The following is a 272,500-nucleotide window of genomic DNA, read 5'->3' as shown; positions in this document are numbered from 1 at the left end:
AGATAAGATAAAGAAGCAGGTGTATGTACACAATGTGATAAAGTAATGAGATCTGATTATACCTACAAGCTCAACCCATATTATTAGGTTGTGGCTTCAAAACACAAAACCAGCTAATTCATATACACAAATAAACCTTAAAGGGACAGTCAACACTAGAATTTTTGTTGTTTAAAAAGATAGATAATCCCTTTATTACCCATTCCCTAGTTTTGCATAACCAACACTGTTATATTAATACACTTTTTACTTCTGTGACTAACTTGTATCTAAGCATCTTCTGACCGCCCCTAATCACATGACTTTTAGTTATTATCTATTGACTTGCATTTTAGCCAATTAGTGCAGTGTCTGCCACTAGCCACGGGCGTGATCACAATGTTATCTATATGACCTACATGAGCTAGCTCTCCCCTGTTGTGAAAAGCAAATAAAAAAGAGGCGGCCTTCAAGGGCTTAGAAATTATCATATGAGCCTTCCTAGGTTTAGCTTGCAACTAGAATACCAAGAGAACAAAGCAAAATTGTTGATACAAGTAAATTGGAAAGTTGTTTAAAATGACATGCCCTATTTGAAAAACGAAAGTTTTTTTTGGACTTGACTGTCCCTTTAACCCCTTAACGACCGACGACGTATGCCATACGTCCTAAAAAAAAAAGCACTTAACGACCGAGGACGTATGGCATACGTCGTCGGTTTAACAGAGCACTGGAAGCGATCGAAATCGCTTCCAGCTGCTCTAACAGTATTGCAGGCTTGCCTTGATGTCTAGGCATCCTGCAATACTGTTCCCGAGTGCCGGGACCGGATTGATCACTCCCCCACGAGTGATCACTTCCGGTTTCGCTCCACGTGGAGCCCGGCAGTGTTTCAGAGCATCGGAAGCGATCGGACACGCTTCCGATGCTCTGCTTGTTTGCTAAGTGCCTCGGTGGGTCGAGGCACTTAGTTAGTTGTAAAATAAAATAAAAAAAAAAAACGATTAAAATAAAAAAAAGCCCTAAATAGCCCCCCCCCTCCCCCTTCACTAGGCATCCAAGATGGCGATGCCCAGTGCATCATGGGGCCTCTGGGGGTGTCCCTAGCCTGCATCATCATAGGGGCAAGCTAGGGTCACCCAATCTGAGCCTCCCACCCTAAAAAAAATAATAATAATAAAATACCCCATTTGTCTGATCATGTCAATATTTGTAAATATTGACTATGATCAGTGTGGATCTCCCTCCCTCTCCTCACTTGCCATTTTGTTGGAGAGAGAGAGAGACCTGTATTTAGCAGAGAGAGAGATTTATTTCTTTTATTTGTTAAAAAATATAGAACCAAAGGCTCTTTTCAGAGCCATTAACCCCTAGCTTGCCAGTGATCACTATATATCACTGGCAGTAACATAGGTGCACTTTTTTTTTGCTGCATTTTGCTGTCTGTGTATTTTTTTAGGGGTTAATTTTGTTGTTGTAATTTTTTAAAAACCCAAAGGCTCTTTTCAGAAACATTTAGTTAATTTAATTTAATTTTCAGAGCCATTAACCCCTAGCTTGCCAGTGATCACTATATATCACTGGCAGTAGCATAGGTGCACTTTTTTTTTGCTGCATTTTGCTGTCTGTGCATTTTTTTAGGGGTTAATTTTGTTGTTGTAATTTTTTAAAAACCCAAAGGCTCTTTTCAGAAACATTTAGTTAATTTAATTTAATTTTCAGAGCCATTAACCCCTAGCTTGCCAGTGATCGCTATAAATCACTGGCAGTTGCATAGCTGTACTTTTTTGCTGTCTGTGCATTTTTTTAGGGGTTAATTTTGTTGTTGTAATTTTTTAAAAACCCAAAGGCTCTTTTCAGAAACATTTAGTTAATGTAATTTAATTTTCAGAGCCATTAACCCCTAGCTTGCCAGTGATCGCTATAAATCACTGGCAGTTGCATAGCTGTACTTTTTTGCTGTCTGTGCATTTTTTTAGGGGTTAATTTTGTTGTTGTAATTTTTTAAAAACCCAAAGGCTCTTTTCAGAAACATTTAGTTAATTTAATTTAATTTTCAGAGCCATTAACCCCTAGCTTGCCAGTGATCGCTATAAATCACTGGCAGTAGCATAGCTGTACTTTTTTGCTAGTTAATTTAGTTAATTAATTTAGTTAATTTAATTTTTTTTAGTAATTGTTTTCTGTGACAGATACAAAAATGTCACAGAAAAGATATAGTGCTGAGGAGGCGTATGCCATCCTTGCGTCAGAGTCAGATGCCTCTATTTCTGACTCAGACCCCAATTTTGACCCTGCCATGTGCTCAGATACATCACTAGATGCAGTCTCAACTGATAGTGATGTATCTGTGGCTGCTAGCCCCCCTGCCAGCCCCCCTGCTACCCCCCCTGCCAGCCCCCCTGCTAGCCCCCCTGCCAGAAGGAGGCATGTTGCTGCCATTGCTGCTGAAGAGTGGGTAACGCCTCATCTCCAGAGGCCAGATATCCCACCCTTCACAGCAAATGCTGGCATAAATATAGATGTGGCAGGTTTTAGCCCCCAGCAGTTTCTGGAAGTGTTTCTGGGCGATGATATATTGGGGAACATTGTCGCCCAAACTAATTTATATGCCCATCAGTTCCGTGCTGCAAAGCCTGGAACATATTTGGCAAAGCAGCAATGGGCCCCCATCAATGTGCCAGAATTCAAAAAATTCTGGGCATTGACTATGCTGATGGGCATCATAAAGAAACCCTCCATTCGCTCCTACTGGAGTACTAGCCCTATCTGCTCTACCCCCATTTTCTCCCAGACTATGTCGAGGAAGAGGTATGAAATGATTCTGCATTTCATGCACTTCAGCAGCAACAGCCTGTGCCCCCCTAGGGAGCATCCCCAATTTGACAGGCTGTATAAAATCCGCCCCCTGATAACCCACTTTTCTGCCAGGTTTGCAGAGGCTTATACACCTGGAAGGAATATATGCGTTGATGAATCCCTAATGAAGTATAAGGGAAGGCTGGGATTCAAGCAGTATATTCCTTCCAAACGCTCCAGATATGGGGTAAAGGTGTATAAGCTCTGTGACAGTGAGACTGGGTATACTCAGGCCTTCCGGGTGTATGAGGGAAAGGATAGCCACCTTGACCCTCCAGGTTGCCCAGAACATATGGGAACCACTGGCAAGATTGTCTGGGACCTGATATTATCCCTAATGAACAAAGGGTATCACTTGTACTTAGACAATTTTTATACAAGTGTCCTTTTGTTCAAGCTACTGTATTGCTTTGATACAGTAGCTTGCGGTACAATTAAAAAGAACCGCGCAGGTTTCCCAGGACAGCTTGTACGCACCCGGCTACGAAGGGGGGAGACCTCAGCTCTGCGCCAAGAGGAGCTGTTGGCACTGAAGTACAGAGACAAGAAGGATGTATACCTTCTTACCACCATCCACACAGAGAGGACGGTGGCGGTTTCTGTACGTGGCAGAGCTGAGATCATAAGGAAGCCAGTGTGCATCAAGTCTTATAACCGGCATATGGGTGGGGTTGATCTGGCTGATCAGCTGCTGCAGCCCTACCTAATTATGCGGAAGACAAGGGCCTGGTACAAAAAGGTTGCAATTTACCTAATGCAGATTGCAACCCACAACGCTTTTTTGTTGTTCAAAAAAGCAAACCCCAGAGTTAAAAATACTTTTTTACAGTTTCAGCTCCAGATTATTACGGGGATTTTGTACCATGATGCACCTGCTCCCCGGGCGGTGATGGGAGAGAGCAGAGTTGGGGCTACCCATTTTATTTTTAAAATCCCCCCTACTGCCACAAAGCAGAAACCACAAAAAAAATGCAGAGTCTGTACCAAGAGGGGGAAGAGAAGGGACACCATATATTACTGTCCTGATTGCCCTGGACAGCCTGCACTCTGCATTGGGGACTGCTTCAAGCGGTACCATACAATGGTCAATTTTTAAAAAAATAAATACATTTGCTGTTACATATATATATATATATATATATATTTTTGGTTATGTTTACAGTTAGATGTTTTTTTGTTTTTTTTTACTTTTACTGTGCCAGATTTTTACATTTCACTACTCTATTTTTTTCTAAAATTGGGCCTGTTTTTTTTAACCAAAACCCCTGTCAAACCTATGCATGGGGGACATAGGTGTTCTCAGGGTGCCTTGCAGAAAACAACCTGAAGTATGTTTTTGTAATAACTACAACAGTCTCTCCTAAATTATAGTCAAAAAGCAATGTGTCTGTAAAAATGAAAATTGAAAAATTACCACCATACACTTTCTCCAATTTTTTGGGCTAAAACGGTTGCTTCAAAGGCATCAAAGCACACCATATACAATACCTTGGGGTGTCAACATTTAAAAAATATACACTTTGAATGCAATAAATAAAAGTGGGGTATGCGATAGGCCCCAAACTAAAGATAGGCCTATCAGAAGAAATACTCTCATTTTTAATAACTAAAATCACAAGTCATAAAATTGTAACATAACCTTCCCAAAATCCTGGCAAACCTATGCATGGGGGGCATAGGTTTACTCAGGGTGCCTTGCAGAAAACAACCTGAAGTATTCTTTTGCAATAACTTACAACAATCTCTCCTAAATCATAGTCAAAAAGCAATGTGTCTGTAAAAATGAAAATTGAAAAATTACCACCATATACTATCTCCAATTTTTTGGGCTAAAACTGTTGCTTCAAAGGCATCAAAGCACACCATATACAATACCTTGGGGTGTCAACAATAAAAAAATATACACTTTGAATGCAATAAATAAAAGTGGGGTATGTGATAGGCCCCAAACTAAAGATAGGCCTATCAGAAGAAATACTCTCATTTTTAATAACTAAAATCATGTAACATAACCTTCCCAAAATCCTGGCAAACCTATGCATGGGGGGCATAGGTGTACTCAGGGTGCCTTGCAGAAAACAACCTGAAGTATTCTTTTGCAATAACTTACAACAGTCTCTCCTAAATCATAGTAAAAAAGCAATGTGTCTGTAACAATGAAAATTGAAAAATTACCACCATATACTTTCTCCAATTTTTTGGGCTAAAACGGTTGCATCAAAGTCATCAAACCACTCCATGTATAATACCTTGGGGGGGTCAACTTTTTAAATATAATCACATTTATGGAAAACAAATAAATTGGGGTATGTTAAAAGACCCCCAAAAAAGACGATAGGCAAAGAAAATATGTTAAATGTGACAAAAAATCACAAACACATGTCAGACATTTGGCATTGCACCGCCCAAACAAGCCACCAAACCTATGCATAGGTGGTATCACTGAACTCAGGAGATGTTGGTGACCACATATTGGTGTCTTCTTTGGTAGTAACACATAACAGGAGCTGTGAATCCATGTCTAAAGTACAATGTATGTGAAAAATAACACAAAGAAATGAATGCCCAATAGTTTGACAAAGACTAGTGGTTGAATTAGTGTATGGAAAGTGTTAAAACACCTGCATTTGAAATACCCTAGGATGTCTACTTTTCAAAAATATATGGTTTTATGGGGGTAAATTACATTGGCCGGCTTCAGAAATGTCTTAAATAGAACATGGGTGCATGGGATGTGAAAATGGGAAGTGTAAAAAATGGAATGCGCTTCCTAAAAATAAGGCCTTCTAGCCCCCAGAGAACCCAACACACCTATACATGGGTGGTATCACTGTACTCAGGAGATCTTGTTGAACACATATTGAGGTGTTTTTTGGCAGTAACACATAACAGGAACTGAGAATCCATGCCTAAAGTACAATGTGTGTGAAAAATAACACAAAAAAATGACTACCCAAAAGTTTGACAAAGACTGGTGGTTAAATAAGTTCATGGAAAGTGTGAAAATACCAGCATTTCAAATACCCTAGGGGGTCTACTTCTCAAAAATATATGGTTTTATGGGGGTAAATTTCATTGACCGGCTTCAGAAATGTCCCAAATAGGACATGGGTGCATGATGACCGATGTGAAAATTCCAAGTTGAAAAACTGGAATGCGCTTCCTAAAAATAAGGCCTTCTAGCCCCCAGAGAACCCAACACACCTATACATGGGTGGTATCACTGTACTCAGGAGATGTTGTTGAACACATATTGAGGTGTTGTTTGGCAGTAACACATAACAGGAACTGAGAATCCATGCCTAAAGTACAATGTGTGTGAAAAATAACACAAAAAAATGACTACCCAAAAGTTTGACAAAGACTGGTGGTTAAATAAGTTCATGGAAAGTGTGAAAATACCAGCATTTCAAATACCCTAGGGGGTCTACTTCTCAAAAATATATGGTTTTATGGGGGTAAATTTCATTGACCGGGTTCAGAAATGTCCCAAATAGGACATGGGTGCATGATGACCGATGTGAAAATTCCAAATTGAAAAACTGGAATGCGCTTCCTAAAAATAAGGCCTTCTAGCCCCCAGAGAACCCAACACACCTATACATGGGTGGTATCACTGTACTCAGGAGATGTTGTTAAACACATATTGAGGTGTTTTTTGGCAGTAACACATAACAGGAACTGAGAATCCATGCCTAAAGTACAATGTGTGTGAAAAATAACACAAAATAATGACTACCCAAAAGTTTGACAAAGACTGGTGGTTGAATTAGTGCATGGAAAGTGTTAAAATACAAGCATTTGAAATACCCTAGGGTGTCTAATTTTCAAAAATATATGGTTTGATGGGGGTAAATTCCATTGACCAGCTTCAGAAATGTCCCAAATAGGACATGGGTGCATGATGACCGATGTGAAAATTCCAAGTTGAAAAACTGGAATGCGCTTCCTAAAATTAAGGCCTTTTAGCCCCCAGAGAACCCGACACACCTATACATGGGTGGTATCACTGTACTCAGGAGATGTTGTTGAACACATATTGAGGTGTTTTTTGGCAGTAACACATAACAGGAACTGAGAATCCATGCCTAAAGTACAATGTGTGTGAAAAATAACACAAAATAATGACTACCCAAAAGTTTGACAAAGACTGGTGGTTGAATTAGTGCATGGAAAGTGTTAAAATACAAGCATTTGAAATACCCTAGGGTGTCTACTTTTCAAAAATATATGGTTTGATGGGGGTAAATTCCATTGACCAGCTTCAGAAATGTCCCAAATAGGACATGGGTGCATGATGACCGATGTGAAAATTCCAAGTTGAAAAACTGGAATGCGCTCCCTAAAAATAAGAGCTTTTAGCCCCCCGAGAACCTGACACACCTATACATGGGTGGTATCACTGTACCCAGGAGATGCTGCTGAAGACATATGAGGGTGTTATTTGGCAGTAACCCTTAATATTATCAGTAAATGTATTCTTAAATTGCTATTTTGTCAAAAAATCAAATTATTTTTTTTTCCCCCCCAAACTTTGGCATAGATTGGTGGTAAAATGGTTGCATGAAAAAAGTCAAAATACCCCAAGTTTAATACCTTAGGTTGTCTTCTTTTAAAAAATATATACATTTGAAGGGTTATTCAGGGATTCATGACAGATATTGGTGTTACAATGTAACTATCGCCAATTTTGAAAAAACATGGTTTTGAAATAGCAAAGTGCTACTTGTACTTATTGCCCTATAACTTGCAAAAAAAGCAAAGAACATGTAAACATTGGGTATTTATAAACTCAGGACAAAATTTAGAAACTGTTTAGCATTGGTATTTTATGGTGGTTGTAGATGTGTAAGAGATTTTGGGGCTCAAAGTTAGAAAAAGTGCATTTTTTTTTCATTTTTTCCTCATATTTTATATTTTTTTTTATAGTAAATTATAAGATATGATGAAAATAATCATATCTTTAGAAAGTCCATTTAATGGTGAGAAAAACAGTATATAATATGTGTGGGTACAGTAAATGAGCAAGAGGAAAATTACAGTTAAACACAAACATCGCAGAAATGCAAAAATAGCCTTGGTCCCAGATGGTCAACAAATTGAAAAGTGGTCTTGTCACTAAGGGGTTAATAAGTAAATTATCATACATTTTATACTCTGCAGCTGGTTAAAAGCAATGGAAAACACATTAAGTGAAACACAATTTTACGGTATACTGTCCCTTTAATTCCTCAATTCAGATGACTATGGTTGTAAATTGGAATACCACTCACTCCAGGAGAGTAGCTAGGGGTTAAATTTACTTTTTCATCTGGCCATAGTGACGTGCAGAACTGCAATATAAATACTGTAGTTGTTGCCCCCGACACACTGAACTGATAATTTTGGAAAAAATACTATTGCGGTAATGTCTTTAGTATAACAATATTTTTACAGCAATTTCCATGGTTTAGGGTCAGAATAACAATAGTAATGTTAACTCCGTGGATGTCAGAGAGGGCTTCAATGAATAGTGAAGCATTTAAGGGATTAACACAATTTGCCTCCACCAATGATAGCAACAACATCACCTTTCAATATTGCTACAGTAAAAAATGTACACAATAGTAATAATGCAGTGGTAATTTTGACCTTTGATATTTCCATCTCAACAGCATCTTTGTCGTTCCATAAATAAGCATGAGAACTGGTTGCGTTGCTCTGCAGATTGTGTTTATGGGTTGCTGAGTAGGCAGGTATCACATATTGTTCACTGTGAAAACCATTGGAATTGCAGCCAATAGTATAGCTGAATTCAAGAGTTCAAGTGATCCTCTGTTTCTACTGGAAATATTAAGAGCTATAGAAATAAAGATGCATCCTCTATTTCTACTATATAAATTAAGTACTTTTTTAAAGGAATATAAAAATGATTTTTACTTAGCAGCATATTTATGAAAGTTTATGAAAGGTGAGAAAGAACACACAAAAAAAATTCAACAGAAACAGTAACAATCTTAATTAGTCAATAAATGCTTGATAACTAAATGTGGAAAAGAGGCAAGACATAATCTAAGCTCTAAAGAAACATGCTGCCAAGTGGTAAAATATTCAATATGGCATCTGTTATAGAATAGAAGCTTACATCTTTATTGTCCACAAATGTGTCTTTAAGAGCAATGCGTGTATATATATATATATATATATATATATATATATATATATATATATATATATATATAAAGAATTAAACAAATGTAACCCTAAGATTTTTAAAGGGCTGAATGTAATCTACGATGTAGGCATGCACAGAAGATTTTATTAGTTTTTTTTTTAGGTGACAATGTGTAAAAAGAAAGGACAAAATGAAACAAAGTTTTAATTGGAGAACTCTACTGAAAGATACATACTCAACAAATATGACAAAAAATACAAACGTCCTAGGAGTGATAACCAGGCACACTAGATTAGTATTTACTTACAACTAGAGAACATCAAACCCTCTACATGCAGACGCGAAGCAGTTACTCCCAGTCCTGCAGTGCAGGGAGACAGTAACTGCTGGGGTACTAAGATATTGGCCTCTATTTATCAAGCTGTCAACCACAAATACGCTGGAATTTCGCAGCGTATTTGTGGCAAGCCTGATTCGCCTTAGTTATAAAAGGCTAGAGACCGGCAAAAGTAGAATTTAGTGACGTAACATACGATCCGCCGGACTCAGTCCGACACAGATCAATGCTTACGTCACTACAGATGTTCTGAACGCAAGTTCGGCACAATCTGGCTACTTTTGCTAGTTATCAAAGAGCTAGCAGGTACGTTCGCCACTTTTCCGGCCCAGCGTACCTGGTTTTCAATCAATGGGAGTCTGACAGCAGCGAAAGCTCATGTTCGCTGCTGCCCGATATTCCATTGATTCCTATGGGAAATGTCTACACCTAACACCCTAACATGTACCCCGAGTCTAAACACCCCTAATCTGCCCCCCCTACACTGCCGCCACCTACTTTATACTTATTAACCCCTAAACCGCGCTCCCGGACCCCACCGCAAGTAAATAAAGTTATTAACCCCTAAACCGCCGCTCCCGGACCCCGCCACAACTAAATAAAGTTATTAACCCATAAACCGCTGCTCCCGGACACCGCCGCAGCTAAATAAAGTGTTTAACCCCTAAACCGCCGCTCCCAGAGCCCACCGCCACTACATTATATTTATTAACCCCTAATCTGCCCCCCTACACTGCTGCCACTATATTAATTTTATTAACCCCTAAACCTAAGTCTAACCCTAACCCTAACACCCCCCCTAACAAATATTATTTAAATGAATCTAAATAAATATTCCTATAATTAAATAAATTATTCCTATTTAAAACTAAATACTTACCTGTAAAATAAACCCTAAGATAGCTACAATATAATTAATAGTTACATTGTAGTTATTTTAGGATTTATTTTTATTTTACAGGCAACTTTGTATTTATTTTATCTAGGTACAATAGTTATTAAATAGTTATTAACTATTTAATAACTACCTAGCTAAAATAAATACAAAATTATCTGTAAAATAAATCCTAACCTAAGTTACAATTACACCTAACACTACACTACAATTAAATAAATTAAATTAATTAACTACAATTACCTACAATTAAATACAATTAAATAAAATTAACTAAAGTACAAAAAAAACAAACACTAAATTACAGAAAATAAAAAATAATTACAAGAATTTTAAACTAATTACACCTAATCTAAGCCCCCTAATAAAATAAAAAAGCCCCCAAAATAATAAAAATCCCTACCCTATACTAAATTACAAATAGCCCTTAAAAGGGCTTTTTGCGGGGCATTGCCCCAAAGTAATCAGCTCTTTTACCTGTAAAAAAAGAAAGAAATACAACCCCCCCAACATTAAAACCCACCACCCACACACCCAACCCTACTTTAAAACCCACCCAATCCCCCCTTAATAAAACCTAACACTAACCCCTTGAAGATCACCCTACCTTGAGCCTTCTTCACCCAACTGGGCCTAAGTCCTCAACGAAGCCGCGCAAAGTCTTCATCCATCCATTCGTTGAGGACTTAGGCCCAGTTGGGTGAAGAAGGCTCAAGGTAGGGTGATCTTCAGGGGGTTAGTGTAAGTTTTTTTAAGGGGGGTTTAGGTGGGTTTTAGAGTAAGGTTGGGTGTGTGGGTGGTGGGTTTTAATGTTGGGGGGGTTGTATTTCTTTTTTTACAGGTAAAAGAGCTGATTACTTTGGGGCAATGCCCTGCAAAAGGCCCTTTTAAGATCTATTTGTAATTTAGTATAGGGTAGGGATTTTTATTATTTTGGGGGGCTTTTTTATTTTATTAGGGGGCTTAGATTAGGTGCAATTAGTTTAAAATTCTAGTAATTATTTTTTATTTTCTGTAATTTAGTGGGTTTTTTTTTACTTTAGTTAATTTTATTTAATTGTATTTAATTGTAGGTAATTGTAATTAATTAATTTAATTTATTTAATTGTAGTGTAGTGTTAGGTGTAATTGCAACTTAGGTTAGGATTTATTTTACAGGTAATTTTGTCTTTATTTTAGCTAGGAAGTTATTAAATAGTTAATAACTATTTAATAACTATTGCACCTAGTTAAAATAAATACAAAGTTGCCTGTAAAATAAAAATAAACCCTAAGCTAGCTACAATGTAACTATTAGTTATATTGTAGCTTGCTTAGGGTTTATTTTATATGTAAGTATTTAGTTTTAAATAGGAATAATTTAGTTAATAATAGTAAATTTATTTAGATTTATTTAAATAATATTTAAGTTAGGGGTGTTAGGGTTAGACTTAGGTTTAGGGGTTAATTAATTTAATATATTGTTGGCGGTGTAGATTAGGGTAATGGTATGTAGTATAGAGGCGCAGGTATTTTCTTGTTTATGCTCCAAGGTTGCCTGAGAATGAGAGGACTTTATTTCTGTGTGTGTAGATTAACACCATATAATTGTGCAGTATACTTACTCTGAAAAAATTCAGAGTCCAGCTTCTTCTTTATAGATTAGTCTGAATGGTAAGGTATTCCCCCAATCCACTGTAACTGTGGATACAGAATGTCGTGTTTCAAAAGCAGTATATAACTGATACAAAATGTGCAGTATACTTACTCCGATAAAATCAGAATCCGGCTCCTTATACAGCACTCCCGTAGTTGAAAGAAATCCAAAAAGGCAGCAAGCAAAAGTTTCGTAAAAATACAAATTTATTTTAAAATGTCACTATGGACAAAAAGATAAAAAGCTCATATTAAGAAGCTCTACGCGTTTCAACGATATCTCGTCTTTCTCAAGAGCTGTGAACAGGTAAGGTGCTGCCTTTGGATTAACACAGGTGCTTTTATACAGAAGTAATTAGTGTTCCTTTTCCGGTCTAACCGGAGCCAGACTTACAACATTTTTTCAAGATTTGCTTAAGATTAAGATGTCAATATTGTCAGCTGATTTCTGTTTAGATCATTGTTAATGTGCAAAAATTGCAAAGATCTAGTTATAATTGTATAAATCGGATGGCGATATTCAAAAGATTTCACTTTGTTCCTGGAACCAATCAGAATCAGTTAAACTATAGTTCCCTTTCGAGTACGTATTAGACATGAGTTCTAAATCAGGTCCGCTTCTACCTTCAGATTTACATAGGTGTTTTTATGCAGAGGTAATTAGTATTCCTTTTCCGGTCTAAAGGATTCACTTAAGATTGTCAATATTGTCAGCCGATTCATGTTTGGATCGTTGTTAGTGTGCAAAAATTGCAAGGATCTGATTATAATTGTATAAATCGGATGGCAATATTCAAAGATTTTTACCTTGTTCTTAGAACCAATCAAACTCGGTTAAACAAAAGTTCCCTTTTGAGTTCGTATAGGACGTAAGTTCTAAATCAGGTCTGCTTCTATATTATGATCACGTGTTGGATAGGAGGACCAATCCTGGGTGTTTTTCGAAAACCTTTTGTTTTCATTCTATTTTCATTCCGATGTAGATGGATTTTCATCCGATGCGAAAAAGAGTCTTTATCAGTTTGTCCAAGATTATAAAAAGTCCAAAATTGGGCTACAATCTGAAAATAATAGTGCAGATCACTAGGGGTTCAGTTAAATTGATAAGCCAAACATAACTTTACAAAACTCAAACATAGTAAAAATAAAAATAAAATAAAATTAAAGGTAATACACATAAAAGTTACTTCCTTGCAGTACTTTCATAAACCAAAAATTGCTATCCATACAACAATAATATTATAAAATTAACGTCAATGGCGCTTTATAATTAAAATAAATTAAAATAAAAATGAAATTAAACACAGGAATGTAAGCTATTTGTAAAATGGAACATAAATGAAATAATATTATAATGTTAATATGGATGTAAAAGTATAAATGATCGAATAATACATTTATTACAAATAGGATATCATATCCTATTATATTATTAAATTATATAAAGGCTTCTACTCTAATGTCCTTATTTAATCCATGATGGCCATAGGTCTTTAGTGTATGTATCCACCAAAGTTCTCTCTTATTTAGTGATTTTCTATCTCTCCTCCTCTCTAATGTAGAGAAACCTTTTCAATGCCTATCCAGAATAAATGATTTTTGTTCTTATAACATTGACAGTTGTTAAAATGAATAGGGACACCATGATCGTTCCTTCTTTTTTTCTATTTTATACATATGTTCAAGTATTCTAGTTTTTATGAATCTTGAAGTTTTACCCAAATATTGAATTTTACATTCACATTGTAGTAAATAAATTACATTCTTAGTTTTGCAACTGATGAAGTCTTTTATTGGATATGTTTTACCTGTTACTGTTGAATTAAAAGTTTTGTATGTCTTTTTTGTGTGTTTGCATGCTTTGCAATGTCCACAAGTATAAAAGCCTGTCAAGTTTGAGATCTGAATGGGTTTAGGTGGATTCATTCCGTTTATAAGAGATGGTGCTAGTTTTTGTTTAAAATTCATGCCTTTTCTAAAAGTAATTTGAGGTCTATTTGGGATGATGGTTTTTAAATATTCATCATTTATTAAAACTTTCCAATGTTTGTTTATGATGTGTTTTATTTGTCTGTGACTACAATTAAAAGTAGTAGTGAATCTCAGAAAATGAGTCTTATATGTTTCTTGTTTTTGAATGGTATTTGATATTAATGTTGTTCTATCCCTATTGGCTACTTCTTTCCTAACATCTTCTAATTGATTAGTTTCATATCCCTTCTCTTCAAATCTTTCTTTAATAATTTTTGATTGTATCTCAAAGTCAGTTATAGTATCACAATGTCTTCTCATTCGAAGAAATTGTCCTTTGGGGACTGCTTTCAACCATGTTGGATGATGGTCGCTATCCTTCCTAATATATGTGTTAGTGTCACATTTTTTGAAATAGGTTTTTGTGTATATACAGGGAGTGCAGAATTATTAGGCAAGTTGTATTTTTGAGGATTAATTTTATTATTGAACAACAACCATGTTCTCAATGAACCCAAAAAAACTCATTAATATCAAAGCTGAATAGTTTTGGAAGTAGTTTTTTAGTTTGTTTTTAGTTATAGCTATTTTAGGGGGATATCTGTGTGTGCAGGTGACTATTACTGTGCATAATTATTAGGCAACTTAACAAAAAACAAATATATACCCATTTCAATTATTTATTTTTACCAGTGAAACCAATATAACATCTCAACATTCACAAATATACATTTCTGACATTCAAAAACAAAACAAAAACAAATCAGTGACCAATATAGCCACCTTTCTTTGCAAGGACACTCAAAAGCCTGCCATCCATGGATTCTGTCAGTGTTTTGATCTGTTCACCATCAACATTGCGTGCAGCAGCAACCACAGCCTCCCAGACACTGTTCAGAGAGGTGTACTGTTTTCCCTCCTTGTAAATCTCACATTTGATGATGGACCACAGGTTCTCAATGGGGTTCAGATCAGGTGAACAAGGAGGCCATGTCATTAGATTTTCTTCTTTTATACCCTTTCTTGCCAGCCACGCTGTGGAGTACTTGGACGCGTGTGATGGAGCATTGTCCTGCATGAAAATCATGTTTTTCTTGAAGGATGCAGACTTCTTCCTGTACCACTGCTTGAAGAAGGTGTCTTCCAGAAACTGGCAGTAGGACTGGGAGTTGAGCTTGACTCCATCCTCAACCCGAAAAGGCCCCACAAGCTCATCTTTGATGATACCAGCCCAAACCAGTACTCCACCTCTACCTTGCTGGCGTCTGAGTCGGACTGGAGCTCTCTGCCCTTTACCAATCCAGCCACGGGCCCATCCATCTGGCCCATCAAGACTCACTCTCATTTCATCAGTCCATAAAACCTTAGAAAAATCAGTCTTGAGATATTTCTTGGCCCAGTCTTGACGTTTCAGCTTGTGTGTCTTGTTCAGTGGTGGTCGTCTTTCAGCCTTTCTTACCTTGGCCATGTCTCTGAGTATTGCACACCTTGTGCTTTTGGGCACTCCAGTGATGTTGCAGCTCTGAAATATGGCCAAACTGGTGACAAGTGGCATCTTGGCAGCTGCACGCTTGACTTTTCTCAGTTCATGGGCAGTTATTTTGCGCCTTGGTTTTTCCACACGCTTCTTGCGACCCTGTTGACTATTTTGAATGAAACGCTTGATTGTTTGATGATCACGCTTCAGAAGCTTTGCAATTTTAAGAGTGCTGCATCCCTCTGCAAGATATCTCACTATTTTTTACTTTTCTGAGCCTGTGAAGTCCTTCTTTTGACCCATTTTGCCAAAGGAAAGGAAGTTGCCTAATAATTATGCACACCTGATATAGGGTGTTGATGTCATTAGACCACACCCCTTCTCATTACAGAGATGCACATCACCTAATATGCTTAATTGGTAGTAGGCTTTCGAGCCTATACAGCTTGGAGTAAGACAACATGCATAAAGAGGATGATGTGGTCAAAATACTAATTTGCCTAATAATTCTGCACTCCCTGTATTACCTTCTCATGTATATATAGTTAAATCCAAAAAAGTGATTTCTGTTTTACTGGTTTCAGGTGTCAAAATGATATTCATGTTGTTATTGTTTAAATGAGAAACAAAAGCATTAACTTCACTTTCACTATCATTCCATATACATAAAATGTTGTCTATGTATCTCTTCCAGGACACCAGGCCCGCCCCAAGCACGCCATTGGACCATACATAAGTGTGTTCAAAGTGGTCCATATAAATATTGGCGTAACTTGGGGCGAACCTGGTGCCCATGTCAGTTCCACATACCTGTAAATAATGATTTCCATTAAACCAGAAAAATTGTGTTTTAAGATGAAATCAATTGATGCAATTATAAATTCCAAAAGTGCTGATGATAGATCTGGATCTTGTTTTAGTCTCCATTCTACAGCTTCTATACCTTTTTTATGATCAATGATAGAGTATAGGGAGGTTCCATTGTTAACCAGGAATAACTAGATTCCCATTTTAAATCTTGTAATGAATTTAATACTTGTTTAGTGTCTTTGAGGTATAATTTTGCTGTTTGTGCATATGGTTGTAGTAAATGGTCTATGAAGGCTGAAAGATTGCAAGTTAAGGAATCTATCCCACTAATGATTGGTCTACCGGGTGGTCTTATTGGATGTTTGTGAACTTTCGGAAGAAAGTAAAAAATAGGTGTTTTTGAATCTGTTTTATATAAGAAAGCATATTCATCTTGAGAAATGATTTCTCTATCCAAAGCTTGCAAAAGTATTTGATTCAATTCAGTTGTGTACCTTTTTTTTGGGTTTTCCCTTAATGTTATGTAAGTATTGGTGTCTGATAGTATTCTGTTTGATTCCTCCATATAATAGCTACGGTCCATAATCACGATACTTCCTCCCTTATCTGCCTCCTTCATAATTATGTCTTGCCGTTTGTTAAGCTTTTGATAAATTTCAAATTCTTCCTTAGTTAAATTTGAATATTTGGGTTTTGAGTGTAACTCTTCCAAATCTTGTAACAATAGTTTACTGAATAACTCTATGTTTGGACCTTTACAGTGACTTGGGTAAAAAGTGGATGTATTTTTAAAATAAGTTCTTGGTTCTTTATTTTGTATTGTAATGGATTGGTTCTGATTCAATATTTCTTTCCTTGCAAAAAATCTTTTTACTGTGAGATTTCTGATAAATTTTTGTGCATCAATAAAAAGTTGGAATGTATTTACATTTTGTGTTGGAATAAATTTCAGACCCTTTGAAAGCACTTTTTGTTCCTTATTAGTGAGAGTAAATGAAGAGATGTTATGTATGCCTAGTCTCTCTGGCATCTCCTTCTGTGTCTTTGCTCTTCCTCCTCTTCGCCCCCTGTGTGATCCGGTGTTCTCTCTCTTTTTCTTTGATTTGTTCTGTCTAAATGTAATGGGGAGTAACGGTTGGGGTGAGCCCACTCTTGATAATTGGAGTTGTGACGTGTCTCTATTTTGTGTCTCTCCTTGTGTGTGTCTTTTTGAAAAGGGTGAGTGGAATCTGATCCAGAGTGGTGAGATTTAGTGTCTTCTATGTTGGTGTTATGATCATTGTGGGCTCTAGTGTTTTCTTTTCTATGTGCATTGTTTCTGTAATCTTGATTGTCACTTCTGTGATTCCAAGAGTTATCGTGTCTATAATTATAATATCCTCTTTCATCGTTCCTTCTTTCTTTGTGATTAAAATTCTGTGAATCTTTTCTAACATTATAGTGTTCTCTTTCATCGTTTTTAGAGTGATTCCTTCGTGAAGTAGTGTTATTTTTGTGATCAAATGAGACTTCTCTCCTATAATAGTTTGTGTTGTTCCTATAATTAGAATGTTCTTTATCCCTATAGTTATTATTTGTATATGTGTGAGGATTCCTACTTTGTACGTTTCTTCCTCTAGAGTGGTCTGATTGTGAGTTATTTCTTCTGTGTGGAAGTGAGTGTTGTTTCGTCTGTGTATATTGTGTACCGTTCCTAAAATCTTCACTATCTCTTAAGTATTTATTGTATTTATTCTCCCCAATCTGGTCATCTAGTTCCTTAATTTTTGTTTTTATAGTTTCAAACTTATCGTTACATGTTTTGTTGGTTAGAAAAGGGGTAAGCTCCGTCTCTAATGTACTAATTTCTTTTTCGATATTTTTTAAGGCTATATCCTGATGTTCATATAATAGACTTACTAAATCTGTGGAACACTTGTGTAGAACTGTGTTCCATTTTTTCATAAAGGTAGGATTCTCTGTGCCGAAAGCAGGTACTTTTGAGACCCTCAAACCTCTCGGTACTATTTCTTCATTTAGATATCTGCTTAAAAAGGTAATCTCCCACCATTTTTTAGTTTCTTTAATATATAATTTATGTAATTTATTCATAATTATTTCCCAATTGGGATTTTCATTATCTGATGATTTAAATGCACTATCGTATTTAATTTTTCGTGCATTTCTCCAATCTGAGAGGGTGTTTTTAGCCATATTGGGGAAAAAAATACGATACAAATAATACAAAAGTACAAGATATGTAAGATGTTAACAAACAATATCTATGTACAAGGTTAAATACTCCCCTCTGTTTGCACCGCCGCCGTCTGTCAGTCTCTCCCAAATAGAGACTGTGATAATTGTAATAGTATGTAGTATAGAGGCGCAGGTATTTTCTTGTTTATGCTCCAAGGTTGCCTGAGAATGAGAGGACTTTATTTCTGTGTGTGTAGATTAACACCATATAATTGTGCAGTATACTTACTCTGAAAAAATTCAGAGTCCAGCTTCTTCTTTATAGATTAGTCTGAATGGTAAGGTATTCCCCCAATCCACTGTAACTGTGGATACAGAATGTTGTGTTTCAAAAGCAGTATAAAACTGATACAAAATGTGCAGTATACTTACTCCGATAAAATCAGAATCCTGCTCCTTATACAGCACTCCCGCTGATGTAGTTGAAAGAAATCCAAAAAGGCAGCAAGCAAAAGTTTCGTAAAAATACAAATTTATTTTAAAATGTCACTATGGACAAAAAGATAAAAAGCTCATATTAAGAAGCTCTACGCGTTTCAACGATATCTCGTCTTTCTCAAGAGCTGTGAACAGGTAAGGTGCTGCCTTTGGATTAACACAGGTGCTTTTATACAGAAGTAATTAGTGTTCCTTTTCCGGTCTAACCGGAGCCAGACTTACAAAAATTTTCAAGATTTGCTTAAGATTAAGATGTCAATATTGTCAGCCGATTTCTGTTTAGATCATTGTTAATGTGCAAAAATTGCAAAGATCTAGTTATAATTGTATAAATCGGATGGCGATATTCAAAAGATTTCACTTTGTTCCTGGAACCAATCAGAATCAGTTAAACTATAGTTCCCTTTCGAGTACGTATTAGACATGAGTTCTAAATCAGGTCCGCTTCTACCTTCAGATTTACATAGGTGTTTTTATACAGAGGTAATTAGTATTCCTTTTCAGGTCTAACCGGAGCCAGACTTACAAAAATTTTTACAAGATTCACTTAAGATTGTCAATATTGTCAGCCGATTCATGTTTGGATCGTTGTTAGTGTGCAAAAATTGCAAGGATCTGATTATAATTGTATAAATCGGATGGCAATGGCGGTGGGCTCCGGGAGCGGGGGTTTAGGGGTTAAACATTTTATTTAGTTGTGGCAGGGTCCGGGAGCGGCAGGATAGGGGTTAATAACTTTATGTAGGTGGCGGCGGTATAGGGGGCAGCAGATTAGGGGTTAATATGTATAATGTAGGTGGTGGTGGGCTCCGGGAGCGGCGGTTTAGGGGTTAATAACTTTATGTAGGTGCGGTGGGCTCCGGGAGCAGCGGTTTAGGGGTTAATAACTTTATGTAGGTGCGGTGGGCTCCGGGAGCGGCGGTTTAGGGGTTAATAACTTTATTTAGTTGCGGGGGGCTCCAGGAGCGGCGGTATAGGGGGTAAACAGTATAGTATAGTGTGGGTGCTTAGTGACAGTATAGCAAGAAAGCTGTAAAAAAGCCGAAGAGCAGCGAGATCGATGACTGTTAGTTAACACCAGTCCGCTCGCTGCTCATCGCTCCGTACTTGGTTTGCGGCTTTTTGACAGCTTTCTTGATAATTTTGGAGTGCGTATTCAGGTCCGCAGCGGCGATGTTAGGCAAACTGAGGCGAGCATATTGGGGCCGTCGAATGCAACAAAGACGACGGCTTGATAAATAAAGGCCATTGCCTCCACAACATAACTAAAATTTTCCATCAAGCCATGCACAAATTAAAGCTCTATAGCACTGGGTTAATTGAGTCCTGGTCTAGGGAATTTATTTAATTGTAGGGTTAGGTTAGGTGTTAGTGTAACTTAGGTTAGGTTTTATTTTACTGGTAAATTTGTATTTATTTTAGCTAGGTAGTTAGTAAATAGTTAATAACTATTTAGTAACTATTCTACCTAGTTAAAATAAATACAAACTTGCCTGTAAAATAAAAATAAAATCTAAGCTAGATACAATGTAACTATTATTTATATTGTAGCTAGCTTAGCGAGTGCGGCGGTTTAGTGGTTTATATGTTTATTCTAGTGGTGGCGATGTCGGGAGCGGCAGATTAGGGGTTAATAAGTATAATGCAGGTGTCAGCGATGTCGGGAGCAGCAGATTAGGGGTTAATAAGTATAATGCAGGTGTCTGCGATGTCGGGGACAGCAGATTAGGGGTTAATAAGTATAATGCAGGTGCGGGCGATATCGGGGGCGGAAGATTAGGGGTTAATATGTGTAAGACTCGGGGTTCTTGTTAGGGTGTTAGGTGTAAACATAAAATGTGTTTCCCCATAGGAATCAATGAGGCTGCGTTACGGAGCTTTACGCTGCTTTTTTGCAGGAGTTAGACTTTTTCTCAGCCGGCTCTCCCCATTGATGTCTATGGGGAAATCATGCACGAGCACGTACAACCAGCTTACCACTGACTTAAGCAGCACTGGTATTGGAGTGCGGTATGGAGCACAATTTTGCTCTACGCTCACTTCTTGCCTTTTAACGCCGGGTTTGTAAAAACCTGTAATACCAGCGCAGTAGGAAAGTGAGCGGTAACAATAACGTGCAAGTTAGTACCACACCTCATAACGCAAAACTCATAATCTAGCCGAAAGTGTTCTGCTATTTAGCAAGCCTTGCAAACATCCACAGTTTGTAAAATAAAGTTAAAACATAACATTTATTAAAGTGCAAATAAAACAGACCTGCATGCAGGGGTCAAGTCCAATGGGAATACATGGGAAAGGAGTTCCTGCACCATTTTTGCAGGTGGAACTAAGTTCCCCCTGGACAGAGAACAGAAATGCTTCAGTAAACACTATTTCCGGTGGTGGGAAGAACTGGAGCACAGTCTGGTTAGAGGGAAAGTAAAATCCTCTAGTAATCGGCAGTAACACTTCCAACAATACATGAAAGGCAAACCTGTCAGCGGTCCTGACAGTGATCACCCACCACTTTGTGAAACACTTGATGCTTAAATTTCTGTGTGGCTTGCTCTGGGGTTATTTAGCTCCCCTCTGCAGAAATAGGACTATTTCACCTTAAGAGGGTGAGACTCTGTGACAGAGGAGAAGTCTGGAGTTGCTTTCAGACACCAAGGTCTCAGCCCACCCTGAAAAGGAAGATGGGGGGAGCACCATGTGAGTTAAAAAAAAGTATAGACACCCTGGATCTTGGCTTTAAACAACAGGCGTTTATGTGTGTCTAGTTTTGTTATTTTAAAGTTGTTTTAAAAAAAGTTCAGCGTCTCACCAAAGAAACAAATGTGTTTATCAAGCAGGGAAGCGTTGTGTCCTTCCAGCTTCCTGCTAGTATGTGCAGTATGTCATGTTGGTGTCTGTATGTCTATCAATTTACCGTTGGCAGACCAGTAAACAGTAGATTTGCATAATCAGCAAATGCAAGATTACAAGACAATGCAATAGCACTTAGGGGCTGAATTATCAAGCTCCGAATGGAGCTTGATGTCCCTGTTTCCGCGCAAGCCTTCAGGCTCACTGGAAACAGCAGTTATGAAGCAGCGGTCTTAAAAATGCTGCTCCATAACTTGTCCTCTTCCTCTGAGGCTGCGGACATCAATCCACCCGATACTATATGATCAGGCTGATTGACATCCTCTGCTAGCGGCCGATTGGCAGTGAATCTGCAGGGGGCGGCATTGCACAAGCAGTTCACAAGAACTGCTTGTGCAATGATGAATGCCGACACCGAACATGATCCGCTGATAAATCAGACCCTATGTCTGAACTTCAAATGAATAGTAGATTTTTTTCTGACAATTTTAACTTATGACTATTTCCACTTCCACTGCAAAATATATGCCTTCTTTCGCAAATATTTTTGTAGCATAGTGGGAACAGCTTTACATTTATACATCTGTAAACCCATGGTATGATGACATTAAATTATTTGTACGGTACATAGATGACCTGCTCCTCATTGTCAAGAAACCGGTTGATGATGCCGCTTTTTCTGAATTCATGAAATTTTGCAATAACAATGAAATAGGCCTAAAATTTACCAGCAAATATAGTTGAGAGCAGGTCAACTATTTGGACCTTACTCTTCAAGCTGTTGATAATGCTATTGTCACCAAGACTTTTAGAAAATTGACGGCAGGGAATACAATACTCTATGCCAATTCTCAGCACCCACGGCACCTGGTAGAACCTATACCTAAATCACAGTTCCTTAGATTAAGACAAAATACTAAGTTAAACAGTATTTATGAACAGCAATCTATAGATCTTAGGAACAGATTGGTTAGAAGAGGATACAATTTTCAAAAGCTAGAAAAATGCAGAAATATGGTTAAAACATATAGCCAACACGATAACCACATTAAGCCTAGAGATGATAACTTTGAGGATGCAATTGTCTTTACTATGGAGTTTTGGTCAACAATATCATGACATTGTGAATATTTAAACAAAAAACATTTGCCTATTCTGGCTACTGATGAAGTTTTACGAAAATATGTCCATAAATGCAAGTTCGTTCCAAAAAAATCAAGAACCTTAGCTCAAATGCTATCTCCCAGCATGGTTAAAAACAAATCACATAGTACATCTAGGAATTGGTTATCTAATAGAGGAACTTTTGAAATGTGGGGTAAGAACATGCCATGCATGTTCCAGCATAAGTCCAGGTAATATATTTACTTGCACTGCTGACAGGACCACATATAACATCATTTTTTATGACAAATTGTGGTACACAATATGCAGTATACCTCCTTACTTGTAATTTTTGCCTCTGCCAGTATGTTGGCAAAACTACCCGTCACATGAGAACAAGATTTAATGATCATGTTAGAGATGTCAAAAACTACAATCCAGATTCCACAGAAGCTAACCATTGTTTACATTTCACCAATATAGCTAATTTGTCATTACAAATAATCAATATTGCCACAACCCCCTTTAGAGGTGGCAATAAATCTAAAATTCTAGGAAAGAAAGAACTATATTGGATTTTGAAATTACATAAACGCTATCCATCTGGCATGAATAAAGAATGCAATATTCATTTCTTCATAGATAATTGAGATCGCATTCTGACTTTGGGTATTGTACATTGTTACTGTTTTTGGTATATATACATTTTCTTGATAATTACTCTGTGGCAATGTTACATGTTAATTTCAATTTCTGCGACATGTTTATATTGTCACTGTCATTTCCTTTCACTATTTTTAATAATGGTCAAGCTGCCTTTAAAGATAGTCAATAAGGGTATAATAATGTATGTCAGTCATCTGTTAGGTAATCATGTATCTTTTGTATCATGTTTGAGTCAATTCTGTGTCTTTAAAGGTATTCTATATTTTTAACCTTTTTGTGTTTGTATTATAAGGCACTGAAATGGTTAACCTCTTGCTCACTGCCTATAAATATACAAGGTTGTAACATAGACATTAGTCTATGAGTAAGCGCCGCTACGGGGCGCGTAATGCGTCAGACTGTTCTTACCTGTCCTGCCATGTCTGTTCGTGTATTTTTGTATTTTTAAACTTTGGGCTTTGGAGTAGTGCCTGCATCCTGTGTCTCTTCTGCCAATACTTGCAGGCTTATCCACCGTTTTTCCTGCTACGGCACTCCTGATGATCACAAGACTTCCTTGCATACCCTTTCCAGAGGGTTTGACTTCCGGGTAGCGTGAACGAACGCTGAGTACTGTGGTTGCACTTTTTCTAACCTATTTCCAGTTCCCCTGTACCATGTGACAGCCATCAGCCAATCACAAATGCATACATGTACCATGTAACAGCCATCAGCCAATCACAAAATGCATATACGTTTATTCTGTGATTTTTTGCACATGCTCAGTAGGAGCTGGTGATTTAAAAAGTTTAAATATAAAAAGACTGGGCACATTTTGCTAATGGAAGTAAATTGAAAAGTTGTTTAAATTTGCATGCTCTATCTGAATAATGAAAGTTTAATTTTGACTTAAGTGTCCCTTTAAAGCAGTTTTGCAAATTGTTAGTAAAGTGGCAGTTCTATAGGCTTTTAAAAGGTTGTTTTTGTACGTAGGTCTTTTATTGCAAGACAGCTCTATCTGAATAATGAAAGTTTAATTTTGACTTAAGTGTCCCTTTAAAGCAGTTTTGCAAATTGTTAGTAAAGTGGCAGTTCTATAGGCTTTTAAAAGGTTGTTTTTGTACGTAGGTCTTTTATTGCAAGACAGCTCTATCTGAATAATGAAAGTTTAATTTTGACTTAAGTGTCCCTTTAAAGCAGTTTTGCAAATTGTTAGTAAAGTGGCAGTTCTATAGGCTTTTAAAAGGTTGTTTTTGTACGTAGGTCTTTTATTGCAAGACAGCTCTATCTGAATAATGAAAGTTTAATTTTGACTTAAGTGTCCCTTTAAAGCAGTTTTGCAAATTGTTAGTAAAGTGGCAGTTCTATAGGCTTTTAAAAGGTTGTTTTTGTACGTAGGTCTTTTATTGCAAGACAGCTCTATCTGAATAATGAAAGTTTAATTTTGACTTAAGTGTCCCTTTAAAGCAGTTTTGCAAATTGTTAGTAAAGTGGCAGTTCTATAGGCTTTTAAAAGGTTGTTTTTGTACGTAGGTCTTTTATTGGAAGACAGTACTTTATTGTTGATATCATATGTAAAAAATTACTTTATAGATTATTTAATGTATGGCCAATAGATTAAATATCATCATTAAGACCTTGAAGTATTAGCATTAAGCTGTACAATTATCGTCACAATGGATATTTTTTATTTCATTGTGGTAGCTAGAGAAATATTTCCTGCTTATTTCTAGGCTAGTTGAAATAATCTTACAAAAACATTCTTTTGGTGCATTATAAATAAATCTGTGTCTGCTGATGGATAGTTGGAGTCCCTTTTTATCAGTGCATAATAACCCAAAGACTGTGTGACTTGATTGTAGGCTGTCTACATTATTCAACTCGATGACAGCTCTCATTGTGTGTTTAAATGCAGCCTCTTCAATTATCTGCTTAACTGAGGAACCACAATAACAAAAACACTGATGTAACTTACAAAACAGGAATCAATTACAATGTAAAGCATTACTTGATAAACTAAACCATATAAATGTATTACCATAATTTATTTATTTTTAATAAATTACCTATTTTGAGGACGTACATACATGGGTGTCTTCAACATTTTCCTTGGGTGTAGGTAAATAACTAAACAAATAAATGTAAAATGGTGATTTGTTGGCATAAAAAGTAACTCAAGTAGGTGCCTCTACTCCACATAAAAAGCAAAAAGTACGTAGGTTGGAATTGCTTTTTACCCTTTCTTCTGGGTGCCTATGTATGTAAATTGTTTTAACCACTTATATCTTTATTTGGACGACTATATGGTTTGTAAATGTTGTGGTTTATATTTGTCAGGGCAGTTACCAAATAGAATAATAACAGAGAAGTAATAGCAGTCTAGGAGATAGTGCCATGGCTAGTGGCAAGACAAGCAAGTAAGGATGAGTTACCTTGACAAAACAACTGCTCTTTAAAATTCCTGTAATTATATTAAATATATTAATCTTTAATTTCAATGTCTCAGTTTCCTGACTCAGGGGTTTGCTAAGGGATTGCTACTAGGGGCTAAACGCTAATTTTCTCTAGCAGAGCCCATGACGACTTTTAGAGTTTTACATTTGCAAAATTAGTTCAGGCAAGTTTTCTATTTATTTTAGTTCTGCTTACATTTCTTAAATTTCTTTTGGCCACTCAATGATTGATGGTTATAATTGTTCTTTTATGTGACTAGTCTGTATAACTGTTCTCCATACAAATATTTGCCTATTTACTGTATAGTAACACATGGTATACAGCTAATCTCACTGTTGGTGTCTGTATAATAATCACACATGAAATCTGGCTTGGGATACTGTGTTTTGCTTTGGGCTCTAGCACAGATATTTTTGAAACATGCCAAAAGCACTCATTGTGACTATTGCTTCAGATTATCAATACATTAAGCTTGTCTTTTTATTTGTTATTTGTGTGACTAATCTCTATTTTTTTAGCATAAGATTCATTGAAATCTGCATGCCCTAAAAAATAATATAGAAATGCCTTATAAAAAATAATTGTCACAGTCAATACAATTTGAGTAGCTTTTAGCTTTTCAAGTTGTCTGGCATTTAGGGTTGGTTGAAAGTCAATGTTTCCCTGGAGTGTCTGTCTTTCTCTTTTAAGAGGTCTCAGATTTCAGGTTTATGGGAAACTTATGAAGCCAAGGGAGTAAACTGATGCCAGCATTTAAGTGAATGTACAAAGGAAAGATTCACATAATTTATTTGGAACTTTAGTGGCATGTGCATTTATAGTGGCTTTGGAAATGTAAGAAAAATAAATGTTGTGTATTAGCTATCTAATAAAAAATATTTAAAAAAAATAGCAAAATATATAACTGTCTAAGGGGGGATTTTATCCTTGATGAAAATTTATCAAACAATTTAAAAACACAATTCACCATGAAAAAAAGTCTTCATAAACTCTCAAACGTCAATAAAGTAGACACCTGTGTTATTACATGGAGTGAGTCTAATTTTCAAGCATCTGGACAGATTTGCTTAACCTAAGATTAATAAAGTATGTCTTATAATTGAGTATTGACCAAGTGAGTCAATGTTGTCTTTCTTTAAACAAGCAGGTACTATTATGAGATTGTAAAATAGAATGCTTCATTATTAAACAATAATTGCAGTATAAATTAAAGTTAACACACTGTCATTCCTATTGAAAAGAATCATAGCACATTCATGGTGTTGAATATGCAAGTGACGATCATTCAGGTTAGATTGATCACAGCCTTTTTTACAATGAATACACCAATTTGTGCCATTCATCATTTTGTTTTTCTATTACCATTAATTCAATCACTATGATCATGCATAAATCTTCGCCTAAATCCATGATTTGCTTTTAATAGCCTTTTTGTTGGTTGACAGAAATATCAAAGGAGGGGTTGTCCCAGAGCTGTATAAAGCATTAACATAGGGCTACATTACAAGTGTCGCCCTGACATTTTGGCGATATATAGATCCTTTTTTAGCAGCAAGCCAGCAACAACCTGCATTAAACATTTCCTGTAGCTGCTTATAAGACTTGCACAATGTTGAGGATGAATTTTGGACCATTCCTCCCTACAAATCTGTTTCAGTTCTTGTGAACTGCTGGTGCAATACCGTCCCCTGCAGATTTGCGGCCAATTGGCTGCTAGCAGGGGGTGTCAATCAACCCAATCATATTGGATCGGTTTAATTTCCTGCGATGTCTGTCCGCCGTCTCAGAGCAGGTGGACAGGTTATGGAGCAGCGGTCTAAAGAGAATTGCGTCCTTATTGAGCTATCCACTACTGCCGTGGATTCTCTCAAGAATTGACTAAAATTACTGAAACTAAGGGTACAAGACTTTAAATAGCTAGATAGACAGACAGGTGGACATGGATGGACAGACAGATAGATATAGATAGATGATAGATAGCTAAGACAAATAAAATAGATAGATTGATAGAAAGATGATAGATTATAGATAGATAGATAGAACAAATAGAATAGATAGATGATAGAAAGATGATAGATAGATAGAACAAATAGAATAGATAGATAGATACACACACCACATGTGGCATTAATAATTGTCTGGGCACTTTAAGATTCTAAAGAATGTTTCTAACTATAGCAGAGCATTATAAATAAGATTTACTTGGCTGTTTCTTTTTTTTGTGGCTAAGAAATATTTTTACCTCAGTTACTCAGAGTAAGTGAAAAAGATTGTGGGAAGATAATTGCCCTTTAATTCTCTAATGTTTTTATTTGCCTGTGTCTTTAATTATTGACTGCTTTAAACATACTAAGAAAGTTGAGTTCCTTGCTGTGAGATATAATGCTGCATGAAAATTCACTAAATGCAGGTGCAGTTGAAGACTTCAAAAATTATAGCGTTTGACTTTTAGTTGGCACAATCTATGTAAAATGCCTTTTTATAGCCACAGTTTTGTAAAACATGTAATTACATAGCAAACACCCATTCAACATGTTTGAGGGGGGCAGTATGCTCAACGTTCTGTTTAATATCAGTGCAGATTAACAAGTTCTCAATGAACACTCAATAATCTTTAACATTTGCATTATTATAGAAAACAGCTTTTTGTGGGGTGGTCAGATGGTGCAGTAATATTTACTTTATGTCTGATAATGGTGGCAACAAAAATTACTCTAGATTGTAAGTTCCCACGGGAATAGGGACCTCAATTCCCCCTGTTTTTGTCTGTAAAATGTTGTCTTATCGTATTGTTTCTCCATTGTACTGTTATCCTTGTACCCATGGGCAGCGCTGCGTAATCTGTTGGCGCTTTATAAATAAAGTATAATAATAATAATAATAATAATAATACTCTGATCAAAGAATGGTGTCTCATGGGATAATCAATCCATTTCAGCATAAACTTTGCAGATTTAATTTGTAAGTGGGATTCATCCTGAATTAGCAATAGTATGCTAACCAGTAATATATAAGAAGCCCCAATATATTTATATGCTGGATTAATAAAGAAACAAAATAGATTTTTTTGTTCTCTCTTCAGGGCTGCAATTGTTTCATTTACAATAGTAATACCACTTAGCACTGTGGTAGAGTGAATAACACAATACTGAGTGAAAGTGATCACATCCATTAGGTAATTGTTCATGCACAGTAGTATTTATATCATGTGCTCTTGCAATCTTGCCATTAGTATCTGGCATAAAACCAACCATTTAGTGTTATTCTTGCAAAGTAAACTATATAATAAAACAAATAAAATCAAGATGAATTCTGTGTTTTTGTGGGGGTTTTTGAAGATGCACCACTTCATCATTTTTGGAAAGCACCATGCTCCAGGGAGTAAAATGAGTATAGTGGTTATCATGGTTATTATAGTTTCACAGCTGGTCAATTAAATTTAACTGCATGCAGAAAATAGATTTTTAGGACATCATATTATTACATAAAGCCTCAGCTGATATTTTGTTATCAGAAATAAAATGTAGATAGTTCATATATTATTTTACTTTATGTTTTCTATCATTGTAGATTACACCTACACATCTTCCAATAATCTGTAGTTATGTGTAATATAAAACTTCAAATAATTACATTAAAAATACTATGACAAAATTACTAATTTAGGGCTAAATTACAAGTGGATCGCTAATTTATTGTGCGCCCGATAACGGGCAAATTCACCCATTTACAGGTGCACAATAAATAACCAGCCATTACCGTGAGCCTTCTGAAAATTAACTAGATCACTTTAATCAGATCTCTGGTTAATTTTAAGAATGTGCTCCAATTCCCCCCAACCTTAAAGGGACACTGAACCAAAATGTTTTCTTTTGTAATTCAGATAGAGCATGCAATTTTAAGCAACTTTCTAATTTACTCCTATTATCAGATTTTCCTCATTCTCTTGGAATCTTTATTTGAAACGCAAGAATGTAAGTATAGATGCCAGCCGTTTTTTGGTGAACAACCTGGGTTGTCCTTGCTGATTGGACAGCACCAATAAACAAGTGATGTCCAAGGTACTGAACCAAAAAATGTCTGGCTCCTTAGCTTAGATGCCTTCTTTTTCAAATAAAGATAGCAAGAGAACAAAGAAAAATTGATAATAGGAGTAATTAGAAAGTTGCTTAAAATTGCATGCTCTGTCTGAATCATGAAATAAAAAAATTGGGTTTAATGTCCCTTTATGTCTAAGTATCCTTTTTTAAATAAATAAAATGTAGCATCTTTAATTTTTTTAAAACATAACTGCATGAAGCAGTTTTAAGGGGTTAAAGTTAGCAGGTGTAGGGTGTAAAAACCCCCCAGAACTGCCTTTACATTGCGGTCTATGGGTACCCATGATTTCACTGTAGATATACATTATATGAATATGCTTATATACATATATATTTATGTGTTAATATGTGTATATACACATATTAACACATAAATATATATGTATATATATATATATATATATATATATATATATATTTACACTTTGCTGCCCATTGCTGTGCAACTTACCCCCTTCTCCGCGCTAGGTTCTCTGCCATGTCTCACGACACGAGAACAAAGCTCCTTTTGGAGCCTATCGCCTAGATTTAGAGTTTTGTCGGTAACGACCCGCGTAGCTAACGCTGGCTTTTTTCTGGCCGCACCTTTTAAATACCTCTGGTATTGAGAGTTCACAGAATGGCTGCGTTAGGCTCCAAAAAGGGAGCGTACAGGCATATTTACCGCCACTGCAACTCTCGATACCAGAGTTGCTTACGGACGCGGCCAGCTTAAAAAACGTGCTTGTGCATGATTCTCCCATAGAAAACAATGGGGCTGTTTGAGCTGAAAAAAAACCTAACACCTGCAAAAAAGCCGCGTTCAGCTCCTAACGCAGCCCCATTGTTTCCTATGGGGAAACACTTCCTACGTCTGCACCTAACACTCTAACATGTACCCCGAGTCTAAACACCCCTAACCTTACACTTATTAACCCCTAATCTGCTGCCCCCGCTATCGCTGACCCCTGCATATTATTTTTAACCCCTAATCTGCCGCTCCGTACACCCCCGCCACCTACATTATCCCTATGTACCCCTAATCTGCTGCCCTAACATCGCCGACCCCTATATTATATTTATTAACCCCTAATCTGCCGCCCCCATCGTCGCCTCCACCTAACTACACTTATTAACCCCTAATCTACCGACCGGACCTGAGCGCTACTATAATAAAGTTATTAACCCCTAATCCGCCTCACTCCCGCCTCAATAACCCTATAATAAATAGTATTAACCCCTAATCTGCCCTCCCTAACATTGCCGACACCTAACTTCAAGTATTAACCCCTAATCTGCCGACAGGAGCTCACCGCTACTCTAATAAATTTATTAACCCCTAAAGCTAAGTCTAACTTTAACCCTAACACCCCCCTAAATTAAATATAATTTAAATCTAACAAAATAAATTAACTCTTATTAAATAAATTATTCCTATTTAAAGCTAAATACTTACCTGTAAAATAAACCCTAATATAGCTACAATATAAATTATAATTATATTATAGCTATTTTAGGATTTATATTTATTTTTCAGGTAACTTTGTATTTATTTTAACCAGGTACAATAGCTATTAAATAGTTAAGAACTATTTAATAGCTAAAATAGTTAAAATAATTACAAAATTACCTGTAAAATAAATCCTAACCTAAGTTACAATTAAACCTAACACTACACTATCAATAAATTAATTAAATAAAATACCTACAATTATCTACAATTAAACCTAACACTACACTATCAATAAATTAATTAAATACAATTCCTACCAATAAATACAATTAAATAAACTAACTAAAGTACAAAAAATAAAAAAGAACTAAGTTACAAAAAATAAAAAAATATTTACAAACATTAGAAAAATATTACAATTTTAAACTAATTACACCTACTCTAAGCCCCCTAATAAAATAACAAAGCCCCCCAAAATAAAAAAATGCCCTACCCTATTCTAAATTACAAACATTCAAAGCTCTTTTACCTTACCAGCCCTGAACATGGCCCTTTGCGGGGCATGCCCCAAAGAATTCAGCTCTTTTGCCTGTAAAAAAACACATACAATACCCCCCCCCAACATTACAACCCACCACCCACATACCCCTAATCTAACCCAAACCCCCCTTAAATAAACCTAACACTAAGCCCCTGAAGATCTTCCTACCTTATCTTCACCATACCAGGTTCACCGATCGATCCAGAAGAGCTCCTCCGATGTCTTGATCCAAGCCCAAGCGGGGGGCTGAAGATGTCCATGATCCGGCTGAAGTCTTCATCCAAGCGGGAGCTGAAGAGGTCCATGATCCGGCTGAAGTCTTCTATCAATGGCATCTTCAATCTTCTTTCTTCGGGAGCCATCATCTTCCAGCCGACGCGGAACATCCTCTTCTCCTGACGCCTACTCGCCGAATGACGGTTCCTTTAAATGACGTCATCCAAGATGAGTGTTAGGTTTATTTAAGGGAGGTTTGGGTTAGATTAGGGGTATGTGAGTGGTGGGTTGTAATGTTGGGGGGGTATTGTATGTGTTTTTTTACAGGCAAAAGAGCTGAATTCTTTGGGGCATGCCCCGCAAAGGGCCCTGTTCAGGGCTGGTAAGGTAAAAGAGCTTTGAACTTTTGTAATTTAGAATAGGGTAGGGCATTTTTTTATTTTGGGGGGCTTTGTTATTTTATTAGGGGGCTTAGAGTAGGTGCAATTAGTTTAAAATTGTTGTAATATTTTTCTAATGTTTGTAAATATTTTTTTATTTTTTGTAACTTAGTTCTTTTTTATTTTTTGTACTTTAGTTAGTTTATTTCATTGTATTTATTTGTAGATATTGTATTTAATTAATTTATTGATAGTGTAGTGTTAGGTTTAATTGTAGATAATTGTAGGTATTTTAATTTAATTAATTTATTGATAGTGTAGTGTTAGGTTTAATTGTAACTTAGGTTAGCATTTATTTTACAGGTAATTTTGTAATTATTTTAACTATTTTAGCTATTAAATAGTTCTTAACTATTTAATAGCTATTGTACCTGGTTAAAATAAATACAAAGTTACCTGTAAAATAAATATTAATCCTAAAATAGCTATAATATAATTATAATTTATATTGTAGCTATATTAGGGTTTATTTTACAGATAAGTATTTAGATTTATTTCGTTAGAATAAAATTATATTTAACTTAGGGGGGTGTTAGGGTTAGGTTTAAAATTAGCTTTAGGGGTTAAAAAATTTATTAGAGTAGCGGTGAGCTCCGATCGGCAGATTAGGGGTTAATACTTGAAGTTAGGTGTCGGCGATGTTAGGGAGGGCAGATTAGGGGTTAATACTATTTATTATAGGGTTATTGAGGCGGGAGTGAGGCGGATTAGGGGTTAATAACTTTATTATAATAGCGGTGCGGTCCGCTCGGCAGATTAGGGGTTAATAAGTGTAGGCAGGTGGAGGCGACGTTGTGGGGGGCAGATTAGGGGTTAATAAATATAATATAGGGGTCGGCGGTGTTAGGGGCAGCAGATTAGGGGTACATAAGGATAACGTAGGTGGCGGTCGGCAGATTAGGGGTTAAAAAAATTTAATCGAGTGTCGGCGATGTGGGGGGGGGCCTCGGTTTAGGGGTACATAGGTAGTTTATGGGTGTTAGTGTACTTTAGAGCACAGTAGTTAAGAGCTTTATGAACCGGCGTTAGCCCAGAAAGCTCTTAACTACTGACTTTTTTCTGCGGCTGGAGTTTTGTCGTTAGATTTCTAACGCTCACTTCAGCCACGACTCTAAATATCGGAGTTAGAAAGATCCCATTGAAAAGATAGGATACGCAATTGACGTAAGGGGATCTGCGGTATGGAAAAGTCGCGGCTGGAAAGTGAGCGTTAGACCCTTTCCTGACTGACTCCAAATACCAGCGGTAGCCTAAAACCAGTGTTAGGAGCCTCTAACGCTGGTTTTGACGGCTACCGCCAAACTCTAAATCTAGGCCTATGGAAGCACGCTCTCATGAGTGCAAAGCTTCCCTGCAATATAAACATGAGGTCGCGTTCGCATTGCCTTCAACTTGTAATACCAACACACATTTTCATGCTCCGGTATTACTGAGTTGAGCACAAATAGCGCGCTTGCATAAGTGCAATTTTGCCCTCGATTCGCAATCTAGCCCTTGGTGTTTTTAATTATTGGTTATGCTTTTTTTAATATTTTATTCATTTATTTTTAAAGTGTGTGTGTGTGTGTTTTTTTTTTACTTACATCAAAAGTGTTTTGTTTTTTTTGGCTTTGAAGCAACATAAAATTGTAACATAAAGCTGCTCTACTTTATTTGTTTTTTATTTGTTAGAAAAACCCCAACAAATATACAGTTTTTTTTTATCCATATTAGCAATGTTTGCAATAACATGCACAGTAACATCTAAAGTACCCGAGAAAGCAATATTTATTCTTCAATTGTATTTACAGTCTCTGATCTATCCAGATTATGGGGGGCGCACTAACTGTAGTGCGCAAGCGAAATTGAGTATTTTGTGGCTCTTTGCGTGTAAAGAAATAGCGTGTGTATTATGAATTGAAAGTAAATGTGTTACCTTGAGCGCAATCAAATTGAATGCACTTTGGGTTAGCATGACTTCAGAGCTCTGTTTAACTGTTACGCAAGACAAAAATGTGGCACAAAAAAACATAAAAAACATATACAGTTATATTCATAAAAATTTATTTAAAAAAATATTGCATTAAAATGTTATAAGGGTTCAAAGATATGAGGTCTAAGGTGATCTCAAGTGAAAAAAAAAAGGCATGCAAAGGGCTTTAACATAGAGGTATATACATACACATGTTTAAATAAGTATATGTATGCTATGCATATATATATGTGTGTGTTTTTATGTGTGTACATATATATATATATTTATATATACATACTGTATATACTATATACATATGTGCTTTAGCGTCTGTTGCAGTCAAGTCATATTAAATAAAGTTTATAACTGTGTATTTACTGTAAATATTTCACATTCCAATGTTCTTCATATAGGGTAAAAAGTATTCACATAAGTGTTACTAAATAGATATCTATCTATATCTATATATATATATATATATATATATATATATATCTGTATATACAGTGTCTATACGTAGATATAATCATATATAGGTATAGATATATACTGTATTTTACAGAAAAACCATCACATATACACATATAAATATTTATTTAAGAATAAATAGAACATATTCTTCTATATGAAGAACATTGGAAATAGTGAAATATTCATATTTTATGATGGGTTTAGTGCTCTTAAATAAACACCTCCATTGAAGTCTAGGGGGGAAATGTTAACACTGTCGCAATATTCGAAGTTCAACTTTTTGCGCCCTTTTTACTTTCAACTTGTAATACCAGCACATCATAATGCATGTATAAAGCCTCCATCTAGGGATGGTAATGTGCAAGCGGGAGCTCTCCACATGAAATCTAGCTCTATATCAGCTATCTGCTCACAATAATGATTTTTTTGTTTCTGGCAAAATTAGCCAGTGTTTTTTCCAAGTAATCATAATCCAAAATGGATCCGACCCCTAAATCTCAGGCCTTCAAACCTGTTTTCAACAGAGAAGTTCCCAAAAATGTGTTTTTGTTTGTTAAGTACTAGTTATCGAGATAGAGACTGGAATCTACCAGAAACTGACATATACAATGGCCATTTCACAACTCTTAAGGTTATAGTAATGTTCTTTTAAATTGGACCCTTTGTTTAGCTTATGAGGGAAATACTCCTTTACATTTGTGTGATTAACCTATTGGAATTGGAATCCATCCTGATCACTGCTAAACAATCTGAATGCCATTTGTCTATAGGAATGATGAACATTAGAAGGACATCTCTCCTTTTAAATGTGATTGCATATTCGTGAAAGGAAAGTCCAAACACGTTCATAACAATGCGTATTACAGTTCTTGTGCCTACATTATTAAATTCTCAAACAGAATTGTGCCTTTGTGTTTGGACTTTGTGGTCACAAAGGTGTGTTTCCTTTTAGATGAGAGAAGTTCTTTTAATAGAAACCGGTTTTCTTCTTGATTTCAGATGTCATGCCAATCCACAAAACTGTGCCTTTGAAATCAATAAATGTAAATATTGAAAGAAACAATAATAAAATTGTCAATATAGATATTGAGCCAACATGCTCAGAATGCCCATAATGCTCATATACAAATAGCATTCAGATTATTTAGCAGTGATCAGGATGGATTTGGATTGCAATTTTAAACTCTTGGCTACGAATGTGTGATCCAGTGTAAAAGCACAGTTATAAAGACTTCTGTAATGATAGTGACAACCATGACAATGTAAGTATGACTTAGAAACAAACATTAAAAGAAAGAGATTGCCACATGCCATTTATGTTGGGATCCTGATCTTTCTTTTCCTGAAGTTCCCCTTAGCTCTATAGGATATTACATACTCAATACATTAACATTTACATATGTTAATGTGGGCCCTGCTCGTGCAAACTAACTATACATTAGTGACGAATAGAGCTTTAATGAATCAATACCATGTACAGTGGGTATTGAAAAGAATCACCAACCTTGAAAATAATCACATTTTATTGCTTTGTAGCCTGAAATAAAGACAGACACAGTTTTTATTTATCCAGTTGTAGTTACTCAGTGCAACTTATAACATCTAAGTGAAAGATATAACACCAACATGTCTGGCAAAAATAAAGACAATTCAAAAACAGAATCACTGAGTTGGAAAAAGGATCACCCCTTCCTAAAATTACTTGTAAACTCAATCAGGTGTAGCTAATCAACTTCTCAACGGCACACACATAGCCATTTGACCTTCAACTGGGATCAGCTGTGGGCATATTGATTAGCTCAGCATGAAAAGAGCTTTCCTGGAGCATTTCAGTCCCTTGTAGTGCCACTGAAGCAAGCAATTAACTATGGGTGGCAAGGCACTGTCAAAAGATTTCCGGGATAACATTGTGGACAGGCACAAGTCAGGAGATAGATACAAGAAAATTTCAAAGGCTTTATCAATGGCTAGAAGCACAGTGAAGTCTATTATTAAGAAGTAGAAGGTATTTAGTACAACACAGACCCTCTCTGGATCAGGATGTTGCTCCAAACTGGATGAAAGAGCCAGGAGGAAACTGGTCAGAGAGTCTACCAAGAGACCCACAGCAACTCTGAAACAGTTGCAGGAAATTATGGCAAAGAGTGATCATTGTGTGCATGGGACAAAAATATCACAAATTCTCCACAAATGTGGCTTGTATGGGAGGGTTGCAAGAAAAAAGTCACTCCTGAAGACAGGCCACATGCAGTCATGACTGAGCTTTGCCATAACACACCTAGGAGATTCTGAGGCCACATGGAAAAAGGTGTTATGGTCAGATGAGACTAAAATTGAATTATTTGCCCCAAACGATATGTCTGGAGTAAACCCAATACAGCTCATCATCCAAATAACACCATACCTACAGTAAAGCATAGAGGTGGTAACATCCTGTTATTGGGGGGTTTCTCTGCAGCAGGCATTAGAGCACTTATCAGGATTGTAAATGGAAAGGGTAGTGGAAGCTAACAGGTGTGTGATAAATGCAATTTCAGAAAGGTGTTTCTGCTAATAACAACCTGGGTAGGAACTGGAGAAAAAAGATAAAGCGCTAAGAAAGCTATCACACTCAAATAGGACAAATAATTTTATATAATAACAATATGACACTTTAAAATAAAATTCTCAATTGAGACCATCTGTGGATTTCTAAAATAACTCTACATATATTATGGAAATATTGAATATGCAGGATGGTAGTATAAAAACAGGCTGATATTATTATATATTTAATACATATTTAAAATAAGGTGCAAAGTCCATGCAAAAATGTCCCAAAGGTATTAATCTGCATACGATGTGGAAGAGTTAAAATGGAGGTCTTTATTAATTTTCAATAATTAATTAGCTTTGCCAAAAAATAAGGCTTTAAGGTGACCTCTTTAAGGAAGGAGGTGTGCAGTGAGGGAAACAAACTTCAATTCGTAATAGGCAAGGATATAAGTGTATAAACACAGTACCTTCAAATGATGGAAATAAACAAACTCGAAACCGTTATACTTCACCACTTTGGAGCTTTTATCCGTATGTGGATGCACAAATCGCGCTGATGATACTTGGTCCTCTGCCTGCCGTTATAACTCCATGATATGGATCACTTCCGCATCTGCGGTCACATGTGATGTAAGAGCCAATCGGAGTTGAGGTTTTCCAGCGTGAAATTTAAAACTTGTTCGTTGTTAGCTTCTTCTTATAATGCTGATTCCCAGTTCAATGTTCACAGAGCGTTCTGTTAATAGTTAAGCTGGTGAGAATAGGTTGTGCATCTACGTGTTTCAGCCTGTAATATGGCCTTTATCAAGATGACTTCTTTTGCTTTGCTATGCCCTTTTTATAGCTTGTCTGTAATTATTTCCTTCTTTGTTGTACCTCCTCTTAAAGGGAATTTTCATCTTCGCTGCAGTTCCATTTAAAGGGATCTCTTTACCACATCTTAGAGTTCATACAGCCTCAGATTATATATTAATAAGTATAGCTTAATTATCTATTACACATTTATGAAACTCATTCTAAAATTCATAATATTGTTTAAAAATACGGCAAATAAATAAGATATAGACAAGATGTTGACTTTACCATCTGTGCTTAATTAATTAAATCATAATGTAAAAATTTATCTAAACTAAGTATTAGTGAGAGTATATAGAAAGGCCTCTAAAAAATGTTTAAAGTTAAATATAAGTTGTGATCATTTAGGATACGTTGTGTTTAAATAAATTCTAATCTAAAAGATTAGAGGATCTAATATATTAGTGATAAAAGTTGAGAGGGGGGAGGATACTTAGATCTCCTAAAACTGATAGACACTGGGTTAATAATTAAGTAAAGTAGAGCACTTGACAGGATAGAAGGAATAATGGATGGTGCAAAATAACATCAAATCCTTGAGGAAAATCTGCTGTCCTCTGCCAGGAAGTTGTCAATGGGAAGAAGGTTTAACTTCCAACAGGAGAATGACCCAAAGCACACAGCAAAAATGACCACACAGTGGTTGAAGGAGAAAAAGGTAAATGTCCTTGCATGGCCTAGTCAGAGCCCAGACTTAAACCCCATTGAATATCGGTGGCATGACTTGAAGACTGCAGTCCACAAACAGTCACGATTAAATGTAACGGAACTGGAGCAGTTCTGCAAAGAAGAGTGGGCAAATATTGCACAAATAAATAAAAAGAAAGAAGCGCTCAACCTGGAAATGAACAATAGCATAATAGCTTGTTCTATGGCTAGTTACCACCCAAGAAGCAGCCTCTTTTTGCTCAACATGTGCCTTTCACAGAAAATAACTTTCCTGAAGCATATCAGTCTGATCCTGACTTCACAGTACAGTCCAGCCCCGAAATACCAGGCAATCCTTCTCTGAACGAGAGAAACAGCAAAACCCCAGACGTACGTTTTGGCCTATTGTGGGCCTCGTCAGTGGGGTGCAGCCATATTCCTCTAGGCACACTGAGCAATGGGTCCACGTCTGGATTCCTGCATCACACTTAGGGAGACTTCCCAAAATATCATAATTTGCATAAATTAAAAGAGAGAAGCGCTCAACCTGGAAACAAACAATAGCATAATAGCTTGTTCTATGGCTAGTTACCACCTAAGAAGCAGCCTCTTTTTGCTCAACATGTGCCTTTCACAGAAAAGAACTTTCCTGAAGCATATCAGTCTGATCCTGACTTCACAGTGCAGTCCAGCCCCCAAAATACCAGGCAATCCTTCTCTGAACGAGAGAAACAGCAAAACCCCTAGATGTGCAAAATTAGTAGAGACATATCCCAACAGACTAAATGCTGTAATAAAAGCAAAATGTGGTTCAACAAAATATTGACACAAGAGGGAGATCCTTTTTCCAACTCAGTGATTCTGTTTTTGAATTGTCTTTATTTTTGTCTGATATGTTGGTGTTATATCTTTCACTTGGAAGTTATAAGTTGCAATAAATACAACTGGATAAAAAAAACTGTTTCTGTCTTTATTTCAGGCTACAAAGCAACTAAATGTGATTATTTTCAAGGGGGTGATTCTTTTCATACCTACTGTATGCAACTAGATCTCTAAAATGTCTGCAGTGGCCATTTCAGAGTGTCTTGCACATATGCAACATAATAGACTGATTCCATATTTCCTTGTAATAGATGCAAAGCATGTCCAAAAGGCCATGTTGGGGCTTTCTCAAGTGTCTTAAAGTGTTGAAAGTGATCTTGAAAAACTGTTGATAAGTGTGACAGAGACTGGCTACCCCGACTGGGTAGCTCCACCAAGAAGGTCCTTCCTGTACCTGGAACTTGTAGCTATAGAGCGGAGAGCCCACCCAAATAACCAGACAAAACCAGTATTCAGGTGAAACACAAACAGATTTATTGTAAAACACACACACAGCTCATCATGCTAAGGGTCTTATCTGACCCCCATATCTCCCGCCATTCCTGCCCCTCCAGAAAGGCTGGCGCCCCCCATAGCAACCATAGTTCCATACAGTCCCCGTAATACAGAGGTGGTGGTTTCGGGGTGACGGCTATTCCCGAGTATGGAGAGCTTCAGGCCCCAAGGTGTTCCAGTCCACAAAGCACCATGATCCATCGCTGGAGGCTGGAGCGGCAGTGGATCAAAGTTACACTGGGTAAGCGCTAGTGGAGTAGGGTTTGTAGGGGGTCCGAAACCCCAAGTTCCCAAGGGAGCTCCCTTCCGGCCATCACCCCACATCTTGCCCTCCCTAGTGGTACCAATCTGCAAAAGAGCGGAGCTCTGGGACAAAGCACCTCTGGAGCGACCTGGGGTAAAGGTTAGCGGGCGTCCAGGGTAGTCTGGCCGGCCGGCCAGTAGTTCTAGGAGCCCGGCCAGCCGGAGAGGGGTCAGGCGGTATGCGATCAGCTCTTCCATTAAGGAGGTACAAACAGTAAAAACATGAAACAGGAAGAGTTTGGGAGATCCCATAAGCCATGAAAGGGACAAAACTGGTGTAATAAGTAGTGAGCCAGGTAGTAGGGAGGTGGGGGTAGCCTTGGCAGCCTGGTATCCATGACAATAAGTGTCTGGAAAACTTTTCTGTTGCATGTTAAAAAAGGGCTTTTCTAGGGGAGCCAAAAACGAGATTGTGACTGAGTGAAATTGCCAAAAACATGGTATTGCAAGTGCATCAAAACGAAAAGTGCACTGAAAAAGAAATGCGACTTATTAAATGACTGCGTCTCTTTTTTTTTTTATTTCAATCATTTTTATTAAATGTACAATATTACAGAAACAAAATAGTGTAAAATAGTGTAAAACACAAACAAAAACATTTACAGATATCTTGTCCAGAGAAACAGCTCCACAAAAATTGGCTATACATCAAGGCCCTATTATTTTATATACTTCTATTGCCATATAAGTGTTATGGACATTATCAGATACCACCTTCCACTCTACTTTTAGTCTACCATACTATCTGGGGTACCTGTTTTGGTTATAACCAAAAAATAAAGAGCATATACCATTTTATCTATTATCACATCAAGCATGTCTATAGCCTATATACCGCTATGCGGTACCCTTAACATTTATTAGCTGTACTCATTAATAACTATCGAGTAACACATCCTTTGGAATTATTACCTGGATCAGACAAAAATTACAAAGCCAACCCCTAACTCAAGACAGAACGAAAAAAAAACCCCAAAACAAACCAAAAAAAAATAATTACCCCCCTCCTCGCACACCCCCAACCACCGGTCCCCCCCAATCTTAATAAATGTCACTAAGGTCACACCAACCCCCACTGTTGCGGAAGAATATTTTTTAATATGAGTAAAATAAACTCAGGGGCATTTTGTATGGGGAGGATAAATTGAATTTGTGTCGTAAGTGGCCATTCCCTGATTATATTTAGCCATTTAGAGAAGAAAGCTTTAAGTCTTTTTTCAGTGCAAGGCTTAATATCAAGTAGCTCGGTGGTCATCTGTATATTCATGCTGTTTATTAATTCTTTTAAACTTGAAGCTTCAACAGCCTTCCAGTTTCTAAGTATTATATTACGTGCTGCCATAATAGTTACATTTATGAGGTGTTTATCACTTTTATATTCACATTCATCATGGAGTAAAAAAAACATTGGCTGGAGAGAGGGATATTTTAACACGTAAAAAATTGTTGAGCCAGGGGGGCGGAGCTAGGCCATGACAGTGGATGGTCGCAAGTAGGTGAAGCTCCGAGTTTGGATATACTAAATCTTGTTCTTATATACATAATTGGGACGCAATTCTCCTAGTGACACAGCAGAGGCTTAACTGTCGGTGGCTGCTTCTTATGTGGGCATTTGGTCCGAACGTACGCACATGGAGCTCGACCTGCAGTCAACTCTACTTGGAAGGAAGTATAAGGCCGGATTGCATCGCCGACGCAACGGAATCAACTTTCTCCTCAGGACTCTGCGAGGTCTGGCCGGTTCCCTGCTGATATCAGAGATCACTCTGTGCACAACAAACTACGCAGCAGATAACGGTATGGATCAGCCCTAATGATCAGGACCTATTCTGAATATGTAAGGATCCCAGACTCACACGCATTCTGTTAAACCCCTCTTTAAATATTTGTCTTTTATTACGCTAACCTAATGAGAGGGCATTAAATGATAGTGGGCAAATCGGAAGGTTATTAGATCCTTAGCAAGCTACATATCACAAGCTCATCTATGTAATTTCGTCCCGTAAGCTCAATCCACACCATGTGGCCATCTATATACCCTAGGGCCATAAAGTCTCCTCACTGACACACCTCGCAGCATCTGCAGTTAGGCCCTATGAAATATTACAGGCTGTGGGCTGAGGGGAATCTTGAAAGTTGATCAAAACAGGAAACCTGCACAAATTTATATTCCCCACAGTAAAATTATTTTCTTTTAGGCTAAGAGCTTTATACTTGATTAGTCATGGAATCCAAAAGAAATCAAAAGTCTGATAAATCTACCAAGCCTCAATCAGCTCAACAAACTACTGTCAGTAGTTTTTTCCAAAACTCTAACAGTGACAGTCAAGACTCTGAGGTTAACATCACCCCAGACCCTACCCTTCAATGTCCGCCTGATTCTCACATATCAATTACTTCAGAGTATGCATGTCAATTGAAAGCCGATATAGTTAATTTGCCCACAAAGGCAGACTTTGATGTGCTTAAAGCTATAATCATGACAGAAATAACAAATATGAAAAAGGATATCAATTACATTGGAAATAAACTAGAATATATTGAAGAAGGGAAGGACGCACTAAACAATTTATTTTATAACGTTACCACTCAGGCCAATGTTCAAGGTGCTCAAATTGAGAATCTTCAGGATAGAATTGAGGACCTGGATAACAGGGGCCGCCGTAACAACCTGCGGGTGAGGGGCATCACGCTGATCTCCACGATTACTTGCAAGGATTCTTCAAACATCTTCAGCAAGATCCTACAGTGGCAGAAATGGAACTTGATAGAGCCTACAGGGCCCTCTGCCCTCCACCAGCACCGAATGCCCCCCCAGAGACGTGATCTTGAGATTTCTTAGATTCACCGACAAGGAAAAGATCTGGAAAGCTGCAAGAATATCTCAATCTATTCACTACTTAGACCACAACATCCAGGTATTCCTTGATTTGAGTCCTACTACTGTCCAAAAAAGAAAAGAGTTCAGATTCATTACAAAGATCCTCCAAGAGAACAACATAAAATACCGATGGGGATTCCCCTTCTGTCTTCATGTCACACACGAAGGCCGCACCATTACATATAGATGTGAACAAGACCTTCGGCTGCTATCAGAAGCTCTTCAGCTGACTTTCAAGCCACCACATCCTGCAGAAGTTTCAATGATTGAAAACCCTCCTCAGACACATCGACACCCCCAAAGAGAACCTCACTCGAGTTGGATGAAGGTACTCCCTAAGAGGAAAAAAAACCAAACCACCAGTGTCCGAGGATAACATGGACAGAGCTTGTGTTACCTGAACATTTCCCTTTTTGCTCAGACTGCAAATGGAATCGTCTGTTGATTCCTGTTCTTACCCAGTTCTCAAGGGTAAAGGTAAAGATCATCTTGTATGTTATGTTGAATATTGAGTATTTATGCCACTGTTATTTGGTTATTTATTTGTTTGCTCTAAGTTACACCTGATTTATCAAAGCGGAGTATTGAATCCTCTGCAAAAGCAGATTAGTACCTCTATACAATTGATATTGTTAACCCAAAAATTTTACTTAGTTTTAGTTATGAAGGATATAGTATTATCCGAACATTCTCCTTATTGTTTGTATGTGTATGACACAGTTGTATTGTAAATGTTCACTTTTGTCATTGTTTGTAGCTTGCGCTATAATAACTGTTCCCAGTCAGAATACACTCTTGAATGTTATATAAAAATCCCCACACGTCGCATTTCACAACCTCCACACAACACCTTAGGTCAATTTCAACATTTACTCTTCCCATTCGCATTCTTACATGTTCCCATAACAATATTCCTATGCTTCACTATACCTCCATCTCATGTCAGACTCTAAGACTGACCCCCTAACCTTCATAACAGTCAATACCCAGGGCCTAAATAACCCCCATAAACGAAATATAGCCTTAAGAGATTTCATCAAACAAAAAGCAGACGTAGTATTCATCCAAGAGACTAATTTCTTGCGGGGGAGAGAACCTAAAACATTCACATATAAATTTGGTGACTCACATTATGCCTCAAACTCTCAAAAAACGAACGGAGTGGGCATTCCTTTAAAAAAAAATATTCCATTTCAATTAGTTAAAAAATACTCAGACGCCAAGGGCTGTTACATCGTATTAGTGGGCAGGCTGTATAATTCTATGGTCACGCTAGCAAATATTTATGCACCATATCTGAAACAAGATGCTTTTTTAAAATCTTTAACTAATTTATTGTTAGAAGTAACCAAAGGCTCTTTTAATAATGGGTGGGGACTTCAACTTTACTTTCAATCCCACTTTAGATAATTCTAACAAAATATCTTCATTTCCCCATAAAACAATAAATATGGTAAAAAACTGCATGAAAGAATTGACAACTCATGACGTATGGAGGGTACACCACCCTGAAGAATTAGATTATACATTTTACTCTAACCCTCTCGTTTAGATTATTTTATGATAGATGACAATAACCCGTCTAAGGTAGACTATGTTATGATTCTCCCCAACTCATGGTCAGACCATTCTATAGCAAAATGTCTCCTCAGATGGCCACATAGATCCTTGCCACATTATTCGTGGAAGCTGGATGAAACACTACTTACAGACCCCACACATTGCCAACGCCTAGAAAAGTTAATGGGGGAATACTTTGCCATCAATAAATCCTCGGTAGATGACATTAAAATGTCGGTTATACGTGGGGAATTAATCAACATTAAGGCATATCAGACAAAACAAAATAATATACTTCACAATGATAGTTTAATAAACCTTTCCAATTATGAAAACCTACTCAAAACTTTCCCTAATTACACCCACTTAGCACAAAAAGTTGCAGATTGCAAAGCTCAGATCAATTGTTTAGTTTGCAAAAAGTTTGCAAAAAGAACGCCCTCCATTTACAACAAAAATACTATGAAGGTAATAACAAAGTGGCCCCTTTCTGGTTAGAAAATTAAGGAGAAAAATACACAAGAATTTCATTTTAACGCTAAAAAATAAGCAAGGTAAAGAAGTTTATACTACTGAGAAAATAGCTGAATAATTCAGATCTTATTATTCCCAACTATATAATATATCTAACTTTCCTACACAACACCCCTGCACAACTTGCCCTCCCAAATATACCCTAATTAATAACTATCTTTCTAATATAAATCTCCCTACAGTCTCTCCAGAGCAACAACAAATCCTTAATAAATTAATCTCACAGGAGGAACTGCTGGAAGTAATAAAAAAAACCTCCCTGTTAATAAAGCTCCGGGCCCAGATAGGTTCTCCGACCAATATTATAAAATATTTAAAGATATTCTATCCCCCTATATGCTGTCACTGTTCAATTCTATAAGTGAAAACTCCCCCTTTTTAAAGTTCTGCTCTAGAGGCACATATAGTTGTCCTATCAAAGCCAGGCAAACCACCAGACATTGCATCTAACTTTAGGCCAATATCATTACTTAATAATGACCTCAAGATATATACGCAAAGATATTGGCCAACAGACTTAATCTGATCCTCCCACATATTATTGATAGTGACCTAGTAGGGTTCATCCCCTCCAGAGAGGCCAAGGACAATATGGTTAGAGCAGCTCAGCTAATACACCATGCCCACTCCACACAAACCCCCGCAGTGATAATATCAGCAGACGCGGAAAAAGCTTTTGACCGCGTCTGCTGGCTATTCTTACGAGAGATCCTCCACAAATTAGGTCTGGGAGAAACTTTAATTTCCAAAATAATGGCATTATACATCTCCCCCTCCGCTAGGATAAGAGTTAACGGAATGACCTCCAAACCGTTTGCTATAACAAACGGTACCAGACAGGGGTGTCCCCTTTCTCTGCTTTTGTTTGCGTGTGTAGTGGAGGCTCTTGCCTCTGCTGTATGCTCAAACATGAATATCCAATGCATAAGACTTCAAGACACAAATCACAAAATGTTGTTATACGCGGATGATATCTTATTCTGTTTGACAGATCCAGTTAAATCTATTCCCCCCCTACTGAATTAATTGGATACATTTCAAATGGTATCTAATTATTTAATCAATAAAACAAAATCAGAAATCTTGGCAGTGCAATGCAATAAGGACCTTTTATCTCAAATTACTACAATGAGCCCGTTCCGTATTCAGTCTACCTCCTTGAAATATTTAGGGATACAACTTACCCCTAACAGACAAGACCTATTTAATGCTAATTATCTACCCCTATTAAATACCCTAACAGCAGACATGTCATCATGGAGATAAAAAAACATTTCATGGCTGGGTAGAATTAATACAATTAAAATGAATGTCCTACCTAGGGTTCTATACCTCTTCCAAACCCCTTACCAATCAAGTTCTTGCCGACTCTTCAAAACAGAGTACTTGAATTCATATGGGATAAACGTAAGGCGAGAATAAATAGACACTTAATGTACACATAAATTAAGGATGGGGGACTTGGGGTACCAAACTTGAAAAACTATAGGAAAGCCACTTTTCTTCAACGAATAATAGATTGGTTCACAAACTATCAACATAAAAAGTGGGTCAAGTTGGAGCATGATATCACAAATTTTAATCACCTGGGTTCTCTCTGCTGGCAAAATAATTTAGTGATTTCTCAGACAATCAAAAATAACGTTATAATCTGGGAAACATACAGAATTTGGATTAGGTCACTCTCAGAACATCCCCTCATTTTGTCCAGATATTCTCCACTAACCCCTCTCACAGACAACATAGACTTTTCTCCAGGACGAAACTGGGGGAATTCAAAACATAAATCACAACACAGGGCAATTATGATCTACCAATTAGGTAATGAACAAACCCTATTTACTGCAACTAGCTTACTCGAGAAAGGATTTTCTATGTTCTTGAGCTGTTTTTTTTTTACGTCAATGCCATTCATACATCATGAAACACCCAGACAGGAATAACATATTACGCCCTATGACCCCTTTTGAATCACTATGCACATCCCCTAACCCAATAAAGCGTACTTTTTCATTAATATATTTTCTGTTGCAAGCCACACCACCAGGATACTCTCCTTATTATATTGACCGATGGTCTGAGGAACTACATGTCGAAATTTCACAATTTTATATGACACGCATTTTTTCTAACATAACTAAAGTCTCATCCTCTAGTAAAATCATTGAGACCAATTTGAAAATTATCCAGAGATGGTACTTAACTCCCTCTAGAATAAACAAATTATTTGCATCTGCCAGTGATAAGCGTTGGAGATGTGAAAAATCCCTGGGCACAATGGGTCATATATGATGGACCTGTCCCCTCATATAAACATGCTGGAAAATCATCATAAAGACTACCTCTAAAATGATAGTTGTTGACCTGTCATCGGATTCGACACTATGTCTATTTAATAATATGCCTAATAAACTCCCTACACACAAAAAGAAACTATTTTTTATAGCCAGTAACAGTATGAAGTCCCTCATAGCCCAAAAATGGAAGATTAAAGAAACACCCACCTTGACTCACTGGTATAGCAATTTCCATCGCATACTAGAACTGGAAGACTACGTTTTTATGCAGCACAAACAGGAGTCCCTTTATATACAATTAAAAGTGACATGGGATGCCTTTATACAAGAAGAGTTTCAAGGCGATCCGAATACTCGCTAGTAACCTTAGTACATATTGCGATGTTTAGGAAAGCTGATTTTCAAAAAAAAATAAAAAATTGTTGAGCCAGAAGTTCCCTTTCCCCCAAAATTGTATAATTTTCGGGCAGAACCAAAGACAATGCATAATGTCAGCTTTATCTGCCCTGCATTTATAGCATTTACATCATAGTGATATATCTGCCCATTTGTTTATTCTGTCAGGGGTTAGATAATAGTCATTCAATAATTTGAATTGTGATTCCCTCCAGCTACAAACCACGGTAGCAGTTTCCATGTTACTAAGACATTTTTGAACTTTTTGTGTCTGTACTTGAGGAAAAAATGTATTCAAATAAACTTTAATATTCTCTAGTTGCGTCTCTCTAGTTAGAGGGATCAGTTCTAGCACATTTGCTATATGTCCATAGTATTTGTAAGTAGTGATAATTTGTTTGTTTCCTGAAAAATGGCTGTTAACCATAGAGCTTAAAAAGGTAAGAATAATAACATGGGGAGGGGTACATGGGAGCATGGGAGTAAATCATTTGGAGATAGAATGTTGGCTTTCAACAGAAGCTTAAATGGACATTAAACTGATGTGCACAGCTACAAAAGAATAATTACTACTCACTATCACCTAGATTACAAGTTTTGTGCTATAGAGGGTGTGAAACGAACAAAAGTTGCGTTATTTCCCCCCCATAGCGCTGCTAACAAGTTTTTGAAAAGCTGCCTTGTGCGTGCGATATGGTGGCGATGAGCTCCATACCGCACAAAATCCAAGGGCTGAGAATACGTGCTCGTGTACGCTTTCCCCATAGACATCAATGGGGAGAGTGTGTTAGAAAAAAAATAACACCTATAGGACGGAATGGCGATCACTGTAACACAACCCCATTGATCTCTATGTGGAAAAAAAAGTTACGTTTAAACCTAATACCCTAACATAAACCCCAAGTATAAACACCCCTAATCTGCTGCCCCCAACATCGCCGACACCTAAATAAAGTTATTAACCCCTAATCTGCCGCTGCCAACATCGCCGCCACTAATTAAAGTTATTAACCCCTATTTCCCCGCATTCCACCATGGCCGACACTATAATAAAGATATTAACCTATATTCAGCTGCTCCCCGACATCGCCGCCACTAAATAAAGTTATTAACCCCTAAACCTCTGGCCTCCAACATCACCGCTACTAAATAAACCTATTAACCCCTAAAGCGCCAGTCCCCCACATTGCAAAAAACAAAACTATTAACCCCTAAGCCTAACAACCCCCTAACTTTAAATTAAAATTACAATATCTTAAAATAAAAAAAAAAACTTACCTGTGAAATTAAAAAAACCTAAGTTTAAACTAACAATTAACCTAACATAACTATTATACTAAAATTTAAATAACTGCAAATTAAATAAACTAAATTACACATTAAAAAAAAACTAACACTACTAAAAAAAATTAAATCTAAAATTTCAAAAAATAAAAAATACTAAATTACAAAAAAATAACAAACACTAAATTACAAGAAATAACAAACACTAAATTACTAAAAATAACAAACAAAATTATCCAAAGTAAAAACAATTACACTTAGAGGCCCATTTATCAAGCAAGGGCCGTGTTTCTGGCGAGTCTTCAGACTCGCCAGAAACAGCAGTTATGAGGCAGCGGTCTAAAGACCGCTGCTCCATAACCCTGTCCGTCTGCTCTGATGAGGCGGACAGGAATTGCCACAAATCTACCTGATAGAGTACGATCGGGTTGATTGACACCTCCCTGCTGGAGGCCGTTTGCCCACGAGTCAGCAGGGGGCGGCGTTGCACCAGCACCTCACAAGAGCTGCTGGTGCAATGCTGAATACGGAGAGCGTATTGCTCTCCATATTCAGTGAGGTATTGCGGACCTGATCCACACTGTCGGATCAGGTCCGCAAGACCTTTGATAATTCGGCCCCTATACCTAATAGGCCTATAAAAATATAAAAGCCCCCCAAAATAAAAAAACCCTAGGGCATTGCCCTAAAGAAATCAGCTCCTTCCCTGTAAAAAAATACAAAGACCCCCCAACATTAAAACCCACCACCCAACCAACCCCCAAAATAAAAAACCTAACTCTAACAAAAACCTAAGCTACCCATTGCCCTGAAAAGGGCATTTATATGGGCAAAAAAACTAATACTAACCCCCAACAATCCACGTACAGTTTTTTAAGTCCGGACATCCAGGCGGCGAGAAGTTTTATTCAGGTGGCGAGGTCTTCATCCATCCAGGCGGTGTCTTCTATCTTCATCCAGGCGCCATCTTCTATCTTCATGCCGACGGCATCTTCAATCTTCATCCCGGTAGCGTGGAGCGGGTCCATCTTTCCAGACATCTGGCGCGGAGCATCCTCTTCATACGGTTGCCGACGTACACTGAATCTTCAATGCAAGGGAGCCTTTTCAAAATGGCGTCCCTTGCAGTCCGATTGGCTGATTTGATTTTTGAAATTCAAATCAGCCAATAGGATGAGAGCTACTGAAAATCTATTGACTATTCAAATCAGTTAGAATTAGGTTTTTATTTTGGGGGGCTGGTTGGGTGGTGGGTTTTACTGTTGGGGGGCTCTTTGTATTTTTTTACAGGGAAAAGAGCTGATTTCTTTAGGGCAATGACCTACAAAATGCCCTTTTAAGGACTATTAGTAGTATTTTTATAGGGCTATTAGATTAGGTGTAATTGTTTTTATTTTGGATAATTTTGTTTGTTATTTTTTGTAATTTAGTGTTTGTTATTTTTTGATATTTAGTGTTTTTAATTTTTGTAATTTAGTATTTTTTATTTTTTCTAATTTTAGATTTAATTTTTTTAGTAGTGTTAGTTTTTTTTAATGTTTAATTTAGTTTATTTAATTGGTAGTTATTTTAATTTTAGTATAATAGTTATGTTAGGTTAATTGTTAGTTTAAACTTAGTTTTTTTTTTATTTCACAGGTAAGTTTTTATTTATTTTAAGATAGGGATATTGTAATTTTATTTACAATTAAATTAAAAGTTAGGGTGTTGTTAGGTTTAAGGATTAATAGTTTAATAGTTAATTTGATTACTCAAAAATCTTTGTGTGGAGCACTAGGGAATGTCCACTTTCTGTACCTCTGCAAGTCACTCACGGCTAGATTTAGAGTTGGGCGGTAGCCATCAAAACCAGCGTTAGCGGCTCCTAACGCTGGTTTTTACCGCCCTCTGGTATTTGGAGTCAGTCAGGAAAGGGTCTAACGCTCACTTTACAGCCGCGACTTTTACATACCGCAGATCCCCCTACGCCATTTGCGTATCCTATCTTTTCAATGGGATCTTTCTAACGCCGGTATTTAGAGTCTTGGCTGAAGTGAGCGTTAGAAATCTAACGACAAAACTCCAGCCGCAGAAAAAAGTCAGTAGTTAAGAGTTTTCTGGGCTAACGCCGGTTTATAAAGCTCTTAACTACTGTGCTCTAAAGTACACTAACACCCATAAACTACCTATGTACCCCTAAACCGAGGTCCCCCCACATCGCCTCCACTCTATTAAATTGTTTAACCCCTAATCTGCCGCTCCGTACACCGCCGCCATCTAAATTATCCCTATGTACCCCTAATCTGCTGCCCTAATACCGCCGACACCTATATTATATTTATCAACCCCTAATCTGCCCCCCCAACGTCGCCGCCACCTACCTACACTTATTAACCCCTAATCTGCCGAGCGGACCGCACCGCTACTATAATAAAGTAATTAACCCCTAATCCGCCTCACTCCCGCCTCAATAACCCTATAATAAATAGTATTAACCCCTAATCTGCCCTCCCTAACATCGCCGACACCTAACTTCAAGCATTAACCCCTAATCTGCCGACCGGAGCTCACTGCTACTATAATAAATTTTTTAACCCCTAAAGCTAATTCTAACCCTAACACCCACAACAAGTTAAATATAATTTTTATCTAACGAAATAAATTAACTCTTATTAAATAAATTATTCCTATTTAAAGCTAAATACTTACCTGTAAAATAAATCATAATATAGCTACAATATAAATTAAAATTATATTGTAGCTATTTTAGGATTAATATTTATTTTACAGGCAACTTTGTAATTATTTTAACCAGGTACAATAGCTAAAATAGTTAAAATAATTACAAAATTACCTGTAAAATAAATCCTAACCTAAGTTACAATTAAACCTAACACTACACTATCAATAAATTAATTAAATAAAATACCTACAATTATCTACAATTAAACCTAACACTACACTATCAATAAATTAATTAAATACAATACATACAAATAACTACAATTAAATAAACTAACTAAAGTACAAAAAATAAAAAAGAACTAAGTTACAAAAAATAAAAAAATATTTACAAACATTAGAAAAATATTACAACAATTTTAAACTAATTACACCTACTCTAAGCCCCCTAATAAAATAACAAAGACCCCCAAAATAAAAAAATGCCCTACCCTATTCTAAATTACAAAAGTTCAAAGCTCTTTTACCTTACCAGCCCTGAAAAGGGCCATTTGCAGGGCATGCCCCAAATAATTCAGCTCTTTTGCCTGTAAAAAAAAACATACAATACCCCCCCAACATTACAACCCACCACCCACATACCCCTAATCTAACCCAAACCCCCTTAAATAAACCTAACACTAAGCCCATGAAGATCTTCCTACCTTATCTTCACCATGCCAGGTTCACCGATCGCTCCAGGCTCCAAAATCTTCATCCAAGCCCAAGAGGGGGCTGGCGATCCATAATCCGGCTGAAATCTTCTATCAAGCGGCGGCTGAAGAGGTCCAGAAGAGGCTCCAAAGTCTTCATCCTATCCGGGAAGAAGAGGAGATCCGGACCTGCAACCATCTTGATCCAAGCGGCATCTTCTATCTTCATCCGATGAGGAACGGCTCCATCTTGAAGACCTCCAGCGCGGATCAATCTTCTTCTTCCGACGTCCAACTGAAGAATGAAGGTTCCTTTAAGGGACCTCATCCAAGATGGCGTCCCTCGAATTCCTATTGGCTGATAGGATTCTATCAGCCAATCGGAATTAAGGTAGGAAAATTCTGATTGGCTGATGGAATCAGCCAATCAGAATCAAGTTCAATCCGATTGGCTGATCCAATCAGATTGAGCTCGCATTCTATTGGCTGATCGGAACAGCCAATAGAATGCGAGCTCAATCTGATTGGCTGATCGGATCAGCCAATAGAATGCGAGCTCAATCTGATTGGCTGATCGGATCAGCCAATCGGATTGAACTTGATTCTGATTGGCTGATTCCATCAGCCAATCAGAATTTTCCTACCTTAATTCCGATTGGCTGATAGAATCCTATCAGCCAATCGGAATTCGACGGACGCCATCTTGGATGACGTCATTTAAAGGAACCATCATTTGGCGAGTAGGCGTCGGTAGAAGAGGTTGGATCCGCGTTGGCTGGAAGATGATGGCTCCGGAAGAAAGAAGATTAAAGATGCCGTTGATAGAAGACTTCAGCTGGATCATGGACCTCTTCAGCTCCCGCTTGGATGAAGACTTCAGCCGAATCATGGACATCTTCAGCCCCCCGCTTGGGCTTGGATCAAGACATCGGAGCCAGGACGGATCGGTGTGATACCCGGCGAGGTGAAGATAAGGTAGGAAGATCTTCAGGGGCTTAGTGTTAGGTTTATTTAAGGGGGGTTTGGGTTAGATTAGGGGTATGTGGGTGGTGGGTTGTAATGTTGGGGGGGGGTATTGTATGTGTTTTTTTTACGGGCAAAAGAGCTGAATTCTTTGGGGCATGCCCCGCAAAGGGCTCTTTTCAGGGCTGGTAAGGTAAAAGAGCTTTGAACTTTTTTAATTTAGAATAGGGTAGGGAATTTTTTTATTTTGGGGGTCTTTGTTATTTTATTAGGGGGCTTAGAGTAGGTGTAATTAGTTTAAAATTGTTGTAATATTTTTCTAATGTTTGTAAATATTTTTTTATTTTTTGTAACTTAGCTTTTTTTATTTTTTGCACTTTAGTTAGTTTATTTCATTGTATTTATTTGTAGGTATTTAATTTAATTTATTTATTGATAGTGTAGTGTTAGGTTTAATTGTAACTTAGGTTAGGATTTATTTTACAGGTAATTTTGTAATTATTTTAACTAGGTAGCTATTAAATAGTTATTAACTATTTAATAGCTATTGTACCTGGTTAAAATAAATACAAAGTTGCCTGTAAAATAAATATTAATCCTAAAATAGCTACAATATAATTATAATTTATATTGTAGCTATATTAGGGTTTATTTTACAGGTAAGTATTTAGCTTTAAATAGGAATAATTTATTTAATAAGAGTTAACTTATTTAATTAGATAAAAATTATATTTAACTTAGGGGGGTGTTAGTGTTAGGGTTAGACTTAGCTTTAGGGGTTAATACATTTATTATAGTAGCGGTGAGCTCCGATCGGCAGATTAGGGGTTAATTATTGTAGGTAGCTGGCGGCGACGTTGTGGGGGGCAGATTAGGGGTTAATAAATATAATATAGGGGTCGGCGGTGTTAGGGGCAGCAGATTAGGGGTACATAACTATAATGTATGTTGCGGCGGTGTACGGAGCGGTAGATTAGGGGTTAATAATAATATGCAGGTGTCAGCGATAGCGGGGGCGGCAGATTAGGGGTTAATAAGTGTAAGGTTAGGGGTGTTTAGACTCGGGGTTCATGTTAGAGTGTTAGGTGCAGACGTAGGAAGTGTTTCCCCATAGAAAACAATGGGGCTGCGTTAGGAGCTGAACGCTGCTTTTTTGCAGGTGTTAGTTTTTTTTCAGCTAAAACTGCCCCATTGTTTTCTATAGGGGAATCGTGCACAAGCACGTTTTTGAAGCTGGCCGCGTCCGTAAGCACCGCCGGTATCGAGAGTTGCAGTGGCGTTAAATTATGCTCTACGCTCCCTTTTTGGAGCCTAATGCACTGAAAACCCAGCCATTCTGTGAACTCTAAATACCAGCGGTATTTAAAAGGTGCAGGGGAAAAAAAGCATGCGTAGCTAACGCTCCCCTTTGGCCGCAGAACTCTAAATCTAGCCGTCAGTGTGCTGAGGAAAACAGCTTCTGGTGTGTCTGCTACCTTCACATGAGGGCCTAAATTACTAGCATACCAGGAGAATGATACTAGCAAACAGTAGGGCCAGAGGCTTCAGACACTGTTACAGCATACACTTCAAATAGTGAGTGCACTGATTGCAACTTTCTTTAGATTCTTAGCCTTACCATATGATGCTTGGTGACATATTTAATTTTTTTGTGCCACACCCATGATATCTACAATGTAAAAAATTAGGTACTTCTACAGTTTTACTGCAATATTAAAGTGTCAGGTATTCCACCTTAAACTGACTTGTGTGAATAACTACTAATACCACCTTTATTCATTAGACCAACTTACCTACTCTATATCACCTGTCTTCTAACCTTAGACAAGTGCTTAGTTATTGAGTGTTATATGAGTAACATAGTTGCTCTCTCTGCTTTATCCTAAGCTATTTTGGATTACAAATTACTGTTCTAATCTCCTTTATCTACTGAGATATTTCAAGCATCCTAATCAATAGGAAACTTTCCAATCATTGAACTGCCTGCATCACAGGATCTTTACAAACTGGGAGACTGATTCCCACTTCATGCTGACTCCCACAAGCTGCAGCAATCAGCTCCTCTCAAAGGAAACAGTTGTTCTACAATACCAAACCTCTGCTCTTTTGTTTGTCACAGTCACTGTAACTAAGTCTGCCGCTGACTATTTACATTAAAGGCTCTAAGGAATAACAACCTGTAATTTAGTTCTAGTTTCCATACAGCCGCTCTGTCTCTTACCTGATTGCATTGCTTCACTGTTGCCTGTCAGCTGCAGATCAGAAAATCTCCTCTCACTGAAAATAACTGCAAGCAAAGTGTCCTGAGGTTGTGGTAAGCATGAACATGTTCTAATTTGTATATATGTATATATGTGAAGTTTCTCATCACTGCAATTCGTTACTCACCTGGTATATGATAACAAGAGACACTGTTCAGTTACTCAGGACTGCCTGCTTAATTATATATATAACTCTTCCTCATAGAGAGGAACCAGGTTCATACCTGAATATACCTCAACTGTATCTTACCAAAAAATTCACTGTGAGCTAGCTGGTTGTCTTCCTGATAAGATAAATCTCAGCTCCATTGAGATATTTTATAACAGTTTCGCAGTTGCAAATCCAAACAACAGTCTTTCATCAGTTGAAACCTAACATAAAGGGACAGTCAAGTACAAAATAAACTTTCATGATTCAAATAGGGCATGCAATTTTAAACAACTTTCCAACTTACTTTTATCATCAATTTTGCTTTGTTCTCTTGGTATTCTTAGTTAAAAGCTAAACCTAGGTAGGCTCATATGCTTATTTCTTATACCTTGATGGCCGCCTCTAATCTGAATGCATTTTTTTCTAGCTTTCCTTTACTCTTTTTCTACAACTCTCTAACCCATTTGTCAGATTTCAGCCACTCTCTCTTCAACAATGGAATCTATAAATTATTGATAAATTGCTTGGAGAAGGTAAGTGAAGATATAGTTCTAGGTAGAGATGTGTGAAAACAGCTTTGCGTGTGAATACATACATGTTTGTGTGTGTGTGTGTGTGTGATATCAATATCTATAGGATGTGAGATGAACCTTCTGTAACTTCAGTAGTAACTCTATATTGTGATAGAAAGCAGGGCTTTGTAATGAATGGAAGGTATATGAGACCAAGCCGTATGTGTAGCATGCTGTTAAAAATCCCAGGGAAAAATTGTATGTTTAGAATTGTGCAATTTGTACTGTGTTTTGGGTTCCTGGGGTGGAGTATTGAGAGAGAAGGGTGGGACAGTACTCCAGCAGCTATGAAGCTGTCCAAGCCATATTTTAATTCAAAAGCTTGTCAATCACAAGTGTGAGTCATAATTGCAGCTCCTAGAGTTTAAAAGGAAGCCTGCTTTAAAGTGAAGGTCAATTTGGATGAATTAGTGCCTGGTTTTTAATAAACCTATTAAAAACAAGGGCACTTTAATTAATCAAAATTGACATTTCACTCCTTTTCTTCAAAAACTTACCTTTTAATCCTGACAGCCGCTGCAGCACTTCCTCCGCCTACTACAAGCCCTCTTCGCGCTTCCAAAATGATGAATCTGGCTTCCTCCAATCACGGCATTGCATCAGGCCATGATCCCCCGGGAGCAGCTTTCAAGATTAAAAGGTAATTTTTTTAAGAAAAGGAGTGAAATGTCAATTTTGATGAATTAAAGTGCCATTGTTTTTAATAGGTTTATTAAAAACCGGCACTAATTAATCCAAATTGACCTTCACTTTAAGTCCATTAGACTGTTACCCAGCCACAGGGGCTGGTGTGTTTAAGAGACTTTATTACTGTGAACTGTTTGTAAAATAATAATGTATTGCAAAATGGTATAATGTGCTGTTGATAATCAGTAAATCACTTAAGACTAAAGTGGGCTGTATTTTTGTCCTATGAGGAGGTGGTTAATTCTGTGTGTATATATATATATATATATATATGTGTATGTATATATATATATATATATATATATATATATATATATATATATATATATATATATATGTATGTTGCGGGTAAAGTAAGAAATTGGGTAATAATCCTAGCATTACCCGGGTAAATCTGACATTACTCAAACAGCTGTGGGTAAAGCCCAATGTAACATGATAAATCTTCTCAGAGTGCATTGCGTCACTGCTTCAAATATATATACAGTGCACTGTAATTCACACATCTTCACTATCTTTTTTGCCTCTGTCTTGGGGTTACAAGTGGGGCAAAGCCCCCCTTGTAAACCTCATTCCTCAAGGTTCACTTGGGGTAGATGCCAGAGGACCGACGGGGCCTCCCCAGGCAGAGGAAAAAAATATGGTGTAGATGGGGGAATGACATTACATCTGGCTTTACCCACAGCTGCTAGGTTAATGTCAGGTTTACCTAGCTGCACAATGGAAATTGATTGTGAAAAGACCATATCGCAGGTGGAAAACCCATAATGCGTGACTTGTAATCTTGCCCTTAGAGACTTAGGGTTTGAAGATCTATAGCTCTTAAAGGGCCATGATACCCAAATGTTGAAACACTTGAAAGTGATGCAGCATAGCTGTAAAAAGCCGACTAGAAAATATCACCAGAAACATCTCTATGTAAAAAAGAAAGATATTTTATCTCAAAAATTCCTCAGTAGCCACATCCCATTGTAAAGGACTTCTAAGCAGCAAATCAGTATGTCTGTCTTGGGACAGCTAAGGGATTGAGCCTTGTGCACTCTAATGTTATTTCTCTATTTAGTTTAAAGAAGTTTACTATGAAATCTCATGAGATCACAGTAAAAGAGTTCATGACCTCAGCACTGTTGATGCTGATTGGCTGCTGTTCATTTTTACATTTTTTTTTTTACCTGCAGCTAAGCAGCAGCTGAAGTATAACTTTTTACACAGAACCTACTCTGCTGAGCTGAGGGGATTGTGAGGTAAAATGTCTTTCTTTTTTACATAGAAACATAGAAACATAGATATTGACGGCAGATAAGAGCCATAGGCCCAGCAAGTCTGCCCGACCTTACCTAACAGTATAAACTTATCTAGTTCGTAGGATAGCCCTATGCTTGTCCCATGCATTTTTAAAGTCCCCCACAGTGTTTGTTGCTACTACCTCTTGAGGAAGTTTATTCCATAAATCAATCACTCTTTCTGTAAAGAAGTGCTTCCTCAAATTACTCCTGAATCTACTACCCTTTAGCTTGAGCTCATGACCCCTTGTTCTTGAATTTTCCATTTTATGTAAAATACCCACAGCCTCAGTTTTACTAAACCCTTTAATGTACTTGAAAGTTGCTATCATATCACCTCTTTCCCTTCTCTCCTCTAAGCTATACATATTTAGGTCATTGAGCCTATCCTGGTAAGTTTTATTTTTTAGACCATGTACCATTTTGGTAGCCCTCCTTTGCACAGATTCAAGTTTGTTAATATCCTTCTGAAGATATGGTCTCCAGAACTGCACACAATACTCAAGATGAGGCCTAACTAATGATCTATAAAGTGGCATAAGAACCTTACTATTTCTGCTGCAAATACCTCTACCAATACATCCAAGCATTCTGCTAGCCTTACTCGCTGCATTACTACATTGTTTACTAAGTTTTAAATCATCTGAAATAATAATTCCCAAGTCCTGTTCCTCGTCTGTAACAGTCAGTAAAGTGTCATTGAGTCTGTAATTAACATTTGGATTTTTCTTCCCTAAATGCATTATTTTACACTTTGCTGTGTTAAACTTTAGATCCCAGTCGTTTGTCCAATCCTCCAATTGTTGTATATCACTTCTCATTTTGTCTATCCCCCCTGGAACATCCACTCTGTTGCAAATTTTTGTATCATCTGCAAAGAGACATACTTTCCCCTGTAGCCCTTTGCTGATATCGCAGATAAATATTTTAAACAAAACAGGCCCCAGAACTGACCCCTGAGGAACACCACTAGTAACAGCCCCCTCTGCTGAATGAACTCCATTTACTAAGACACTTTGTTTTCTGTCCTTAAGCCAGCATTCCACCCAGTTCATAATTTTTGAATCTAGACCAAGGAGATATAGTTTGTGAATAAGTTTATTGTGTGGGACGGTGTCAAATGCTTTGCTGAAATCTAGATATGCTACATCAACTGCTCCTCCCTTGTCTAATACTTTTGTTACATAATCAAAGAAGTCAATTAGATTAGTCTGACATGATCTCCCTGAAGTAAAACCATGCTGATTTTGGTCCTCTAAATTGTTTGTCTTTATGTAAGTCATAATTCTTTCTTTTAAGAGGCTTTCCATTAATTTCCCTACTACTGAAGTTAAACTAACTGGGCTGTAGTTGCCAGATTCTTCTCTACTGCCCTTTTTATGAAGGGGTATTACATTTGCTATTCTCCAATCATCTGGGACAGCTCCTGTTAATAGTGACTGATTAAACAGATCAGTTAATGGGACAGTTAGCACTGATCGAAGTTCTTTTAAAACCCTTGGATGAATATTATCAGGACCCACTGCCTTTGTAACATTTATTTTTGATAATGCTAACAAAACCTCATCCTCTGTAAAAAGATTACTGTTAAGCTTGTTTCTATTTTGCGTAGCATCCCTTAATGTAGACATTGTATCTTCACAATCTTTAGTGAAAACAGAACAGAAGTAATCATTGAGACAGTCTGCAATCTGCTTATCTCCTTCTATTATTCTACCATCAACTGATTTCAATTTTACTATTCCTACCTTATTTTTTCTTCTTTCACTGATATATCTAAAGAATGTTTTGTCCCCATGTTTTACTGACTGTGCTATCTTCTCTTCTGCATGAGCTTTAACCTTCCTAATTAACTGCTTAGTCTTTTTTTGTTGGAGTCTCCATATTTTCATATCATCATCTGCTTGTGTGTGTCTGTAATTTTTATAAGCTATCTTTTTTGTCTTTACAGCATGTGCTACTTCTTTGGAAAACCAAATTGGTTTCCGCTTTCTTTTACTTTTACAGACATGTCTAATACAGTGTGCGGTTGCATCTAAAATGGCACCTTTCACAAATTCCCACTGTTCTTGAACCCCTGTAATAAGAGTTTTCCCCTTTAAATAGTTTTTTAGGTATTCTCCCATTAATGAAAAATCTGCCGTCCTAAAGTCTAAAACTTTTGTTTTAGTCTGGGTGGACAGTTCCTGAACATGAATACTAAACCAAACAGATTGATGATCACTGGATCCTAAGTTCTCACCTACAGACACATCTGAAACTGTATCACTGTTTGTAAGTATTAGATCTAATATAGCTTCCTTACGAGTTGGTTCCTTGACTAATTGTTCAAGTGATTCCCCTAGCAGAGATTCAAGAATATACCTGCTTCTAGCCGATCTAGCAGAAGGAATCTTCCAGTCTATATCTGGCATAGAGATGCTCAGGTGATATTTTCCTGTCAGCTTTTAACAGTTATACTGCATCCGTTTCAAGTGATTTAGCATATGAGTATTATGTCCCTTTAAGTGTCTGGCAACACTATCTAACAAGTCTCATCAGTACTGCGAGGTCCCTAAATTTTTTGTAGAAAGGTAAATTTTAGATTGATAAATGATTATATTACTATGGAAGTTCTAAGTGTGAAAGAGAGACACATAAATTACACTGTGACACTCATAAAAAAACCTCAAATATTTTGCGTGATTCCTGTTAAATTTTTGATCATGTGGCCCCTAGCTTTAAATCATTAGTGCATTTGATGCTACCAGAACTGCCTCTGTTTTGGATAAACCAGATGGGTAAGAATATATTAATTTAGAAATAACTTACTCAAGGTGAGACACAATTATTTTAGCATATAGTACAGCTTCTTGAAGAGTATATGCAATCATTTTATCATATAGTTCACAGGATCAACATTTAATGGAAAGTACATTTAAAATTAAACTTTCATGGTTTAGATAGAGCATACCATTTTTAAAAAATTTCCTACCTACTTCTATTAACAAATTTCCTCTGTATCCTTTTTATGAATAGTAAATGAAGGTAGACTCACAGCAGGAGCTCAGGAGAGTACAATATTTTTAGCAGTCTGTACAGGGGCAGTTCTTGTAGCATACAGTAAAATGGGTAGGACAATGGGAAGAGCAGTGAATGACCAACAAGTGAGTGCCAGGGGCCGGGCTATAAGCTGTATGGGTGTGGTTGGGTGTTCTGGGCGGAATTGGGCAGTTCAGGGACATTACTGCATGGTTATAAACAAGATTGGGCCATCATTGAAGTGACTGGGTGGGGTTGTTTTGCTACTACTCTTCAGCAAAATAGATATGCAATCTGAAAGTTTGGGGTGTTCCTGCACCCCATAGAACAGCTATTTTCATTATTTATTTTGCATTTTCTGCAATTAACATTAAATAAGTTTTTCCATTGCCCCCAAAGAAGATGATATGAATTCTGCAGGATCCAGGACTTGGACCTTACAACATTCTAGAAAGCGTCTGACTGGTCAGTGGAAGAGCTTATTTATATTGGTCACTATTTTACCATAGCAGAGGTGATAGGATAAACATATACTCAGGAATCATTTCAAACAGACCTTGCCCTTGACCTGCTAAATAATACAAACTTTGCTAACAAAATGAAAGTTTGAAATGCTTTTAGAACATTTATAATTGTTGATACATACTATGTACATATAAAAAAAACACTTTGATGTCTGTTTCAAAGAATAATTCTGAAAAGTCACAAAACAATGTGCATACATGAGACTGTTAATTATATTTTCCAAAACATAAAATTTTATTATTCCACAATTAACAATAACTTATACAGATTTACACAAATAATAATCTAACTAGAACAATCTAAAAATAAAACACAATAATTAATACAATTATAAACAATGTTGATTCTTCCTACTACTATGAATAAAACAGTGGCAGCTCAAGCAGTATTAATTTGCAGATAAAGCAGTAACACAAGAAATATTTACGTATACTTTTTCATTTATCAAAGGTCTGTCATGCATTCCAATAACTCTTGCACTGTTCATGCATATTATTTTACATTTTGATGCTCCGAACTTCCACGATCACGACTGTGACAAGGATTGTGAGAAGAGCAAGATACACTTTTGCCAGTGTTTTCTGACACGTGAAGAAAGAAGGACTGATAAGTGGATTCTATGCAGCCTCATAAGTTTACTTTGAGGCCAAGACACAAAGCAAGTTCAGACTTCTGGATTTTTCCATCTTTGTTTACATCACAATGGTTAAGTAGAATCTTTCGAAATTTATCAAGATCCACACCACTGATGCTAGGCTGCAGGAAAAAGGAAAACACCATTAGACAAGGGTTTCATTAAGTTAAATCCTGTAATTACACTAAAATCAAAATTCAGATTATGATAGAGCATACAATTTTATCACAGTTTCCAATATACTTCCATTATCAAATTGTGAACAGCTGTTTTATATACATACTTTCCGAGGGACTAGCTAAAAACTACAACTGAGCATGTGCAAGAATTCAAGTTCAAAATGTGTACATATATGAGTCTTTCAATAGCTTACTACTGTTACATAATACAGAGGGCAGGGAAAGTTGTCAGAAAAAAATAAAGGCTGGATTAGCAGACTAATATGCACATTTTCATATTCATTTGGCAAATATAAAACAAGCCAAGGGCAAATTTGCAAGCATTATGCACCTTTAACACTAGTGGTGCATAATCCATGCAGCTTGTATTTTTGCACTTCTGCTGCAAATCACAAGTTAATATTTAATGTGCAAGCATAACTACATAACATGCTACAGCATTAATCATTTTAGATTGTTAATTTACAACAAAAATTGTACATAAAAGAAAGCAAAAACAAAGCTTAAAGGGACATTATACACTAGATTTTTCTTTGCATAAATGTTTTGTAGATGATCCATTTATATAGCCCATACAGTTTTTAGTTTTTTTTAAATGGATAGTTTTGCTTATTTTTAAATAACGTTGCTCTGATTTTCAGACTCCTAACCAAGCCCCAAAGATTTAGAATACCGACGTATACCTACTGCAGCTTGCTTCTGTTTGAAATTGTGTAAAGGGTCTTTTCATATGCAAAGGAAGGGAGAGGGGGTGTGTGTCTGCTATTTTCCATTTGCAGTGGGTGTTCCAGTAACCTTTTAAACAGAGCTAAACTGAAAGCTTCTAAGCACGTTTTTAAACAGTTTTATACTGGATTTTTATATCAGTATCTCTGCATATTATTCTTTATAGTAGTGTCTATTACATGCAGTTATATGAAAATTGGTGTAAACTGTCCCTTTAAATTCATACATTTATTTTATTAAAAAGTGTATACCATAAATGTTAACTATTTAAAAATAATGCTAACCATGTGTTACTTAGAAATATACAATATAAAATTAGTTACAAAAAGGTCCAGTAAATATCTAATCCACTGCATTCAGTCCCAAATAACAAAATACTCACGGCTAGATTTAGAGTTCGGCGGTAGCCGTCAAAACCAGCGTTAGAGGCTCCTAACGCTGGTTTTGGGCGCCCGCTGGTATTTGGAGTCAGTGATTAAAGGGTCTAACGCTCACTTTACAGCCGCGACTTTTCCATACCGCAGATCCCCCTACGCCATTTGCGTAGCCTATCTTTTCAATGGGATCTTCCTAACGCCGGTATTTAGAGTCGTTTCTGCAGTGAGCGTTAGAGCTCTAACGACAAGATTCCAGCCGCCTGAAAATAGCAGGAGTTAAGAGCTTTCTGGCTAACGCCGGTTTATAAAGCTCTTAACTACTGTACCCTAAAGTACACTAACACCCATAAACTACCTATGTACCCCTAAACCGAGGTCCCCCCACATCGCCGCCACTCGATTAAAAATTTTAACCCCTAATCTGCCGACCGCCACCTACGTTATACTTATGTACCCCTAATCTGCTGCCCCTAACACCGCCGACCCCTGTATTATATCTATTAACCCCTAACTTGCCCCCCACAACGTCGCCGCAAGCTACTTAAAATAATTAACCCCTAATCTTCCGACGGCAAATCGCCGCCACCTACGTTATCCCTATGTACCCCTAATCTGCTACCCCTAACATCGCCGACCCCTATGTTATATTTATTAACCCCTAATCTGCCCCCCACAACGTCGCCGACACCTACCTACACTTATTAACCCCTAATCTGCCGAGCGGACCTGAGCGCTACTATAATAAAGTTATTAACCCCTAATCCGCCTCACTAACCCTATCATAAATAGTATTAACCCCTAATCTGCCCTCCCTAACATCGCCGACACCTACCTTCAATTATTAACCCCTAATCTTCCGATCGGAGCTCACCGCTATTCTAATAAATGTATTAACCCCTAAAGCTAAGTCTAACCCTAACACTAACACCCCCCTAAGTTAAATATAATTTTTATCTAACGAAATAAATTAACTCTTATTAAATAAATAATTCCTATTTAAAGCTAAATACTTACCTGTAAAATAAATCCTAATATAGCTACAATATAATTTATAATTATATTATAGCTATTTTAGGATTAATATTTATTTTACAGGCAACTTTGTAATTATTTTAACCAGGTACAATAGCTATTAAATAGTTAAGAACTATTTAATAGTTACCTAGTTAAAATAATAACAAATTTACCTGTAAAATAAATCCTAACCTAAGATATAATTAAACCTAACACTACCCTATCAATAAAATAATTAAATAAACTACCTACAATTACCTACAATTAACCTAACACTACACTATCAATAAATTAATTAAACACAATTGCTACAAATAAATAAAATTAAATAAACTATCTAAAGTACAAAAAATAAAAAAGAACTAAGTTACAGAAAATAATAAAATATTTACAAAGATAAGAAAAATATTACAACAATTTTAAACTAATTACACCTACTCTAAGCCCCCTAATAAAATAACAAAGCCCCCCAAAATAAAAAATTCCCTACCCTATTCTAAAATACAAATATTACAAGCTCTTTTACCTTACCAGCCCTGAACAGGGCCCTTTGCGGGGCATGCCCCAAGAATTTCAGCTCTTTTGCCTGTAAAAAAAAACATACAATACCCCCCCCAACATTACAACCCACCACCCACATACCCCTAATCTAACCCAAACCCCCCTTAAATAAACCTAACACTACCCCCCTGATGATCTTCCTACCTTGTCTTCACCATGCCAGGTTCACCGATCCGTCCTGGCTCCAAGATCTTCATCCAACCCAAGCGGGGGCTAGACATCCACTGAAGAAGTCCAGAAGAGGGTCCAAAGTCTTCCTCCTATCCGGCAAGAAGAGGACATCCGGACCGGCAAACATCTTCTCCAAGCGGCATCTTCTATCTTCTTCCATCCGATGACGACCGGCTCCATCTTGAAGACCTCCAGCGCGGATCCATCCTCTTCTTCCGACGACTAGACGACGAATGACGGTTCCTTTAAGGGACGTCATCCAAGATGGCGTCCCTCGAATTCCGATTGGCTGATAGGATTCTATCAGCCAATCGGAATTAAGGTAGGAATTTTCTGATTGGCTGATGGAATCAGCCAATCAGAATATAGTTCAATCCGATTGGCTGATCCAATCAGCCAATCAGATTGAGCTCGCATTCTATTGGCTGTTCCGATCAGCCAATAGAATGCGAGCTCAATCTGATTGGCTGATTGGATCAGCCAATCGGATTGAACTTGATTCTGATTGGCTGATTCCATCAGCCAATCAGAAAATTCCTACCTTAATTCCGATTGGCTGATAGAATCCTATCAGCCAATCGGAATTCGAGGGACGCCATCTTGGATGACGTCCCTTAAAGGAACCGTCATTCGTCGTCTAGTCGTCGGAAGAAGAGGATGGATCCGCGCTGGAGGTCTTCAAGATGGAGCCGGTCGTCATCGGATGGAAGAAGATAGAAGATGCCGCTTGGAGAAGATGTTTGCCGGTCCGGATGTCCTCTTCTTGCCGGATAGGAGGAAGACTTTGGACCCTCTTCTGGACTTCTTCAGTGGATGTCTAGCCCCCGCTTGGGTTGGATGAAGATCTTGGAGCCAGGACGGATCGGTGAACCTGGCATGGTGAAGACAAGGTAGGAAGATCATCAGGGGGGTAGTGTTAGGTTTATTTAAGGGGGGTTTGGGTTAGATTAGGGGTATGTGGGTGGTGGGTTGTAATGTTGGGGGGGGGGGTATTGTATGTTTTTTTTTACAGGCAAAAGAGCTGAAATTCTTGGGGCATGCCCCGCAAAGGGCCCTGTTCAGGGCTGGTAAGGTAAAAGAGCTTGTAATATTTGTATTTTAGAATAGGGTAGTGAATTTTTTATTTTGGGGGGCTTTGTTATTTTATTAGGGGGCTTAGAGTAGGTGTAATTAGTTTAAAATTGTTGTAATATTTTTCTTATGTTTGTAAATATTTTATTATTTTCTGTAACTTAGTTCTTTTTTATTTTTTGTACTTTAGATAGTTTATTTAATTTTATTTATTTGTAGCAATTGTGTTTAATTAATTTATTGATAGTGTAGTGTTAGGTTAATTGTAGGTAATTGTAGGTAGTTTATTTAATTATTTTATTGATAGGGTAGTGTTAGGTTTAATTATATCTTAGGTTAGGATTTATTTTACAGGTAAATTTGTTATTATTTTAACTAGGTAACTATTAAATAGTTCTTAACTATTTAATAGCTATTGTACCTGGTTAAAATAATTACAAAGTTGCCTGTAAAATAAATATTAATCCTAAAATAGCTATAATATAATTATAATTTATATTGTAGCTATATTAGGATTTATTTTACAGGTAAGTATTTAGCTTTAAATAGGAATCATTTATTTAATAAGAGTTAATTTATTTCGTTAGATAAAAATTATATTTAACTTAGGGGGGTGTTAGTGTTAGGGTTAGACTTAGCTTTAGGGGTTAATACATTTATTAGAATAGCGGTGAGCTCCGGTCGGCAGATTAGGGGTTAATAATTGAAGGTAGGTGTCGGCGATGTTAGGGAGGGCAGATTAGGGGTTAATACTATTTATGATAGGGTTAGTGAGGCGGATTAGGGGTTAATAACTTTATTATAGTAGCGCTCAGGTCCGCTCGGCAGATTAGGGGTTAATAAGTGTAGGCAGGTGTCGGCGACGTTGTGGGGGGCAGATTAGGGGTTAATAAATATAACATAGGGGTCGGCGATGTTAGGGCAGCAGATTAGGGGTACATAGGGATAACGTAGGTGGCGGCGGTTTACGGAGCGGCAGATTAGGGGTTAAAAGTGTAATGCAGGGGTCAGCGATAGCGGGGGCGGCAGATTAGGAGTTAATAAGTGTAAGGTTAGGGGTGTTTAGACTCGGGGTACATGTTAGGGTGTTAGGTGCAGACGTAGGAAGTGTTTCCCCATAGGAAACAATGGGGCTGCGTTAGGAGCTGAACGCTGCTTTTTTGCAGGTGTTAGGTTTTTTTTCAGCTCAAACAGCCCCATTGTTTCCTATGGGAGAATCGTGCACGAGCACGTTTTTGAGGCCGGCCGCGTCCGTAAGCAACTCTGGTATCGAGAGTTGCATTTGCGGTAAAAATGCTCTACGCTCCTTTTTTGGAGCCTAACGCAGCATTTGTTTGAACTCTCGATACCAGAGTTAAATTTATGGTGCGGCCAGAAAAAAACCCGCGGAGCGTTAACAGCCCTTTTACCGCCGAACTCTAAATCTAGGCCTCAGATTGTAAAGATAAATGCAACAGTCATATACCCTGCAAACTGCCAAACGATCCTTATAGCTACAAGGTTTCTTGAAGTAGATTGTAGAATATATTTTGTATACTTTCTAAAGGTAAAAATTAAAAAATACATAGTGAAGTAACTTTTTTTAAAAAACAATAATGCTGGTGGTGGTTTTTCTCACAGAAACCAGTATCTTTCAATGTATTTTTGGGCTCTATAACAAAGCCTTTTTTCAAGACTAAACTTGCACACCATAATTAATTAATTAATTAATTAATTAATTAAAAAAATTAACTAATTGTTACATTTTATATTTATACTGTTATATGTTATATTTCACTAAGTACTTTTATATACATTGGTTTTTATATATTTTTTAAAATATTTAATTTTGTTCAAATTTTTTTATTATATAATTTAATTAATTAATACCTTTTTACCTTTTTAAGTTTGATATATATTATGTATGTGCATACATGTGTGTACATATGTGTTTTACTATGATGAACTTTCAGTATTCTAATGATAATAAAAATCTATTTGATTTCATATTTATTCTATACTGATTTTATATATTTGTATTAAGTTGATGATTGGAGTTATTATATATTTATACTTTATATCAAATTGATAAAATATTAGGGATAGGCAATACACAATGTCAGTTTAAAGATGACATTATCCATAAAACATATCATATATAAAGAAAGAAATTTACCACAAGTGGCATTATGAAGTATAATATAAATGGATACTAACAGCAGTATTACATCTGGAGTAAGACAAAGATTCAGTATAGCATGTTTTAGGGACTGGAAGCCTAAACACAACTGGGTTCTTTTTTTCACAACAAACAAAATGTAATACAATTAAAGACATATAAGATTACTGGACTACATTACCCAGAGAGTATAATGTGAATGATAGGACTTTTTGTATATTATACCGGAAGTGACATTGTATGACCTGAAGTGTCCAAACAAAAATATTGAGATTTTGAGGTTATTTACACACCCATAGATATGGTATTTTTACTATTGAAAAAGGCTCAATTATCGAGTCAAAAGCATTGACTAATACTGGTTTTGGTAAGTAGGACAACTAAATATATGTTTCATTTTTGTATTTAGAAAGATTACTATATATATATAGAGAGAGAGATAAAGACATTGAGAGAGAGAAAGAAGGAAAGAGAGAGAGAGAGAGAGAGAGAGAGAGAGAAAAAAAGAGAGAGAAAGAAAGAGAGAGAGAGAGAGAGAGAGAGAGAGAAAGAGAGAAAGAGAGAAAAAGAGAGAGAAAGAAAGAGAGAGAGAGAAAGAAAGAGAGCGAGAGAAAGAGAGAGAGAAAGAGAGAGAGAGAGAGAGAGAGAGAAAGAAAGAAAGAGAGAGAGAAAGAAAGAGAGAGAAAGAAAGAGAAAGAAAGAGAGAAAGAAAGAGAGCGAGAGAAAGAGAGAGAGAGAAAGAAAGAAAGAGAGAGAAAGAAAGAGAAAGAAAGAGAACAATTTCTGTTCAGTCTTTTTATATGCACACTTTTTGAAGCATCTGCTCCAACTGAGCATGTGCACGAGTTTACACTGTACATGTACTGTATATGACTCTGTAATTGGCTAATGGCTGTCAAATGATACTGTAGGCATAGAAATAGAAGCAATCTTGGAAAATTCTCCAAAAAAAAATCTACTGATAATTTAAAATTTAGACCTATTGAAGTCTTTTCATTATGCACCAACATGAAGTACAATTTCATTTAATATATACAGTAGTTTCTAAGTAATGTCAAGAGGGAAAACCTTATTTGCAGTAACAGATAGTAAAAATTATTTTAAAGTACAACGGTTCAATTTACACTGTTTCAGAATAACAACCTTTTTTTCCAGTCATGTGACTGCTATTGAAAAGCATTGAGAAGCAGTGCATTTATTAAAATAGCCAGTAGGTGGAGCTGTCCACTTGTGTTGCAGCAAAACCAAGCAAGCTGAAATTAATAAGTTTAACCAGACCTGAGCTATTGAGCAGATTTCAAAGGAGCAAGATCTTCCTGTCTATAAATCAGTCCAGATTGGAATGCATAGAAAGAACTGTTTGCAGTAAAATGCAAGTGAAGTCTGTGTTGTATGATTGTATGATTATTTTATTAGGTTTATAATGCTGTTCAGCAAATGATTTTGTTCATTTAACTTAGTTTAATTATATATTCTGTGTTATGTGATTATTTTATTAGATTTATAATGCTGTTTAGCATTTAAAAGCTTTAAAAAATAATGTATTAGGTGTTACTTATGACAATTTTGAGGGGCCTGGAACCTATCTCCCTCACTTCCCATTGACTTACATTATAAACTGGGTTTCAATTTACAACGGTTTCGATTTACAACCATTCATTCTGGAACCTAACCCCAGCGTAAACTGAGGGCTACCTGTATATATTTATGTATATTTTGGTAGAAGCTAAATAACATATATAAATGATACATATAGCACACAATGTTTTCATTCCTATTTAAATCTTATCCACAGATGTGGATCTCCAAACTTTTTTCCTCAAAGATATTTGATGAACAGGCCTCTGAGTCTCTTCATATTTTCCAATTAAAAAAAACAGAACTACGTTTATAATATGTCTGCACAAGCAGCAGTTATTCAAAATTCACTAGAACATTTTCACAAGATATGGTTTTATTGAATTATATATGACTCTGCATAGTATAATGATGAACACGGATATATCTATATATTTCAAATTCTATTACGACTGTTCAAAATACTTTTTTTTGCCCTCTTTAAGGAAGGTTCAGCACATCTGTTGAATTGACTATAATCCAAAATCCTTGTTCCTTTTCACTTCTTCATTCTTCTCCGGTTTCTTCCTCTCCTATTTTCCTCCAATCTTTTAATCCTATTTCTTTTTTGTTTGATTTAACAATGTTAACATCAGTCTTCAATTTGACAAATTAGTATGGTTGTTATTACCAACACTGACCTAGCTACCACGTAACCACAATCATTGTATTAGCTAACCTGTTAAAGTTTTCCTTGTCTCCTATGGTATTATTTACTATTAACATGATTATTTGTCTGACAGGGTAAAATGGATAAGTATTGGCAAACTGTGGTTTGGGCACTTTTTCAATATGCTCTTAATACAAGTGTAATTGTGTTTGTAAAAATCTAATAAAATATTTCAACATAAAAAAACCAGGTCTTTATTCTTCTACTCCACCTCAAATACATTTTGCAGACTTATCTCTAAACCTTGTCAACTGTACTTTCCCAGATAATCTGTAAAGTCTTGTATTTAGCTTTTAGTGGTCATTACCACATATATATGTTTGGCAGCTACACACTGCATTTTCTCTAGCTTTCTAGCTTTCCTCTTCTCTCTATTTGCTTGTGACGCTGTCAGCCACAATGAGAGACAATATACCATATGCAAGTCACAGCAGAGCCTCAGTTAGGACATCATGAGGTATGACAAGGGTAAGCAAGGAAAAAAGGTATCTTTATTGGATCATCAAAGAAATAAAACAGGAACAGAGGGAAACCCCTGCAGTAAAAAACGCCTGACCGGTCTCGGTCTGGGACCGTAATCATATACTAATAGCAAACAGTTGTGGCAGCTATTTAAACACACACAACTGGTTCCTGATTGGTTAAAATCAAGTTAAGCAAGGGATTAACCCATTAATTAACAGGTGTAATTCAAGGAGATCAATATAGCTTTTGCAATGGGAAACATTTATACAAGTACAAAGTAAGAACATCTATATAACATGAACATCAAGTCTTAGCATAAACAGGAGCATATTAGAAAATTTAAACCAAATCTAGATGTATTATTAAAGAACACAGTGTCTATAAGGACATCAATATTCAATAAAGAAAAATACACTAAGCAAGATTAGGTAATTTTAAAACTCCATATCAATTCAATTAGGTGAAATGATAACGCCACTACAAACATAAGTAAATGTTAAGAAAAAGGCATTTATAGTCAATATTACCTCTGTCTATATAGTATCTTATTTGTGTAAACAATATGCAACACCTGAAAATATTAATACCCCAAAAGGAGACAAATATGATATCAATATTGAGTGCATAATGGTGTAAATAGGGTCATCATAACTTCATTATAACTTAAATGTGTCACAAATAGTATCAATATGAGGTGCATGTCTTTTACGGAACCCCTAATGTCAGAATTACTTGATGTCACTGAGGGACCCCTTAAGATTAATACACACGGATCCTTATGGCTAGGCAATGTAATGTAGTGGTGAGTATGCCCTAATCAAACTAACCATCAAAACAAACATTAAGAAGGTTAAGCATATATATATATATATATATATATATATATATATATATATATATATATATATATATACATAAGCCAGCTCATGTCAAAGCACAAACTTAAAACAGAGACACTTAGTATGAAACGAAAGAGGAAAAATATATACATATGACTTAGGGAGAAAGCCTAGGAGGTATCCACACTAGATTTACTTTTGCCAAAAATGTATGATATCAAACTCAGAGTTGAAACCAAAAGGTACCAAACTTCTGAGTTTGAAAATCTAGTAGGCTTCTTGCCTACAAAGCATTGGAAATTTGTCTCCTCCCCTAGGGTGTCTAGTAATTTGCCATCTAAAGGTTTTAACATTTTTTTGGTGTTGTTCAATAAAATGTTTAGACAAAGTCGAGCATGCTCTTTCTCCTGAAATATAGAAAAAATGCTCCCTGATCCGGGTACCAACTTGCCTAGTCGTCCTTCCTATGTACTGTTTTAGACATTGGGTACACTCCACTAGGTAGATGGTAAATGAGCTCCTACAATTGACACACCCTTTGGTACTAAACTCCTCCCCAGTAGCATGTGATTTAAATTCAGTGTGCACATTAATATGGTCACAAGAAGTACATACTCTTCTTCCACATCTATATGTGCCATTGAATCTCAATCATGAGCTAGCTGAGTTTTTGTTTGTTTTAAGCATACTGGGAGCCAGAATATTTCCCAGAGTGACATTCCTTTTGGGTATATAAGAGAATCCCTTCTCTACTATTTTTCTAAGTTTCTTGTCTCTCATAAGAATGGGAAGGTTCCTCTTGATCACCTGGAATACTTGATCATATTGGTTGGAGTAAGAGGTAATAAACTTTGGTCTGGATTGGTCATAAGCAGTACCATCCACTCAAGCATCTGTATTGCAAGCTAGAAGGTATTCCCTGTTCATTTTCTGCACTTCAAAATAGGCTTTGTCACCTTTTTTTCTAGGATAACCGCTTTTAGTCATCCGGTTTCTCAGGTCTCTGCTCTCCTCATAAAAGGCTCCATCAAGTGTACAATTGCGTTTTGCTCTAAAAAATTGACTTTTTGCTATGTCCTAAAACACATGTCGAGGATGACAACTACGGGCATGTAGCAAACTGTTTCCCGAGATGGGCTTCCTATAGAGAGCAGAGACTACACAACCAGTGGATACATCCCCCTTAAGTGATACATCAAGAAAAAGTATTACCTCCTGTTGCCATTCAAATGTAAAGCTTAAATCTACATTGTTCTTGTTTAAAAGATCCACAATCTCTGCAGCCTTGCTAAGGTCAGAAGATCATACAAAGAGCAGGTCATTAATGTATCATATTTGATGACAAATGGCGAGGGAATGCCAGTACCTCCATAAACATGGGCCCTTTCCCACCACCCCATAAACAGGTTGGCGTAGGAGGGAGCAAATTTTGCTCCCATCACGGTCCCACGTCTCTGGAGGTAGCAGCAACCCTGGCACATAAAAAAGTTGTGTTTAAAGGGACAGTATACACTCATTTTCATATAACTGCATGTAATAGACACTACTATAAAGAATAAGATGCACAGATACCGATATAAAAATCCAGTATAAAACTGTTTAAAAACTTACTTAGAAGCTGTCAGTTTGGCTCTGTTGAAAAGGTAGCTGGAAAGCCCACTGCAAGTGGCAAATAAGACACTCCCCCCCCCCTTCTTTTGCATATGAAAAGACCCTTTACACAAACAGCAGCAAGCTGGAGAAGGTAGCTGACAGTATTCACATAAAACTTTGGGGCTTGGTTAGGAGTCTGAAAATCAGAGCAATGTTTTTTAAAAATAAGCAAAACTATACATTTATTTTTAAAAAAAAACTTTATGGGCTATATAAATAGATCATCTACAAAACATTTATGCAAAGAAAAAATGAGTGTATAATGTGCCTTTAAGTAGGAACCTAACAATTCTGACAATAAGAGCCCTAGCTTTATTGGTCAAATCAGTATACAAATCCAAAAATAAATTGACAGCCGCCAAACCATGTATATGTGGGATGGAGGAGTACAGTGAAACAACATTAACTGTTAGCCAACTGTACCCCTCCATCCAAACTACCGATTCTACTACCTGTAACGTCTGAGTTGTATCCCTGATGTAACTGGGAAGTCTTTGAACGAGCGGTTGAAGATAGTGGTCGACCCATTTGGACAGGAGTTCAAGAAATGAACCAATACCTGCAACAATCGGTCTTCCTTTAACATTAGTGAGACTCTTGTGCACCTTCGGGAGGTGATGGAAGATGGGAGTCACCTGGTCACTGACCTTTAAAAGATCAGCCATAGATTTATCCATGAGCCCACCCTCCACCTCATCATCCAGAAGGTGTGCAAGTTCTCTACTAAAAGCGGCAGTGGGGTCTTTAGATAAGGGTAAGTAGGTATACGTATCTCCAAGCTGTCTCATGGCTTCTTCTACGTAATCAGACCAATTCATTACCACCACACTCCCACCATTTTCAGATTGTCTGACCACTATATCTTCATTTTTTTGTAGGCAAAGTAATGCCTCTAATTTTTTAAGGATAGATTATTTAGGGTCCCCTCACAATTTCTGGACAGATCAGTAAGATCCTCTACGACCCTAGAATGGAACACCTCCAGGGCCTCCCCCTAGCATGTAATGGGTAAAAAGATGACATATTTCTAATTCTTGGTCTGATATTAGTGACCAGGGAGTCATCAGTGTCACAACCTTCATTATGCAATTCCTCTAAGGCCAAACCAGCACATGTATCAGAGAAATGTAAGGCCCCCTGGGCATCAATCCCTAACATAGTTGGATTTTCACAATATTTAGTACTATTATTTTCTTCCAAGAAGAAATTCCTTAACATCAAGTCTCTCACTTGCCGACGTTCACTATCATCTGTAATAGGTCAAACTTTCTAGAGGGAACAAAACCCAATCCATAGTTAAGCACTTTTTGTTCCATTTCAGTCAGGTTATGTGTGGAAATATTAATGACATGTTCATTGGTTTTTCTTTATCTTTTGGTATGTCCCTCCCAAAGTATACCTTGGTTGGATCTGCCCTCTGCCCCATCTTCTCTACAGGTACTAGAATTGCTTGTGGGCCCCGTAAAAAACCTGCTGTTTATGATTAGATTTTTGTTTATTATGTAGCACCTTAGGCTTGGGGTTAGAGGGCGGTAATAATTCTAGGTGGTCTTGGGGTCTATTCATCTTAGGTCTTGCTTCCTGAAAATTTTGGCCTTTAAGAATATCCTTGTTAGTGCCCCCTGAGGTACTTGACCCTACGTTTCAAGGTATCTCATCTGCCTTAGAATTCCCCTCCACAGTAGTGGCCCCATCAAAACTTGAGGCAAAATGTTCCTCCTCAGTATTTTCAACTTCAGAGTCGGAGACAGTCACCTTTTTATTAGGGTCAGTTGTATTAGATACTGTTTGATTATTTCTCCTGTTGGGGTGTCTTCTGTAGGTTTAAATTTTAAATTTGAATGGCAACAGGAGGTAATACATTTCCTTGATGTATGACTTAGGGGGATGTATCCACTGGTCTTGTAGTCTCTGCTCTCTATAAGAAGCCCATCTCGGGGGAACAGTTTGCTACATGCCCATAATTGTCACCCATGCCACCTGTTTAAGAGCATAGAAAAAAGTAAATTTCTTAGAGCAAAACGCAATTGTACACTTGATGGAGCCTTCTATGAGGAGAGCAGAGACCTGAGAAACCGGATGACTAAAAGAGGTTATCCTAGAAAAACTGTCGACAAAGCCTTTTTTGAAGTGCAGAAAATGAACAGGGCATACCTTCTAGCTTGCAATACAGATACTAGAGTGGATGGTACTGCTTATGACCAATCCAGACCAAAGTTTATTACCTCTTACTCCAACCAATATGAGTAGGTATGCCAGGTGATCAAGAGGAACCTTCCCATTCTTATGAGAGACAAGAAACTTAGAAAAACAGTAGAGAAGGGATGCTCTTATATACCCTAAAGGAATGTCACTCTGGGAAATATCCTGGCTCCCAGTATGCTTAAAACAAAAAACAACTCAGCTAGCTCATGGTTGAGATTCAATGGCACATATAGATGTGGAAGAAGAGTATGTACTTCTTGTGACCATATTAATGTGCACACTGTATTTAAATCACGTGCTACTGGGGAGGAGTTTAGTACCAAAGGGTGTGTCAATTGTAGGAGCACATTTACCATTAACTAGTGGAGTGTAACCAATGTCTAAAACAGTACATAGGAAGGACAACTAGGCAAGTTTATACCAGGATCAGGGAGCATATTTCCTATATTTCAGGAGAAAGAGTGTCTTTGTCTAAACATTTTATGAACAACACTAAAAAAATGTTTAAAACATGTTAAAACCTTTAGATGGCAAGCCATCAAGCAAATTACTAGACCCCCATAGTGGAGGAGAAAAATTTCCAATACTTTGTAGGCAGGAAGTCTACTGGATTTTCAAACTCAGAAGTTTGGTACCTTTTGGTTTCAAAAGTAAATCTTTGTGTGGATACCTCCTAGGCTCTCTCCCTGAGTCATATGTATATATCAAATATCAATTGCAACAAGCAATTGCAAGGATGTACTTGAGTAGCACTCACCAGCAAATAATCTGTTTAAGTCCAGTGCTACCATAGGTAAAGAAGCCCAAAGGAGGGTGAATTAAAACTTAACTTTTATTTTATAAGTTAAAATCTTTACAACACATTAAAATTGGCAAACAGTGTGAGGTGTGGGAATGTTTCTCCTGGAAAGGAGTTAACAAATTATATATTCTAGGTAAATTCTGAGGAGAATATTTTCACTATTGTGGAGTGCTACAGAGTACCTCGGGTGTCACCCTTTAGTGTGAGGTCCTGTATTATATATCAGGTGTAGCTAATCCACCAATGGTTGTATCAGTCCTCAGTGTGAGTGGTGTGAATAATAATATTATTAGGATGTAAAGGACCCTAACTGTAATAGCCCCCGCTGGCTATTTACCACTTGAATATTGGTAAATAGAATAGGATAACCTCCTTACTTATTATACTAGGGGGGTATCAGCTGCCTCTTACAGGGTTAGGAGGATATAATTGTATTATAAGGCGATATCTATAGGGCCGTATAGCACGTCTTATGTTATTAGTGATACCCACTTATATACGTGGGTTCAAAAGTTTTACCTCAGCTCGTAGGGATAATCAGATTGGGCGTATTTCCAGTATTGGTCCAATATTACAAGTATTCTGTACTCGTGTATGGATAGCTCTGTTGGTTAATTAAAATTGTTTATTGGTGCCAACATATGTTGATGGAAATTCCATACAGAGAGCTAAACATACATATACATTTAGTACAGTGTTAGTTTGTTTATTACTGGATGCAATACTTCGTGCAAACTGATATATATTGTTTATAGTGTGTAGTGCTTATACTTGTGTGATGCCGCTTAGCATCTAGGTGAGACCCTTTGTAACGAAAACAGGCAGATCTCGGCTGTAGAATGACAGCTGTGGTGTTCAAAGAGGATTGCTTCACTTGATACTGACCTTCTTGGTCTCAGAGTTACTAATTTATGTAGCTGTGATGTCAGGTTACTGCCCCTAACTGGTTATGTGTACACAGACTTTCGTAGCGTCTAGTATACACCTAAAAATTCCTTTACATAGGGTTCAAATTAGCAGTATACATCGTCAGTCATACCTGTCTTTATTGACCCCCAGTTCAGATCTAATATATCTCCTAGGTAAATATTATATGCTAATCTCGGAGTATATAGCTTATTTCACCGGAGGGCTAAATAAAATCAATATTTCGTTAGGCCTCCCCCGTTTTAATGTGAATAAATAGATCACTAGATATTCTGGATTACGGTAGCTGTGAGGCCCTTATACCCTGGTGTATTAATTCATAGTGTATCTATTGTTAGTGATAGCGGTTTGTAAAGTGCAAGTACAAATTTTTAGCAACCTGTGTATAGCTAGAAGGTCTCAGTTATTTTCGTAACATCAAAGATACATCTATAGATTCCTTTACATAAGGTTCAAATTAGCGGTATATATCGTCAGTGAATGCTGTCTTTAACTGCATATATTGATCACCTGATTAGATTTAATATATCTCCACCGTAAGTATTATATGCTGGTTTGTGAGTATATATCTTATATAACCGGAAGGCTATCTATGGTTACCATTGAGGGAGTAGCAGAACGGTAATTTGTGCCTCGGTAATGAAATTAATATAGCCGTTAGGTCTCCCCACTTATAATGTAAATAAATAGATCACTAGATATTCTAGGTTGCGGTAGCTGTAAAGTTCTTTTGCCCTAATATATTAATTCGTAGTGAGTCTATTATAAGCGATAGCCATAGATAAGGTGCCGGTACAAATAATTAGCAGCTTGTATATAGCTGGAAGGTCTCGGGTGCATACACTCTCTCACACATATACCATTTTAAATTATATTCTAGTTACACATCCATACACCAAATCACACTGTTTGTTATAAGTTAAAAAGGAGAAAAGTTCTCCAACTGCCCTGACATGTTTCGCCACAAAGGCTTTGTCAAAGGTGGGGCGCCCGCCGAACTCGGGGCTTTTTATTGGCTGACCGGTGGGAGTTACTCCCTCATCGGCTGAATTGATTGGTTCCCTGTTTCTCCTATAGAGTTTGTAGGAGAAGAGGGTGTGTAAAGGGTTCGCCATTTCTGTCATCGCTTATTGGGTGGTTGTCTGTTAATTCATAGTGCCAGATTGTAATACCTTAGGCACGTAACGGGGGTTGTGTACTTAATTGAGGTGGGATTCTGCAGCGGATATACGAAGATCATTGGAGTACCGGAGTGGACATCTCCCAAATGGGCCGTTATGCCTGTTGGAGGATCTAATAGTAATTTAATCGCAACCAAAATCGAAATTAATAAAAAATGAACAGAATTGACACTTTTTTCATGATTTACTGTGTGGTCATAAATGACAAGTGTGATTAGAGGGGAGACAGAGTGCAAGGCCATGTTGTGTGGATTAGATCAGGATGTCCTCCTGTTCCACATAGTGATTTCGTGTGAGAAAATGAAAAAAACGGGTGAACAGACAATGAAAATAGTGATAATAAAAGTTGGTGCCAAACGTGGATCACTGGATTTAGTATCTCATTATTTGATCTCATTAGATTCTCGGTCCCAGAACAAAATTGTGAATGAGGCAGTGTGTGGTTATGTGCGAATGTGGGCCCAGTTACCAAAATGTCCTGGGTTATCCAAATAATTTTAATAGAGAAATATAACAAATCTGTCTAAATGTGAGCTTCTCAGACTTGTAGAGATATTTAATATTTGTGTCATGGGTGTGCTTACGTTATAGGGTGTGCTATTAAATTAAAAAGTGCACCTTTTACATTGCTGTAAAAACATGAGGAAAAAGTGGATTTTTAACAGGTTTGGGATTAGTTATTTGTTGGTAAATCAAGTGATGAAAGAGATAAGTGGAGCCTGTTCATTTGTGGTTCCCCTTGTATATTACTCTGCGATTTAATGGTCCCTTTCCTATATGGTTTCTAGTGGTTGGTACTCCATTTTACTCGAACCGTATAGGGAATGGTATGAAGTTATATTAGTTGTATTATATATCCTGCTCAGGCTTTCCCTTTTGGGATCCTGGTGGGGTTGTATCTTATTTTCACATCCTAGGGTGTCCTATTTGGATGTATTTTATTGTCTCTCCACAAAGTACTTATTAGTCTCGGAGTTTATTAGTTTTTACAGAAAACAATAATAGTTGTTTTGTTCGTTTAATCCCTTAGGATACACGCTGTCTAGCAGATATATCCATCTACACTCTGCTCTTAACAGGGCCTGTTCTGTGTTGCCCCCTCTTATGCCTAAGGATATTTTTTCTATTCCTTGGCACTTTAGCTCTCCTGGATTGGAAGAATGGCGTTTAAAGAAATGTAGGGCCACTGAGGTTATGGTTTTTCCATCTTCAAGGTCCTTGGCGGCATTTTTAATGTTCCTTACATGCTCCTGTAGTCTGACTTTGAGCTGGCGGCTGGTCATTCCAACATAGATCTTGGAGCAGCTGCAGGATAATGCATATATTATATTTTCCGTTGTGCAGCTGATGTAATTCTTGATTTTGTGTGTATGGCCAAACCTATCTTGAATCATGTCCGTTCTGCGGATATATTTACAAGAGGAGCAGGTGCCGCACGGGAACGAACCTGCCCGAATGGCAGTCCTGGTTTTCCCTACTTGGTAGTGGCTACGGGATACCTTATCTTTTATGTTCTGGGTTCTCCTGTATCCTATTTGGATCTTTTCTCCTACAATTGGCTTCAGATCTGGATCTAAAGTGAGAATGTGCCAGTGTTTGTTCAGTATTTCATTTACAGCTTGCACTTGTGGAGTATAAGTTAGAATTAGTCTGGTTTGTTCATCCTTTCTTTTGGACTTTTTATGGAGTAGTTCTGTTCGGTTGGTATGGATTGCCCTATTTTTGGCTCTTTTGATATTTCTTTTACTGTAACCTCTGTCCTCTAGTCGTTGCTCCAGAATTCTGGATTGCTCTTTGAAAAGATGTATATTGCTACAATTCCTTCTTATCCTCAGAAATTCCCCGACTGGTAGCGATTTGGTGGTTCCGGGGGCGTGAGAGCTGCTGTTATGCAACAAGCTATTAGTTGCTGTTTCTTTTCTGTAGAGGTTAGTTTGTATTCTTCCCTCCTGATCTTTGAAGATTGTGAGATCTAGGAAATCTATCTCTTTTTGGCTCATTTTGTAAGTTAACTTGATGTTTAGATCATTCTGATTGAGATTGTGGAGGAAACTCTCTAATACTTCCTTACTCCCTTCCCACATGAACAGAATGTCATCTATGTACCGAATCCAGAAAGGTATTTTGTCTGTTTCGGTAGAGTGCTTGTCATTGAATACCACATGTTTTTCCCAGAAACCTAAGAACAAATTGGCGTAGGTAGGGGCACAGGCCGTGCCCATCGCCGTACCTTGGACTTGTAGGTAAAACTGGTTGGCAAAGGTGAAGAAATTGTATTTGAGGACAAATTCCAATAGTTTTAGGATGAACAGATCGTGATCCTCCTCTTCCGAGGAGCCTTGGTTGAGAAAGAACTGAACAGCCCTGAGTCCCTTATCATGTTCTATGGAGGTGTACAGGGACTCAACGTCCGCTGTGACAAGCCAGGTTTCTTTTCGGGCATTGCTATTGTCCAGTCTTTGTAATACCTCCATGGTGTCTTTGACATAGGAGGGAAGGGCCTCCACAAATTCTCTCAGTCTGTGGTCCACATATCGACTGGCATTTTCTGATAGACATTCGTTGCCAGAGACAATGGGCCTACCGGGCGGATTGGTGATATTTTTGTGAACCTTGGGGATGAGATAAAAGGTAGCGATTTTGGGGTGTCTGACTGTTAGAAACTTTACTTCATCAGTATCTATGATTCCTCTGCTACTGCCTTCTTTGATTATGTTGTTATAAATCTTACTGTATGTTTCAATTGGATTATTAAATAGTTTTTGGTAGCATTGTCGGTTTTTTAGTTGTTTCTCTACTTGTTTCAGGTACATCGGTAAAGGCCAGAGGACAATATTGCCTCCCTTATCCGCTTCCCTTATTATTATGTCGTCCCACGTCTGAATTTCTTTGAGAGCCAATTTTTCAGTTCTTGTGAGGTTCTGTTCCGGATATCCCATTTTTAATTGTGAGATTTCTTCACAGACCAATTGGTTGTAAATTTCCAATTGAGTGGATAGATTATATTTAGGTACAAATGTGGATCTAGCCTTCAAATTTCGTCTCCAGGATTTGGATTGGGACTCATTATCCTGTAATAGGCTTTCCAAGTCTTGTAAGCTCCTCCTATCTGCTTCTGACAGAGTGGGGTCCGATTTTTTTGCAAAGAATTTTTTTAAATTTAATTTTCGTATATACAGCTGTATATCTTTGATTATTTCGAATTTGTTGAGTTGTCCCGTGGGGCAGAAAGATAGACCTTTAGATAATACAGAGATATGATCTGGAGATAAGACGTGCTCAGATAAGTTTATAATTTTTAATGATTTAGTCTCATCTGAGAGAATGGACTCGGGGCTCTCTGATGTTGTCTGCCCCTCCGAGGTGTTCCTCTGGGGTAGCCTCTTGACCTGGTTGGTTTTTTGTTTGAACTTCTGGCCTCTTCTGGAGGTTCTGCCTCTTCGGATGTGCCTTCTTCTAAAAAATTCTTTCTCTTATTTCTTGTTGGTAAAGAAAAAGTGGCAGTAGAAGTACTTGGAGTGTCCCCGTTGTTGTCATTGCCTATATTATCCTCCCCGTCCGTGTCAGAAATATCACTTTGGATTATATTAGGGTGGTTGTTTCTGGGGGTACCTTTATAGAAGTTTCTCCTTCTCCACTTATATATCTTTTTCTCTTTATAGTCATTAATATCTCTAAAAAGCTTGCCCTGTTTCATATCTCGTAACTCTTTGATGTATTGGTCTAATTCTTTCTGAACATCTTTTCAAAATCCGATTGTAATTCGTATTTTTTGAGTTGTGTATATTGCTCTTGGATAGTTGTTTCTAGTTTATCATATTTTTCTTTGTCATGACGTATCAGGATGTTCATAAGTTTGACCGAGCATTCTGATAGGGCTGTTTCCCAATCTTCTGTTAATACTGGGTTCTCAAATTCAAAAGCCGGGAATAACTGGATTCTTAATCCTCTAGGGATTAATTTTTGTTGGATGTATTTGTCAAAAAATTGTTGGTCCCACCACACTTTTTCTTGTTTAAACATGTTTTTGTGTACCTCTTTTAGTAGGGTCTCTAGTGATCCAATAGGACTATAGTCATCCGTGGCACTAGTTTTGAACATATTGTCCAAATCAGTAGCTCTTTTGGAGTGTCTATCTGATCTATCTTTGCCGAAAAAGTCAGCCATGATGTTGTTCGATTACCTAGGTTTGTTAGGCTCTTGTAGTAATTGTAATAATACTGATAAATAATAACCTTGTCTGGTTACAGTATTTAATTAAATGTATGTGTGCTCTGTCGTCTGGAAAGCTGTGTCACCACAGTAGCAGAATTGAGAAACAAGCAAGAAAAAGACGACGGCACTACTAATGCTGTGTCCCACTAGTTTTCGAATTTCTTCTCAGAGTATGAGAGATACCAATAGTATTGGGAGGGACTGGGTGCTGTACATAGGGAAAGACTAACTAGCAAATATCAATTGCAACAAGCAATTGCAAGGATGTACTTGAGTAGCACTCACCAGCAAATAATCTGTTTAAGTCCAGTGCTACCATAGGTAAAGAAGCCCAAAGGAGGGTGAATTAAAACTTAACTTTTATTTTATAAGTTAAAATCTTTACAACACATTAAAATTGGCAAACAGTGTGAGGTGTGGGAATGTTTCTCCTGGAAAGGAGTTAACAAATTATATATTCTAGGTAAATTCTGAGGAGAATATTTTCACTATTGTGGAGTGCTACAGAGTACCTCGGGTGTCACCCTTTATTGTGAGGTCCTGTATTATATATCAGGTGTAGCTAATCCACCAATGGTTGTATCAGTCCTCAGTGTGAGTGGTGTGAATAATAATATTATTAGGATGTAAAGGACCCTAACTGTAATAGCCCCCGCTGGCTATTTACCACTTGAATATTGGTAAATAGAATAGGATAACCTCCTTACTTATTATACTAGGGGGGGTATCAGCTGCCTCTTACAGGGTTAGGAGGATATAATTGTATTATAAGGCGATATCTATAGGGCCGTATAGCACGTCTTATGTTATTAGTGATACCCACTTATATACGTGGATTCAAAAGTTTTACCTCAGCTCGTAGGGATAATCAGATTGGGCGTATTTCCAGTATTGGTCCAATATTACAAGTATTCTGTACTCGTGTATGGATAGCTCTGTTGGTTAATTAAAATTGTTTATTGGTGCCAACATATGTTGATGGAAATTCCATACAGAGAGCTAAACATACATATACATTTAGTACAGTGTTAGTTTGTTTATTACTGGATGCAATACTTCGTGCAAACTGATATATATTGTTTATAGTGTGTAGTGCTTATACTTGTGTGATGCCGCTTAGCATCTAGGTGAGACCCTTTGTAACGAAAACAGGCAGATCTCGGCTGTAGAATGACAGCTGTGGTGTTCAAAGAGGATTGCTTCACTTGATACTGACCTTCTTGGCCTCAGAGTTACTAATTTATGTAGCTGTGATGTCAGGTTACTGCCCCTAACTGGTTATGTGTACACAGACTTTCGTAGCGTCTAGTATACACCTAAAAATTCCTTTACATAGGGTTCAAATTAGCAGTATACATCGTCAGTCATACCTGTCTTTATTGACCCCCATCCATTTTTTTTAAAGGATCTAAGTATAGGGTTTTTCCCTATGGTCGAAAAAACATTCTATATACTTGTCTTTAATATATCCAAGGTTTAAATAACACTGCAGCAAGGGGGTGTTTGCAAATGAAGGGTTGTGATTGGTTGTACTATAGTTTATGAGAGGGGTGTGTTTAGGGGTTTGTTTAGTAGCGTAGCCCTATATAAGGACTAAATGTATTGATGTGAAACATGCCTGATGAAACAGTTTTTACTGAGAAACGCGTTGCATTGTTTCTCCTTTTATCCAAGATTTTATTTGGCACCATAAGAAGTTGTGTATTTTACAATTTTTAAATAAATTTGTTTTTATTTTACCAACTTTTAAGTGTCTATCATATCTTGGAGCTACGCTACTAATAGGGTGAATTGCCCTATTTCTACCATCCTGCTTGTACACCTTTCTTGGTCTATAATCTGGACCTGTTGATTCCCTGCACCCTGGAGTTGCTTGTTGGGGCCTTGATCAGCTAGCTGGACTGCTGTACAAATCCAGTCTGCTCCTATAAGCATAACTGATTGTCTCTCCTACAAGTGAGTACCCTGTGTATATATCTTATTGGTAACCCTTGAGATTCCTCATTGATCTGCACCATTGTCGCCTCTATCTATTCTATCTTCACTACAGATCATCCATCATTGTATGCTGTTAGAGAGCTGCCTACCGAACCATTTCTACAATCAAACACGTTTGTTCAGCATTTAGGATCTCAGCTGACATTACATTGGACTCTTGTTTTTCCATATATTCACCTGTGGTAATATAATATAACATAATAGGAATAATAATATCTATTTTCTAGTCATTGTGCTATTTATACACTATTTATCACATTGTATGTTTATCTAGTTATCTATCATCACATTTTGTCACCTGTAGCGCCTCCTAGAGAATTTCAGGGATTTTTTGGGTATGTAATACATCTCCCTTATTTCCTCACTTATATATATTTTTTTACTTTGTACTTGTATAACTGTTTCTCATTGCAAAAGTTATATTGATCTCCTTGAATTACACCTGCTAATTAATGGGTTAATTCCTTGCTTAACTTGATTTTAACCAATCAGGAACCAGTTGTGTGTGTTTAAATAGCTGCTAGAACTGTTTGCTATTAGTCTATGATTATGGTCCCAGACTGAAACCGGACAGACTTTTTTACTGCAGGGGATTCCCTCTGTTCCTGTGTTCCTTTTTTATTTCTGTGATGATCCAATAAACATACATATATATTTTTTATCTATACCTGGAGGCTTTCTTTGGAACTTTTTTCTATATTTATGGGGTATCCATTCGGGTTCTAAAGCCTGGGTTTGCCTATGGATCTACAACTGCAAAATGAATGTTTGGATTCGCCGATGACATCATGGAGGGCTCGTCTTTGTGATGGTTTTTCAATTGGCTGCATAAAGGTCACATGACAGCAAGCTCCGTGAAGCTGGTGATATGGAAGCTTTGGAGTTGCCACTTCAGTGTTCATACCACGGATCCATACAGCTTGTTTTCTGACTGCATCCTACGGATTTAAGGTATGTCAGTTTCCCAGGTGAGTGAAGATATGGTGCTATCTGTTTGTCTTATGTGTACACTCTCCCCGGTCGCACTACGCCATACGCAGATTCCAGCTATATTTACACACTGATTGCGGGTATTGGCGGTTATGCCTCCCCTTAGTGCTGACAGCTGAGCTAGCGGTGGCGTGTAGTAGGGGGACAGTGTTACTTCTGTACATGACTACTCTCTAAGATAAATGAAGGTGTTTTCTCAAATGTGATATTATCAGTGTTTATATAGTGCACCGTTTCTAGTCTCACCTGGCACTACAGACACAACACCATCTGACTTTCCTTATAATGTCAATCTAGTTTGGCTACCAGGCACCATTACAATTCCTTTTTCTTCTTATTAAGGGTAAGCAAGGTCTGCTTAAATGCAAATAAATATTTCAACAGATTATTGTTTCTATGTATTCAGTAGCTGTGCTAGAAATCCAAAACACAGTGATCAAACTTCATTTAGTTATGTATCTTCTGACTGAAATTAATTTTACCTAGTATTAAATGAACCTTATGGCCCTTAAATCAACTATTTATAGCCAATCTTTCTTAAAATGGGACCAATTTAAACAACAGTAGGAGTTGGTTTTGCAAGGGGTGGCAAAATGGATAATTGCCTGGAGCCCCAAAAATAATTGCCTATACTTGTGTAACACTATTTTCAGATAAAACAATATAACTGCTATAAGCTGCACACATTCCCTTTAAAGGCTATAATTGAGTTGTCCTATTTCTTTTTTATAATAAGAATGTTAAACAAGTTAAACGTTATTTAAAGCAGGCCAGGCATGATAACTACAATACTATGACACCAACGGTAAAGAGATTTTCAAAGGTCTAGCTGTCATGAACCACCTATGTGACACAATGAGGTAAAAAAAAAAAATTGTACATAAAATAAGAGAGAAAAAAAGAAATGGAGGAAGATCTAGTAAATAAAATATGTGAAATGCACACTCTAATTAGTGCAAAAAGAACACACCGACCATCTGGGCTATTTACCCGACTGGTGAAAATCAGTGTATGTAACATATGCCTAGACGCATTTTCTTCCTCTTACTTTGACTTCACTTAAAAAAATCTGATTGGCATAACATGCTCTAGAGAAATGTGTGTATTCTTCATTTAATGGAGGGACTTGGACATTTTTTCTTATAGATTAAGTTGCGTACAGATCTATGTATACTCACCTTGTTTTCAGACTTATCGCCTTAGTTTATTTATTCAGTACATATGCACAGACCTATAAGACTCTGTATTGATGGATTGTATTAATCAGTTGAAAACAGCTCACCTTCACAAGCTCCATCATATCTTTAACAAATCCATCTACTTCTGGGCCTTCTAGTTCTCCTGTTTTGCTCTGAAAGAAACCTCCTTCATATTAGTCTTTAATAAAAATCACACAAAGAAAGATGTGCTTTTTATTCAGCAGTAAAAATGATCACAATATTGTACTAGTTTCACAAATTAACATTTATCATTAATTAGCTTTTTTGTATGAACTACATTGTTGAAATACATATACATCCTTCGTTTTGCTCCAGACCATTTAATGTGTGACACTGTGTGAATATTTCTGTCCCAATTTGTATACTCAAATCAGGTCTTTATTATCTTTATTTATTCTTCTCACCACATATAACACAAACTGCAACAACAGCTCATGGGAGAACAATCTTAAAAATGTTATGAAAATTGATGACTTTCAGAGCTATGATGTAAATCTATCAGTTAAAATCATTTGCAAAAAAACAGGAAAAATGAGGGTGAATTCTGACTGGTGCTAGACCCCACCCCTTTAAATAAAGCCCCTCCTCTAATATGGCAGTTTAATGTCCAATTAACTATCGCCTAGATTTAGAGTTTTGTCAGTAAAAACCCGCGTAGCTAACGCTGTTTTTTTCCCCAGCGCACCCTTAAGACAACGCTGGTATTTAGAGTTGTCTGAGGGGCTGCGTTAGGCTCAGAAAAGGGAGCGTTGAGCCTAATTTAGCTCCACTTCAACCCTCAATACCAGCGTTACTTACGGTAACGGTAAGCTGGCAAAACGTGCTCGTGCATGATATCCCCATAGGAAACAATGGGGCAGTTTGGGCTGAAAAAAAACCTAACACCTGCAAAAAAGCAGCGTTCTGCTCCTAACGCAGCCCCATTGTTTCCTATGGGGAAACACTCTCTAAGTCTACACCTAACACCCTAACATGAACCCTGAGTCTAAACACCATTAACCTTACACTTATTAACTCCTAATCTGCCACCCCTGCTATCGCTGACACCTGCATTATATAATTAACCCCTAATCTGCCGCTCCGGACACTGCCGCAACCTTCATTATCCCTATGAACCCCTAATCTGCTGCCCCTAACACCGCTGACCCCTATATTATATTTATTAACCCCTAATCTGCCCCCCCCAACGTCGCCGCTACCTTACCTACACTTATTAACCCCTAATTTGCCGACCGGACCTCGCCGCCACTATAATAAATGTATTAACCCCTAAACCGCCGCACTCCCGCCTCGCAAACACTAGAATAAATAGTATTAACCCCTAATCTGCCCTCCCTAACATCGCCACCTACCTACCTACAATTATTAACCCCTAATCTCCCGCCCGCACCGTCGCTGCTACTATAATAAAGTTATTAACCCCTAAACCTAACTCTAACCCTAACACCCACCTAACATAAATATAATTTAAATGAAACAAAATAATATTCCTAAAATTAACTAAATTAATCCTATTTAAAACTAAATACTTACCTATCAAATAAACCCTAATATAGCTTCAATATAACTAATAATTACATTGTAGCTATTTTATTATTTATTTTACAGGCAACTTTGTATTTATTTTAACTAGATACAATAGCTATTAAATAGTTAATAACTATTTAATAGCTACCTAGCTAAATTAAGTACAAAATTACCTGTAAAATAAATCCTAACCTAAGTTACAAATACACCTAACACTACACTATCATTAAATTAATTAAATAAATTACCTACAATTAGCTAAATTAAAATACAATAAAAGAAACTATTCTATAATACAAATATTCTATAATACAAAAAACAAACAAACACTAAATTACAAAAAATAAAAAAGAATTACAAGAAGTTTAAACTAATTATACCTAATCTAAGCCCCCTAATAAAATAAAAAATCCCCCCAAAATAAAAAAATGCCCTACCCTATTCTAAACTACCAAAGTAATCAGCTCTATTACCAGCCCTTAAAAGGGCTTTTTGCGGGGGAATTGCCCCAAAGTAATCAGCTCTTTTACCTGAAAATAAAAATAAAATACCCCCCCAACATTACAATCCACCACCCACATACCCCTACTCTAACCCACCCAAACCCCCCTTAAAAAAATCGTTAATCCCCTGAAGATCTCCCTACCTAGAGTCGTCTAGGCCATCCAAGATGGCGTCCCTTCAATTCCGATTGGCTCATAGAATTCTATCAGCCAATCGGAATTAAGGTAGAAAAAATCTGATTGGCTGATGCAATCAGCCAATCAGATTGAAGTTCAATCCGGTTGGCTGATCCAATCAGCCAATCGTATTGAACTTGCATTCTATTGGCTGTTCCGATCAGCCAATAGAATGCGAGTTCAATACGATTGGCTGATTGGATCAGATTTTTTTCTACCTTAATTCCGATTGGCTGATAGAATTCTATCAGCCAATCGGAATTGAAGGGACGCCATCTTGCATGAGGTCCCTTAAAGGAACCTTCATTCGTCGGGAAGTCATCGGTTGAAGAGGATGGCTCCGCGTCGGCTCCTTTGAAGATGGCTCTGCTCCGCTCCGGATGGATGAAGATTGAAGACGCCGGATGAACACTTCTACCAGATCAAGGACCTCCTCTGCGCACCTTGGATGAAGAATTCGGATCAGCTGGGTGAAGAAGACTCAAGGTAGGGAGATCTTCAGGGGGTTAGCGATAGGTTTTTTTAAGGGGGGTTTGGGTGGGTTAGAGTAGGGGTATGTGGGTGGTGGATTGTAATGTTGGGGGGGATTGTTTTTTTATTTTCAGGTAAAAGAGCTGATTACTTTGGGGCAATGCCCCGCAAAAAGTCCTTTTAAGGGCTGGTAATAGAGCTGATTACTTTGGTAGTTTAGAATAGGGTAGGGCATTTTTTTATTTTGGGGGGATTTTTTATTTTATTAGGGGGCTTAGATTAGGTGTAATTAGTTTAAACTTTTTTTATTTTTTGTAATTTAGTGTTTGTTTTTTTGTATTATAGAATAGTTTCTTTTATTGTATTTTAATTTAGCTAGTTGTAGGTAATTTATTTAATTAATTTAATGATAGTGTAGTGTTAGGTGTATTTGTAACTTAGGTTAGGATTTATTTTACAGGCAATTTTGTACTTATTTTAACTAGGTAGCTATTAAATAGTAATTAACTATTTAATAGCTATTGTACCTAGTTAAAATAAATATAAAGTTGCCTGTAAAATAAATATAAATCCTAAAATAGCTACAATGTAATTATTAGTTATATTGTAGCTATATTAGGGTTTATTTGATAGGTAAGTATTTCGTTTAAAATAGGATTAATTTAGTTAATTTTAGGAATATTATTTCGTTTCATTTAAATTATATTTATGTTAGGGGGGTGTTAGGGTTAGGTTTAGGGGTTAATAACTTTATTATAGTAGCGGCAACGGTGTGGGCGGGAGATTAGGGGTTAATAATTGTAGGTAGGTGGCGGCGATGTTAGGGAGGGCAGATTAGGGGTTAATACTATTTATTCTAGTGATTGCGAGGCAGGAGTGCGGCGTTTTAGGGGTTAATACATTTATTATAGTGGCGGCGAGGTATGGTCAGCAGATTAGGGGTTAATAAGTGTAGTTAGGTAGCGGCAACATTGGGGGGGCAGATTAGGGGTTAATAAATATAATATAGGGGTCGGCAATGTTAGGGGCAGCAGAGTAGGGGTTTATAAGTATAATGTAGGTGAAGGCGGTGTCCGGTCGGCAGATTAAGGGTTAAAATTTTTTATTATAGTGGCGGCGATGTGGGGGGGCCTTGGTTTAGGGGTACATAGGTAGTTTATGGGTGTTAGTGTACTTTATAGCACAGTAGTTAAGAGCTTTATATTCACGCGTTAGCCCATAAAGCTCTTATCTACTGACTTTTTTTGTCGGTAGGAGTCTTGTCGGTAGAGAGTCTACCGCTCACTTCTCCCAAGACTCCAAATACCGGCGATCAATGGTGATCCCATTGAAAAGATAGGATACACAATTGGTGTAAGAGGATCTGCGGTAGCCTGGAGTCGCGGTGAGGAAGTGAGCGTTAGACCCTTTCCTGCATGACTCTAAATACCAGCGGGCGGTAAAAAGCAGCGTTAGGACCCCTTAATGCTGCTTTTGATGGCTAACGCCAAACTCTAAATCTAGGTGTATGTATTTAATCTTTTTACAAATGTTTAAACATAGATCATTTTATTATTGCACTATTACTGGCATATACCACAAGGGGTAGACATAGTTACAGTATATGCCAGCAATAGGAAAATAATAAAATGCATAATAACAATATACCTATTCCCAAATTGTATCAGCGAGCATTTTCATACTGGTGAACTTCCATTATGAAAAAATAAAATACATTTATATAAATATATATATATAAACACTGTGTATATATATATATATATATATACACAGGGAGTGCAGAATTATTAGGCAAGTTGTATTTTTGAGGATTAATTTTATTATTGAACAACAACCATGTTCTCAATGAACCCAAAATACTCATTAATATCAAAGCTGAATAGTTTTGGAAGTAGTTTTTAGTTTGTTTTTAGTTATAGCTATTTTAGGGGGATATCTGTGTGTGAAGGTGACTATTACTGTGCATAATTATTAGGCAACTTAACAAAAAACAAATATATACCCATTTCAATAATTAATTTTACCAGTGAAACCAATATAACATCTCAACATTCACAAATATACATTTCTGACATTCAAAAACAAAACAAAAACAAATTAGTGACCAATATAGCCACCTTTCTTTGCAAGGACACTCAAAAGCCTGCCATCCATGGATTCTGTCAGTGTTTTGATCTGTTCACCATCAACATTGCATGCAGCAGCAACCACAGCCTCCCAGATACTGTTCAGAGAGGTGTACTGTTTTCCCTCCTTGTAAATCTCACATTTGATGATGGACCACAGGTTCTCAATGGGGTTCAGATCAGGTGAACAAGGAGGCCATGTCATTAGATTTTCTTCTTTTATACCCTTTCTTGCCAGCCACGCTGTGGAGTACTTGGACGCGTGTGATGGAGCATTGTCCTGCATGAAAATCATGTTTTTCTTGAAGGATGCAGACTTCTTCCTGTACCACTGCTTGAAGAAGGTGTCTTCGAGAAACTGGCAGTAGGACTGGGAGTTGAGATTGACTCCATCCTCAACCCGAAAAGGCCCCACAAGCTCATCTTTGATGATACCAGCCCAAACCAGTACTCCACCTCCACCTTGCTGGCGTCTGAGTCAGACTGGAGCTCTCTGCCCTTTACCAATCCAGCCACGGGCCCATCCATCTGGCCCATCAAGTCTCACTCTCATTTCATCAGTCCATAAAACCTTAGAAAAATCAGTCTTGAGATATTTCTTGGCCCAGTCTTGACGTTTCAGCTTGTGTGTCTTGTTCAGTGGTGGTCGTCTTTCAGCCTTTCTTACCTTGGCCATGTCTCTGAGTATTGCACACCTTGTGCTTTTGGGCACTCCAGTGATGTTGCAGCTCTGAAATATGGCCAAACTGGTGGCAAGTGGCATCTTGGCAGCTGCACGCTTGACTTTTCTCAGTTCATGGGCAGTTATTTTGCGCCTTGGTTTTTCCACACGCTTCTTGCGACCCTGTTGACTATTTTGAATGAAACGCTTGATTGTTCGATGATCACGCTTCAGAAGCTTTGCAATTTTAAGAGTGCTGCATCCCTCTGCAAGATATCTCACTATTTTTGACTTTTCTGAGCCTGTCAAGTCCTTCTTTTGACCCATTTTGCCAAAGGAAAGGAAGTTGCCTAATAATTATGCACACCTGATATAGGGTGTTGATGTCATTAGACCACACCCCTTCTCATTACAGAGATGCACATCACCTAATATGCTTAATTGGTAGTAGGCTTTCGAGCCTATACAGCTTGGAGTAAGACAACATGCATAAAGAGGATGATGTGGTCAAAATACTCATTTGCCTAATAATTCTGCACTCCCTGTATATATATATATACTATATATACTATATATATACTGTATATATATATATATATATATATATATACATAAAATATAAACACATATCTTAGAGTGAGTGACTGTACCATTGTAAATAGGTATAAGGGAAACAATGCCTGTTTAAAGTGTTTTGTGATTTTATATAGAAGCAGCAGAGGAAACAAAGTTTATTTCTGGTTTCACTGACTTTGATCACTATATACCTCATACATCATACAGACCGCTTAAATGCTTTATTTTTTAAATCAGGTGTCTTAAAAAAAAAAAAAAAAGGGTGCCTCCTGTATTTGACTGTAGAGTTTATTTGCTCTGCACAGCTTTCTCCTTGTTCTTCTGTGACACTGCTCTAGATTTCTATCTGATCGCTTGCACCATGAAGACGGCTGAGTTATGCAATTTAAAGCAAGTGAGTTGAGAAGCTAACCATGAGCTGAAAAGGCTTAATAAAAACAAGGAGGAAGGAAGGAGCTGTGTGCAGGGCAAACCTTGTAGGTTTTCACATGACATCCATGCTGAATGTGTAACCATGCCCTCCCATGCTGGCAGTCAATGGGAGGTTAGGAGCCTTTTTGTGTGGACATTTTTGCTTAGAGTCCTAATGGAGACTGAATGTGAGAAGTTAGAAATATCTTACAGGAGCAGACTGAGCATGTGTAAAGTGCTCTCAGGCAGGGCAGCTTTCCAATTTTTTTTTTTACTATAGGCTTTTTTTTTAATTATTATTTTAAACTAACCCCCTGCCCCACCCTTCCTGAAAAAAAAACTACTAGTAACCATACAGTCCCACCTGACATTGGCATTTTATTTATTATTTTTTAAATTTTTCTACCCCTTCTACCCCTATGGAGGAGCCTCTACTGGACTTATGTAAACAGATTTATATTAAAAGGGCCTAGATTGTCTAAATATTATACTGTCCATATAAATAGTTATATTAAATATAGAATAAAAGTATCAGCCTTAAGCAAAATTAAAGGGACAGTCAAGTCCAAAACCACTTTCATGTTTCAATTAAGGCATGTAATTTTAAACAACTTTCCAATTTACTTTTATAACCAATTTTGCTTTGTTCCCTTGGTATTATTAGTTGAAAGCTAAACCTAGGAAGGCTCATATGATAATTTCTAAGCCCTTTAAGGCCGTCTCTTATCAGATGCTTTTTTATTTACTTTTCACAACAGGGGAGAGCTAGTTCATGTGAGCCATATTGATAACATTATGATCACGCCCGTGGCTTGTGGCAGGCACTGCACTAATTGGCTAAAATGAAAGTCAATAGATAATAAAATGTCATGTGATCAGGGCTGTCAGAAGATGCTTAGATACAAGTTAATCACAGAGGTAAAAACTATATTATTTTAACAGTGTTTGGTTATGCAAAACTGGGGAATGGATAATAAAGGGATTATCTATCTCTTTAAACAAGAACAATTCTGGTGTTGACTGTCCCTTTAAGGGTCTGATCTCCTGTAGAACATGAGCATTATATTAGGAGTGTTGGTGTGTGGGAAGTTGGCTGGGTGATGTATTTACTGTTTAAGGAAATGGAAGGCCATTCTTATTCCTCTTTCTGTTAAGTACCTGCTGGGATTTTCCTACCCTCCCATTCCCTGTGCTTTATGTGTTTTCTTTTTTCTTGGTTAATTACACCTAGATTACAAGTTTTGCACTATAGAGGGTGCGAAATGAATGCAACAAAAGTTATTTCACCCTCCATAGCACTGCCATTACAAGTTTTTGAAAAGCTGCCTTGTGCCTGCAATATGGTGGTGATGAGCTACATACCGCACAAAATCCAAGAGCTGCTTTGACATGCTTGTGCGCGCTTTCCCCATAGACACCAATGGGGAGAGAGTGTTAGAAAAAAAAACTAACGCCTGTGATCTCGGAATCAAAAGCTCCGTAAGGGAACCTTCATTGATGTCTATGGGGAAAAAAAAGTTACGTTTAAACCTAACACCCTGACATAAACCCCAAGTCTACACACCCCTAATCTGCAGCCTCCGACATCGCTGCCACCTAAATAAAGTTATTAACCCCTAATCTTCCGCTCCTGACATCGCTGACACTAATAAAATGTATTAACCCCTATTCCGCTGCTCCCCAACATCATCACCACTATAATAAAGTTATTAACCCCTATTCCCCCGCACCCCAACATCGCCCACACTATAATAAAGATATTAACCCCTATTCCCAACATCGCCGCCACTAAATAAAAATATTAACCCCTAAACTTCTGGCTTCCCACATCACTGCCACTAAATAAACCTATTAACCCCTAAAGCAACAGCCCCCACATTGCAAAAAACTAAATTAAGCTATTAACCCCTAAACCTAACAACCCCCTAACTTTAAATTAAAATGACAAGATCCCTATCTTAAAATAAATAAAAACTTACCTGGGAAATTAAAAAAACCTAAGTTTAAACTATAAATTAAACTAACACTACTAATATACTAAAATTAAAATAACTATCAATTAAATAAATTAAATTACACATTAAAAAAACCTAACACTACTAAAACAAATTAAATATACAATTACAAAAAATAAAAAATACTAAACTACAAGAAATAACAAACACTAAATTACGAAAAATAACAAACGAAATGATCCAAAATAAAAAAGTACACCTAATCTAATAGCCCTATGAAAATAAGAAAGGCCCCCCAAAATAAAAAAACCCTAGCCTACAATAAACTACCAATAGCCATTAAAAGGGCCTTTTGTAGGGCATTATCCTAAAGAAATCAGCTCTTTTATCTGAAAAATATACAAACACCCCCCAACATGCCCAAACCACAATTAAAAAAAAAACACCCCAAAAAGGTTTTAAAAAACCTAACACTAACCCCCAATGCTCCACTTACAGTTTCTGAAGGGCTCGGTTTAGGGGTTAATAGGTAGTTTATGGGTGTTAGTGTACTTTGTAACACTTTAGTTATGAGTTTTGTTGCGCAAAACTCATAACTACTGGTCTCAGATTGCGGAACAGATCGTGTCGGTATAGACTGTAACGCAAGCATTTTAGCCTCACCGCAAAACTTGTAATGGCAGCGCTATGGAAATCCCACGCAAAACATTATTTTTTTTGAGTGCGGGACTGACGTTGCGTTATAAGCTAAAATGCTTGCGGTATAGCTATACCGACAAGACTCGTAATGGCTGCTTTACTGTTTAAATGCTGAAATGGCCATTTTTCAGCTTTAAAACATGAACACAAAACTTGTAATCTAGGTTTTAGCCAGGTGCGAGTTTGATTAGCTGATCTTTCTTTGGTAAGCATTTGGCCCTTACATTTTAGCTTCCGCAGTATTGGTCAGCTGAATGACTCTTCTAAAAGGTGCCCTATTAAATCTTGGAGTTCTTACAGGTTTATCCTATTTCAGTGGGAGGACATGGTCCATTTGAGTGTTCATAAGAAGTGACAGTTGAGCTAACGGGTGGTATGTTGTCTATAGATGGTGGCCGAGGGGTACACAATCTTTTGATTAGGCTATGACCTTTTTTTAGGCACTTTAGTTGCAACCATTCAAGAATAGACTTTGTTAGAGACCTAGTTAAAGTAATAATATTTAATGTTTATTAAAGGGACATAAAACAGGTTGAGATCTGTGCATATCCTCAAAGGGCTAATTAATTAAAAATAGTTTGCATAAAAAAATTGTTTAAAAATTGCTGACAAGTATTTTAAAATAATTTTCAAAAATAAGCTAAATTAATTACCTAGCTAAGCTGCTTAGAGAAGCCAATTCCACCCTTCCCCTTATCAGTGTTTAGACACAGGCATTGTATTTCAATTGAGTTCAAAGCTTCTAGGCATGCTCCATCCGATAATCCCTATTCACTTTTGTATTCTACCAAAACAACAATAGATATAGATACAGCCATAGAAGGAAATGTGTGGGGGGGAGTTAGAGCTTTACAATTCAGAAACTAAAAAGAAAGGGTTAATAGTGAGGCACTGCAGTATAAATGTGCAGGTAAAGTAATTAAAGTACATATTATATTTTGTCTCTATCCCAACTTGTTTTATGTCCCTTTAATAAAAGTGACCATGACCTGGTCTTTTCTCCAGCTCTGTGTCCATTTCTTATTTGTTTAAGTCTTAATCAGTAAAGTGTTAAGGGGTTTAGTTGTTTAAAATTCCTTGTGAGTTAGGTAGATGGGAAGGTTTAATGGCAATTTTCACCCACAATATTTTTGTGAAAAAACGTTATTCTAATTGTAAAATAGTATTCCTGATTACAGATATTTATTTGAACATTTTAGGAGCTATTTCTGTGAAACATCACACTTTCTTTGTGCTTGATAAAAAAAAATCCCTCTCCAGCCTCTCTAGTCTGACAAGTTACACCACGTCTAGGCTATTTTACAGAGTCTGTACAGAAAATAACAACTTCTAGGCTATGTAAGTACACAAAATAACCATGTCTAGGCTTTTTCAGAGTCTGTACACAAATAACCACGTCTAGGCTATTCAACAGAGCCAGTACACAAAATAATGGAAAGATAAGCTAATATTTTCTTTTTATTAAGTGTAGTCCTTGAATAACACTGTAGAATGAGATGGATAATTGTGGGATAATCATGGGAATTAAGGAAAGCTTAATAAACCCCTTCACTTTAAAAGCCCTGTTACATACTCCAATACCCAAATGACCATCCTTGGCTTTAAATATTAGTGTTATTAGAAATGTGATTATCGCATGGCAAAGGTTCTGAAAAGAACTCAGAATCTCCCCATTGTAGGACATCTAGACTTTACTCCAGATTTAAATATTAGTATATTCAATATATGGAAAAGAAGTGGACTACAATATCTAGCCCAGTTGATGGATCAAGAGACAGAGGTGGGTGATTAAAATATTTACCCAGATCCAAACAGAATTTAAACTCCCAAAGCAGCATTTTTATGGTTATTTGCAGATTTGACAATTCCTTAGTTATTTTATACAAAATCAATCTTACAGTCTAGAACTAGGGCCAATTGAAGATGGCATTCAAACTTTTCAGGCAGGCCATCATTCAATATCACACTGGTACAGAATGATCATGAGCATTTTAGGAGAGATACAAATAGAAAACGTCTACTAATAATGACAGAAGTTACTCCCAGAGGTGTCTGCAGTGTCTGCACAAGATATCAAACAAAGTATATTGATGGTTGGCCATAAGAATATATCATGGAAAGAAACACATAGCTTCCTGATTAATCTATCATATATAACTCCTAAGCTGTTAGCCAAATGGGATAAAAATTCTAAGGGGGAATGTTTTTTCACTGCCGTGCTTCATAAGCAGATATTCTTCATTGTTTCTGGTACTGCCCTAAGATATTTCAGTTCTGAAAGTAAGTCTCATTTTGGATTAATAAGTTTTTTTGATACAGAAAATATCTCTTATACATGCAAGTATTTTATTTTTTATTTTCTCTAGACAACCTTTAAGAGAAGAACACCCTTTAATAATCAACGGTATACAAGTAGCTAGTAAATTAATTCTGCAGTACTGGAAATCAGGAAGATATCCCAGCATTGCAGAATTTGTGCAAAATATGTACACCCAGCTAACGAACAAATAAATATTGAAATAAAAAATGAAAGACAACTTAAAAATTATTTAATGAAATGGTCGGGAATCATTAGGTCCTAAACGCTAGATATACAAAAAGAAATTTTGAAACCCTTCCAGAAAGTAAGGTATGCGCTACTGCTATTGTCAGAAACTACATTTTACTAGAATAGTGTCCCGAAGGTGACCATAGATAGGGAGAAACAATATATATATTTTTTCTATTATTATTATTTTTTAGAAACTTTAACAGAGGAATAGAATAAGAGAAAATTGTATCTGTGCTGCTATATTTGAAACAGATATAAAGTATTTTGTTACTTTAAAAATGGTCACTTTAAGAATGATTTAAATAAACAGAAAGTATATTGTAACTATAAGATTATGTGTCTGACATTATAATTTCCTTGTAACAAAAGCAAAGTACAAAACAGATTGTAATGTGATAATTTTTAGTTCACATTTTTCAGTTAAATGCACTATTTATTGATCCAACAATGTAAATACTGAGAAATCTTTATTTTATTTTATATCACCATATTACTATCTGTAATGCTCATATCATGTGTATTATGATATTTGTACTGTAATTATGTATTAATTGATTACTTGAATAAATAAATAATAATAATAAAAAAAGAATGAGATGGATAATTAGAAATAAATACTATTATTACTACGAACAACATAATAAAGAGTATTTGAAATAAATATATCTACATTTCATACAAATGTTTGATGCAGCCTTAAATATATCATAGGTAATTATCAGATTCCAGGGGCTGCATATTAAGAATCAACATTTAGACACTGTCATGGCTGCCACAATATTAGTAACCCTTGAGGTGCAGGGGAAAGTTTTCTGTGGTCTGAGCATTTGTTCTAGGCACTGGTTGGTTGTGATTAGACTGGGGCTTAGTTCCAGGCCCAGTGGGTGATTTTCTCCACTTTCTGTATATTCTACCCATGAATAATTGGTACAAAATTGTCACTCCCCTTAGTCACCACAGTCAATATGCAGTTTTATAGAACCTTTTTTACACCCTAATTTGTTAAGGTCCCCTGGCTGCTATGAGAGCTTCTGCTGTGTGCTGTTTGGATTTGCTCAGCTGTAACCTTTAACTGCATGGGCAGAGAAGGTGGGTTGCACCATGTGCACTGCCAAGAAGCTGCCCTATAGAAATGGGTTATATACACTGGCAAACTTGTTAGTGAAAATATTGGCAAAACAGTAATAAAATATACATATGCACTGCTACATTCCATAGAGCAAAAATGTAAAAACTGGAAAACTGGATCAGTTTAGAATGGAAAAAAAAAATACTCAATAGTAATTTAGTATAATAGTAGATTACATCTAAATACATTGACTAAATGTATTGTAAAACATATACAAAGGATAGGTTAGGTGACCATGTCATGAGATATACTTACAACATCATAGTGTGCAAAAATTGTTTCAAAGTCTCTTTTTCTTTCGTCTTGACTACTTGCCTGAGCAAAAACAAAACGTACATATAGTTTAAAAAATGCGTAATTGCCACAAAAAAGCTCAAATTACTAAATGAATAAACAACAATGTCCATAAGCAGCAACTCACAGAACTAGGCATAGAGCTGGATAGGTAAAAATACATCTGTCTAGAGTGAGGGCTGCTGGCACCTTTGAGTGTGGGGTAAGCTTTTAAGGGCTATTGTTGTATTTTAGTGTTAGCATAGGTTTTTTATTTTGGGGTGTTTTTTTAACAGGGGGTTTTAGAATAGGTGTAACTGTTTCTTTTTTTACTTTTGGTAATTTGTTTTTTTTTGTTCTGTAATGGTGGATTTTTTATTTTCTGAAGTGGTGGGTTTCCCCCCTAGTCATTTTAGGTCATTTTATTTTTAAGGTAATGTTAGGCTTTATATTTTTAAAGAGACAATCTACTTGAAAATGTTTATTATTTTAAAAGATAGATAATCCCTTTATTACCCATTCCCCAGTTTTGCATAACCAAAATGGTTATATTAATATACTTTTTACCTCTGTGATTACCTTGTATTTAAGCCTCTGCAGACTGCACCCCAATCTCAGTTCTTTTGACAGACTTGCATTTTAGCCAATCAATGCTGACACGTAAATAACTCCATGGGCGTGAGCACAATGTTCTTTGTATGTCACACATGGACTAGCATTGTTTAGCTGTAAAAAAACTGTAAAAATGAAAATGCACTGAGATAAGAGGCTGCCTTCATGGGCTTAGAAATTAGCATTAGCATATAAGTCTACATAGGTTTAGCCTTTAACAAAAAATGCCAGGAGAACAAAGCAAATTTGATGATAAAAGTAAATTGGAAAGTTGTTTAAAATTGCATACCCTATCTTATGAAAAGTTATGAAAGATTAATATTGACTTTACTGACCATTTAAAGGTATGGTTAGGTTTTACATTTTTTGAGGTAAGTTTTTTTTTTAAAAGGTACTATTAGTTTTTTTTACAGGTAAGGTTTGTATTTCATTTGGGGTAACTTAGAGGGTGTTAGGTTAGGGGGGTTAGATGTTTTTGGGTTATGATGTGGTGGGAGTTATGGTGGTTTAGGGGTTAATAATGTAGTGGGTTACATTGTGGTGGGGGTTTAGGAGTTAATAGTGTAGTGGGCTACTTTGCGGCGAGGGTTGTGGTGGTTTAGGGGTTAATAGTGTAGTGGGTTTCTTTGTGGTGGGGATTGTGGCAGTTTAGTGGTTAGTAGTGTGAGCAGAGTTAGTTTGTGAGCGGGAGCGGTAATTACTGCTCCACTCATAATCTAGCTTTTTATGTTTTCAAAATCAACTGCTGCTTGTGATTTTCATAGGTCATAGGGGTTAATAGTTCAGTGGGTTACTTTGTGGTGGGCTATGTGGCGGGCTAGGGGTTAATAGTAAGGAAAAAGAAGAGAAGGAAGCACTATATGGGCACACTTAAACTGAACGAGGATAATGTGTACAATCCACAATTAATTAAGTAAGAGGACGAGAGGACTGAAAAGGTCATTTTTAAAACTTAACTTTTACTGTAATTAATAAAGATAAAAGGTGACTAAGCACTCTTATTAAAAAAATGAAAAAATAATAAAAAGACATATAAATTAGAGACTGCTCCCTGTGTTTTTGGGTGTGTACGGTATTAAAAAGGCAATATCCTGCCGATAGGGTGGATAGGGCTTGAAGTGTTAAATTTCAACAAAGAAATTTATGGCAGTAAAAACTTGACGTTTTAGACGGTATTAAAAGGTAATATCCCGCCAATATGGCAGTGATCTAGGAAGGGTATTCTTTCCCCTCTTTTATCTTTATTAATTACAGTAAAAGTTAAGTTTTAAAATTACCTTTTCGGTCCTCTAGTCCTCTTACTTAATTAATTTTGGATTGTACACACTATCCTCCTTAAGTTTAAGTGTGCCCATATAGTGCTTCCTTCTCTTCTTTTTCCTTTCTAATATATTTACCCAAGCACTAGGCATTGCCCCCTTATTTGTATATATTACAATAGGTGGGATTTTGGATGTGTGTCCAGTAACCCTCGCCCTCCCTAGTCTAGTTACCAGGGAAACCTCTTTTTCCTAGGAGTTAAAAGTGTAGAGGGGTAGTTTGTGGTGGGCTATGCAGTGGGTTAGGGGTTATTAGAGTAGCGGGCTTATTGTGATTCGGGTTAGCGTATGGGTTATGGGTGTTAGTTTTTGTCAACTTTTCTCTCTGCATTGAAGTCTATAGGAGAGTACGTTAACGCGGTCACAATATTGTAAGTTCTGCTCTTTGCGTGCGTTGGGTTAGTGCACAAGCAAAAAAGAGTTACTTTCTGTTAATTTTGTATTTATGTTGTGTTTAATGCAACATTTTTCTTAGCCCTTACCTGTTATGCAAGGTCTTCAGTTACGCTAACCTGACGAGCGCAAATTTAGTTTGCGTTTGTCCTGATGCATTTACTTTAAACTTATATTAAGCGTGCAAGATAACGCGGGTGCGATATTTTAATATTGCACGCTAGCTCTAACAGTATCGCTCAACTTGTAATCTAGCCACATGTGCATTCATTGGATTGAACAATCATGTTTGGCTAAATTGGAAATGATACAGCTCTCTCCACTGGTATATTTATATGAAATATTAGGACATAGGGCTAAAAAATACTGACAAATTTACTCCCCAGAAGAATCTTGGTACTCTGGTATCTTATGTGAAATTCCAATATATTTCATGTCTGTACCACAACTATACTCTATTGACTCCCCTCTCAGGAGTCATGGTTTTCTCTATAATTTTCCACCTGAAGGTATTAAACTTACACTGGTAACAATAAATTATTGCTGCACTCTCTGCAAGTGCTTAAATTTATTACTCTAACCTAGTCTTATATATATTTTTTTAGTTAACAGTGGACTTTTGTGTTTTAAAGGGACAGTTTACAATAGATTTTTTTATTGTTTTAACATATAGATAATCCCTTTATTACCCATTCCCTAGTTTTGCACAACCAACACTGTTATATTAATATATTTTTTTATCTCTGTGATTACATTGTATCTAAGCATCTTCTGACAGCCCCCTGATCACATGACCGTGACTGTTTATTATCTATTGACTTTCATTTAGTATTGTTTTGTGCTAAATCTTAAATATCTTCTTCGGCGTGAACACATTGTTATCTATATGGACCACAGGAACTAACAGTCTCCTGTTGTGAAAAGCAAATAAAAAAAGCATGTGATTAAGAGGTTGTCTATAGAGCCTTTGAAATAGGCAGACAGTGTTGGTTGCGCAAAGCTTGGGAATGGGTAGTAAAGGCATTATCTATCTTTTTAAATAATAGCAATTTTAGTGTAGATTGTCCCTTTAACATTTGGTTGTTTTAGTAGTCTTTAAATTAACACAAAGCTAAGTGATTCATAACATAAACTGTGCAGACCTTTTATTAAGAATATTAACTATCACAAATCCAATATATAAGAAAGTATTGTTTTGTCTCTCTAGGGTACAGCTGTAATATGTCCAGGAGATAGTACAGCTAACACCTTTCATAAGTAGTCAGCTTATCTCTTGCAAAATTACATTATATTGTAGGTCATCAAATCCCTTTCTTTGTTCTTGTTCATTTATCTTAAGCACGCAGTTATATGTTTTTTTCCCATAAGAACTCTATATCAATCTTTGTATGAGAAATATTTTTTTACAGTCTAATTTGACCAAGTTTGGGCAAGTTTATAAGACCATATCTATAATTTTTCATGCAAGCATATTTTAGAATGAATTCACTTTAACTGGGGTTTGGGGAATGGCAGTGAAATAGCTTTGGTGGATACATTTAAGTCATAAATATTTTTTGCATTTTAACCTCTTTAAGGGCTGTGTAACATGTAATATATAAGAAACAAGTTTAACCAAAGTAATATGTTAAACTTGACATTTCAACAAAGCATAAAATGTTTCATTATTGCAAGTGAAAGATGATTGCAATATACATTCAACAGGTTGCAATTTTAAACTGTTTTTACAGCTCTGTTTTAAGGATTCATTGGTTTTGGTTTTATATGTTTGTTGTTTGATACAATGAGGCCTATTTATCAAAGGTCTTGCGGACCTGATCCAACAGTGCGGATCAGGTCCACAAGACCTCGCTGAATGCGGAGAGCAATACGCTCTCCGTATTCAGCATTGCACCAGCAGCTTACAAGAGCTGCTGGTGCAACGGTGCCCCCTGCAGATTTGCGGCCAATGGGCCGCCAGCAGGGGGTGTCAATCAACCCGATCGTACTCGATCGGGTTGAATTGTGGCGATTCCTGTCAGCCTGCGCAGAGCAGACGGACAGGGCTATGGAGCAGCGGTCTTTAGACCGCTGCTTCATAACTGCTGTTTCTGTCGAGTTTGAAGACTCACCAGAGAAACCATACGGAGCTTGATAAATGGGCCTCAATAAATAATTTTATAATATACCATCACCAAAACCTTTCCTGAGCATATCGCTACCATATGAGATGGACTGATATTACCATCTGTATCCTTTGATCCAGTTTCATGACCGGAGTTTAGCTAGCTGGTCAGCTGTGATAACCAGCCTGTGTCTACTAGCACATTCGCGTACTCTTCACAAATGTGACTACCCTGTGCTTATAATATCACTCTGACATTTAGACCCATTTGATATACACATATTGTGCCACTTTTCGTCTGATTTTGTTTACAATATTTATTTTGCAGCTTTTTGCTGTAAAATATATCTAAAAATTGTGCTTGTTTCACTTTATACCAGGGAGGCTTGGGTTAATACTTTTAGGCAATTTATGTGAGCTTTTGTTTACTTTTCTCTCCCTAAGCTTCTAAGATGTCACATGCTTTTAAATGGTGGATTATCAGTTTTACATCAACAATCATGATATGAAAATCATTCTTTGCAATAGTAACTAAGTTGAATCAGTGCTAAACCTCCTTAAGGGAATACAAGAGGGCAAGCTGCCCAAGTCTGCACATATGCAAACAGAGTTTGTGCTATATCTGAATATTAGTTTGTTATTTGTTAGCAATGATTCTTTTGTTCTGAGGGACAGGGAAAGCAATTAAAAGAATAAACATAAAACAATATACTCATTTGACAAACGAAAGCTGCAGTTTTCATGGCAAAATTATTATTATATATGAATGTTCATAATCATGTAGTCTACAATTTGTGTTTAATGTCCCTTTAACTGAACTCTTTGGCCTTTAGTTATCAATGTGTCTACTTATCTGCCTTCGCCGGCCCCAATACGCCCGCCTAAGCTCGCTCACATCGCCGCCGCGGACCTGAATATCTTCGCCAAAGTTATCAAAAAAGCTGTCAAATAGCCGCGCACCAAGAACGGGCCGATGAGCTGCGGACTGTGATAGTTATCACTCATCCGATCTCAATGCTCTTCGGCTTTTTCACAGCTTTATTGATAAGCTATCACTAAGAACTCACACTATACTATACTGTTCTACCCCCTATACCGGCACCCCCGGAGCCCCCCGAGCCCCCTGCAACTAAATAAAGTTATTAACCCCTAAACTGCCGCTCCTAGACCCCGCCGCAACTATCATAAATGTATTAACCCCTAAACCGCCGCTCCCGGAGCCCACCGCCACTCTAATAAACTGATTAACCCCTAAACCGCCGCTCCCGGACCCCGCCGCCACCTACATAATACCTATTAACCCCTATCCTGCCCCCTATACCGCCGCCACCTATAATAAATTTATTAACCCCTATTCTGCCGATCCCGTACCCCGCCGCAACTAAATAAATTGTTTAACCCCTAAACCGCCGCTCCCGGACCCCACCGCCACCTATATTAAACTTATTAACCCCTAATCTGCCCCCCCTACACCGTCGCCACCTATAATAAATGTGTTAACCCCTATCCTGCCCCCCCTATACCGCTGCAACCTATAATAAAATTATTAACCCCTAAACCTAAGTCTAACCCTAACACCCCCCTAACTTAAATATTAATTAAATAAATATTACTCTTATTAAATTAGTTATTCCTATTTAAAACTAAATACCTATAAAATAAACCCTAATATAGCTACAATATTACTAATAATTATATTGTAGCTATTTTAGGATTTATTTTTATTTTACAGGCAAATTTAAATTTATTTTAACTAGGCACAATAGCTATTAAATAGTTATTAACTATTTAATAGCTACCTAGTTAAAATAAAGACAAATTTACCTGTAAAATAAAAACTAACCTAAGTTACAATTACACCTAACACTACACTATCATTAACTAAATTATTCCTATTTAAAACTAAATACTTACCTGTAAAATAAACCCTAAGATAGCTACAATGTAATTAATAATTACATTGTAGCTATTTTAGGATTTATATTTATTTTACAGGTAACTTTGTATTTATTTTAACTAGGTAGAATAGTTATTAAATAGTTATTAACTATTTAATAACTACCTAGCTAAAAGAAATACAAAATTACCTGTAAAATAAATCCTAACCTAAGTTACAATTAAACCTAACACTACACTATCATTAAATAAATTAAATTAATTAACTACAAATACCTACAATTCAATACAATTAAATAAACTAAAGTACAAAAAATAAAAAAAAATAAGTTACAAAAAATAAAAAAATATTACAAGATTTTTAATCTAATTACACCTAATCTAAGCCCCCTAATAAAATAATAAAAGCCCTGCAAAATAAAAAAAATGCCCTACCCTATTCTAAATTACGAAAGTTAACAGCTCTATTACCTTACCAGCCCTTAAAAGGGCCTTTTGCGGGGCATGCCCCAAAGTATTCAGCTCTTTTGCATGTACAAAAAAATACAAACCCCCCCAACATTAAAACCCACCACCCACATACCCCTACTCTAACCCACTCAAACCCCCCTTAAAAAAACCTAACACTAACCCCCTGAAGATCATCCTACCTTTAGCCATCTTCAGCCAGCCGACCACCGATGGAACAGAAGAGGACATCTGCAGCGGCCAAAGTCATCATCCAGGGGGCGCTGAAGAGGTCTTCCATCCGATAGAAGTCTTCATCCAGGCAGCGTCTTCAATCTTCATCCATCCGGAGCGGAGCCTTCTTCAAACGAGCCGACGCGGAGCCATCCTCTTCCAATGACCCCTACCCGACGAATGAAGGTTCCTTTAAGTGACGTCATCCAAGATGGCGTCCCTCAAATTCCGATTGGCTGATAGGATTCTATCAGCCAATCGGAATTAAGGTAGGAAAAATCTGATTGGCCGATCCAATCAGCCAATCAGATTCAAGTTCAATCCGATTGGCTGATCCAATCAGCCAATCAGATTGAGCTCACATTCTATTGGCTGTTCCGATCAGCCAATAGAATGCAAGCTCAATCTGATTGACTAATTGGATCAGCTAATCAGATTTTTCCTACTTTAATTCCGATTGGCTGATAGAATCAGCCAATCGGAATTTGAGGGATGCCATCTTGGATGACGTCACTTAAAGGAATATCCATTCATCGGGTAGGCGTCATTGGAAGAGGATGGCTCCGCGTCGGCTCGTTTGAAGAAGGCTCGGCTCTGCTCCGGATGGATGAAGATTGAAGACGCCGCCTGGATGAAGACTTCTATCGGATGGAAGACCTCTTCAGCGCCCCTTGGATGACGACTTCGGCCGCTGTGGATGTCCTCTTCTGTTCAATCAGTGGTCGGCTGGCTGAAGATGGCTAAAGGTAGGATGATCTTCAGGGGGTTAGTGTTAGGTTTTTTAAGGGGGGTTTGGGTGGGTTAGAGTAGGGGTATGTGGATGGTGGGTTTTAATGTTGGGGGGGTTGTATTTTTTTAACATACAAAAGAGCTGAATACTTTGGGGCATGCCCCGCAAAAGGCCCTTTTAAGGGCTGGTAAGGTAATAGAGCTGTTAACTTTCGTAATTTAGAATAGGGTAGGGCATTTTTTTATTTTGGGGGGCTTTGTTATATTATTAGGGGGCTTAGATTAGGTTCATGTAATATTTTTTATTTTTTGTAACTTAGTTTTTTTTTATTTTTTGTACTTTAGTTAGTTTATTTAATTGTATTTAATTGTAGGTATTTGTAGTTAATTAATTTAATTTATTTAATGATAGTGTAGTGTTAGGTTTAATTGTAACTTAGGTTAGGATTTATTTTACAGGTGATTTTGTATTTCTTTTAGTTAGGTAGTTATTAAATAGTTAATAACTATTTAATAACTATTCTACCTAGTTAAAAAAAATACAAAGTTACCTGTAAAATAAATATAAATCCTAAAATAGCTACAATGTAATTATTAATTACATTGTAGCTATCTTAGGGTTTATTTTACAGGTAAGTATTTGGTTTTAAATAGGAATAATTTATTTAATTATAGTGTAGTGTTAGGTGTAATTGTAACTTAGGTTAGTTTTTATTTTACAGGTAAATTTGTCTTTATTTTAACTAGGTAGCTATTAAATAGTTAATAACTATTTAATAACTATTGTGCCTAGTTAAAATAAATTGAAATTTGCCTTTAAAATAAAAATAAATCCTAAAATAGCTACAATATAATTATTAGTTATATTGTAGCTATATTAGGGTTTATTTTATAGGTAAGTATTTAGTTTTAAATATTATTAATTTAGTTAATAATAGTAATTTTATTTAGATTTATTAAAATAATATTTAAGTTAGGGGGGTGTTAGGGTTAGTGTTAGACTTATGTTTAGGGGTTAATTAGTTTAATATAGATGGCGGCAGTATAGGGGGGCAGGATAGGGGTTAATAAATTTTATTATAGGTGGAGACGGTGTAGGGGGGGCAGATTAGGGGTTAATAAGTTTAATATAGGTGGCGGCGGGGTCCGGGAGCGACAGTTTAGGGGTCAAACAATTTATTTAGTTGCAGCGGGGTACGGGATCAGCAGGATAGGGGTTAATAAATTTATTATAGGTGGCGGCGGTATAGGGGGGGCAGGATAGGGGTTAATAGGTATTATGTAGGTGGCGCCGGGGTCCGGGAGCGGCGGTTTAGGGGTTAATACATTTATTAGAGTGGCGGTGGGCTCCGGGAGTGGCAGTTTAGGGGTTAGCATGTTTAATATAGGTGGCGGTGGTGTAGGGGGCAGATTAGGGGTGTTTAGACTCGGGGTACATGTTAGGGTGTTAGGTGTAGACAGCTCCCATAGGAATCAATGGGATGTAGGGCAGCAGCGAACATGAACTTTCGCTATGGTCAGACTCCCATTGATTCCTATGGGATCCGCCGCCTCCAGGGTGGCGTATTGAAAACCAGGTTCGCTGGGCCGGAAAAGTGCTGAGCGTACCTGGTAGTCATTTGATAACTTCCAAAAGTAGTCAGATTGTGCCAAACTTGCGTTCGGAACATCTGGAGTGAAGGTAAGAATCTATCTGTGTCTGATTGAGTCCGGCGGATCGAAGCTTATGTCACAAAATTCTACTTTTGCCGGGCAGCAGGGCTTGATAACTTAGGCGAATCAGCCTCGCCACAAATACGCTGCGGAATTCCAGCGTATTTGAGGTTGACGGCTTGATAACTAGAGGCCTTTATATGCAAAGGATCCACACTATCATTCTTACACGACATGTGGAAACATATTTGTGTTATTGGGGGTCAGCTCCTCCACTGACGATTTTGGAAAACCCTTGCTCAAGGAGTCTTGTCATAACCGGATTTGCTGGTTGTGCACACTTAAATATGTCACATCACTACATATGGGCATCACACAAAAGCAGATGTACTTCCTCATTGTTTGTATTGCAGGGAAGAGGCTCTTTCTGAGCATCAGGGCTCTGTTTATTAAGGAAGACTCTTTTAGAGACCTATCAACCATGCACAAAGCATACAACATACACACAATACTCCTTATATGAAAAGAGGAATTATCCTCTTTCAAATAAGGTGTCTTATGCCTCTCTAGGTGGTAGGTGAACAGCTTTTCCAATGATGCATCTCAGACTCAGGTGACCACCACAGTAACACTGAAGCAAGGATTCTGCTTATTCAAATAAATGTACTTGTATCTGTCCAACTTGATGCTATCCAAACAAAGATAGAAGCTGGCTGAGTATATATAGATGACATTGTGTTAAAATTATATTATATTTTTCAAATTATTTTTAATGGTAGATCAGAATTTTTAATTATTTTAAATGTATCTAATATGTTTATGACTAGTTTTACTCATATTCTGAATAAATTACAAATCTGACAAAAATCTGTATAAAAATTTTAATTTGGAGTTTAGAAAGATGGAGGTTTTTATGCAACCCCTATTTTGTCCCTGCTTTACATAGCAGGGAATTAAATCTCTTATTTTTTGGATTTTACTCTTTTCAGTAAGGAGGTGATCATTGTAAGGGTGTTCCCATGAACCAAAAAAGCATCAGGGCTCTGTTAATTAAGGAAGACTCTTTTAGAGACCTATCAACCATGCACAAAGCATACAAAATACACACAATACTCCTTATATGAAAAGAAGAATTATCCTCTTTCAAATAAGGTGTCTTATGCCTCTCTAGGTGGCAGGTGAACAGCTTTTCCAATGAAGCGTCTCAGACGCATGTGACCACTACTGTGACACTGAAGCAATGATTCTGTTTATTCAAATAAATGTCCTTTTATCTGTCCAACTTGATGGCTGAGTATATATAGATGACATTGTGTTGAAATTCTATTCTATTTTTCAAATTATTTTTAATGGTAGATCAGAATTTTTAATTATTTTAAATGTTTCTAATATATTTATGACTAGTTTTACTCATATTCTGCATAATTTGCAAATCTGACAAAAATCTAGTTTTCAGTTAGCAATTTTGTATTAAATAATAACTGTATAAAATTTTTAATTTGGAGTTTAAGGTGAACTGATGATAAATATGAATTATTAAAACATATACATTCTGAAAAAAATATATTATGGATTATTTAGAATATTTTACAGTATATATAATAATTTTTAAAAATGATTTATCATTTTTCATATTTGATATAGTTAATATTTCAACAATGTTGTTTAAGATTAGTAATTTTTCTTGTGAGCAAACTCGACACTATGTTCAACCTAAATCGTGAGCCCCTGAAGCTCGTTACACATATTTTACATTTCCTATGTTCTTCATATAGATTTTGTTTATTTTTAAATACATATTTCTTTCTAAATCTGATAATGTTCATGCAAAATAAATATCTATACCTACAGTATATATCTATAGGAATATATATATATATATATATATATATATATATATATATATATATATATATATATATATATATATTAATACATATATAAGTAGCAGTGTGGAAGTGGCACTCACCATAAGTTACAGCCACCCATGGGTTAAGGCCCTGTTTGTTTGTTTTTTTATGCGATAAAGGCTTTTGCATTGAATCCTGTGTTGCCTGTTTCATTGGTATTCCCTATTCACCCAGGCCTGGTGGGGGTTTACTAGGACTGTGTATATATATATATATATATATATATATATATAAATCAGGAGACAGCACTCACTGGTCTTGACAATACTGGATTTATTCAGTGACGTTTCGGGGGATACACCCCTTCATCAGACCCGGTCTTATGAAGGGGTGTATTCCCCGAAACGTCATTGAATAAATCCAGTATTGTCAAGACCAGTGAGTGCTGTCTCCTGATTTCCATATTCTACACCATATTCTAGCACCCTAGCATTTGGAACTAAAGTGTTAGTGAGAGTGCACCTGCCAATACCTGCTGTGTATATATATATATATATATATATATATATATGTAGTTACAATAAAAATTACATTATCTTGTATGTAAAGAACATTGACATTTTAAATATTCATAGTTCTTGTCAGATTAGCGTATAAGCAATAGTTTTTTTCTTCTGCATTCTCCATTGAAGTTTATGGGGAGAATACGTTAACGAGGTCAAGATATTCAAAGTTCTTTGGTTAGCGTGAGTCAGGTTTTGCTCACATGCAAACTTTCAACTTGTAATGCGAGCACTACCCAAGGCACGCAAAATGATAACTTCTAGTTTATGCTCGAGCACTCTACTTGTAATCTAGTTCTTAATATGTTAGATATGAAATTATTTCCTTTCAGTGCCAACATTTTTATTTTTTTGCTTTAGGCAACCTATTGTCTGATAGTGATGCAGATATGTGGTGATATGATTTCCTTTTGATGCTATGATTTTGCTTTGTATTCATATGTAATTTGAACTACATGAATAAGGGAGGCAGATGTTTCTAATCATAAACAACACATTATCGTTAAGCTGCACTTAACTGCAGCAGCAGGAACTCAAATAACAGAATTAAATGTCCCCCATGGTAAAATTAGTGATATGCACATTAAGAAAAATGACCAGTGGCTCATTGTGTTTGATGTTTACAAGCTATTACAGACTAACTGATCACATTAAGAATTTAAAGCAATTACCTTCCTAAATCAGCCATATTATCACCAGTCAAACATAGGCAGAAAGTTAATTTATCTATGGTTTGTTATACATTGTTTTCTTTTATACTTACATCCATTTTAAACTGTAGAAGAAAGTTTTCTTCAAGTGCCAAAATCCTTAAAAGCAAAGAAAATATCAATTAGAGACCAATATGCTAAAAAGAGTTCAGTTTGTTAATAGGTTAGTTCAACAAATAGTATCTGTCTAGGGTTCGAATCCTGGCAGTGATTATTCAGTGAATATATATATTAAATAAATAAATAATTAAAATCAACAGCAATGAAATCTCCATCGACAAACTTTGGCAGTAGAACAGCTCATACTGAAGAACTCAGTAACTTTAAAAGTGGCATAGTCGAAGGATGCCACTTTTGCCAGTCCATCAAGTCAGTTCTTGTAATTTATCCTCTACTAGATCTGCTCCGGTCAAATGTGTTATTTTTGTGAAGTGGAAGCTTCTAGGAGCAACAACAGCACAACCACAAAGTGGTAAACTATTCAAACTCAGCGTCTCTCTATTTTTAAACTCAGAATGGGGCCACTGAGGGATGAAGCTTGTAGTATATAAAGAATTGCCTATCATCTGTTGCATTATTCATGCATCACTTTCTACAAAGTTCCAAATTTCCTCTGGTAGCAACATTAGTACAGCTACTTTGTGTCGGGAGCTTCATGAAATGGGTTTCCATAGCCGAGCAGCAGTACACAAGCCTCACATGCACAATGGTAAGCATCAACTGGAGTGCTGTAAGGAGTGGCACCACTGGACTCGGAAGTAATGGAAATGTGTTCTCTGGAGTGATAAATCAGGCTTCACTATCTGGCTGTCTAATGGAATCTGGGCATTGCAAATGCCATGAGAATGTATACTACTGCAGTGCATACTGTTAAGTTTGGTAGAGGAGGGATAATGGTCTGGGGCTGTTTTTCAGGGTTTTGGCTAGGCCCCTTAGTTCCAATGAAGGGACAGGATACAAACTTTAGACAATAGAGTTTTTCTAACTTGGTAGCAACAGTTTGGTAAAGGCCCTTTCCTGTTCCAACATGACTGTGCCCCTGTGCACAAACTGTGTTCTATAAAAACATTGGTGGGGGGAAAATTGAGATGGGATGAATTAGAATGCCAACTGCAAGCCAGACCTTCTAGTCCAACATCGATGCCTGACCTCTTTTGGCTGAATGGGCACAACTGCATATTAACCCCTTAATGACCAATGACGGAACTATTCCGCCATGGAATTATTGAGCAAACTGAAACTGTGTCCTTAAGGAGTTAATGACCATTGTTTTGGAATTGGATGTCCAACAAGCTCATGTAGGTGTGATGATCAGATGTCCACATATTTATACAACTTATTATAAACCATGTACACCATAAAGTGTATGTACCGTATGTCTCTATCTCATATATTTCACGAAAACTAATATCCAAGCTAATGCACTTACTAAATTTAAAGGAAACCAAAAAATACTAAATTTGCCAGTATTCATAAATTTTCTTTAAATAACCTTTACGTGGTTATTTTCTTTAAGTTCACCTGTAACTTTATACTTACCTCTGGCATGCTGGAGAGTCGCGCCAACCCGGTGCTCTACTTCACAGAGCCCCAGCAGTTCTACTAGTAGGATTAGCACAGCAGTTCTCAGGGCCTGCGCTAAAGGAGAACCGCCAGGCTAAGCCTTCTATTAGCATGACCGAGGCTCTGAGAAGAAGAGGAGTGGGTTAGCGCTCTTCAGTGTGCAGAAGGTAAGCATAAAGCTACAGATTAACTTTATCACCTGTTGCTTTGGAACATTTACATTTGTTTAATGAAAATTAATGCAAATGTTATGAATATTCAGTATTCATTTTATTTTAAATCTAAACAAATGCAGACAATGAATATTTCGGGAGTGATTTCCCTGTATATTCGTTCTGAAAGATTCGGACAAATAAAATTTATATATACACATACAAAATATATTATTATTATTAATATAATTGTTTATTTGTATAGAGCTAGACACAAGAAGAGGCAGATAGTATGAACTTCAAAAGATGAAAAGGAAAGAGAGGGGGGTGAAGGAATGCAGTGGAAGGTACTGTGGGGAGACAGGAGAATTCCTACTCCCCCTCCTTGTTTGTCTCCTGGCCTGGGAGTGTGGCTGAAGTGCAGGCCGCCATAGGACAGAGAGGCTACTGCAGTTGTGTTAGCAGAGGAAAGCCAAGTTTCAGTGAGGGCTAACAGGTTAAGTAAACGTGAAATAAATAGGTTGTGAATAGATGTAAGCTTATTGCATACAGAGCGTGCATTCCAAAGGGCACAAGAGAATTGGGGTGTACTAACAGAGGTGCAAGTTAATGAATTTTAGAGGGTTACGCGGGCAAGGTGAATGAGGTGTCATTTGGGATAGTGAGCTGAGGGAAGCAGAGGGTGGACCTGGGTTAGGTGAGACATCACCAGCTGCAAGAAGAAAAAAGATGGTGAGCGGAAGGAGATTAGAATGTGTCTTATGTGAGTGTTTAAGTTTAGGATCAGTGAAGCATGTGTGGCTGAGGGATGTGAGATAGGAATAGAGTTCATGTGTGTTGAAGAGGGGGAGGGTAGAAGAGAAGGCGAAATATGAGTTGTCTGAGTTCTGTTTGTGAAAGGAAGAGCTGTGACTTTAAGGAGAAGGGAGGAAAAGGTTAATGCAGACATTAGAAAGTGTAGCATGTTTGCAGTTCAAATTCAAATCAGCCAATAGGATGAGAGCTATTCAAATCTTATTGGCTGTTCAAATCAGCCAATAGGATGAGAGCTACTGAAATTCTATTGGCTATTCAAATCAGCAAATATAATTTCAGTAGCTCTCATCCTATTGGCTGATATGAACAGCCAATATGATTTGAATAGCTCTCATCCTATTGGCTGATTTGAATTTGAACAATCAAATCAGCCAATAGGAATTCAAGGGACGCCATTTTTAATCACGTACCTTGAATTCACTATCCAGTGTACGGTGGCGATCGTACAAAGAGGATCCTCCATGCTCCATGGCTCCGCAGTCACCGGTCTTCAGTTCCAGGGTCGCCGGTCTTCAGTTCCAGGATCGCCAGTCTTCAGCTCCGTGGTCATTGGTCTTCAGCTCCGCCCTCCGCTCTACGCTGGATGTTCCTGGAAGAAGAAAGAAGAGGTCGCCGCTTGGAAGAAGACATCACCGCATGGGACAGGGCCTTTTCCGCCGGACTTCAGGAATGGTGAGTACCAACTTGGGGGTTAGACTTAGTTTTTTTATTATTATTATTTAGATTAGGGTGGGCATTTTGTAAAAGAGCTAAATGCCCTTTTAAGGGCAATGCCCAACAAATGCCCTTTTCAGGGTAGTTTAGGTTTTTTAGTGTTAGGTTTTTTCTTTTGGGGGGTTTGGTGGGTGGGGGGTTTTACTGTTAGGGGGGACTTTGTGTATTTTTAATGTAAAAGAGCTGTTTATCTTGGGGCAATGCCCTGCAAAAAGCCCTTTTAAGGGCTACTGGTAGTTTATTCTTAGAGTAGGGGGTGTTTTTATTTTGGGGAGTATTTTTTATTTTCATAGGGATTAGGTATAATTTTTTAGATTTTGGTAATTTATTTTTTTAATGTTCTGTAATATTAGCCTTTTTTATTTTTTGTAATCTTAGCTTTTTTATTTTTTGTAACTTTAGCTTAATTTAAACTTAGGTTTAATTTGTTTAAATTTTTGGGGGTTAGAATGAGCTTTCATCTTATTGGTTGATCCAATCAGCCAATAGGATTGAGCTCTCATTCTATTGGTTGTTCCAATCAGCCAATAGGATGAAAACTCAATCCTATTGGCTGATTGCAACAGCCAATAGGATTTTTCCCCTTGAATTCCTATTGGCTGATAAAAATCTTTCAGCCAATAGGAATGTAAGGGACGCCATCTTGGATGACGTCACTTAAAGGGAACCTTCATTTTCCAGCAACGACCGTAAGAAGAGGATGCTCCACGCCGGATGTCTTGAAGATGGACCCGCTTCGCGCCGGATGGATGAAGATAGAAGATGCTGTCTGGATGAAGACTTCTTTCCGCTTGGATGAGGACTTTACCGGGTGGATGAAAATCGAAGAGGCCACATGGATGAAGACTTTTTTCCGCTTGGATGAGGATGTATGTCCGGACTTCGTAAACTGTAAGTGGATCGTCGGGGGTTAGTGTTAGGTTTTTTTAAGGGTTTTTTTGGGTGTTTTTTTTTTTTAGGTTAGGGTTTTGGGCAATGTAAAAGAGCTAAATGCCCTTTAAAGGACAATGCCCATCCAAATGCCCTTTTCAGGGCAATGTTTAGCTTAGGTTTATTTAGGGGGTTTGGTTGTGTAGGTGGTGGATTTTACTATTTTTTTACAGGTAAAAGAGCTGATTTCTTTGGGGCAATGCCCTGCAAAAGGCCCTTTTAAGGGCCATTGTCAGTTTAGTGTAGGCTAGGGGGAGTATTTTAGGGGGCTTTTTTATTTTGATAGGGCTTATAGATTAGGAGTAATTCGTTTTTATTTTTGATCATTTCGTTTTTTATTTTTTGTAATTTTGTGTTTATTTTTTTTGTAATTTAGTAAATTGTATTTTATCAATTTAATTTATTTCATTTTATTGTAATGTTAGTTTTTAGTGTAAGGCAGGTTAGGTTTAATTTTACAGGTAACTTTGTATTTATTTTAACTAGGTAGTAATTACATAGTTAAAAACTATTTACTAACTAGTCTACCTAGTTAAAATAAATACAAACTTACCTGTAAAAATAAAAATAAAACCTAAGTTTGCTACAATATAACCTAAGCTTGCTACAATATATGTATTAGTTATATTATAGCTAGCTTAGGTTTTTTTTTTTACAGGTAAGTATGGATTTATTTTTAAATAGGAATTATTTAGTTAATAATTGTAAGGTTTATTTAGATTTATTTTAATTATATTTAAGTTAGGGGGTGTTAGGCTTAGGGTTACATTAGGGTTAGATTTAGGGCTAGGGTTACGTTAGGGTTAGGATTAGGGGTTAATATATTTTAGTAGAGTTAGTGATGTGGGAGGTCAGAGGTTTAGGGGTTAATTATTTTAGTATATTTCGTAGTGGGTGGCTTGCGGTTTAGTGGTTAATAGGTTTATTATAGCGGCGGTGTGGGCAGACGGCAGATTAGGGGTTAATAATTTTATTTTAGTGTTTGCGATGCGGGAGTCCGGCGGTTTAGGGGTTAATAGGTTTATTATAGTGGTGACGATGTCAGGGAGCGGCGGAATATTGGTTAATACATTTTTTTAGTGGCGCCAATGTCTGGAGCGGCAGATTAGGGGTTAATACATTTTTTTAGTGTTTGCGATGCGGGAGGGCCTCGGTTTAGGGGTTAATAGGTAGTTTATGGGTGTTTAGTGTACTTTGTAGCAGTTTAGTTATGAGTTTTATGTTACAGATTTGTAACGTAAAACTCATAACTACTGACTTTAGATGGCGGTACGGATCTTTTGGCTATAGAGTGTACCACTCACTTTTTGGCCTCCCAGGCAAACTCGTAATACTGGAGCTATGGGAGTCCCATTGAAAAAGGACTTTTTTAAAAGTGCGGTACTGACGTTCCGTGACGGCCAAAAAGGTGTGCGGTACACCTATACCAACAAGACTTGTAATAGTGGCGTTAGGGAAAAAGCAGCATTATGAAGCATAACAATGCTTTTTCACTCCTAACGCAAAACTCATAATCTATAATAATTGTATTTTCTACCCAAATCATGAAAGAAAATTTTGGCATTTTCTATCCCTTTAAATATAAAAATTTGGAAAAATATTAATAATGAATGTAAATAATTATTATAGATGTACTAAAATGTTCTAAAAAAAATCCATAGAATACATATACAGGGAAGTCCACTCAATGTTAAATATAGGAAAAAGTCAAGTTACTAACTGTAATTTCTTACTCATCCAGCCCTGTGTGTATGTTATATATATATATATATATATATATATTCTGTATCCCACAAAAGTGAGTACACCCCTCACATTTTTGTAAATATTTTATTATATCACACAGCCATTAATGTCTAAACTATTGGCAACAAAAGTGAGCACTTCCTACTAAGTGGAAATGTCAAAATTGGGCCCAAAGTGTCAATAATTTGTGTGGACACCATTATTTTCCAGCACTGCCTTAACCCTCTTGGGCATGTAGTTCACCAGAGCTTCACAGGTTGCCACTGGAGTCCTCTTCCACTCCTCCATGATAACATCATGGAGCTGGTGGATGTTAGAGACCTTGCACTCCCCCACCTTCCATTTGAGGATGCCCCACAGATGCTTAATAGGGTTTAGGTCTGGAGACATGCTTGGCCAGTCCATCACCTTTACCCTCAACTTATTTAGCAAGGCAGTGGTCATCTTGGAGGTGTGTTTGGGGTCATTATCATGTTGGAATACTGCCCTGCGGCCCAGTCTCCGAAGGGAGGGGATCATGCTCTGCTTCAGTATGTCACAATACATGTTGGCGTTCATGTAGGACCAGACCATGACACTCCCACCACCATGGTTGACTGTAGGCAAGACACACTTGTCTTTGTACTCCTCACCTGGCTGCCGCCACACACGCTTGACACCATTTGAACCAAATAAGTTTATCTTGTTCTCATCATACCACAGGACATGGTTCCAGTAATCCATGTCCTTAGTCTGCTTGTCTTCAGCAAACTGTTCTTCTTTTTTTTAGATCCTCAGAGAGTTCTTTGCCATGAGGTGCCATGTTGAACTTCCAGTGACCAGTATGAGAGAGTGTGAGAGCGATAACACCAAATTTAACACACATGCTCCCCATTTACACCTGAAACCTTGTAAGACTAACAAGTCACATGACACCGGGGAGGGAAAATGGCTAATTGGGCCCAATTTGGACATTTCCACTTAGGGGTGTACTCACTTTTGTTGATAATGGTTTAGACATTAATGGCTGTGTGTTGAGTTATTTTGAGGGGACAGCAAATTTACACTGTTATACAGGCTGTACACTCACTACTTTACATTGTAGCAAAATGTAATATATATATAAATTTCTCAATGATGAGGGCACTTACAGGACTTAGTAATAAAGTAGTATTTTATTCATCAATACGTTACATCAACATGTGTCAACTGTCATGGTCGACGTTCGACTTAAACACTAAGCCGTCTTCAAGACCATCTAAAATACAAACAATATATTTATAGCTAAATAGGTATTTAACTCTTTCGGAGCAAGTGTATCTAACCTATGTATCCATTGGGTTTCCCTTTTAAGTAGTTCTTCATCTCACCCCTTCAAAGTGTGGGGATCCTGTCAATCACCATAGCTCACAACATAGCTACAGTGTGACCCATTTATAGAAAATGCCTGGCTACTGGCTGATCACTTTTTTTTTATCTTTCAATGCTGACCTCATTGCACTCTTATGATTTTCTAATCTCTCCTTAAAGGGGGTACTCGCTTTTCCTATATAAAATTTACCACATGGACAGGTAAGGAAATAAACAATATAATCTGATGTACAGGTAAGCCTGTGTCTGATAGTATATTTCTTGGATGTGTACGAATGGCAGAATGTAGATCCAGAAAATAAAGTGTTACACGTCACACAGTTTCCATATTTTATCATGGGATCTATATCTTTAAGAAGAACACTTCCCTTTACCACCACCTGCTATTTAAGGATGTCATATCCTCCTAATCAGTGCTTAGTTATTGTGTTTCTTAGTTACTCCTGTAGCTGTTTACTTTAGCTCTCACATCCGTTTTACATTCTCTTAGTCGTAAGACTATGAAACCTCACCTACCTTTTCATAAAGGTTTAATTACTTTAGTCTTTCACTCCTTGCATTATGGAACAATCTCTGCAAATCTAGCTATTCCTATGGATTGTAAACTTGTAACACTGAATCCTCCAAATGCTTGCTACATCGACCTCCGCTACTAATCTGACATCATACAGTCTCGCTCTGGAGTGATTCAGTCACACTACCACAGCTCCTCTCTCTGCTTCGCAAGACGCTACACAGCTCCACACTCAAGTATTCTCTTGATTTTAAAGAGGTTATGTTCCTGTTAAAGTTATAACAACTTATGCTCTTTACTTTCTAAACGAGGATTTGCAACATATGATAATGCATGTAAATATATGACTTACGATATACGACTGACATTGTACAGCCATGAACTGCAATATAAAACAAACACTGAAAACATATGAACTGCATCTTATGATATTCCACGTAAATCCATGAATTGCAATATATGATAAACCTTGTAAATATATGAATTACGTTAAACAACAGGCCTTGAACAACTATGAACTGCATTTTATAACAAACACTGATAACCTATGAACTGCATCTTACGATAAACCGTATAAATATATGAACTGTTTCTGATGATATATCTTGTAAATATGAACTACTACTTATGATGAATCTTCTAATTATATGAACTGCAATCAAGTCAATGTTCTAAAATCATTCTTAACGAAAGATCATTTATATCTCATATAATTATCTGTTGGATGACATGTGAGAATACTGTTTGAAGTTAAAAGTATAGTAAACAATTGCTTACCTGAAATATGCTCACATTCTAACAAATCCCTATTTCAGGTGGGGTCATTCTTTTAATTAAAACTAAATTGCTTTTCTTAAACCATTTCACTCACTTACCATAATGAACTGATTAATCTTGAAAAGATACAAACTAACTAAACTAACAATAGTTCTTAAAGCATTACGCATTTGTAACAACCTGTCTTGCCTTTTGATAGCCATGTGGTTTGTTCCTGACTAATATCATGTTTAACCAACATGGTTCTCAAACTGTGTCCCTTTCTATACACCATTCTATGTGGTTTAGTGTTTTTAAAGGGTAACGTAGGGTCATCAGATATCAAATGCCAGTTCTTAGTCAGGGCCTTTTTAACTAAATTGCTAGCTGGTGTGTAAGTGGTGACAAAGTTCAGATAAGTGTTGCTCTCTTTTACTGATTTCATTTTTTTAATTAGTGTAGTTTGATCAAGGTCTGTAATTTCTGCCCAGATAGTATCTATGTCCTTAGCTCTGTAACCCTTAGACAAGAATCTAGCTCTCATAATTTGGTATTGTTGCTCTTTATAATTTGGTTCTGTATTGTGACATATAACTCTTAATAGCTGAAATTTGAGAATCCCCCTTTTAGGTTGAGGTGGGTGGTAACTTTCATACTTCAATAAAGTATTTCTATCCATCGATTTTGAATATAGTTTGGTGCATAATAAGTTTTGATTCTCTTGTGTTTGTTTATAGACACAAAGGTCTAAAAATGGAGTTCCGTATAACTGCTTTCCATTTTGAATTGTACATTAGGTTTATTTGAGTTTAATTGGGTGCAGCATTGTTCCAATTCTATCTCCGAGCCTCCCCATACCATAAACATATCATTGATATACCTTCGGTACATTAGAATATTCGGGTTAGTTTGATTGTATATATACTTATTTTCATATCATGTCATAAAAAGGTTGGCATATGATGGTGTCATGGGAGACCCCATGACTGTGCCAACCAACTGCAAATAAAATACATTTTCAAACATAAAATAGTTATGGGTCAAACACATGTGCAAGAGATCCAATATAAATTCAATAGGGGGACCCAGATATTTAGAATAAGCTAGTAAGCTCTATTATGCAGCTGCAATCCCTAAGTCATGGGGAATAATAGTGTATAAGCTTGTTACATCCAAACTGACCATAATTATTTGGTCAGGGAATTTGGTTTCTTTAAATAATTTAATCAAACTTATAGAATCAAGTAAATATGACTTAGTTTTGTTAACGGTATCTTGTAAATGGTAAGGTGGCCCAATATATAGACTGTACAGCAGATTATTTGTTTATTTCCTTACCTGTCCATGTGGTAAATTTTATATAGGAAAAGCGAGTACCCCCTTTAAGGATAGATTAGCAAATCATAAGAGTGCATTCAGGTCAGCATTGAAAGATAAAAAAAGTGATCAGCCAGGCATTTTCTAAAAATGGGTCACACTGTAGCTATGTTGCAAGCTATGGTGATTGACAGGATCCTCCCACTTAGAAGGGGTGGCAATAGAGATGAAGAACTACTTAAAAGGGAATCCCAATGGATACATAGGTTAGATACACTTGCTTCAAAAGGGTTAAATGTTTCATTAACAGTGTCCCTTTTATTTCTTAAGCGGTACATAGTAATATACTGTATATATGGATCCATCATTTATTTGAAATAAATGGCTATATAAATCCCTCTTAATATTTAGTATGTATGTATGTCCTTGTTTTTGAGTGTCATATGACTCAATAGCCAATTGGAAACAATTGATTGATTAAAAATCTGTCTCGCAGACACAATAACTAGCAGCTCTCTCTAATGGTGGTTCAGATGCCGAATTTGTAACATTGAAGTTCCAAGGTACGTTTATGTAAAAATATACATTACAACCCCATGGGCTATAATATTTGGATGATGGTTTAATTAATGGATTTGCTAAACTTTGATGTAATAAGTGTTACAGTTATCTGGTTCCAATTACTGTATTATGTATGTTAATGCAGAAATCAATATTTTGTTACTGTGAGGAATGCACTGTGTGTTACATTTTAAGGGATACCACATATGGATTACCCAGTGTGGGAAAAGATAATATAGATAATATAGATGTAGGTGAAGGGTTATAATGGTTAAAATTGATATTAACGAGATACTACAACGTAATATATTGTTTGTATTATAGATGTTCTTGAAGACGGCTTACTGTTTAAGCTGAAACGTTAACCTTGGCACATGTTGATGTAATGTATTACTAAGTCCTGTGAGTGCCCTCATCATTGAGAAATTTGCATATGAATAAATTCAGGAGGAGACACCCGGGAAAATAAAAACTTGTGAGTGCATGAAATTGGAACATTATATATACTGTGTGTATGTATATATATATATATATATATATATATATATATATATAAAATTATATTAATTTTTTATCATATAGTGTTTCTATGAGTGTAACTGTTTATTATAATGTTTTTATGTTGTGTGTGGTGCAACTTTTTTATTATAGTAACAAAGGGGAGTATTTCAGTGTATTGTAATTTTATAGACCACTATCTAAACATCCAAATAATTCCAATAAAGACCTCAATATTGGACAAAATAGGGAAACTTAATAACAAAAATCTATTGTGTGCGCCAAGAGAAATCCCCAAAAGACAGGATGTCTCAGTCTAAAAGATAAATGCTACTATTAAAATAATGAGAATTTGTCATATACTTAAAAATTACTCTAAAATAGCAGGGTATAGAAAACAGGTAGCCCAAAAAGAACAGATAAGCATTGATTCAGATAAAAATTCAAATAAAAATTAACTTTACTAGTACATAAAACACATATAGTTAAAATGCACTTAAATTGCACTAAAAGTATCACATAATATAATTTGCATATTAAAATTAAACTGTCCTGGGGGGCAGAGCCAACTACGGAGCAATGAGGACGCATAGAGCTAGAGCTCCCCTGCTACCATCGTCCAAAACACAATTTAAATGATCTAAAAGACCCCCAAAATTTAACTAATTTGGCAAGTCACATCCCCTACTACCCTTACACCCCATCCTGAGGTGATCTGTATGGAACCGGGATCTTATATCCACTTTGCTGTACCGGAGCTATTTGCTTGTCCTCACCGGAACATCAGAGTCTAACTTTGGTCTGTTATTGCCTCCCCTGCTTTCCCGTTTCCTCCTGATGACGATCCGGTCACCCTACAGACCCCTACAGCACTGTCTCATCACTGGGGGCTAAGAAAACAGGACGCCGCAAAAGCACGGCGGCCATCTTTACCAGACCTCCATCTGAGCAAGGTGATATGCGGAGTCCCTGGGTCATCTGCGCTCTTGTGAACACTTAACTCACCTCCTCTAGCTCCGCTTATCCGACATCCAGCAGTGGGGCCTGATACACCCCCTCCCGCAGCTCCACCCGGCACCTCCGAATTGGCCTGGAACACAGGCAGCCCAGCACACGCGAGATTTTCACCGGAGGTGATCTCCTGCAGCCGCGCTCACTTACAACATCCACGCTGCAGCTCATGAGGACACCCTGACTCCGGCCTAACAGAAGTGAGTACACTGCCTAAGCCTGCTGATCCGGGGGGCAGAATCCTTTTCTTCTATCTGCTGCCTAGTGCACACCCATACATAGTCCCCTCTCCCAGCAGAGAAATAACACCTCTTAACCTAGGCCCCCCCATCTGGGGGTTACACAACATAGCAGGGTCATTTGGCTAACTAACTCTCCTCTGGCAGTTATAATCCCTTTTTCTAACACAGACTGCTGACTCAGTGGGATTCAAGCCTGATGCCCAGGAATACCATTTAAAGCCACAGGTGCCTCTAGAGCCTCTACAACCACCCAATCATCTTTGCCCCTATTCTAATCTGCAGAGACTGTATAACATTGGGATTTGCTCATAATGGTTTGTGTTACATATGAGAGCTTTGTATATAGGGGTTTCCATGCCTACCAACTGCTGACCTGTGCAACAGGTGTTCACACTTTAGAAATTAATTAGCCTATCAGATTTAGTTTTATGTGTTCTATTGTCTTTATAAAGCAAGTGTTGTTAACATTTTAACATAGCCTGAGGAAACAGCCTGTGGTGGCTGAGAAACATGTCGCTGTTTTTAAAATAAAAGTTTTTAAATATACACTTGCTTTATCACAATTATTCTGCTCCTGTTTGGGGGCAGAGTGTGTGTGCTAGTTCTATCTTCCAAAGTGGTGATTTTCTGCATCCTGCAAATTGGATTCCACAGTCCACTGGGCGACTGAGAGGTCCCAGTACTGCTGATATTGCACCTGGTGGTGCTTTGTTTCCTGTAAGTACAACCTTGAATCCTTTTTTATCTGGTGTACAAACGTTACTGGGCTATGTGTGTGCCTTTTTTGCCCTTATAGGCATCATAGGATAGGCCCTCGCCAAGGATCATCTCTATCTGGCTGGAGACACGAGTGAGCTGGACCACTGTTTGATGTTCCAGGCTGCCACAATAGCACCATTTGGGTGCGCTACGCTTGTGAGTATATTTCCTATCCTGCTGATGTTTTGTATCTGACTGCCGTGACGTTACTAGGCCATGTTGGCGCCTCTGTGCTTCTTTCTCTTATAGATAACATTCACATCCTTGTTACTTTTTAAGGAACATTCATCTCAATAATGTATCTTTGCAGAAACCCCGCATAAGCACTACAAAGACCGCACTTTTGCTCCCCTGGACACCTCCCTCTCCTCCCTTTCCCGCGCCCATTCCAAGGCGCGGGTCATATCCTAATTCCTTTTGCCGGTCTCACCCAGTGGTGGTATAATCCCTGGAGAGGGGGAGTCCCTCACCTATACTCCAGCCTAGCCGCAGATTACTGGACTTTCTTATTTACACTTTAACAAAAGAAAATGAAGGGCTAGGGCGCCTCGTCTTGGAGGAGCGGGGTTGGCATTCCCCCCAATTACCATCTATCACTGGTTCAGCAATTTCTAGTTTCTATTATTAAACACGATCTCTGTGGCAACCCTGAGGCCGCTCACTTATATCATGGCTCAGTCTATCAAAAGAAAACCGAAACACCAGGAAAACCCTAAGAGGACTCTTACTGATCACTTCCACAGTAAAAATTTCTCAGATCCAGACCTCTCAGGGGAGGACTCTAGAGATGCAGCAGCTCCAGTGGTGGACCACCCTAGATCGGAGGTATCACGCAAAGATAAAACAACACTATCTCAGTCTACCTTTTTAGAATCTATCAAAATCTTAACTGATAAGATGGACACTCACTACTCATCCCTGAGGCAAGAGCTCCGCCAATCAGTCGGCGAATTGAAACGAGAGATTTCTTCCCTGGGAGAGAGAACTGAAATCCTAGAGAGAAAGCATGAAGATCTCGCAACTGACCATGCCAACTTCTTAGCCTACTCTAGTCACTGGCGGAGCAAATGTCAGACCTTGAATCCAAATTAGCGGATAACGAAGATAGATCCCGCCGCAACAACCTCAGGATCCTCGGCATTTCGGAAGACGTCCCCTCATCGGACCTCCAGAAATATCTGACCACACTGTTTAAAGATCTCCTGAACTCCTCCACAGATCAGGATTTCTTGATGGACAGAGCACACAGGTCCACACGCCGACCGCAATTCCGTACCTGATACCCCTAGAGACGTCATTGTATGTCTACATTACTATGTCACTAAAGAAAAGATCATGAGAGCCTCTTTCACCAACAGACCTCTCAAAGAACCCTATAACAAGTTGCAGATCTTCCCTGACTTATCCCCATACACGCTTGCCAAGAGGAGGACTTTTCATCAATTCACGCTAACTCTCAGAAAGCACAAGATCAAATACAGATGGGGATTTCCCGTTAAGTTGCATGTACAATATCAAGACTCCTCCTACACAGTCTCCTCCATAGACCAAGGCATGAAACTTCTCACCACTTGGGAACTTACTGGCCCCCCTGGTCTTTCTCCCAGGAAAAAGGGAAAAACAGGCGATCTTAACCCCTCATCCTCAGAGTGGCACTCCAGGGTCCCCACCCCTACACTCCAAGATTCGGATCTCTCCTGATGCTATACTCTGGGTTGCTTGCCACACCCATAGCCCTCCTTCTGGTTTCCTGAGAGAACTCTTCTTCAAGAAAGTCTTCTGGACTATTGTTTAGAGGATATCATGAGATGGGGAGTGCACGTACGGTTACAAATCTTACTCCTTTTTCACTCCTCCACTCTCGGTGTTTCCCAGTAGGACCTTTGCTATGGACACCCCACGGACAGGTAAGCCTAGAGCCCACACACGGGTACATACCTTACCCTATTTTTGGCTCACGGCTCTTTACTTGCCTACACTGTTAATATAAAGGTTTACTGTGACAAGTTTATAGATCACAAGATTTAACTGTATTTTGTTAGTATCCAAAATGTTATTTGCACTGATGGTTTTTATTATTAAGATCTAATGCATCTCATCTTTCTTTACATTAGAGGAAATTTAATGCTCAATGTATACAGGCCTGTCACGGGCATTGTTTGTATATTATGCACTTTGAAGAACCCTCTTTCCCTTAACTACAACTACTGCTTAAAGAGGGCTTAGCTCATTTTCCTTTAACGTTATATGCTTTTATTGTTTTCTTTTTTTCAGTATGTTTACTTCGACGAAACGTATTGTTAGTACTCATACATTAGATGAGTTGTTTATGTCGACAAGATTACATTTACACCCTGTTATACGTTATCAATGACATTTTCAGTTACCTATATCCACATACCCACCTCTCGCGACACTCTCATCACTTCTCATATTTATGCCCCACCTAACTCCATCCATTACTTTCTACACTCTTCCTTGTCACTCCTCTCATACATATTTTAGCTCCTCTCTCTCACCCCAGGTCAGTCCCTAAATAACTATCTACTCAGCCAGCCCTCAGTATCATACACACTCCTACACATTGCTGAACCACCCCATACACCTATTCACACAGAATTGGGGGGCGCTGCCCCCGCCACCTCCTTACCTCTCTACGCCTTCTCTTCTTTTCTACTTCCTACTTACATACCTTCGCTGCCCCTGTTTCCCCATACAGGTTTGCGGTCTTCCCCTCTCATCGTCTCCCACCCGCTTTCCTTCACCATCACTAGTTCTATACCATACTTTCATCCTCCCCTCCACACCGCTAGCTGGCTCCTCCATCTACTTACACATTATTCCCCATTGACTATACACCCAAGGCTCCGCCCCCCCTACCCCCCTCCCTATCTTTTTCCCTTTACCCCTACATTTACATCTATTGAATACACGGTTGTCTAACGCTTGCCCATTCCCCTTTCCTATCCTTATCCCTTCCGCCCCTTAAACCAAAGCGGCTCTGGCCCGCTGTCTCCCTCCCCCTGAAAAGCATACCTCAGAAAGCAAAGTTAACTCTAGTCCCCTGTGTCTGCAATTAGTATCCATCTACACTCTTTAGACACCACTCCCCTCCCCCCTTTTTTTTTTCTTTTTTTTTTTTTTCTCTTCTCTCTCTCCCCTTCCCCCCCCCCACCCATAGAATATAATTCAGTTCTGCCATGAAGGGCCTACATCTCCTAACTCTCAGTGTCTAGGGTTTAAACTCCCCTACCAAACGCAGTCTTTTATTTAACTTTTTACGCAAAAATCACATAGACATTGCCTTCATACAAGAGACACATTGGACACCCGCGCCTAGTAACCGATACACCTCCAAACATTACCCAACACTCCTTGCCACCACATTCCCATCGAAATCTAGAGGGGTCACTATTTATTTTTTTTATTTTATTTTTTTATATTTTATTTCTTTTATTATTTTTCAAAACAAAACAAACAGAAAAATAGTAAATCAGATGTACAACATGTCAAGATTAGAAAGGTTGAAACAATTTTGCCTTTGGGTACAATCAAAAACAGACCTAGGAGGTACATTTTCAGTTATATCGCCACATTTGTTACCATTATAAACCAATCCGGTGTACTCATATTATGACTCAAGCATTTGGCTAAAAAGAAGTAGGTTCTAAGAGTTTATCTCTATCTCCAAGTCCAACTATTACAAAAGTCCTTGATGTTACTCTTAAGCTAGCATCAACCTTAGTGTATTCATAATCTCAAAGAGAAACATGTAAGTACAATGGGCATTCAAATGCTTGAGTAAATCAAAATAACACATATCATATTAAACAACCTGCCATGAACAAACCGCCGCCTTTTTTTTTTTTTTATATTTTTTATTATCAGATGTGTATCTATATTTCCCCTCTTTTTTATGAGCATTTATCTATCTGATGTGTTCTCACCATTTAAGAATTGTTCCCATAGAAATATCATATCATGGTAAGTGTCTAGGCCACCTGTTCTAAGATAATATAACCTCTCCAGGACTAGGGTGTTCTTTACTAAGTCCAACCAGTTGGCAATCGTGGGAGGTTGGGCCCTCTTCCAGTGCTGTGGGATAAGCCTTTTTGCAGCATTTAATAAAATTTGATAGAGGTTCCTTCTAATTTTACAGGGAATACGTGGCTTGGCATTAAACAAGACCCCCTCCGGTGAGAGGACCAATTCGACCCCAATAATTTTACAAAGTAGTTTGTGAATATGTGTCCAATAAGTGTGTATCATGTCGCATTCCCACCATATGTGGTACATCGTTCCTTCCTGATCACACCCTCTCCAACACCTATTACTAGCATTTGGAAACATTTGTTTTAATTTGCTGGGGGTCAGGTACCACCTAGTAAGAATCTTGATGTTTGTTTCAAGAGCTGTCGCTGAGTGTGCTGATTTGGCTGTCGCCTGGAACCATGTCACCCATTTTTTATGGGGTATTTCTATCCCCAATTCTTTTTCCCATCTATATGTGTTGTTTGGCTTAGTGTGGTAGTGTGATTTAAGAATGTCTTTATACATTATGGAGATAACTTTTTTGATGGGCTGCTGTGATGTGCACAAACGTTCAAACGTGGAGCGTGTTCTAGACATATCCTGTTTAAATTTATGTATAGATAGATAGTGTCGAACCTGGTGGTACACAAACCAAGATTGGAATTGGTCAATGCCTTGTAGTAGCAATTCATCTCTGTGTTTTAGACGCCCTCTGTCCATCAACAGAAACACCGGCGTGTGGTCCAGTAGTTTTGTGGGCAGATTTTGATGTTGCTGTTTTCCCCAGGAGGCTAATTGAATTTCCCTATTTGGGTAAAGTGTTGTCAGAGGTGAGTAATTTGAAGTGACCTGTTTATGTGAATTACGTATTTTTAACCACGTTGACCAGGTCTCTTTAATAATTGGGTATTTTCCTATTAATTCTAATGGGGGTTTATAAGGTGCCCAGCACATTTCGCCTATGCAGGAGGTGCTCAAAAGTTGGGACTCTAGATGAACACATCTCTTATTAGACCCATTTTCCTGTCTACACCATTCCACTACTTTATTTAAAGTAATCGCTAGTTTATAAAAGTGCAGGTTTGGGACCCCCAACCCGCCCTCCTCCCTAAGTCTATAAAGGGTATTTTTGGCTAATCTAGGTGGCTTTTTTTGCCATATGTAAGTGTCTATGATGTTTTGTAATTTACTGATGTCTGTTGAGACTCCCGGTATTGGTAATGCTTGCATGATATAAAGGGCTTTGGGCAACAGAGTCATTTTTGCGGCAGCAATTCTCCCTAACCAGGAGATATTCTGTTTTGGGAGCCAAGAAGATATCAAATATTGATATTCCTCCAGCAGACGGCCATAATTCAATTTTCGTAAAGTCTCAATATCTTTAGAGAGGAAAATCCCCAAATACTTCAATGCTCTGGTCTGAATTTTATATGGGAAGGTGCGATTGATCTCCTGTATCTCCTCCTCTGAGAGATTAATTGGGTACAGTTCTGATTTATTAGTATTTATCAAAAAGTTTGACACTGCACCGTAGGCCTGTAGTTCGTGTTGAACGTGTGGTAAGGAGTGTATTGGATCCGACAGTGTCATGAGTATGTCATCGGCGAACATTGCCAATTTATATTTTTCCCCTTGGATGTCAATGCCTTTTATGTTGGGGTGTTCACGTAATTTTATAGCTAGTGGCTCTAGGGACAAAATGAAGGGGATGGGCGAGAGCGGGCAGCCCTGCCTCGTGCCATTCCTAATTTCAAACTGGTCAGAGAGCACCCCATTAACCCTAAACTGGGCAGAGGGGTTGGAGTATAATGCAAGTATTTTTTGAATAAAAGTCTTGGGAAAGCCAAATTTCTGGAGTGTAGTTTGTAGAAAAGTCCAATCTAATCTATCAAACGCCTTTTCGGCATCAGTCGATAGATAGACCGAGGGGACGTTTGATTTTTTAAGGTATTCTAATAAGTTTAATACTTTACCTATATTATCCTTGGCTTCCCTCTGTGGGACGAACCCTACCTGATCATAGTGAATCAAAGTTGGTAATAATTTATTAATCCTATTTGCTAAAATTTTTGCGTATAACTTGAGATCTACGTTTAACAAAGAAATCGGCCTAAAATTTGCTGGGGTCTCTGGTTTTTTACCGGGCTTGGGGAGTACTGATATATGAGCCTGCAACATGGTCTCAGGGAATGTAGCGGATTCTGAAATCTGGTTAAATAAAGTATGCAGGTGGGGAACAAGTTGGGGACTAAAAACTTTATAGTACCTATTACTAAAGCCATCTGGGCCTGGGGCTTTCTCTGGTTTTAATTCTTTTATAGCTTCTGATATTTCCCTTTTGGAGATTGGGGCCTCTAGCAGAGCTGCCTCATCTTCTGTAAGCTTGGGGAGGGTCACAGTGTCTAAGTAAGACTCACATTTCATCTGGTGGGATGTCGACTGTCTATTAGGGAACAAGTTGTAGAGTCTGTGATAGAAATCTTTAAATGATTTACCTATGGATCTCGTGTCTTCGATTGAAGTGTTGTGTGCAGTTTTGAGGGAGTGTACGTATGAGCTGGCCTGCTGTTTTTTTAAGGTCCTTGCCAAAAGTTTCCCGGATTTATTTCCTTCCCCATAGTATTTTTGTTTTATGTACAATTGGTACCTCTGCGATTCAATTTGTAAATGTTTGTTTAGAGCCTCCCTCCTTTCCCGCAAATTGTCAGCAAGGGCTTGATCTTCAGGATGGAGCTTCAGAGCCAAGTTTGATAAACTCCCCCCTAATGTAGGCCTTATGAGCTTCCCATACCGTCGCAGGGCCGACTTCTGTTGAGCTATTGAGGGTAAAATAAATATCTAAATATTCTGCAAATGATTCTCTCACTTCAGGATCTGAGAGAAGAACATTGTCCAGTCGCCACGTAAATGGCTTGATAAGGGCCGAAGGCCAAGCTATCTTACACTCCACCATGGAATGATCGGACCATACTGTGTGTCTAATATTAGCGTTTTTTTATTAAAGATAAAGCCATATGGTCCACTAAAATGTAGTCAAGCCTTGAATGGCTTTTCTGTGGGTTAGAGAAAAAGGTATAGTCTCTAGTTTGTGGGTGTGCGTATCTCCAGGTATCATGGAGTGTCATCTTCTTAATATCCCTCCATATAGAGCTAAGCAGTTTCTGGTTATGGCGTGTGGCTGGGTTAGAGCTATCTAGATCTGGCACTAAAGGAGTATTTAAGTCACCTGCGACAATCAAGGGGCCCTTAACTAAATCTAATATTTTGTTAGTACAGCTAGAGAAAAAGCGGTCTTGTCCAGTATTGGGGCAATATAAATTGATAATGGTTACTGGCTTACCATATAACAGACCCATTATACCCAAATATCTGCCCTCTTTATCCCTATCTAAAGACTGAAGTTTAAAAGGGATTGATCGATGAATTAATATACTAACACCATTAATTTTCTTATGTGTGTTTGTACTGTGAAAATGTTGCGAGAATTGAGAGGACAAGAAGTTAGGTACCTTCCCGGTTTTAAAATGGGTTTCCTGTAGTAGGAGTATTTTCCCCCCTCTCCTATGAAGGTCCCGGAGAGCTAAGTTCCTTTTGTTAGGGCTATTAAAGCCTCTCACATTTTGAGTGAGAATTTGTATGTGTTGAGTGTCAGTACTTGATGACATAATTGCTAATTTCTGATTTTGGATTCTCACGTGTAAGTAGCAGCAGCCAGTCAGAGGAAAATAACTATCATATGAAATCATTCGTGTAATGCGGAGTACCCAATGGCGGTGTTGTTGTAGGCAGGCAAAACATAACATAATACAAGAACAAATTGCACCACTGGTGCAAACATAAAAAGCAAAAATTTGTATTCTTTTAAAAGGGAGAACACAAACCCCTAGCGGGCAACAAAATGTTAACTTTAGCTTTATATATGTGGCATAACTAGCAGTATGGGGCGTATGGTATCAAAGATTCTACTGCATAAACTAGATTTCGAACCCTATTAAAGAACACAGTATAAACATAAGAAGTAAAAGAACATATTATAACATACATCAGTTTGAGCATATGTATACATCAATCGACAAATTAAGAAAGACAGCATTGTTCAAACAGTTTATCTCATACCTGTCTTCACACGATTTTGTCAAGATCTCTAGTCAAGGGGTTCAACCGCCTCTGGAGCCACCAATTGGGTCCCATGCGCCGCGGCCCCCCCCCTTCTTAAAATTCCGGGGAGGACCATGGCAGGTGAGGCCCATGCAATAAGGACAGATCCCCGACAGGAACCCCTCGCCAAAAAACTAAATGGTCATTAATAACTGATTCAAAAGGCTGGGAGTTCATTTTCCCGTCCTGGGCAGACAGTCAGAGCTCTGGACTTCTGGAGTCACGGACTTTGTCGGAATCTTTTTCCACTCAGATCTCTGTGGTAGTGGCGGTGCAGGGTTACTTTTCCCCGCAATCTCTCTGTTTCCTTCATCTTGTGGGGATGGTGGTGAGATATCCAGGTCTTTACAGACTCGCAGAATGTCTGCTGTGGAATCGCAGATTAATCCTTTGCCTTTCCAAGGTATTTGTAGGTTGAATGGGTGACCCCATCTGTAGGCAATATTGCGTTGTCTCAACTTGGCAGTGAAATATTTAAACTCCCTTCTTTTCTGCAATGTTCTAGGTGTCAAATCTTCATATAGTTGGAAAGATTCAGCTTTGAATCTAAGTGGGTATTTCTGGCGTGCCTTTTTCATAATCTCCTCTTTGATCTGATAGCTTGTTACTTTAACAATAACATCCCTTGGAGGTTGATCTCCCAGTGGCTTTGCTCGTAAGGCTCTGTGGAATCTGTCTAAGGCTATCGTGGCTTCGGGTTCAACTCCTATGATATGTGTGAGGAGTTCTTGCAGATAATTCTCCAGTTCTGTCGGTGGGATAGACTCTGGTATTCCCCTAATCCTAATATTGCCGCGGCGACTTCGATTTTCCAAGTCATCCAGCTTGTTCTCCATTTGTAGTATGGATTCATCTTGCGCCGCAACTTTAGATCTAAGGAAAGTGATATTTGAGCTGGCGAGGTCCGTGCTATCTTCCAGCTTCTCCACCCTAAGGCCCATGTCTGAAAGATCTTTTTTAATTTTGGAGATTTCCTCCCTTATGCACTGTTTGACCTGACAGATCAGGTTGGAGAAGTCTTTTTTAGAAGGTAGGGAGTCCAGAAGGGCCCTAGGGACAGAGATAGCAGAGTCTGGGCCTTCTCCCTCCGACTCAGACGAGGCAGAGGAGGCATCAGTTCTAATGTCCTGCTGGGCAGCGATCTTTTTAGCAGATGTGTCTAGATGCTTGAAAAAATTGTTAACAGACGGGGTTGCTACAGCTTGTTTTTTAGGCGGCTTTTCTGGTTTATTGCCTTTTTTGGGAGACATATTTAGCAGGGTATGACAGTAAATTAGGGCACTCTAAAATATATGTATTATACCTCACAGCCCGTTAATGCAGAAAATAAGGTGCAGCTGAAGACCAGGATTCATAAGTGGCCCATTGTAGTGTGGTATATATCTTAGATAAGCAAGACTTTCTCAGCCTCTATATTGAGCAGCTGGTGCATTGAAATATATGTCCCTTGTGATTATGTCTTTACAGACGGCATTTACAGAAGTTTCTATTTTCTGCTGGCCCTAGGCGCCAAGCAACGCTTCTCACTGTACCAAGATAGGCGTCCGGTCTGATCCCCATGCAGGCCCAGAGTCCTGCATACGATTGCTAGTTTCTTATTGTATCCCACATGTGGTAGAGCAGGGTAGGGTATAAATGTATTTGACAACCGGAGTTCTCTATATGTGTAGACAGAAGCGTAATGTCACTTTAAAAGGTTGCTGGGGCAGTGAAGGGTGTATGTCTCCTGAGGCCGTGCTATTGCTATCAGCATTTGTACTCACAGTTACTCTGCGTCTTCCCGGCCCCAGATGCTGTGTGCTATGACTCTAGAATCCAACATGGCTAACGGGAGTGTTCACTCATCAGGCCCCGTGGTCAGTATGAAATCTTTAGCTCCCAGTGTCATCCCAAGTAAGTGTAGGCTCAAGATCTCACCTTAATATCTCTCACATGTGGCCTCAGCATAGCCAAAGTCGCTCCCCACATATCTGACATGCGACTGCGGATCCTGGGTTTTTCCTACCCATGTGCCTTCAGGTCAGCGAAAAGAGGCCAGTCCGTTGTTGCGGGTCCCCCATCTGATGTGTCCGCAGTTTGATGCTCTGGACTCGGGTGTGATCGGGGATATTTATAAGTGCTTTGATGCCAGTTAAACACACATTTAGCGCTACTTTGCCCTGTATGGAGACCGGAGCTCACAGAAGTGCAGCCGTCTCCATTGAGCGCTGGCTCCGCCCCCTCGAGGGGTCACTATTTATATAGGCAAAAATGTCCATTACGATCAGATCTATATCGAATCAGACCCCCAAGCACGCTACATTATTGCTGTCTGTAGAGTAAACACCCACTTAGTGACCCTCCTTAACATATATGCACCAAACATTAAACAAGTCAATTTCCTCAGAACTCTTCGGTAGCTTCTATACAGCAGGGAGATCTCATATTGGGGGGAGACTTTAATCTCATTTGGGATGTGCAAAGAGATAGACAAGGGCCTCCCCTCTCTAAAAACGACAGAGCGACTCATTCTTTATCTTCAGCCTTCCAATCATTAATAGCACAACATGAGCTATAGGACACTTGGCGAGCCCTGCACCCACAAGATAAGGAATTCACCTTCTACTCATCCCCACATAAGTCGCATACACGCATAAATTACTTCTTTCTACACGCTAAATTCCTTGATACTATTCATTCCGCGACTATCTCCCCCATCTCGTGGTCAGATCATGACTCACTCCATCTACATATAGGCCCACATACTCGCCTACCTCCTCTCACTTGGCGCCTACAGGACTGGACTCTTACCGACCCACACCTCAAGACTGCTCTCCAGAATACAATCATAGACTACATCACCCTTAATGACAACGACCAGACCTTGAAGGCAGTAGTGAGGGGCCACCTCATGCAATTTGAATGGGAAGCATGCGCAAAAAGCAAGGCCACCTTGTCTTCCCTTACTATCCAGCTCCGCCACCTTAGAGCAGATCTCTCCCACACATACTCCCCCTCTATCAATGACAAAATTTCAGAAACAATGAAACAAATTCAAACTCTTGAACTCAAGAAAACCCAATCCATGTTAGAGAAGTATAGGAGAATCCACTATCACTTCGGCAATAAAGCTTCCACTCTCCTAGCTAACAAACTTAAAAATCGCACAGCTCAAGCCAGAATTATGTCTATACAAACCCCATTAGGGACACAAGTCACTGCCCCTCGGGAAATTGGTAACATCTTCAGACAATACTATTCCAATCTTTACAACATTGAGTCCAATCTAGAATCTTCGGCCTGTCCAGTGCAGCATATTTCTGAGTTCCTTAGATCCCTTGCTCTCGCCTCATTATCTCTCGAAGATGCTTCCCTCCTTGTGACCCCGATCACTACACAGGAAATCTCAAAAATTATATGCAATTTAAAACTAGGGAAAGCTCCTGGCCCGGACGGCTTCACAGCTAGGTTTTACAAAACCTTTTTGCCTCAGATAACTCCTATCCTCTGCAAATTCTTCCAGGAGGTAAGAACCCCCTTTGCAGCTGAATTTCTAGAAGCTGTAATAGTTACCATTTTAAAGCCTGGTAAACCTTCCGATCTTTGCAGCAGCTACCGGCTGATCTCACTGATTAATCTTGATACAAAAATATACGCCAAACTCCTAGCTAATAGGGTCACGAGAGTGATTTCCTCCCTTATAGTGGGTGACCAAGTTGGATTTATCCCAAACAGAGAAGGCATCGATGCGACCAGGCGAATTCTGGATGTCCTCCACTTCGCAGATCGCCGAGGAGTCCCCTTCCTGGCCCTGTCGCCAGACGCAGAAAAGGCGTTTGACAGGGTCAGGTGGGAGTTCCTGTGGGAAGCCATGGACATCTTTGGCTTTCCTGCCTCCTTCATAGGCGCAGTCCAAACCCTCTATAATCACCCGACGGCTGCTGTTCGGGGGGTGGGGTTCCAGTCTTCCAAATTCGCCATCGCAAATGGTACCAGACAGGGATGTCCCCTCTCCCCACTCCTGTTTGCCCTCACCATAGAACCCCTAGCTCAATCTATCAGAATTGACCCTCAGACCACAGGACTAGCCATAGGACCTCATATCCATAAAATCTCCCTCTACGCAGATGACATTACTCTTTTCCTGACCTCACCTAACACTTCCCTTCCTGCAGTTTTCACTATTCTAGAAAAGTTTGGCTCCCTATGCTTTTATAAACTCAATGTGACCAAAACTGAAGCCCTCCCCATAAACATCCCTTCACAAACTCTTACCTTACTGCAGTCCACTTACCATTTCCAATGGAAATATTCCTCACTCAAGATCTTGGGAGTTCACCTCAGCCCAGACCCCTTGGCCACCATAGCACAGAATTACACTGATAGACTTCCGGAAGAGACTCCTTGATTCGTGGGAGCTAAGGGAAATCTCCTGGACGGGTCGCATTGCTGCGATAAAGATGTCTCTCCTCCCCAAGATTACATATCTCTTTAGATCTATCCCATACAACATCCCGAGAGCACTCCTTAATAGATTCCAAAGCTTAATTACCTCATATGTGTGGAGAGATCGTAGGCCCAGAACATCGGGTCGTACACTCGAAAAGCCGATTTTACAAGGAGGCCTAGCTCTCCCGAATGTTATCTCGTACTACAATGCCGCTAGACTTTCGCACATTCTCCGCTGGAATGATCCTGAGAGACAACTTAGCTGGTATTCTTTAGAGTCCTCGCTGCTGCCTTCAGGTATAACCCTCCCTGATATAATATGGATCCCCCCCCACCACAGACGAGACATTGAAGACCTACATCCTGTCTTTAAACATGCGCTACGATTCTGGGACCAGATCAGACACAACCCAGACATATCCCCTCACCCCTCCCCCACTATGACAATTCCTGCTGCTCTTCATTGCCTCCCAGACTCCCACTACGACCTATGGCCACAGGTGCACACACTTCAGATTTCAGACTTCTATGAGGAGGACAAATGGCTCTCATACCCAGCAATGCGCTAAATTCCAACTCCCACCCAAGTTGCATTTTGAGGGATTCCGCTTGAGCACCCGCTTACGCACATGGGGTTATCCTAAACAGACATTGCGTCCATTCACCACTTGGGAGAGGTTGTGGCGGGGGGCTCACGCTCTCAGGCACCTCCTATCCCTCCACTACAATATACTCATTAATCCGACTCCTTCACATAAAATCTCACAACACCAGGCTTGTGAGAAAGAAATCGGTCTTACTGTCACCCTAGAGGTTTGGCATGCCAGAATCAAAATAACCATTGTGCCACGCTCTGGGAACTACATTATAAGATCTTGGTTCGCTGGCACCTTGTTCCAACTATTCTGCATAAGATATACCGTTCACAATCCCCTGAATGCTGGAGAAAATGTAAGATGCTTGGCACTCCGCTCCACATTTGGTGGACATGCCCAGTAATTCAGCCGTTATGGAAAAAAGTATTTGCACTTCTCCGGACACTCAGTCTTGCCCCCCCCATTTACCCCTGAAGTAACTCTCTTACACATGCAGATGTCCAACCTCACTCCCCCTGGAGAAGCACTCACGATATATGTCCTCATGGCCACAAAATTAACCCTGGCAAGGGCTTGGAGGGAGGAGAAACCTCCGACCCTTTCCCAGGTAATTGCATGTATACATTACATCGGCCAAATGGAACAATACTCGTATAGAGTACTTGACAAGACCAACGCTTTCCATGAAATTTGGCTGCCATAGCTCACAAAGTTTCCTAATTGGTCCTCAAACATTCAGACCCCACTCTAGGCCTGTTGATCATCTTCCTCCTTCCTGCCCCCCCCCCTTCCCCCCTCCCCCCTCTTTTTTTTTTTTTCTCTCTCTTCCCTCCCCACTCTTTTTTACACCTACCATGCTCGCCTCTCATAAATCTTTGCGATCTATACCCTAACAAATTAGAGCACCGACACCACCATAAAACACAGACACAGTACCAAAATTCCCATCCACAACACATCACTTCCAGAAAAGAGACCTGTTTCATGCCTGTATTTGCCCTCAAACTGTCCTGAAGTCCATAAAATGAATGCCTGGGACTTATTTGATCAATCTAAAAGCAAAGTTAATAGTTGCTTCACTGCAACGTTTACGTGACACAGTGTTTCTATTTGGCAGTTACCGGTAAAAGCCATTCCGTCCTTGTTGCCTTGTTATTTAAATTCAGCTACGCTGTTTCACAGAACGTCCTTATTTCAACTTCTAATACGCATGCCAATTAATATGCCCATAATATTTTAATATCTCGTGTGCTGGCGTTAGCACGCCACTTGTAATCTCGCCCTCAGTAGAAAACTTCTTATTACAGCCAGAAGGGGGAGGTTCAACCAAAGCTATTTCTTGTGATAAAATTGTGTATTTTACAAGGTGTTTTGCTTGGAATGATATATGTTTTAGACTGGGTTTTAATGGAGTTTGAGACTTTAAATTTTAATTCACAGGCAGAAGCATAATAATTTAGAAGTAAATTAGACAAGATTCCCACTAAAAATCTGCTTAGAGCTAGATGTACAGTCTTTTTTACATATAATTAAATATTTACAAGGTTAATGTGCTGATGTAATTAAATCCACTTGACTTGCTGATATATCCTAACTCAGTAAGCCTAACTTCTGGACTTCAGATAACATGACTACCCTAAGTCCCTCTCCCCATAGACTTCTATGGGGTGTGCTAAAAAAGCCTTCTCTTTTGATCACTTGTGAGCTAACCTGAAACTAGACTAGACCAAATGCTCTAAAGCCGAAGGTGCCTTAGGAAAACTTTAAATTCCTATGTTCTTCACTTAGGGCCTGATGATCTAAAGCTCCTCTCTCAGGTGAGATGATATTAGAAGACTCGTCAGTACGGTGAGGTCCCTTAAATAATTGTAGAAGCACAAATTTTACATTGAGAGCTCACTATGCAGGGTTATGTATGTTAAGGATATACTTCTTTTTTTATGTCTGTTAAGGAGAGATTCCTATGACAAAATATAAGGTCTAAAAAAAATCTAAAACATTTTGAGTGATTTCTCTCCATGGTGGTGAGTTTTTAAACAGGCCCACCAGAAGAAAATGTTCTGTTTACTTTTAAATATATATTCCTATATGTATCTATATACTTTTGTCAAATATATATCTTTACCTATATATCTCTATGAATACATACATAGATAGACAGATAGATAGATAGATAGATAGATATATTGTGTGTACAGATACAAATAGAAATATATATTTTACAATAAAGAAAACATTTTCTTCTAAGTGACTTTTAAAGGGACACTAAACCCAAAAATTTTCTTTTGTGATTCAGATAGAGCATGCAATTTTAAGCAACTTTCTTATTTACTCCTATTATCAATCTTTCTTCGTTCTTTTGCTATCTTTATATAAAAAAGAAGGCATCTAAGTTTTTTCTTGGTTCAGACTCTGGACATCAGTTTTTGATTGGTGGATGAATTTATCCACAAATCAGCAAGAACAACCTAGGTTGTTCACCAAAAATGGTCCGGCATCTAAACTTACATTCTTACATTTCAAGATTCAAAGAGAATGAAGAAAAATTGATAATATGAGTAAATTAGAAAGTTGCTTAAAATTTTATGCTCTTTCTGAATCACAAAAGAAAAAAATTGGGTTCAGTGTCCTTTTAAGTATATCTATTAAAAAAAGCATAAAAACATATTAATATTGATTCAAATGTTATTGAATATTTCAACGGGCTCAAAAGTGTATATACACGTATCTATCTATCCTATCTATATATATATATATATATATATATATTATACATATATTTTATACATATAAACATATACATACACATATATAGACATATATACGTATATACATACACACATTCAAATATTTAGACATACATACAGTATATACTTTGTAACCCTTCCCAGTCAAACACCTTGCCATATACCATATCCCTTTTTAATACTTTCAAAAAAAATATATCGGAGTATAATACTTTATTTAATTATGTTGTGAAACTTTTATTTTTTCCCTTACTCCAGGTCTCAGGTGGCCCTAATTCTTCTAGCCCTGTTTGTGCTTTTGCTCGAGCGTAACCCATAACTTTCTACTTGTAATATCAGCACTTTTTATCACTTTCATGATATCCATTGAAAGTATAGGGTGCGCTAGAGTGATGTCGACCACGCTAAACCTTCTCTGGTAAATCTGTTTTACCATTGTCTTATAATATCAATTAGCGCACTAATTTTAGCTCCGTCCAGTGATACTGATATTGGGGACCACTTGTAATATCAGCCTTTATGTGTTGAGTTTAAACAGTGTCTGAAGCCACAATTCCATCTTAAGTCAATATGATACAAGAGTAACAAAAGCCAATAACCAAAGAAAGTATGATAATAGTATATCTTTTGTAAAATATAAGATCAGCCAAATTTTATTCTTTTACTTTACAATATTCAAAATAATATTCAGAATTCTTTAAATGTCTTCAAAACAATGGAAAAATACCTACTTTGCTAAGTCATTCAGATCCAGACGCCCATCTTTATTCTTGTCAAAAAGTTTCATCTAGAATTTCAATAACATTGGTTTAAGTTGTGCAATTGATTTTTAATGATTTATTTTACAGATTTTCCAATTTTATGAGTAACTACAAGAAAAAAAAATGCATTAGATTATAATCTGTCACTCTTATAATAAATAAGATTCCTTAATGTTTCTATCACAAATCTAAATCCTTTAATTAAGCAAAAATGACAAATAATATGCAATAATACAGACACTTGTCTAATTTTCATTCCGTGTTACTTTATGTTCTAAAAAAAAAAACAGTGCCAGTCCATAAGAGGTTTAACAAAATATGAAGTTTGAGGTGATGGTAATATTTAAAAGGTATACACTTTCATTTGTGAAGGTGGATATATAACATCTATTAATAAATGTATCAGAAAAGAGGATTAGGTGCACATTTTTGGTCTAGACAATTGACTAATCTTTTAACTTCCAGAGACAGGAATTTGTAAGTATTACTTCTGCAATGTTTACAGAAAATGTACTTAGTATATATTATTATGCTGCATCTGTAGAAAACATGAATATAACTTTTTTTTTTGGGATATTTGCTCCTTGAAACCTATCTATTAAATATCAGGGACGGAGAAGAGCACATAATTTTTTTAAAAAGCTATAAAAGCTATTTGAATGATTATATTTGAGCTATGGTACAGACAGTAAAGCTTTTCAAATCCTGGTCCCTCTCTAATCTTTAACGGAATGTATTATATAACTTACATTTAACTAGGAAGGAAATACACTTTGAATGTTTGTATAAACTAGGTGTATTCAGTAATGTTTCAAGAAACAATGGTAAAATATTTAAAGGAAATTGATTTGAAGAGTTGGATGTGCCATTACATAGATGAATCATACTAAGTCTAACAGGTGCCAGATGTAGAAGTGGAGCAGGATTTAGTAAAACTGTTGCACTAAGGACCCAAAGCGTTATCATAACAGTGCTATGTTGTAATGGTATCCGCATATCAAAAGTGCAGGTGAAACCTGTTGCGCGCTAACTTATCACTCATGCACTAAACCAACACTGCATTAGCCCTAAAGCTCCAACACCGAAGGTAGTTACGCATATTTTACATTCCAATGTTCTTCACATAGAAGAATTTTTTTTTTTTTTAAATATATATTTCTCTATCTGAATATTTTTTTTAAATATATGTCTATATCTACATCTATCTATCTATCTATCTATCTATCTATCTATCTATCTATCTATCTATCTATCTATACACACAGGTATATATATATATAGAGATGGTCTACAGGTAAAATTTTTGGGTCTAGTATGGACTGGTCCCTGCAGTAAGATTCCAGAAAATACAATTAAGACTTTCATAGCCATATCTACTCTTGCCAACATAAAGGAAGGAAAAGCATTTGCAAGAATTGTGGGATTTTGGCAAAACTTTATATCCCCCTTGAGGGCTAATAATCGTTACCATTTACAAAGTGACTAGGAAGAATCCATTCTTTTCTGGGGAACTTCACATGAAATGGTTTACAGGTTGCTAAGGAAGCAATAAGTCAGCATTAGGGATTTGCCTTGGTGCACATTGGATTGCCTTCTACCTTGGATGTCACCTATTTTCAAAATTTTCTAAATCCTGTCATACCTCTCTAGAAAGAAGACAATACCAACTGAATACTTCAAATACCTTACATGAGCACAGCAGACATATACATTTTTGGAATAACAGTTTTAGTAGACCACTGTAGGCTTCAGAAATACTAACCTAGAAGACCATATGGACTAAACTACTTATTGGGGGCTGGATCAGAAACGCTGCCATCTCTAGTTGCACAGCAAGTCACTATACTGAATGTAAATGGTATTTAGATAGGATAGGAGAGATAGGATCAAGCATAGTCCCCTCACAGCAAATGGCAGATGTGGCTGAACCAAAACCTCTGAGTCTAGCTCCCTCTCCTACAAATAAGCTGCAGAATCTGGTGTCAGAACAAACTTAGCAACATGTACTATATCATCCACAAGCCACTGCCTTGGTTTAAAGATTCTATCTTTTACTGAAAGTAGAAATGAATACACACACACACTCTGACATGCTGAGAATCAGTAACACTGTTGAGTATACATATAGGGCTAGATTACAAGTGGAGAGTAAATTAATGTGAGCCGTAAACAGGCAAATTTGCCCATTTACGGGTGCACGTTATGGTCAGACCTCTGGTTAATTAAAAAAATGTCCGCCAATTGCCCCAAAATAAAGTGTAGTGTTCTTTTATAAAATAAAAAATATGAGCATTTTGTTTTTATGAAATATAACTGCACAAAGCATTTATAAGGGATTAAAGTGAGTGGATGTGAGGTATTAGAAAAAAAGGCACTGAAAAGTGCCTTTACATTAAAGTCTAGGGGGACTGTGTTTAAACTTGAAAATATAAGCATTTATATTTAAATGTTAATATGTGTATATAAACATATAAACACATAAAATATATTTATATATTCATATACATATATATTTAAGCTTTGCTGCCCATTGCTGCATGACTTACCCCCTTAGCTGCACTAGGTTCTCTACAGTGACTATCGGCATGAGAACAAGGCTCCCATTGGAGCCTATGGAAGCGCACCCTAGTGAGCTCAATTTGAAGTTTCCTTGCAATACGAACGCAAGATCGTGTTTTCGCATTGCTCTTAACTTCAAATACCAGCGCATATTTGCGTGTGCTGGTATTACAAGTGGTTCGCAAATATTGAGCTCGCAAAAGCACAATTTTTTGATTGACTCGTAATCTGGCCCATAATATGTTGACACTGACTTTGAATTGACTCTGACAGTTGGACCCCTTTGTCTTGACAAAGAGATTAGGGCTTTTGTATCCCCAGGTACAATGTTAACTGGACAGGAGGTAGACATTAACTGTTGCATAATTTATTTAACAAGAGCAGCAGACACAGTAGGGTGCTAAAGGAAATATCTTCCTGCACACACTCACTGCCACAGTGCTATCACAAACTAGACTGAGATTAAAAAAAATATATTTACAAGAGAACTATTGTACATAAGATTACATTGTATCTATGTTAAAATGACTAAGCCAGTGTTGACTTTATTTATAGTCAAGAGCTTTCATTAACTTTTTTTATTTACTGATGATGCTATCAGAGGGAGTACTGCTTAGTTAAATAGGACAAGTTTATCTTAATATTTTGAAGAAGAAGAAACAGCTGAGCTGAGCTCTGGGTAAACAAATCTCTAGTAATTCTTTTGGTGGTTATCATGTATTTTGTAATGATTTATTTGCGTACTGAAAGCTTGCTATAAAATTACAGCTGGTGAGGGTTATTAAATGGTACCCACACTGTTACATCTGTTACATCTGATTTGTGAAGAATAAACAGGTGGATTGTATAGCAGGGGTTAAAACTTTAACATGATGTAACATAGTAATTCTTATAATCAATGTCACATACTTTCTGGCAATAGAAATCTATCAAGCAATATAGCTAAGATATAGTTTACTATTGTTCATAGAATCTTATGTGAACATCTAACCAGGAAACTATATGTATAACTTATAATGTGTTCACAGAAACTACTAAGTAGGTCTTTTTTAGACATGTGCGTTTCGTCTCATTCCGAATCGAAATTTGTATGAATTTGTCAAATTCTGAGCTTCGGATCGATTCGAATTTCCGAATTACCCTAGCAACTAAACTAAACGAATCTGAATGCATTTTTAATAAAAAAATCCGAATTAGTTTGGATTTATTCATTGCCTTTGATTGGCCATGGACTAATCACAATTACACTAGTATTGTACAGTATATTCGGTTATAGCACTCTGCTAGCTCTGTGCAGGGCACATTATGTAGCTGGTACCTGTGAGGTTGGTACATATGTTGATTCAGATGGTTTACAACTAATATACAGTACATAATACTGGTCTAATACACAGCACATCCCACCTAACAGCTTCCGAATCATATCCAAACCGAATACATCCGAATACTCTACATCCGAATTTATTCAAATCCGAATGAATTCAAAACAAATACATTCAAATTTATTCAAATCCGAATGAATTCAAAACAAATACATTCAAATTTATTCAAATCCGAATGAATTCAAAACAAATACATTCAAATGTATCCAAACTTGAATCGATCCAAAAACGAAATTCAAAAAAATCCGAATCGGTCCGAAACGAACCGATCAAATTTTTCCGCCGCGCACAAGTCTAGTATTTTTATCGTCGTATTCACAGAACAATATTCTTAGTATATCATTTGTAAAAGATACACATATACCAGGAAATTGCAGCGTGAAATTTATCTATAAACAATCAGCGAGAAGACCACAGAGTTTAGAAGCTGTTTGAATGATAATATCTGGGCTATGATGCTGTTGAGCTTCTCATATCTTGGTCTCTATTATCTTTAATAAAATTAATTTAATTTGTTTTGCTAATTCAACATACTTTGAGATAACTTCCTGATTGTGAACTGTCAACTTGCTGTGACTGAATGTAACATTTTTTTCTATCCTTGCTTGCTGTAAATTGAATAGTAAACTGAATTTAATTACATTACTGTTTTCAACAATTGTTTTGCAACTAGTAAACTGAATATGCTACCTCACATAACATAAGTGCTTGGCTAGTTGCAAATTAAATACAGTTTGTTTGCAAATAGTAAACTGAATATAATTTGCATACATTATGAAATAGCATAATCCTTTTGGTCTGAAATTATTTGTTAGAACCCCAGAACAACACAGTCTCTAAAACCACTAATCACAACCTAGATTGTAGACCTTCACTGCAGCTTATTATTATAGACATGCTGTAATAATGGGCGAGATTACATATACGGAGCAAGCTTCAGCATAACTGCTGAAACCTGCGCCGCCCGTAATTTCAAATCGCACATCGGGGTAATAAAGTGCCGTAAGTCGGATAAACTAGTGATGTCCAGAAATGTGTGTAAATACAAATTTCTGGAGTCGCCAGTGATTTATGGTACGTTAGAAACTGCCAGCACCTAAGAAAATAAAAAATATATAAAATCTCCCATAAAAGTCTAACCCACCTCCCAAAAATAAACCAGACACGTAAAACCCCTATATCCACAATCCCCCCACATCGCAACCCCCACAACGCAATATGCCTAATTAAACTATTAACCCCTAATCCGCCATTCACCCACATCACGATCTACCTAGTAAAAGTATTAACCCCTAAATCCACCAACCCCAACATTGCAAACTACCTAAAAATGTATTAACCCCTAATCCGCCAATAACCCACATCCCAAAGTTCCTATTAAAACTATTAACCCCTAATCTGCAATTAAACTACATCGCAACAAACATTATAAATCTATTAACCCCTAATTCGCCAAACCCACACAACGCAATAATCCTAATAAAACTATTAACCCCTAATCTGCCAAAGCCTCACAACACAAGTACCCTAATTAACCTATTAACCCCTAATCTGTCAACCCCCCACAACACAAATAACTAATTTAATTACTAAGCACCCTATCCTAACACCCACTAAATTAACCCCAAATTACATACAATAATAAAATACTAAATTATAATTAAAATAAAAAATCCTAACAGTACTTAGAAAAATAAACCTAAGATTAAATTAAAATAAATTAATCTAAAATTACCAAAAATAAAAAAGTCTAGCATTACAGAAAATAATAACAAAAATTATCCAAAATAAAAAAATTAAACCTAATCCCTATGAAAATAAAATAAATAAAAAAAAAAAAAAAAAAAAACACCCCCTAATCTAATGCTAAACTACCAAAAGCCCTTAAAAGGGTTTTTTGTAGGGCATTGCCTTAAATTAAACCGCTCTTTTGCATTTAAAACAAATTCTAAGTTCCCCCCTAACAGTAAAACCCAACACCCACCAAACCCCACAAAATAAATAAACCTAACACTAAAAAAAATAAAACTACCCATTGCCCCTAAAGGGGCATTTGTATGGGCATTGCCCTTAAAAGGGCATTCAGCTCGTTTGCTGCCCTTAAAAGGGAATTCAGCTCGTTTAAGTGTGCCCAATAAATCCCTAATCTAAAAAAAAACAAATCCCAAAAAATAAAAAAATCCTAACTCTAACCCTCAAATAGGTATTCACCTTTCCTGAAGTCTGGCGGAGAAGGTCCTGTTCCAGGCGGTGAAGTCTTCTTTCAAGTGGCCAACATCTTCTTCTAAGCGAGGACCACTTCCTTCTTCATCCAGGACCAAGCCAGGGCTGAGCAGAGATGAGTGCAGAGCAGGACCGAAAAGCGTGGCCATGGAGTGTGGAAGATCACCGCCGTACACTGTATAGTGAATGCAAGCTACGCGTTTAAATATGGTGTTTCTTGCATTCCTATTGGCTGATTTGATTCTTCAAATTCAAATCAGCCAATAGGATGAGAGCTACTGAAATCCTATTGGCTGATTTGAACAACCAATTGGATTTCAGTAGCTCTCACCCTATTGGCTGTTTTGAATTTGAAGAATCAAATCAGCCAATAGGAATGCAAGGGACGCCATATTTAAATGTCTACCTTGAATTCACTATTCAGTGTATGGCAGCGATCGTACGAAGAGGATCCTTCATGCTCCATGGCTCTGAAGTCGCTGGTCCTGCTCCGCGCTCATCTCCGCTCCACACCGGCTTGGTCCTGGATGAAGAAGGAAGTGGTCCCCGTTTCGAAGAAGATTCCGGCCACTTGGAAGAAGACTGCACCGCCTGGAACAGGATCTTCTTCGCCGGACTTCAGGAACAGTGAGTACCTATTTGGGGTTAGACTTTTTTTATGTCTTGGGGGTTTTGTTTTTTTTAGATTAGGAATTTATTGGGCACACTTAAAAGAGCTGAATGCCTTTTTAAGGGCAGTAAAAGAGCTGAATGCGCTATTAAGGGCAATGCCATACAAATGCCCCTTTAGGGGCAATGGGTAGTTTAGGATTTTTTAGTGTTAGATTTTTTTATTTTGGGGGTTTGGTGGGTGGGGGCTTTTACGGTTAGATGAAGTATTTTTTAAGGTAAAAGAGCTGTTTAACTTAGGGCAATGTCCTACAAAAGGCCCTTTTAAGGGCTATTGGTAGTTTAGTATTAGATTAGGGTTTTTTTATATTGGGGGAGCTTTTTTGTTTTCATAGGGATTAGGTTTAATTGTTTTATTTTTAATAATTTGATTTATTATTTTATGTAATGTTAGACTTTTTCATTTTTTGTAATCTTAGATGAATTATTTTTTTATTATTTTTTTATTTTTAAGTAATGTTAGCTTTTTTATTTTAATTGTAATTTAGTATTTTTTAATTTAGGTAATTGGGGTTAATTTAGGGGGTGTTAGGTTAGGGGGCTTAGTAATTTAATTAGTTATTTGCGTTGTGTGGGTTTGGCGGATTAGGTATTAATAGATTTATTAGGTTTATTGCATTGTGGGTTAATGGCGGATTAAGGGTTGTTTTATTAGGTTTATTGCTTTGTGGATTAATGGTGGATTAGGGGTTAATAGTTTTATTAGGTTTATTGCGATGTGGGTTAATGGCGGATTAGGGGTTAATACTGGGGCGTATTACCGCCTAGGCAGACAAGGCATGGGCCTAAGGCGGCAGCTTGGGAGGGGGCGGCAATTTTTCTCACTCCCTAGTCAAAGAAGCTGCCACACTGCCTATTAAGCAGGAGACATACTGTCTTGCATACAACGGCTGTGAGACTATCCACTTACAGTCGCTGTATGCAGTAGAGACAGGAGATGCTGGCTGCCTACTATTTATCCTGAACAGGGGCCTCCGAGATTTGTGCTGGCTGGTAGAAAGTGACTGAGTGAGAACAAGACACTGACCTCCTGCTCCCTGATCACTTCCTCCCAGCTTCTTATATATATATATACACACACACAAAAATATTATGGCCGAAAAACAGCCTAAAACCTAAGGGGGGAGGGGGGATAGCAGAACTTTAAGTGCCTAGGGCAGCACAAAACCTAGATCCACCACTGGGTTAATACATTTATTAGGTTTATTGCGACGTGGGTTAATGGTGGATTAGGGGTTAATATACTTTATTAGTTATTGCGGTGGGGGATTGCGGTTGACAGGTAGATAGATATTGCGTATGTGTTAGGTGTTAGTTTATATTTTCAGGGAGTTACGGGAGTTATGGTGCTCACATTTTAAGCGCAAGTCCTGCTGCACCTGCCTGTGTGTGGCGAGGTGAAAATGGAGTAAAATTTCTCAATTTTCCCTTCATAAGTCCTTGCGCTGAATATGTGATACCGATTTGCAACGTGGTTGTATGTTAGCTTATGGGAGTAAAAATTGTGGACGACGGGTGAAATATACACACCGCATTAATACAGTATGCTGCACCGTATATGTGATACCAAAACTGTGTAAAAAATGGCTCAAAATTTACACTATCCCATTAGCGAGTGGAAATTTAACTGTGGCGAGTGAAAGTTAATGAGTGAATGTTGAATCAACATTCACTCACTGCTGAAGTCTGTTAATGTGTTGTAAGCAGCAACGTTAGCACATTGTATTTGCAAAATGTACACTCCTATTTTTAGCCCTGATAAACACACATTTTATCTAAAGGAATATTATATATCCATGAAAGGGCAAGGATATATTATTCCTCTAGGGCTGTTGGGACCCCATTAGTGCTTAGACTGTTACTTCTGAGAGGGTAAAGGGGGGTAGAGAGAGAGAAATTGGAGAGGAAAAGGTAAAGTCGAAAAGATAGAGATAAGAGAGAGTAAAGAGAAAAAAAGAAAAAGTGATTAGATATGAGAGAGGGGAAAGAAAGGGTGTAAATAGAAGATATGGCCTGTAGAGAAGGGAGAGGGTAAAAAGAGAGATTGAAGAGAGGAGAAAGATAGTTAAGAGAGAAAAGGAAGAGATTAAATTATTTAAAAATATCTTCAGGTCTGCTACGACCTTCTATGACTGTCAGCATTCTCTCAGTTCAACAACTTCCTTTTTCTATCCAGCTGTTGTCTTCCCCACAAAATATTGTTGCTAACTGCTATGCACTAATATGTGTTAATTATATTTATATATATATATATATATATATATAAAAGTATATTTATAATATTGTACATTAAAAATTTACAATATTTGTAATCCATCTTGTTAAGCACACAATCTTGTGATTAAATATATATTATGCAATGTACACTACTGATACTTACCATTGTATCAGTATATTCCTCCAGTTTATCAGATGAGATCTGTTTTTTATGTTGTGAGAAGAGGTCTTGCAGGAAATTCTGTTTATTAAAACAATTAAGAATGTATGTATTTATTTTTTATATACAAAGCCACTCTAACGGTAGCATAGGCAATTTCAGTTTCACTATGATGAAAGTTATACAATAAAGTGTTATCAATATTTATCAAAACAAAAGTAATCCTATGGCTACATAAAAATGTAAACTTTATTAATACCAAAGATTAAAAACACATGGAGGTCTGAAAAGTTCCAAGGTAAAATATGTAGTGTTGTATTTTCAGCCATTGCCAAGGCTGCAATTATAGAAATTGCATTGTACATGTTCACAAATATAACATATAATACTCAAACCTAATTGATTAAAGAAATAAATAGAATATTAGCACTCGAGAGAAAATAATTAATGATCTACAAATAGTTGATTAATCATTCCACAATGGTAAAAAATAAATACAATTTTAAAAATGTATTGGGAAAGTTGTGTTCATTGTTCAAACAGTTGATTTCAGACCTGTTTTATGTTTATATGTTTTTTAATGCTGGTTGGTAACTTAGGATTGTGACCTCACAGGGGGAGAAATGATGCTTATTTGTGGTTGTAGGGGGTGGGTCGCTATGGACGACTTGTAATATGAGCGATGATAGTCCACCTATCCATTGAAAGTGCACTGAAGATGATAGCGCACCTATCCATTGAAAGTGCACTGAAGATGATAGCACACCTATCCATTGAAAGTGCACTGAAGATGATAGCACACCTATCCATTGAAAGTGCACTGAAGATGATAGCACACCTATCCATTGAAAGTGCACTGAAGATGATAGCACACCTATCCATTGAAAGTGCACTGAAGATGATAGCACACCTATCCATTGAAAGGCACTAAAAAAAATGTTGGACGTGCTAACATTCTCTATTAAATCTATTTTTACCATTGACTTGTAATATCAGATTGTGTTCTATTCTTAGCTCAAGTTTGCTATATAGATAGGGACCCAGCACTATCGATAGTGATCCACATGTAATTTAGGCCAAATCCTATAATGAGGTCTCAGACAGATTTTAAAAAATGGTCCAGCATAGATAGAAATGTATTAAGCAATATATTGTAAGTGTCTCTCCTTTATTTAAAGGGACAGTCAACACCAGAATTTTTGTTGTTTAACCCCTTAATGACCACAGCACTTTTCCATTTTCTGTCCGTTTGGGACCAAGGCTATTTTTAAATTTTTGCGGTGTTTGTGTTTAGCTGTAATTTTCCTCTTACTCATTTACTGTACCCACACATATTATATAACATTTTTCTCACCATTAAATGGACTTTCTAAAGATACCATTATTTTCATCATATCATTTACTATAAAAAAAATATAAAATATGAGGACAAAATGGAAAAAAACACACCTTTTCTAACTTTGACCCCCAAAATCTGTTACACATCTACAACCACCAAAAAACACCCATGCTAAATAGTTTCAAAATTTGTTCTTTGCTTTTTTGCAAGTTATAGGGCCATAAATACAAGTAGCACTTTGCTATTTCCAAACCATTTTTTTTTTCAAAATTAGCGCTAGTTACATTAGAACACTAATATCTTTCAGGAATCCCTGAATATCCATTGACATGTATATATTTTTTTTTAGTAGACAACCCAAAGTATTGATCTAGGCCCATTTTGGTATATTTCATGCCACCATTTCACTGCCAAATGCGATCAAATTAAAAAAAAGTAAAATTTTTCACAATTTTAGGTTTCTCATTGAAATCATTTACAAACAGCTTTTGCAATTATGGCACAAATGGTTGTAAATACTTCTCTGGGATCCCCTTAGTTCAGAAATAGCAGACATATATGGCTTTGGCATTGCTTTTTGGAAATTAGAAGGCCGCTAAATGCCGCTGCGCACCACACGTGTATTATGCCCAGCAGTGCAGGGGTTAATTAGGCAGCTTGTAGGGAGCTTGTAGGGTTAATTTTAGCTTTAGTGTAGAGCTCAGCCTCCCACCTGAAACATCTGACCTCCTGATCCCTCCCAAACAGCTCTCTTCCCTCCCCCACCCCACAATTGTCCCCGCCATCTTAAGTACTGGCAGAAACTCTGCCAGTACTAAAATAAAAGGTATATTTAGACTTTTATGTGTGTTTTTTAGCATATTTACATATGCTGCTGTGTAGGATCCCCCTTAGCCCCCAACCTCACTGATCCCCCACCAAACAGCTGTCTAACCCTCCCCCTCTGCCTTAATGGGCGCCATCTTGGGTACTGGCAGACTGGCAGTTTAGAAAAAAGTGTGTTTTTTAGAAAAAAATCCCTTTTTCTGTAGTGTAGCTCCCCCCCACCCAAGACCAACCCCCCACCCCTCCAAGATCCCTTTGATTATTGTTTTATTTTTTAAGTATGCCCTTTTCCCCCACATATGTACTTGCAACTTTTCTGTAGTATAGCGGTTCCCACCCGCTTCCGCCCGTGCATGCGCCCACCCGTCGGCTCTGCCCCCGATCCTGCTCCCCTCCACCTTACACGACTCACCGATGGCCGGCCGCCCACCCACCTCCCAAGTCGGCTCCCAACCACCAACGTTACCGGCCATCGATGTCCGGTGCAGAGAGGGCCACAGAGTGGCTCTCTCTGCATCGGATGGCCATGTAAGGTTATTGCAGGATGCCTCCATATCGAGGCATCACTGCAATAACCGGAAAGCAGCTGGAAGCGATCAGGATTGCTTCCAGCTGCTTTCCACACCGAGGACGTGCAGGGTACATCCTCAGGCGTTAACTGCCTTTTTTTGAGGACATACCCTGCACGTCCTTGGTCGTTAAGGGGTTAAAAAGATAGATAATCCCTTTATTACCCATTCCCCAGTTTTGCAAAACCAACACTGTTATATTAATACACTTTTTACTTCTGTGACTAACGTGTATCTAAGCATCTTCTGACCGCCCCTTATCACATGACTTTTAGTTATTATCTATTGACTTGCATTTTAGCCAATTAGTGCAGTGTCTGCCACTAGCCACGGGCGTGATCACAATGCTATCTATATGGCCTAGAAGAGCTAGCTCTCCCCTGCTGTGAAAAGTAAATAAAATAGAGGTGGCCTTCAAGGGCTTAGAAATTATCATATGAGCCTTCCTAGGTTTGCTTTCAACTAGAATACCAAGAGAACAAAGCAAAATTGTTGATAAAAGTAAATTGGAAAGTTGTTTAAAATTACATGCCATATTTGAAAAAAATTTTATGGACTTGACTGTCCCTTTAAAGAAAATTAGGGAACTCCCCCTAATGAGATGCACTGTTCTCAAGGTGCCTCTAGTACAGATAAGATTTTGTTATAGAATCTTGTCTGATTAGAGAGCTTTAGAGAATCAGTCCTTTGTATTTACAAATAAATGTAGTTAAAGGGACATAATACTCATATGCTAAATCACTTGAAAATGATGCAGTATAACTGTAAAAAGCTGACAGGAAAATATCACCTGAGCATCTCTATGTAAAAAAGGAAGATATTTTTCCTCACAATTTACTCAGCTCAGCAGAGTAAGTTCTGTGTAAAAAGTTATACTCAGCTGCTCCCAGCTGCAGGTAAAAATAAAAAAAAATGAAGAAATGAACAGCAGCCAATCAGCATCAGCAGTGCTGAGGTCATGAACTCTTACTGTGATCTCATGAGATTTCACTTAACTCTCATGAGATGTCATAGTAAGCTTCCTTTACCTGATTGGTGAAATAATATGAGAGTGCACGATGCTCATTCCTTCAGATGTCCCAGGACAAACACACTAAAATGCTGCTTAGAAATCCTTTGTGGGAGGTGGCTACTGAGGAACTTTTAAAGGTAAAATATCTTTCTTTTTTACATAGAAATGTTCAGGTGATATTTTCTAGTCAGCTTTTTACAGCTATGCTGCATCACTTTCAAGTGTTTAAACATTTAGGTATTATGGCCCTTTAATGTATACTGTCTGTAATGTTGATGTGATTATCATTTTGCACATTTGAAAACATGTTATGATGCCCACTGTTTAATATTTTAGGTTATTATTTGGAATTGTGTACCTCTTGTAATTATTGGTAATAGCTAATCTGTTCAGTATACATATGTGTTGAAAATGGATTTACATCACCTATGGTCACAATTGTTTTTACCAGTATAATTTTAAATATGAGAAGGAATTTGTATGCTTAAAAATACATTTGATAATCTAAAGCACCTTTCTTTTCAATGGATTACTTAGTAACGCCAAGGTTTATAGAGATCAACAAATGGAACCAAAAATGGAAAATTTGAATCATGGGTTATTATTTTAGGTATTTGTTGAATTTCTATGTAAAAAACTAAAAAGAGCACATAATAATCTTGTTCAAAGTATTATCACAGAATTTATTTACAATACTGTAATGCATATTTTAACATAAAATCATGTAAACATTTTTAAATGGAACAGAATCTAAATCTGAACCTTTACCACAAGCCTTTAACTCAATGGACCTTAATCATTCCTTCCCTCTATAGTAACCTTTGCTATGACCTTACTGTCAGAAATAACCCTAACCATGATCTACCACCATGACCACTAACTACAATTAACCCTAACCTCACTGACAGTGACCCCAGCCCCATTATCTGGTTTACCCCACTAGAAACCATAGCACTGTCACACTCCGGCTCTAATAACCCACAAATGTACTCCATGCTCCCTACACAATACCCAAATTAAATCCTCCCCAAATACATATGAAGCCCAAAATGCAACTGTACCCTGATGCTCATGGAATTACCTCATCTATTTAATAATAATAATAATAATAATAATAATAATAGCTAGTATTTATATAGCACCTTTCTTCCAGTGGGACTCAGCGCTTTTTTAGTGCTTGCTCTTGGAATGAACCAAATCGGCAGCTGAATAGTAATAGTTGTTATTATAAATAACATGAGTACTTACAGCAATTGGAAATTAACATTTTAATACTTATCTCTCTAAACCCCTGCTGGGAGTGCAATTTCTTTAGCAGCTTCATGGTTACTTAGCTTTTTTATAACTTGTACTTAAAGGGACATGATACCGAATGTTGAGGCACTTGAAAGTGATGAAACATAGCTGTAAAAAACTGACTAGAAAATATCACCTGAATGTCTCTATGTAAAAATGAAAGATATTTTATCTAAATATTTCCTAAATATTGATACCCCATTGTAAAAAGACTTTAAGCAACCAATCAGCATGCTAGCCCCAGGTGCAAGCACAGTCATGTTATTTCCTATTCAGTTTAAGGAAGTTTACTATGAAATCTCACAAGAATTCAGTAAAATCTCATGAAATCACAGCAAAGCATGACCTCAGCACTGTTGATGCTGATTGGCTATTGTTTTTTTTTTTCTTCAACTTGCAGATGGAAAGCAGCTGAAGTATAACTGTTTACAGAGCACTTACTCTGGTGAGCTAAAAACATTCAGCTAGATTACGAGTTTTGAGCGCTAAAGGGAAATTAATGACCACCACAAAAGCGGCGGTATTTAACCTCCCTATAGCGCTGCTATTAAAAGTTTTGAAAAAGCAGGCTTACGTGGGCGATATGGTGGCATTGAGCTCCATACCTCCCCCAAATATAAGCGCTGCTTTGACGTGCTCGTGCACAATTTCCCCATAAACATCAATGTGGAGAGCCGGCAAAAAAAAAGTCTAACACCTGCAATCAAGGAAACAACAGCTCCGTAACGCAGCCCCATTGATGTCTATGGGGAAAGAAAAAGGTCTAAACACCCCTAATCTGCTGCCCCTGACATCGCCACAACCTACATAATGTTATTAACCCCTAATCTGCCGCCCCAACATCGCCGCAACCTACATAATGTTATGAACCCCTAATCTGCCGCCCCCAACATCGCCGCCACCTACATAATGTTATTAACCCCTAATCTGTTGCCCCTAACATCGCCGCCACCTAAATACACTTATTAACCCCTAATCTGCTGCCCTTAACATCGCCGCCACCTACATTAGTTATTAACCCCTATTCTGCCGTCCCCAATGTCGCAGTCACTATACTAAAGTTATTAACCCCTAAACCTCTGGCCTCCAACATCACTAGCACTAAATAAATATATTAACCCCTAAACTTAACCCTAACGTAACCATAACCCTAAGCATAACCCTAACACCCCCAACTTAAATATAATTAAGATAAATCTAAATAAAAATTACAATTATTACTTAAATAATTCCTATTTAAAACTAAATACAACCTTACCTGTAAATTAAAACCTAAGCTAGCTACAAAATAACTAATAGTTACATTGTAGCTATTTTACGGCTAGATTACGAGTTTTGCGGTAAGAGCTGCTCAGTGCTAACTTGCAAGTTATTTCCACCGCTCACCTCCCTATAGTGCTGCTATTAAAGGTTTGCATAAACCCGGCGTTAGAAGGCAATATGAGCGTAGAGCAAAATTGAGATCCATACCGCACTCCAATACCAGCACTGCTTTGAGCTGGCTTTACGTGCTCGTGCATGATTTCCCCATAGACATCATTGGGGAGAGCCGGCTGATAAAAAGTCTAACACCTGCAATAAAGGAGCGTAAAGCTCTGTAACGCAGCCCCGTTGATTCCTATGGGGAAACAAAATTTATGTTTACACCTAACACCCTAACATGAACCCTGAGTCTAAACACCCCTTAACTTCCGCCCCGTCATTGCCGACATCTACATTACACTTATTAACCCTTAATCTGCCGCCCGCACATCTGCATTACACTTATTAACCCCTAATCTGCCGCCCCCAATGTCGCAGCCACTTACGTTACACTTATTAACCCCTAATCTGCCACCCCTGACATCGCTGCCACTAACCTACTCTTATTAACCCCTAATCTGCCACCCCCAATGTCACTGCCACCTACATTACACTTATTAACCCCTAATCTGCCGCCCCCGACATCGCCGCCACCTACATACACTTATTTTTATTTCACAGCTAAGTTAGTATTTATTTTAACTAGGTAGACTAGTTACTAAATAGTTATTAACTTTTTACTAACTACCTAGCTAAAATAAATACAAATTTACCTGTAAAATAAAATCTAACCTTAGTTTAAATATTTAATCATTTCTTTTTTTATTTTGTGTAATTTAGTGTTTGTGTTTTGTTTGTAATTTAGTTAATTTATTTAATAAATGTAATTTTTTTAATTGTAGTGTAAGGTTAGGTTTTAGTGTAACTCAGGTTAGGTTTTATTTTACAGGTAAATTTGTATTTATTTTAACTAGGTAGCTAGTAAATAATTAATAACTATTTACTAACTATTCTACCTATTTAAAATAAATACAAACTTACCTGTGAAATAAAAATAAAACCTAAGATAACTACAATGTAACTATTAGTTAAATTGTAGCTAGCTTAGAGTTTATTTTATAGGTAAGTATTTAGTTTTAAATAGGAATTATTTAGTTAATGATAGTAATTTTTATTTAGATTTATTTTAATAATGTTAAAGTTAGGGTTAGGCTTAGGGTTTGGTTTAGGGGTTAATAACTTTAGTATAGTGGTGGCGATTTTGGGGGCAGCAGATTAGGAGGTTAATAACAGTAATGTAGGTTACAGCGATGTTAGTAACTGCAGATTAGGGGTTAATAATATTTAACTAGTGTTTACGATGCGTGAGGGCGGCGGTTTAGGGGTTAATATGTTTATTCTAGTGGTGGCGATGTCCGGAGCGGCAGATTATGAGGTTAATAATTTTATTTTAGTTTTTGCGATGTGGGAGGGCCTCGGTTTAGGGGTTAATAGGTAGTTTATGGGTGTTAGTGTACTTTTTAGCACTTTAGTTATGAGTTTTATGTTACGGCGTTGTAGCATAAAAGCCATAACTACTGACTTTCAGTTTATGGTATGAATGTTGACGGTATAGGCTTTACTGCTCACTTTTTGGCCTCCCAGGCAAACTCGTAATACCGGCGAAAAGGAAGTCCCATTGAAAAAGGACTTTTGGACAGCTGTGGTAGTTACGTTGTGTTACCACCGTACAACTATACCTGCAAAAGGTGTGCCGTACACCTATACCTGCAAAACTCGTAATACCAGCGGTAGTGAAAAAGAGCCATAACGATGCTTTATCACTCATAATGCAAAACTCGTAATCTAGCCGTTTTATTTTTTATTAAGTTTGTATTTATTTTAACTAGGTAGACTAGTTAGTAAATAGTTATTAACTATTTTCTAGCTACCTAATTAAAATAAATAAAAAGTTACCTGTAAAATAAAACCTAAAATAAAATAAAATATTAAAATACAATTATCTAAATTACAAAAAAAGAACACTAAATTACACAAAATAAAAAACGAAATTATCATAAATAAAAACAAATAACTCATAATCTAATAGCCCTATCAAAATAAAAAAGCCCCCCAAAATAAAAAAAAACCTAGCTTACAATAAACTGCCAATGGCCCTTAAAAGGGCCTTTTGCTGGGCATTGCCCCAAAGAAATCAGCTCTTTTACCTGTAAAAAAAAATACAAACACCCCCCAACAGTAAAACCCACCACCCACCCAACCAAACCCCCCAAATAAAAACCTAAAAAAATCTAAATAAATCTAAATAAACCTAAGCTAACCATTGCCCTTTTAAGGGCATTTGGATGGGCATTGCCCTTTAAAGGGCATTTAGCTCTTTTACAGAGCCCAAACCCTAAGCTAAAAATAAAACTTACCCAATAAACCCTTAAGAAAAACTAACACTAACCCCCGACGATCCACTTACAGTTTTCGAAGACCGGACATCCATCCTCATCCAGGCGGCAGAAGTCCTCCTCGAAGCTGGCAGAAGTCCTCCTCAAAGCTGGCAGAAGTCCTCCTCGAAGCCGGCAGAAGTCTTCATCCAAGCGGCAGAAATCTTCATCCAGACGGCACAGAGTGAGTCCATCTTCAAGACATCCGGTGCGGAGCATCCTCTTCTTCTGATTGTCGCTGTAGAATGAAGTTTCCCTTTAAGTGATGTCATCCAAGATGGCGTCCCTTACATTCCGATTGGCTGATAGAATTCTATAAGCCAATAGGAATTAAAGGGGAAAATCATATTGGCTGATCCAATCAACCAATAGGATTGAGCTTTAATCCTATTGGCTGATCCAATCAGTCAATAGGATTGAGACTTCTGCCCGCTTGGATGAAGACTTCTGGCGGCTTCGATGAGGACTTCTGCTGCCTGGATGAGGATGGATGTCCGGTCTTTGAAAACTGTAAGTGGATCGTCAGGGGTTAGTGTTAGGTTTTTAAGGGTTTATTGGGTGGGTTTTATTTTTAGCTTAGGGTTTGGGCAATGCAAAAGAGCTAAATGCCCTTTTAAGGGCAATGCCCATCCAAATGCCCTTAAAAGGGCAATGGATAGCTTAGGTTTATTTAGAGGGTTTTTATTTGGGGGGGTTGGTTGTGTGGGTGGTGGGTTTTACTGTTGGGGGGTGCGACGGAATAGGGGTTAATACATTTTTTAAGTGGCGGCGATGTCCGGAACAGCAGATTAGGGGTTAATAATTTTATTTTAGTGTTTGCAATGCGGTTTAGGGGTTAATAGGTAGTTTATGGGTGTTAGTGTACTTTGTAACACTTTAGTTATGAGTTTTATGTTACAGCTTTGTAACGTAAAACTCATAACTACTGACTTTTTGGCCTCCCAGGCAACCTTGTAATACCGGCGCTATGGAAGTCCCATTGAAAAAGGACTTTTTTTAAAGTGCGGTACTGACGTTGCGTGATAGCCAAAAAGGTGTGCGGTACACCTATTCTGACAAGACTTGTAATAGCGGCATTAGGGAAAAAGCATTGTCACTCATAACGCAAAACTCGTAATGTAGCTGATTTTGAGGTAAAATATCTTCCCTTTTCACATAGAGATGTTCAGGGGATATTTTCATGTCAGTTAAATTTATGCTGCAACACTTTCAAGCGATTTAGCATACGAGTATTATGTCCCTTTAAGTAATGACATTTTCATTATAGGTGGGGATACAGCAGGCAAAAGCATATATTTTCAAATGACAAAATAAAAATAAAGGATCTATTTATAAACAATCTAAGACAATTTCCCCAGGTAGAATGGATAACTGGGATCACGTTTAAAGGGACACTGAACCCAAATTTTTTTTGTGATTCAGATAGAGCATGCAATTTTAAGCAACTTTCTTAATTTACTCCTATTATTAATTTTTCTTGGTTCACTTGCTATCTTTATTTGAAAAAGAAGGCATCTAAACTTCTTTTTTGTTTAAGGAGTCTGGACAGCACTTTTTTTATTGGTGGATGAATTTATCCACCAATCAGCAAGAATAACCCAGGTTATTCACCAAAAATGGGCCGGCATCTAAACTTACATTTTGCATTTCAAATAAAGATACCAAGAGAAGGAAGAAAATTTGATAATAGGAGTAAATTAGAAAGTTGCTTAAAATTCCATGCTCTATCTGAATCACAAAAGAAAAAAAATTGGGTTCAGTGTCCCTTTAAGGGGAAACATTGAGTTAAAGGTACACTGTCCCTTTAACTCAATGCAATGGAACACTTATGTTTTCATTTTGAGTTTTACCCTGCATGTCTGTTTATGGATCTTAAACCTGCTTAGTACAGATGTAATTAAAAATTATCTTGTGCTGTTATATTAACAGGTCACAAGCAGCTGTTACAAGAATTTAATGCTTCGAAACAAGTATGTAATATAATAATGAATGACCTACTTCTTGCCAATAATGATGTTTGGTTAAATATTTTTTGCACCAGAATTTCAGTCAATCACAAGTCAATTTGAAAGTGTGAAATGATTGAAATCTTGGTACTTGAAGTACTTCTTCACTGACTTACCTAGTAGCAGATATATTAAATCATTAACTATCACTGTAAACACATACATACACATATATACTGTATATATACAGTATCCCACAAAAGTGAGTACACTCCTCACATTATTAATATTATTACAATAAGTAAATATTTTATTGTATCTTTTCATGTGACAACACTGAAGAAATTACACTTTGCTACATTATCTTGTGCTGTTATAATAACAGGTCACAAGCAGCTGTTACAAGAATTTAATGTCCCCTCAAAATAACTCAACACACAGCTATTAATATCTAAACCATCAGCAACAAAAGTGGGTACACCCCTAAGTGGAAATGTCCAAATTGGGCACAATTAGCCATTTTCCCTCCCCGGTGTTATGTGACTCATTAGGGTTACAAGGTCTCAGATGTGAATGGGGAGCAGGTTTGTTAAATTTGGGTAGCATGGTGGGCAAGACCATACAGCGGTTTTATAGTTCAGGTTCCACTCAGAACAGACCTCGCCATCGTCGACCACAGAAGTTGAGTGCACATGCTCAGAGTAATATCCAGAGGTTGTCTTTGGGAAATAGAGGTATGAGTGCTGCCAGAATTGCTGCAGAGGTTGATGGGGTGGGGGATCAGCCTGTCAGTGCTCAGACCATACGCCACCACTGCATTAAATTGGTCTGCATGCTTGTCCTCCCAGAAGAAAGCCTCTTCTAAAGATGATGCACAAGAAAGCCCACAAACAGTTTGTTGAAGACAAGCAGACTAAGGACATGGATTTCTGGAACCATGTCCTGTGCTCAGATGAGACTTAGATAAACTTATTTGGTTCAGATGGTGTCAAGCTTGTGTGGCGGCAACCAGGTGAGGAGTACAAAGACAAGTGTGTCTTGCCTACAGTCAAGCATGATGGTGGGAGTGTCATGGTCTGGGCCTGAATGAGTGCTGCCAGCACTGGGGAGCTAAGTTCATTGAGGGAACCATGAATGCATAAATGTACTGTGACATACTGAAGCAGAGCATGATCCCTTGCCTTAGGAGACTGGGCCACAGGCCAGTATTCCAACATTTTAACAACCCCAAATACACCTCCAAGACGACCATTGCCTTGATAAAGAAGCTGAGGGTAAAGGTGATGGACTGGCCAAGCATGTCTCCAGACATAACCCCTATTAAGCATCTGTGGGGAATCCTAAAATGGAAGGTGGGGAAGCGCAAGGTCTCTAACATCCACCAGCTCTGTAATGTTGTCATGGAGGAGTGGAAGAGGACTCCAGTGGCAACCTGTGAAGCTCTGGTGAACTCCATGCCCAAGAGAGTTAAGGCAGTGCTGGAAAATAATGGTGGCCACACAAAATATTGACACTTTGGGCCCAATTTGGACATTTCTACTTTTGTTGCCAACGGTTTAGACATTAATGGCTGTACGTTGAGTTATTTTGAGGGGACAGCAAAGTTACACTGTTTTACAGACTGACATTCACTACTTTACATTGTAGCAAAGTATAATTTCTTCAGTGTTGTCACATGTTGTCACATGAAAAGATATAATAAAATATTTACAAAAATGTGAGGGGTGTACTCACTTTTGTGGGATACTGTGTATATGCTCAGCGGATCATGTCCGACAGACATCACTGAATGCCGCCCCCTGCAGATTCACGGCCAATTGTCAGCTACCAGGTGGTGTCAATCAACCCGATCGTACACAATCGGGCAGATTGATGTCCGCAGCCTCAGAGGTGGCGGACCAGTTAAGGACCAGCGGTCTTAAGACCGCTGCTTCATAACTGCTGTTTCCGGCGAGCCTTAAGGCTCGTGCGGAAACAGGGGCATTCGGCCCTTGATAAATCGGACCCATAGAGGGGAGCTCAACATATGAGCAAGCAGCAATAAACCATTAAATCGTATGTGGCAACATTCCAAATTTGTCCTCAGAGATTTTATAATGCAGTTTATTTTCATTTTCTAATTATCTTACACACACTCTATACTCAATGAGCGCTAATGGGTCCTATGGACAATTAGTATGATTTCTTTCAAAATAAATGTGTTCTGGCGTCTAATGATAAAAACTGTTTAATAACCAATAATATGCCACTTAATGGTCATAAAAATTGCAGCAAATTCTCTGCTATCAAATTCAAAATAGTGAATTTTTGTGCCACACAGTTTATAAAATGGTCTGGTTTGACACCTACTGATTTCCATAGGACATACAACAACAAATTAATATAGGTCTTATTATCTTTCACTTATCTTCAGTATTGATACAAAAAACTTACCCTGAGCTCTACAGCAGAAATAAATCCACTGCTATCTTCATCATATTTTCGCCAAATCTGTAAAATATTTTGGTTTTATTACTTAAAGGGATAGTCAACACCAGAATTTTTGTTGTTTTAACTGATAGATAATCCCTTAATTACCAATTTCCCAGTTTTGCATAACCAACACAGTTATAATTATACACGTTTTTACCTTGTAACTAAGCCTCAGCAGACTGCCACCTTTTTTCAGTTTTTTTGACAGACTTGCATTTTAGGCAATCAGTGCTGTCTCCATGGTAAATTCACGTGCATGAGCTCAATGTTATCTATATGAAACACGTGAACTAATGCCCTCTAGTGGTGAAAAACTAACAAAATGCATTTAGATTAGAGGCGGCCTTCAAGGTCTAAGAAACTAGCATATGAACCGCCTAGGTTTAGCTTTCAACTAAGAATTCCAAGAGAACAAAGCAAAATTGGTGATAAAAGTAAATTGGAAAGTTGTTTAAAATGACATGCCCTATTTGAAAATTGAAAGTTTTTTTTGGACTTGACTGTCCCTTTAACATAGTCTGATGTATAAACAATGTATAACTCAATATGCGTCAGATCCAATGCTTATCTCAGTAGAAAGCAAACAATTTAGTAAAAGATTTGGATGAATCAAAATTGAGTTACACAAAATTGTAGACCGAAACATTGTGACAGCCTACTAAGTAATATGCTTTTATGGGTGTCCAATCTAAGGCCAATCAGAAGATTAAGAGGGCTCATTTCGGACTATGAGCCCTCCCACCACATGGCTAAAAGATTATAAATAAATCAGCCCCCTAGACTAAACATAAACCACTGCTGATGACTGGAAGAGGGTGAAAGAAGGTGCTGATTTCAATGTATTTTCATTTGGTGGGGTTCAGGGGGTGATATACAGGAATAGCAGCAGTAGAATACTAAGTGTGCTTGCATGTTTTATTGCAGTGGGTCTAGGTCATAGTTAGGAGTAGCAGAGATTTGGGAACAGGCCAGCAATTAGAATGTATTATTGCAGGGCTTGCTTGAGGTTAGGGTTAATTGTTGTTCAGTGCTTGGTAAATGGGGTTGAGTCAGGTAGTGGATAGGGTTATTGGCCAGTAACACTGGTACATATATAATATATAACAGTGTTATTGTGGCTATGCTCAGTGGTTAGGAGCTGCTATTATTTAGTGCATTGTCACTAAATTATACCAACCTGAGTATGAGCCAGGCACTAAAATAGAGCCACTGTGAAAAATTTATTTTTTTCCCGCAATTTCCCTATAATGGAGACTTGCGTAGTATTTTGCCATGCGATACAGTGATTATTTAGATCAGTGCAGAAGATTGGTTATGTCTGTCCCTAATTGGTCACTGCAACACATATTTGGTAAACATACCAAAGGGTCCTCTGAAATAGCAAAACTGCAAATTTTGCTTGAGACATCTGTTTTATAGAATTTTAATTTGTGTGCAGATCTTTTCCAATGAAGTGCCTAATTTCTCCTATACACATATAAAAAATGATTCATTTTAGTTCACATCTGTTCACAAACAGTATTAGAGTCAATCTAATAGCTAATGTCATGCATATTTTCATACATTGGTAATTGAACTCTCAATAAACAACTACATCAAATATAAGAGTTGATGTCTGATAAAATGTTTTCAGTATATACAACTACAACTATCTATCTATTAGAAAGGAGAAAGCAATGACTTACATTTGAAAGAGAGTAAGGCAGAAGTAAACATACTGTATACTATAACATATAGGTATATTTTCACGTTGACGTTACACACCCGCATGAACTCCACACTGTTGTCCAAAGGAGTTTCCCTTCTAAAAAGCAAGAGAAAGTTCTCATCTTCTGGCAGGATCATGTTCGCAAGCTATTATAGGACAAAGAGGAAATTTGAATACAGAAACTTTACTGAAGTAAATTGCTTTGATAAACCTGTAATAAAGACAATTCTTTAAAGGGGCACAGACAAATGTAGTAACATTCTAAAAACACTGTGTTTATATGATGTTTATATGATGAACCACAAGACTATAGTAAACAGAAGCAGTGCAATACTGTCGATTTCTAGCACTTTTTAGAATATAAATATGTATTGTATTTTCCCAATTAGCTAGGTTTTGGTTACAAGGAGTTTAAAGGTATTTGCTGTTTTGTTGATTGGGGATAGGTAATGAAATGCTGCTTTCTGCACTGATTACCTACACAGGGGAGGATATATCTGGCAACAAGGAAGCAGGCGGCGGGTGACCACATTTCCAAACTGCCATTCTGGGACACCCCCCCCCCCCCCAAAAAAAAAAAAAAAAAAGATGAATTTTTTTTTTTTTGCCAAATTTTGAAAGGAAAAAAAAGGGGAAAAAAAAAAATACGGGCAGCACCCTCTAGCCTTTATGTAAGAGTTTCCTGATTAATGTACTCTGCAACTGCATACTTTATAATGGTACTTGAGTGGAACCGCAGCTCACTTAGGGTATGCTTTTCATATAGATTAGACATTCCATCCTGGATTCTCTATGCAGAGTCAGGATGGCATAGTCCAAACTACATTGCTGACAAAACACTGCATACTGTGACCCTTATATTATGTAAATCAGAGCAGATTAAAGGAAGTGTGAGAAAATCAACTCCTCATTGAGACCATTAGGGGACATCGTACCCAGATTATAAATCCATCTGGTTTTATGATGTAAGGAATGTTACCAAGCTCCCCTCCTCATACCTCAGACTGGCTTCTTGCCTGCGTGTAATTTCAATTCCGGGACACTGCATTGTCCTGGAATGAAGCTGCCCGGGACCCGGGACAAACTTGCAAAATGTGGGACTGTCCCGGGCAATCCAGGACACGTGGTCACCGTGACTGACAGTTTATTATCTGGAGGGAATGGAATCTGGTTGTCACAGTGCTCTATTTGCTGCTCATCCTAGGAACATAAGCACATTTCACTCTGAAATGTGTAGTTTCTATGGAATGCTGATTACACTATTCAAGAACATAGCAAGTGCCCATTATATTGTTCTATAAGTTACCCACAATTCTACTATTTGTGTGTTGACCCATATCTGAATACTGCATCCTGCTGATCTGTAGCCGAAGTGTATGTTTTGTAAGATCACACCTGCATACTTTTTACTCATGGCATGTACCTGTTTATTGTGTCCTGCTGGCATATACCTGCATACTGTGACCTTTTGGCCCATACTGTTGACCCATACCTGCATGCTGTGTCTATCTAACCCATACCTACATGCTGTGTCTATATGACCCATACCTACATGCTGCGTCTATCTGACCCATACCTACATGCTGTGTCTATCTGACCCATACCTACATGCTGTGTCTATCTAACCCATACCTGCATGCTGTGTCTATCTGACCCATACCTACATGCTGTGTCTATCTAACCCATTCCTGCATGCTGTGTCTATCTGACCCATACCTACAGGCTGTGTCTATCTGACCCATACCTACAGGCTGTGTCTATCTGACCCATACCTGCATGCTGTGTCTATCTGACCCATACCTGCATGCTGTGTCTATCTGACCCATAGCTACATGCTGTGTCCATCTGACCCATACCGGCATGCTGTGTCTATCTGACCCATACCTGCATGCTGTGTCTATCTGACCCATACCTACATGCTGTGTCTATCTGACCCATACCTGCATGCTGTGTCTATCTGACCCATACCTGCATGCTGTGTCTTACTGACCCATAACTGCATGCTGTGTCTTACTGACCCATACCTACATGCTGTGTCTTACTGACCCATACCTGCATGCTGTGTCTTACTGACCCATACCTGCATGCTGTGTCTTGCTGACCCATACCTACATGCTGTGTCTTACTGACTCATACCTACATGCTGTGTCTTACTGACCCATACCTACATGCTGTGTCTTACTGACCCATACCTACATGCTGTGTCTTACTGACCCATACCTACATGCTGTGTCTTACTGACCCATACCTACATGCTGTGTCTATCTGACCCATACCTGCATGCTGTGTCTTACTGACCCATACCTGCATGCTGTGTCTTGCTGACCCATACCTACATGCTGTGTCTATCTGACCCATACCTGCATGATGTATCTATATGACCCATAGCTACATGCTGTGTCTATCTGACCCATACCTGCATGCTGTGTCTATCGGACTCATAACTGCATGCTGTGTCTTACTGACCCATACCTGCATGCTGTGGCTATCGGACCCATACCTGCAAGCTGTGTCTTACTGACCCATACCTGCATGCTGTGTCTTACTGACCCATACCTGCATGCTGTGTCTATCTGACCCATAACTGCATACTGTGCCCTACTAGACCGTACCTGCATACTGTGCCATGCTAGCCTGTACCTGCATAATGTGCCATGCTAGCCTGTATCTGCATACTGTGTCCTGCTGGCCTGAACATTCACACTGTGTCTTGCTGACTCATACCTGCATACTGTGCCCTATCTGACCCATAACTGCATGCTGTGTCTATCTGACCCATACCTGCATGCTGTGTCTTACTGACCACAACTGCAGGCTGTCTTGTCGACCAATACCTGCATGCTGTGTCTATCGGACCCATACCTACATGCTGTGTCTATCGGACCCATACCTGCATGCTGTGTATATCGGACCTATACCTGTATGCTGTGTCTATCTGACCCATACCTACATGCTGTGTCTATCCGACCCATACCTGCATGCTGTGTCTATCTGACCCATACCTGCATACTGTGTCTACCAGACCCATACCTGCATGCTGTGTCTTGCTGACCCATAACTGCATGCTGTGTATTGCTGACCCATAACTGCAGGCTGTGTCTTGCTGACCCATACATGTATGCTGTGTCTTGCTGACCCATACCTGCATGCTGTGTCTTGCTGACCCTGACTTATACTTGCATATTGTGCCATGCTAGCCTGTATCTGCATACTGTGTCCTGCTGACCTGTACCTGCACACTGTGTCCTGCTGACTCGTACATGCACACTGTGTCCTGCTGACTCATACCTGCATACTGTGCCCTACTAGACTGTACCTGCATACTGTGCCATGCTAGCCTGTACCTGCATAATGTGCCATGCTAGCCTGTACCTGCATACTGTGTCCTGCTGGCCTGAACTTTCACACTGTGTCCTGCTGACTCATACCTGCATACTGTGCCCTGCTAGCCTATCTGCATGCTGTGTCTTGCTGACCCATACATGTATGCTGTGTCTTGCTGACCCATACCTGCATGCTGTCTTGCTGACCCTGGCTTATACTTGCATATTGCGCCCTGCTAGCCTGTATCTGCATACTATGTCCTGCTGATCTGTACTTCCACACTGTGTCCTGCTGACTCATACCTGCATACTGTGCCCTACTAGATGGTACCTGCATACTGTGCCATGCTAGCCTGTACCTGCATACTGTGTCCTGCTGGCCTGAACTTTCACACTGTGTACTGCTGGCTCATACTTGCATACTGTGCCCTGCTATCCTGTATCTGCATGCTGTGTCCTGCTGACCTGTACCTGCACACTGTGTCCTGCTGACCTATACCTACACACTGTGTCCTGCTGACCTATAACTGCACACTGTGTCCTGCTTACCTGTACCTGCACACTGTGTCCTGCTGACCTGTACTTGCACACTGTGTCCTGCTGACCTATACCTACACACTGTGTCCTGCTGACCTATACCTGCATACTGTGTCCTGCTGACCTATACCTGCATACTGTGTCCTGCTGACCTGTACCTGCATACTGTGTCCTGCTGACCTATGCCTGCACACTGTGTCCTGCTGACCTGTACTTGCACACTGTGTCCTGCTGACCTGTACCTGCATACTGTGTCCTGCTGACCTATACCTACACACTGTGTACTGCTGACCTATAACTGCACACTGTGTCCTGCTGACCTGTACCTGCACACTGTGTCCTGCTGACCTATACCTACACACTGTGTACTGCTGACCTATAACTGCACACTGTGTCCTGCTGACCTGTACCTGCACACTGTGTCCTGCTGACCTGTACCTGCACACTGTGTCCTGCTGACCTATACCCACACTCTATGTCCTGCTGACCTGTACTTGCTGTTTCCTGCTGACCTGTATCTGCACACTGTGCCCTGCTGACCTGTACCTACACACTGTGTCCTGCTGACCTATACCTACACACTATGTCTTGCTGACCTGTACCTACACACTGTGTCCTGCTGACCTGTACCTACACTCTATGTCTTGCTGACCTATACCTACACTCTGTGTCCTGCTGACCTATACCTACACTCTGTGTCCTGCTGACCTGTACCTGCACACTGTGTCCTGCTGACTTATACCTACACACTGTGTCCTGCTAATCTGTACCTGCACACTGTTTCCTGCTGACCTGTACCTGCATACTGTGTCCTGATGGCATGTACCTGCATACAGTTTCCTGCATGACGTGTACCTGCATACTGAGTCCTGCTAGCCTGTACTTACCATGTCTGGCTGGAATGTAACTGCAAACTGTGTCCTGCTGGTAAGAACCTGCATATTGAGTTCTCCTGGTTCTGTACCTGTCTGGCAGTATCTCCAGAATGCTTTTGAGCTTAATCCCCACTGGACTCTGACCTCATTCACTTCTTACCATTGCCTAAGCTTGTTCTCCTGCTGACATGCACCTGCATATAGAGTCCTGCTGACATGCACCTGCATATAGAGTCCTGCTGACATGCACTAGCACTACATGAACTAGCACTGTCTAACTGTAAAACAATGTCAAAATGCACTGAGATAAGAGGCAACCTTTAACGGTTTAGAGCTTGAGCATACCTAGGTTTTAAATTGTATAATTAAAGTAAATGTGTCTTGCTGACTCATACCTGCATACTGTGCCCTATCTGACCCATAACTGCATGCTGTGTCTATCTGACCCATACCTGCATGCTGTGTCTTACTGACCACAACTGCAGGCTGTCTTGTCGACCAATACCTGCATGCTGTGTCTATCGGACCCATACCTACATGCTGTGTCTATCGGACCCATACCTGCATGCTGTGTATATCGGACCTATACCTGTATGCTGTGTCTATCTGACCCATACCTACATGCTGTGTCTATCCGACCCATACCTGCATGCTGTGTCTATCTGACCCATACCTGCATACTGTGTCTATCTGACCCATACCTGCATACTGTGTCTACCAGACCCATACCTGCATGCTGTGTCTTGCTGACCCATAACTGCATGCTGTGTATTGCTGACCCATAACTGCAGGCTGTGTCTTGCCGACCCATACATGTATGCTGTGTCTTGCTGACCCATACCTGCATGCTGTGTCTTGCTGACCCTGACTTATACTTGCATATTGTGCCATGCTAGCCTGTATCTGCATACTGTGTCCTGCTGACCTGTACCTGCACACTGTGTCCTGCTGACTCGTACATGCACACTGTGTCCTGCTGACTCATACCTGCATACTGTGCCCTACTAGACTGTACCTGCATACTGTGCCATGCTAGCCTGTACCTGCATAATGTGCCATGCTAGCCTGTACCTGCATACTGTGTCCTGCTGGCCTGAACTTTCACACTGTGTCCTGCTGACTCATACCTGCATACTGTGCCCTGCTAGCCTGTATCTGCATGCTGTGTCTTGCTGACCCATACATGTATGCTGTGTCTTGCTGACCCATACCTGCATGCTGTCTTGCTGACCCTGGCTTATACTTGCATATTGCGCCCTGCTAGCCTGTATCTGTATACTATGTCCTGCTGATCTGTACTTCCACACTGTGTCCTGCTGACTCATACCTGCATACTGTGCCCTACTAGACGGTACCTGCATACTGTGCCATGCTAGCCTGTACCTGCATACTGTGTCCTGCTGGCCTGAACTTTCACACTGTGTACTGCTGGCTCATACTTGCATACTGTGCCCTGCTATCCTGTATCTGCATGCTGTGTCCTGCTGACCTGTACCTGCACACTGTGTCCTGCTAACCTATACCTACACACTGTGTCCTGCTGACCTATAACTGCACACTGTGTCCTGCTTACCTGTACCTGCACACTGTGTCCTGCTGACCTGTACTTGCACACTGTGTCCTGCTGACCTATACCTACACACTGTGTCCTGCTGACCTATACCTGCATACTGTGTCCTGCTGACCTATACCTGCATACTGTGTCCTGCTGACCTGTACCTGCATACTGTGTCCTGCTGACCTATGCCTGCACACTGTGTCCTGCTGACCTGTACTTGCACACTGTGTCCTGCTGACCTGTACCTGCATACTGTGTCCTGCTGACCTATACCTACACACTGTGTACTGCTGACCTATAACTGCACACTGTGTCCTGCTGACCTGTACCTGCACACTGTGTCCTGCTGACCTATACCTACACACTGTGTACTGCTGACCTATAACTGCACACTGTGTCCTGCTGACCTGTACCTGCACACTGTGTCCTGCTGACCTATACCCACACTCTATGTCCTGCTGACCTGTACTTGCTGTTTCCTGCTGACCTGTATCTGCACACTGTGCCCTGCTGACCTGTACCTACACACTGTGTCCTGCTGACCTATACCTACACACTATGTCTTGCTGACCTGTACCTACACACTGTGTCCTGCTGACCTGTACCTACACTCTATGTCTTGCTGACCTATACCTACACTCTGTGTCCTGCTGACCTATACCTACACTCTGTGTCCTGCTGACATGTACCTGCACACTGTGTCCTGCTGACTTATACCTACACACTGTGTCCTGCTAATCTGTACCTGCACACTGTTTCCTGCTGACCTGTACCTGCATACTGTGTCCTGATGGCATGTACCTGCATACAGTTTCCTGCATGACGTGTACCTGCATACTGAGTCCTGCTAGCCTGTACTTACCATGTCTGGCTGGAATGTAACTGCAAACTGTGTCCTGCTGGTAAGAACCTGCATATTGAGTTCTCCTGGTTCTGTACCTGTCTGGCAGTATCTCCAGAATGCTTTTGAGCTTAATCCCCACTGGACTCTGACCTCATTCACTTCTTACCATTGCCTAAGCTTGTTCTCCTGCTGACATGCACCTGCATATAGAGTCCTGCTGACATGCACTAGCACTACATGAACTAGCACTGTCTAACTGTAAAACAATGTCAAAATGCACTGAGATAAGAGGCAGCCTTTAACGGTTTAGAGCTTGAGCATACCTAGGTTTTAAATTGTATAATTAAAGTAAATGGGAAAGTTGTTTAAAATTCCATGTTCTATCTGAATCATGAAAGTTTAATTTTACTTGACTGTCCCTTTAAAGGGAAATCAAACCCAAAATCTTTTTTTCATGATTGAGAGAGTGCATCCAATTTTAAAAATGTTTCCCATTTACTTTTATTATAACTTTTGCTTAATTCACTTGGTATCCTTTATTGAATGAGCAGTAATGCACTACTGAGAACTAGCTGAACACATCAGTAAGCCAATGATAAGAGGTATATATGTGCAGCCACCAATCAGCAGCTACCTCACAGCTTCTGAACCTACCTAGGTATGCTTTTCAACAAAGGATACCAAGAGAACCAATCAAATTAGATAATAGAAGTAAATTGGAAATTTGTTAAAACAATTATGTTTTTTTGGAATCATGAATAAATGTTTTTGGGTTTCATGTCACTTTAAAGGGACAGTAAAGTCAAAATTAAACTTAAATGGACTGGATATATTTTAAACAACTTTTCAATTTACTTCTGTTATCAATTGTGCTTAGTTCTCTTAGTATCATTTATTAAAGAGTAATTGTTGGTGAGCTCAGGAGCGTGCACTTGTGCATGCATCTGGTGTTTGCAACATTGTTTATAGCTATATTATATATAGTTACATACACTACTGCCATAGACTGCTAAATACACATGCACACTCCCGAGCTCCTATCAGCCTACCTAGCGTTATTCTTAACAAAGAATATCAAGAGAATAAAGCAAATTTGATTATAGAAGTATAATGGAATGTTGTTTGAAATCACATGCCCTATCCAAATCAATAAAGTATAATTTTGACTTTACTGTCCCTTTAAATCTTACTGACATATAATTATATTAAACTAGTAATAATATGATTTGTGTTTACTTTTGGTAAAACTGCCTTGGAATATTGCTACATACATTTGTCAAAGTACTATGTATTTTCAAATTGTTGTCTTTTTAACGCTATCATAAATATCTGCAAAAAGATGACATTGATATTCTGTGGATGAAGCTAATGTTACACTTTTATGTCAAGAGATGGGTTAGTTTATCCCTAAGAGACTTTGAACTATTAAGGAAACTCGCAAATAGCACAGCAATCTTAAATGGTCCAGGGAATAAGTGACCCGTGTGCTGCCTTTGCTTTGTCAAGTCTATGGCTAAATATGTTCTGCATTAGTCACCTTCTGACAGATCCATGATGCTGCATGCCTCACGTCATGTCTAGAATGTCACTAAGGCTACATTTTATAGTTGACTTCACCTCAGTGTTTTACTCTTGACTATACTAAGTTATTATTTTCACAAAGTTTGTTTATTTGAAGAAGAAATTGTAGAACAATTCAACAAATAACTGCTACAAAAATTGCTAATATTATTCACAATTTACATCACAACTTATCACAAAGTAATCATTTTTATAGGTAAGAAGATAGTTTAAGATAACTTATATAAGTTACATAATATTGTCACCCTCGTTACTACCCATTACCATTTTCCTCCACTGTTTTCTATTGGACATTGCTCATTTTATGGCCACCATGAGGAGATACTTCTTTTGTTTTACTCCTTATATAAATATTTTCTTGTAACATGAGTGACAATAACATTTGTCACACGGTTTTGTACTATAAGTATTTGACAATCAAAATATTTAAGATTCAACAAAGGGGTGCCTAGAAACGTTTTAAAATGTTTTAGACTAATACGTGATGAACCTGTATATATTGCTATTATTTGTTTAGTCTTGAAGAATTAGTGTGTGGTTTATATTCCGGCCAGATTTAAAGGGACACTATACCCAAACATTTTCTTTCATGATTAAAGGGACACTCAAGTCAAAATGAAACTTCATTATTCAGATAGAGCATGCAATTTTAAGCAACTTTCCCATTTACTTCCATTAACAAAATGTGCACAGTCTTTTTATATTTACACTTTTTGAGTCACCAACTCCTACTGAGCATGTGCAAGAATTCACAGCATATACGTATATGCATTTGTGATTGGCTGATGGCTGTCACATGATACAGGGGGAGTGGAAATAGACATAACTTTGCAATTTATTTAACAAAAATCTACTACTCATTTGAAGTTCAGACTAAGTGCTATTGCATTGTCTTCTTATCATGCATTTGTTGATTATGCAAATCTACAGTGTTGACTGGTCCTTTAAAGGTAGAGAATACAATTTTAAAAAACATTCCAATTTACTTCTATTACCTAATTAGCTTCATTCTTTAGATATACTTTAATGAAGAAATAGCAATGCACATGGTGAACCAATCACAGGAGGCATCTATGTGCAGCTACCAATCAGCAGCTACTAAGCATATCTAGATATGCTTTTCAGCAAAGAATATCAAGAGAATGAAGCAAAATAGATAATAGAAGTAAATTAGAAAGTTGTTTATAATTGTATGCTCTTTCTAAATCATGGAAGAAAAAAAGTTGGGTTTCATGTCCCTTTAATGATTGGGGTTAAGGGATGTGATTTAGGGATTGCATTGTTGAAAGTCAGATGGGGTGAAGCAGTGAATTCCATAAGACAGAAAACTAAGAGTAAAATGCTGAAAAAGAATAGATAAGGCTACATCACAGTTGTAAACATAACATCTGTCAGGAACACTTTCATATATTTAAATGCAGATTATGTTTTTTAATATCAGTTTCATTTACTACAGGTTTTTTTCTAGTCAGATATTTTACTCTTGTTATAATTATGCACTGTTTAATTTTAATCCAAATAGGCACAAAAAGCATCTCCGATTTACCTCTTGTATTTGTAGCCGACCATCAGCAGTGACATCATATGCAGACATAAATCGGTCCTTCACCCTCTGAACCTTTTCTGTAGTAATTGCATTCTATGGAATATCAAATAAAATACGTTAAATGAGTCAGTACACTCTTTTACACTACAACTTCTGAATATGTTAGAAATAGGGGTAAAGCAAGGATTAACAGTCAGTGACACTCTGCACTAGTTTTTGTAACCCCAGGAAAAAACAGAGCTAAAAATGTGGACATTTATAAATGTGTGTGTTTATCTATATTATTTTAATAAAAAATAAATTATATATATATATATACACCCCACTAAGACACACTGTAAATAGGTTTCTATATCTTTTCAGCTATTCTTAAATGGTACTATTTAGGGAAAGCTAAATTTAGTCACTGTATTACATATTCTTTAAAACCCAATACTTATACAGTATATCTGTTTTAGATCTGAAACAGATGTTTCTAGGTATGTCAATTCCTGGCCCTTTGTATATTTCTTTATAGGACTATAAATACATATGTTTATTATCTGTGCCTAGTTCTTACTGTAGACTTCTTATACTTGCTCCTTCTATTTCCTGCCGTATCATTATATGAGGATAGTAAGGGAAAGTAGGGTTATCGCCGTCTATATGCACTATGACTTTAATAGCGGCACAGTTATCTACAAAGGAATGTTACCATTTGTGCTACAATATACAGCATTTATTTTAAAATGAACAGCTTTCCTTTTAGTCACTGGAAATATTTTGCATAACTTTTTGTAATTTCAAAAGTTCAGTTACAAAATTAAATTATTGAATATATCTTTATGTTGTTTTATTCATGAAAAATCTCTTAAAATGTTTAAAATGTTAATACATTTGTAGAATATGATTATATGAAACTTTGATTGCACTTGTCATGATTTGTAATTATTAAATTCAATAAAACAAATCAAGATATTTTTTTCTTTCCATTTTTATCAATGGAAACCATCATTAGTTTTCCATTTGTGTTTACCTAATCCAAAAGTAAGAAAAGCTAAATTTAAACTGAAAACAATGTGCAAATTTTTTTTTAAAGAAAATCACATAAATATTATGTTTTGCATAGCATTATCTATGGGATTGGAGTTGGATTTATTCCAATCTGTTAGAGCAGAGAAAAGTTCTTTGTGTATGTGTTTTTTCTTTCATGATTCTTTCATGATTCAGATATAGGACGCCATTTTAAACATCTTTCCAATTTATTTATTTTGTTGTCTTTGTAGCCTTTGTTGAAAAGTATATCTAGGTATGCTCAGAAACTGCTGATTGGTAGCTGCATATATATGCCTCTTGCCATTGGCTTGCAGTTCTAGTAGAGCATTACTGTTCCTTCAACAAAGGATACCAATTGAATGAAGCAAATAAGATAATAGCAGTAAATTGGAAAGTTGTTTAAAATTGTATGATCTACCTCAATCAGGAATAAGAAAAATGTGGGCTTCATATCCCTTTAAGGCCATTCCAATTTATCTTAAAACCTTTCTATCGAATAGTTTATGACTTTTCTGATATTTTGCTTTTAAATGCATCACTGGTAAAACCTGTCAAAACCTTTTATTGAAATCATTCATCAATGGAATTTCAATTTGATCAAAATTATCATTGCATTTGTTTTTACATGATTTTTTGGATTTTTCTAATTTAACAGCTTTGACCACTTGAAAACTATTGCTGTCTGTTTCAAACACTGTATCTTCTGATCCCTGCATATAGTATATTTTATTTCCTACATTTACATTTTGTGCTTGCACAGTTTATATATTTATTCAGTTGTTTCCTGGATTAATAAAGCATTTAAAATAGAACACAGTCAACTAAATGTTAATGTGTCACTGTAATTAAAGAGATACTGCGATTTTTCTTCTTTCATGATTCAGATAGATATTATATTGGGGACAAAAATTAGGATTTGTGGCATTGAAGCCAAGTGCTGAATTAGGCACTCTTATATATTGCAAAGATTATGGTTAAAAACAAACACTGTATTAACATATATACAGACAAAACCAGTATTCAGAAATTGGAAAAATAAGAAAGTGGGATAATCACTACCACTTCTTCATTTAATTTATTCCAACACTGAAATGGAAAATAAATAAAAACAAGGGGCCACAGAACCTGGGGGGTAGGTGTAGATAGAATTAGGAATGTTACTGAGAGAATGGGAAGAGTTTCAAACAACCATTCAAGAGACATACAGTCTATGCGCTCAAAGGCTTCCTCCTGCCTGCGTACTGCTGTGATTTAACACAGTCAGCTGATTTCTGACTCAATTCCCTATATATCTTAAACTGTGCATACAGCAAGTCATGCAGAATACACCGCCAAACATTCACTAATTGTGATGTAAAAAATCCTTTAAACCATCACTGGCATATCAGCCACTTAGTTAAACTGCAATGTAGCCTATATATACTTACTTTATAGCAACTTTGTAACAAAATAGTATTCTCCCAGAGCAGTAACAAACACACACAGCTACATTCACAACACCAATGTCCCCCAGGCTCCGCCCACCGATGCGTTCCATCACTGTGCGTGACTTCGTCAGGGCATAGGGCCGGCCCAGCATCACATAGCTCTCTTTATTGCTTACGGTTGTCTAGGTAACTGATGTGCATGCGCGGAAGTGTTTAGAGCCGCAGATGGCGATCTTTAGTGTCAATATGGAAAATCTTTCATCTACTGATAAGCCACTATTTTATATTTTAGACAAAAAGCATGCAAAAGGCCATTAATCTCAAATTTGGTATCGATTATGTTTGAGCTGAAAATGCCTTTACATTTTGACCATATTGGTCAATGAGCAGTATTATCGTATGGCAGTGGCGACTCTAGGAAAAATATATAGGGGGGGCACATAAGATACCACAATCAAACTGGAGGGACAATAATAATTTTCACCACTAAGTCATACCACTGAAAATAAACTAAATACAAATACATAAATAAGATTCCAAAATACCAGAGTAATGCGGTATGCAATGATACCTTTTTATTGTACTAACCTAATACTTAAGAGAAGTATACTAGTAAATTCTATAGTTACAATGTGGTAATATTTTTCTACATTTTGTGTCTGGTAATTCACAATCAGGATATTAAATGGACAGTCTATTCAAAATTAAACTTTCATGATTCAGATAGAGCATGCAATTTTAAGCAACTTTATAATTAATCCTATTATAAATTTTTTCTTCATTCTCTTGGTATCTTTATTGGAAAAGCAAGAATGTAAGCTTAGGAGCTAGCCCATTTTTGGTTCAGCACTTGGGTAGGCATTTCTGATTGTTGTCTAAATGTAGTCACCAATCAGCAAGCGCTACCCTGGTGCTGAACCAAAAATGGGCCAGCTCCTAAGCTTACATCTTTGCTTTTTTTTAAAAAAAAGATACCAAGAGAATGAAGAAGAAATGATCAAAGTAGTAAATTAGAAAAATTGCTTCTCTATCTGAATCATGAATTTTAATTTTGACTAGAATATGAGGCCCTTTATCAAGCTCTGGATGGAGGTTGAGGGCCCATGTTTCTGGCGAGTCTTCAGACTCGTCAGAATCACAAGTTATGGAGCAGCGGTCTTTAGACCCTCTGCTCTGATGAGACGGACAAGAATCGCCACAATTCAACCCGATCAAGTACGATCGGGTTGATTGACACTCCACTGCTGGCAGCCGATTGGCCGTGAATCTTCAGGGGGCGGCGTTGCACCAGCAGCTCTTGTGAGCTGCTGGTGCAATGCTGAATACAGAGAGCGTATTGCTCTTCGCATTCAGCGATTTCTGTTGGACCTGATCCGCACTGTCGGATCAGGTCCGACAGACATTTGGTAAATCGGCCTCTATACCTTTAAGGGTGCAAAACAGAACCATGCCATCATATGAGGGTGTCTTACTGTCTGAATAAGTTTTGCATATGAAAAGATCTCAGATTGCTCATAGTTTTATTCTTTAAAGAGGCATGGGAGTAAAAGAAATAAACTTTCCTGATTCAGACAAAGGATACAATATAAAATAATTGCTTACTTCTATTTACCTATTTTTTCTCTTGGTATCTAAGAGAGCATACTGAGGTAGAATCAGAAGTGTGCATGTGTATTGAGCACTATAGCAGCAATATTTTCAAATGTTTGTAGCAATATGAATTGTCTACCATAATATGAATGCAAACTATAAGGAGGAAATAAAGTGCTATATCAGAAGTATTTTTTTTTGTTTGTTTATTTTTATACACAATTTAATATTAGCATCCTGAACTCTACTCTAGTAAAATTTCTGGGGAAAAAAAGGTCAACTGTCTTGCACACACAAATAGTTTACCAAGAAGATATATAAAGTTGGTAACTAACAGTATAAATTTGGGGATTTTTTTTTTAGAACGCTCAGTCAGCACAGTGAATCATTCATCAATCAATCTATCATCATCATGTATTCTCTTCTGGGGGTTTTTAATGATTTTTGAAACATTTTTTTTTTAATTATTGATCTGCTAAAGTCAACTTGCAGATCCAAATTACCAAGCAGGAAGCAGATAAAAAAGTTGGTGTAATGGTATGGTAAGTTCTAGTTAGTTGGTATGGTACTAAGTAAAACATTTGGGGATTTTTTTATTTCAAGTTTACAAGTACAACAGAACATTCATGTAACAGTAACAGTATGATCTTTCTGTACCCTACCCCAGAATCAGCTCTCTCCTTTGGTTCGGGGACGACGCCTCACAGACCGTGAGACCGGTCTTTACAATGCGCCACCCACACTCAATCCACAACATGGAGACAGCCAGTCGGTGCCAATGCCAGGAGCTCCTTCCCCCTCGCTTCTGCAGAATCTGCACAGTGCACACCCTGCACGCATCACCTGTTGGCTTGCTCCTCCCTCTTCCCAGAGTCTCCGGTTGTGAGTTCCTTGTGCTGGGCCTGTGAAGGAACATGACTGGCACTGGAACTGATCTGGAGGACTCAGGAGGAGGAGCAAATAACGGGTAATTGGAGGAGGAGTGCTGCCCGTGGTGCTGTGTGCAGAGCAGGCTTGAGGCACGTGCTGAGTGCTGTGCTGCTGCTGGTGCGTGTGTGACGAAAATGCAAATTGAACAGAAGTTTAGAACACAACAGGGGTCGCCGGTCGGTCACGGTCAGGGACTGGGAGACGTGCTGCCGCTGCGCAATATACCCTTAGCCTAGTCATCTCTTATTATGATCTCTCAGCAATATGCATAATGCATCTAATAATGACTCAAGTCAAAATAAAAAACAACACCAGTTTAAATTCACAAAAGTTAAAACACAATTTAAAAATACTCTCTCACAAATACTCCTCCAGACTCCTCCCCCCTCCTGGTCCCTGAAGAATTATGAAAGTGCCGGGGCTGGGGGGGGGGGGGGGCAAGCCATTTTCTAGGGGGGCATTTGCCCCCACTAGCCCCCCCAGTGACGCCACTGTTGTATGGTCTTACAACCAATGTTAATCACATACTTATGTAAGTAGGCATATACTCATGCTGTAAAGAAGATAAACTGTATTGTATAGGTCCTTTATCAATACAGTTATATAATTAATGTCACTTGATAAAATGTGACCTGTATCTTAAAGGAGTTAATTCTATTACCCAAAGAACAAATGTATGTGAGATATTAACATTTACTTGACAGTATAAAATCAATGTTATCTACAATATACTATTAGATCTCAATACAGAATCCATAATAGATATCTGGAAGGTAATATCGATATCTAATCAATGTAATCACCAATGTATGTATTATGATATCTTGGATATTGCAGAGATTCATTATATTATGTTTATAATCACAGAAAGCTTTTGAAAGAAACCGCTTCTTTGAGACCTTTTGGAGAGGCAGATTGTAATTCATGAATCCACCTGCATTCTTTTTGCAGGAGTAGTTTATTAATATTGCCTCTCCTACCTTTCAATTTAATCATATTAATGGTCACTGTGTATGTTGTTCATGTGTTGTGCCACTAGTACATTTCGGATCCATTTGATATCTCCCAAATGTTCCAGAACTCTTGTTCTCAGAACTTCTCAGTTCTCTAGAGGTTTCCCCTACATAGATAAGGGGATATTTGCACATTGCCACATAAATCACCTTGTCAGATCTACAATTCAGAAAATCCGTTATTTCATACCTCTTATTAGTTGTAGGGTGAATATAAAAAAATTTGGGAGACATATTTTTACACGCTTGACAGCGGCCACATTTAAAGAAACCCCTGGTTTCTCTCAGCCAGGTTCTAGGGTGTTTTTTAGTAAAATAGCTATTTGTTAAGATGTCTTTCAAGTTCAATGACCTTCTATACGTGATCATTGGTTTGTCTGTGATTGCATCGTTAAGATCTGCATCATCTTGTAACACATGCCAGTGTTTTTGAAAGATGTTACAGATCGTATTGTTTTTATCATCATAGGTCCCTATGATTCTAATCTCATTTGTAGGTTGTTCTTGTTCATTACTGGTTAGTTTCCGATCTCGTAATAATGTTGATCTTTCAGATGCTTTAGCTCTCTGGTAAGCCCTTTTCAAACATTTGTTTGGGTACCCTCTTTCTCTAAATCTCCTCCTTAATTCCTTTGCTTCTCTTTCAAAATCATCATCAGTACTACAGTTTCTTCTGGCACGTAGATATTGGCCAGTGGGGATTCCCATCTTTTGGCGTTTTGGGTGAAAACTACCCCATTGTAGGAGATCATTAGTTGCTGCATCTTTACGATATAGTTTGTGTTTAGTGACCCATTGACTTCTTTACGGATCAGAAGATCAAGAAAGGGAATACATTTGTCATCAATTGTGCATGTATAACGCATCCCATGTTCGTTATTATTTAACCAGGACATGAAGTCAGTAAAATCATCCCTGGTACCAGTCCAAAGTATCAGCACATCATCGATATAGTGAATGTATAAATCCATACATTTTATAAATGGATTAACATCTTGATTAAGAACACAGGTGGACTCAATCCAACCCAAAATCAAATTGGCATAAGTAGGAGCACAGCAAGTGCCCATAGCTGTGCCCCTTTTTTGTAAATATACCTTATTGTTGAACAGAAAATAGTTGTGTTTTAGCACAAATTCAAGTAAATCCACAATAAATTCATCTTCCAGCCTTCTGGTTGACAGTTTTCTGAAAATATTTTATGGCTTCCAGCCCCAAAGTATGGGAGATATTCGAGTATAGACTCTCTACGTCTATGCTGACTACACAAATGTTCTCTAGACATTTCAACACATCTTTAGTATCCTGAACATAAGAGGTGAGTGTATATACAAATTCACATATGCCTAGATTACGAGTCTTGCGTTAGCCTTAAAAAGCAGCATTGAGAGGTCCAAAAGCTGCTTTTTAACGCCAGCTGGTATTACGAGTCTGGCAGGTACAGGTGCACCGCTCACTTTTTTTCTGCGATTTTAGCATACCGCAAATCCCCTTACGTCAATTACGTATCCTATCTTTTTAATGGGATTTTCCTAATGCCGGTATTACAATTGCTGGAAAAAGTGAGCGGTACACCCTCTCCTGTCAAGACTCCTAACGCATTTTAAAGTCAGTAGTTAAGAGATTTATGGGCTAACGCCGGAACATAAAGCTCTTAACTAAAGTGCTAAAAAGTACACTAACACCCATAAACTACCTGTTAACCCCTAAACCAAGGCCCCCCCACATCGCAAACACTATAATAAAATTATTTAACCCCTAATCTGCCAACTGAACATCGCCGCCACTGTAATAAATTTATAAACCCCTAAACCGCCTCACTCCCACCTCGCAAACACTAGTTAAATTTTATTAACCCCTAATCTGCCCCCACAACGTCGCCGCTACTATATTAAATGTATTAACCCCTAAACCTAAGTCTAACCCTAACCCTAACACCCCCCTAACTTAAATATAATTTAAATAATTCTAAATAAATTTACTATTATTAAATAAATTATTCCTATTTAAAACTAAATACTTACCTATAAAATAAACCCTAAGATAGCTACAATATAACTAATAGTTACATATGTTTCTATCTCGGGATTTATTTTTATTTTACAGGCAACTTTGTATTTATTTTAACTAGGTACAATAGTTATTAAATAGTTATTAACTATTTAATAGCTACCTAGTTAAAATAAAGACAAATTTATCTGTAAAATAAATCCTAACCTAAGTTACAATTACACCTAACACTACACTATAATTAAATTAATTCCCTAAACTACCTACAATTAATTTCAATAAAATTAAATAAACTAAATTACGAAAAAAACAAACACTAAATTACAGAAAATAAAAAAGAAATTACAAATTTTTAAACTAATTACACCTAATCTAATCCCCCTAATAAAATAAAAAAGCCCCCAAAATAATAAAAAGCCCTACCCTATACTAAATTACAAATAGCCCTTTAAAGGGCCTTTTGCGGGGCATTGCCCCAAAGTAATCAGCTCTTTTACCTGTAAAAAAAATACAATACCCCCCAACATTAAAACCCACCACCCACACACCCAACCCTACTCTAAAACCCACCCAATCCCCCCTTAATAAAACCTAACACTACCCCCTTGAAGATCACCCTACCTTGAGCCGTCTTCACACAGTCGGGCACAAGTGGACCTCCAGAGGGGCAGAAGTCTTCATCCGATCCGGCCAGAAGAGGACATCCAGACCGGCAGAAGTCTTCATCCAGGCGGCATCTTCTATCTTCTTCCATCCGGTGCGGAGCGGGTCCATCTTGAAGACATCCGACGCGGAGCATCCTCTTCCATCCGACGGCCACTGAAGAATGAAGGTTCCTTTAAGTGACGTCATCTAAGATGACATCCCTTCAATTCCGATTGGCTGATAGAATCCTATCAGCCAATCGGAATTAAGGTATGAAAAATCCTATTGGCTGATGCAATCATCCAATAGAATGCGAGCTCAATCCTATTGGCTGATTGGATCAGCCAATAGGATTGAACTTCAATCCTATCAGCCAATAGGATTGAGCTCGCATTCTATTGGCTGATTGGAACAGCCAATAGGATTTTTCATACCTTAATTCCAATCGGAATTGAAGGGACGCCATCTTGGATGATGTCACTTAAAGGAACCTTCATTCTTCAGTCGCCATCGGATGGAGGAGGATGCTCCGCGTCGGATGTCTTCAAGATGGACCCGCTCCGGATGGAAGAAGATAGAAGATGCTGCCTGGATGAAGACTTCTGCCGGTCTGGATGTCCTCTTCTGGTCGGATCGGATGAAGACTTCTGCCCCTCTGGAGGTCCACTTGTGCCTGGCTGGGTGAAGACGGCTCAAGGTAGGGTGATCTTCAAGGGGGTAGTGTTAGGTTTTATTAAGGGGGGATTGGGTGGGTTTTAGAGTAGGGTTGGGTGTGTGGGTGGTGGGTTTTAATGTTGGGGGGTATTGTATTTTTTTTTACAGGTAAAAGAGCTGATTACTTTGGGGCAATGCCCTGCAAAAAGCCCTTTTAAGGGCTATTTGTAATTTAGTATAGGGTAGGGAATTTTTTTTTTTTTTTGTTGGGGCTTTTTTTATTTTATTAGGGGGATTAGATTAGGTGTAATTAGTTAAAAAAAAATTGTAATTTCTTTTTTATTTTCTGTAATTTAGTCTGTAATTGTCTTTATTTTAACTAGGTAGCTATTAAATAGTTAATAACTATTTAATAACTATTGTACCTAGTTAAAATAAATACAAAGTTGCCTGTTAAATTAAAATAAACGCTAAGATGGCTACAATGTAACTATTAGTTATATTGTAGCTAGCTTAGGGCTTATTTTACAGGTAAGTATTTAGTTTTAAATAGGAATAATTTATTTAATTATGGTAAATTTATTTAGATGTATTTAAATTATATTTAAGTTAGGGGGTGTTAGGGTTAGATTTAGGGGTTAATACATTTCATATAGTGGCGGCGACGTTGGGGGAGATTAGGGGTTAATAATATTATGCAGGTGGCGATGATGTCGGGGACGGCAGATTAGGGGTTAATAAGTGTAAGATTAAGGGTTCATAGGGATAATGTAGGTGGCGGCGGTGTCCGGAGCGGCAGATTAGAGGTTAATAATATAATGCAGGTGTCAGCGATGTCGGGGTGGCAGATTAGGGGTTAATAAGTGTAAGATTAGTGGTATTTAGACTCGGGGTTCATGTTAGGGTGTTAGGTGTAGACGTAACTTTTCTTTCCCTATAGGAAACAATGGGGCTGCGTTAGGAGCTGAACGCTGCTTTTTTGCAGGTTTTTTTTTCAGCCAGCTCAGCCCCATTGTTTCCTATGGGGAAATCGTGCATGAGCATGTTCAGCCAGCTTACCGCTGACTTAAAGGGACACTGAACCCAATTTTTTTCTTTTGTAATTCAGAAAGAGCTGACTTTCTAATTTACTCCTATTATCAATTTTTATTCGTTCTCTTGCTATCATTATTTGAAAAAGAAGGCATCTAAGATTTTTTTTGGTTTTAGTACTCTGGACAGCACTTTTTTATTGGTGGATGAATTAAAAAAAAAAAATGGGCCGGCATCTAAACTTACATTCTTGCATTTCAAATAAAGATACCAAAAGAATGAAGAAAATTTGATAATAGGAGTAAATTCGAAATTTGCTTAAAATTTCATGCTCAATCTGAATCACGAAATAAAATATTTGGGTACAGTGTCCCTAAATTTTGCTCAACACTCACTTTTCTGAGGCTAACACCGGCTTGCAGAAAACTCGTAATACCAGCGTTGTCTTAAGTGAGCGGTAAGAAAAAAAGGCTCGTTAGCACCGCACACCATTACCAACAAAAACTCGTAATCTAGCCGATAGTTTTTTATCAATGAATATGCTGACATTTTCTGTGAGGCATCCATTGCCAGAAACAATGGGCCTACCCGGTGGTTCTATTTGATTTTTGTGAATTTTAGGGAGGCTATAAAAGGTGGCCACTCTGGCTGACATGTTGCACATAAATTCAAATTCCGCTTTTGTTATTAGTCTTTCACAAAAACCTTTATCAAGCAGAGATTTCAGCTCTTTGGTGAATTTGTTTGTAGGGTCATGTTGTAATATTTGATACTTCTCTTTATTGTCAAGTATATCCTGACACATTTTTAAATATTGTGTATTACTTAGAATTATCATATTCCCACCCTTGTCTGCACTTTTAATGGTTATGTCAGGATTGTTTTTTAATTCACTCAGTGCCCTTTTCTCTTTGAAATTTAGATTTTTCCTCACTTTACTTTTACTGTTCAGGGCTCCAAGTTAAGTGGTTACCAAGGACACAAATTGATCAATATTTGGATATTTGTAAATCATAGGCATGAATTTGCTTTTAGGTTTAACAACATTAGGTCTCGTTGTGTGTTGTGTGGTATCGTTCTCATCCAGTAAATTTAACATTAGATTAACCATTTCATGGTCATCCTCCTCCACGCCCATATCAGAAAGACAGTTTTTATTAGAGATTTTATGAAACTTATGTAGTGCTAGTTTCCTAGCAAACAGGTGTCTTTAACCCAACCTTAAAGACCAGCGACGTACCCTGTATGTCGCTGGCCTTTTTTTGGGACTTGATTGTTTTATAGCGCGGTCTTGCCACCAGCGTTGAGACTGCTCTATTCCACAAAGCCTTCTGGAGGGAGGGCATTAATAGCGTGTTCTTGCTAGACTTGTGCTATTATGTCCGGAAAAAACCCTTAACGACCAGTGACATACAGGGTAGATTGTGGTCATTAAGGGGTTAAAGGTATCAAACCTTGGGGTTGGTATGAAGGAGAGTCCTTTAGATAAAGGTATGTGGTGTTCTCTTCTCAGTTCAATGCCAGCTAGATTTATTATTTGTAAATTACCCTGTGCTATTTCTGTTTGTTTGGGGGTTTCGATTTGTTTTGTTGTCTTGTTCTTATTGTTCTTCTTGGAGGGAACAAGTCCTTCTCTAAAAAAATCCTTGTTATTGGAGGTTCAATGGTAGGTGTAATAACATTCCTTATTGATGTCTGTGCCTGTTCATCATCTGAGGGTTCAGATTTAGTGGAGGAATTATCAGATTGTGATTTACTTCTATTATTCTGTGTCTGTCTGGGATTTCTGTGTTTATAGTTTGATTTATAAATGTTCCCTTTTTGATGGTCTGACCAGTCTCTCTGCAATTTTCTATTCTTATTCTTACTCAGTTCTTCTTTAAGTTTGTCTATATGGAATTTAGTGTTTGGTCTAGAGCATCAAAATCTTTGTGTGTCAAAAATGTATTAGTTTGTACTTTAGCTTCTTCCACTAGCTTAGTTAGTTGGTCATATTGTTTTCTGTCATACTCTAGAGTCAGTTGCATTAAGTCTAAAGAACATTGAGTTAAAATATCCTGCCACTTCTGGATAAATGTCTCAGTGCTAATATGAAAAGAGGGTGCTATTTGGATGCGTAGTCCCCTAGGGATAAGTCTGTTCTTAACATAGTTATCTAAACTAAAAGTTTCCCAAAAGGATTTAACTTGCTTCTTCATATTCTTTATTTATTTTCCATTTCAGTGTTGGAATAAATTAAATGAAGAAGTGGTAGTGATCTTCCCACTTTCTTAATATTCCAATTTCAGAATACTGGTTTTGTCTGTATATATGTTAATAAAGTGTTTGTTTTTAACCATAATCTTTGCAATGATTCAGATAGAGCATGAAACTTTCTAATTTACTCCTATTAACAATTTTTTCTTCGTTCTCTTGCTATCTTTATTTAAAAAGCAGGAATTTAAAACATAGGAGCCACCCCATTTTTGGTTCAGCACCATAGATAGCGCTTGCTTATTGGTGACTGACATTTAGCCACCAATAAGCAAGCATAACCCAGGTTCTGAAACAAAAATGGGCCGGCTCCTAAGCTTTAAATTCCTGCTTTTTAAATAAAGATAGCAAGAGAACGAAGAAAAATTGATATTGGGAGTAAATTAGAATGTTGCTTAAAATTGCCTGCTCTATCTGAATCGTTAAAGAAAAAAATTGGGTTTAGTATTCCTTTTTAAAGGAACAGCCCAGTCGAAATTAAACTTTCATTATTCAGATATGACATGCAATTTAAAACAACTTTCCATTTTATGTTTATCATCAAATTTGTTTTGTTCGCTTGGTATTCTTTGTTGAAAGCTAAAATTAGGTAGGCTTATACGCTAAATTCTAAACCCATTAAGGTTGCCTCTTATCTCAGTGCATTTTGACAGTTTTTCATAGTTAGACAGCTCTAGTTCATGTGTGTCTTCTAGATGAACATGATGCTCACTCCAGTAGAGTTATTTGTGAGTCAGCCCTGATTGGCTAAAATGCAAGTCTGTCAAAATATCTGGAATAAGGGGGCAGTCTGCAGAGGCTTAGATACAAGGTAATCACAGAGGTAAAAAGTATATTAATATAACCATGTTGGTTATGCAAAACTAGGGAATGGGTAATAAAAATATTATCTATCTTTCTAAGCAAAACAAATTCAAGAGTAGACTGTCCCTTTATGTGTTGGTGTCTTCTATAAAAATGTGAACAAAAATGATACAAATGTATTAATTGCACATCATAGATTGATGTTCTTAGTTAAGTATGTGAATTCAACCACATCAGGCAATCTTCATTGATAATTAATCAATTGCATTTTGTAACACACATTAAACCATGAAAAAACCACTGAGAAAAAAGCCTTATTTCTTTTCTTTTTTCATTTTTAATTTTTCCCAAAAAAGGAAATGAAAAACAGATGTTCCAGATTTATAGCATACTTAATACAAATACTTTGACTAATTCAAACAGCTATGCTTCTAATACATTGAAATACCACGGAAAAGAAAGACAAAAATATATAATATAGAATCAAAGTTTTCGCACATCAACAGACTGGAATGGGAGCTTTTGTACTGGTGATATTTTTAGACTTTGAAGCACTGAAAGCTGTGATTTAGTTCTAATGAGCAACTTGGGAAGTTCTAAATGTGATGTGAGTACACCGGGAAAATGATGATTTAAAGACATGAAGAAAGACATCAAAATTAAAATTTTCTTTTGTGGTTGAGATAAAGCATGATAATTTATAAAACTATTAAGCCTGCTTCGGTTATTAAATTTACTTTGCTCTCTTGGTATCCCTTGTTAAAAGCATACCTAAATCGGCTCAGGAGCAGCAATGTACTATGGGAGCTAGCTGCTGATTTGTGGCTACACATATTTTACTCTTGTCATTGCCTCACAAGATGTGATCAGCTAGCTCCCAGTAGTGCATTGCTGCTTTGGAGCTTAGTTTCATTATGCGTTTAATCCATTTGTATGGGTTAAATACATAGTTATATGCAAACAATAGTATAATACTAATGCTTACAAACCTTATAGCATTTTCTTTTTGCATAGTTCTTTTAACAATGTGCAACATGATTGAGAGCTTTACAAAGTAAATGTCAAGATTTTAAAATGAAGCCCTAGATTACGAGTGGAGCACAAATTTGTGTTCCCAAGTACTTTATCTACGCTAAACTTCTTTTCCATCGCACCCCCAGTTGCGCACATATCACAGGTCGCAAGTAAAACTTTTGTGCTCTCGCAATCACATCCTCGCACAGAAAAAATGAATTTGCAAAGTTGCGAACTGCAGGATTGTATTCCTCCATAGACTGTAATGGAGCCTCATTTTGAACAAAAAAAATAGCTGCCAGCTCCACCAAACAGGGTTGCAATGAGATATATGTATGTATTTCTATACATATGTATAATCTGTATTTATATGTGTATATATGTCTGTAAATAAACATATACACATATAAATATATATATATATATATATACAGTATGTATTTATATATAAAATAAATGCATATATATTTATATACATACATATATTTATATGTGTTTCAATGGATTCCTATGCAATATAACTTTTGGCCTGTTTTTCCTCTAACACTTGAGACCTCATATCTTTGAGCACTTATAACTTTTTATTCCATTAAAAAAAATATATATATTAGTATTATTTTGAGTGTAACTGTACTTTTAAAGGTATTTTTGATGTGTTTTGTAATACTTTTTTGATTTGCATAACAGTTAACCAGAGTTTTGAAGTTGCGGTAATCCTTCTAGCGTAAATCTTGATTGCGCTCATGCATTTGCATTTACTTTAAATTTATAGTACGGGCGGAATTTAACTTGCCTGCAAATGGTCACAAAAACCCAATATCGATTGCGTGCAAACTATGGCACATCACTTGTAATCTAGTCCTAAATTAGGAACTAGTTTTACCACCTAGTCAGTGTTTTAACAGATTGGGCAGTAGTTTTACTGTTCAGGTCTTTGTATATAATAAAAATAAACTCTCTTTTATGGTAAATTTTCTTCTAAATCTGTGGGAATATAATTTTGAATAAATTAGCTTTTAAAATTCATCCTATCAGCTTTAGTTTCTAGGTTATTTAACTTAACTATTTATGCTAATTTGTGTTCATTTGCATGACCATTATTTATTTTCCCTAGGAAGTTGGAAAAAAGTCTAGCAGGAGCCCTTGTATTTGTAATTGTAGAGAAACAGAAGATGATTGAGTGAGATGAGTGAATATGTGTGAGGAAATTAAAACAAGAAAGATCTGGTCAGGTTTTTCCCACCAGTGTTAAAGAATAAGGTCAAAGATAAATTATTACTTTAAGGTGCAATTATTTGTAACAACATTTACACATATATTCAGTTAGTTCACTAAAGAGTTGTATGTATCATTTGGTTTTTCAATTCAATTTTTTAGCACTGAATATATGGATTAGTGGATACCATCACAAACTGGCAGGAGGTATTATTATCTGACTCAATTGGAACAATGCCCTGAACTAACCAACTAAAACATTGCAGTTTCCAAATAGTAACAAAATCCTTTACAATCCCATCAAGTGTGCAGCACTACAGCAGAAGAGATACTTCTCATGCCTGAGGAACCTACGCAGAGACCCTGAGAAAAACGTGTTGCATTTGTGCATTTTATTAAGCCTTGTTTTAATATTGCATAAATAAAAAGAGAGAAGCGCTCTTCTTTTAATATTGTTTGTAACTTTTATATAAATATATTTTTTTATTTGAAACACCAGACACATCACTCTGATCACACCAGGATGATTATATTGCCTGTGTTTAGTGAGCTGGGTCACTAAAATACGCCAGTATGCCCTTTTAACACCTTGATGTGCTAACAATTTTATTAATATATAATCCCTAATATACCACTTCGGGAGAGTGTACTAAATTTGATTGCACTATGAGGTGCCCTTTTTCTTTGTTTGTTTTTATATTTCTTATGCTGTCTGACTTCTAAAATCTGCAATTAAAAAATAAACATTTTTAGAACATTTTTCATACAAAAAATAAAATAAAAATTAGCACACTTGGGAGGAAAATTGCATCTCCTTTTTTTTTTTGGTTCCCAATGTTTTTTCAAGTTCTTAGTAATCACACTTCAAGCGATAACACCATTTCCATGTTGGGAAAAATATTAATTAGATCTGAGCAGATACTAGAAAAATCACTCATATGATGAATGGGCAGCAATGGCTTCAGTGATCACAATCCTCCTAAACACAAGATTTGCTCTTTATTCTAGCAAAAAAATGGAAACATTGATTTCAATACAGAAAGGCTGTTGATAAAGTGCTAGATAGCATTTGACAGTATTCCAAGACAATTTTCAATAATGCTATGTTGTGCTTATGTAATACACTCTTAAAATACACCATTTTAGATGTATATATAAATATATGGTCTAGATTCATTAAACCTGTATTTAGCACCATTGTTTAGTCCCTTAGTAGTGCATGGGACAGTCAATTACACATGTATTAGACAGATACATAATATCTTGCACAGCTAATGAGGTCTGCAGAAAATGTGAAAAAACGGAAATCTGGCGGTTAAGGGGTTAATAGGGTAATGTGAACTTTACGGTGGGGTATGTTGCAGTTTAGGGGTTAATAGAGTAGTGTGGGCTTTGCGGTGGGCTATGTGGTGGTTTAGGGGTTATTAGAGTAGTGGCTTATGGCAACTAGGTTTGCGGGCGAGTATGGTGTCTTGCGCAATACTGTAAGTTTGACTTTTTGCACTCGTCGAGTTTGCGTTGGATTCATATAACGTTTTACTTTCAACTTGTAATACCATCGCAACCCGAAGAGCGCAAATGGTTTAAATCTAGCTCTGTTAGCCCTCTAGCAAAAGCGCTAATTAGTGCTCCACCTGTAATCTAGCCCTAGATGAGCAAACTTAAAGACTTGCTGGTGTAATAAATGCAAAAGTTGCTACCACAAAGTATTAGTTTCAGACTTATGTTGTAGGGTGTTGTAGTTTTTATTGGATGGCTGTTTAAAGAGATACAAAAAACTTGCACATTTCTAGGGGTCTTTGAAGAACGTTATTTATACAGCAAACTTTCTTTATGCTAAAGCTGAGAACTGGTTTATGTGGATGACAGTGCTATAAGAACAACTAGGCAGAGCAAGCAACATGACTTATTGTGTTGGAAGCAAAACACTTTAAATTCAATTAATAAACATTTTAAATTTCATTATAACTCATATAATGTATCCATTTCACATTTAAAAAATTAGATATGGCAGAGAATACAATGGGAAGTACATACTGTGTGTGCAATTAGCAAACATTTCCTCTTCCTATAAGTTGCCTGAACTGAATTAGATATCATTTTCTGCTAATTCATTGTAAAAAAAAACCCACTGCTATAGCTTTCTGCTTGTACCTTAGTTAACCTCAAAGTGTTTCACGTGAGACGTTATAGGTAGGATGGATACTTCAGCTGTTATCTTCCTGGCAGAACCTTGAGTTAGCATTTGTTATGTACTCCTTACCTTTTTTAATGACACACAAATAATTCAAGAAGAAAATTATCTCATTTGTCAAAGCATTGTATTATTGCACAAATGTCCCATGATAATTGTGTGTGCATAAAAAGATGTCCCTCTGTGCATGCTCTGGCTACCATTCTCAGAGTTTACCCAGGTACTGATGGGTATGCACACTGCATGCATGAAGATGACTGTACCTACCAATCAACCCCCTGTAGTCTCGGAGATCCATATCTTGCATAACTGCGTGGTGCCCTTCTCTGTGTTAAAAAAGGCTAAAGCAATTTTCCTTTTGAAACACACTTTGAAAAATGACTTTTGATGGCAATGTGTTTTTAAACATAACATTATACTTGGACACTGCCAAGCCAGTCCTGAGCAGTGATTGGTGGCTACACCTGTACTCAGCTCCTTATTGGTATACTAGCTCTTTTCGGCACAGGAGGGGCTATGCATTGCGGTTCCCAAGAGGAATTCAACAATTTTGTTTAACCCTTTGTCAAGGGATGTGCGGGTAATAATACTATGTAACAAATTAGAGTATTTTTTATTTCTTTACCACATCCCCTTGTGTTAGACAGCATGTTTCATTATAATATCATCTTTATTTCCAGATACCAAAGAGTATTTCTGTCATGTTGTTCTCTTTACCATTTATTAAAATAATATTAGTATTTTATAAACCTTCATAAAGAACATATTCACTTGTTTTAAGTGCCTATATAATTAAATACTTTTTAATGTAGATATGAAATTCAAATTCCCCGCGCTCCACTGTCCACTTCAAAAGTAAATTTTTCTGTGAGTCACCGGTTTGAATTGTTCCCCAATCAGCACTCTGGCTACAAAAAAGGCGCCCAAAGGGGAGAGCACTGATTGGAAAACATTTCAAACCTTTAGCTCACAGAAAATTAACTTTTGAAGTGGGCAGCGGAGCGCGGGGAATTTGAATTTCTATCTACATTATATGTTATAGAACATCTTTATTACAACTAACAAATTAAACTCCATCTAAAATATCACTAACATTCCGGATCTGTTTTTATAAAGGGGAGAGTTTACTATCACTTTAAATCGCCACAGTTGGAGATCTAGAGTTGATTTCTTTGCTTGTAGCATAGTTGTACTGCACCAATAAATCAAGGTTATTGAAAATGTATTCTACTTTAGTTATAAAAATAACAAAGAGACGAGGCACTAGTTTAACATTATGCTTGCAAAATGTTGCTTTATGTGTACATTGGCTAACATTGCCTTACTTATAAAGAATAAACTGTAAGATGCCAAGTTGGTTTTTGACTTATCAAGATTATAATACAGTATTTCAGAATCCACAACCACTAATGTAGAGTATCTGTTCATCCACTTTGAATATAAATGTTTAATGCTACTTAAAAATTAAATTACTGGCAAGAGGACATTTTTGGTTATATATATATATATATTTATATATATACACACAGTCGTATGCAAAAGTTTATGCACCCCTGACAATTTCCATGATTTACATTTATAAATAAATGGGTGTTTGGATCAGCAATTTCATTTTGATCTATCAAATAACTGAAGGACACAGTAATATTTCAGTAGTGAAATGAGGTTTATCATATTAACAGAAAATGTGCAGTGTGCTTCAAAACGAAATTAGAAAGGTGCATAAATTTGGACACCCTTGTCATTTTGTTGATTGAATACCTGTAACTACCTTGCACTGATTAACTGGAACACACAATTGGTTTGGTGAGCCCATTAAGCCTTGAACTTAATAGACAGGTGCATCCAATCATGAGAAAAGGTATTTAAGGTGGACAATTTCAAGTTGTTCTCTTTGACTTTCCTCTGAAGAGTGGCAACATGGGGGCCTCAAAACAACTCTCAAATGACCTGAAAACAAAGATTGTTCAACATTATGGTTTAGGGGAAGGCTACAAAAGCTATTGCAGAGTTTTAAGCTGTCAGTGTCCACTGTGAGGAACATAGTGAGGAAATGGAAGACCACAGGCACAATTCTTGTTAAGGCAAGAAGTGTCAGGCCAAGTAAAGTATTAGAGAGGCAAAGGATGGTGATAAAGGTCAAAAACAGCCCACAGACCACCTCCAAATACCTACAACATCATCTTGCCGCAGGTGGTGTTACTGTGCAACGTCAACAATTCAGGGCACTTTGAACAAGCAGAAGCTGTATGGTTGAGTGACGCGGAAGAACCTGCGAGTCGCTTGAGGAATGCAAACTCACATTTGGACAAGCCAACTTAATTTTGGAAGAAGGTGCTGTGGACTAATGAAACACAGATTGAGTTATTTGGTCATAACAAGGAGCGTCATGCATGACAACAAAAGAACACAGCATTCCAAGACAAAAACTTGCTACCCACAGTAAAATTTGTTGGATGTTCCATCATGCTGTGGGGCTGTGTGGCCAGTGCCGGTACTGGGAATCTTGTTAAAGTTGAGGGTCGCATGGATTCCACTCAATATCAGCAGATACTTGAGAATAATGATGAGGAATCAGTCACAAAGTGGAAGTTACGCCGGGGCTGGATATCGCAACAAGACAACAACCCAAAACACTGCTCAAAATCTACTCTGGCATTTATGCAGAGGAACAAGTACAATATTCTGGAATGGCCATCCCAGTCCCCAGACCTGAATATCATTGAAAATCTGTGGGGTGATTTGAAGCGGGCTGTCCATGCTCAGCAACCATCAAACCTAACTGAACTGGAGATGTTTTGCAAGGAAGAATGGTCCAAAATACCTTCATCCAGAATCCAGACACTCATTACAGACTATAGGGAATGTCTAGAGGTTGTTATTTCTGCTAAAGGAGGCTCTACTAAATATTGATGCAATATTTCTGTTGGGGTGCCTAAATTTATGCACCTGTCTAATTTCGTTTTCATGCATATTGCACATTTTCTGTTAATCCAATAAACCTCATTTCACTACTGAAATATTACTGTGTCCTTCAGTTATTTGATAGATCAAAATGAACTTGCTGATCCAAACACCCAATTATTTATAAATGAAAATCATGGAAATTGTCAGGGGTGCCTAAACTTTTGGATACGACTGTATATATATGGAGAGCTTTTTTACACATGGGGGCTGCAAGTTAATATTTTAGAAGCCTAAGCTATTACAACACATAGATAATAATATATGAACCAAAAAAATGCTCTATTTGTAGGGACAGTCTACATAAAAATTGTTATTGTTTAAAAAGATAGATAACGCCTTTACTACCGAAAGGCGTTATTGGTGTCTGAAAAAGATAAAGTCAATGAATTGGTAAATGTACCATACCCTTCTTATAAAAAATATATATTGTTTTTAGAGATGTGATTGAAATACAATGTATCAGTTCCAAATAAACGACCACTTGTGATTAGGGTCTTTCAACATCCATATATTTAGCCATTCTTATGTGTGATAAACACTTGCGTTGTATTTAATTTGGATGCGTTATGTTTTAGATGCTCAGTACCTTAAAATCTTTAAGAGATCTTACTTTGGTTACCACTCTCTTGCGCTGTATGTGTTAAGAGTTGTCTGGCCTCTCCGACACTTCCTTAGTCACGTGGGCCTAGCTGGCCAATGACTGGTGCTAATTCTTCATCTATTTTAATTATTTAAAAAAAAAATAATGTCCTAGGTGGGAAACAATATGAGTTTTATATATACTGTAAGTTTGAATTAACTATTGTTTATTGCAAAGTAAAAATTACAGCAATATACACTAAATTTCTTAATGTATTTAAGATGTCCCTGTTTGATACACAGTACATTTCTATACATTGTAAATCTTTCTTATATTTTGTGGAAATGAAACTGATGAATGTATATACCGGCAAATTGTTACAAAATAAGTGTCAATAATGGTGTATGTGAACACCACTGTTTTCCTTGCCTGAGGCCAAAATAGAAGATGGACTTCAAGTAAAAATATATTTATGTGCATTTTTGGTATTTAGATTTAAGTACTTTATATGTAATTTCAGGAGACTTTGATGTTGGAAGGAGAATTAAATGTACACGGCTTACAATAGGGGATTGCAAAGAGGGATTTGAATCTGTGGTGGGGATTGACTGAGGTGGATAGTAGATATTATTCTGGAGATAGGTCTGAGATAAGTTAATACAGGCACTTTTTTTTTTTTAACGTAATTTTTATTGATTTTCACAATTTATACAGAAAAAATGCAAGACAAGTTTCAATCACATGAATCATTGCACATCATTTTTGTTGACAGTTACACACTTGGAATTAAGAATTTATCCTCGTCTTGGAGAGAAAAAAAAAATAGTAATTCCCTGTCTTTGCAGGGAGGAAAAGAAAAGGGAGGGAGAGAGAGAAAAAAAAAAAAGCCCCCGGATGGGTATTTCCTCTCTCTACCCTCCTCACCAGTTACCCAGCATCACTAAGTCGGTATTTCTGAAGGGAAAAATTAAATACTCCACCTCGGGAGGTGAAAAAATCTTAATAAACTTTGCCCATTTGTCAAAAAGATCTCTTATTTCCCTTTCTAAGTATAGTGATGTAGCTTTCTGTTCGATTAAATATTGTTTCCTAATATAATTTTTAACTTCAGTGATTGAGGGTATTATCATGCTTTTCCAATTTTTAAATATTAGGTTTCTGGCCGCTAGAATAACTAAGTTCACAATTTTGAAGTCCAGAAAATTGTTGGTCTTATCAACCAAAAAAATGGTGTGGAACATTGTTATTTTAAAAGGGGTAACTTTTAAGGTTTTGTTTATCCAATATTCTATTCTATACCAGAATTGTGAGATTCTTGGGCAACCCCAGACCATGTGGACTAAGTCCGCAGCTTGGAGGCTACATTTAGGGCACTTATTGAAGTTCAAGTTATACCATCTGTAACCCCTCTCTGGTGTATAATATATTTGATAAATAAGCTTTAGATGTGACTCTCTCCAGGTCTCGGCCAAAGTTGTTTCCATTGCCAATTGAATTGACCTAGAGATTTGTGGTCCAATATTTATATTAACCTGATTTCCCCATTTCTGTGCTAATCTCGTTAAATTTTCATCTCCTTTGTGGGAGACAAGACGATTATACCATGGAGTTATTGAGAATAGTCCAGCCCTGTTTAATGTTACCCAATTATCCAGCTTATCCCATTTCCATTTCCATCTATGTTTGTTAATTAATTGCCAGGTGTAATGCCTAGTTTGTAGATACATGAAGAATTCCTGTTTTTTAAGCCTGAATTCCGATTTTAATTCTTCAAAAGACTTGATGCTTCCTGATTCATGTTTACAGAACTGCGAGATTTTTATTAAACCTTGGTTATGCCAGCGTTGTAGTATCTGATTTTGTGTTCCCTCTTGGAATTCTGGGTTGCCTAGAAAAGTTTGGTATGTTGGTATTTGGGTGTTTACCTGCAAATGGGCAGCAATTTTTCCCCAGGCAACTAGTATCGTATATATTGTCTTTAAGGCTTTTATCCGTTTAGGTATTTGATGGAGAGAAATATGTAAAAGTGAGACTGGGGATAACGGCTTTATCAGGCTCTGGTCTAGTTCATAATCCGTGAAATGATTTGATCCAGCTATCCAATCTGTCGCTATACGGCCCAAAAAAAGCTAAATTGTATAAATGTAAGTCCGGAAGGGCCATTCCACCTTTTTGTTTGGGAAGCGATAATCTCTTCAAGGAGATTCTAGGTTTTTTAGCTTGCCAAATAAAATGACGGAGGGCTGTATTGAACTTCTTAATATCATATGATTTTAAGATACAGGGTAAATTTTGAAATAGGTATCCTAATTTAGGTAGTAAGACCATTTTAAACAGTGCTATTCGACCTGCTATTGAGAGAGGAAGATTTTGCCAGCTCCTCATTTGTTGTAATATTTGCTGCATTATGGGAGTAAAATTTAATGTATACCATTCCAGCGGGTTTGCCGATATGATGACCCCAAGATATCTAAATGATTTGGAAACTATTTTAAATGGATTATCAGTAAGAGAGTTATTTTTTACCCTTAGCCACATCAGTTCTGATTTGGTACTGTTCATCTTATAACCAGAGAATAGGCCAAAGGTCTCAATTACGTTTAGCAAATTGGGGATATTTTTGTTAGTGTTTGCTATGTATACCAACAGATCATCTGCATATAAGGCTACTTTAGCCTCTTTCTTACCAATTGAGATACCCTCGATTTTTTGCCTTATTTTTATAGCTAGGGGCTCTATTGCTAGGTCAAAGAGCAAAGGGGATAATGGGCATCCTTGTCTAGTGCCTTTTTCTAACTTAATTTTACCTGAAATTTGCCCATGTATAATCAGACTTGTAGATGCTTGTGTACAAATATTTTTTTTTTTTTTTTTTTTTTTTATTTTTTATTGAGGTTGAGAAAGTAAAGGCATACAAAAAAAAAGGTATACATTGAAATGTCACAATAGGATCAATTCAAAAGTAACAATATATTATTTAACAGTGACAAAATACAATATATTAGTGTTCATATAATCTGCCTACTGTGCAGTATACCTCCCAGTGAATAGAGGAGGCCACTCTTGGACCTCAAGAAAGAATAATCAAGGTAAGGAAGGTGTATCTATTAGGAGACCACTTTTAGATCTCAGTTATCAAACCTCATTTTTCTTATTGTTAGCTCAGGCTTCATTAACAATCTGAATCTGTATAGGTTACTAGAATGAATAGGAAAGACACTATATAGTTTGGCCAACATACCTGCATGTCAATTAAAAAATATGTAATACTATGGAACTCGCTACTACGAGGTCAAAAGTATGCTCAGGAGAAATCCTTGTAAGATGGAAAATGCAGCTAAAGAGCTAATGTAAATATTTATGAACTAAGGAGGGTGACCCTCATGATACAATTCCTCTATGGAATCATGGAAGGACACTGCTACTGCAATATTAAGTGAAATGAAATGTGCCTTCTACCTCTAGGGGAAAATAATCCTCAAAGTCCTTAAAAAGTGATTATGGGTGAGACAGGGTGCTGTGACTCTAATATCAATATCTCAGCTGGAAACAAGGAACTAAGTGAGTTGGTAGACAGTGATAAGGAACTAGCTCTAGCTAGAGTACTTGGTGAGTTAGAATAGAGAATAGGCTACTGCCGCAAGATGGGTGGCCATACATTCTTGTGCATGATATCCATAAAATAGCTAGTATATATTTTGTAAAGATTAAACTAAGTAACACATGTTATAAATCCAAAATCTCTGATGTGAAAGCTGAGCTAGCACATAAACTAAGTCCAATACGTTTACTGTCTATAGTACAAATAGGGCTAATACAAACATAGAACAAAAGTAATAAAACTTAGGCAGTTTGCAAAGCTTAAACTGCCTATAAAACAAGAACATCCCCTCTCACTGAAAAAAGGCCTGTGTGGCAATGCAGAGAAAGAATCTTGTAGATAATAATGTAAGAGCAGGGCCAGCCTGCACAAGACTTCATGTCTACATATGGGGTAACATATGACTCCGCCTGGCAGAAATAATACATATTAACATACAGTATGTGATGGTCATTTGACAATATGATCATAGTAATCCCCCCTGTCAAGGAAGCATCAAGACACTGTACATAATGGAAACTTAAGGACAATGCTTATAAACACAACTTATCCTGTAGTAGAGGTTAAAATCTTAGTGGGAATGGTTAGTGTCCAAGTGGTGTGAGACTAGAAGTACCCATATGGAAGTTGCAAGCTGTCCTTTATATGAGTAAATAAACTTTAGGCAGTTTACATAAAGTCAGTATATGTTGGTTCAGTAGTTTGCCAAGGGGGAGCTGAGAGCCAAGATGGTGATTTAAAGTAGCACAGTGATTAACCCATCTCTATATGCGAGAAAGTCCAGCTGAGTTCCACTTTAACCCACAAGTAAACAATTCCAAAGTCCTAGTATAGAGGTCAGAGAGTCCCCTCCTACCTGTCATGTATTTTACAGCTAAGTAAGTTAATCACCAGGTACCCACGAAATGGACCCTAAGGCCCAGATATGGAGGACAAATGGGCCACCCGGATCCCACTTATGAGGCAGCTGGATGAGTAGAAGACACAAGTGGATCTCGAACAGAGCCAGCTGGGGACGCTTTGTGACCCACAGGGGCACACATGATGTCATCAATAATGGAGGAGAGAGTTCAGTGTAAAGCCCCCAGCCTCTATAGCTGTGATCCTTTTTCTGATATGGGAGCGCTAGAAAGCTGAGCATTTCATCTCCCCTACGCAGCGGAGTGCCAGGCCGAAGCACCTCCAGAGCGTCAGCATAGGTTTGGAGCGGACTGTCAGAGCACCTTAAATATATTGCTTCTCCTTTCACACACACCGCTCCAAGGTGCGCCATTTCTGCGGCTCCTGAATTGCGGCCCCCCATTGGTATGCTAAGGGCTGGGAGTGGACGCTGGGGCCCCAGAGCGATGCCGCTCCCGCCCTCTCTTACATAATTTTCAGGTTGGTTGGGTGGTTTGGCAAAGCAGGCGCCGCTGCGGTCGGACCTTGGATAAAGTTTGTCTTCCAGGGCAGCATGATGAGCGGCAAGTAAGTTGCGTAGCTCTTCTAGGAAGTTAGAGGGAATCTCCATGACATGTATATGAAAATGAGCAGCGGTCAGGTATGAAGGGAATGTCACTTTTTGTTTAGTTATATAGCGTGTCTTATTAGAGAAACCATATGCAGTGTCTTGCGGGATATCACTGCTTTCTTAACGACAGGGCTAACTAGTATCCTGCCGGGGGGGTAAAGTTGGTAGGCCGCAACCTTTGGAATACTCCGGTAAGCTGAATATTGCCTCAATTTAAAAAAAAGAGGTATGCTGTTAAAAAGCTAGATGTACCATAAAATCTTGTTCATATCTGCACAGCCGATGAGGTAGTAGAGAGTGGTTTTCAAACAGATTTGTGGCAGAAGGTGAAGGAGCTGTAAAACCTGCGACCTGTCATGGCCGCCAACCGGAAGTTCCCCCCGTGTACAAATATTTTTAACTAGATTAAGAAAATTGTTTGACAGACCAAACCTAGTTAATGTGTCAAATAAGTGATTATGGTCGACACTGTCGAAAGCTTTTTCAGCATCTATTGCAACTACTGCTGCATCTGGATATGAGGTTTGAAAATTTCCTCAGAAGTTTTAAAATATTCAACAATTAATAGAAGTTGTCTAATCTTAGCCGCTGAGCTGCGATTGTTCAAAAAACCAGCTTGATCATTATGAATTATCTCGGATAGACCTTTTTCAAGCCTCCTGGCTAATATAGATGTGAATATTTTATAATCAGAGTTAAGCAATGCAATGGGTCTGTATGATTCTCTTTTTTGCGGGTTCTTCCCAGGTTTTAGGATAAAAATAGTATGTGATTCTAAAAAATTAGGTGGAATCTGGGCATTTTCTTGGAAGAAAAAATTGAACAGGGTTGTGAGATAAGGGGAGATCAGCTCACTCATGTTTTTATAAAACTCATTGGGGATTGCATCTGGGCCGGGTGTTTTTTCCAACTTTAACTCAGATATTGACTGCAGTACTTCTAGTTCAGTAATTGGAGCGTTTAAGTTAGTTATAAAATCCTCCTTGCCTTTTTTTTTTTTTTTTTTTTATAAAATTTTTATTGAGGCAATAAATGATTTTTACATAACAAGAAATCATGTCCAGGCACAAATTGAAAATGGTAAGGATAAACAAACATTTCACATATATAAAAATGAAGTAAGACATTATCTGAACTTTAAAGTACCAACATTACCATTACTACAGTTGCACCTAAAGGCCTGGAATACCTCATACCAGGTCTATTCAAGAGAACTTCAAATATATCAAATCTCAGGTTTATCAGTAAGGGAGTAGTATCCGATATATGTTATAATATAAGATCTAAAGTTGTTTTTGTATTACTTGAGATCGATATAAAGTTAGAGTTAGCAACTAGTATATAATTATTATCAGTGTCTGGGCATACTATCAGGATGCCTCTGTTTTATTTTATCAGTGATGAGAGTGGTCCCTGATTCCCTATACCAATCATAGTGTGGTTAATCTGTTAAAAGTGAATTAAGGCATAGAAGGGAGCTAGATTTATGGTTTGCTTGGAAAGAAGAGAAGAAAAGAATACAGCGGGCGAGAGCCGCTTATGTTAAGAAAGGGAAAAAGAGGGTAAGAAGGATTTCTGGTATCTGGGGTGAGGAGGATATAAAAATGAGGGATTAGTAAGAAAGATATATGTGAACTGTCTCTGAGCGGAATGGTCTCCTTGGGTGACATAATACTAGTTAATGATCAGAGATATATAACCATGAGATTATAAGTAGAGATGTGCATGGTGGGAGGGTATAAATGGAAAATTAAAACTTGAAAAACACCTATTCATGAATAAGTAGGTTTACTGATCTAGCCTTAGTGTTTGAGTACATGTATGGAGCCCATGGGCTAGGCTATCCCTCTTAGACTCTCTACACATAGTGCTGCCCCGGCCGCAGGCCGCGTCCATGCAGGAGAGCGTTGTGTCACCATGAATGTATGGGGTCTAGGCTATTCTTATCTCTTAAGGAGACCAAGGGTGACAAGGGATTTTATTTTTAAAAAGTCAAATAACTTTAATGTTCAATTTCTAGTTGGGAGTAGCGGTTACAACTTTCTCTATGTCAGCTAATGTTCTAGGGACTCCTCCATCACCAAGTTAGTCGTTAGCGTTAGTGGTGTTAAGAGAGCTTTCTAGATCAGGTCCTTGAAACACAAGAGCAATTTAAAAAGAGCAGAAATACTCAAATATCCCCTTTCAAAGGGCTTATGAAATAAGGAAAATAAAAAATAGCTGTAGCATAAACTGTCAGAATTATTATCAGTTAACTAGAACATACACACATAGAATAACGTAACAGTATTGTTGCCCACGTGGGACTGATAACATAACATAGAAAGGGAAAAGAGTCATTAAACCTTGTGGGTAGATAATGTCTAATACAACACATATAGGCAAATATAAAGCTATGTGAGCATCTAGCCAACACCAGATTTTAACTTAGCTGAGTCAAATCGATCAAGTTCATAGATGTGGCTCAGAGTTTGTCTCAGAACCCTTCCGAGATCAAGTAGTAAGGTGGAAGAGATCCCCACAAGATCATAATGGGGTCCGATAAGCTTGGCAGGTATAAACAAGTCCCCCATGTGAATTCTTGTTCCACCCCAGCTGGAGGCCATGTGAGTGCGGGAAGAGTGCGGGTCTGCGGTGTATAATATGTCTTCTGCCCAGCTGTCAAATAAAGTCTCAGTGTCTAGTGGCTTAGCGTGGGGGGACTCACCAGTGAGCTCTGAGGAATTCCGGTCACTAGTAGCTTCATCCTCCTCCAGAGCAAGCGGACCCGCGAACTGATGTGAAACCTCCCAGCCTCCGTGCTGCAGGGCTGTTTGTGGGATTTGTGGGAGAGATCTGGCTAATTCCATAACTGCTAACAAGCTCTGCCGGAGGTCTGTAAAGTGATCATCCCATTGCTGGAGAATTGTTAACTCCTTCTCATCGATGTGCTCCATGTCGCCGGAAAGGCAATTTCGAGTATGCTGAGGTCCAGATACCAGTAAGGAGAACAGAAAAGGGGGGGGGGATCAGCAGCTCCGAATGCACGGTATCGTATTTTATGTATCTAACAGGTTAAGGTGTTAGAAGTAAGATAAGGAGTAGTCCGGTTGCAGGTCCAGATTTTCTCCCATCAGAATGACACCTGTTATTCGTTTTGTAGAGTTATACTCAGATAAACTACCTTGCTACGTTGCAGAGTGAGGGTTAAAATGGCGTTGTGGTTTTGGGAGCTTTGGAGCTGCTTCATGTAGGAGCGCTACACCAGATTTATATCTCTTGGGTGTCTGCTTAATGAGCTGAAGTAAGGTCGCACACAGGCTATTGTTTTTTCCCTGAAAAAAATGCTTTTTAGTTATTTGGAGTAGAACTTGGTCCAGGAGCTCTAAATGAAAGCGTCCATTCCAGTCGGCAGTTGGGTCCGCCCCCCGACCCTATCCTCCTTGCCTTTTTTAATAGGGAGGTCATCCCAGAATCCTGCTTGCGCTACTTTATCTATAGGCGAAGGGGCATAGATATCCTTATAGTATTGAAAAAATGAATCTAAAATTTCCTCCGATGAGGTTAACCGATTATTTTCGACCCACAGGCACTCAATTAGGTTTGATTGTCTAGAGTTTTTTACTAATCTTGAGAGCATTTTGCCAGCTTTGTTCCCATATTTATACAAATGAGATTGATATTTTAATTCATAGTGTACTGTTTGCGTGGTAAGATAAGAATTGTGTTCCTTTTTTGCTCTGATATATTCATTCCAATTACCTTTACTAGAAACACTCAAGTATCTACTGTATGCATTGGTCACTAGAGCAAGTAGTTGACTTTCCTTTTGCTTAGATTCTCGATTTGATTTGGCTATATATGCTATGATTTCTCCCCTTATAACCGCTTTCGCTGTCTCCCATAGGATCGCGGGGTTAGAAGCCGAGCCTTCATTGAATCTAAAAAATTCCTCTAATCTAGTTTTTAACCAATCTCTAAATTTTATATTGTTATTTAAATATTTTGGATAAAAGAAGCGAGAACCACCAGAGTGCTCCCTCTGGGTTGGGATGTCCAACACTATTGGGGCGTGGTCTGAAATACAGATCTCTGTGATGGTGGCTTTTGATCCTGCTTGAACGCATTGGTCGTTTATTAACATCAGGTCTATTCTCGAAAGACTCTTAGTGGCTCTCGAGTGACAGGTGTATGCCTTAATGTGGGGGTTTTGTGTCCTCCATATATCTCTTACTGCTAACGTATGCTGTATATTTTTAAATAACTTCATCTCTAGATTGTCTTTTTTTTGTTTTTCTGAGCTCTCCTCTATATCTATGTCTATCTAGGGAAAAACATGGAGCCATATTGAAGTCCCCTGCTATAATTAATTGGCCCTCACTGACCTGAAGAAGTTGTGCTTGGAGAGTATCCCAGAAGTGATAATCAATAATATTCGGAGCATAGAGATTACAGATGGTATATATTGAGCCCTGAGTTTTTATTTTTAAAATCAAGTATCTACTATTCGGGTCGATAATGGTTAACAATTTTTCATAAACGAACCTCTTCCCAATAAGAATAGCGACTCCTTTTTTCCTATCAGGCGAAGGAGCGACCATAGCCTCAGCTATCCAGGAGTATTTTAGTTTTATAGATTCCTCTGTGTTTAAATGTGTCTCCTGAAGGAGTGCTATAGTGGAATTTAGTTTCTGTAAATGAGATAGAATGGTTTTTCGTTTGATCGGAGAGGTTATGCCCCCTATGTTCCATGATATAATTCTTAACATGTACTTCCTATGCTAATAAGGGCAGAGGTTTTCAAGCTTTGAGAGAGAGTAGGATTAGCACCGCCTCGGAGGAAGTGCGCTCAGCGGGAGATTCCTGAATATATAATAGAAAGTGAGAGCTGGGGAGGAGGGAAAGAGAGAGGAAAAAAAAAAAAGAGGGGGGGGGGAAAGAGAGGGGAAGAAAGAAAAAGAGACCTTATTTGTGAGTCATTATTCAAAAAATAGCAAAGCATTTTTAATTATAATAGAGTCAAGTCATTAGCCCTACTATTAATATTTAAAACCATAATCTTTTAATTTTTTTACTGCTTCCTCCACAGAGTCAAAAAAGTAAATTTGTTCCTTGTAATTTAACTTGAGTTTAGCGGGGTAAACTACAGTTGCCTGCCAAACTTCTTTAATCAGTTTCCCGCATAGTGGAGTAAATTCTCTCCTCTTCCTGGAGGTCTCTGTTGAGAAGTCCTGGAAGAGGAGGATCTTATTACCTTCATACATAATTGGTTGATTTTTTCGAAAGTGCTGTAAATACAGCACTTTATCTTGAAAATTTAAGAACCTTGATATAATTGGTCTAGGTCTGTTAGTGTTGAATGAGTTATCTGTAGTTCTCCCTAGACGATGAACTCTTTCAATTGAGAAAGATGATTGTTTTGGGGGAATTTTTAACAATGTGGGTAGTGTTTCAGTCATAAATTTCATGAGATCTTCTTGTCTAAGAGAATCAGGGACTCCAATAATCCTAAGATTATTTCTCCTGGATCTATTCTCTAAGTCATCTATTTTTGCTTGGAGTTTCTTTATCTCCTTTTGATTACTTTCTATCATAGGTGTGTAAATGTTTGTTGTGTCTTCAATGTCAGAGACACGCTGCTCAACTTCCTGTAGTCTTGTAGAAAATTGTCTGATTTCTGATGTGAGAGATGCTAGGTCTTGTTTAATTTCACTTCTTAATGAGTCTAATTTTGGAGAGATGGCTTCTAATATGCTAGCTACCAGATCCTGGTTATCTTGCGACACTGTGTTTTTTTGAGCTTTTGGGGGCGTACCTTCATTTATATTTTCAAGTAAGGCTTCTGAAGGGGTCTTATTCCTGCGTTCCTTATTCTTGGTCGCCATGCCCGGATTGTGTTTAGGGGTGAAGAATTTGTCCATTAAGTGCAAGAAAAAAAAAAAAAAAAGAATCAGTGTCTTGTGTATATAGTGTATAAGCCCCAAGATTGGGGTGACGTGGGTGTGAGGAGGGGGGGAGAAAAGGGATAGGGGGGAGAGGGGAGGGTGAGAAGGGGTGAAAGTGTTTGGAGAAGTGAAAAAAGATAAAACACGAGAGATCCTAGTGCCAGTGGTAGTGCTCAAAAAAGTGAGATGGTGAAGGGGAGTGCTGGGGGGGGGTGAAATGGGAAAAAAAAAAAAATCAAACACGGAAGGTCCGTGTGCCGTAGATGGTGCTCGTAAAAAAAAGTGGTGGTGAGGGCGAGGGGAAAGAAAAAAAAAAAGGAAAGGACGGGGGTGATTAAGTTAAGGAAAAGACCGGGGGATGGCGATTAGAGTAGGTAATATAAAAACCCCACCGTTTAAGCTATATAAGCCCTTTTTGAGTTTCAAGGTGTCTTTGAATCTTCCCTAATGACTCATTTTAGACCTGCTATAGGGAGCTTTGAATAATTAGAGAGTTTCCCCTCTGAATAAATCTATATTTTCGTGATGTTATAAGCTTATTTTAATTGGTTCTTCACTTGCTTAAAAATATCAAAATTAAACAAAAAATCTTTTTTAAATAAAGTTGTTATTGTCCTTTTTCTTCCTTTCTTTCCTGACCTTTCTCTTTTTTCCCTTTTGGGGAACTCAACTCACACCGCAGTATTTGAACTAACAATCCTAGGGAGGTGCCCTTCAATCTAAAAGTGAAGCTGTTATATTATAAAACAAAAAAGAAAAAACAGGCATACAAGGCACGATTCAAGTGTAAAAGTTTTAATAACAAAGTAACACACGCACAGTAATAATTGCACTTACTAGATTAAAAATAAAAGTATGCATATAAACACCACTCCTTGGGTCTGCAGCTCCTGTAACAGTGGCACAGATGGTCTTTCTCCTTACAGCTTTTGTCCAACAGCGTCAGGTAAAGGTAATCCGGATCCTTAACCGGAGCGTGTGACGAGCTTCTGTACACAGGTTGTTCTGCTTCCCAAAAAAGAGTGACAGTCTGCAGTGACTGGCCTGACGCGTTTCCCCCGACTTCGGCCGGGCTTTTTCAAAGGCCTTTTGAAAAATCCTAAGGAAATGCCCTTTAATCTAAAGACAGGACTATTATATTATTTGCTTTCAAGTCCTCTGCTAGCCCTTTAAGAGTTTAGTTAATCCTCCTCATAGAGAGATAATTTTACAGGGAGTGAAAAATAACACAGCAAGCATTAAACATTGATAAGAGGACATAGGCAATATGTATACCACAAATATTGAGCATTGAGAATATAATGTTTTCCCTTATATATATATATGGGGGGAAATAAGTCCAGTTGCCTGAGAGAGTAATTCAAGTTAGTTCATGTAAACTTTTAAAGTTTATTGGGTTCTCAGAGTATCTCTGGGGGTGCTTTTACGAGTCTTCTTCTTCTTAAGCTTGCCCTCTTCTCTCTTCCCCTTTATCTCATTGGGGTTTCCACTTTTTCCCCCCTATTCTCCATATATTTATATAATTGAAGATTCCCCTTCAATATTTGACAAATAAGTTGCAGGTAAATTATCCCTCAGGGGAGTTTATAACTATCTTCAGGCGTGTTTGGTTCTTTAACTGTTATGCCTCTTATGTTCTTAATTTATTTTTCTATCAATCTTCTCTTCCCCACCAAGTAAATTTTGAGCCGATGGCCCACACTCACCCCTTTGACATGGTGATCATTCAGGTAGCGGATCTTTCCTATCAAGGATTGATGTAAGAGACAGAGAGTTCTTTCACGGCAGGGTCCCCTTCGAAATTTCCTCTGTTTGGCGTTTTGTAACCGAGGCTTCTGACCTCTCTTCTCCGCCAAAAAGTCAAAGTTCCAATTTGTACCTCTCTCCTGGGGCCACAAACTTCAGCAGCTGAACCTCCTTGCGGCACCAGCGGGGAGGCAAAAGAGCTAAGCGAAAAGGGCAATCCGGGACAGCGATCTTCAGCAAGAGCCAGAAACAAACAGCTCCCCACTCGCAGCACCGGTGGGCGGGGAGCACAAGCCCAAGGACTGGGCAGGCGGAGTCAGTCCACGGGGAGCACAATCCTGGAGTGCGGGCAGACAGCGCCCACCTGCAAGGTGTAGCAGCGACCAGGGATATCAATTCCTCCTCGCATCAACGGTGGGGAGGCAGCTCATCCCAAAGGAAAAGGTACTCCGGGTCCGCGATTCTCCACAAAAGGCTAAGTCAAGCAGCTCCCCACTCGCAGCACCGGTGGGTGGGGAGCGTAGACCCAAGGTACAAGCAGGCGGCGTTTATCCACTAAACCCGCTGGCGTGCAAAGTACTTTCACACTGTGAAGAAGGGGTGAGTGCCGAGCACCTGGCAGTTGTGTATAAGCAACGGGTGGAGGGAGGGTGTTAGATCATTAACCCTCACAAGGTCCGGTCTGAGAAAGGGGGATCTTTCTGAAGGTTTTAAACCATAAAGGAAGCCTGGGGGATCCACCTTCTATTCCAGGCTCTGGGTATAAAGTTCTTTTTAGCATAGTGTTTATTTACGCTATGGGGGAAGTCACCAGATTTAAGTTCAGCAAGGGTGGCTGCAGCTAATTTTCTCCCTGCTAGGTAGCAGGAATTCCTGGCGCGAATACCCGCCACTTAGGAAAGCTGCAGGGAAGCAGAATCTGCTGCTTGTGCACAGGCTTGTGCACAGGCTCCTCCTCCCCCTACAACATACAATTTTCGAATACAGGCACTTTTACTAGACTTTATAATATCAATTAGCTTAATGTTTATTTTGTAAGTTTATGATTAGGTGAGATCTATCTAGTGATAACAATTTTATTTGTAAATAAATTAATGAATAATTTGCACAGCCAAAAAAGATAACTGACATTTTTTACACTGTATTTATTTGTTTGTTTATTTTTTTAATAAAAACGTTTTGTCCAGTTACCAAAAATGCGCTATATTTAATGGTGTGTGCATGCATATATGCATGTATGTATATATATGTGTATATATATGTGTATATATATATATATATATATATATATATATATATATATATATATATATATAAATGCAAAAAGAAGCACTCACTGAATCTTCATCAAAAAGTGACAAAAACTTTTAATGCAGTTTGTGACGTTTCGGGACAGCAACAGTCCCTTCCTCTGACAAATTAACACTGAACAAAAGCAGCCTTTAAATAGGCTCCCAAACACACTCCCCACAAGATCAGCCAATCCAGGCTGAATAATTGAACACACCCATATAGTGACCAATGAAAGAAAATGATACATATTGTGCATGTGAATGTTATAAAATAATCGATCAAAACAATACTTAAAAACAAATCCTCTTTGGACCCCATTGCTGGTAGTCATGCCCCCTACATGCAATAAACATCCTATGTAGTTATCAATCAACTAAATTAATGATATAGCTCATAAAATCGACAAAAATGTGTAACCAATCAAACGTTGAATTACAATAGGCTCTACTACGTCATTCACTCTGTTTCTGATCCGCCCCTTGTTACTAGGGACGCAATCAGCAGCGCATCTACAGCCACCAGAAAATGAAATAAAGACATAAATCCTAACACAAGAGTAGCACATAGCTCGCTAAGTGTACCAAACATGTGACCCCCGAACCACATCACCAAAGAACAAAAGGCAAGCATCGTGTGTGTCGTGGCTAAACTCTGCTTAATATTGCTTAAGTATATATATATATATACATTCCCAGCAGCTAAATGTCCAAAACATCTGCAATCATCACTACGTAGGCACTCACCGGTAACATATATGTAACAGATTGCCATATAAAAAGCTATATAGGTTGTAAACAAAGAAAACAGAACTATCCAATGGCGAAGTGCCAAGTCAAAAATGGGCGTGTGTATAGAGGCGTATATGCCACGGCATGTTTCTGCCTAATATGCTGGCATCATAATCTCCACTACCAAAGCGTAAATAGAATCGAACCCTAGATCCCTTTCTGCTAGGGGTACTGGTACGATAACCCCAAGAGAGGTGAGATCTCTCACACACTCTAGAAAGGCCTCTCTTCTCTGGTCTTGAAGACAGGTTTGACAGGAGGAATCTGCCCTCGGGTGGATGGGATCTGAACCCTATCCTGTAACCCTGGGAGACAACTTCTAGAACCCAAGGGTCCTGAACTTCCTGCAACCATGCATCTGAGAATAGAGATAATCTGCCGCCTACATGATCCGGAGAGCAGTCGGGGGCCGCCCCTTCATGCCGATTTTGTCTAGGTGGGCTTCTTGCTCTGCTTAGACTTGAAATTGAGCCAGCTTCCAAGATCCCTTGGACTGGTCAGCCTTTGCGGCAGGTTGCTGGCACTGGGCCTTGTCCGCACGAAAGGGACGAAAAGTAGATCCTTTAGGCTTAGCCTTTTTATCCTGTGGTAGGAATGCTCCCTTGCCTCCCGTAACCGTGGATATTATCAAATCCAATCCTGGATCGAACAGGATCTTTCCTTGAAAAGGCAAGGACAACAGCCAGGTCATGCCCACAGACCAAAATTTTAGCCACAGAGCCCTGCGTGCTAAAACAGAAAAACCTAACACCTTGGCATTCAGGCAAATAATTTGCATATTGGCATCACAGATGAACGAATTGGCGATCTTCAGCGCCTTAATCTTCTTCTGTATCTTGTCGATGGATGTCTCCCCCTCAACCATTTCACACAGGAATTCACACCAATATGTTGCAGCTCCAGTGACAACAACGGCCGCTGCTGGCTGAAAAACAAACCCGTGTGCTGAAACATCTTTCTCAACATGTTTTCCAGCTTTTTATCCATGGACTCTTTAAACAACAAACTATCCTTGAGGGGAATAGTCGTCCACTTCGTGAGCATAGAGATAGCCCCATCCATTTTAGGGATGGTCCCCCACAGCTCAAGCTGAGAGTCCAGAACGGGGAACATTTTTTTTAAAGGAAGTAGGGGAAAAGGAAGAACATAATTGCTCCTATTTCTTCTTAATAATATTAGCCATCTTAATGGGAACCGGGAAAGACTGAGGCACTACCCTGTCCTCGTATACCTTGTCAAGCTTAGGAATCGCAGGTTCCTTCTGTATCTTAGTTTCCGGAACCTCCAGAGTAGCAAGTACCTGCCATAGTAGAAAGCGCAAGTTCTCCATCCTAAAACTATCACCAGGCTCCTCCGCCGCCGGAGATTTAGATGACACAGACTCCGAACCAGAAGGGGCCTCCTCTGAAGAGTCAGAGTGGGCCTCGTCATCATATGGAGCCTCTGGATTTCCTATCGGCAAGGACAAACCCTGGGCTGGGCCGCTATGATAAACCCTACGCTTGCGCTTAGCAGAACGTGGTAAGGCATGGATCACTTTCGAAACCGCCGATTCCAGTTGGTCTGCAAAATCTGACATCCAACGAATCTCTCCCGAAGGAGTAATGGTTGGACCCCGGGGCACTGCATGTGCAATCAGAGATGAATGTACGGAACGCACCTCCCGGGACGAAGTAGGTGGATGGCTCAGTAGTACTAGACATCCATTTACATTTAGATGTTGTAACTTTATCAAGGCATGTGGAACATAGTTGAGCAGGCTGATCTACCAGAACCTCCTCACAATAAACACAGGAATGAGACTTTATTAAGGAAGGAGAGCCTTCCAACGCATCAGAGTCCTCCATTGCTTGCACGCTTGGTTAGACTAACTTTATTAAAAAAGGCACCTTTATACCACCAATGGCCAGGAAACCGCTATGTCTCCTGCTCCATAGATCAACAGGAAGGATAGATAGCCACACCCAGTCACATGGAATGCCTGACAGGACCACCCCTGCACTAGGGAAAAACGTACCAAAAAGTGGCTGTGCAAGATTCTGCAAGTAACCTAAAAGTTTCACACATTGCCAGAGCCTCATCTTGCACATAATGCAGCAATGACACAATAAACAATATCATGTATAACCCACCCCTGTTCAATAATCCTCCTTCCAGGAATATTAACCCTTGATTCTGTAAAGATAAAAAGGTGCCACGCTGTGACCCTGTCTTCTATGCTATCATTATTAATAAAAAATGAAACGATCTTACCAGAGTCTACGCCATGGAACAGGAACACGGCCCTTCAAGTGTGACAGGTTAGTAGCCTTGTTCCTAAAATGGCCTTCAGTGAAGAAAGCAGACAGCAAAACTCGTCAACGCTGATTGCTTATGGAGCTGTTAATATGAGTCGAGACTCTCCCTGCATCTCTGGACTCTAACTTTCACCCAGGCTGTCAATAAGAGGCTGACAGAACTACTTAAAACTCCAGTCCCACTGTGAAGAGTATTACCCTCCATAAGAGACTACTCCGAAACTCTAGCACTCCTCTGCCATCCTCCTGTGATGAAAGGCAAAGAATGACTGCGGGATGAGGGAAGTGGTGGAGGTATTTAAGCCTTTGGCTGGGGTGTCTTTGCCTCCTCCTGGTGGCCAGGTTCTTAATTCCCAATAGTAATAAATGAAGCGTGGACTCTCCTCCACTTTAGATGGAAATATATATATATATACTAGTCCTAAAGCCCGTTCACACGGGCCATTTTTTGCAGGGTACAGCGGTCCCACTCCTTGCGCTCTATCCCTGCCCCTCTCTTTTGCTCTCTCTCTCCCCTCTCTTTTGCGCTTTCTCTCCCCCTCTCTTTTGAGATCTCTCTCCCCCCCTCTCTTTTGCGCTCTCTCTCCCCCCTCTTTTGCACTCTCTCTCTCTCCCCTCTCTTTTGAGCTCTCTCCCCCCTCTCTTTTGCGCTCTCTCTCCCCCTTTCTTTTGCGCTCTATTTCTCCCCCCCTCTTTTGCGCTCTTTCTATCCCCCCTCCTTTGCGTTCTCTCTATCCCCCCTTTTGCTCTCTCTCTCTCTCCCCCCCTCTTTTGCGCTCTCTCCCCCCCCTCTTTTGCGCTCTCTCTCTCCCCCCTCTTTTGCGCTCTCTCTCTCCCCCTCTCTTTTGTGCTCTCTCTCACCCCTCTCTTTTGCGCTCTCTCTCACCCCTCTCTTTTGCGCTCTCTCTCCCTCCTCTCTTTTGCGCTCTCTCTCTCCCCTGTCTCTCTCCCCCCTCTCTCTCTCCCCCTCTCTCTCCCCCCTCTCTCTCTCCCCCCTCTCTCTCCCCTCTATCTCTCTCTCTCTCCCCTCTATCTCTCTCTCTCTCCCCTCTATCTCTCTCTCTCCCCTCTATCTCTCTCTCTCTCCCCCCTCTCTCTCTCTCCCCTCTATCTCTCTCTCTCTCCCCTCTATCTCTCTCTCTCTCCCCTCTATCTCTCTCTCTCTCTCTCTCTCTCTCCCCTCTCTCTCCTCTCTCTCTCCCCTCTCTTTCTCTCCCCTCTCTCTCTCCCCCCCCCTCTCTCTCCCCCCCTCTCTCTCTCCCTCCCTCCCCTCTCTCTCTCTCCCTCCTCTCTCTCACTCCCCCTCCCCTCTCTCCCTCCCTTCTCTCCCTCCCCCTACCCTCTCTCCCTCCCCCTACCCTCTCTCTCTCCCTCCCCTCTCTCTCTCCCCCCTCCCCTCTCTCTCTCCCCCTCCCCCTCTCTCTCTCCCTCCCCTCTCTCTCTCCCTCCCCTCTCTCTCTCCCTCCCTCTCTCTCTCTCCCTCCCCCTCTCTCTCTCTCCCTCCCCCCTCTCTCTCTCCCTCCCCCCCTCTCTCTCTCTCCCCTCTATCTTTCCCTCCCCCCTCTCTCCCCTCTCTCCCCTCTCTCCCCTCTCTCTCTCTCTCTCTCTCTCTCTCCTCCTCCTCCCCCCATCTCTCTCTCTCTCTCTCCTCCCATCTCTCTCTCTCCTTCCCCTCTCTCTCCTCCCCCTCTCTCTCTCCCCCCCTCCCCCTCTCTTTCTCTTCCCCCCCTCTCTTTTGATCTCTCTGTCCCCTTTCTTTTGCTCTCCCTCCCCCTCTCTTTTGCTGTTTCTCCCCCCTCTCTTTTGCTCCCTCTCTTGTGCTCTCTTTATCTCCCCTCTTGATCTCTCTCTCCCCTCTTGATCTCTCTCTCACCTTTCTTATCTTTTCCCTACCCCCTCTCTCCCCTCTTTTGAGCTGTTTTGAGCTCTCAGACTGCACAGCCTTTCACGGCCCGTCTGGCCCCGCACCTTCACGGTCAGACACGCCCCCTTCACACTCGGTCACGCCCCCTGCCACGCTCGGTCACGCACACTTCTGCTCGCACTGCAGAGCAGAGACTTAGGGACTCTCAAAGGCCAGGTGTGTTTGTCCTCGTGCTGTGCTGTCTACTGCGCATGACAGCTTCAGACAAACACACTTGGCCTTTTATTATATTGCATATATATATATATATATATATATATATATATATATATATATCCAGATCTGTCCAAGAGCTTAATACATTTCATTCATTATCTTTACCAGGTACAATCCTTATTATACAATAATACAATATCATCAGTCACTGAAGGGCACTCTCAGGTCTTACAATGATTATTCTATATTTCTTTTATTTTAAACAAATTTAAAGAAATAAAGAATAATCATTTTAAGACTTGAGGGTGCCCTTCAGTGACTGATGATATTATATATTTATAAATATTTATATATATAGTATCTCACAAAAGTGAGTACACCCCTCACATTTTTGTAAATATTTTATTATATCTTTCCATGTGACAACACTAAAGAAATTACACTTTGCTACAATGTAAAGTAGTGAGTGTACAGCCTGTATAACAGTGTAAATTTGCTGTCCCCTCAAAATAACTCAACACACAGTCATTGATGTCTAAACCGTTGGCAACAAAAGTGAGTACACCCCTAAGTGGAAATGTCCAAATTGGGCCCAATTAGCCATTTTCCCTCCCCGGTGTCATGTGACTTGTTAGAGTTACAAAGTCTCAGGTGTGAATGGGAAGCAGGTGTGTTAAAGTTGGTGTTATCGCTCTCACACTCTCTCATACTGGTCACTGGAAGTTCAACATGGCACCTCATGGCAAAGAACTCTCTGAGGATCTGAAAAAAGAATTCTTGTTCTACATAAAGATGGCCTAGGCTATAAGAAGATTGCCAAGACCCTGAAACTGAACTGAAGCACGGTGGGCAAGACCATACAGCGGTTTCACAGGACAGAATCCACTCAGCACAGGCTTCGCCATGGTCAACCAAAGGAGTTGAGTGCTCGTGCTCAGCGTCATATCCAGAGGTTGTCTTTGGGAAATAGATGTATGAGTGCTGCCAGCATTGCTGCAGAGGTTGAAGGGGTGGGGGGTCAGCCTGTCAGTGCTCAGACCATATGCCGCACACTGCATCAAATTGGCCTGGCTTGCTAATATATACAAAGCTAATGCTTGTTTTAAACATTAATAAAAAGCTTATAACCACAGAAGCTGTTCTCTTCATTGGACACTGCTCAAGGATACAACTTTACCTATGTGCTTATTTTCACCTACTTTCTTGTGAGTAGTTTGTAAAAAATACATGGGGCTTACCAGGTGTTTAATCTACACTTAGATCTCTGTTTGCGCATTCTCTCACCTCCTTCCAGCTTTTTACTATGGGTTCGAACTGACCTTAAAGAGGAGCAGCAGCTGCAGAATATAACGGGAATATTTTCCACACTTGCTGAAAAACAAGGACATCTCTGGAGAAACCTTGGGGATTTCAGAAACCTGATTTATTCTATTTATCTTCTAGAGAAGGTACCATAACAAGTGTTTTACAATACAGATTGACTTTTATTTATTATTGTTCATATTCATGTGGTAAATGAGGTAAATGTGAATTGTTATATTTTATAACTTTTGATTTATTTCTCTTATCTCTAATATCATTGTATATTTAGAGTATTATTATTTAATATTTTTATTGGGTACCTTTAGATTTATTTATTTATTTAGAGAGTGCAGCGCTTCTTTTGTTTATTTAAAAAATATATATATATATAAATATATAAAACAAAATAAGGATAGAAGCATTACAACAAAATATTACGTAATGATTCAGGTGATTCAGAATGAGAACAGAGTAAAAAGTCATATTTAATGCGGAAAAATGAATGATAATGCATCCCAACATGTTTGCAAAATCAAAATATCATTAGGAAGCAAACATCATTGTTATTATATGAATGAGTTCTCAATAGTGACAGCAAAGAAACAAGAAGTAAAATAAAAAAAATGCTTTATGGAAGAGGGAATTGTGACAAGTTCTAGGGACATGTTGATAAGGAGCAGTACCTTCCTAGCACGGATACTTAAAATAACATGAAATATGTCATGTATGTAGTGATGTCGCGAATAGTTGGCCGGCGAATAGTTCCCGGCGAACATAGCATGTTCGCACTCGCCGCGGCGGGCGAACATATGCGATGTTCGATCCTCCCCCTATTCTTCATCATTGAGTAAACTTTGACCCTTTACATCACAGTCAGCAGACACATTACAGCCAATCAGCGGCAGACACTCCCTCCCAGACCCTCCCACCTCCTGGACAGAATTTTAGATTCATTTGGAAGCAGCATTCTTAGTGAGAGGAGAGACAGTGTAGCTGCTGCTGATTTAATAGGGAAATTGATAGCTAGGCTAGTGTATTCAGTGTCCACTACAGTCCTGAAGGACTCATCTGATCTCTGCTGTAAGGACAGCACCCCAAAAAGCCCTTTTTAGGGTTAGAACAACAATCTGCTTTTTTTTTTTTTTTTCCTGTGTAATCTAATTGCAGTTGCCTGCCGGCCAGCGTGTGTGTCAGGCTCACAGCGTATTCTGTGCCCACTTGCCCAGTGCCACCACTCATATCTGCTGTAACAGTAGTGTAGATTTAAAAAAAAAAAAACACTTTTTTGACTGTGTTAAATAATAGCAGTCAGTTTCCTTCACACGTGTGCGTTTCAGGGCTTGCCTGCCAGGGCACAGTGTCACCCCAGTGCAACTCATATCTGGTGTAACAGTAGTGTAGATTTAAAAAAAAACAACACTTTTTTGACTGTGTTAAATAATAGCAGTCAGTTTCCTTCACACGTGTGCGTTTCAGGGCCTGCCTGCCAGGGCACAGTGTCACCCCAGTGCAACTCATATCTGGTGTAACAGTAGTGTAGATTTAAAAAAAAACAACACTTTTTGACTGTGTTAAATAATAGCAGTCAGTTTCCTTCACACGTGTGCGTTTCAGTGCCTGCCTGCCAGGGCACAGTGTCACCCCAGTGCAACTCATATCTGGTGTAACAGTAGTGTAGATTTAAAAAAACAACACTTTTTTGACTGTGTTAAATAATAGCAGTCAGTTTCCTTCACATGTGTGCGTTTCAGTGCCTGCCAGGGCACAGTGTCACACCATTACTACTCATATCTGGTGTAACAGTAGTGTACATTTAAAAAAAATAATTTTTTTTGACTGTAATAGATGGAATAGCAGTTAGTTGTCTGCAAGCGTGTGTGTCAGGCCCACAGCGTCTACTCTGCCAACTTCTGCCAGTGCACAGTGCTACTCATATCTGTTGTCACAGTAGCTTGCACGCATAGTACCACCAATCGAAAAAAAAATGACAGGCAGAGGCAGGCCACCCCGCAGGGGCCGTCGTGTTCGTGGTGCTGTGATTCCCTTTGGCCCTAGAATAATGCCCAGTGTTCAGAGGCCACGTACCCCAAACTCGAACATTTCTGAGGACATAGTTGACTGGCTAACACAGGACACCCAATCTTCTACCTTGACGCACCATCCTCCTCCAGCTTAGCTTCGGGCACCTCTCAAGTTACCACTCGCCCGCCTGCCGCCACCACCAACACTAGCACCACAGCCACTTCACTTGATCTGTTATTTACACATCAGTTGGAAGAAATGAGTGATGCGCAACCATTATTGCCAGAGGATGTAGATAACAGGGATATGTCTCAGTCAGGCAGCATTACACACATGGACGTACGGTGTGATGATGACGATGTTGTACCCGCTGTGGGAGTTTGGTCTGTCACTGTGAAGCGGGCGTAACCCTTACACTACCTGATCAATACAACATCATACCTGATGTTTTAAAGCACGTTATTCCAAACAATTTAGGAATGTTAGGTGATTTATGCCCTTTATGGCTTAAAACCATACTCTGCATCAACTATGTAATTTTCCAGAAAGAGTCCCTGTGGGTTTTAAAATTCGCCTGCCCATTGAAGTCAATGGCGGTTCGCCCGGTTCGCGAACTTTTGGGGAAGTTCGCGTTAGCTGTTCGCGAACCCAAATTTTTAGGTTTGCGACATCACTACATCTATGATGAATAAAAACATCTCATGTGTGTTTATACAATACTAACCACAAGTTCCTTACAGAATATGCTATCAAGTCAAAAACACTAGGCCTTTTAAGCTAATTCCCCTACACTTGTATTCATTTATCTGATTCTGTGGTTTATTGTAGAGATGACAATATTTCAGAAACAACATTTTTTGTCTGTTTTTCTTTGTATTAAATAAATTAAATAACATAAAGGAAGTCTAGTATCCTACCCACTATTTATCATTTAAGCAAACAATAAACTGCAATTATATCTATGTGCTCTTACTAGCAAGGAAAAGCAATGCAGAGGATAATGAATAGTGTAAAATAGAATGGAAAAAGCAGGTTTTGTACAAGATGAATACAGTTAGTTGAATTACAGTCATTGCATATGTAATAAATTATTAGAAGGTGCTGCCATAAAAACTGTACAGAGAAACTGATGCTCAATTGCTAACTGCGCCAAAAGTAAACTTTTTACAGGCACGGGTTAATGCTTGTATTGCAACTTGAAAGTAAAAATTTTGCGCACGAGTGAAACACGGACTTCGGATATTGCGACCATGTTACCTTATTATCCTGATATATTTCAATGGAGCGCACTGTTAAACAAATCCTAAGACTTATCACTCGTGTGACGCTCTGATTTGAACAGTCAATAGGATATCAGTAGCTCTCATCCTATTGGCTGATTTGAATATTTCAGCCAAAAGGAATGGAGGGTACCCAAATATGAAAGGGGCACCTTGCATTCAATCTTCAGTGTGCAGCGGACAATCGCATGAAGAGGACCTCCACGTCACTGAAGACCACCGCCGTTGAGGAGGACCATCGCTCCGGATCCTCTGCATCTCTGGCAAGAAGATAGAAGATGGTCCCTTGATGGATGAAGATGGAGCTGCCTGGATGAAGACTTTTCAGCACCTGGAAGAAGATGGATGTCTGGACTTCAGGAATGGTGAGTACATTTTTTGGGGTTAGTGTTAGAATTTTTTTATTTTTTTCGTTTTTTTTTTTAGATTAGGGCTTTTTTATTTTTTAATGGGCTGCAAAAGAGCAAAAGTAGCTTCTTTTTTTTTGAGTTAGGTTTTTTTTATTTTGGTAATTTGTAATTGTTTAGGAAAAAGCTGATTTCTTTAGGGCAATGCCCTACAAAAGACCCTTTTAAGGGTTATTGGTAGTTTAGTCTTAGATGTTTTTTTTTTATTATTTTGGTGTGGCTTTTTTATTTTTTCTAGGGGTATTAGATTTGGTTTAATTTTTTTTATTTTGGATAAGTTAGTATATTTTTTCCAGTAATTTTAGATTTTTTTTGTAATATTCAATTTTTTCTTTAATTTAATCTTAGTTGGGTTTTTTTGGCAATGTAATTTTAGGATTTTTATTTTTAAAGTTAAACTAGGATTTTTTTATTTTAATTTAATTTATTAGTAAGATAGTGTTTTTTATTTTATGTAATTTGGGTTAATTTAGGGGGTGTTAGGTTAAGGGGCTTAGTGATTAGATTAATACTTTGCGTTGTGGGGGATAGCGGTTTAGGGGGTTAATTAGGTAGATTGTGTTGTGGGGGGTTGGCAGATTAGGGGTTAATCTATTTACTAGGTAGTTTGTGATGTGGGAGATTGGCTGATTAGGGGTTAATAGGGTAATTAGGTACTTTGTGATGTGGAGGATGGCAGATTAGGGTTAATACATTTATTAGGTATTTTGCAATGTGGGGGTTAGCAGATTAGGGATTAATCACTTTATTAAGTATATTGCATTTTGGGGAGATGGCGGTTTAGGGATTAATCACTTTTATTATTAGTTGCAATGTGGGGGGAAGGTGGATTAGGGGTTTTGATGTGTTGGGTTTATTTTTGATAGGCCGGTTAGACTTTTACGGGTGATTTAAACTTTTTTTGTTTTTTACTTAGGCACTGGCAGATCATAAACTGCCGTAACTCACTGGTGAGTCCAGAAAAGTCTATTTCCGCACATTTCTGAACATCACCAGTTTATCTGATTTACGGCAGTATACGATCTGACGCCGCTTTATATGGGATTCACCCGATGTGCGAGGTGAATTTACGGGTGCGGCATGGGTTTCATCAGTTGCGCTGAAGCCTACACCGCATATGTAATATTACCCCAGGAGTGTGCACGTGTCTTTAGTACTCTATAGCAGCAGTGTTTTGCAACATTATTTGTAGCTTTGTTTTACAATGTTGCAAAACACTGCTGCTGAAGAGTACTAAAGACACATGCACACTCCCTGAGCTCTTATGAACCTACCTAGCTCTACCTAGGAGTAAGGCAACAGCCGAAACCGGTCAGCCTTTGTTCATCAGTTTGATGGTTCAAACAATTTTCTTTTTGTGTGTTCTTACCCGGGGTTAATATACCCTTTGTATTTCAATAAAGTTTATAATTTTTATCACTTTACCTGGTGCTCCTGTTATATATTTTTTGAAGTTTATCCACATACAGGCCAGACAGTGAGCACAGGTAATGGATAAATCTGCGAGAGGTTAGCTTTTAGCAAGCTGCAATAGACTGAATTTTCAAAGGTTTTTTTTGGAAATAACGGAAGCTATAAAGAAGAAAAAGCAATACCTGTCCAGCCAGAGAAATTGGCTAAACTGAATAACAAGCACCTGGAGGTGAGAAGAATAAGACAAACTTCCCTAGCATATGGGATATAGCACCTGAAACCAAGGAAGCCCTTACCAAGGAGGCTGTGAGTGGTGAGTCATTCTTACAAAGACACTTTGATTTTCAGATGACTGTAATTGCTTCCCTGGAATTTTGAATTGTGGGGGGTGCTGGGGGAACACCGCCACCACTATATATATAATTACAACTGTCTATTTGCGCAGCAGCTATTCACAAGATATCATTCATAAGAAACTTTTATATCCTTGTACACACACCCCAACTGTTCCCCCTCTTTTCATGCTACCTAGCTCTACTCTAAAAGATACCAATAGAACAAAGCAAATTTCCTGGAACGTTATTTAAAATTTGCATTTTTTACCAAACCAATAATGAAAAAAATGCTTCCATTAAACAATGGTTGATTTTGATGGCATCTGCTTTAAAAAAAAAGACTTGTTTGTAGCTGTTAACATATTAATGCGATCAAACTCAAAGCTTCTATGTTATTCTGTATGGTAACAAAGCAAAACTTAGTAACTCTGCTACATAATAAATAGTATGAACTGAAGATATTTCACACTTTTTCTGTCAGTAGTGGCAACAAGAATTAGTTCAAAGTTGTACTTTTCACTTATGTATAGTACACATTAGCGCTACGGAATCTGTAACCGCTCTACAAATAACCTATAATAATAATAATTACAATTAAGCATTGCACTGAAAACAATCTGTATGCAAAATAAATGCTTTAAAAGCACTTAAACAGTAATTGTTTTAACATTTTTCACAGTGTTTTAAAGTTAATTCACATACTCCTTGAAAAGCCTATTTGACTATGTTTATTGTATCTCCTTTGTTGTGGCCAATTGGGGTACAGCTAAGAACCAGCACTGATCAAGCAACAATATGTGAAAAGATGCAGGGTAAGATTCTGGAAAAGCAAAGCAAAATAAGTACATTGGACACATTTGTTTTTACTACAGATATCAAAACATTTTATATAGAATCAAATTTTGAGTAAAAGTGGAGTGCACACACAAAGGGCAAATGCAAGAAGTCTGATGATTTTCTCATTAAAGTATCATATATTTTGCAGTTGTGTTTTTTCCAATTCTCTACTTGTAACTGCATGAATATTGCAAAAACATATTATTAAATACAACTGGTATACGGGGGCGGACTGGGCCAGGGGAAGGGGGGCAATTGCTCCCTGGGCCTCTCTGATTTAGTGTAAAATGGGCCGCCGCTGCACCGCGTCTATTAGGACAGCACTCCCATCTGTTACTGAGCAGGCAGGGACAGTAGAACTGTCTTGCATACAGCGGCCATGAGACTGAGCATCAACTTAAGTCTTACGGTCACTGTATGTTGTAGAGACTGACAGGCGCAGGCTGGCTGCTGCTAATGACTGGTGAGTGATTGATCTGGCCGTGGTCAGGGGGTGGGATGAATCATTAAAAAGGCTGGGGCGGGCCTCACATAATGGCGCTGCGATCTCCCGCTCGGAGCTCCCTGACACTCATCACTTCCTCCCACCCAGAGTCCCAGCAGCAGCTGTGCATGCGGGAAGAGTGAGAGGGAGCTGAGAGGGAAGCAGCGAGGTCAGCTGAGGCAGGGAGGTAATAAGCAGCGGCGAGGCTAGGCTGGTGGTGCTAGTGGTCACGCGGTGTGTCTGGTGAGTAAAAACATCACATACACCAGTGATGCATGTAATTTAGCTTTTTATACTCAGTCACTCTAAATTACCAAATTGGCCAAAACTGAAACCTTGTTATCAGTAGCCAACATTGAAAAGTTTGTGATTGAGGCCATGGTTTGAAAGAGGAGATACCCATCTATACTGTATATATGTGATCCAACTGACAGATACTTTTCATAACAATGGCACATTTCTTACTTCAACATCTTTAACAATTATGATGTTTAAAACTAAAAATAACCCTGATAGTCAAGAAAAAAAACAACAAACAAAACTAGTGAAATGAGAATTAAAATAATAAAATAATTTAATGAGAGTCCCTTAGGGTGATAGATTCCTAAATTTGTGAACTATCCATAGGGTGATTTTATAGAGGTGATCAGATGAGGGAGTTCCTTAGGGAGTTGCTTTTTATGGGGTGACACATTTGGAGGGTCACAGAGGTTCTCTACACACTTGCATTATTATATTAGCATGCTGTAAAGCCTTAAAGCTTTAGGAGCATATTTATCAAGCTCTGTATAGAGCTTGATGTCCCGTGTTTCCGGCGAGCCTGAAACAGAAGTTATAAAGCAGCGGTCTAAAGACCGCTGCTCTATAACCTGTCTGCCTGCTCTGAGGCAGCGGACAGAAATCAACCCGATCGAATATGATCAGGTTGATTGACACCCCCTGCTAGCGGCCAATTGGCCGTGAATCTGCAGGGGGCGGTTTTGCACCAGCAGTTTACAAGAACTGCTGGTGCAATGATAAATGCTGAGAGCGTATGCTGTTGGCATTTATTGATGTGCAGCGGACATGATCCGCTATATCCGATCATGTCAGCTCGCATAATCATAAATATGCCCCTTAGCATGTCATGTATTCATTTATTTAGATTAGAATTGTGGTTGATCAATAATAGACATGAACTAGATATTATATTCATCCTTAAAGGGACATTGTTCTGAAAAAATAATTCTCCCCTTTAATGTGTTCTCATTGGTCCTTTTTACCCGCTGGATTGTATAAGTTGTTTCCAAGCAACTCCTTTACTTTTATTTTGTAATTTAAAATAGTTGCTTTTGCCTTTTGGAACTTTCAACTATACTGAAATATTCAATATTTGGAACAGTCAACTATACTGCAATATTGACTATAGAAAAGCTATGTTCCTGCAGCATCTTTAAAAACAAAAAGCATTTATCAGCTGCTTGCCTGAATGCAGTGTCCCTTTAAATCCAGCCATCCATTGCACTTTATATGTTATGCTGTTGAATCTCTTTATTTCATGTGTGATACAAGGATTTCTGAAATTGGCTTTAACTTTGAACCAATAAATGTGATCTTGTCAACCAACACCAAATATTCAAAAAAAAAAAAAAATCCTACCATCAAAAACACATAAAATTCAAGATAGAGATATGTGTCCCCTAAAATAAATGGATATGTATTTAAGAGTAGCATACTATATCATACATTAAAGTGATAGTAAATCCTAGTATTTTTGAAACACTAGGATTTACCAGTGGAGCAAATAAAGGGGACTTTCAGTCATGAAGTATAAAATACTTTATGCTGAAAGTTCCTTTATTTGTCTAAAGCATTCGCTGCGCTGAGCTCCTCAGGCAGCCCACAGCAGAACGCTATTTATCAGTGAGGTGATGCTTCCACCTCTTAGCCAATAACTGTGCAGGCCAGCTGGTATTATGCTGGATAGCTAGCACACTATTGGCTGAGTTCACCTCAGTGATAAAATAACGTTCTGCCATGGGCTGCTTGAGGCGCTCAGCGCAGCTAATGCTGCAGACAAATAAAGGAACTTTTAGCATGAACTATTTTATACTTCATGACTGAAAGTCCCCTTTATTTGTTCCACTGGTAAATCCTAGCGTTTCAAAAATGCTAGGATTTACTATCACTTTAAGGAGCTTTAGTGTAAATGAACTAGCTTTATTTAATTAATTTACATAACCTCAACAGCCACAGTAATTCCATGTCTTAAGTCTTCTGTTAAGACATCTGGTGGGCATTGCCCTAAAGAAATCAGCTCTTTTACATTAAAAATAAACAAAGTCCCCCAAACAGTAAAAACCCCACCCACCAAACCCCCCAATTAAAAAAAAAAAAACTATCACTAATAAACCTAAACTACCCACTGAATTTTGGGCATTTGTATCGGCATTGGCATTAAAAGGGCATTCAGCTCCTTTTCACTGCCCTTAAAAGGGCATTCAGCTCTTTTTGAAATTGCCCAATGAACCCTAATCTAAAAAAACACACAAAAGAATTTAAAAAAAAACCCCACTAAAGCCCCAATTAGGTACTGATGGTTTCAGAAGTCCGGTGGAGAAGTTCTTCTTCCAGGCGGGTCCATCATCTTCATCCACAGCAAAGGCAGCATGGAGTGGAGGTCCGGAGCAGTCTTCCCAGATGTGGCAATCCTCTGCAGTCCTTGGCGGCATGGAGGCTCCTTTATACCCGATGTCACTCGTATACTGAATATTGAATGCAAGGTACAGCAATCAATTTGGGGTACCTTGCATTCCTATTGGCTAAATTTTTCAAAACAGCCAATAGGATTAGCGCTACTGAAATCCTATTGGCTGTTCAAATCAGCCAATAAGATTTCAGTATCTCTCATCCTATTGGCTGATTTTGAAATAGGATGAGAGCTACTGAAATGTTATTGGCTAGTTTGAACAGCCAGTAGGATTTAAGTAGCTCTAATCCTATTGGCTGTTTTGAAAAATTCAGCCAATAGGAATGCAAGATACCCCAAATTTGATTGCGGTACCTTGCATTCAATATTTAGTATATGACGGATATCGGATGAAGAGAAGCCTCCATGCCGCCAAGGACCACTGCCGCCACAAGGACCGCTGCCACCGCCACAGTTGACCACCGCTGAGGATCGCCACATTTGGGAAGACCGCTCCGGACCTCCGCTCTGTGCAGCCTTCGCTGTGGATGAAGATGGACCCACCTGGAAGAAGACCTTTCTTCTCAGACTTCTGAAACCATGAGTACCTATTTGGCGTTTTAGTGTAAGGTTTTTTTTCATTTTGTTTTTCTTTTTGTTTTTTTAGATTAGGGTTCATTGGGAAATTTCAAAAAGAGCTGAATGCCCTTTTAAGGGCAATGCCCATACAAATGCCCCTTTAGGGGCAATGGGTAGTTTAGGTTTGTATTTTTATTTTAATTGTAATGTAGTATTTTGTTTTATGTAATTAAGGGGTTAATTTAGGGGGTGTTAGGTTAGGGGCTTAGTCATTAAATTAGTTTTTTGCATTGTGGGGGTTGGCGGTTTAGGAGTTAATAGGTAAATTAGGTTTAACACGTTGTGGGGGGGGTTTGGATTAGGGGTTAATAGATGTACTGTATTAGGTAGTTTGTAATGTTGTGGTTGGCGGATTTAGGGGATAATAATTTTATTGGGTGTTTTTTAAAAAAAAATTCTTAATACTTTGTGCGGGCGGTTAGTTTTATTTTTTCCTTAATAGTTCATACAGGTGTTTTTCTGTTTTTTTTTTAAATACTTATTCCGGGCGGTTAGTTTTTTTTAATACTTATTGTTGTTTTTTGTTTTTTGTAATATTCCGTTTGCCTTCGGATTCCGAAAATTTCAGGGCGGTGAACTCTCTGTTGGCTGCCTCGCACTGCCAAAATTTCTTTGAGAATGCGTGCACAACTGGCGACACCGACGGATGCATTACAAACGCAATTATAGTATAAATGGGAGACACAACGCCAGTCATTGGCACTTTGTGGGTTTTTAGAATACATCGGCATACCAAGAGACTGGAAGGCCGAAAAGACCAGAAAGGCAGTTTCTCGACGGTCTGTTGATGCTTTGAATATCGGGGCCTGGATGAGAGAGATTCAGTAGTGCTGCTGGGGTAGTGCAATGTAGGGAAAATAGAGTTTCATTTAGGGTTAAATGGAGTGGCGACCAGGTTGCAGTATCTTTAATTATAGTGTGTGGGGGGGGGGGGTGGATGACTTGGTCAACACTTTATTGAAGTAGGATGAATCATATACCAATGCAAGGCAGTTTAAAGGAACAAGAAACGGAACATTTTTCTTTCATGATTCAGATATAGCATGCAATTTTAAACTGTCTAATTTACTGCTATTATGATATTTCCTACATTCTCTTGGTATCTGTTGTTGAAAAATTAGCTCAGGAGTGTGCACATGTCTGGTGCACTATATGGCAGCAGTGTTGCAAGAATGTTATCCATTTGCAAGAGCCTAGATGGCAACACTATATCCTGCCATGCAGTGCTCCAGGTATCTCTTCAACAAGGAATACCATGAGGACAAAGCAAATTTGATAGTATTAGTATATTGGAAACTTAAATTCTATGCTCTATCTGAATCACAAAAGAACATTTTTGGCTTTCCCTTTAAGGAAGAAGTCATTTCCGTGTGTGCTGTGATTAGTCAATACTGCATCAGAACAGGCATACAATCCTGTTCTTCTTATTGTATACCAGCTGCCATAGAAAAAAAAGTTATTGTTCTTACTTGCAATCTATTGCAATGCAGCCATGTTCCATTTGCAGTGAGAAGTCTGATAGCACAGAAGCCACAACTGATTGCAACAGAATTCTTACTATACAGTGTGTCACTACACATGACTCTAACACAATAAGTCTTGAATTTTTTGCAAGTGTAACAACCTCTCAATATCCAAGACATCCCCTGATATCTTATTTCAATAAGAATCCCCACAAGATATACTGTAGATAGCGAGATTTCGAGTGGAGCGCTAACTGTTGCGCAAAGCAATATCATGGGTGAGATTACATATGTGGGGCAAGCTTCAACGCAACTGCTGAAACCCGCTCCGCCTGTAATTTCACCTCACACATCGGGGTATCACATATATGGCGCCGGCAGTTCATAAAGTGCCATAAGTCGGACAAACTAGCGATGAAATGAGCATAAATACAAATAGGTACTCACCGTTCCTGAAGTCCAGAGGAGAAGGTCTTGTTCCAGGCGGTGAAGTCTTCTTTCAAGCAGCTGACATCTTCCTCCAAGTGGGGACCACTTCCTTCTTCATTCAGGATCATGTCGGCGCGGAGCAGAGATGAACGCAGAGCAGGACCGGCGACCGCAGAGCCATGGAGCGTGGAGGATCCTCTTCATACGTTCGCCACTGTACAAATTCAAATCAGCCAATAGGATGAGAGCTACTGAAATCCTATTGGCTGATTTGAACAGCCAATAGGATTTCAGTAGCTCAGTAGCTCTCATCCTATTGGCTGATTTGAATTTGAATAATAAAATCAGCCAATAGGAATGCAAGGGACACCATATTTAAACGCGTACCTTGAATTCACTATTCAGTGTATGGCGGCGATCAGACAAAAAGAATTTTCCATGCTCCATGGCTCCGCGGTCGCCGGTCCTTCTCCGTGCTTATCTCCGCTCTGCGTCGGCTTGGTCCTGGAAGAAAAAGGAAGGAAGTGGTCCCTGCTTGGAAGAAGACAATCACAAGTAATGTTATCTTTTTTATTTAAATTATAACTTAGTATTTTTTTTAATTTAGGTAATTGGGGTTAATTTAGGGGGTGTTAGGTTAGGGGCTTAGTCATTAAATTAGTTATTTGCGTTGTGCAGGTTTGGCAGATTAAGGGTTAATAGATTTATTAGGATTATTGCGTTGTGTGGGTTTTACGGATTAGGGGTTGATAGTTTTATTAGGTTTATTGCAATGTGGGTTAATGGCGGATTAGGTAGTTAATAGTTTCATTAGGTTTATTGCAATGTGGGTTAATGGCGGATTAGGGGTTAATACATTTATTAGGTTTATTGCGATGTGGGGGTTGGCAGGTTAGGGGTTAATATACTATCGGCTAGATTACGTGTTTTGCGGTATGAGTGAAAAAGCAGCGTTATGGCTCTTAAAAAGTCATTTTTCAATAGGACTTCCTTTGCGCCGGTATTACGAGTTTGCCTGGGAGGCCAAAAAGGGAGCGGTACAGCCAATACTGTCAAGATCCATTCCGTAAACTGAAAGTTAGTAGTTATGGCTTTTATACTACAACGCCGTAACATAAAACTCATAACTAAAGTGCTAAAAAGTACACTAACACCCATAAACTACCTATTAACCCCTAAACCGAGGCCCTCCCGCATCGCAAACACTAAAATAAAATTATTAACCCCTAATCTGCTGCTCCGGACATCGCCACCACTATAATAAACATATTAACCCTTAAACCGCTGCACTCCTAATCTGCTGCCCCCAAAATCGCCGCCATTATACTAAAGTTATTAACACCTAAACCTAACCCTAAGTCTAACTCTAACACCCCTAACTTTAATATAATTAAAATAAATATAAATAAAAATTACAATTAATACCTAAATAATTCCTATTTAAAACTAAATACTTACCTATAGAATAAACCCTAAGCTAGCTACAATACAGGGAGTGCAGAATTATTAGGCAAGTTGTATTTTTGAGGATTAATTTTCTCAATGAACCCAAAAAACTCATTAATATCAAAGCTGAATAGTTTTGGAAGTAGTTTTTAGTTTGTTTTTAGTTATAGCTATTTTAGGGGGATATCTGTGTGTGCAGGTGACTATTACTGTGCATAATTATTAGGCAACTTAACAAAAAACAAATATATACCCATTTCAATTATTTATTTTTACCAGTGAAACCAATATAACATCTCAACATTCACAAATATACATTTCTGACATTCAAAAACAAAACAAAAACAAATCAGTGACCAATATAGCCACCTTTCTTTGCAAGGACACTCAAAAGCCTGCCATCCATGGATTCTGTCAGTGTTTTGATCTGTTCACCATCAACATTGCGTGCAGCAGCAACCACAGCCTCCCAGACACTGTTCAGAGAGGTGTACTGTTTTCCCTCCTTGTAAATCTCACATTTGATGATGGACCACAGGTTCTCAATGGGGTTCAGATCAGGTGAACAAGGAGGCCATGTCATTAGATTTTCTTCTTTTATACCCTTTCTTGCCAGCCACGCTGTGGAGTACTTGGACGCGTGTGATGGAGCATTGTCCTGCATGAAAATCATGTTTTTCTTGAAGGATGCAGACTTCTTCCTGTACCACTGCTTGAAGAAGGTGTCTTCCAGAAACTGGCAGTAGGACTGGGAGTTGAGCTTGACTCCATCCTCAACCGGAAAAGGCCCCACAAGCTCATCTTTGATGATACCAGCCCAAACCAGTACTCCACCTCCACCTTGCTGGCGTCTGAGTCGGACTGGAGCTCTCTGCCCTTTACCAATCCAGCCACGGGCCCATCCATCTGGCCCATCAAGACTCGCTCTCATTTCATCAGTCCATAAAACCTTAGAAAAATCAGTCTTGAGATATTTCTTGGCCCAGTCTTGACGTTTCAGCTTGTGTGTCTTGTTCAGTGGTGGTCGTCTTTCAGCCTTTCTTACCTTGGCCATGTCTCTGAGTATTGCACACCTTGTGCTTTTGGGCACTTCAGTGATGTTGCAGCTCTGAAATATGGCCAAACTGGTGGCAAGTGGCATCTTGGCAGCTGCACGCTTGACTTTTCTCAGTTCATGGGCAGTTATTTTGCGCCTTGGTTTTTCCACACGCTTCTTGCGACCCTGTTGACTATTTTGAATGAAACGCTTGATTGTTCGATGATCACGCTTCAGAAGCTTTGCAATTTTAAGAGTGCTGCATCCCTCTGCAAGATATCTCACTATTTTTGACTTTTCTGAGCCTGTCAAGTCCTTCTTTTGACCCATTTTGCCAAAGGAAAGGAAGTTGCCTAATAATTATGCACACCTGATATAGGATGTTGATGTCATTAGACCACACCCCTTCTCATTACAGAGATGCACATCACCTAATATGCTTAATTGGTAGTAAGCTTTCGAGCCTATACAGCTTGGAGTAAGACAACATGCATAAAGAGGATGATGTGGTCAAAATACTCATTTGCCTAATAATTCTGCACTCCCTGTATAACTAATAGTTACATTGTATCTATCTTAGGTTTTATTTTTATTTTACAGCTAAGTTTGTATTTATTTTATCTAGGTAGACTAGTTAGTAAATAGTTATTAACTATTTACTAGCTAACTAGTTAAAATAAATACAAATTTACCTGTAAAATAAAACCTTACCTGAGTTACACTAACACCTAACCTTACACTACAATAAAATAAATTACATTAACAAAATACAATTAACTAAATTACATAAAAACAACAACACTAAATTACACAAAATAAAAAAGAAATGATCAAATAAGTAAACTAATTACACCTAATCTAAAAGCCCTATCAAAATAAAAAAGCTCCCCCAAAATAAAAAAAAACCCTAGCTTACAATAAACTACCAATGGCCCTTAAAAGGGCCTTTTGCTGGGCATTTCCTCAAAGAAATCAGCTCTTTTACCTGTAAAAAAAAAAAAATACAAACAACCCCCCAACAGTAAAACCCACCACCCACACAACCAAATAAAATCCTATCTAAAAAAACCTAAGCTCCCCATTGCCCTGAAAAGGGCATTTGTATGGGCATTGCCCTTTAAAAGGGCATTTGGCTCTTTTTCCGCCCAAACCCTAAGCTAAAAATAAAACCCACCCAATAAACCCTTAAAAAAACCTAACACTAAACCCCAAAGATCCACTTACAGTTTTTGAAGACCCGACATCCATCCTCAATTAAGCGGCAGAAGTCCTCATCGAAGCCAGCAGAAGTCTTCATCCAAGCCGGCAGAAGTCTTCATCCAGACGGCATCTTCTATCTTCATCCATTCAGCGCAGAGCGGATCCATCTTCAAGACATCCGGCACGGAGCATCCTCTTCAATCGACATCTCTTCCAGAATGAAGGTTCCTTTAAGGGATGTCATCCAAGATGGCATCCCTTGAATTTCTGATTGGCTGATAGAATTCTATCAGCCAATCGGAATTGAAGGGTAAAAAATCCTATTGGCTGATGCAATCAGCCAATAGGATTGAGCGTCAATTCTATTGGCTGATCCAATCAGCCAATAGGATTGAGCTCACATTCTATTGGCTGTTCCAATCATATAAATGCGGCGCGGTTTATGTGATACCAAAACCGCATGAAAACTGGCATTGCCGGCTTTTGCGGGCGATGCTGCATATGTAATCTTGCCCCATGTTTTTTAAGCTTTTTGTCCGTATTGCAAATGTTACGAGTTGAAAGTAAACATGTTCGCTCATGCACAATCACGATTTACGTTTGTTGGGTTAGTGTGACTAGAAAGCTTGCATAAAGGGTAGGGGAAGAAAAAAGTTGCATTAAATACAACATAAATACACTTAAATGTACAGTTACACTCTTATAAACACTATCTGATAAAAATTAATTAGAAAAAACTATTATTAAGCAAAGTTATAAGGGCTCAAAGATATATGTGTTGACATAGTACCTTTGTCTGACACTTTGGCGCATGCTCCGATCCCCACTTAGACAGCGGAGACTGCAGCTGGCGGCAGAAGGTATCTGCCTGTATACAGAAATATATAAAAAAATGAGTTGTTCAAAACAGAATACAATATATCTGTTTTGATCAACTCATTTTTTAAAAATATTTCTGTATATTTCATGTTTTTATGATTTATTTTATTTTTGTGTATAAATTAATATTAAATGCACTTTGTTTTTATTCCTTTTTCTGTAGCCAGATACTACATATATATTTAGCTTTTATTAGCGCCTGTTTTTTAGGATACTTTGGAGGGATCCTTGATTCTGTGGCATCTATTTATCAAAGCGTCGACTTTCTTGCATTCAACGGCACCAATACTCTCGCCTAAGATCGCCTAACATCATGGCCGCGGACCTGAATACGTTCTCCAAAGTTACAAAAAAAGCTGTCAAAAGCCACGCACCAAGTACGGGGCGATGAGCAGCGGACTGTTGTTAACAGTCATCGATCTTGCAGCTCTTCACCTTTTTTTCAGCTTTCTTGGTACCCTGTCACAAAACAGCCACACTATACTATACTGTTTACCCCCTATACCGCCGCTCCCAGAGCCCACCACAACTCTAATAAAGTGTTTACCCCCTAAACTGCCACTCTCGGACCCTGCCGCAGCTCTAATAAAGTGTTTAACCCCTAAACCGCCGCTCCCGGACCCCGCCGCAACTCTAATAAATGCATTAACCCCTAAACTGCTGCTCCCAGAGCCCACCACAACTAAATACAATTATTAACCCCTAAACCGCCGCTCCCGGACCCCGCCACCACCTACATTATACTTATTAACCCCTAATCTGCCCCCTGCACCACCGCCACCTACCTACATTTATTAACCCCTAATCTGCCGCCCCCAACGTCGCCGACACTATATTAAATTTATTAACCACTAAACCTAAGTCTAACCCTAACCCTAACACCCCTAACTTAAATATAATTTAAATATATCCAAATAAATATTACTATCATTAACTAAATAAATCCTATCTAAAACTAAATACTTACCTATAAAATAAACCCTAAGATAGCTACAATATAACTAATAGTTACATAGTAGCTATCTAAGGGTTTATATTTATTTTACAGGCAAGTTTGTATTTATTTTAACTAGGTACAATAGTTATTAAATATTTATTAACTATTTAATAACTTCCTAGTTTAAATAAATACAAATATACCTGCAAAATAAAACCTAACCTAAGTTACAATTACACATAACACTACAATATAATTAAATTAATTCCCTATTCTAAATACAATCAAATACAATTAAATTTTTTTATCTAAAATACAAAAAAACCCCACTAAATTACAGAAAATAATAAACAAATTACAAGATTTTTTAAACTAATTACACCTAATCTAATCCCCCTAACAAAATAAAAAAGCCCCCCCCAAAATAAAAAAGCCCTACCCTACACTAAATTACAAATAGCCCTTAAAAGGGCCTTTTGCGGGGCATTGCCCCAAAGTAATCAGCTCTTTTACCTTAAAAAAACCTAACACTAACCCCTTGAAGATTACCCTACCTTGAGAAGTCTTCACCCAACCGGGCCGAAGTCCTCCACGAAGCCGGCAGAAGTGGTCCTCCAGATGTGTAGAAGTGATCCTCCAGACGGGCAGAAGTGATCCTCCAGACGGGCTGAAGTCTTCATCCAGGCGGCATCTTCTATTTTCATCCATCCGGCGCGGAGCGGCTCCATCTTCAAGACATCTGACTCGGAGCATCCTCTTCAAACGACGCCCAACTGAAGAATGAAGGTTCCTTTAAATGACGTCATCCAAGATGGCGTCCCTTTAATTCCGATTGGCTGATAGAATTCTATCAGCCAATTGGAATTAAGGTAGGAAAAATCCTATTGGCTGATGCAATCAGCCAATAGGATTGAGCTTGCATTCTATTGGCTGATTGGAACAGCCAACAGAATGCAAGCTCAATCCTATTGGCTGATTGCATCAGCCAATAGGATTGAACTTCAATCCTATTGGCTGATTGCATCAGCCAATAGGATTTTTCCTACCTTAATTCCGATTGGTTGATAGAATTCTATCAGCCAATCGGAATTAAAGGGACGCCATCTTGGATGACATCATTTAAAGGAACCTTCATTCTTCAGTTGGACGTCGTTTGAAGAGGATGCTCTCCTTCGGATGTCTTGAAGATGGAGCCGCTCCACGCCGGATGGATGAAGATAGAAGATGCCGTCTGGATGAAGACTTCTGCCCGTCTGGAGGATCACTTCTGCCCGTCTGGAGGATTACTTCTGCCCGTCTGGAGGACCACTTCTGCCGGCTTCGTGGAGGACTTCGGCCTGGTTGGGTGAAGACTTCTCAAGGTAGGGTGATCTTCAAGGGTTTAGTGTTAGGTTTTTTTAATGGGGGATTGGGTGGGTTTTAGAGTAGGATTGGTTGTGTGGGAGATGGGTTTTAATGTTTGGGGGGTTGTAAACATTTTTTACAGGTAAAAGAGCTGATTACTTTGGGGCAATGCCCCGCAAAAGGCCCTTTTAAGGGCTATTTGTAATTTAGTGTAGGGTAGGGCTTTTTTATTTTTGGGGGCTTTTTTATTTTGTATGGGGGATTAGATTAGGTGTAATTAGTTTAAAAATCTTGTAATTATTTTATTATTTTCTGCAATTTAGTGTTTGTTTGTTTTTGTACTTTAGATAAAAAAATTTAAATTGTATTTAATTGTATTTAGTTTAGGGAATTTATTTAACTATAGTGTAGTGTTAGGTGTAATTGTAACTTAGGTTAGGTTTCATTTACAGATATATTTTTCTTTATTTTAACTAGAAAGTTATTAAATAATTAATAACTATTTAATAACTATTGTACCTAGTTAAAATAAATACAAACTTGCCTGTAAAATAAAAATAAACCCTAAGATAGCTACAATGTAACTATTAGTTATATTGTAGCTATCTTAGGGTTTATTTTATAGGTATTTAGTTTTAAATAGGAATAATTTAGTTCATGATAGTAATATTTATTTAGATATATTTAAATTATATTTAAGTTAGGGGGTGTTAGGGTTAGGTTTAGGTTTAGGGGTTAATAAATGTAATATAGTGGCGGCGGTCTAGGGGGGGCAGATTAGGGGATAATAAATATAATGTAGGTGGCGGCGGTGTAGGGGGGGCAGATTAGGGCTGTTTAGACTCGGGGTACAAGTTAGGGTGTTAGGTGTACACGTTCCCATAGGAATCAATGGGATATTGGGCAGCAGAGAACATAAGCTCTCACTGCTTTCCAACTCCCGTTGATTCCTATGGCATCCGCCGACTCCAGGGCGGCGGATTGAAAACCAGGTACGCTGGGCCGGAATAGTGCTGAGCGTACCTGGTAGTAGTTTGATAACTTCCAAAAGTAGTCAGATTGTGCCGAACTTGCGTTCGGAACATCTGTAGTTGACGTAAGCATCGATCTGTGTCGGACTGAGTCCGGCGGATCGTATGTTACGTCACTAAATTCTACTTTTGCCGGTTTGTAGGGTTTGATAAATAAGGCGAATCAGGCTCGCCACAAATACGCTGCGGAATTCCAGTGTATTTGTGGTTGACGGCTTGATAAATAGATGCCTGTGGCTTTATTTTAGTATCCATCTTAGCACAGTGCATTTCTAGTCTATTATAAACGTGGTCAGTACAGTGAGATTGCATAAACACGGTTGGTAGAGTGATGTTGCATAAGCACAATTGCTAAAGTAAGATTGCATTAACGAGGTTGGTACAGTGAGTTACAGCTTTGTGTGAAAAAAGCAGCTCATTAGTTCCAAAGGTAGAAATTTTGCCATTTTATAAAACATTTTACAGTGTGAGAACTGTCTCAAAACCCACTATTGTGCTGCCTCATTTTTTTAAGTGAGAGAGTATCCTGTACTATTAATCTTGTTTCTAATCCAAAAACAATAAACAGACTTAGAAAAAATGTATAATGATCAATTTAACTGTATAATGTATAATGTATACAATTACCCATTATAGACACATGCACTGTTTATCCATATTGCTACAACTTAAATGGTATGCTTTTTATCTGCTTTCAAAACAATTCAGGTTGCATGTCCACGTCCCTTTAAAATGTATTATTTTTTTATGTTTGCTATTATGACTATTTTGTTATCTGTTATCTGCTTAGCTATGTAACTTTAGCCTAAACTTCCTCCCAATTGTTCTCCTCTAATACAATCTAATTTGCGTGTGTAACTCCTGTGTAGCTAGGCTTCCTGTAACCAGATGTCAGGAATCAAATCAAACACTGGCCCTGTGTTAAAAGTGGCATAATTGAGTTTAAAACTGTAGTTAGAAACTTAAAGGAGAAACTGCAATCATCATCTCTAACAATCCATTATTAACAGGTAATCCTCACTAATTATACACCTGCACTATGCTCTCCATGTCTGCTCTTATCTTTCCTTCTCCTAAAACTCACTGCATGTCCCTTTAACAAAAATAATAACAACCACCACACCATCCATATCTCACCCTCCCTTCTCTTATCCCCTTTGGTATCCTCTCATGAACTACTATTTCTCTTTAGAAACACTTACCCATCTAACTCTCCTGTCTTTAATCATACCCGCTCTTACAAGTCACTCTTACCTTCTCACACAACTACTTCTGCCCAGTACCAATCATCAAACTTCCACTCTCTTGCTCAATCTCCCACAGTAAATACTCTAGGTCATGCATACCTAACAATCTCATCGTCATTATTTCACAGCTCTTATCCCTTGTATTTTACTGTGCTCTCTGGAACGCTCATTCTGTCTGTAACAAAGTTACAACCATTCATGTTTCTAACAATTTCAACTGTATCACAATTACCGAAACCTGGCTATCTTCTTCTAACACTGCTGCTCTCATGCATGGTGGTCTCCACTTTAGCCATGCCCCTATGCCACGTGAGAGGCATGGTGGTGATGCTGGGATCCTGCTCTCCCCTTCCTGCACCTATAAGTACCTGCCTCCACTCCCATCTCTCTCCTTCTAGTTCAGTGCATTCGCCTGTCCTCCCCCTCTCTCTCTCTCTCTCTGAGTGGCAGTTATCTATCGCCCACCTGGACCAACCTCCCTATTTCTCGAAAACTTTGCCGCCTGGCTTCCTCACTTTCTTTCTACAAATATACCCACTCTGATACAAAGGGATTTCAACATTCCCATTGCTAACCCATCTGCCCCTGCTGCCTCTAAACTTCTTTCACTCAAATCCTCTTTCAGTCTCTCACTGTCCACAATAATCCCTACTTACCATGGTCGGACACTCTGACCTGGTATTTTCATACCTCTGCTCTAAATCTGATTTCCCCTGTCACCCCTTTCCCATTTCCCACCACCACCTGCTCACAAATAATCTTAATATATCAGCAAAATCCACTTCTCCTTCTTGCCCACGCACCTTTAGAAATCTAAACGCTGTTAATCCAACTCAATTGGACTGTATTGAACATCTTTTTCCTCACATTTCCACTATAACCTGCACTGATCTTGCTACAGCCCACTGTACTGTACTTCAATGTCGATCCGTATCAGGGACAATCTCTGTCTCAGTGTAATCTCGATATTCTTCTTGAGAGTTTTCAAGAAAAAGCCCTGTAAGAGGGAAAACGCATTGATGATAGAGCCACAGCTCTCCTATGCTACAATATATTTTGGATTACTCTCAAGAAGAACATCGAGATTACGCTGAGACAGAGATTGTCCCTGATACGGTTTGGACATTGAACCAGCCAGGGAAAATCTGGAACTCACTGAAATAAGTTCAAGGCTGTCACAAGGCTGCTGCAAGGCATCTACAACAAGACGACACTGTCAGTTTATCCTGCGTGCACAATTGCACTAAGAGCGGATACTTAATTTCTGTTTTCTTCTGCAATATAGCGGCCACTATCTCCTACACTAGAACGGTCCTGACCAATAGGACCCCAGCTTGGAGACGGCGCCCACGTTCTGTGACGTCACCAGCCACACACGCGCCTTCACGGAGGTGTAAGTTTGAAAGCCGTTTGAGCCAAAGACAGCACTCGGAAGGAAGGTAATACGTATTTAGTCATACCAAGAATCTGGATTTAGTTCTTAGAGACTCTTTTTTGGGGGGCTCTGTTTATTTCTCCAGAATTACATCAGAGACTTTAATCCCCTATGGTGGCAACAATATTATCGTTTTCATTTTAGCAACTTATATCGGAGACGTCCGATTTTTACATAGTATCCTGATTATTGTTGTTTGTGTTTTATTGTTTTAATATATTTTATTAAATTTGGCATAGCCATACTTTACTCTACTTTACGATATTCTTGGTTTATATCTGTGCACCTTAAGCTTTTAGTGCTTCTCTATACACATTTTGTTTACTATATATCTGATATTGTTTTGCATAAATATTCTGTAGATTTATACTTATATATATATATATATATATATACGGGGCATATTACCACCTAGGAAGACAAGGCACGTGCCTAGGGCGGCAGCTTGGTGGGGGCAGCACTTTTTGGAGCTTTAGTAGGAGCGGTGAACCAGCTGAACCCCATGCGGCAGCTTCAGTATTCATTTTCTAGTGATGTTTGCTATATGAGTACAGTAAGGCTGCCTACTGAATGTAGACCTCATGTAGCAGGCATCACTAGAAAGTTAGTACAGTGACAATGCAATAAGAATGTAGAATGAGGGGCTGCCTCTAAGTCAAATCCGATCACAATTTAGTCAGAGATAGGTGTGACAGTCACACAGCACCGTTTCTCTTAGCTGCAGCAGTACTCTGCAGCTGCTACCTATGTCCTATGGAAGTAATTCACTGCCTCCCTGTCTGTAAACTGCAGGAGGACTAGGCTTTTAACACTAGCGATTTCAGCGTGTGAGAGGTTTGCTGTGGGCTGACTATCTTATGTCCCTCCCCTCCCCCTCTTGCCCTGTGGTTTTATTTTCTTCTTGGAGTCGGAGACCACAACAAATCAGGCACATTCTGACAGGAAGTGTTATTTTAGCCTGCCTGCTTTAGCGAGAGAATAGAAAATTGTGGTGCTGCAGTGTTCAACTTCACCAATTTCAGTCTCAGATGCATCTCAAACTGCTCAGCATATGGAAGTTCAAGTATGTATAAAATCAGTGACTGTTGCTGTGTTTTTTTTTATTTAGTTTTTATAACTGCTGAAACTATTGTCCGTGAAATGTGTGTCATAAATCAGTCCCAATGTTTCATTAAGTGCTCAAACTGTTTTTCTTCTGATATATACTTTTTAACCACTTCATGGAAATCAAATAGGGATAGGTTTCCTACTCCAATTTACCTAATTATCAGCTAGATTACGAGTTTTGCGTTATGATTGAAAAAGCATCGTTATGCTTCATAACGCTGCTTTTTCCCTAACGTCGCTATTATGAGTCTTGTAGGTATAGGTGTACCGCGCGCCTTTTAGCCTGTCACGCAACGTCAGTACCGCACTTTTAAAAAAGTCCTTTTTTAATGGGAGGCCAAAAAGGGAGCGGTACACCCTATACTGACAAGATCCATACCGCCATCTAAAGTCAGTAGTTATGAGTTTTACGTTACAAAGCTGTAGCATAAAACTGATAACTAAAGTGTTAAAAAGTACACTAACACCCATAAACTACCTAATAACCCCTAAACCAAGGCCATCCCGCACTGCAAACACTAAAATAAAAGTATTAACCCCTAATCTGCCACTCCGGACATCGCCGCCACTAAAAAAATTATTAACCCCTATTCCGCCACTCCCCGACATCGTTGCCACTATAATAAACCTATAAACCCCTAGACCGCCGCCCTCCTGCATCGCAAACACTATTTAAAGATTATTAACCTCCTAATCTGCCGTCCACCCACACCGCCGCTATAATAAACCTATTCACCACTAAACCGCAAGCCCCCCACAACAAAATATACTTAAATAAATTATTAACCCCTAAACCTCCGACCTCCCACATCACTAACTCTACATAAATATATTAACCCCTCATCCTAACCCTAACATAACCATAAGCCTAACAACCCCTAACTTAAATATAATTAAAATAAATCTAAATATTTCACAGGTAAGTTTGTATTTATTTTAACAAGGTAGACTAGTTAGTAAATAGTTATTAACTATTTACTAGCTACCTAGTTAAAATAAATACAAAGTTACCTGTAAAATAAAACCTAACCTGCCTTACACTAAAAACTAACATTACAATAAAATAAAATAAAATAAATTAAATTATTAAAATACAATTTTCTAACTTACAAAAAAAAAAATAAACACTAAATTACAAAAAATAAAAAACGAAATTATCAAAAATAAAAATGAATTACTCCTAATATAATAACCCTATCAAAATAAAAAAGACCTCCCAAAATAAAAAAAACCCTAGCCTACACTAAACTGCAAATGGCCCTTAAAAGGCCTTTTGCGGGGCATTGCCACAAAGAAATCAGCTCTTTTACCTGTAAAAAAAATATACAAACAACCCCCCCAACAGTAAAACCCACCACCCACCCAACCAAACCCCCCAAATAAAAACCTATCTAAATAGATCTAAACTAAACATTGCCCTGAAAAGGGCATTTGGATGGGCATTGCCCTTAAAACGGCATTTAGCTCTTTTACATTGCCCAAAACCCTAACCTAAAAAAAACCCCACCCAAAAAACCCTTAAAAAAACCTAACACTAACCCCCGACGATCCACTTACAGCTATCGAAGTCCGGACATTCATTCTCATCCAGCCAGCGAAGTCCTCATCCAAGCGGAAAGAAGTCTTCATCCAGACGGCATCTTCTGTCTTCACCCATCCGGTGAAAAGCGGGTACATCGTCTAGACATCCGGCACGGAGCATCCTCTTCTTACGGTCGTCACTGAGGATTGAGGATTGAGCTTTCATCCTATTGGCTGATTGGAACAGCCAAAAGAATGCGAGCTCAATCCATTTGGCTGATTGGATCAGCCAATAGGATGAAAGCTCAATCCTATTGGCTGATTGCAACAGCTAATAGGATTTTTTCCCCTTTAATTCCTATTGGCTGATAGAAATCTTTCAGCCAATAGGAATGTAAGGGACGCCATCTTGGATGACGTCACTTAAAGTGAACCTTCATTTTCCTAGCGACGACCATAAGAAGAGGATGCTCCGTGCCGGATGTCTTGAAGATGGACCTGCTCCGTGGCGGATGGATGAAGATAGATGATGCCATCTGGATGAAGACTTCTTTCCACTTGGATGAGGACTTCGCCGGCTGGATGAGGATCGATGTCCGGACTTCAATAACTGTAAGTGGATCGTCGGGGGATAGTGTTAGGTTTTTTTAAGGTTTTTTTTGGGTGGTTTTTTTTTTTTTAGGTTAGGGTTTTGGGCAATGTAAAAGAGCTAAATGCCCTTTTAAGGTCAATGCCCACCCAAATGCCCTTTTCAGGGCAATGTTTAGCTTAGGTTTATTTAGATAGATTTTTATTTGGGGGGTTTGGTTGGGTGGGTGCTGGGTTTTACTGTTGGGGGGTGTTTGTATTTTTTTTACAGGTAAAAGAGCTGATTTCTTTGGGGCAATGCCCCACAAAAGGCCCTTTTAAGGGCCATTGGCAGTTTAGTGTAGGCTAGGGTTTTTTTTATTTTGGGGGAGCTTTTTTATTTTGATAGGGCTATTAGATTATGAGTAATTCGTTTTTATTTTTGATAATGTGATTTTTTATTTTTGTAATTTAGTGTTTATTTTTTTTGTAAGTTAGAAAATTGTATTCTAATAATTTAATTTAATTTATTGTAATGTTAGTTTTTAGTGTAAGGCAGGTTAGGTTTTATTTTACAGGTAACTTTATATTTATTTTAACTATGTAGCTAGTAAATAGTTAATAACTATTTACTAACTTGTCTACCTAGTTAAAATAAATATAAACTTACCTGTGAAATAAAAATAAAACCTAAGATAGCTACAATATAACTATTAGTTATATTGTAGTTAGCTTAGTTTTTTTTACAGGTAAGTATGTATTTAGTTTTCAATAGGAATTATTTAGGTAATAATTGTAAGGTTTAGATTTATTTTAATTATATTTAAGTTAGGGGGTGGTAGGGTTAGGGTTAGATATAGGCTTAGGGTTACGTTAGGGTTCAGGTTATGTTAGGGTTAGGTTTAAGGGTTAATATATTTATTTAGTGTTAGTGATGTTGGATGAGGCCAGAGGTTTTGGGGTTAATAACTTTAGTATAGTGGGGGCGACATTGGGGGCTGCAGATTAGGGGTTAATAACTGTAATGTAGGTGACGGCGATGTTAAGGGCGGCAGATTAGGGGATAATAAGTGTATTTAGGTGGCGGTGATGTTAGGGGCAGCAGATTAGGGGTTAATAACTGTATGTAGGTGGCGGCGATATCATGAGCGGCAGATTAGGGGTTAATAGTTTTATTTAGGTGGCGGGATGTTAAGGGCGGCAGATTAGGGGTTAATAACATTATGTATGTGGCGGCGATGTCGGGGTGGCAGATTAGGGGTGTTTAGACGTGGTTTTTATGTTAGGGTGTTAGGTTTAAACATAACTTTTTATTTCCCCATATACATCAATGGGGCTGCGTTACGGAGCTTTTGTTTCCACAATCGCAGGTGTTAGGCTTCTTTTTTGCCTGCTCTCCCTATTGATGTCTATGGGGAAATCGTGCACGAGCACGTCAAAGCAGCGCTTGTATTTGGGTGCGGTATGGAGCTTAACGCCACCATATCGCCCGTACAAGCCTGCTTTTTGTAAACTTGTAATAGCAGCGCTACAGGGAGGTGAAATAACGCCGATTTTGTAGCGGTCGTTAATTTTCCTATAGCGCTGAAAACTCGTAATCTATCTGTAAACTCTCAAAAGATAAAACAAATTGAAAAACAAATTTTAAATATAACATTAATATAACAAATCTGTAACAAAAGTGTGCATTTATTTTTTGTTTAAAACTGTTCCATTATTTTGGTGTAAAATAGTAAAATAAGAGATAAGAAAACACATTCCCTGGTTTCTTTATATATATCTCAAAAAAACAGAAAATGGGTTTTCTTATCTTTTATTTTACAATATTATATAAAATCAATACACAAAAAAATACCTAGCTCCCAGATTTTTGACATATTTGTCAAGCACTGCCTTAGAGTACTGATGTAACTGACACACCTCCTTGCTTCCCATACATACAGACATTTGTGGAAAAACTGTGGCACATAAGTTTAATTTAGTTTGAGACAGGCTTTTAATAATGAAATATTATGTAATGTGTTATTATTATGTAGACAGTGACTGTGCTCTTAATGTTAACACATTATACAGTCTTTCATTATTAAAAACCTTTCTCAAAAATAATTAAAAACTTATGTGCCACAGTTTACTCACCCCAAATGCATCTCTCCCTTTTCCTCTTTCTCCCTACCTTTTCTCCTCTTCTTCCTTCCCTTCTCTCCTCTTATTTAGTTAAGAAAGCCAATAAAAATGTCATGTTACACCCTGTCCAAAAAAATATATATGCTAAAAATGGCCTTAAAACCTGGGAGGTGGGGGGGGGCAGCAGAATTTTAAATGCCTAGGGCAGAACAAAACCTAAATACACCACTGTATATATTCAGCACTCTTTTAGCAAAAAGCTCACAGACAAATTTCCAATATAAATATTTGATTTTAATCGTGAAAAGTAGTTCCTTTACACCAAAAGAGCATGGCCATGCAGACATTCTTGGCAATAATATTCATATAGATAAATTCATATAGATATATAGAATAGAAACCTATTGATGATAAAGTTGAACCTGACCGGTCAGGGGTACATGCAAGTACGTCATAAATAAACAGTCTATATAGCTCAAATATGTCACATAGATCACAAAAGTGTATTAGCCAGTAGGCTAATACACTTTTGTGATCTATGTGACATAGACACAGAACCCCCTGTTAGTGCAACTAGGAGGTATGTCCTGGGCAGGTAGTAAATGGGATCTAAGAGGCTAAATGCAAAATCTGTGAATAAATTTAGACTGATAATCGTATACTTATAGATGCAGTAGATGGTTGTAAATACAAAGATATTCGTTATATCAAGGGAGACCACTTCTAGTCTAACTACACCCGGCTGCACACAGCACCCCTTAGTATGGAGGTATAATGCTGGGCAGGTGCGTATAGGGATCTAAGTAGACAGGTAAGTGGACCCTCTAAATATGTACATAGCTTAAACAAGCGTACAAAAGGTTACTAGTACTGAACAGTGTTACATCCGTTATTTAGTAGAGCAACATTGTTTCATTCATGCATAGCTCAGATATAGAGCCATCAAGCAAGATGCAGAGTCTTGAAGCAAGGTGCAAGCAGCATGCAGGTTATTGCAAGTTAATAGGCATAGGCAAAGCAAGAACAAGTTCATCAGTGTATAGTCTTTGCAAAAGTATGTATGATCTTAATCAAAGACCTGCTCATACAAACTTCAGTTGACTATGCAAAACATGCGCACATAGCAATATCGGCAACAATTGTAACTTCACAAGCAGAAAATCCCTCGACAGGGAAAACCATCCAAAGCGGGTATTGCCCAGTATAATGGCTGGCTACTTGATTTCTTGGGTGTCAACAATTTTGAGTTCACACGACCTTGCTTTTAAAACACTCTATCCCGAGTATCCAAATAACTCCACGCTTGTCTCAGCAACGAATGCCGTCGTCTCCATCAGGTAACAATTTCTTGTGTGGTCTTATTCAAACAGCGGTCTTGCGTGCATCACATGACCTGATCAGCTTAGCCAGTGCCGACGCGAGTTTCACCCGTTCGTCTGTAATTCAGACCGGGCTTCGTCAGGGCGTTTATCATATATATACATGATTATATATAGGTATACATATATACAGATATATATATTTAGGAATATCAATTTATAAATACACAGATGTGCTATGTGCAGAACGTTGGAATGTAAAATATTTACAGTAAAAACAGTGTAACACTTTTTTAAATATCAGTATTGCATAAAAATGCTTTTACACTTTTTTTAATCTATTTAACTGCAAAGGGCTACACACCTAAATATATGTTTATATGTGTGTACATATGTATTGATGTGTGTATATGTGTATATATGTCTATAAGTACATATATATATACATATAAATAAATAGATATCAATATATATATATATATATATATATACCCCATTTGAAAAGTAAGATTTTAATCAATATCTCAATGAACACAAGAATAATTTGCAGAATATTGACAAAACTGAGTTTTATAGAACATTTGTTTAGCTCATTACATCAAAGTAAGGTTAATAATACAACTTAGATTACAAAATCTTCAGGTTTACTCAAAGTAGGAGATGCACATATGAATACACCTCACAACAAAAACTACTACATCTAGTATTTTGTATGACCTCTATGAATTGTAAGGACAGCACAAAGTCTTCTAGGCATGGAATGAACAAGTTGGCGACATATTGCAACATTTATCTTTTTCCATTCTTCAAGAATGACCTCTTTTAGAGCCTGGATTCTGAATGGAGAGTGATGCTCAACTTGTCTCTTCAGAATTCCCCATAGGTGTTCGATTGGGTTCAGATCAGGAGACATACTTGGCCACTGCATCACTTTCTTCAGAAATGCAGCAGTGGCTTAGATGTGTGTTTTGGATCATTGTCATGTTGGAAAATAGCATGACGACCAAGGGCACGGAAAGATGGTAACATCTTCTCTTTCAATATAGAGCAGTACACCTGTAAATTCATGATACCATCAATGAAATTCAGCTCCCTGACACCAGCAGCACTCATGCAGCCCCACCGAAAGACACTCCACCATCATGTTTCACTGTAGGCACCATGCATGTTTCATTGTACTCCTCACCTTTGCAACACCATACAGTTTTAAAGAGACAGTTCCAAAAACATTTATCTTGGTCTCATCACTCCAGAGTACAGTCCCAGTATTCTTCTTCTTCTTTTTCAGCACGTGTCCTGGCAAATTCTAGGCAGACTTTTTTGTGCATGGGCTTTATGAAAGGCTTCCTTCATGGACGACACCCATGCATGCCATGCCTCTGCATTGAACGGCGTATGGTGTCACGGGAAACAATTACCCAGGTTTGGCTTTCTACTTCTTTAGCTAACTGCAATGAACTTGCATGGTTATTTTCTTCAACCCTTCTCCTCAGAAGACGCTCCTGTCGAGGTGTTAACTTCTGTGAACGGCCTGGACGTCTCTGTGAGATGGGTGCAGTTCTATCTTTGTTACATTTTTGTATCACTTTTGCTACAGTATTCTGACTGATAAGTAAAGCATTGCTGATCTTCTTGTAGCCTTCACCTTTCTTGTGTAAATAAATTATTTTCTTTCACAGGCCTTGTGACATTTCTCTTCCATATGGTGCCATTGCTGACAGCTTGACATAGAAGGAGGTTTTCTTTTGTAAGTAAAGCCATTTTATAATCAACTGTCTGCTGGACACCTGTTTAATGAATAATTAGACTCACCTGTTGTTAAAGAATTTGTTGTCAGACATTAAGCTTTGCTCCTATGACTTTCATTGTGGTATATTATTCATTTTTGCAACATGGTCTTGAATGAATTTGTTAGGAAAAATACTGTGTTGTTGGTGCAAATTAACAAATCTTGGTTGCAATCAATGGGCCACATTTGTGGGAGTATTTTGTAGTATAGTGTCCCATAGAATATGTTGTTTCTGAAAGGTAAGTAAAGGTTTTCTGACAAATCTGTTGGGGTGTACTCACACTTTTTTGTTTCGCCAGAGCTTTGAGGATGCATTTACTTTCAACTTAAATAAAAGCAAAAATCCTGATGCACGCAAACACCTGCAATATACTCCTTATTGCTTGCACATAACTGTTAACGCTTTACTCGTAATCTGGCCCTTAATGATTATTCTAGTTCTTCACATGTAATATTACACAATGAGGGCTAGATTACAAGGGGAGCGCTAAATTATTGTGCTCCTGTAAACTGACAAATTTGCCCATTTGCAGGAGCGCAATAATTAACCAGCCATTATGAAGTCGCGGTAGCAATTAGATCTCTGGTTAATTTTCTAAAAGTGCCCCAGGCAGTTTTGGGACTTTATAAATGGTAGGTGTGGGGTGTTAGAAAAAAAATGCACTAAAAAGTGCCTTTACATTGCGGTCTCTGGGAACGCAATGCAAGCCACACAGAACTATCAAGTATAAGCCATGTAGTTAATAAAAAAGGAGTATTTATATTTGTTCTCTAGGCCTTTAAAGAAAAACACTTTTAAAACAACTACATTCCTATTAAATGAGAATTGAAACTACTACCCATGGCTGTAAAAGTTATTTAGCTAAGGGATATAGGACATAATAACTGGAAGACATGTGATGTCAAACCCTGCCTAAAAAGTCATCAGAAATTAGTCTGGAAACAAATGATGAACTGTTAAATATCCTTCATTATTAATAACACTGGTATAGGCAAACACTTTCTCCTAAGTCTGAAAATTACATAAAACTGTTTCATTGTTAAATCAAAATGCCTTATGCCTATTGCTCCAATTTTAGAAGGAAAAAAGCTTTGAGATTAAACATAGCCCTGAAGGAGGAACCAATAGAAAACTGTACATTGCCAGTGTGCACTTCAGCAGTAACGTAAAAAGCATCTTAATATGGGCTAGATTTTAAGTGGAACTCAATTAGTAAACTTTTTTGCACGTCTGGTAGCGTGCATATTACAAGTTGAAAGTAAAAAGTTTTCGCACAAGCGCTAACCCAACACACGCAGAAGAAGTTAGAATATTGCCTCAACGTTAACATATTCCCCATAGAAGTCAATGAAGCAAGCAAAGTGTAAAAAAATCTTAACACCCTACTCACTCACAATCTTGATCACATTTTCTCAAGTGTGCTAACCCGACATAAAAATATGAATATTTCATATTCCAAAAATGTTTCACATAGAAGAATATGTTCTATTTATGCATAAATACATATTTCTACATATATCTGATTGTATTTTGCTACTATATATATATATATATATATATATATATATATATATATATATATATATATATATATATATATATATATATACATATATATATAAAAATATCTGTTTATAAATACAATGAACATATTCCCTTATGTGCAGAACATTGGAATGTGAAATAATTATGCCAATGGTGATGTCATAAACCCTACCCCGTAACTTCCTTTAAGTATTTTCTGGAAGCCATAGAATACATATTGTAGCACGGTGTAAGACTTCTACAGGGTACTACCCCCACACACACAAAAAACAAAACAAATTTTTTAAAATGGCATCTAAATTGCATATAAGGGAAAGCAACATTATTTCCACAAACAAATAGGCAAGCAAACTGATCCCAAAGGTATATTCCAGAACAGTGTGGGCCCATATAAGCATAATGTACAATAGACCGTAAAACAGCACAGGTATGTAGCAAGCTTACAAACCACTGAATGTGCAGTCTGCTACAGAATTTCACTAATTGGGTGAGAGTAACCTGTAGAATGTAATCGAAGAAAACTGGTACATTTTTATTGAAGAGGTTTAGCAAAACATTATGAGAGTAAAACACTTCCTAGAAATCCATTGAGAAAACCCAAGGGATTATTGTCTCAAATTAACAGTGGTGCTCTATGTTGGTAACAATTTGCATGGCCAAGGATAGGAACCCTACCAATGTTCAGAGGATGTTTGCCCCCTGGCATAAGTAAGCATGCTGTATTGATACATGTTAATCTTCCATTCTTCTTCAGTGCAAACACTTCAAGCTGGAGCTCTGCCAATATAAAGCCAAACAGCTTAAAGCTGTTTGGCTTTATATTGGCAGAGCTCTGAAGTACCTCAAATAGGAATGTAAGGGGTATATATAGCAGAGGGTACTACCTCTCTGTCTTCTCGAAGGTGTTTCTACCTGTTCCAGAGATTAGAGACAATATATTCAGCACTACTGTTGTGGTTCTATTAGACTCTGGGAGTATTTCCGTTGTTTGTGATTGTGGGGCATCCGTAACCACCAATAGAGCTCTTGGAGTTGTCTTTAAATGGACTTGACAACCCACATCTTCCAATAAACAATGCAATAAACTTTCTAATTTACTTCTATTATCAAATTTTCTTTGCCCTCTTGTAACATATTTTTGAAAACCAGGGAAGTAAGCTCAGGAGCATGCACATGTCTGGAGCACTATATGGCAAAAGTTTACAAGAACGTTATCCCTTTGAAAGAGCACTAGATGGCAGCACTATGCTCTACCATACAGTGCTCAAGACAACTACATAGGTATCTCCACGTCAAAGAATACCATGGGAACAAATCAAATTTGATAATAGAAGTAAATTTTAAACTTTTTTAAAAAAAGTGTGCTCTGTCTGAATGACAACAGAACATTTTTGGGTATCATTTCCCTTTAACAGCCAATATGCATTCTGTCTCTAAGGATTCACTGTACACAAACATTTATTTACTCCTGGTTTCAAGTTCAATTTAAAAAACATTAACTTAACAATTTTCAAACAAAAATATATGGACACAAAATACTTTTCTTTAATGAGCTAACATACTGAAATAGTATAATTTATAAGTTGTTAAAAATAAAAACAAACTGTCATTTTTAGTAATCAATATTAAATGCAGGGCTCAAAATTTCCGCTCGCCACTAGCCATTGGTGAGTGGAAATGTTATGGTGGTGAGTGAAAGTTAGTGAGTGAATGTTGATTTAACAATTACTCACTTTCACTCACACACCTTAAATGCCAAAGTATGGTGGGGTCATGTAAGTTAGTTATTGTATTTGTATTCCTATGGCAGCACTGACAAACACACATTTTTGGCTATGCGCTACAAATATTATCTGAAGGGATAGTATATGCAATATCTATGAAAGGGCAAGTATATGCTATCCCCTAGGGTTGTAGGGACCCCATTAATGCTTAGATTGTTACTTTTAAGGGTGTAACATGCAGAGAGAGAGAAATTGGAGAGGAAAAGTGAAAGTAGAGAAGTATAGTTCAGAGAGAGTGGAGAAATAAAAGGAAGAGTGAAGAGATATGAGAGGGGGGGGGGGGGAGTGTAAAGAGGAGGCCTGAGAGAGAAGGGAGATTGAAGAAAGGCAGCAGTGGAGAGAGTTATGAGAGAGAAGGAAGGGATAATATTTAAAAAAAAAAAAAAAAATCTCCAGGTCTGCTATGACCTTCCATGACTGTCAGCACTCTCTTCCCTCACTCTCTCAGTTAAAGAATTTCTTTTTTTCTATCCAGCTGTTGCCTTCCCCAGAACCCCTAGTTGATGTTGCAAACTGCTATGCACTTTTTTAAAAAATGAATGTATTACTGTATAGTATTATTTAATTTGTTATGGTATAAAATAAAAACAATATTAAAAATGACTGCACAATAAGGTGTTTCACAATGGCTAAACATATATGTAGTAGTGGGTGTGGTGTAAGCAAGTAGTGGGTGGAATCGAGTGGCAAGCAACATTTTAAACTGGCTAGTAGCTTAAAGGGACATGAAACCCCAAATTTTTCTTTCATGATTTAGACAGAGACTACAATTTTAAACAGCTTTCCAATTTAGTTCTATTACTTAATTTGATTCCTTCTCTTGTTATCATTTGCTGAAAGGTTTATCTAGGCAAGTTAGGAGCAGCAGATAACCTAGGTTCTAGCTGTTGATTGGTGGCTGGCTGCATATATATATTGATTGTGATTGGCTCACCCATGTGTTCATTTAGAAAACAGTTGTGCATTGCTGCTCCTTCAACAAATGATACCAAGAGAATGAAACATATTAAATAATAGAAGTTAATTAGAAAGTTGCTTAAAATTGTATTCTCTATCTGAATAATGAAAGAAAAGTTTTGGTTTCATATCCCTTTAAGATTGGAAATTTTGATCCCTGTTAAACGTATTTCTAAATATATGGGGCGGGGGGTTTAATATAAAATTACCTAAACAAACTGTTTTAGAGGTACAAAGAATTACTCAGCAAGCAAAGTTATAAAATACATAAAACGATATCACACTGATAAAGTGCAGAAAATGTTCTAGAAAAGGTCTTCAGAAACCTTCACTTAAATGCATCAACTCAGTTCAAACACAATTTTTCATCTATGCATTGTTACTAAGCAATATAATATTATTATTATTATTGTGACAATCAATGTCATATTGCTGTTTGATTAGATTATGTTTTAATATGCATCACTCACATTTAATCATAACTCATTACTGTCTAAGCTGTATCTTCAATAATGATATAATTTTACAATTATTTAATATGTGAAACTAGACAGTTGCATGTTAAGGTTTAGAAAGGAGATGCTATTTTGAGTTCAAGTTATTATAATTTTCTTAATCTCCAATGCAAATCTCTGAATTTTTAAATTTCTCATACCTGGTATGTTTCTTCATACAGCATTCCATTATCAGTTAAATTACAAAAGCTTTATTTGTGTCAATTTAAATATCATCTGTCCTTGGTTCAATAAGAATGTAAACTACACTATATATATCCCAAACACAGTCCAACAATCTTTTATATACATAGATTGTATTCTTATTTATAAATATGTAGAATTAATTCTAATTTGCAGCAATGTACATTTGTTGTATTGCTATATTGTTATCTAATAAATTAGACTATAGCAATGCATGGTGTGGATTCCTTGCAAAGTGTTTAAAACTTTTTTTCCTTTGCAGAATACATGTTAAATTTGGCAGGGGTTGAAGATTTATTTTAGAAAATCGTGATATTCATTATCCATTACAATAGTACTTACAGTGCCAAGTTTCTTAAGCAGATGCATAAAGAAATCATCTAGCTCTTTGCCTTCAATGTAACCATTGTCTAAAATGAATAGAAAACACAAGTTAAATATATATCTTATAAAATATACCAAAAACCAGGCCATGCCAAAAAAAAAAAAATACGATACCTTCAAAACATATAATTTAAGAAACTGCTAGATACGTAGTTTTTTTATTATTAGACTAATATTACTGTTGCTTTTATTTTTAAATGGGATATAACTCTGTTTCATTGATTACATTATACACAGCGTTTAGGAACATTTCATAGAGAACAAAAATGTAACAGCTTATGTATGGAAATACAATGTAATACATTTATTATATCATATATTTCATTTTTTTTAAAATAAGCATTAACTTTGCATTATAAATCAGTGAACATCCACTAATAGTAACCCAGATATATCCAGTGTATGCTGAAATTAAGACCATAATCTAAAGTAGACTGTCACTAAGTCATACAGTTAAAAAATAGCCATTCTTCTCTTTAAACTATACAAAGAGAAATATTTACGCTTTCCTTTATTTTTACGTTCCAAAAGTATCTAAAAGTAATTTACTTACCATCAGAATCAAAACGTAACCAAATTTCAAGAAATTCTGCAGCATCGAGTTTGAGAAAACTGCTGTCCATGGTGCTGAATGATTTTTCTGAGCAGCAGAGATTGTGTGTAGCTGGCACTGAAGCTGAACCTTATCTGTAACTACAGCTCACTAGTCTATTTATACTTCTCTATTCCCTCCCATGAAACACTTGTTGCTTTGGTTCCAAGAGACAGAAATGTAACATATGGGTTGCTGTATTCCACATGCTGGGCTGAAGGAAAAGTGATGAACATTGGGGGCAAAGTCCACACAGTATATAATCGATGGCATTGTCAGCAGTCATTTGCACTGTGCAAAGCATTGTGTTGCTTTGTGCACTCTATTAAAACAGATCCTGACTCTTACGAGCACAACATTCATCTGACGTCCTTGGTATGAAAAGTGGTTGCTTGAATCTCGAGGTGTGTGTTTTTTTTAGAAAAAAAACACGTCAATAGTAGTAAGTGTGAATAATAGCTAGTCTTCAGAACAGGGTTTGAATGCTGTTTACACATATCGGTATCATGACTTGGAAACATAAAAAAATAAATGTGGAGATAATAGCAATAAATGTGACACAAAACATAAAATGCCTATTTGTATAATTGCCTTTTAAAAATATCTGAATAATAAGGTTTTACACTAATGCACACACAATCCAAATGTGTTTATCTTTTGGATTAGAGAGGGAAGTTTTGGCTGTTACTGTTTCAGTTTAGAAGATGCTGTATCTTTTATTCTTTTCTTTTTGTTGTTATTGTTAGTGACTTTTTGATGTCTTCTGATTACCTGTAAACTAAACAGTTTATTACTTAGTTCAAAACTGGAGACATCACCCTTTAACCCATCTATTAGGATTAGTTATGTAAACTTTTGGAACAGTCAACTTGCACCATACCCTAAAGAGAGGAGGAAAGGATTCAATTATAAGGGTGCTGGTAACAGGTGGTAAGGATATATGCATAATGCTTTCATATCAACTAACAAGAATCAAGTACAATACTTTCTATAATCATGTTGATATGTTACAGTTGTACATTTTAGGTGATATTGTCATTGCAGCTTGCAGAGCTATGATTTTTATGCTGTTTTTGAGACAGATGTTCTACCAAGAGCCCAACTACTCAACCATCTAGGGCCATGATCTTTGGAGGTCTCATAAGAACACCTTTTTAAATTACTTTTATGCTTAACCTAAGAATTCCAATTATAATGTAATATACTATTATGTAATATACTATATTACATTACTTCCTTCAGTGGTTACTGCACCCTACAATCATAAATGTGCATCAATAACTGATTGAATTTCACAGAATCGGAATAAAAAAAAAAAACAGAAACACAACAATTTCCAACATATTTCCTGGAGCAGAAGGTGGTATAATTTCCCGAAGCACGCATCAGTTACCCTGCATGCATATGTAAAAAAGCCTTTAGGTGGAAGTTGCTATTGAACAACTGCTACTTTACTACTATTTAACAAAGTCTACAACTTCCAGGAACAGTTGTTCATTTATTACATTGTCAACAAATGAATAATTGTTATGAGAAGTATTTAATTTCCTGCTACATAGTAACATAGTAACTTAGTAACTGAGGTTGAAAGAAGACAATATGTCCATTGAGTTCAACCTATACATATTCTACCTAATTTACAATAAACAAGCTACCAATTAAACTTACATTTAATAATTAGAAAGCTGACCCATTAATGCAAGCAATCATATCCCTGAATTCTGTCTTTACCCAGAAATACAAACCATTTTTAAATTTATATAAAGTATTGGTAGTCTCTACCTCCTTGGGCAAGGTGTTCCACAGTTTAAATATCATTTCCTCTAGCCTTAGATTGACCTCTTGTCACAAACAAATGCCTTGGAATAAACAGGATTTCCAACAACTGGGCCATGATTATTTATATAAAGTAATCAAATCACCTCTGCTGTGTCGCATTGAAAAAAAATCCTTTGCTAAAAATGACAGAGACATGTAAACCAGTATTCATTTGGTTCTATAATCCATGAACCATTATAGATCAGTTGCAATGTTTGAGTTAAATGTTGCATGAATACAGATAGCTCTCATTCTGCATTGATTAGTTTTGCACCGATTCACAATAGCAACAGGTAAAACATTCATGGCACACCTTGATGACATTTTAAGAGTTTGTTAGAGCCTAGCGTCTAATGCTCACTTGATTTTGATTTAATGGGGCTAAGTATAAAGGGACATGAAACCCAAAATCTTTCTTTCATGATTTAGATAGAGAACATTTTAACAACTTTCCAATTTACTTCTATTATTTAATTTGGTTCATTCTTCAGATATCCTTTGTTGAAGAAATAGCAATGCACAGGGTGAGCCAATCACACAAAGCATCTATGTGCAGCCACCACTTAGCAGCTACTGAGCCTATCTAGATTTGCTTTTCAACAAAGGATATCGAGAGAATGAAGCAAATTAGATAATATAATTAAATTGGAATGTTGTTTAAAATTGCCTGCTCTTTCTAAATCATGTGGGTTTCATGTCCCTTTAAGATCAAGTAAAAAGGGACAGTATACTGTAAAATTGTCTTCCCTTTATGTGTTTCCAATTACCTTTTTTTTTACTAGATGCAGAGTGTAATATGAAAGAGAATTTGCTTTTTAAGGTTTATTTGTGTATGTTAAATAGCTGATTTTCACTTAGATTACAAGTTTTGCGCTATAGAGGGTGCGAAACGAAAGCAATGTTTGCAAACTCCATAGCGCTGCCGTTACAAGTTTTTAAAAAGCAGCCTTGTGCGTGCGATATGCTTGCGTTGAGCTCCATACCGCACAAAATACAAGCGCTGCTTTGACTTGCTCGTGCATGCTTTCCCCATAGAGGGAGAGAGTGTTCGAAAAAAAACTAACAGCTGCGATCGTGGAATGAAAAGCTCCGTAACGCAGCCCCATTGATGTCTATGGGGGAAAAAGTTACTTTTAAACCTAACACCCTAACATAAACCCCACGTCTAAACACCTCTAATCTGCTGCCCCCGACATTGCTGCCACCTACATAATGTTATTAACCCTTAATCAGCCGCTCCCGATATCGCTGCCACCAAAATAAATCTATTAACCCCTAATTCGCTGTTCCCAATATCACCACCACTATACTAAAGTTAATAACCCCTATTCCCCCACACCCCAACATCGCCCACATTATAATAAAGATATTAACCCCTATTCCGCCGCTTCCCGACATCGCCACCACTAAATAAAGTTATTAACCCCTAAACCTCTGGCCTCCCACATCACTACCACTAAATAAACCTATTAACCCCTAAACCACCACCCCCCCCCCACATCGCAACAACCTAAATTAAACTATATTAACCCCTTAACTTAACCTTAAACCTAACCCTAACCGTAACCCTAAAACTAACCCTAACACCCCCAAACTTTATCATAATTAAAATAGAGCTAAATTAAAGTTACAATTATTAACTACATAATACCTATTTAAAACTAAATACATACCTGTGAAATAAAACCTAAAGTAGCTACAATATAACTGATAGTTATATTGTAGCTAGCTTAGGTTATATTTTTATTTCACAGATAAGTTTGTACTTATTTTAACTAGGAAGACTAGTTAATAAATAGTTATTAACTATTTACTAACTACCTAGTTAAAATAAATACAAACTTACCTGTGAAATAAAACCTACGCTGCCTTACACTAAAACCGAACATTACAAAAATAAAAAAAAATACCATTACAAAAAGTAAAAAACACTAAAATTACAAAAAATAAAAAAACCTACCATTACAAAAAATAACAAATGAAATTATCCAAAACAATAAAAATGATTCCTATTCCAATACCCTGTTTTAAAAAAAAACAAAAACCCTAATCTATAATAAACTACCAAGGGCCCGTAAAAGGGCCTTTTGTAGGGCATTGCCCTAAAGAAATCAGCTCTTTTTTCTACAAAAGAAAAACATTCACCCCTAACAGTATACAATCCCCACCACCCCCAAACCCACAATATAAAAATAAAGTAAAACCTAATCTACCCATTGCCGTGAAAAGGGCATTTGTGTGGGCATAGCCCTTAAAAGAGCATTCAGCTCTTTTGCTGCCCATTAAAAATAAAAAAATGTCTATTCTAAAAAAAAAAACACCCCCCAAAAAAAAACATTAAGCAAAATAACAAACAAATTATCCAAAATAATAAAAAATATTCCTATTCTAATACCCTATTTAAAAAAAAAACACCCCAAAATAAAAGAACCCTAATCTATAAAAAACTACCAATAGCCCTTAAAAGGGCCTTTTGTAGGGCATTGCCCTAAAGAAATAAAAAACAAACACCCCCTAACATTACAAACCCCCACCCCCCAAACCCACAAAATAAAAAAACCTAACTAAAAAAAACTAAGATACCCTTCATCCCTGCGGAGGTGGAGCGGTGGAAGTGCGGAGGCGGAGGTCAGGCGAAGGTCCAAGGCGGAGGTCCATCGATCCGTGAAGGTGGAGGTCCAGGCGAAGTTCCAGGTGGAGGTCCTCTTCATGCAATTGTCCGCCGCATACTGAGGATTGAAATGCAAGGTACCCCTTTTATACTGGGGGTACCATTGCATTCCTATTGGCTGAAAATTTTAAATCAGCCAATAGGAATTATGGCTGCTAAAATCCTATTAGCTGTTCAAATCAGCCAATAGGATTTAAGCAGCTCTCTATCCTGTTGACTGATTCGAATCAGCCATTTATTTTGTAGGTTTGGGGGGGTGGGGGTATGTAGTTAGCGGGTGTTTGTTTTTATTTTTAGAAAAAGAGCTGATTTCTTTAGGGCAATGCCCTACAAAAGGCCCTTTTAAGGGCTATCGGTAGTTTATTATAGATTAGGGTACTTTTATTTTGGAGTGTTTTTTTTTTTAAAATGAGGTATTAGAATAGGAATAATTTTTATTATTTGGGATAATTCGTTTGTTATTTTGTGTAATGTTTTTTTTCTTTTTGGGGTGTTTTTTGTTTTTAGAATAGCCATTTTTTTATTTTTAATGGGCAGCAAAAGAACCGAATTCCCCTTTAAGGGCAATGCTAACAAATGCCCTTTTCAGGGCAATGGGTAGATTAGGTTTTACTTTTTTTTCTTTTGTGGGTTTTGGGGTGGGGGTTTGTATACTGTTATGGGGGGTTTGTTTTTCTTTTGTAAAAAAAGAGCTGATTTATTTGTTGCATTGCCCTACAAAAGGCCCTTTTAAGGGCCCTTGGTAGTTTATTATAGATAAGGGTTTTTTATTTTGGGGTGTTTTTTTTTTTTTAAACAGAATAGGAATAATTTGTATTGTTTTGGATAATTTCGTTTGTTATTTTTTATAATGGTAGGCCAGAGGATTAGGGGTTAATAACTTTATTTAGTGGCGGTAATGTCCGGGAGCGGCGGAATAGGGGTTAATATCTTTATTATAGTGCGGGCAATGTTGGGGTGTGGGGAAATAGGGGTTAATAACTTTAGTATAGTGTCGATGATGTCGGGGAGCGGTGGAATAGGGATTAATAAATTTTATTACTGTTGGCGATGTCAGGAGTGGCAGATTAGGGGTTAATAACTTTAATATGGTGTTTGCGATGCAGGAGGGCCTCGGTTTAGGGGTTAAATAGGTAGTTTATGGGTGTTAATGTACTTTGTAACAGTTTAGTTATGAGTTTTATGTAATAGTTTTGTTGCATAAAACTCATAACTACTGCTCTCAGATGGCGGTACAGAACTTGTCGTTATAGTGGCATTGCTATGGGAATCCCATGAAAAAAAGGTAATTTTTTCGAGTGTGGGACTGACGTTGCGTTACAGGCTAAAAGGCTTGCGGTACAGCTATACCGACAAGACTCAAAATGGCTGGGTTGCTGTTTTAACGCTGAAATGGCCATTTTTTTCAGCGTTAAAACACGAACGCAAAACTTGTAATCTACCTGTTTGTGTTTTGAAGCCACAACCTAATAAAATGGGTTGAGCTTGTAGGTATAATCAAATCTAATTATTTTATCACATTGTGTACATATACATGCTTCTTTATATTATATCTGTCCTTAAACCAAAGACCAATACTTTGAGAGAACAATGGAAAATTTACATTTTATTACCTTATCTCTTTTATGCGCCACTGGGAGTGTAATTTCTTCTGCTGGCTGTGTGGATCTAAGGCCAGAAACTTTTAGAATAGGTAGGGATACAACACACTAAATCAACTTTTTTTAAATGCCAATATGAGGGTAAAAGAAATACTTGTAAACAATTTAATACACTCCGGCAGGTAAAATGGATCATTGGGAACAAATTAAAGGGGAGAACATTTTTTAGTAAACTGTCCCTTTAAGTGCTGGTTGGAACAACATTTGAGAACTAGATGATAATACTTAAAAAGAACAGACTATTGGTAATACACCCAAACATTGGGCATTATAAAATGACATACTGAGTTTGTGTGAATTTGCATCAAAAGGATAAATGACCAGTAATAAATAATAATCTAAAACAGCGCGAGAGACAGTGAACGCACAAATATATTGATGATCAGTATTAAACATAAATGTATTTTAAAAGCCTCATTTAAAATAACTATCTGAATTGTTGAGTATATAATAAGGGCATTTTGCAGTCACAGGTTGTTTTTTGTGAATAAACAAAATCATTGAGGGTGTGAACTTATGAATTATTGAATATTCATCTGCTCTAACCAGCAATGAATAATTAAAGTCAAATTTATTGAGCTGGTAGTGCTTTCATTCTAAAACCCAAACTTTAACTACATTATTTAATATTCAGGTTTACACAAAGAACATCTGCTTTGAAGTTGGAATTGTTTTCTTAATACACACAGCGGTTTTTACTTAACCCAGAAAAGATTAACTTAACGCAAAGCATATTTAAAAAAAATGTTGATTTGGCAAAATGAAAACAATATATGTAAGATAAACCAGTTAATCTTACTTTACCTGGCTTTTGAATTGTATTACAATTAGACTAAATATAATCATACTTAACCCCTTAAGCTTACAGAAAGCCACATAGAAAATGTAGAATGGCACTGTTCCATCTTTCTAGGGGAGCCTCTTCAGCTGCAGTTTCAAAGGATTCTCCTCTCCGATTCCAGTCAAAAGACGCCTACCATCATGGGTCTTACTGACTGAAGCTACCAGTGAGTGTTGGGTTCCCACATTTGTGTTATGCCCAGGGACATAAGTAGTTCCTCTTTGTTATTGATAAGAAGGGCATCTTTCAGAGCCCATGGGGGGGGGGGGGAGGATTCTACCTTTTTAAATGAACTAGGCTATATTTCAAAATTTCAAAATAAAGTGATCTGCAAAACATTCCTGCTGAACTGGCTGAGTGGGAGGGGGATCTTTTAGAATGGCAAGCTACTCTGTTAAGCCTCAATTTGGCTTGAGGCCTCAATTTGGAAAAAAGGGATCCCCTAATTTTGGGTAAAATGTCCACGTCCTTAGTAGGTGATTGCCATAAATATGACAATACTGCACCAACATTATTTTTAGTATAAGGGATATTGTATCTCCAAAGGAGGCCCTATATCCTAGAGAGACCAAATAACAGACACACACAATAGCCATCATATGAAAGCGAGGGGGATTACCCACTTTAAAATGAGGTGTCTCATGCTACTTTAGGTAAAAATGGATTTCCACTGAAATGGCAGTCACCTGTGTACTATATAATTTTATGAAACAAGGGGGTTAAATAAAAAAGTGCTAGAGTTAATAGTCCCTAAGCCTCTAATTCCTACTATCTTCTTCCTAGATAGTGAATAATTTGAAGGAGATAGGGAGGTAGAAATGAGGCGCTAGAGATAGCACTAGGGGTTAAAAGTACTATGGATTAAGTGATATCTTACTATTATATTAGTGTGTATTTAGAGAGTTAAAGGCTTGTAGATGTTGAAATCACATCAGATTAGATAATTAGTGACAGGTGTAAAACATATAAAGGTCTTGTAAATGGTGAAATCACTAAAGAACTATTGACAAGATGTAAAACATAAATAAACAACAATTTATTACAAATGTAACCCTGTTAATAGAGAAGCACAAATCTTAGTGCTATAAAATGGGCATGTAAAATATACAATAAAAATTATAAAATACCTAAGTGTTGCAACACTGATTCATAAATTCAAGTTATTTTGATTAGCACAAAAAACAGTGGGTTTTCTGAGTGGGGACTTTTCTAAAGTATACCAAGGGTTAAGCCACAAAAACTGTCACAGAAGTTATATGAGCGGTGATACAATGTATCAGATAAAAGTCAATCCTTGCAATGATGCCGTTAGGGATATCATGCAGTTATTTTCAGATTATAATTCCATATGCAGCGATATTAGCTGTGTAGTGGAGTATTAGTGGCAAATATCAGATGACAACGGTATTCACGTTTGTAAATGAACAGGGATGCTTGTAATTTTAAGTCAGTTCACTGAATATTCCATTTAGGTGAGGGTTATTAGTGTAAATGTTCTTACCCTTATTTGAAGATGAATCCAGCTAACCTTATTTGCAGCGTTCTGCCTTATTCCCCAGCGCTTGCCGCATCTACTTATTCCGTATTTCTGGGAGCCTTTCAGGTGGGGGAGTTCCGGGAGGTCAATTGCCCTATGACCTGAGCCCCCGTCTGGATCCTCTGTGCCCGTAAACGTAAGGGCAGACACCTCAAGCTGTGGTCTATTTTTATATACTTCCCATGTGACTTTCTATTACACCAGAAGGAGACTGGAGAATTACCTGCATACATTCAGTACTAAAGTGCAGGAAAGACTTCAAGTAAGAACCTTCTAAGGAATAACTTGCGCAAGTATATAAAAAAAGACTACAGCTTGAGGTGACTGCCCTTACGTTTACGAGCACAGAGGATCCAGACGGGGGCTCAAGTCATAGGGCAATTGACCTCCTGGAACTCCCCCACATGAGAGGCTGCCAGAAATAAGGAATAAGTAGATGCGGCAAGCGCTGGGGAATAAGGCAGAACGCTGCAAATAAGGTTAGCTGGATTCATCTTCAAATAAGGGTAAGAACATTTACACTAATAACCCGTACCTAAATGGAATATTCAGTGAACTGACTTAAAATTACAAGCATTCTTGTTCATTTACAAACGTGAATACCGTTGTCATCTGATAGATCACAGACATCCACATAAAATGCACAAAGACATACACACCCACCCTCACAGAGAGACCCACAAAAAATACATACACACTCATAGAGACACAAACCAAAGCACAAAGACATACACACAGACACCCACAGAAACACTCACAGGAGGAAACATTTAGGCACCTTGCATCCCCTAAATCAACAGTGTGTGACATGCATGATAAAAAAATTAAGAGATCACTTTTTAAAGAATCATATTTGCAAATGTGTAAACAAAAATAATTCTGTGAATTCAAAATTGTACATTAATGATCTGGGTAGATGGCTAGATGAAGAAAAATACTTTTAAAAGGTTGACATATGTTTGTTTTTTCCCCATTTTCCCCAACCAAGAGCACCACTTCAAATATAGTGTACAAATGTTCCCATCTGTCAGCTGTACTTATGGATTTTGAAAATGCTGTACTCTATATGGTCTTGGTGGAACCATAAGCTATGGTACTCATACGATTAGATCTGGTTAAATGCAGGATTTAGGCTTGTTGGTATGTATTTTAAAATTAAATCAGCTGTAGTGTAAACTGAACAGTTTTAAGTTAACCTGACTCATTTCAAACACTTAGCATCCTTAGTCTGAGAGTATAACATTTTATACAGATCTAACAATCTTAGATAAAATGCCTCCTTGCATCTGGAAAGTCCTTGCATAAAGGGACAGTAAACTGGAATTTAATATATATATATATATATATATATAAAATTAAAACCAACCAGTAAGTCAAAAACAGATGGTCTTCGTCGCTGTCTCCCCTAATGGATGTGCACTTACTTCTAATACCCTCAATCGTATGAGGTAAGGATGTAGCAAATTCGTAGATGGGCTAGGCACCTCCTGTAGTATGGATCAGGCGTGTCGTGGATCACTTTGTATGCTTCACATTTTAGTTTTATTTTATTTTTTTTGTTTTATTTATTTTATTCTTGCTATTAGTGATATAGCTGTGGGTATACCTACCGCTTTCTTGTACTCCTGATGATATCTTTTTTCATTGAATAAGATTTATGTATGCTAGCTGTTTCTCCTGCGCCATCCCATATCTTTGGTTTTAATTTTGTATTGCATTAGAGGTGTGAAGGGACGCCTCTACTTTTTGGGATTTGGCTGCAAGGTATCCTCAGCTAGTGTGGTATATAGAGCTGCCCTGTGATATTTTCTGGGCTGTCTATTATCTGTATAGTAGCGCCATAGGGTGATTTAGGGGCATCTGTCCTTAATTCATTTTTCTTTTTGTTTTATATATATATATATATATATATATATATATATATATATAAAAATGCATATCTGCTAAAAGGGCACCTACCATTTGTGTATTGAGGAGGAAACATTTCTGCATGGTTTAAAATATAGAATTTCTACAGCATTGTCAAATAATCATAAATACACTGCTGCTAAAAAAAATTGTTTTTATGGACCCCTGGCCCCACCATACAACTACTACCACACTGAAGTTACAACCCGAAATTGCACAAAGAAATAAAAAACATTTGCTAAGTAAGTCCTACCTCCTCTGCAAATGAAAGTGATCTGCCGTCTGACTCAGGCACACACTGTACAAACAAAGTGCCAAGTCTGTCTCACACTGTGCATAGTGGTTTAGTGCACACTCAGAAATCCTCTCAAATGCTAATACTTTACTCCTTGTAATAACATTTCCCATGCTCAATTAGCACTCTGCTGTAGTATCCACTGGTGACTGCCAAAACATTTTTTTTTAAAAGGGAGTCGCCCCTGTCACCCCCTGATGGTAGCCCTGTTCAGAAGACATAATCATCTTCTTTCAAACGAGTGATCCAGTGTCCGTGAACCAGCCAGGTGATTATCAAAATAATGACAAATTCCTTAAAGGGACAGTACACTGTAAACTAGTTTTTCCATTAATATATTTTAAATGACTTGTTATACCAACTGCAGAATATAAACTACTAGTACTAAAGCCCGTGTACACGGGCCATTTTTTTCAGAACAGCGGTCCCACCCCTTGCTCTCTCCCACCTTTCTTTTGCTCTCTCTTCCCCCCTCTCTTTTGCTTTCTTTCCCCCCTCTCTTTTGCTTTCTCTCCCCCCTCTCCTTTGTTCTCTCTCTCCCCTCTTTTGCTCTCTCTCTCCCCTCTTTTGCTCTCTCTCTCCCCTCTTTGGCTCTCTCCATCCTTTCTTTTGCTCTCTCTCCCCCCCTCTTTGGCTCCCCCCCCCCTTTGGCTCTCCCCCCCCTCTTTGTCTCTCCCCCCCTCTTTGGCTCTCCCCCCCTCTTTGGCTCTCTCCCCTCTTTTGCTCTCTCTCCTCTTTGGCTCTCTCTCTCCCCTCTTTGGCTCCCCCCCCCCTTTGGCTCTCTCTCCCCCCTCTTTGGCTCTCTCTCCCCCCCTCTTTGGCTCTCTCTCCCCCCTCTTTGGCTCTCTCTCCTCTTTGGCTCTCTCTCTCCCCCCCTCTTTGGCTCTCCCCTCCCCTTTGGCTCCCCCCTCCCCTTTGGCTCCCCCCCCTCTTTGGCTCTCCCCCCCCCCCTCTTTTGCTCTCCCCTCCCCTCTTTGGCTCTCTCCCCCCTCTTTTGTTCTCTCCCCCCTCTTTGGCACTCTCCCCCCCCCTCTTTGGCTCTCTCCCCCCCCTTCTCTTTGGCTCTCTGCCCCCCCCCCGCCTTCTCTTTGGCTCTCTGCCCCCCCCTTCTCTTTGGCTCTCTGCCCCCCCCCTTCTCTTTGGCTCTCTGCCCCCCCCTTCTCTTTGGCTCTCTGCCCCCCCCTTCTCTTTGGCTCTCTGCCCCCCCCTTCTCTTTGGCTCTCTGCCCCCCCTTCTCTTTGGCTCTCTGCCCCCCCCTTCTCTTTGGCTCTCTGCCCCCCCCCTTCTCTTTGGCTCTCTGCCCCCCCCTTCTCTTTGGCTCTCTGGCCCCCCCCTTCTCTTTGGCTCTCTGGCCCCCCTTCTCTTTGGCTCTCTGCCCCCCCCCCCTTCTCTTTGGCTCTCTGCCCCCCCCCCTTCTCTTTGGCTCTCTGCCCCCCCCCTTCTCTTTGGCTCTCTGCCCCCCCCCTTCTCTTTGGCTCTCTGCCCCCCCCTTCTCTTTGGCTCTCTGCCCCCCCCCTTCTCTTTGGCTCTCTGCCCCCCCTTCTCTTTGGCTCTCTGCCCCCCCCCTCCTGCTCCCTCTCTGGCTCTGTCTTCGCGGGACCCCGCCCGGCCACGCCCCATCGCGGCAACACCCGCCCGGCCACGCCCCTCGCGACGCCCGGGCCACGCCCCTCGCGACGCCCGGGCCACGCCCCTCGCGACGCTCCCGTCGGCCACAAACAGCTGTGAGGTCTGGGGAGCGCGTTGCCGCTTCTCACGCAGCAGACCTCACAGCTGTTGAGTAGCTCGCACTCCCTATCTCACAGCTGCTTGTATGCTGTGTACCTCGCGCTCCCAATCTGTCAGCTATGCCGAGGTGCACGAGAATAGAATCTAAGGCCAAGTGTTTGTCTGTACTGCGCATGACGGCTTCAGACAAACACTTGTCTTTTATAATATAGGATTTGAGAAATTGTATTTTCATGCTTATTTGTGTATATGAAGTAGCTGATTTTGTGCCTTGAAACCACAGCCTATTACAATGGGTTGAACTTTAAGGTGATATCATATCTCATTATGTTATAACTTTGTGTACACAGACTTGCTTCCTTATCTTTTATTTGGCTGGAACACCAAAGCTCAATACATAGAGAGAACAATGGACATTTATCATTTTATTACTTAACTATCCTGCATCCCACTGAGAGTGTAACTTTTTCTGCTGGCTGTGTTTACTTTGGCTATTCAATAGCCTATACTCCAGTATCAAAACTTTCAGTATAGGTGGCTATACCACAGGATAAATTAGCTATTTCAAATGCTGAAATAGGAGTAAAGGAGCTACTTGTAACCAATTTAATACACTCTAGCAGGTAAAAATGATCATTAGAAATCATTTAAAGGGGAGAACATTTGTGGGTGAACTGTACCTTTAATGCATTGGTCCTATTTTAGGGGGTTATGCAGAATCTAAAGAAGCCATTATCACACCTTTACAATAGAACTCCCATTTGAAAGAGCAGGGGTATCACGATTAATATAAGGTTTACATGCCATATGCTCATATTAATGCCTAGCAGCAACCACAATTTGTTGTGCTGTTGCTAGATAATAGTTAATTTGAGTGCATAAAATATTGCAGATATGCAAGTAAAACAATGAAATTAATAAGTGTGGCAATACTTAACATCGTGATATTATATATGTACAATAATTTTTGGTGGAAATATTTTATTTTTGATGATTTTACTACATTAAGGCCCACTAAGTGGAGTGAAAAAATACAGCTCAAGTTAAATCAATAGTGCACTTATTCTTGCCCTCATTTTACAAGTTGAAAGTAAAAGGTAGCACATGAATAAAAACCTTAAGTTGGGTCGAAAAGCCACTCTAAATCCAACACCTCCAAGACTTCTATGGGGTGCACTACAAAACTCTGTTCTGGTTTTTTTTTAGATAATTTAAAGGTGCACTAAGCAATACTTTAAATAGCTTTGTTCTTCACTCAGTAGATGTTAATTTAATGAAAAAAATAAATATATATATATATATATATGATATATATATATATATATTATATATATTATATATATATATATATATATATATATATATATATATATATATATATATATATATATATATATATATATATATATATATATATATATATATATATAGTTAGTTGCAGGTGTTTGCACTCTCACCATCTGTCACCAACCGCCAGGGTGCTATAAGGATATTTCAATAGAATAAGCACTCACTGGACTTCAGCCGTCTGTGAAATAATCAATTTTTTATTTGTGACGTTTCGGGACACAAAAACAGTCCCTTCCTCTGACAAACAACAATACAAAATGGCAAACTTATAAAGGTAAGTAAAACCCTCCCCTGTGATCTGAGCCAATCAGTGCAATCTGCGTGTTAAGACAGGAGAAATAAGCCTCCTGATAGGATAAATTACTAAAGTCAAACTAACCTGATAGGATGAAAACATGTGTAATTACATATACCCATGAGTGAGAGTGAACAGAAATTTATAGAAAAAGTATATGAAATGTGTAAAAAAGACAACCTCCTTGGTCAGCAAATGATAAACTATATTATAAAAACATCCATCGGTGTAAACAGAAAGTATAGTATAAGGCTCGTGTGACATAAAAATACAAAACTAAAGTAGCCAATGGCGTTTGTTAACACAAAACTCACTGCCGGATCAACCAATCCAACAAGCTGTCTAACAAGTTGTCAGATGAGTCATAGCTCCATCAACTCCACCTCCCCAGTACCAGTGACTGTCAGTATCACGATCATTGGTAGCAACTTTATTGTATACTTATTGTTTATGTCTAGTGATACACCGTTTACGGTTATTTATGTTTCAAGTGAAGCAGTTTTTATTTGCATTGTTTATGCATTTTCTATGCACTTTGCATGATACATTATTGTTTTTGTTGTTCATTATAGATAGCAAGATGTTTCAAGTGAAGTAGTTGCAGTTTTATTTTGATTTTTCATGCACTTCTCACAATGTATTATTCTTTTTGTTGGCTATTATATCCTTTTTTATACTGATGGTTGGTCATCATATCTGGTACTAATTATATATTATGCTGAAGGTGAAACACACAATGCGGTTGTTTGATGTTTGCGGTACCTTTGGTCAAGCACAGTAATATATGAATCACTTACGATAGCACCCTTTGCGCAGATGACGAGTTTAAACGTGGTATTTTGACAACTAGCCTTTCGTTGACACTTTGAGTGCTCTACCCTCACAATAGCGATGATGATTGGCTCAATGAGGGTGTGTGGCTCTCACTAAATGGAGAGTGGATAGTGATGGACTTTACGGATTTCATTACGTTATTATTTTCCATTATATGGAGGGTTTTGGCAGATGGGCTGCTTCTTTATGTGATCGGATTCGATGGAGCTCTCTAGATGTTTTCTCAAGAGCACTTAAATATGAGCATGGTCTATAGAACATTAGTGTTTTTTACATATCAATAGGGTCTTACATGTTAATAGTATCTTTACATACCATTATTGTCACATTCCCGACTGTTCAGCAATTTCATTAATACACGCGCAGTTGTTTTAGCCAATCAACCAACATGGGCGTATATAACGTGCCCTAGTTTTGACAACATCGGATCTGATTGGTTTAATAGGGGTGTGTGGCCCTACACTATCACACAATTGGACAATGACGAGCTATGTGAATAACACACGGGTTGAGAACGCTATTACTATACATTATAGCAGTTATTTACACACAGTGACAGGCGATCACTTTGTGCTTAGATGTGTCACCCGGTTATGTGATCGGTGTTGATTATGTTTTCTACATGTTCATTAGTTTATAGTTTATTTGTCTATATGCATACTTAGTGGTTTGGATAAAGCGCATTGATTGACTATATGGTATTAGGACACATAGAGGGGTACGATTGACATATATTTCTTGACAACAGATTTGAAAGATTTATTTATGATCGCGATACTGACAGTCACTGGCACTGGGGAGGTGGAGTTGATGGAGCTATGACTCATCTGACAACTTGTTAGACAGCCTGTTGGATTGGTTGATCCGGCAGTGAGTTTTGTGTTAACAAATGCCATTGGCTACTTTAGTTTTGTATTTTGTATGTCACACTAGCCTTATACTATATTTTCTGTTTACACCCATGGATGTTTTATAATGTAGTTTATCATT

At 38.0% G+C, this 272,500-nt stretch overlaps 1 protein-coding gene across 1 annotated transcript; it reads right to left on the bottom strand.

Moving 5' to 3' along the window:
• Positions 1-62,687: 62,687 nt before the first annotated feature.
• On the bottom strand, positions 62,688-256,650 carry SCGN (secretagogin, EF-hand calcium binding protein). Its single transcript, XM_053713113.1, has 11 exons — positions 256,534-256,650; positions 255,939-256,006; positions 177,749-177,841; positions 167,541-167,630; positions 165,738-165,794; positions 152,584-152,661; positions 143,341-143,396; positions 113,773-113,818; positions 101,192-101,251; positions 88,213-88,281; positions 62,688-63,233 (listed from the first exon to the last, which is right to left on the bottom strand). The coding sequence occupies exons 1-11, from the start codon at positions 256,601-256,603 to the stop codon at positions 63,105-63,107; spliced, it is 816 nt and encodes a 271-aa protein (XP_053569088.1). The 5' UTR covers positions 256,604-256,650; the 3' UTR covers positions 62,688-63,104.
• Positions 256,651-272,500: the final 15,850 nt, after the last annotated feature.

The sequence above is a fragment of the Bombina bombina genome, chromosome 5, assembly GCF_027579735.1.
Source record: "Bombina bombina isolate aBomBom1 chromosome 5, aBomBom1.pri, whole genome shotgun sequence".
In the NCBI taxonomy this organism is placed as follows: Eukaryota; Metazoa; Chordata; class Amphibia; order Anura; family Bombinatoridae; genus Bombina; species Bombina bombina.
This window is presented reverse-complemented; position numbering and strand designations above follow the sequence as displayed.

Coding starts and splice junctions, on each gene's coding strand:
- SCGN (XM_053713113.1), bottom strand. CDS start 256,603: ATGGACAGCAGTTTTCTCAAACTCGATGCTGCAGAATTTCTTGAAATT. Junction 152,662..165,737: donor TTTCTGCTGTAGAGCTCAGG/GTAAGTTTTTTG, acceptor TTTAATAAACAG/AATTTCCTGCAAGACCTCTT. Junction 113,819..143,340: donor GATCTGAATGACTTAGCAAA/GTAGGTATTTTT, acceptor TTTGCTTTTAAG/GATTTTGGCACTTGAAGAAA.